Consider the following 288,358-nt stretch of genomic DNA (forward strand, 5'->3'; position numbering starts at 1 on the left):
TCTTGAAAGAAGCCAGGGATGCTAGTAGGTGGAGGTGAGGAGGAAAGCATATTATTGCAGGCATAAGGGGCAATCAGTGCGAAGGTGAAGAGTCAGGATATGGAAAAGATTTGGAGAATTCCATAGGGATTTCTCTAACAAGTTAGAATCAACTAGTTGTTTCCTTGGGATCGCCACAATACCTTGGCCTTAACCTAATCTCACATTTTTGCTTTATATTGGCTCCGTTTAGAAGAGTCCTTGTATTCTCATTGTGTGAATTTATTACTGTACTCCTGAAGTTTTAAATTGTTTGGGAAATCTACATACGAAGAGAAGTTAAACAACTTTTAATATCTCAGTATTTCACAAGCAATCACCTAGTTACTGTCCTTAGAATAAGTACTTGATATTCAAGTATCAGTCTCACACGCTGTGATAAAGCTGGAGAGTAAAGCTTTATTGGAGAGCTAGCAAGTACAAAATATTTTAAAGAAATTTTAAGGTAGCACTCTTTGGTTTGGTTTTCACCAGTGCCTGCCCAGTATCAGTTTTTAGGTTTCAGAATTCTCCACTAAAATCTATGCCAGTGAAGTCCAAGCTCTGGTAAGTCTAAACAAAGGGAAAAGGCTTAAAACATCAGCCTGATGAAAGACACCCCTCCTAGAACTGGCTAGCTCATTTGAATAGTTAAATTAAATGCTCAAATTCTGCCTAGTTTAATTGATTTTATTCCACAGACATCTTCCTCCTTACTAGGAGACCAGAGGCCATACCCTGGAGGACTTAACTCTTTCATCTCTGGATCTCTCACCTTGGGAAACCCTTTGTCTTGATTGGTGAGACCTTATATAACACACTATATTGTGCCAAATGACAAAATTGGGGCCTAAATCAATGTGAAGACATGGCAAGAAAAAAGAGTTAATCCTTCCTCCTTCTATCCTCTCTGGTCTTCCAAAGTCTATGACACTCAAAAGGCATCTAAGCCAAGGTGTACCTAGGCAGAAATCCTCCCTATAACTTCCCAAGCTTCCATTGGGAGAAGGGATTGACTGTTTTCTCACACAGCCCATTCCTTTTTGGGTAGCTCTGTTAGCAAGTTAGCAAGCTGTTCCTTACATCAAGCAAAAATCTTCCTCTCTGCAAATTCAGTCCTTCCTTCTTAATCTTCTCCCTGGGACTGAGCCTGAGAAGTCCAGTCTCTCCTTCAGCAGGACAGCCTTTCAAATGCTTGAAGGTAGTCATTGTGTCTCGCCTAAGTCTTTGTAATGTTGATGAAATAGGAAGATCTTCACTGTCTGTTAATAGGCATATGTGACTACATGTGTTCAAATCAAGGATGTCTCAGTGCTTTAAGCTCCAGCCTAGCTGTGATACATCCTGAGTCATGTAGAGCCCATTGGGGGAGGGATTCGCCTAAGGAGGAGCTTGCTTAGGGGGAGGCTTGCTTGCAGGAAGGCTTTCACACCTGTTGGTACTAAGCTAATTAGGCACTGAGTCAAGAGGTTTGTGATGCCTCCTGGCTCTGATCCTATTAGCCAAAAATGTGTGTGTGTGTGTGTGTGTGTGTGTGTACACATATACATATACATACACACACATATATAAACATATACACACATATATTCATATACACATACACATGCACATGCACATACACATACATATACATATACATATACATATACATATACATATACATCTACATATACATATACATATACATATACATATACACTGAGGTGAGATTTTTCTTTGGGGGTTACCTTATGAGAAGGACTTTTTGATTCCTTGGTCGAGACTCTGAGTAGCCGTATGTTCAGACCCCTGATTGCTCACATGTAAAGGCTCTCTCAATCCAGTGGTGTATGTAAAGTGTATAGCAACACTGCTTCGGTTCAGGCAGTTAGCCCTGTCTGTTGGTCTTTATGCTAATTTCTCTGCTTATATTTTCTTTGCTTGCATTTTCTCCAACATTCAGGGGGCTAACTTTTCCCCTGAACTAGTGAATGTAATTAAAGAAGATTGTTGATTCCTCTAAAGTTGCTTTCCCTTAAAAGCAGATTAAAGAACCTGTGCTAGGAGGCCATCCTGGGTATGCTAGGGTGCTTGCTGCTGTAGTCTTCCATTCCCTGGACTAAACATACCCGATTTCTTCAGTTATACATAATATGACACGGTTTCAAGTCCCCTCATTTTCTTATCAAATCTCCTTCCTGAAATGTGGTGTTTAGCGTTAGAAACAGTGAGCTCTATAGGACGATCATATTTCTGGATATGGGCCTGTATTTCCATTATGTAGCCTTTCCTGGCTGATGTAGCCTACTGAAGATTAAAATTGAGCTAGGTGGTGCAGTGGATAGAGCATTAGGCCCCAAGTCAGGAAGACCTGAGTTCAAATTAGGCCTCAGACATTTATTAGCTGGATGACCCTGGGCAAGTCACTTAACTTCTGTCTGTCTCAGTTTCCTCAACCATTTCCCATGGTTGTTGTGAGGATCAAATGAGATGATACTTGTAAAGCACGTAGCACGGTGCCGGGCACATGGTAGGTGTTATACAAATGCTTGTTTCTTCTCTTTCCACCAAAATTACCAAGACCTCTTCACATGAATTGTCTTCTAGCTCTGCCTCCTCCATCCTGTCTCTGTGCAGTAGATATTTTTAACTCAGTTATATGACTTTACATTTATCATAATTGAATGACATCTCATTATGTTTCCACTTACCATTCTAGACTATTTAGATCTATTTTTTTGAATCCCAATGCTATCAAGCAAAATAGAAGCAGCTAGATGGCTTGGTGGATAGAGCACTGGACCTTGATGTTGCAAAAATAGAAAAGACAAGAATGGGCAACTGATTGGCTGTGCAAAGTGAGTGATGAGGAGTCAAGGGTGACATTTGTGAAATATATTGACTAAAAGAATGATGTCATCTCGACAGAAATAAAACCGATAATTCCCAAAACTACACACCCAATCCTAATCTCTTCAAATCCATCTCTGAATCCCTAACTGCCTCATGGACATTTCAAACTTGATGTCCTCTAGGCATCTCAAATTTAATTTGTCCAAAGCAGAATTCATTCTCTTCCCTTCTAATCAAGTCAAGCAATTAAGTATTTAGTATGAGCCAGGCAATGTGGTAAGTGTTGAACACCTTGACTCTTCCTCTACCCACCATATCCAACCAGTCGCCCAGTCTTGTTCATTCTAACCTCATGAAACTTTTGGTTCCTCCTCTTTTTACTAACAAGGCCACCACATTAATTCAGACTTTAGGTGCCTGTCACTTAAGTCTACTTTAATAGTCTTCGAATTGGTCTCACTGCTTCTAGTCATTGCCCTCTCCGACTCACCTTCCAAATGGCTGAGTCACAATAAGAACTCAGGTCTTTCTGGCTCCAGATCCAGCACTCTATCTATTCTACTACCTAGGAGTCATCAGTGATATTAAATACAAGCTGAACTAGGTCTCAGGCCTCTTCTAACTTTTAGGCTCTATGATTATGTACGTAAGAGATCATGTACATAAAGAGATTCTAAGATATTTGCATATATTTCCAAATGTCTGGATCTCCAAAATAATGGTCACCATTTTTCCAGAAACCTTCTTTATACTTAATTTGCTTAACAAACTCTTCGTGTGATGGGTAAACCTTTACCAAGCTATCAGTAATTCTGAATTAATGGCATATGAACCATGCACCAAAATGAACTATAGTCAATATTGTTCTTAGAGGATGGTGATAACACGCTAAAAGCTCTTCCTTTGAATTATTCACTTCCTTTGTACATTTACCATCTATGTGTTTTTTTATTTAATAGCAAAAATTCAGGTTCTTCATAGCCTTATTTGAAAAATGAAAATAGGAAAGGCAATGCCATTACTGTATATGCTGAGGAGAGGTTTCCAGACATAGTTGAAATTATGGAGTTATAGTCCATTAATAGGTTTTTTAGTTGCCTTTGTTTTGCATACCTTTAAATAGTTTTTTTTTCCCATTACATAGTGAATATATAAGCAATTTTGAGAAAGTTAAGCATTGGATTCATAAAGTTATGATATGCATAGTATATGGGTCATAATAAATCTCAGTTGGTATATAAGGTAAAGCTGAGGGAGCCGAAGTTTTATCCACTAACGGAGAATCATAGCATCTGAGAATGAGAAGGGGACATTCAAGGTCCTCTAATTCAACATTTCCCATTGGTGAGCTTAATGCAGAAATGAAGTGGGAACAACAGGAACCTTGGGAGACAATAACAGTGCCATGTTAATAAAGGTTCACATTGACATAGTGCTTTAAATCTTACAAAGTGCTTTCCCTACAACAATCTAGTGAGGTAGGCAGTTCAAATTTTAACATCCTAAATTTAGAGATGAGGAAACTAAACCTCAAACGGGTTAAGAGATTAGCCACTGAGTTCAAATCAGGCCTTAGACATTTATTAGGTGTGTGACCCTGGACAAGTCACTTAACCCCTTCATAGCCTGTTTTCTCTCTGTAAAACATGGATAATAATAGCACCTACCTCAGGGGGTTGTAAAGATCAAATGAGATAACACATGCAAAGCACTTTGCATGAAGATTTGACAACTTTCAAGCCCTGTGTAAATATTAGTGATGGTTGATGATGATAATGATAGTGATGATGATGATGATGGTGAAATGGTCATTCAATCTCTGAGAAATGCCATTGAAGGTAAACCTACTCCCTCCCCAAGTAGCCCATTCTATGTTTTAAAATTTCTTACTCTCATTGTGAGTTTTGTTTTTGCTCATGTATCAATCTTAAATCTCACTTTCTGCCTCTTCCACCCTTTGGTACTTCTCAATCTTGTTCCCCTCACCAAGACCTACCACCACTTCCATACACACATGCACATATATCAAGTCTTCTCTCCAGGCTAATAACGTATATTCCTTACATAGTCACTCATGACAAGGTCCTCAATTCTGGCACCCCCTGATTGCCCTAATCAGGACACATGGCTGAACAAAGTACTCCAGCAGGGATCTGAACAGGAGGAAAGGAAGGGGGTAAGGGAATAAGCTTTTATATAGCACCTACTATATGCCAAGTGCTTTGCAAATATTAGCTCATTTGATTCTCACAACAATCCAGTTATCATCACCATTTTACAGTTGAGGAAAATGAGGCAAGTAAAGGTTAAATGACTTGTCCAAGTCACTACTTAAGTGACTTGTAAATAAAAGTCTAGGCCAGATTTGAATTCTGGTCTTTCTGAATCCAGGCCCAATACTATATTCTTTGTACGACCTAGACGCCTATGAACAGGGCTGAGTCTAGTGGACCTATTGACCTTTGTTTTAGAAATGATTCCTGTCATTAATATAGGCTGAGATGACACTGGTTTTTTGGGCTACTATGTCATACTCACATTCATCTCATATCAAGCATGTAGTCCGCAAAACTCCCAGAACTTTTTCACAAGAACTTTTTCAGTTCTCTAGGTTTAAATTCCTAATCCTGCCCTTGTGAGATCTTTCTTTTTTCAACCTCAAGTGTCAAACTTTGCATCTCTTCCCATTAAATCACATCTTGATTTTAGCTTGCTGAGACCCTTGAATCCTGGCTCTTGTCATCAACTCCTTCGCTTACGCCCCTCAGCTTTGCTCATCTATATATTTGGGAAGCATGTCATGGATAAATCATCTAAATCATTGATAACTATTGGAACAGGGCCAATAAAAGATCCTAGGGTCAAGGTACTCTGTGCTTCCATATACCTAAAACCATAGCTAGCTCATTAATAATGATGATGATGATGATAATAGCTAGTATTTATATAGTGCCTATTGCGTGCTATGCACTTAACAAATATTATCTTATTTGATTCTTAAAACAACCCCAAGAGGTTTCCTCTTTTTACCAACGAGGAAACTGATGCAAACAGAGGCTAAGTGACTTGTCAAGGGTCACACAGGTAGTAAATATCTGAAGTCAGTTCTTCATCCATTAAATCGGGAACTTGAAGTAGATGACCTCTATGGTCCTTTCAACTTGAAAAATATGCCCCTCTAAGAGCATTCATAAATGAAACTGGAAAAAAATAAGATGTTGAGCCCAAATACAGCATAGCCACTGTCATCGATCATGAAAATATACCAATATCGGTAAATTTGTTCTACTTCACACTGCTGTTTCCAAATGGCATCATGCTGATCGTAAACCTAAAAATACTACAAAGCATCCTGAATGGAATCCATAGCCACTCACTAGAAATCAGTGTCACGACTCACACAGAAAAAACCAAGAGATGAAGAATGAGTATGGCCCAAATTATTACATGCAGTTGGATGGGCCCATTGAGTTAATCTATCAGCATTATGTCTTAGACAAGCACTACAAATGTATAATGATCTGGGCACCAAATGAAACAGAAGAAAAATCTAGATCATATTTTGGAAGTCATACAACATTTTCCATGATCACATGTTCCCTCACACCAAAACCCATCATTTTACTATTCTCTTAAAATTATATGGCTTTAATTCATAAATTGATATAATCTCTGAAATATTAACACTGAGGATGACCGGAAAGGAGATTCGGTCAATTTAAGCAGGATGTAAAGTTCCATTCATGAAATAACACAAAAGATTATTAAAGGTATGCATGACATAAAAAAAGATGGCACAGTTATGGATTAACTGATGGAAAGGTAGACTACTGCATTAGTATCTACAAAATACCAAAAGGCCTGGAAGAAGGCCTCCAGTACATTGACTAGATTATCTATGGAGACTTTATGACATGATCTGTGCCATTTGGGGATTACCCACATGAGCAAGGTCAGGGATCTATCGAAATACTAAAGTAAGCAGTAGACTTAACGATCATTCTTCAACTTGCCTACCTATAATTTCCACTCAATGATCCTAGTTCTACCTGGGGCCAAGAAGTATAGCTTCTCTTCCATGTGACAACTTATTGGAATCTCTGAAAAGATCATAATCATTAAGTTGGAAGTCACCTCCGAATTCATTTGGAACAAACTTTCTTGCTCCCAACACCTAAGGATGAATTCTTCCCTGACAAGTGTTTAAATACAGCCTTTCCTTGAAGATCTTTGGTGTTGGAGAGCACACTATCTCTTCTCAAAGCAGCTTGTTCCACTTTTGGATAGCTCTAATTGTTAGAAAATCTGTTGTTATAGAAAATCTATCCTAACAAGGATCAAAGATCTGCCTCTGTGACTTGAACCTACTGGCACCAATTCTAACCTCTAGAGCCAGTCAAGACCCTCATCTCTGCAACTATGGACGCGCTCCATGTTGTTAATATCTTTCCTAAAATATGGTACCCCAAACTTGACATACAATACATGGGATCACTACAGCAAAGTACAGTGCAACTATCAACTCAGTTGGGGAACCATACATCTATTTTTTTATGCTGCCCTATTACACGACTAACAAATGCTGAGCTAGAAGTCTACTAAAATACCTAATTTTTTTTCATGTGAAATATATTTCTAGTCATTCTTTATTTGCACAGTTGATTTTTTTTTATCCCAAGTGCAACGCTTTTTATTATACTTGAATGGAACTGCAAGCTCACTAATATATTCTTTCCATTGGTGCAAATCTGAATCCATCTATCCCTTTTAATCTTGATTCCTGTTTCCTATAGAACATTGATAAAGCTATACCTTAGATGGGGTACCACTGTAACACTTAGTGTATCTCACTCACTTTTTTATGCTCCATTTGAATTTTGTTTAATCTGCTCAACTTTGGTTTTATCTAAAGAAATGGTTGGGAGTCATTAATTCTATTAAAAATCCATTTTCCTCACCCTGTAACTTTCTGGTCAACTCAACAGGATAAGTTATCTTTAGGTGCAAGAGATTTTCTTTTACATTCTGGCCTCTCTTTATTATGAGTAATTGTCCCAGATAAGTCACTACTATTTATAAGATTTTATTTCTTTAACCTGGAACATCTGCAAGTCACCTACATTTCTAGGAGAGTTAAACATTGGTTTCTTCTCCACTGGCATCCTGTGGAGCAGCTACTTTGCAGGGTTGTTGGATCAAATGAGATATTTTAAACTGTTACTTTTGCCATCCAGTTCCAATACTTCTTGGTAATTCTCTTTCATGCTTTCCTGAAAAAATGATTTCAGAGTTTTTGTTCCATGTTTTCAGGGAGCCGGTTGATGATTCTGCCTTTGAGGTAGGCTACACTGGCTTGAAGAAAACGCATGTTCTCTTACTTTGGTTGCCTTTTGACTTTGCACTTATTTTTTTCTTGTTGTGTTACTCCATTTTTAAGTAGTCTCCATTCTTTTTGGGGTGTCCACTATTTTTTTTAAAATGTCCCATTTCCTATTATACACCATCAATTCTCCTTTCAAGTTTTTCTTTAAAAGCTCTGATCTTGGGGGGCGGAGCCAAGATGGCAGCTGGAAAGCAGGGACTTGTGTGAGCTCCCCTCACCATGTCCCTCCAAAAACCTATAAAAATGGCTGTGGACAAACTCTAGAACTGCAGAACCCACAAAATAGCAGAGGGAAGCAGGGCTCCAGTCCAGGACAGCTTGGATGGTTGCTGGGTAAGGTCTGCTGCATGGAACTGGGAGTGGAGTGGGGCAGAGCCCAGCGTGAGCTGTACCCAGACCAACCAAACCTGGAGCCCTGCGGAACAGGCCGTAGTGTCCTGAATCAGTGAGCTGTGGCAGTTACCAGACTTCTCAACCTACAAACACCAAAGACAACAGAGAACTGCACAACCCATGAAATAGCAGAGGGAAGCAGGGCTCCAGCCCGGAACAGCCTGGATGGTCACTGGGAAAGGTCTATGGCGCATGGAGCTGGGAGCGGAGCAGAGCCCAATGTGGGAGGCGGCAGGACCAACCAGACTGGGAGCCAGGTGGAACAGGCCTTAGTGTCCTGCATCAGTGAGCTGTGGCAGTTACCAGACTTCTCAACCCACAAACACCAAAGACAACAGAGAAGGTTAGTGGGAAAAGCTGCGGGGAGTGAAAGGAGTTCATGGTTCAGCTACCGCCTCGGGGGCAGCGGGGGTGGTGCAGCTATGGAACTACAGCTGCAGTTGCTTCAGGCCCCAGACCCACCTGGTGGGAGAAATTAAGTGGCGTACCAGAGCTGGAGTGCAGAGCCTGCTTAAGATCTGAGTCAGGTCCAGGCTGGTAGTTCTTGGGGGAGAAGGAGCACTGGTGTGGCAGAGCTCGCTATGTAGAAAAAGCTCTGAAAACAACAGTGCAGCCCCTCAAGCTTGGGACAAAGTACTCTCTACAAGCAGTCATATCCCAACGAAAAACTCAAGGGTCAAGTAGTTGGCTGGGAACATAGCCAGGCAGCGAAAATGGACTCAGATTCAGATTCAGACTTTGGAATCTTTCTTTGGTGACAAAGAACACCAAAACATACAGCCAGAAGAAGTCAACAAAGTCAAAGAGCCTACATCAAAAGCCTCCAAGAAAAACATGAACTGGTCTCAGGCCATGGAAGAGCTCAAAAAGGATTTGGAAAAGCAAGTTAGAGAAGTAGAGGAAAAAATGGGAAGAGAAATGAGAAAGATGCGAGAAAACCATGAAAAACAAGTCAATGACTTGCTAAGGAGACCCAAAAAAATACTGAAGAAAACAATACCTTAAAAAATAGACTAATTCAAATGTCAAAAGAGTTCCAAAAAGCCAATGAAGAGAAGAATGCCTTGAAAGGCAGAATTAGCCAAATGGAAAAAGAGGTCCAAAAGAACACTGAAGAAAATACTACCTTAAAAATGAGACTGGAGCAAGTGGAAGCTAGTGACTTCATGAGAAATCAAGATATTATAAAATAGAACCAAAGGAATGAAAAAGTGGAAGACAATGTGAAATATCTCACTGGAAAAACTACTGACCTGGAAAATAGATCCAGGAGAGATAATTTCGAAATTATTGGACTTCCTGAAAGCCATGATAAAAAAAAAAAGAGCCTAGATACCATCTTTCAAGAAATTATCAAGGAGAATTGCCCTGATATTCTAGAACCAGAGGGTAAAATAGAAATTGAAAGAATCCACCACTCACCTCCTCAAAAAGATCCTAAAAAGAAAACTCCTAGGAATACTGTTGCCAAATTCCAGAGCTCCCAGATCAAGGAGAAAAATACTGCAAGCAGCCAGAAAGAAACAATTTGAGTATTGTGGAAACACAATCAAAATAACACAAGATCTAGCAGCTTCTACATTAAGGGATCGAAGGGCCTGGAATACAATATTCTGGAGGTCAATGGAGCCAGAATTAAAACCAAGAATCACCTACCCAGCAAAACTGAGTATCATGCTCCAAGGCAAAATTTTGACTTTCGATAAAATAGAGGACTTTCAAGCTTTCTCATCGAAAAGACCAGAGCTGAAAAGAAAATTTGACTTTCAAACACAAGAATCAAGAGAAGCATGAGAAGGCAAACAAGAAAAAGAAATCACAAGGGACTTACTAAAGTTGAACTATTTTGTTTACATTCCTACATGGAAAGATGGTGTGTATGATTCATGAGACTTCACTATTAGGATAGCTAAAGGGAATATATATATATATAGACAGAGGGCACAGAATGAGGTGAATATGAAGGAAGGATATATAAAAAAATTAAAATCAAATTAAAGGAGAGAGGAATATATTGAGAGAGGGAGAAAGGGAGAGACTGAATGGGGTAAATTATCTCACATAAAACTGGCAAGAAAAAGCAATTCTGTAGGAAGGGAAGAGGGGGCAGGCGAGGGAGAATGAGTGAATCTTGCTCTCATCGGATCTGACCTGAGGAGGGAATACCATACACACTCAATTGGGTATCTTACCCCACAGGAAAGAAAGAGGAAGATAAAAAGGGGGGAACGATAGACGGGAGGGCAGATAGGGGGAGGAAGTAATCAAAAACAAACACTTTTGAAAAGGGACAGAGTCAAGGGAGAAAATTCAATAAAGGGGGATAGGTTAGGAAGGAGCAAAATATAGTCTTTCACAACATGAGTATTGTGGAATGGTTTTACATAATGACACGCATGTGGCCTATGTTGAATTGATTGCCTTCTTAGGGAGGGTGGGTGGTAAAGGAAGAGAGGGGAGAGTTTGGAACTCAAAGTTTTAAAAACAGATGTTCAAAAAAAAAGTTTTTGCATACAACTAGGAAATAAGATATACAGGCAATGGGGCGTAGAAATTTGTGTTGCCCTCCAAGAAAGTAAGGGAAAAGGGGATGGGAGGGGAGTGGGGTGACAGAAGGGAAGGCTGACTAGGGAACGGGGCAACCAGAATATATGCCATCTTGGAGTGGGGGGGAGGGTAGAAATAGGGAGAAAATCTGAATTCAAACTCTTGTGAAAATCAATGCTGAAAACTAAATACATTAAATAAATTAAATAAATTTTTTTAAAAAGGGCTCTGATCTTACTCCACAGCTCATCTTTTTATTAACTGGGAGTTCTTGTTGCTGTTCCATTCTTTTTTTCTGTCTTCTAGAGATCTGTTTTACATTCTTTTACCACCCCTTCCACCACACTCCACGCTATAGTTTTTCTACACATTGGGACTTGGGAGGGAGAGAAGTTGCTTATTTCTTCTTTTTATACCAGTCCTTTCCTTTTAACAAATAAATACATCTATTCAAATGTGACAATATAATGCCTCCAACAGCAGATATTTCCCATTACATATCTCCCTAAGGAAAAGAGGGAGATGCGTTTGACATCAGTTATCTTACACCAGGATAACTTATCATGGAATTGCACTGATTTTTGGCTTTCACTTAAATCAGTGTGGTGATGTCATGTATTTTCTCCTGGTTCTGTTTATTTCACAATGCATCGATCAGTTCAAGTAACGCCATGTTTCTATCTCATGTCTGATCTATAGTTTTAACTAGTGATTATACTAATCTGGGTGGTAATTTCTATTTTACTTAGTTAACCTAACCTTGAACAACAAACCTCTTACCACCTGTCTTTCTACATTTCTATAGTTTTTAGGGTTTGTAGGCCATGTGTGATTCTAAGTTAATGTTGGATACTTTACAAAATCTGTTATTTTGAATAAAATGTATCATTTCCTCCTAACTTGACTTATCCCTTCTTTGTGTGGCATTTAGAAGCATGGCAGTATCATAACCCATGGGTGCCTTTATAGTGGGAAGGTCCGGGGCACTCTCAGAGACCCCTTACTTTCCCTACTACTAGCCCTGGCTCTGCTCTATAACTTTGGGGGTCTTGGGGGGTGACTGGCCACTGGTCTCTCTGGATCATGAGCCACATGGGCAGCAGAGTTTGGGCGACATTATACCCACAAGGTCCCACGTGCTGGCAGCTGAAGATGGGGGGACCTAGAGATCATGCCAGCACCAACCCTTCCCTGCCCCATGAAGGGAAGCTGGTCCTAGCACAGAGCCCACTAGCTTCCCTAAGGCACACCACACACTCTCTGGGGTGTTACAACCCATCTGGGCCAATGGGAAAGTGAGGCTGCTGCTGTGCTTGGGCTGAACGCCAAAGCCTGCAAAAGTAACTGGTCCTTTTAAAATCATGGCTGCACCAAAGTGGGGAGTTTCACCTACTGAATCTTAAATCCCTACATTCTGAAGTAGCAAATGGTTGGGGCTGGATTACAGAAGATGGAGCATACAACGACCCAGCAGGAGACCCTTAGGAAATGGCTCAAGAAACAAACCAAATGAAATAAAATCTTAATTTATTGGAACTCTTATTTATATATAGTACAATTTTCCAAAGTCATGGGAAATATCACTTAAATAGTTAGCATGTCAATCATATAAAACAGCTAGAACCAAGGTAGAATAAAAATATATACAATATAATACATCAAGTGCTTTCAACAGTTAGCTGGATCTCCTTCAATTAAAAGTTATTGTGATATACAACACAGGTAATTTTCCTAGTTAAAATGAACAATGTCAAAAATTCATCTTACATTTATACAAAACTGATAAAAGCAGTGATTTGTAAAACACTGCCCATGATTGTAATTGATTTTCCTATAATACAATGCACCCTTCTTAAAAAGAAAAAAAGACATTGCACTGGACAATAAAGCCTGATCCACATTCGCTCTGTCAACAATACCCAGGGGTCATGGCCAGACCTGTTTCCCCAGTCAGGATAACAGTATTTTTTTCAGCAATCTTTTTGGTTCCTTCACCAGGATCTAAAAGCACACTTCCTTATGGGTATAGACATCCTTCCTTGCTAATCAGTTTTGAACAAGTCAAGTTTCGAATGGGAGCAGCGCCAAAGAGACACTTCTGACTGAAATAACAAAAGCTGGTGTAAGCTCTGCTACCCATGGTATTAAAAATAAGAAAAAAAAATTCCATCCCTGCGTCAAGGACATAATTAAAATAAGCTCTTTTTTTACTGGTAACAGTTTTGATACATCTATAAGTTGCAAGTACTCAGATGTTCAAAAGGGTCTGAGAAAGCTCTTTTTCTCTTAAATGATGGTACCATTTATTATCTTTACTCTTGGATATTACTTGGCAAATTACTTTTATCAGTCTTTGATGCCCATAAAAACTGCAGTTTGATAAAGTTATTTAAAAGACTATTGTAAAGTAACATACACAGAGTTTACTTTCATCCATCAATTACACAAGAACAAAAACATAAAAATTTCTTCCTGGTCCCTAACTTTTAAGTATTAATATTTTCAAGTCAATGACAGGGAATGAGAGAAAAGAGGTCAATCACTTTTAGACATTCATTTTCCAGTTATTAATATTTGGAAAACCTGTTACAAGTGGCAAAAAACAACAACCAAAAAAAACCAAAAACAACTATGGTCTATTTATTTATTTAAAGCAAAAGGCTTAAATTTTAATTTCGAGGCAAATTTGTTCTGTGACTTAAAGTTACCTTATATTTCCTACTCTCAGGTGTGCAACAGGTTTTAAAGGTAAAGGTCATTCCTTGAAGGCAAATGATTCTGTTGTTTCAAGATTTATCTTGAAGAACAAAACAAAACATGGTTGTATAAGCTTCCACCAAGTTCTACTAGACAGTGGTGCTTTAAAAAATGGCATTCAGGGATTTTTCTGTTATGCACAAAAAAGGAAAGGCATTATGTATTCAACCATATCCATATAGTGTTACAGCTACTGCATATGGTGCTGAAAAAAGGCCATCTTTGATTTTAGTGGGGGAAAAACAAGTTAAAGCATTCTAATAAATTCTCTCTTATCTAAGGTAGAGAAAAGAAGTTAGAGCATATAAGCCTCAATATCCTAACAGGAGAAATAAGTAGCAAGTCAAAGCTTTATTTTGCATTCAAAACCTGTCTTTCCTCAGCATATTAACAGGTTTAAGTGCTTGTCAAACTAAATTGTAGAAGTTAAGAGGTACATCAACATTCTAAATAAATATTGGATATCTGAATGTCTTGATTTAGAAACTTTTTTCATAGCAAGTGAATCTTACTGAAGAGGAAAATGACTAGACATGATTATTTGACAGAAGGCTATAAAAGCCATCTTCTATTCAACATCATCCAAATCCCTTCACTGCCATTCTCCACATTCTAGAATATGGCTATACAGTTTTATTTACTAAGGCATTGAAATAGCAATTCAGTCTCAAACTATATTTGGGAATCAAGAAACTGGGCCCAATTTATTGAAATTACAGTGTTAACCTTGACCTGAACTTACCCTCTCTATCCAATGTAAAAAATAAAGAGCACAATTTCTAATGGAGTCACACTATATAAATGACAAAAGTAAACATATATTATGATATTCATGGATTCTCTCACCCACCTTATAGGAACCAAAGCACGGTTTTACTGTTTGTTTTGTTATATATTTAAGATGAGAATAACGATGTCCACACTTCCCATATCTGTACAAGCCCTTCATTTTTAGTAAAATATCAAAACAAACCACTAAGCTTTTTTACATCTACAAAAGGGCAATTTTTTTTTTTGTAAAAAAAGTAAAAACAAAAAATGCTTATCTTCATGTTACAGCAATTCATAAATCCCTGGAAAGCTTACTTATTGTAACACACAAGTTTCTGGTAAATACTAATTGATTAGATCTTTAATTTCCCAGAACAAACTTTCAAAAGAATTGTTACTTCGGGTGTCCAGATATCTGAACTCTATGTAACTTGAAAATATTCAATGTTTTATTTTTACTACATGAAGAATGTATACTGAATAAATACTGAGGAATGTGCTACTTGAAATAATTATGGCTCAACCACTCATAAGGTAGGAAAAAATCCAGGGGCAATAATCTGATTTCAAAGGATTATTTTTAAGATATTCTTTAAGACAATCAAATACTTTTTCCTAAGAGAAAATCTAGTATTCTTTTAAGTACATTAACCATTAAACAATTAGCAAAAAGGGACCATGAAATGGAATTCTATAGACCTGAGAGGTGACACTTTATCCAATATCTCAGAGTACTAAGAACTAGCCTAATAAGAAGAAGGTAGAAAATTGGCTTAGGTGAAAGATGCAGATTCACTTTAGGCCTTTAGAAATTCCAAAATGCCATAAATTCAACTTGGGTTGCTTTACACGGGAAGAAATTTGAGTTGATTCACCTTCATAAAACAAACACTGGACTGCATTCTTCACTTCAGGTAGCTTTTGGGGGGTAATGTAAGAACACTCCAAGATTTAATAAGTGGTCAGACTTGCTTTGCTAGACTTGACTGGCTTTTTTGAACGTGTTGGGGGTAAGGAGATTAAATAATAAGGACACAGGAATGAGGTACAGTTAAAATATATTAAACGCAAAAAATCTTTGTACAAAGAAAAAAGTCAGCACTGCAAAACGATTTATGGTGATTGCTGTAGTCATCAGTCGGCTAAAATGCTCATAATGGCAGCACTTATAGAAGCCTGAGGACTAATTCTGTAAACCATCATAAATACTTAAGTGGGGAAAAGTTATAGGGATATACAAGTAATACAGTTCTTCAGGAAAGATAAAAACCACCTTCTGTCAAATCTTTATGCTGTGGTAATACATCACACTGACTTATTTGACTGGCCATTAATGGAATACTTCATAAAACAAAAACGAACCCTCACCCAACCACTAGGCAAATGTATACCAGTTTTAAAATTCTGATGACAGGTGATATTAGGTTGTATACCAAAAACGCAAAATAAGAACTCACCAAAAACGTTTTGAAAAGATGGGGACAGCATTATGTTGGTCACCATTCAGCTCTAATGGTTCACTATTCCCACCCTTATTTACTGGCCCTTAACTGTACACTTCACCTTTAGCCCTTTGATATTTCCCTCTCTCCTTCAATTCAAATGAGGAAGAAGGGTTGTATCTTCCAATGTTTCCTGACAGTGTACAGCTAACTCACTTGTATCAGAAAAAAAAGTGCAGATTAAAATGCAGATTTTACATTACAGGTACCGTACATTTGGCCTCTACAAGTATTGAAATAAGAGGCCTTTGCATATAGTGGTGAATGTGAAGGACAGGAAAAGCCTGGAGCTTCTTTTGGGCCCTCTTCTTCTGTTCCCCCTTCTCTCTAGCTCACTCCAAAACACGGGCTTCATCTCAGCAATTGAGACCCAGTCCTGTCCAGTGGTCAGGCACCATTAGGAAATACTTATCCATTGCTTCACAAAATCTAGTCCTATACAATTCTGGAGAGACTACCGTTGGCATCTTACCTAATTAAAAAGAGAAAGGGGAGGGAAGAGGAAATTATAGAATTGAACAATTAATTGACAAGCAGGCTATTAGAACAGATAATGCTTATCCTTATACATGAACTGTCCCAATACACCAGAAAAGCTCAGTTCTCTAAATGGCATTTAGGTATTTCTAATGTGTTAGTACATTTTCTGTCATCATGACTTTATTTTTCAAGAGAATAATAGTATGGTTTACTTTATTTTGACCTAAAGAGACAAATCAACTAAGTTGTATTTTACTAGATGGCATAGTAGATAAATCTGCATTGAATTCAGGAAGACCTAAGCTCAAAGTCAGGAAGACACAAGCTATGACTCTGGGCCAAGATACGTAACTTCTCTTAGCCTCAGCTTCCTCATCTGTAGGATGGGTAAAATAAAAGCAGCTGCTCTCACTAGTCTGTTGTGAGGATTGAATGAAAACATGTACAGAGCATTTAACAAACGTAAAGGCACTGTACAAAACTGCTAGCTATTATTATCACCATCCCTCCCAGATCATACATAAAATCACTTCAGGTTCTTGAACTTTACATTGCTTTACATAACTTTACATTAAAAGACATGCAGGCCTAGGAAGGCCTACTGGAAATCCAAATGTTAAACACACACTTGCAGTGCTGCCTGACTAGACAAGGAATATTCAATGGAATCTTGTCTACAGTAAGAAGCGCTCCCTTCAAGTTTCAAGAAGAAGCAATAACAAAAAATGGGCATATATTTAATAATCCTATGAATGGGAGAAAGGAGGGCTAAACCATTTGCTTTTATGAATTTTTAAAGATGGGCATAAGGCCTTAGCATCAAGGAAAAGGAATAAGTCACCAAAGTATTTTCTAAGTGCTTAACTATAACTGTGCAGGTGCTGTGCTAAGGGCTGGGGAATACAAGGAAAGGCAAACATAGTCCCTGCCCTCAGGGAGTATAGGAAAAGCGAAGAAATGAGCACAAAGACATATTCAATCACCTTGGCCTCCTAAAATTCCTGATGATTTCACTACCATTTCAAGCTTTTTGTCCCACGTAAATGTTCTGATGTAATCTGTCAAAAGAAAAAGGGGTAACAATAAAGTGGAATTTAGAAATGTGTCAAATTAAATTTGTGACTTTCCAGATTTCAACAGTTTTGATGAAAAAATGGAAGACAGAAGAGAAGAAACTTTAGGGAGAAAACTCAACAAGATAGTATTATCATTATTATCAGCAATAATCCAGAGTATTTCATTTCAATTTGTATCATCTTAATAAAACAAATTTCATGTATTTACTTACCAATGATTCCAACTACCAGCTCATTACTGGTATCATCTCGTCCCACCAGTAAAGAATAGTCTATAATGAGGTGACTGGAGAGAAAATGGGAGTCACTATGGATAGAGGCTCTCAGCACGGCTTTGCAATGAGAACGGATGTACAGAGGATTATCTCGAACCATCTTTAAGAGATTTTCATCCAGCAGAACAACATCACAGCTCTCTTTCCCAGTGTCTGTTTTCACATTTCGGTTCCTAAGAGAGCCCTTCAGATCAAAAACCTGATTTAAAAAAAAGAATTCCAGTTCACTAAAACACTCTGAAATTGATATTTAATCATATCTTGTAGCAACTGTCAAGTAATGTCATGAAAAATGTAGGGAACAGTGCATAGAGAGCCAGACCTGGGTTCAAGTTCTGGAATTTCCACATCAAGAGTTCTTACACCAATGAAATCATAGATCTAGCTCCCCCCATCCCCTAAAAGAGGCCATTCGATAAGTGAGTGAAACGTATCCATATATTCAGCACTAAGTAACTAAGTAACCTAAAATACGTGATCAATTTACTGGCTTGAATTATATTATTAAATTGTAGGAATTTGGCTTTACCATTTTACTATAATTTCCTCAGGGGTTCAGTAAGTCAAAAGTTTCTCTATTAAATCATCATAAAGAGCTATTTAGAGTGAAAGTGACCAGCAGACTTGTTACTGGACCACTTCACATAAAAAGTTTATTATACCTTACTACATTTAGGTATCTGCAGAAAGATTGTTTTATACAATCCAGAATACCTTACCTGAGCCATCTTTCTCCCATAGAAGAGATTTTCCATGACCAAGAGATCCAGTTTCTTCTCAGTGTTATTCTGAGAGTTCTTATAACCAATCCGGTAAACCCCAAGAATTTTGGCCAATGCTGTGGGTCTCTAATCAGAACAGAATCATTCAAAGAGAACATTTGAAAACTGTTAAAACATAAGAGTACACATGTAGTGTTTTAATAGCACCCAAAATATGCTCAACTGTTAGGGACAAGTCAGATGGCCTAAGAACTCAAGATAATTGCATTATGTGAATTACATATTTGAATTACAGTAACAACAATAAAACAGCAGGTTCTTTCTATACAGCAATTTTACCCAATTTGAATGCTTTGATAGATTTTTCAAGGCATGAATGATGTCTTTCAAAAGAAGAAAAATAACATATAGATAGTCCAAGTGCTTCTTTAATACCTGAATGATAATAAAAAATCCTATGTAACAAGGCCTCCAACACATTAAGGATATGAGGGAGAACATGGAATCACAAAGGATGAGAAAGCATGGCTCAGTTTCAATTTGCACTGATGGAGGGAGTACCCACATGAGTGAGATCAAAGATTCCAATACTTAGTAAGAAAGAACTGCTGATGTTTTATGTAATTTTTGTGAGTTAACCACATTTTTTGTGAAAACTATTTATTAAGCACTGGTTATATACCAAATACTACTCAGGGGATACAAATACAAAAAGCAATATCATTCTGGTTCTCAAGGAACATACATTCTAGGAGGTGGAATCTAGGCATAGGAGAATAATAGACTGTCACACCCCATTGAAGCAGGGCAGATGACAAGATGGTGGCCAAGGTGGCCTTGAAAGCTGGACTACCTCATTTGATCCTCATAACCACCCTCTGAAGCAAAGAGCAGAGAAATTATAATCCCCATTTTACAGGTGAGAACTTGAAGCCCAGAGGTAAAGGGACCTATCTGGTGTCACACTATTAGTGTTGGAGCCAGGACCTGAACACAACATTTCCAAGGACAAAATTCAGATCTTTCCATTCCAAGTATGTGCTATTCAGAGCTATCTCTTCTGGAAGTCTGTCCCATTTAATTCAAGATATTGGGGAGGGAGGGGGAAGTACAGAGAAATCCAATATATATAAAAGAAATCCATTTTGTTCCTACCTTCTGTTGTACAGCATTAGTAATGTAAGTGAAGTAGTGTGGCGCAAAGTCAAGGAAAGACTGGACCTCCAGGCGGGGCATCTGCTTCAAAATGAATCTGTCATCTGAAAAGTTTCAATTTTATATGTTCACAAAATCTCTCACTCTCACTGGTGTGTGTGTGTGTGTGTCTGTCCGTCCGTTTGTTTGCGTGTACATTTGTGTATCAATCAAGAGAAAGTCAGATACTAGATGACAGCTCTTTGAACCCAGCAACTCGGAACCATCTCTTAAGCATGAAAAAGGTTGTCACCCCAGAGGTAGGTAGGAGTCCCCACACTGATGAAATCATGGATCCTATGTGAATGTATAAGGCTGTGTACAAACACATATACAACGCCTACATTTATGTATAACTTCTCTGCACTTCAGAAAATAAACACATTGGGCAATCTAAGGAAATAATTCAGGGTCTTATCTAAAATGGTTTGCTGTGAATAGATCTCTGTATAGGTAGCATTTAAATCTTAAAGGTACTCATAGTAAACCATTTCAAAAATGCTGAATGTCTATTTTAATTATATTAGCTCTCTAATCTTAACAATATATACATGTTTACATGAATATCCATGTAATAATTTTATATTATGGCAAAAAGATGAGGTAACTGAAGCAAGCAGATATATGCGATTCCTCCCCTTCATGTTTTATAACTGTAAGATATAAATACAGATACATTTATGCATGTTCTCCCCTAAAACCTTCAAAAGTTTTCCTAATAAGCTTGAAGGCACTCTCTTCCCATCACCCAGATTCAAATATGCAGTGTTATCTGTTTCTCTCTTATCTCCTAGAGTCATCTAGCCAGGTCTCTTCCATTATACCTACCCAACATCTCTCATTTCTCTCTCCTGTCAGCTCACAAAAACCATTACCTTAGTTCAGTGCCTCATCACCATTTCCCTTTCTATTTACCATAGAAATATCCTAAGCGGTATTCCTAGCACCTGTATATTCTCTCCACAAGTAATCCTTCACATACTTGCCAAAATAAAATTTCTAAGACCCAGATGTAAATATGATTCAAAATCTTACTCAAAAACCTTCAGCAACTCCCTACCACCTTTGAATATAATACAAACTTCTAATATTAAGGGGGCACCACGATCTTGCTCCTAAGTACCTTTGCAGATTTATTTCATGTTACTCCCCTTCCTACAGTCTACATTCTAGACAAACTGGACCGCCTAGATGGTCCCCAAACTCAACATTCCATGCTCACCTCCATACATTTACACAAGCTCTTCTCCATGGCTGAAATGCATTTCCTCTTCATGTCTATCTCTCAGACTCTGTATCTTCCTACCAGGCTCACTCAGCTCAGATGCTCCCTCCTCCCTTCTCTATAGATAACCTGGTCCTTCTCCATTTGTTAGTGTTCACTCTTTCCTCAAACTACCTTAGACTTTCTTTTAGATGTTGTATTCCCCAGTAAAATTTATGCTCCATGAGGGAAGAGTCTGCTTCCTTTTTGTCTTTATATCTCCAGTGAGATGCTTAATCACCATAGAACTGAATATAAACAAACAAAAAATATACATATACAAAGGGAGAGCCCTATGTATAGACAGCTACAAGTTTATACATATAGATATATCTAATCCTGAGGGATCTATAGCTATGACAGATATTTCATGGTTACACACAGGACACCACTTTTAACAAAATACTAAATGATTCATTTGCTTTAACTACTCAATGGTTATTATAAAAAACAACTGTAGGTCTAGAAAGAATATTAAATGGATATATAAAAACCTGCACTTAGCTAAGAGGCCACATCATAGTGGACAAAAGGCTGATCTCAGAGTCAGGCAGACCTGCTTTGGAGGCCCTCCCCTGCCAGGTGTAGGCTATGTAACCCTAGGCAAATTGCTTAACCTCTCAGTGCCTTGGGCAGCTCTCCAAGACTGAAGTTACAGAGAAGGTGCCCACCTTCATTGATAGAGGAAGTTCTTCACATGTACTGATAAAATCACATGTTGGGGGAAAATTTTTTTGACCTAAAACCACACCTATATTCCCTTTAGGCAGATGATAATCTATCCTTTTTTTTCTTTAAAGAAATAAAGCCTGCTCTGGCAACCAAATATAGAAACTAATGACCTACAATATCATCACAATAGAAATTCTTACTAATCTAAATAAGTCTTCTCAGAGTTTGTCTTTTCAAATCACCTACTTTTCAGGTAGAGATGAAAAAAATTTAGTATTCCATCTGTCTTTCATAAAAATAATTTAGCTGTTTTCTCATCTCCAAGTTAAATACACTTAATTTCTTTTAGTTTTTCTTCATTAATCTACTCACAGTTCTCTTCTGAAATCCTCTCTGAGTTACATTTTAATTTGTGGAACCCAGAATCAGACATTCATATTTAACTAGTGCTTATTTAAACCACTACGTCCCCAAAATGCATATTCCTTGCTATATCATATATACTTTCAAGCACAAAAAGAAAAACAAAAAGTTTCTTTCTAAAAAATAAAACCATCATACCATATACCTCAAAACTAGTGTGATACCTAAGCCAAGGATTTAGAGAAACAACTTTAGTGATATTAAAATCTAACGTCCTTATTTTATAGATGAGAAAACTGAGGCCTAGTAAGAATAAGTGAATTGTCTAAGATCACACAGGCAGGGTAGAACTTAGAAGAGTCAGGATTCAAACTCAGATCCTCTAATTCCAAAACCTAATTTCCACTAAATCAAAGATTTTTCCTCATCATACACCTTAAAAAAAAATTTTTTTTAAAAGATAAATGCTATCTACCTAGTAAATGGCTAGCTTACCTTCAGTCACATAAAAGGCAGCTCCTGATTTTCCACCCCTGGCTTGCCAGGGCAGAGAATGAGAAAGGGAACGGATAAAATCCTCTTCACTGCTCCCCAAGATTACTTCACGCATCTTATGAAATTCTCCAGCATAATAGAGCCGGCAGTAGAACTTGGCATTAGCATCAGAAAACTCTATAAACAAACACAAAGGAGGAAAGAAAACTTCATAATCAGAAATAAGACATTTGAAAAAAAAAAAAAAAGAAATAAGACATTTGCCTTCAAAAAACACAACCAATTCATTCCTTCCACAGCCCTGCCCAAAATGATATTTTCAGTGTAAGATCATCCTTCTAGAGCATTATCATAGTTCTGTCAAAGAAATGTTCAGAAAAGATAAACACTTTCTTAACTGCAAGTCACATGCTTTCAGATAAATTAAAAACAAAGAGTCAAAAACCAATTACCCCTTTTTACAGTGGTTCTTGGGTCTTGCTTTAAAATCACATACACTATATAATTTAAAATTATTCTCATCACTCTATAAATCATTCAGGCACCTAATGATTTCTTAAGGCAAAAAAAGACTCTAGATTTCAATTACTGATATGAAATCTAGATACGAATCACACTATAGATGATGTTCCTACTTAAATATAAAGTTACCCTTTAAAAAGTTTCATGACAGTTTGCACAGACTTGGATACCTATTTTTATCACCATAGGGTAATCTAATTAGGTAAATAATTCAGGGTCTTATCGAAAATGGTTTGCTGTGAATATATCTCTGTATAGATAATGTCTAAATTCAGCATTTCAAAAATGCTGAATATGTCTACTTGAATTACTTTAGCTCTCTAATCCTAACAATGTATACATGTTTACATGAATATCTATGTATAATTTTATATTATGGCAAAAAGATGAGGTAACTGAAGCAAGCAGATATATGCAATTCCTCCTCTTCATGTTTTATAACTATAAGATATAAATAATAAATATAAATAAAAATAAAAACATAAATAAATATAATAAATAATACCAATAGGTATTATTTGTTTTGAAGCCAGAAGCCCTGGAAGAGATGACAACTTGTACAACTACAATCCTTTCCCTCAAAACTACCCCAAATGATTCTATACTTACGAAGCTCAACATGAGGATTTGCGAGTTGTTTTTTTTGGGTCTCTCCTCCATCTATTTCATCTAAAAAAATAATTTCAGGAACAGATAAAATGATTTTCATACTAGATGCCAATAAATTTTCAAAATTATCAATAAATACCACAACATAATATGGTCCTCATCCTTAGAAAGAACTTACTCTCCTTAGCTTGTATGTAAGCAAATCAATTGAAATTATCTAAGTTCAATTTAATTTCTAGCTAAAATGCATATTCTACCCAACTTGCAGTAAATTAAAAGTATATCTTTCTCTTAAGATTGCCCTGCAGAATATAGTATCTTAAGAAAATGAAATAATTTTTAAAATTCATTTCTCCTCCTATGTATGAAATGCTCTCATGACTCACTTCCCCACATTCTGGAATGTCTAACTCCCTCCAAGACTTAGATTATGACACCTCCTAACAGCAAATCTTTCCTGATATTCCCTGTCGTAACTGTTCTCCCCAGCCTCCAATGAAATTATTCTGCCTGTGACTGTTCATCTGTTCATGTAGTCCTTCCCCAAAGTAAAACATTAAATCCTTGGGGTAGGGACTGTTTTATTTCTGTCTTTCTATCTCCTACTCCTACTATAATGCCTGGCAAATAGTAAGCACTTAATAAATGCTTACTGAATTAAGTTGATTGAAAATATTGTTAATCATTTACAAGCAGCTAATTAATAAAAAATCATTAATTTTTTATTTTCTGCATTTCGAAATTTACCTTTCAAAACAAAGACCGATGCTTGAAGGATAATATTTATAACTTTATATGCCATATGCAACCCATTAACATGATAGCTGAACAGTTCATTTACATTTTAGTTTTTAAAAAACCAACAAAATTATTCTTAAGGGTTTTTTAGACCAACTATTTACACTCTAGTCCTATACCTATATATGTAATGCTAAAAAAAAATAAAAAAATAAAAAAAATGAGAAAAAAACCCTAAAATCCTAAAGTAAAAGAAGTATGAGAAGGGAAGTGTGAATTTCATTGAGTAAACAACATTACTTTGAAGTTTCTGGCAAAGCTCAGCTTTCTAGGTACATTATAAATTCAAAGTCTTACCATGAGAGTAAGCACATACTACCCATCCTACAAGTAACGTAAAGAGACTAAACCGAAAAACATTTAAGTTTAGAATAAATTATACTTTACCACTTTGAACACACCTTGAGGTTCTATTCCTTGGTTCTCTGTCCCTTCTTTGCCCATCTGCCCAACCTGGTAGTAAGCACTATCTGCACCACGTAAAGTCTCCTTCTTTTGAGAAGACAGGTCAGGGCTCTTCCCTCCTGTGCCACGGAAGAAAGACAATACTCCCGAAGCCTTTTTGGCTAAAAACAAAATTAGTGAATGTTATTTTCCAAATAGCTTTATCAACTGTACCTGAATTACAAATGTTTGAATTAATTCCCTGGATGGCAATTATACAAAGAAGGAAGTCGAGTTTTATTGAAACTCTCAACTTCATCTTTTACGGTTGCTTGTGATACACCCCACTGCCCTGCTCAGTCAGTCAACCATCGCCCAAGTAAGCTCTTGGTTAGAGTAGGCCTGCATGCCAAAGGATTTTGGGCAGCCTGCAAAAAATCCTTTGGCAGGCTAGAGGCATGGAAGAAGAGAAGCTACTCTAGGCCACAAGATACATAATGTGCTGTTAACAGCAATTCCTGAGGACCAATACAACTGTTGGTGAAAACAACACTTACTTTACATCAGCCAGTCAGCACATTAAGGCTAAAACCAGAAGTGTAATAATACAATTGACAAAACAAGTAAGCTTGTTTTTAAAAATACTAAGGGAATTTACAGTTAATTGATCTTGGTAATATCTGTGGTCTTTTAAATAACCTTTTCTTTTTAAGTATGATAAAAATCAAGTTTTGCTTCTGCTATGTGTTTAAGGTTAGAAATGGGACATGAATAGAACTGAGCCCCATTTTTACTCTAGCATTAACTATTGCTAGTTTTGAGCTTCATGATGTGTTTGCTGTTAATAATGGGTGATCTCATATCATTTGTTCTTTATAAAATCCACAGGAATTGCATACTTTATGAAGAGCTTGTAGTTGTACAGGAAAAAAGGCAATTACCTGCTAAAAGTATGACAACAAAAAAGTTCACACAAGTGTTTAAAATTCCAGTTTCAGAAGACTAAGGTATTACTGTACTACTAAGCTTCAAAACCACTTCTAAAAAAAGTAAGGAGGCATAAGATTGACAAATCAGAGGAATCTGTATGGTTTATACAAATCAATGAGCCTTTATTTAGCACCTACTATGTGCTAGGCACTGTGCTAGGAAAACAAAATTAACAAAATTAAATAGTCCCTATTTTCAGGAACTTCCATGCCCCAGGGATATAATGTGTGCAGATGTAAGTTTATGTGGAATAAATATATAATAAATACAACAGTTGGGGAGAGAGAGCACTAGCATTTGGGAGGGATAAGGAAGGACTTCATGTAGTAGGCAGTACTTGAACTGAGTTTTAAAGGAATGTTAGGCAGAGACAGAAGACAGCACCATATGTGAGCAAAACCAAAGTCAGTTTGGCAAGACCAAGGATAAACTCAAAGATGAGAACTTGGACAAGTAGACAGAAGAACGATGGTACAGTTGATACAAGGAAGGGAAGTTTGGAAGAGGAAGGTATGGGGAGTGATGTGCAGAGTTCTGTTTTGGAGAGATTGAACTTAAGATGTCCATGGCACATCCAGAGTGAGGTGTCCAACAGGGAGCTGGTGACGGATGACTAGAGCTTTGGAGGCCAAGGAAGATATGTAGATCTGCCAGTCATTTGCATAAACAAATAATGTACTCATGGGAGCTGACATAGTCAACAAATAACTGTAAAGGGAAAAGAGGAGAAGGACCAGGGCAGAAAGTTGGGGAACAATAAGAATTTAATAGTCATGACATAGATTACAAGCCAGACAAAGGAGACTGAGAAGGAATAATAAGATGAGTAGGACAAACAGGAAAGAGAAGTGTCACAAAAACACAGAGAAGTGAGAATAACCAGGACAGGTTGGCATGAAATGCAGGAGAAAGGTAAAGAATGATTAAGAATGAGAAAAAAAGCCTCAGATTTGGAAATCATCAATAACTTTGGAAAAAACAGTTCCAGTTAAGTGATGAGACTGGGGAAGCCAGACTGCAAAGGCTGAGAAAGGAATGAAAGGTGAGGAGACAGAAGCAAAAAATGCGTAGTTAGCTTTTTTCCAGGTTAAGAAAAGGTTACATGTTTGTAGGTGGTAGGGAAAGATGATTAGAGAGGGAGGTGACTGAAGTAGTGCTCTGCGGGAGAAAATGGGAAGGGATGGGACACGGGACACATGAAGAGATGTTGGCTTTGGCTAGAAGGATGGCCTCGTTATCAGAAAGTCGAGGAAAGGACAGAGCAGACAATTGATATCAAGGGGTTTTATGATAGTTAGGGAGAAGGGGAAGCTCAGAGAATATGGCCTCTAATTTCTCAGGTTCATGACAGTTTAGTTCCTTTAGTAGAGACTATAAGTTGAAAGCTCCATATTAGTAAAGAATATCCTTCTGAATAGCATCTAGCTTTGTTACTCAACTGACTACTTGCATTAATAGGACAAAAGGTTTAGAGTCAGAAGGGATGTGTGTCTGATTCAACTCCTTCCTGGTGCAGAGAGAGGCTAAATGCTTGTCCGAGGTCACAACGTAGCAAGCAGGAGAGCCTGGGTTCAAATCCAGATAGTCTGATACTAATCCAGTATCTTTCTGCTATCCTAGGCTACAATGTATAACAGTTACACAATCTATAACAGTTATACAATGTATGACACTTACACAATCTATAACAGTTGTACAATGTATTAACAGGACAATGGCAAAGCATGCAAAAAAAGAGGCTATGTAAAAACTTTAAAACTAAAAACTGAAAGAAATAAATGCTTCTGAGGGTCATTTCTAATTGGATTGCTTTTCCTTTTTCACCAACACCTATAAACACACTGCTGTTATTGGAATAACAAACTAAGCCAGCTATTAGCACTAACAAATACTGCTGCTGTACAGTCTTACGTGGCTGAGGTTCAGCTTCTGCTGGTCGACTTGTTGGTCCCCCAGCAATCTCAGGTAATCTAACAGGGCTGCTACTCTTGGGTCTGTTGTCCAACGTACTGAAATGGCAAGTAGAAATGAGTTTTATATATTGATTTATACATTTAATTCATAGCTTATAGAAACATAAAAAATAGAAAAAAAAGACCCTTTTACTGGCAAAAAAGGAAAATAAGATAAATTTAAATAGTAAGCAGTCTGCTCTTGGGAAGCTCTTTGGTTTTTATCTTGGAATCAGCAACTTTTTTCTTGGTTAAGACTTCATTCTGGCATGACAGTGGTCCAGGATGCTAAAGGAATTCCAGTACATCCAAAGTTCTGGAACGTTCTACCAAGCTAGAAACAGCATGAAAACTGTATTTGATGTCCAAGGACCAGCTGAGGCAAATTTAGACAATTATATCTCCATAAAGTGGACCACCAGGTGATAAATTATTGTGGACACACAACCACCATTTTGTAAGGCAGGAAGGTCTTGGATGACAAACTTGACGCAGTGAAATGTTGAAGAGAATATGTTCTGGCCTCCTAATGAGGCAGGGATTTTTCAGTATTGGGAAGGAAACAAGCAGTCATTAAAATTTTTTCGATTATACTTCTGAAGACACAAAACCTAGAATTTAGTTGAAATTTTATCTCAAACAGTTTCAGTGACTGGTTTATTTTCCTCATATTCTTCCTAAATGAACTAAGTTCATTCAGTGAATCTTGAGTTAATGAAAAAACAAAATCTTTCACCTCAGCTAGTTAAACTGTATTAGGTAAACTTAATTTAGTAAAATCAATCATCAGGTAGGTTTAACTTTGGATGACTTAAAGAAGAAATTCTCAGTTTATAGGAAAAGAAATTAGGCTTGCCTTTCAGTAACCGTATCACAGAAATCACTGATTTCCTACTTTAAAATATAATGCTAACATTAAGTGAAATATTTTATTTCTCAAGCTGTCAAATCAATTTCAATGACACTGACAATTTCAAGTCTCTGAGTGTTTCAGAGGATGAACCTATTAAAATAGAACCAAAGGATCTAGTTCCCAAAAGGTTGCTTGAACTCTTTCAGAAAATCGAATTCTTTTTTTGGTTTAATTTTGCAAAGTCAGGCTGTAGCATAACAACTAATTTAACAAGTGCCTTATTTCTGAATAAAAAAAAATGAGAGTATCAAAATCTTACAGACTTTGAATAATTATACAATTACTGGTCAAAACCTACTATACTGCACTCCAAAAGACTGTTAGGAATCATTTGTTAGACAAAAACTGTTCTATCAAACAATGCTCAAAATAAGTGCCACTCTGCTGGAGAAAATTATTTATTATATAAACACTTTGAAATAAAAACAAAAAAATTATATTTTTAGAGAAAACTTTACAAGAGAACTGCAATTTATAAAATACTCTACAGAATTTCACAAACCTGCTTGCTTGCAGCACTTCCTCAGTAGTATTCCGCAGAGACACTTTGGATAATTCATCTAAGGCATTCTTGTACTCCTTACAACTAAAAGTAGAAAGAGGTTGAAAAATATTTACAATCACAGAACAGAGAAAGTCAGAGCTACGAGGTCTCTCAGAGATCACCTCTTTACTAATTTCATAGCTTGGCTCTCCACTTTAAGCAAACTTACAAGCTGTCAGGGAACCACAACAACAAAGAAAAGCCACTACTGTTGAAGAAATGCTGGTAATTAATCAAAGGTTCATCAATCTAATCTTGAGGACAAGGCAAGCCTTCAGATGGCTGTCCATAATTCCCTCAGCCTCCATAAGAGTGCTTGATGATCACAAATGCTTAGTCATTAAACTTCAAGTGAAGCAGATCCTTCTGTATTCATACAGGACGGAACATATCGGAAGATGCAATTAATTTTTAAGTAATTTAAAAGTTATTTTAAAATAATATCAAAACTAGAAAACCTGCTCCTTGCAAATCCGACGAATATTATTTGCTCACCTAAATTTTTTTTTAGATTTCTCATCTATTAATGTTTTATGGCTCATCAACGCTTGTGGGAAGCAATATCAACTTCCCAAAAAAGCAAAAGGGCAAATGCCTGCCCACTGAAATAGAATTTAAAATAAAAAAGACAATTTTAGATACAGCCATAGCAATGATATTTAATATTAACAACTGGAAAATAAACATTCAGATCTCATTTTAGACGTAACGTACAAATGAGAAACAAAATAAGTCTCAAATGCACTGAAAATTACTAATCTTTTTAAAAGGCAGGAAAATACCATAGGCTACTTACATCCCATGGGATATATTGTGGAACAAAATACATTCTCTAGGGCAGAAAATTCAACCTGCTAAACAAAACTGCTAGGAAAGTACGGAGTGGGAGAAACAAACAATTCGTTGCACAGCATATTATATCTCTAAGACAAATGTTTTGAAATGTTTCATTATAAGAAGGCATCTATGGAATAATGTGATAAGAAAATGAGAAAATATAAAGTACAAGAGAGATGGGGCTCTTTAATTAGCTTGGTTAGTCATTATTAGGTTAAAAAATTATCTTAAAGATAAATAGCAATGGTCATATTACCTCTAAAAAGATACTTCAATCATATGAGTACATTCTGAAAAGCTTAATTGTACTTATAATCATTTTGCTTCTAGGCTTACAAAAGCAGAGGATTGTTAACTTTTTGGTGTCAGAAAATATACAGAATTATAAATGGATCCAATTATACTGAAATATAGTCATCAAAATATTTTGAAAAATAAGTTCCCAGACTTCAAGTTAAGAACTACTGCTTTAAACAGAAGCAAATGATCTCAAAGATAATAACCAAAAAATCAAATACCTGAGAGCAAAAGCAATAATGGAGCTGGGTTCCTTCTCACAGACTGCAATGGGTACACGTTCATGTTCATACATTAAATAGTGTTTATCTGGGTCACTAAACAGAAACAATGTGGCAAAAATCATGGAAAAACAATGATAAAAACATAGTTTTACATTAACAACAAAGAAATATTCGTTCACATAAATAGAACAATCACGATCTTATTTTAAAAACAAAAATACAACTTGTTAAGAGTTAACTTATAAATAACTATAACTTACCTAAACATTGCTAACTACAAATGTGAACTTTCTAGTCAGAAACTGCAAATTTGAGCCTAATAATTTAACTTTTTAAAATGACAAGACAGGCATGTGTCTCCAACAAAGAGATTCTACAACAGTCATCTCACCAACAAAACTATGCTCTTTGCTACATGCCTTTGGCTATGTTTTTACCAATGAGGATGGACAATAAAGAACATATTCCCAAAACGATCTGTTTTGTGGTAAACTTGAAAGAGAGATTACATCAAGGATGTACATTAAGATATAATACGCCCAAAACAATGCAACATATCTACTATGAGAAAAAGGTAGAAAGCACAGTATACACTGAAGCATGAGATGATTCAATTTAAGTCAAAAGTTGTGTTACCCAACAAGAAAAAGGAAAAACAGCAAAACATCCTGCAAAAATGTCACTGAATTCTCTAGCAAGAAAAAAATTTCTTGTAATATACACTGTAGAAAAACAATATTAATAGGTATCTCTGTTTAGTTGCATATATACAAAGTACTGAGACCAATGGCGAATTCCCATACAGGCCAATTGGTTTCACACAGACAAAATTCTGTTAAACTATCAATATTAAACTCCTAATCTAGCTCAGCAATCGTACAAAGGGGGAAATTAGGTAAAAATATAAATGGCCCAGGGAAAACAAGCACCCCTCTGAAGGACACAAAATCTTTCAAGTAATGGTATCAGGAGCCTCATATTCATATATGAAGTACAAAAATGAAAACACCTAGTTAGTCAGCATGTAATGAAGGCTATGTAGTACAGGGGAAAGAGTCAGCCTTGGAGTCACAGAGACCTGGGATCAAGTTCAGTCTTTGATACCTACTGGCTGTGTGACCCAGACAATCACTTAACCTCTTACTGCCTGAGGCAACTCTCTAAGACTGAGCTGCGGAGCAGTTGCAGGAAGTTTCTCCACAGGTGGAATTCCTATGCCAATGAAATCATGTCAGGACCAACCCTATGTTGCCCCTAACTTCAAAAATTGTACTAATATATGAAAATATAGGTACCTTATCAATTGCCACTATTTTTTGCAATTCTTAAAATACAACTACCCAAAGTGAAAATACATAGCTTAGTTCCTTAAGGGGAAAAGAGTTTTATTTTTTTCTTTGGCTTCCCTAGGGCCTAGGACAGTACCAAACATCTAGGAGGTATTTAGTGCTTGTTGATAAATGACTGGTTAGTTAAGTGGAAGGAGTTAAATATTCCTACTTTCTATATCTAAGTGATAATTCACCACCAAAAATCAAATTTCAGTTATGTGCATTTCATCACAAAATTCTATACCTGTAGAAACACATACATTCAATTAGCAACCACACTAAACCTTAGAGAAAATACTCATGTATTTACACAGTAATATAGTGTTTTGTGTAAAAAAGTAGCAAATATCAAAAACTCATATCTTTTTTCAGTTCATTTGTTCATGTCCTGAAAAGAGTTTTCAACTTTTTCAGCACCAATAATTCAAAGTAATGAATAGTCATAAAGTATGCACCAGCCCAATTAGCCAATTCCTACACAGTATATAAATAATGAAACCATCACATAAAATCAAGTGCTCTCATCATAAATTAATAAAATCAATCAGGTCCATGTCAATTTGTATTAAATGTAGTACAGAATAGAGTACTACTTCTGGTAAAAGAAATAGGTATATTTTAAATTAAAACAAATTATACAATAATCAAACTCTTAACATAATGAACTTGCATTAGGCTAATACTCACAAAGGAAAGGGGATAGGATTATAGCTATTTCCTGGAAGCAAATTTGCAAATATAGCCTTCATTGTTGATTTTTCTTTCACTTGGCTGTCTGTAGATCCCAATAAATGTCCATCAAATACATCTGGAATGAAGAAGAGTACTCCATGCATATCTAATATTCTATAAGCACAATACAAAATGTATAGTCTCAATCTTGGATTTCTTCCTACAGTATTTATCTTCTATGTTGTACATATCAATAAAGTTGAATGGTATAGCTTTAAATAATTATTCCATTATTTGGGAAAGAAAAAGGAGAAGGCTATGGTATACCTTGCAGAATTATTTAACTCTACCTTCTGAGCTACTAGTTGTATCTGCTTCAGAAGGCCCTCCCATCAGCTGGTCAGACAGGACTTCAGGAGGAGTAGGCAGCTGGAGATGTGTGGAGTTGGTGGAACTCTGACTTGATAAGGTTGTTAAGAATCGATCCTCTGAAGAAAAGCGAAAACAAATTTTGAAGAGCTTCTTAAACATGTGAATTTTAATTATTATTATTTATATTTTTTATTTCTTATCATGATTGTGCTAGGGTTCCAGATCTGTGATAATTCTACTTTTATCTGATGTTTTTAAATGGAAAACAAGTTTATTTGTATCTGAAGTGATTTTTAAACTAAAAGTGAAAATCATTTAGATAACCTGATTTTCCAGATAATCTGAGCTTCAGTTATTTTACTGACTCACCTAAGATCTCATAGTTCATTCATTACAGAGCTTCAAACATAATTTTAATTCCTACTCTAATGTTCTTAAATGCTATGCCACTCTGCTTTCCACAATGAAACTTTCTTTACTATACTAATGCATAAAACAACCATACTCTTTAAAAAATGTACTATAAATGATTATTTTCTACCAAGAATAACCTCAAAAACCTTTTATGAAAATCTCACTTAATCACAACTAAGACATGCTGCTCTAAATCTAGGTATTTTCTTTAGAAAAGAGATATCTAAATAATTTTTTTTTCTACAAATTTGACTGGAAAGTCACCAAGTTACTGAATGAAACAGCTTCAAAGACTTAAGTTAGTAAAGATTTTGGGGGGAAATAAGATTTATGGGGAAAAAAAGAACCAAAAAAAGAACCTGAGAATTTGCTCTCTAACTAGAAGTTAAATTTCAGTTTATTTCTCTGATTCCTTGATACCTTTAATTTATCTGCAGCTAACATATGACTCTTTAAAGCTAATAGCGTAATGAATGCTCTGGAAATAAAATACACATCACTAATTCCAAGAGAAAGAAAAGAATTACAATGACCATTCTAAAAGCATTCAAGGTAAAATAAGACCTTTCAGCTTTGAGACAAACCTTTTTCTCCATTCTGAAGTCCAGGAGAAACATTGCGTGGCGATGCATCCATCGTACTTATCTGTAGAGAAACAGAATATTTGTTCTTAAGAGAAGCGTTTGAGATCGACCAAACATGGGCTTGTTTGCTCTAATTAATATTCGAGTATCTAACAGCAATTTATGATTTATTCATCTCATCCCACAATAACTTTCCGTAACCTACACCTCAATGGTTACAGAGATCTTCCATTCCCTAAGGACCACATCCAGGGATGCTATCAACACTGTTAATTTTTACAAATTATCTGATGAGATTACGTATTAAGACTATATGAGCAATTCTCAATGAACTTTCAAATTAAATTCTTATGACTGTGTTGAAGGTTATGCTTCTGTCTCAGAAGCATTAACTCTGTAACATGGAGCTGAGAAGACAGCAAACCTATCCAGTATCATTCTGCTAAGTCATTAATGACTTCCAGACATTCTAAATAACACTGTATGAACCATGGTCATTTCTACTTATTCCTTTACTAGTCTATTGCCATCTATACAATAATACAGTAAGCACTATAGTTGAAAGCTTAAAGAAATAAAAATGAAGAACTAGCCTAACTGAAACCCAAGAGCACTCTACCCACCTCTCTACAAAAATATCCCCAACAAATATCCCACACTTGGTACTATAGTAAGTATTCCACAAAAAAGACTTATGTTATACCTAAAGTCTGTGACTTTACAAATATGTCAAAAAAGGTTTCTGTCAATCAGAATAGTAGAAATCCATGCAGAGTAAATAAAATAAAAAAAGGAAGAACTGGGTGAGCATTTTGCCTGCATAGTACTTAATATGTAATGACAATAAAGTCATCAAACTTGACTAAGCATCAGCTTCCTCATCTATGAAACAGAAAGGACGAGCATACCTGACAAAAAGGTGGCTGTAAGGATAAAAATTAAATGCTGTATGCAAAACTCTTTGCAAACCTTTTACCATCTCACATTCTCCTCACAACAACCTGTGAGGTAGATAGAGTTATCATCTCTATTTTCCAGAGAAGGAACCTGGGTCTGAGAAAGGCTAAGTGACTTGCTCAGAGCTCCCCATTAGTATCTGAGGCAGGATACTAAGAATATTTTTAACAAGTTAATGTGCATTCACTGGCACACTCAGGGCCCTTTGAGAATAACTGCTCATTCAACAACTCCCATAGAACTAACCCTAAAATATCAATCTTTGTAAAATAAAATACAATCCTATTATAGAAGGTCTTATTAAAGCACAGATTTGTTAATAACATGGTCTGGCTCTTCCTTGAAATGATCTGACTTCATACACTGTAAAATAGGTCTAACTTATTATGGGAGAAGTTATCTTTAATGTCAATGTTTTTAAAATATTCCTTAATACTTAGGAAATACTTAAATATATATGTGTGTGTGTGTGTGTGTGTATACGAGTGTGTGAAAGACCAAAGCCAAATTCATTACCTTATTATCTTCTCCTTGTCTCATTCTTCCAGGGCTTGGAGGAACTGAGGGGCGTTTTCTCCCTTTTTCCTGTTGGAAAAGATCCTGTAATCTACAATAAAAGACAAAAAGCAAGGTAGTTTTATTTGTTGACAGTACATTCAATCGTGCCTACAAATATGTGTTGACATCTATGAAATGCATATTAAATATGATTAGCTGAGCCATAATAAAGCTTAAAAGGTTTATGTATATGAATTAAGTTTCTCTCTCACTTCTGAACACTTTCATTTCAGAGCCTAGTCTATTAAAAAAACTCCAACTGGATAATGAAATAAACATTCCAGGGGAAATTCCTATTTTTAAAAACGTAAATATTGCATTGCTAAAATTTTAATACATAAAATGAAGTCTAAATAATATCTTAAAATTTAATGCTATAAAAAATATATTTACTAAAATACCTAAAATAGTTATTTTCAAGTTTTTAAAAATATATTTGGCATTTTGCAATGTCAATGATGACACATAGTAACAAAAAAATTTAAAACTTTAGAACTAAGTACATTTTACAATTAATAAAGACAGTTAACCAGAGATTTTTTTTTTATTAAACAATGTCATATAGAAGAAAATTTGAGAATAAAGCAAAAATAACAGCAATTAAACACAATGTGAAAATGTTTTTGTTGTTACCGGTTATTCCAGGCTTGTAGCATTTCACAAAGGCTTTGTTTCTTGGCAATCAGAGACTCAAAGACTGACTGCAGCTGCTGAGGGGTTTCTATGGAGGAGCTCATCAGCCTTGCTTGCATCTTCTCAATCCAGTTCTTGAACTCACCTTCCTCCATCTATGGAGAGGGTGAATATTTTGAGTATTTTAAGAGTCTTTCCAAAAAAACAATAGCAAAATTATTATTATAAGATAATAGTTGGTTTACTTGGTCTTCTGGAAACCAGTTACCTCTTTTTGTGCAAAGATGTCTTCCATCTTTTCCTCTCTTGTTTTACTAAACGTGTCAGTTTTCAAAGAGGCAAGCCGTTCATCGACAGCAAGATATACCTGTGACACTCTAACAAAGAGGAAAAGTACTTCATGATGACTTAAATTTAACTTTCTATGCCCACAGAAACAGCAAAAAATAATTTTTAATGAAATAACGACAGTATTTAAATTTAACTTAAAATAAAGTTTCAATTAAAATTTTATAATTCAACTGTTAATGAAAATCGGCATTTTACTTATTTTACTGGTATTTTATTTTCTGATGATCGATACATCATTTGATAGTTTCAAAAACTATAAGAAAAATTCATAAATGCCACATGAAGCTATACGCAAGTACAAGAAAAAAAGTCAAAATAATTTCAGAACCTTTCTCTATTCAACCTCTCTCCCTACTTATAAAGATACTTACTTGCAATAAAAATCAAAGAAATTAAAATGAATAACCATATTTGGCTTTCTGAAGCAGCTAAACCAGAACAAAATGATGCAAATTGTTTGCCTTCTCTATCTACTGACTGTGAACAGCTTTGAGAAGCAGCATAGTGTAGTGCAGGGCTGTCCAACCTTAGGTTTTTATTAAAACAACAGACAATATATTTTGATTTGCCCTTTTAGTGAGAGCTCTGCAGTAGCTCAGCCTCGTTTACTAAAGCATTCATGTAAATTTCTATGCTTGTAGGCGGCTGCATATATCACACTGCCCCGCGGGCTACATTTTGGACAGCCCTGGTGTAGTTGATTGAGAGCTGCCCTAAGATCCAGGAAGAACTGGGTTGTGGTCCCACCTTTTGATAGACTGAATCTGTGACCCCTGGAAAGTCACCTAACATCTCCATGCCCTAAGACTATAATTTGCAAACAAGGTAATGACCTGAATTGATAGAGCAAATTTCCTCATCTGGGAATTACAGAAACTACAGGTCCAGTCTATATCCTAATTCCTGTTTTTGTAACTAGGATAATTTAAAAGCTCCAAGTGCTCCACCTTTCTGTACAAAAAAGTAGCATTTAAGAAAATGTGAAGAAACATTTTTCCACTAAAAAGAACTAAAACTTGATCCATTTTTTGACTGTTGTGAATAAACTTTAATCTCATTCCCTAATATCCACAGCAAGAATAACAATATTCTCTCTAGTCTAGGTTTCCAGAGCAAATGGTATTAGAGAAAACAGAAAACACTGACAAAAAACCCTGGCAAAAAAACTTACTTTTGAAAGAAGTCCTTAAGATCCTGAAGAATGGACAGTTTTAATGGGGCTTGACGTTTGATGTATATTTTGGGAAATGGAACACATACTTCAAGAAGCCGAATGGGAGAATAACTGAAAGTAGAAAAAACGACTAACATGTCTTACACTGAATTAACTTTCCACATTTGTTACCATTGTTCTGGATGCTGTGACATTTTTTTGTGCACTTTGAGCAGAGTGGTATCTTCAGCTAAATTCCATGAGACATGATGGAAAATAACTTTGTAAGGATGACAATAAGAATCTTGCGGACAACTTTTAGCTTTCACAAAAATGAAATCCTAAAACATCTCTCTAAGGCACAATACAATGTCCTCATATACTCTGTGTCTTAGCATGCAGTAAGACCTCAATAAATATCTGTGAAATTGAGCTAAGGTTCCTCTTACCATCTACAAAACATGACTTTTGCAGAAAAGCAGCAGTATCATATGATAGATATGGAGCTAGGTACAGAGTAAGGAAGACCTGCATTCAATTCTCACCTGAGATTTAAAGGCTGTTTAACCCCTAGGCTACTCTATGATTCTAAGTTTCAAAGTAGGTGCCAATCTGCACTGGTAGAGGTCATTTCCTCTACCAATGAAATCAAAGTTGAGATCTAAAAGCTTCTATGGAAATACTCTCTTTGAATGAGCAGAAGGGTTCATAGAAGTTGACCAAACCTTAAGTAATTTTACCCTGATGGCCCACTATACCTCTTCTGTGCAACTCCTTCCTACCTTCTAATTTCTTCACTCTCTTCCACATCTACTTTCCTTCTTCCTTTATGGGAGCTCCCAAGAAAAAATGCACTTTTCCCTCCTCTAGATCTGCCTTTTCTATCAAAACCAACAGTGTCCTGATTTTAGCTATTATGGCAAGAAAGCCACTTCACGAATGAATTTATACTAAGCTGTTCATTGCTTTCCAAACTCCAACCCTGGATTACTCTATTAACCTTCTCTGCCTCTACTCACATGCTGCTAAAAGCACCGCTGAAGCAAATCACACAACCATTCTAAATAAGTCTACTACAAATTTGTTATCCAATCTCAACTGGGTCCTCAATGCTGCATGCCAATCTTTTACTCTGGTTGATTCTCTTCTTAAGGCACCTTCACCACAGCCATCACCCTCCCAAAGAACAGAGGACCTGCCCATTAATCACAAGCTCCCTCTTCTCAATTTCAGATTTCACATCACTTCCTTATCATCTCCTATTCTCTCCTTCTGTGCTCCAGTCTCAGGGGATAAAAGTGATCCTTCTTACCAACGCCAACCCCTCTACTTGCACGCTTCATCCCAACACCTCTCACCTCATCCAGCAGTTTGCCTGCTTCCACTATCCCCTTCTCTTCAAATCTGCAACTTCTCCTGATCTTCTAGCTCTTTCTGTGCTGCCTACAAACATGCCTAGACCACACAACCCTTAAAAAAAATCCTTCAAATGACCCTCCTATGATCCTATATTTCACCTTCCTGGAATGTGAAGTAGACCAGCCCCAGAAAAAGCTATCTACCCTCACTGCCTCCAGTTTCTCATCTTGCACTCACTTCCTCATCCCTTGCAGCCTTGCTCTAACCTCCTCACTTGAATAAAACTGTTCTCTTAAAGATCACCAATGACCTTTCTCATCCTTCTTGACCTCACTAACAGAAGATACAACTTACCAATCCCACCCCACCTCTTCCCCCATTTTTCTGGATGCTTTCTTCTCTGAGTTTTCAAGATATTGATCTACTGTGATTTTCTTCCCACCTGGAAAAACAATCAAGTCTGCTTAGAGGATCATTACCCATGGCCCACTTCCCTATAGAGAAGTGTGCGCCAAGGTTCTGTCCTGGGCCTCTTCTCTTTCCTATATACTCTCAGTGAATTCATCAGCTCTCATTCAATTTTCGTTGATGTACTGATGACTCCCAAAGCTACATTTCCAGTCTTTATCTTTCTCCTGAGTTCATCCTGTATTTTCAAATGCCTGCTAGACATCTATACCTGTATGACTCCCTAGACACCTCAAACTCAATAAGTCCAATACCTAACTCAGCTTGCTGTCTAAACTCACCCTTCTTCCCAATTTCCCATTCCGTTTGAGGCCCCCACATGGCAGCCAGTCAAAACTTATCCTCACCTCTTCATTCTTGCCCATCTTCTATGTCTAATGATGTGTCAAGGTTTGTCAATTCTCTCTCCTCACAGTCTCTTGTATCCATCTGCTTCCTTTTCTCTATTCACACCTCCATCTCCTAGTTCAGGCCCTCATCACCTCTCACCTGGACTACTCTGATACACTTGCCCCTGGTCTCCCTGCCTCATCTCTCAATTTTTCTATCCAACTTCCGCACACTGACATCCCTAAAGCATAGGTCTCAGTTGCTCAAGAAGCTTCAGCAGGTATGGAATCAAACACAAACTCTTGTTTGAAACTTAAAACACTCCACAATCTGATTCTAGACACTCTCTCCAGGCTAAGGGTATATTACTCCCCTTTCCTTACTCTACATTCCAATCAAACTGGGTACTCACTGTTCCCCATACTCAGTCATTGACTTAAGCACAAGCTGCTCAACATTCCTGGAAAATAAGCTTGGAGTAAAAAGGCCTTTGGAAAATATTTAAGATATGAAGCCAACTTTTCTCATGTTGGAATCCATTATGGTTTCTTCCCAATACAACAGAAATACTACACAAAAAAAAAATCAAGAAGTTAAAGTACAACTTGACCTTAGAAACTATAGTTCTCTAAATCTTACCTGAAGGAAGCCACCATTTGGTTATAGGAGAAATACTGATGATAATCATGGTGGATAGAGTGACCACATGGTTCAACATTGGCTCTCCGAGTATACTGGTGTCCATAAAATCTAAGCTCAAGGTATTTTGCAAATGACATTGACCATGAATCATTGGAAAGAGCAACAACTGGTGTTACCTAAAATTCAGAATATGCTTAGATATAGCAATTAGTTGGATTTTTAAAACAAAGCATTATGACATTTTGGATATAAGGATCTGACAGATTTATTCATATGCATACCCCATTCAATCCATGAGTTATACCTGCTTTGATATGATATTATAAAACATTCAGCAGACAATAAATGACCTAATAAATAATCATAAAATATTACAACTGAGTCAGTAGAAATTAAGTTTTTTGCATACTTCTTGTATCACAAGGAAATAAAAGAATATCTTCATGGCAGGGAGGAGGGAGACAGGAGGGACTTGATAATCAATCATTTTTTTTGTGCCAATTATAACCACCAGTTTTTAGTGCTCACCATCAACCTTTTAAAAAATCTATTCAATGTTCAAAATATAAACAAATGGGAGAAAATAGAAAAGGCTGGTAATGTTCTATAACTTTTCCTGTTCTAATCAACTACAGAAATGTTTTAAAGCTCTAGTTTAAATTAGGACTGTCCAACCTTAGGTTTTTATTGAAACAATAGACAATATATTTTGATTGCCATGTTAGTGAGAGCTGTACCTTGGCTTCCTTTACTAAAGCATTTATGTAAATTTCTATGCTTGTAGGCAGGCTGCATAAATCACACTGCAGGGCACATTTTGGACAGCCCTGGTTTAAATTAAAAGCCAAAGCAAGACAGACATTGATGCTCTCTAATTTCACATTACTGATATTTTTTTAACAGACAATCACCAGAATTTACAAAGTAGGAGAATGATGTGGTCAGACCTAGGTTTTAAGAATTTCACTTTGACAACTATGTGGAAGAGAGTGTGGAAAGAAGAAAGACTTGAGGCAAGGAGGCCAATTAAGGACACAATAATTCAGTCACGTGGCAAAGAGAGCCTAAGCCGGGGTAATGGTTGTTTGAATAAAGAGGAGGCAGACAGAGGAGAAGCTGCACAACTATAATCAACAAGACATGGCAAGTGATTGGATGTGTGGGATGAAGGCAAGTGAGGAATTAAAGATGACACCAAAGTTTTACATCTGCATGATGGCGAGGATTGTGATACCCTCAAAAGAAGTAAGAATTAAAAAGAATGAATTTTGGGGACAAGGTATTATGTTGCACTTTAGACTCATTCATTATTTCATCTGAGGATACCACCATCCTCCCAGTCACTCAGATTTGAAACCACAGAATCATTCCCCAATCACCTCACTTACCACCATCTAATCACAGGTGACCAGTCTCATTCTTTCTACCTCCACAACATCTCTTACATTTGGCTCCTGACCATTCAAAACTGCAACTATCCTAATTCAGGTTTCATCACTATTCACTGTCCTAAATTATTTAAGGGCCTCCCACGCTTCTCCCCTTCCCAACTTATCCTTCACGTAGCTGCCCAAATGAGGCTGATGAGCAGAGGTCTGAACATCGCTACCCTATCAAATCCATCCGAGGTTCCTTAATACATCTGGATAAAACACAAATCCCTTAGCCTAGGAGTTAAGATCCTCCAAAAGCTTACTTTGAGTTTCTTTCTGCCATGAACTCTATATTCCAGTCAAAGTGAACTATAGTTGTTCCTCAAATTCTATATTCCATCTCCTGCTTTCCTGCTTTTTCTTTGCCTAGAATAGTATTCCCTATACTCACCCTTTGTCTTTCAGAATCCTTATCCTTCAACATTCAGTTTGGGTGCTACCCTCCTTTGAAAACCTTTGATCCTCCAAATTGCTGGTCTTCTCCTCCTCAAATAGTTCTATCTATTGGTGAAACCTGGGTTGACCCGTGTGCCCCAACTCTCCATTTCAGCCTCTGGCTAGAATGGCACTGTTAGGTTACTGTTCCTACTTCCCTGCTCTGCATTACTCCCTCCTTAATTAGGTACTTTGGTAAATATTCTCACTTTACTAATTCTATAGATAACAGGGCATTATCCCATTGGTATCATACTGGCTCTCATGTCTCAAATGATATATAAGGTTCAGCCCCAGCAGCTCTGGGCCTTTAAATGGAGCAATGATTACATAGCCCACCACCATGTTCTGCCCACAGCGAGCAGGGGAAGCCACACAATGACGTCCTCCTCCCCTCATGAGTAGCAATACAAGTCTGGCAATCTGTATCAGCACTCTTTATCTGAATTCGCCAGCACTACAATCACCCATGTACTTTGATTTCTCCCTTGCTCCTTTCATTCCCTCACATATTATACTTAACCTCTCTGTGAGCTAGATGCTTACAATGAGCTGCTTGAGGACAAGGATGGTTAAATTTTGCCTTTGCATCTCTAAGATCTATTAGCACATAGCCTTGCCCATAGAATATACTTAAGAAATATGTGATGTTAATTCTACCACACACACACTAAAAAAGCATTATTTTAACTGATCATTGTTTAGGGCTACTGAAATCTACAGGCAGCTGGTCAATTCTAAAAGTACAATATTCAAAGTATATATAAAAACAAATACATAACAATTGAGTAAAGAAGGCTAGAAAAATGAAACAAAATTAACAAGACATAAATGATTATGCCCATCTATTACATACTATGGGCTTAAAAACAATAACAAAAAATACAAGACAAGCCAAACAGGTAAATGAATGTTAAGAAACATTACACACTATACTATATTACCTGTTTGCAGATTCTACACCAGGAATAGGTAAGAATTGTGTGTTGATATCCAGGCACTGGAGAATCCAATTCTTTCAGTACGATCTGGACACAACCTTGCCCATGCACAAATCGACGAATATGATGTACCATAGGAGTATCACAAAACATGCTGGGACAATGGTAAGAAGGCCTGTGACAAAGAAATGAAGAAAATTCTTCATAGGTCATGAAATGGAAAACCTTGCCAGAATACATTTAACAAACATCAGATTGAGAAAGCTTAGCAACTATGGGTGGTTTCACTATAAAACAAAGCAACAAACAAGCTTAATACACTAAATATGACATTTAAATGAAACAATGAAGGAATTTAGGCAGTAACTCATTCAGACTTCTAAAAGTAAGTATAGAAAACTCAGGAAAAAATAAATTCCCCTATAGATTATCACCAAGATTTTATATATCTTAAGAAAAACACAAAGTCAACCAGGACTAAAAGCAAAGTAAACAAAGCCTTTTAAATCCATTCATTCAAGATAGTGTGGATTCAGAAAAGTGGTTTTCCACACCTTCAGTCAAAGAAGTGATATGATGAAATACAGTGGTTCCCAAATGTTTCAAGTCTGAGATAGGGTCCTCTCTTAGCAAAAACACTATGTGAAGGACCTTAAACAGTTATTTTACTATTGGTATCCACGGATAGAGAAAAAAAGACAAAAAGTTACTATAAATTCAGCAACGCTTCAAAACAAAGCTATATTTTGTAAATCATAACAACACCTATACATACGAAAAATAGTAATACACATGAGACGTGTAATTTATTCATGTTTTTGGGGGGCGGGGCAGGGCAATTGGGGTTAAGTGACTTGCCCAAGGTCACACAGCTAGTACATGTGTCAAGTGTCTTGAGGCCAGATTTGAACTCAGGTCCTCCCGACTTCAGGGCCGGTGCTCTACTCACTGCATCACCTAGCTGGCCCTGTAATTTATTCAAGTAACCTATATAAGGTATGCTTTATATTGAGTTACAATACTTTGTTGAAGCTAAAGATCAAAATGACAATCCTTGAGGTACATATAGATTAGTAAATGCCTTACAGTAACTGCCCCACCCAAACTCACTCCCAACTCCTTCCTTGCCTAAAGGTCTGGACTACTTAGGAAATGAATTTTAAACAACCAACACTGGCCTTGGAAGATGTGGGTTTTATTCCCAGTTCTCTAAGTTACTGGTTCTGTAACAATATCCTCACCTAGAAAAGTGAAGCTGCTCATGCTACCCGCCTCATAGAGATGCTGTTCACAACTGTAACAAAACTTGCTGTTATCACTATCAAAGAAACAGATTTGGGAAATATCTGAAGAGATCATCTAGCTTAGCTTCCTATCTTCAGAATCTTTGACAGCTCATCATTTTACTCATTATTAAAATAAGCAATTCCTGAGTAAATCTTGGAAACGGTATGGTAAAGAGATGACAGACACAGAATCGAGGAAAGAGCTACCTGGTAAAACAAGGAAGCTTCTGTATACTGTGATTTAGCATGTACAAAATCAAGACAGAAAATGTCCTGACAAGGACGTCACTCAGAAGTCTTACTTCCTAAATCATAATCTGCATTCTTCCCCACTGTACTTCAAAGTATGAGGAAAAAAGTAGATAGAATGGGAAAAGTACTTCTTACCTGAAACAATACCTCTCTAAAAATATTCCTAAAGTGAGGTCATTCTTCCCATAAAACTCCATGGTCACAATCCTAAAGGAAGAAATATTAGAAATACATATTATGTCAAAAGCACATTAAACGAACTAGTGCTGCCCAGAAATTTCACAAGACTTTTGAGTATTCTCGTTAGGAGTAAAGGGCATCCCAAATGTTTTAGTGCAAATCTTAAACTAATAAGCTAGTAAAGCCTAAAGCTGCACTAAGACTTTTTGGGATACCCTGTGTTTACAATACAGCACTAATAGAAGCAATTTCATAAAAGGCTTAATTCCTCATCTAGAAAAACTAGTTCAAACTAGATAAATCTATGGCATCTGACTCCATTCCTGGTGCCACACCCAAAAGTTTCTTCTAAAGTTATCTAATAAAAAGAACTAAACATGATATTAGTTATCAGCAGAGAGTAAAACGGATTGAGTTGGCTTAAGATATTTTTTTTTGCCAGCTGTGAATGTTAAAAGGTTCCATCACAAGGAGATTAAGTATTATCACATGTAATGGAACTCTTGATTACTGCTTTGGATTTGGAATGGCAAGCCCAGGATTTAGAATCTTGGCTCTTCTTACAATCAGTGTGACCCTATACGAGTCTCTTAACAGTCAGTAGTCACTATCCATGTACTGGGTGCTTACTATGTGTCAGGCCCTGCACTAAGCAATGGAGTTACAAAAAAAGGCAGAAGCCAGTCCCTATCCTCAAGGAGCTCACAACCTAATGGACTTGATTTTTCTGGGCCTCAGTTTCCTTTTCTGTAAAATAAGAGGGTTCCATTAAATAATTTCTGAGATCCCTTCCACTTCTAAATTCAATGATCTATGATCTCTTGGCTCTGGGCATTCTTTGCCTTCCCCCATACCTAGAACACTCTCCCCCTCCTTTGTCCTGACTACTGACCTCCCAACTAAAATCCCACCTTCTACAAAAAGCCTTCCTTATCCTCTCTTAATTTAGGTGATTTCCCTCTTTAAATTCCTATTTATCCTCTATATAGCTTGCTTTGTATATTTGTTTGTATGCTGTCTCCCCCATTAGATTGTAAGCTTCTTGAGGGCAGCGGCTATCTTTTGCCTCTTTTTGTATCACCAGCACTTAGCACAGTACCTAGTACATAGTAGACACTAAGTACTGAATTGAGTCAAAGATTATCTAATTGGTTCCCTTGCTGCAAACAGCTTTTCATAATCATACTAAAGCTACCTTAGGAACCTATCCAGCTCAAGAGTATGGGTTAGGAGACCTACTATTCCTTGCCAAAGTCCCAAATCCTGGGGAGGAAGATGTGCCCTTGGAATCCCCAGCCAAAACCTAGAATGCATTTTCTCACAGGAAATGATATTGTAAGTGATAAAGTTCTATAGGGCAAGAGTCTTAGGTTATCAACGTTACAAGAAACCTCAGATTTCCTTTTACAAGATCCGGTAGCATAGAAAGTATCAGAAAACCTAGGTTTAAGCCCTGACTCTCTGATACTTACAGACTGTGTGTTGTAGTGGTTCAGTCAACTATGAACAAGTGATTTAATTTCACTGAGCTGTAGTTTCCCCAATTATCAAATGAAAATTGGACTAGAAAGCTTCTGAAGATCCTGCTAGCTTTAAATATATGATCCTCTGATCCTAAGCTCTAATTACTGGGAAGGGATTTTTCCCCCTCTCATATTAAGCCTCCCTAAAACATCCAATCCCTTCTAAAGTTTTCTACCCATTCTGAAAAGACAGCTAGGTGGTATAGTGAATAGAGTGCTGGAACTTGGAATCAGACAGACCTGAGTTCAAATCCAGCCTCAGACACACTATTTGGGTGACCCTGGGGAAGCCATTTAACCTGTTTCAGTTTATCTGTAAAAAGGAAGCAATAATATCACCTGCTTCCCAAGGTTTCAGATCTTTTCACTATCCTGGTCTCATCTCCTTGGGCTAGTCACTACAATGTGGACTATTAGGATAATAGTTTAGCTACAGGATTTTGAGGACCATCATAGAGACCATCTTCATTAATAACATTAGTAATAAATAATTTTTAAAAAGAGAAAGGGGGAAAAAAAGTTCAGCAAAACTAACCATTCTATAAGAAAGGGTATTTTGAATGCCAAACCACCTACTTAGACAAAAAGATTATTGGAACATAATCTATTTGTAACATGAGGTATGCCTGTGCTACTTTTATAAAACTGATGTCTGAAAGTTAACCACTTAATCAGAAATGAAAATTTTTCAAACCAACCCTCAGACCACACAATATGGGAAAATTTTATTCTTTTCATACTTCCCAAACTACCCAACACTGAGGAGTGTGTTTGTTTTTATACTTCTTAAATATTTAGATTCACTAAAAAACAAACAAAAAAAAAAACAGTTTTTTTTACTTACAAAGCCACAGTTCCAATTCCTTCAATATGGCATAAATGAACTCTTACAACTAAAAACAATTCCTAATGTCTATATCTAAGATTAACAACGAATTTGGAAAAACAGCATATTCACTGTAACTAACATAAAACAATAATTTACTAAATGCTATTCGTTCACCCAAGGAAAAGTGACTCAAAATTAAAGAATGCATACAATAGCATAGAAAAAAAATTCTTACCAAGGACTAACACATGCACTGGGAGCATTGCTGGACTGGGCAGAGGAACTACTAAAAAGCACACAAAGCCTTTGGTGGTTGACAGCACTCAGACAGTCCACCTAAAAAACATGAAGTCACAGCTTAGTAACTGATAATTATTTTAAGGAAAAATACCCATCAATGTGAGATATACTGAAGTCCTACTTCAATAATTCACAGTGTCATATACGTGACCCTGCGTGGTTGAAGGCTATACCAATAGAGCATAAGCATAAATTCTAAAAGGTCTTCCACCCAACTGGAAAATCTCCCAAGTACAGACTAGTGGCACAATATATTCCTGTTGTCCAATGATCAGCCTAAGTCCAGATAGTTTCATCACCAGGTTGGCCACAAGTTGATGAATTGTTCAAAACCACAGCCAGTCCAGAAGATCAACTACGATGAGTTAAGGAAGAACTGTAGTTGGTTTCAATGTGAAAAATACCCAAACCAATGAAATTATGTTACTTTGAAATGTATTTACATATGTACCTATTTTGGTGTTTGTTTTTGCCCAGACATTTGATTTCATATATTATATAGATATGTAGAAATTGACGTGAATTATAGTATATTCCTTTGTGATATAAGATGCAATCATTGTATTTTTGTTGATTCCTGTATTTCATTTCCCAAATTCTCACTCATAAACAAAATGGTTATATATTAATTTATTCTTCACCCAACATTTGTTAAGCACCTAATGGGTGTAGGCACTGCACACATTAATATTTGATAGAATGACACTTGACATGAGCCCTCCTCTCCAAGTTTACAATCTAATGGGAGGACACAGAGACATACACACATAAGTAACTATGAGACAAAGGAAAATAAGGTAAATTTAAAAGAAAATCCAGACAAAGTGCTATGATATAGATGAGGCGAGAAAGATCACTTTTATTTACCTGGGAGGGTCAGAGAAGGCTCCACATAGGAGAAGAAGCCAAAAGAGGGACTTGCAAGGAGAAATTGCAACACAAAGAAATGGCAGTTATGAGAGGGAATTCATTCTAGACATGGAGCAGCCTAAGTACCTAAAAGGTTCTGAAGAGTAGAGTGACATAATTAATTCAGCAACTGAGTGAAGAACCAATTAGAATAGGAAGAGAATGAAGTTTTAGAAAGGTTTGTTTTTTGCTTTTGTTTTTGTTCGGGGCGGGGGGGGGGGGGTTGTTTTTTAAAGATCAAGCAAGTGATCTGGGCTTCATCAGGCAAAGATGAAAAGTAGGATGTTCTAGGTTCATTTCAGGAGCCCATATAATTTAACAGAAGCATGAAAACGGCAGAGGAGAGAACATGAGCGGCAGTTTGGAATGGTTAGAATATTTGGTTAGAATACAAAATACACAGACAGGCCATAATACAAGAAGGCTAGAAAGACAGGCTGAAGCCTAACTGCGGAGGGCCTTAAATGAAAGAATCAAGAACTTACATTTTATTCAGTAGGCAAAAAGTAGGCATTATGGGCTTTGAGTAGGGGTTTAATACCATCTGAATTGTGTTTAGGAAGATTATTCGGACCAAAGTGTGAAAGATGAAAGGGAAAGGGAACAAATGAGAGGGCATCATTTAAGAGGGTATGGCAATACAATAGGCGAGAACAGATTAATGTCTGAACCAGAATATTTGTGGTAGAAATGAAGAGGAAGAAGAACTGATGAATGCTAGAGGTACTGCAGATATAAAAGCAATGGGACTTCACTACTGATTGGATATATGAGGTGGGGAGTGATTCCAGCAATTTTAGGAAAATCAAGAGGAAAAGAGAAGTAAGGAGAAGGTGCAGGTTTATAAAGAAGATAATTCAGTTTTCAATACATTAAACTGGAGGTGTCGACAGGCCCTCTAGGCAGCAATATCTAACAGAGAGCTGGAAATATGGGACTGGAAGACATATATTTGGTGCTCATTCACACAGAGATGATAGCTTATTCTGTTATGTCTACCAACACTTCCTTTTGGAAAAAAAAGAACTTATGTAGAAATTCGAAGCTAAACTCACAAGGCGATGCATCTTAGTAGGATATCTGACATCTACACTGCCATACCTACGACACTGACTCAACCAGAGTATATAGGCAGAGAAATTTGAAGAGTGAATGAAGACTGGCGGATGTCATCATTAAAGACCATGGGGAATGGCAGGTGTCAGAGACTGGAGAAGGGCAAATGTCCTTATTTTCCAAATAAAGAGAAGAGAGGAGTCTACAAAGTATGTCAGTGAGCTTGACTTCAATCCCTGGGCCACAAACCCTCAAAAAGATGGTTTGTGAACCTCTATCTAAAAAACTACAAGGGCAGCGAGGTCGCACAGTGGATAGAGTGCCAGACCTGGAGTCAGGAAGACTCATCTTCCTGAGTTCAAATCTGATATCAGACATTTACTAGCTGTGTGACCCTAGGCAGGTCACTTAACCTGTTTGCCCTAGTTTTATCTGAAAAATGAGCTGGAGAAGGAAATGGCAAACCACTCCATCTTTGCCAAGAAAACACCAAATGGGGTCACAAAAAGTCAGACATGACTGAAACAACTGAACAACAAACCCGGAAAAATAATAATTACAAAAATATAGTATGGCTTTATTGAAAATAGGTCCTGCCAGACCAACTTTATAATGAGTATATTTGGTTTGACAACATTACAAGGCTGGATATAGATGGCTAGCTATAGGTCACAGGTCCTTCCGGTGTCTACCCTCTACCCTCTCTAATCAGAGGCAGAGAGGGGCCCTGAAGTCATGGGTTACTGAGTGAGTGTGAGTTTCAGTGATGTGATCTTGCAGGAAGATCAGTTTCTGGGGAAAAAAATTAGCAGAAGAGCAGCCAGGTGGAAAATCATGAGTATCTGCCCTGGGCCCACTCTTTAAATGTAGATTCTGAGAGGATTAGGGATTGGCTGAATGATTAGACCCAAAGATTATATACTAATTGCATAGTGTCAATTTAGAAGAAGTATACTAGCTCCTAGGCCCCATTCCCATGAAACGTACTTGGCCCTGAGCTTTTCAACATCTCATCAATAAGCTGGGAATGCTCATGAAATTTTCAAATTGCATGAAACTGGGAAGCTCAGCTAGAATGTGCGAATAACAGAATAAGGAACCGAGAAAGATCTTACAAATTAGGAAACTTGTGGCTAAACTTGAGAAGGCTGTCTAAAATCGATGCCTCCACTTCCTTTCCTCTCACTGTCTTCTTAACTCTTTGAAGTTCGATTTCGGACCCCATCAGATGACTGAAACGGCTTATTTATCTTTCCCCCAAAAGTTTCTCCTCTTTGAACTTCCCTATTACTGCCAAAGGCACCACAAATAAACCTCCTCACCCAAGCCTGCAACCTAGGGGGCATCCCTGACTTCTCCCTCACACTTGCCCCATATATCCAATCTATTCACAAATCCTGCTGATTCAATTTTTTTTTTGAGGGGGAAAAGCAAGGCAACTGGAGTTAAGTGACTTGCCCAAGGTCACACAGTTAATAAGTGTGTCAAGTGTCTGAGGGGCAAGGGTGTCAAGAGTCCAGGGCCAGTGCTCTATTCACTGCACCACCTAGCTGCCCTGCTGATTCTACTTTTGCAGCATCTCTCAAACACCACGCCCCCAGTCCCTCATCTCCTTTGTCACAATTAATACTCTGGTGCAGACCCTCATCACCTCATGTCTGAACTACTGCAATAATCTGCTGGTCTCCCTACCCCAAATCTCCCCAACCTCCACCCACCTATCAAAGTAAGCTTCCTAAAGCACAACTGTGACCACATCATTCCTGCCACGAAATTAATCAACTCCAATGGCTCCCTATTTCCTCTAGGATCAAAGAGAAAATGCTCTGTTTAGCTTTTAAAGCCCTTCACAACCTGACCTATTCTACCTTTACAATGTTCTTACCCACATACTCCCCCCCTCCACATACACTGCAGTCCAGATACTCTGTCTCCTGGTTCTGTGCATTTTTACTGGCTGTCCTCCATATCTGGATTACTCTCTCTCTTCATCTCTGCCTCTTGGATTCCCTGGCTTCCTTCAAGTGGCAGCTAAAATCCCACATTCTGCAAGAAGCCTTTCCTGGTCTTCTTTAATGTGAATGTGTCCATCCCCTTTGAGATTATCTCCAATTTGCTTACTTACACACGGTTGTTTGCATGCTATTTGCTCCATTAAATTCTGAGCTCCTTGAGGTCAAGAACTGCTTTTGCCTTTCTTTGTATCTCCAGTCCTTAGCACTGTGCCTGGCACATAGTGGTAGGCTAATAAATGCCTGTTGACTTCTATCCAAATATTTTAAGATGTAAGTATAATATAGAAAGATTAAACTGGTTCTAAGTCACAAAAGTCTATAAGGCAAAAAACCTAGCGGTCAGTTCCTCTACATTAGAAGCCCTCAAATTAAGTATGATCACTTACTGGGCTTGTTCTAAGTGAGGATTCCTAAGAATGTGCAAGTAACACTAGTTGGTTTCCATAATCCCTTCCAACTCTAAAATATTGTGATTTCCTAGAAATTTTACCATGTCTACATCAAAAAGGAAGTGACTTACCTCACACTCAGCAAGTTAGCAAAGATGGCAAAAGCCTTATAATAGCCACCACTGGCAGGCAGGTATACTAATACCTATGCCCCAAGAAAGTAAAAAAAAAAATAATACACACACACACATATATACACACATACACACACATATATACACACATACACACATCCCAAAATATTTATAATAATGACATTTTCTATAGCAGCAAAGAACTGCAAATAAGGTGGACACCCATCAACTGAGGAATGGCTAAGCAAATTGTGGTACACAAATGTAATGGAATATTAATGTGCCATAAGAAATGATAATAAAACTCTCACCTAAGATGGCTGCCTGAACAAGAGGCAGCCTAGTTCCTACACATCTAATCCAGTAAAAAACTAAAATAACACTAGACCAAAGAGTAACCAACCCCGAACTGGGGGAAAAAATGTCAGCACACAGACAAAAGGAAAAGGAACCTCTAAAAAAGTCATTGCCAATGTAAATAAGATGGAAGCCTCTCAGCATCACCACAAATTGGTCAAAGACATCTTTAGCCTTTAGGATTCTATATTAAATGGGAGCTAGAGCAGAAGGCTTCCAGGACAAAGTCCCAGAGTAAAGGGAAACCCACAGTCTATACTTTGACCTTACAATGACTATGAACAAGAACAGTGCCATAGGGGGCACTGGAGATTCAGCACTGTGAACCTAAAAGATCTGATGGAGAAGGAGGTTAGCACAGGAACCCCAGGTAACCCAAGGAGAGACCAAGCAGGGTCAATCACTACAATCAGAAGTGTAGCAAGGCACAAAGTTCCAATTCAAGAAAAATCATTGTAGATCTAGAGATCTCCCTATCCTTCCTCCCCCAAAAAACAGCCTAGAAGGAGGAAATAACTCCCAAACAGTAGAGACTCAAAAGAAAAACTTGATTTCCACAGTGGCTACATGAATAACCAGAAGAAACAAAGTATGAAGTTTAAAAAAAAACAAATAAACAAACAAAAGCTCAGGAGGATAAAAATCTTATGAGAAAGTGGAAAACCTTACCCCAATAACAGAATCTCTAAAAACCAAAAGAGGCTAAACAGAAATCATTTACTCCATAACACAGTAAGAAATACTGGAACAAGAGCAAAAGATTTTTGGGTGGAGGGGAGGAGGAGGAAGGAAGTTATCGATATCACAAAGCACTGACCTGGAAAACTGGCCAGAGGGACAATTAAAGAATCAAATTCCCTAAAAACTACGAATTTTAAAAAAAACTTTAAATTATTTAAAAATTATTTAAATTATTTAAAATTATTTAAATTAAAATAAATTAAATTAAAATTAAATTAAAAATATTTAAAATATTTAAAATTATTAAAAAATTATTTAAAAAATACTGTATTTAAAGAAATGATAAATGAAAACTGTTCAGTTCAACAGATCTGAAAAAACAGGGCACAATGAAGCTAGACTTCACCAATCACCTCTCAAAAACTCCAAAAGGGAAGTTTCAAGATGTAAAAGCTAAAGCCCAAACTTCCACATTTGAAAAAAAAAAAATACTGCATGCACCCAAAAGGATTTTCAAGTACCAAGGAACCACAGTAAGGATCACATAAGATCTGATAAGAGGAAACACTGCAATATAACACTCTAAAATTCAAAAGATATAGGCTTACAGGAGGCAGCCTGAGTTCAAATCTGGCCTTACTTACTAACCATGTGACCTTAAACAAGTCACTTAACCTCTTTTTGCCTTAATCCACTGGAGAAGGAAATGGCAAACTACTCCAGTATCTTTGACAAGAAAATTCTATGGAGAGCATGGTCTAGGTCAAGAAGAGTTGGACACAACTCAACAACAGGCTTAAAACCAAGAAAACTTACCCAGAAAAGTAAATTTATTTGAGCAACTGAAATGAGCTGTATGATGGACATAATACATTAGCATTGTGTGCTGTGTAAGTATTAGTATTACGTATTAGTATTCTAAGTGGAGAAGAACCAAGTGTCCTTTCAGAAACGTAATGTCTTCAACGGGTGTTGAGTTGTATTGAAACACACTCAATACTTGGCTATTCAATTACAAAATAATATCATAAAAGAAAGAAAATTTAAATATTTCGAGAAATATTCAGTGTTCATGAATGAGCCATGTCAATATAATAAAACTGATAATTCTACTGAAGCTAATTTACAGTTTTCACGCTCTGCAATTAAAACAAGCAATTGGTTACTTTAAAGAACTGGATAAAATAATAACAAAATTCATTTGGAGGAGCAAAAAGATTAGATTATCAAAGAAAAAACATTTTAATGGCAGGAAAGGAGAACTTTCAAACTTCAAGCAATATTATAAAGCAGCACTCATCAAAACTATTGGCTAAAAAATAGAAAAGTAGATTCATGGAGGAGACTAGACAAAGGAGAATCAGAAATAATGAAACTCAATAACCAAGTGTTTGATAAACGAGAAAACATGGATTACTTAGGGAAAAAAATCCCAATTTGATAAGAACTACTAAGAAAACTGAAAAGCCATCTGGCAGTAATTAGGCTTAGACCAACCTCTCAAATATTAAAATATTAACCTGAATACTACAATCATACCACAAAAAAATTAGAAAAGAAACGCATCTTTTATCTTTCATAGCTATGGGTAGGAGATGAATTCTTAACCAAATGAGATAGAGGCAATTATAAAAGATAAAATACTTTTGATTCTAAGAAGCTGAAAAGCTTTTGTACAAATAAAATTAAACATCTAATATAAAAGAAGCAGTCAAATGAGAAATATATCAGCATATTTCTCAGATAAAGTTTTGACATGCAAGATAGATATAGACAAGGAACAGAAATACTTAAGATGATTCCCCAATAAAGAAATGGCTAAAGGATACAAACAAATGGTTTTCAAAGGAAGAACTGCAAACTATTAAGCATATGAAAGAATGCCGAAAATAATAGCTCACACCTCCAAAAAATGGCAAGGATGATAAAACAGACATAATCAGTGCTAGAAGGGATGGAGGAAGAGATGTAGTTTTGATGACACTATGAAACTGGTAAAACCATTTTGGAAAGCTAGTTGGAATTATGCAAGTAAAGTAAAATGTCCGTAACCTTTAAAATAATAAGAGAGATAACTGCAGAGAATCCTGGGTGGTATGAACTGATGCAAAAGTGAAGCGAGAAAATGCAGGAAAGCAAGCTATACAAAGAAAACAACATTTCAAAGAAAGATACTCGGAACTCTGAGATATGCAAAGACCAACCATGTCTCTAAAGGATCTACAAAACTACTCACATGCTGACAGAGGGATAATAGACTCAAGGTGCATAGGAGAAACATTTTTGGTCACGGTCCTTTTGTAGATTTATTTTGCTTGAAAATGCTTATTTGTTACAAGAAGCTTTTTTTTCTTCTCAGTTTTTAATTAGGTTAGGGTTAGAAATCATGAGAGAAGAGAGATTACCAACAGTGATACTATACTAAAAAAGAGCTATTGAAATTTTTTTTAATGCTGTGACAGAAAAGAGCATAAAAAAGTTCAGGTGGATGCAAAAACAAGTAGGAAAATTTTGAAAGTAACAAAGGAACCAGGATAACAATTTATATAACAACAACATAGTAAAGAAAAACAGCCTTCAAGGATTTAAGAATGCCAACCAACACAAGGACCAATCACAAGGGGACTAATGATGCATACTAGCTACTCCTTGATAGAGCTGATGGACTAAACTCAGAATGAGACATATTTTGGGGCATGGGAGTGTATTTTGCTTGACTATACATATCTGTTACAAAGCGTTTTTCTTTTCTTTTTTTTTTTAGGAGGAAAGGGTTAGGAGAGAAAATAAATGCTTCTTAATTGAAAAAATAAAATAAGACTTTTTTTAAGTTTAAAGAATATAAAATGTGGAATTTGTTTCATACTTTTTAAGCTAAGATGTATAAAATGGAGATTTACAGTTTCATATATACAACCTCTTTATGTTCCGCATTTTATTAAATTGCTCATGTGGGTGCTATTTAAGTTCACAATTTTAAAAAAACAAATATAAATAAAGGAAACAATGCACATAATTAATACAAAGAAGCATGGCAAGATTTTTTAACTAACGAACAGTGAAATAAGGAAAACAATCTATAAAATGACTACAAAAATATAAAATAAAAACAATAAAAACTCAGTGCTGCAAAATTATACTGACCAAAAATATGTCCCAAATAGATACGAGAAGGCTGTTTGCCCCTTCCTACCCCCCTTTCTTTGCAGAGGCAGGGGGATCATTGGTATGGAAATACATATAATGTCAGATGGGTCTGACAGACTGGTTAGTTTTGCTGAACTTTTGTTTATCCCTTTCTCTTTTTAAAAATTCTTTATTATGAATAAATAACTCTCAGAGAGAGTAGAGGGAATACAATAGAAAGCAGGTAACAAAGATATGTTTCTTTAAAAACAAAACAAAAAAAAGGAAAGGCTTTCTTAATTAAAGTAAGATATTTCAAAATAGCATTTATTTCATCATTTACCTGATCAAAATCCTTCAAAGGGTTCTTATTTCCTACCGTACTAAACCTAAATTGCCTAATGTTCCAGGCCCCCATAACCTGGCCCTGCCATAACCTATCAATCAACAAGCATTTACTAAGCACCCACTATGTGCCAGGCACTGTACCAGTTGCTAAAGATATAAATACAAAGAATGATACAATCTCTAAGTTCCAAGGAGTTTATATTCTCAAACAATTTTCCTCTACTATGATAACTTCTCTCTAATCTAGTATAATTAATTTCCCATTGGTCCGCAAACCTACCATATTCATTCCTGCCTCTACATCTTTTCTCCTCGTTCCTACCTTCATCTGTAATGTCCTATCTTCTCCCTTCTACTAAATAAATCTAACCCTTCAAGGCTCCACTTCAGTCTTAATTCTTCCATGAAAACTCTAGGAACTCTAGCTTTCAATAGCTCTCTACCTTCTCTGAACTTCTACAGTATTAAGAGGTCTTTTACAACATAAGACTCACAGGTGGCTTATGTTCCACCAAAGGATTTCGGTGGCCTGCAAGAAACGTAGAGTTGCCACTGCACACTCTCCTATTTGTCACGTGACCCATGGCAACCAACCATCATCAGTCTGTCTCTAGTCTAACCTATGTGGCTGAAGAAATTTAGCCTATTTTAATTTTGGCCCCTACCTACTGCCAAGTTGTGCAGGTCTGGTCTTTACCATACTATTTACCCATTAATTATATACTCCCTTGTATATACAGCTCTGTGTTTGCTTACTTTCCCATATTATCAGCTATATGTCCTTGGACAAGTCATTTAACCTTTATGAGTCACACTTGCTTCATCTTTAAAATAGGGATAATAATCCTCATGGTATCTACCTCACAAGATTGTGGCAAACCTTAAAAACACTATGCACTATAAAGATAAGGCTTTATTGTGGAGAGCAGTTAATTTAGATCTTCAATTTGAACTGATTGGAGATAAATAAAACTAGCCAGTGCCCCACATAGAAAACAATTCATCTCTAACTTAAAGCCTCAGAGAGTTGCTGGGAAGCACTAAGAGATTAAGTGATTTGCCTATAGTTACAAATCCAATAAAACATAAGGAAGTCAGTGAACTGTATGATAAAAGTTAGAAAAACAATGAAAAGGCTCAGTTGAGAACTGGATTTCCTAGCAAGCAAAGAGACACAATGGACCTACACCTAGGTCTTCCTGACTCCAAGGATGGCCCTCTCACAAGTATACCATAATGTCCTTGTGTATATAAAATATAAATGGTTTTTGACCAGGAAAAAATCAATGCAGCTAGAAAGGAGCAGCTATCAAGCAGGAAAAACATCTTTTCATCAAATATCTCTGATAAAAACTTGATATCCAAGATGGGTAGAGAACTGACACAAATATAACTAGAAATTATTTTGCAACAGGTAAGAGGGCAAAGGATTTGAATAGTTTTCAAAAGAAGAAATGTAAACTACCAATAAACACATAAAGATGTTCCAATTGCTGATAAGAGAAATGAAAATTAAAACAACTCCAGCTTTTACCTGACAAAGCAATTTGGCAGAGATGACAAAAAAATGGAAACAGTCCCTCCCGGAGGAGCTATAAAAACTCAGGCACTAGTGAAGCTGTGAATAAGTTCAAGAATTCTGGAATTTTATGATAAAAGTTACTAAACTATTCATATGCCCTTTGAGACTCAGCAGTCCTAGACACGGGCACATACCATAACATCAATACTAGAAAGCAGACTACCATGTAAAGAAAAGTGTTCATGGCATTTTTTTAAAGTACAAAAAAATTGAAACACAATGAGTACTCGTCACTTGGAGACTTGGTAGAATAAATTCTGGAACCAAAACATAATGGAATACTACTGCTGAATAAAATCTGGTTAACAAGAGGAAGTCTCAAAATCATGCTTAGACTTCTATTAACCGATGCAGTACAGAGAACCTGGAGAATAACGTATCATATAAATGAAAACAATCCTAAAAGATTGTTTTCTACACTAAATCTACACTAAATGTAAAGAACAATGTTGGTTCTGGAAGAAAGATGTGATTGGTTCAATTCAACAACCATCTATTGAATGTCGGCAACTGAGGTGGCGCAGTGGATACAGCGCTGGACCAGGAGTCAGGAAGACCTAAATTCAAATCCTGCCCCACAGATTTACTTAGCTATAACAGTCAATTAACCTGTCTGGTCTCAGTTTCCTCATCTGTAAAATGGGCATAATATTTGCACCTACTTCCCAAAGCTGTTGGGAGGATCAAATGAGATATGTAAAACACTTAAAAAATCATAAAGCACTATGTAAACGCTAGCAATAATTATCATTATTATGCTAATGATAATGGGAAAAAGAAAGGAATAAGTATTTATTAATCACCTACTATGTGCCAGGCACTATGCTAAGTTACTAAAATCAGCTTATATTATATTAATATAGTCTTATTAATATATTGGACAAAGCACTGGGGATAAAAAGACAAATACAAAAGTCTCTTCTCTGAAGGTGCTTAAAAGTCTACTGGACAATTAAAATTCTTTTTTTCCTTAATAGAGAGGTAGTAGAGGTATGAAAAAAAATTGCATATTATGTGCCAGGCACTGTGCTAAACACTTTACAAATGTCACCTCATTTGATCCTCAAAACAACCCTGAGAGGTAAATGCTTTTATTATCTCCATTTCACAGATGAAGAAACTGAGGCAAAGAGATTAAATGACTTGTCTGCATTCACATAGCCAGTAAGTGTTTGAGGTCACATTTGAACTCAGGTCTTCCTGACTCCAGGCCCCACTCTCTAACTATCCTCAAATTTATTATTATAAACTACCCAATTTTACATCAAAAACACCTTATAAAAATCCTGTGTGGCTTGTCAAATCATTATTGCTGCTTTATTACTTAATTTGTTCATATCTAAATAAGCAGCATTGGAGTTGACATGGCTTAAGTCAAATAAGAATCAAATTAGGAAGGAAAGCACTTCATGAATTTATGTCCTCTAATATATTTGTTTAAAAAAAAAGACCTAAAATGTCGGTTACCCACAAAGAGTTCTCACCTACCTTTGTGGACCATACTGCATCACTCTGACTTGGGATTCTATCTTCATCTCCCTCAGTTTTGCTACCAGATCGTCCTCCAGAATTATCTGATATATCCTTCGACTGAATAAAAGGGTCTGCATTTTTCTGCTGTATCCGTCCTCCTCTGGCCCGGTAATCTGCCAGCATTCTACCCAACCTCTGACTCTCACCCAGATGTTCTGTAATTCTGGTGCTCACTAGCTCATGGGATGGTAATAATACTTGAAGAGGTTTTGCCTGAACACTTCCATTCATGCCTTGAATTCCGGAAAGATCTCTAAGAAGTTGTTTCTTCCTTCTGCTCTCTACCTCCTTTAACTCTTTATTGAGTAGAGGAGACAAATAAACCTGCTCAGGGAAATAGTCCCGTGTAGGACACTTCATGCCTTTTTCAGTTAGGAGGAAGGGTTCCCGGAATGTGATTACTGGAGAGATACAAAGGATAACATCTTTCAATTCTTGTTTGAAGGCTAAAGAATGAGTCTTGAGCCTATCTTCAGAAGATGTCACTTCTTCTGCAACATAAAATCCTGTGTCATCCTGGAGAGGGTCTCTGAAGACTCTCATCTGACTTTTGGGCTCCTGTATCTTATCTCTTTGCGGCAAGGCCTCTGATTCATTATCAAAAGCATCATCTTGCTCTTCAATATGGATAGGTAATAATGACTCTGGTACCGATGGAAAGAAAGTGGGTATCACTGATGGTCCAGGCGTAGTGAAATGCTCCTGATGTTTCAAAGAGGCACTATCCTGTGGAACACTTTCATTTTCCTGGTAAGTTTTCTCAAACAGGGTCCTTGATTCCAACTGGCCACTATCATCAGAAGATAAAGACTCAGATATTAGAGGCAATTTGTCAGGAAGAAAGTCAGCCTCCCTAGGAAGGGGGCTCCCACCAAACTGGTCCTGCTGACCACCATCATTTCCCTGTTCTTCAATTAGAGAATGAAATGAACTGTTTTTTGTTAATGTTGGCGGCATGGCAAATTCATCCATAAGGAAAGAGATTTCCAGTTGAGAATGGTAAGCCACACAGATCATGAATATAAGGATCTCCTTCACTCGAGCCAGCTCATAATCAGAGCCTCCTCTCAATTTGATGGTACAGCCCAGGTGCTGCGGACAGCCTTCAAAGAACATCAGTGTTTTTGTTTGATCTGTAAGTCACAAAAAGGTTGGGAAAGGTTAGGTAGCAAATAGGACAGATTTACTATACCATTCAGAAGGATAGCACCAACTAAAAAACAAATATCCCTAAATGAGAAAAAATTTTTAAAGCGACTATACATACAGTAGCCTGTGTTTACTAATTTTTATGCAAATCAATAGTTTTTACCACTTTAACTTTATTATAATGATTATTTTACTTATTTCCCATATCTTCTAAATCCTTAATGAAAAATGCTAATTTGTTACTTACCATTAGGGAGCTGAAATATCTGCATGTAAAATTTATGACAAGTTCCTAAATGTGGCTTTGTGAGCAACTGATCCATTGACATCACCAGGTCACCTTGGGTCATCCGACTTATTCGATCTAAAACTTGCTAGAAAACAAAAATTACCTTATCACAAATGAAGATAAAGATTTATTAAAGATGACAGAAAACTAACAAAAAAATAAATCGGTAACACTTTAGTATCAAAAGGAAATCTTCATTATAATTATATAACTACTCATTATAGCTGAATAATTATGTAAATAGAATTTTTTGGTCTTTTTTCTTTAAAATCAAACACTAATTTATTCAACAAAACACTAAAATACTTCATATCATATCATCATCAATGGCATCATAAGGCAGCTGATTTACACAAAGTGCTACACACAAAAGAAATCACACAGAATTTTCCCCCAGATAATTGGTCTACCTCCTCCATTTTAAATCACTTAAGATGGTATTTTCTATTTATTCTGTAATTCCAAACATGGTAACTCATAAAGTCAGTCATCTGTATACAGAGGATATTTGTTAAATATTGTTGATTAACTTTAATGCCCAATACCAAGACCTCAAGTGAGTGTTTTAAGGTCACAAATATTTACTCTTTATTCTCTTAAATCTGAGCTTTCTACTCTTGGGGAAAACAGAAAAAGGAGGAAGGGGAAAAGAAAATAATTGTTTTTTTAAAATGACCACTTCTTCTAGGCTGCAGCCTATCTGTCCTCCAAAGTTTCTCACTATTTCCACTTCTAATCCACATTAAGGAACAAAGGGACATACAGGAAAGTAATTGAGAAATTCTACATCACCAAATAAACAAACAACAATAATTTTTCAATCAGGTCTAAGTTTTTATGAAATACTACTACTCACCGGTTTTACATTAATGACTAAAGTAATACCATGTTCCAGCAACATATCCTGGGCAATTCGAGACACAGTTTTTTCAACTAGGACCAAAGTAGGTCGGACATCAACTATCCGCTGCACATAATTCTTCAAGAATTCTCTTTCCTAATTAATATAATAAACCACAAATGTGCCAATTATGATGCAAAGTATAATTGTTAAAATTAGTATAACTATCAATAAAATGTGATCATTAATGTTAATCTCAACAAAGTAAGGTTGTTTCATCCATCAGTATCTCCTCTAATACTTTATGAAAGACTAAATTTAAATATCTGCCTCCAATTCAATATCATAAATGCATTAGTAAGATCCAAAGGATTTTGAAAGTAAGATATCTGTTTCAATGCCTGTATCAATCAACACATATTCATTAAGCACATATGATGTGCCGAGCAATGAGGGTACAAATAAAAAGAATGCAACAAGTACTACTCAAAAAGAGGTTACATACTCATTTTGCAACAAGTGCAATCATTCTTTGGGAACATGTGCTTAATTTATATCTGTACCCCCTTCTAGTTGTTTTTTTTTCAAGTATTACACTCCACAAATATCATCTAGCAGCAATCATTAACTTCTACCAATGGGGAAGCTGACAAAGTAGACAAAACCACGTATTAATTTAAAAAAAAACTGCTAGGGAAAAGAACTTGGTAATCTGGAATTCCACTTCTTCAGATACGTGCTGCTTGGTTGTGTTCATTTTAGAACAGCTTAGGAAAACTTACTACAAAAGGAATTTGTGATCAACTATATTAAATAAAACTTGACAACAAACTACTGTCTTTGCCTCATTCGACAGTTATTACAATTAAAATGACTAAAATAACAGAATTAGTAAATACCTAACATAATAAAATGATAGGGCAGACTGGTGGTGCAATGGATTCCAGGCCTGGAATCAGGAAGACTTATCTTCCTGAGTTCAAATATGTGGCATCAGGAACTTCCTAGCTGTGTGATCCTGGACAAGTCACTTAACCCTGTTTGCCTCAGTTTCCTCATCTACAAAACGAGCTGGAGAAGGAAATGTCGAACGACTTCAGCATCTTTGCCAAGAAAACTCCAAATGGAATCACAAAGAGTTGGACATGACTGAAACAACTCAACAACAACAAAAACAAAAATAAAGTAACTGCAGTTCTACACATACTTCTATAATAAATTCTAACCTGAAGAACAATTGGGTCAATGCAAGTAAATTTGGTTTCTTCTCTATAGAGATACTCGATGGAACACTTCAATAAAAGGATTTTGGGACTTTTAATAGAAGAATTCATCTAGGAAGAAAAAAAAGCAGAAAATTAATCATTTAAAGTATCTAGAAGCTTGAATGGATAACCCAATTTTTATCCCTTCTACCGACTGTGTAGTCCCTCCACAAAACATTATTCCCTTACTATAAATCTTTGCTAATCATTAAATTCTCTTGGCTTATATAGGTTATAACACTAAGCTAGTGTGCCAATATTCTCACGGTAGTTTCATTTTACCTAAGAAATCCTTCTCCCATGATCCAACTCTTTTAATATAACCTGTAGTTTCATGCCATGAAAATGTGAAAAAAATGTTAAACTACAAGCAGTTGTTGAAGAATGAACATATTTTATACTCTAAATTATTTTACTATTCCTAGACCTTAAAGAAATATTCTTTCACATTTTCTTTCAATTTTCAGTCTTAAAAAAACATTTCAGTTAAATGTCACCTTACTAAAAGTTAAGAAAAAAATTAAAAGATTTTGAAAACACTTCTAGGGTTATGAGTTTCAAGCACTTATTGCATTAACAAGTACAGAAAGAAATGAAGAGCCCTTTGAGTGCTACCCTGAAGCAAAGCTTCATATAACATAACTATGGATTAATGAAAAACTACTGTTCAAATTCAAAGAACAGTTTGCAAATCCATGAGTTAGTAATTAGACAGCTTTATCCTTCTGTGGGGGATATGAATTTTTTCTTTTAAATAGACCATAAATGGAAAGAATAATTGAGTTTGCATTTTTGTCTTTAAATACACAACTTAAGAAATTTGGACACAAATAAATAATAATAATAATTCAAATACACAAAACTCAATTCAACAGTCAATTATGATTTTAATAAAGCACAATATTTTTCTTAAAGAAACAATAAGCCTTAACAAAGACAGGACTGAACACAGGGCCAGAGTTTCTGAATTTGCTAATTATTCTTCCTATTGCATTGGGCTTTTCATCATTAGCTATTACATAGAGACATAATCTTTTCCTTTATCAAGGAAATACCACCTGGCAAATACCTGAAAAAAAAACAACCTGGTCAATATTACCTCTGATTAAAAACCAGTAAAATTATTTCCTATATTTTCTGCTAGAGTTACAATACCTTTTTATGTGCAATATTCTTGGTACACACAAAGCCATTGACAACCATAGAATCAAACTTCTTTCCACCTGGAATCTAATAGTAAGAATTATCATTTTTTAAAATGGCAAAATATTTTCTATTTCAGTCAGACATAACAGATCATGTTGTAGGGATTACTTTTTTCATACTTTATATTTTACTATATTAAAAAAAATAAAAATGCCTCCCACAATGCAATTCTTTCATAGTAAATGATTAATGGCATTATTAGGATAACTGTCTTTTATATAACTACTTCTAGTAACTAAAGAATTGGGGGCACTTTGGGACTCAGGAACCAATCAAGTAAAACAAACTTTAATATTTTTTAAATTAAATACTTTTTAAAAAAAGGTCTAAGCTAAATATTCTGGAACAAAATATTATCAATATTATGTATACAAATAACAATCATGTCACAGCTTACTATCACAGTAATGAAAGGATATTTTAGAAGAGGTATATGATTTCTGAAGATCCCCCAATGCATCTCTCACCCTTTCCTTTCAGTTCCTCTTTCATTTCTGATCCCTGGGCACCATAATATCCCTAGGGGCCAGAACAAAAGCAACATAAAGTTTCCCCCCACCTCCTTCTATCATTCTTTTGATACTGTCCTTGCACCCCCAATTCTTACAGCATCCTCCCAATTCTGAAAAAATATTAGTCAATAAAGCTCACCTTTTTGATGTGGACAAACTGACGGATATCCATGTCATCATCCCTATTTTTGACATCAGGTCGGACAGTCTGAACCACCTGGCAGACCACTGGCACAATGATATCTCTCCAGGATGGTGATAATGAGTCATTGTGGAGCAGTTGTTGGAGTAGTGCCATCATGTGGTTATGATTAGCAGAACTGTAAAAATATTAGTGAAGGAGAAAAAGAGGGAAAGGGTTAATGGTAATTTCCAGTTCTTTCTTCTATAAGGTAATATTCAGGATGCAACAAATAACGTCGAAAGAACACAGTAAATGTATTATATAAGTTGTTCTAAGTCAGTTTATTCTTTTTAAGTATATCAGATTCTTCCTTATGTTCCTTGTCCATAAATGGAAGTATAATGCAAACTTCAAAAAGAAGACTTCCTTCAACTAGTTGGTGGAATATTTCACCACAGGGAATAAATAGCTTACTCAGTTATGCAATCTTGTGCTATTCCATTTAAGGAATTTTATCTGCAAATTTCACCTAATAGTCTTCATTTAAGAACAGAGATTCTGCATAAGAACTCATTAAAGGAAATGAAAATAAAAATAGCTTACTGACTTACAGTAATCTCTCCATGGCTTGTTTCTCCCCATTTTCTTCCCTTAGGAGCTCCAGGTTGCTATGATGCCAACCTAAAGGTGTAAAAAGCAGCTCCTTGGATTTCTCCTCTACCCGTCGGTTGAATAAGGACTCTAGAGAAGACAAAATAATAATTTATTGCTTAATAATCACATCTCTGTTCATAAATTGACATTTTTAGAAATTTTTTTAACATATAAACCTAGATATTAGGTAATAATAATCAAATATAGAAACAACAGAATCAAAAAACAAGCTTTTGATAAGTGTCTCCACATAGTAGTTTAAGCCACATTCTTGAAATGCTATTTCTGAAAAGCAGACAAAATTGTGGATCATGGCCCATGTGACTTTAACAGTACTCTTATTTATCTAAGAAAACTGAAAAAAAAGGAATTCCCCATCCTGATAAATTATAAAGTTTGGAAGAAAACAGAAATCTAAATGCTGACAAAGCTCCATGTGGCAATGGTGTGGGTGTTGAACTTTAAAGAGTAAAAACTGTGGCACAAAATGTTTTAAAGTCAAATAAGAAATCTAAAATGTCTTTTCAGAAACCAGTGCTTCTAAAAAGTTCTTTTTCAATAATCTGCAACATGTTTGGTAGGTTTAACACAAGGCAAAGGAAAAAAATCAGAATTAAAGTAAGATAAATAACTACTAATAAGCCAAATTTTTTTTTTACTTTTTAAGAAGTATACTCTTAATCTCTCCCTTATAACAAAGTCTTGTCATAAAAGACAGAGAATCACCAAATAATATTTAAAATTATTTAAATTTTACATTTAAAATGTAAAGAAATTCAGTATTGTTTTTGGTATATAGGGAAAGAGACAACTTAGAGGTAGAAGAAGTTTCCAAACTACATCCCACCAAAAAAAAACAAAAAATACCCTTCCAAAGACATACAAATATATACAAAATCCACCCATCTATTATAATAAATATATTACATCTCTAAGATCTGAGGTATGGAGGGTCTTTCTATAGCTTGATAATTTGGACTTCCAAAAGACTAAAACTATACAACTAGTATTCTTGGTGCTAGCATGTCCTACCCCCTCTTGGCTGAAATCTTCAAGAATAGGAAAAAACAGAGAAATTTTTGATCTCTTGTATAAGACTCCTGCCCCCAGCGTCCTACATCAGAGAAAAAGCATATTATCATGTTCATTTCTCTCCATTCATGAAGCCTGAAGTTACAGCATGGTTAGGGAGGGATTAGGAGGTAGCTGCTTTAGATCCTCACATCCACATAACCCCATGAGGTCACTCAGGCAAACATTCTTCCTGTCCTACTTTCCTCTCATGACAGTATCAAACTGGGTCAAATCTGTCTACTGGTTCCAGAGTGGCCAACTCTTGAGGGGAAAAAAGTATTTAATATTAAATTCATGAAAAAGGAAAAAGGAAAACTTCCTGTAAACTTCAGATTAAGCAAAATAAACTTTCTCTAGTAAAAGCTTTAAAAAAAAACTTAATTCAAATTAGACTAATCCTCCTTACCCCAAAACAAGTCAAAACATGTACCTAGTGCTAGTTCTTGAAGCACTTAAAATCACTATATATACTTGCAAGTAGCTTCCTCTACTTCTCATATATTAATTTACCTTTAATGAAGGCGTCACTTATTGAGATTTGTTGTCCTCCATTGTCAGAAATCAAATATTCTGAAGAGCAGGGAAAAAGCAAAGAGGGAAGGCAAAGTGAGAGATGACTAACATGCTGCTACAATTATACACAACACACCCACTGCATATATAGAAGGCATTAGTCATAGATGTAAGCTCCTTTAGGGAGGAACTATTTCTTTTTTTTTTTTTCACTTTGAGACTAAAATATACATCAGGCACTTAAGAGAAAATACTTGCTAATTTACTGAAAAGTTCTAAGCATTAAAGTTGTTCCCTACCTGAACCAAAACTTTCTACTCCATGAACTTCCAGACATGGATGGATTCCTAGCTCACTGCAACATAGTCTTTCTTATTCCAGGATTAAATATATTGAAGTCTTAATTCTTAAGGCACAGTTTTAGACCTTTGTCCATTGTCCTCTTCTGGAAATGCTCTACTTCAGAGGTGCCAAACTCAAAGACAAGTGAGGGTCATTAAATCATACATGAGGATCCCTGTGGGCCAAATACTGACTTATAAAACCACATATTAATGTCATATGTGTTTTGTTTTATTTTAATTTATATTAAATATTTCCCATTACATTTTAATCTAATAATGCTCAGGAGTTCTGCCAGCGCTTGAATCCTGACACCTCTGCTCTACTTAACAAAAATTCACGTTAAATATGCCACCTAGAACTGACCATGCTATATTCCAGACATGGTTAAAAGGAGCAGAAAATCGTAAGAATCACAAAATCAAAGAATTTCATTTAGGAAGGTCCTCAAAGGTCATCTAGATTAACCTTTAACAAAACAGAAATTACCTCTACAATATCTTCACCAAGTCACCTTATATTGTTCACTTAAAGACCAGAGGTGAGGATGTATGCAGTTAGTTATCGTAGCAGACAAAGTGCCAGGAGCTGAAGTCAGGAAGACCTAAGGTCAAATCCAGTCTCAAATACTTACTAGCTTGTAACCATAGGCAAATCATTTAACTTCTGCTTGCCTCAGTTTCCTCATCATGCCTCCCGTGGCAGCCCATTCCACTTTTTGTCCAACAGTTCTTCTTACATCAGATTATTAGTCTCCTTTCCACTTCCACCCCTCTTCCTTGTTCTGCGCTCTGGGCCAAGTAGAATGAGTCTAATCCCTCCTCCACATGACAGACAGCCCTTCAAATATTTCAAGAGAAATATTTCATCTCTGCCCATGGCCTCAGGTCTAGTGTATCAGCCAAGCCAGGACTATCCTTCCCCATTTTTGTCATCTGCAAATTTTATAAGCATGCTTCCTATCCTTATTCAACTCGCTGATGAAAACATTAAATTACATGGCTCCAAGTAAGACTGAAAGGAGCATGATACTATAGACTCCCTTTCAAAGATCATTAACCTTCTCCCAGCCATCTCATGGATGTAGTTATAACTCAATTAACTTGAACTCATCCAGAGCATGGGGTGCTCTCCAAAAACCTCCTCATGTAGAGCAGCTGTTAATTCCCTCTTAGCCTCTTCCATCCCGACTGCCCAGCCACAGCCAATCTTCCTAGCAGAGAAGAAAAGCAAAAATTCAGCACATCTGCTTTTTCACTTCAATCCCTCATCTTCCCGTCAGCCCCAAGTGGTGCTCCTTTCCAACTGGCGCTTCAGCACTCCTGACCTCTTACCAATAGTCTCATTCAAAAGTGCTTTACGTTGTGCCAGTGTGACGGGGTGCTGTTAGTCCCCTTTTATCAATGAGGAGGATACTGAGGTTCAGAGAGATGAAGTGCTTAGTGTGGAGAACCACAGAAAGTCCTTCAGGTAAAATGTAAATGGAGATCCTTCCTGACTCCAAGAGTACAGCGTTCTGGCATGGGTCCACACTTTAGTATCCAGCCACTGCGACCTATCCTTGCTTCCATATTTCTAATATGTCTTTTTAGGAACACCAAGATGACAGAGCAGATACAGCATTGGGCTTGGGAGTCAGAAAGAACTGAGTTCCAATCCTGCCTCAGACCGTTAGTAGCTTGTGATCTTGGACGATCACTTAATATCTCAGCAACAGTTTTCTCATCCGTAAAACTGGAATTATAATAGCACATACTTCACAGGATCATTATAAAAATCAATCAAGGCATTATCACATGGAAAGCTCTCTAAAAGCCCTGAAGTGCAACATGTATGTTAGCTATTGCCATAATTACTATTTTTTTTAATCTAAGTGGGTGAAATCTCCGGGCATCCATATGGAACTCTTTGGTCAGCTTGCTTTTTCCTTCCTCCTTTTAATTATTTTTCTTTGTGTTTTCAGAATCTCATTCTTGAGAGTTTCAAATACTACTGATTTTTTCCCTCTGCACCCTTTGAAATCTGCTATTCCAAAGTCTATGGAGTATGTCATACTATTCTCAACTTTGCTCTCCTCTATAACAAATTCTAAGATGAAGTAGTCACTTCTCTCTAAGTCTTACCCATTTCCACACCCTGTTGGTAAGAAATAGTTCCCAGAATAAAATTTCCCCTTGTTGGTTCCTCTACCTTTTGGAAGAGGAATTATCATTCACTAAGAACATCAATACATTATTTATTAGCTGTTCTGCTTTTGGTAGACAGCACTCCCAAAGATGCCTAGGTAACTCCATTTGTGATGTTTCACCCAAGCTCCCCTATTTCTTCTGTTCTGGTAATTCGTCTTGCTTGATACCCACACTTACCTCTTCAGAAGGCGTCTAAAGTTTCTTAGTTCCTTCCTTTCTAACATTCTTCTACCCTCCAATTTCCTGAACCAAGTGAGTATTCACTTCTGCCTTATTAAATCCTTTATTTCTATTCTTTTTATACTGATCCCTGTCATTCATTTTTTTTTCAAGGACTATTTCAATCTCCCTACATCTTGTTCTAAAATAAGAAAGCAAAGACACACAGAGAATGCCTCCCCACATATCCAAGGTTCAGATGTTCTATTTTTAGAAAAATGAGACTCCAGGAGACATCTGGATACTCCAACCCCCTATATCAGTACAACATCCTGACTCTGTGGAAATATGATAATAAGTATTAAAAAAGTAACATGCACATCTTCAGTCATGTCATGGATTCTGTGACACAAGCCCCTATAGCCAAATAATATAATGTTGTTGTTGTCCAGTCATTTCAGTCATGTCCAACTCTTCATGACCCCATTTGGAGTTTTCTTGGCAAAGATACTAGAGTACTCTGACATTTCCTTCTCCAGCTCATTTTACAGATGAAGAAACTGAGGCAAACAAGGTTAAGTGACTTGCCCAAGGTCACACTGGTAGGAAGTGTCTGAGGCCAAATTTGAACTCACAAAGTTGAGTTTTCCTGACTCCAGGCCTGGCACTCTTTCCACTGTGCCACCTAGCTGCATGGAACTGTTCTATACTCACCTAAATTCTTTCCACTGCAGTTTAATACCACACACATATATCTTCCAGACATACAGTGCTACTTACCTCTTCCTATTACATACTTTTTTTCATAAACAATGCATACTCTTGCATTCCTTTATTTCAGTTATCTCACTTTGGTGATACCCAAGTTATTTGTTTTAAAAATTTTATTTTCTCCAGTTTTTTTGTGTAGATGTATAAAGCTCTAGAGGTTAACAAATATTTTGAATTGTAACAAGGGAATGACAATAGGATGGAAGACTAATTTATAAACAAAAAGGGAGTACTGAAACTGACTCTAGTAGGGTTAAAAATGAAGATAAAAAAGACTTGGTGCATTATCTTAAACTGATATTGAATGTACCGACTTACAAAAGCCCAATTATTTTATTATTTTCAACAGAATGGCACTATCCCATTATACTTATAGTGTTTAATTATACCTAATAGGTTTAAATATAAACCTCATCATCTTTAAGAAAGTATTAAGCCTCTAATGTGCAAGTGGTGGTATGCTATGTGCTATTTATTAGCCTATTAGCTATATATTAGCATTTCATCCTTTTATTAAACATCTTCATTTAAAATATGGTCACTCCCATACTTGGACCGGTAAAAGAAAGCATTTTCTCAAAAAAATCAATGGCATTAAAGAATTAATTTTTTGTTTTCTTAATTTGGGAAGAAATATTCTTAAAAATAAATGGCAATACAGAAAAGCATGAAAAGATTTATGTGAACTAATGCAGAGTGAAGCAAACACAAAACCAGGAAAGCAATATACACAATGACTATTATAATGTAAATGGAAAAAAAGAACAAAATAACCAAAAGAATGTTATGAAATTATAATGACTAAGCTTGGCCCCAAAGAAAAGACATAACGAAACACCTCCCCCTACTCCTTCAAGGGGATAGGAGTCTATGAGTGTGGAACACTGCAGACTTTCTTGATGGACTATTTTGTTTTCCTGAACTTTTTCTCCAATTTTTATTCTTTTCATAAGAGATGGTTCTCTGATAAGGTATAGGGATATAGAAGGAATGTAGATAATATTAAACAAAAGACATCAATAAAAACTTAATTTGTAAAAACCACAGAAATAATAAACATCTTAAATTATAATGGAAGGTTTGTTGTTTTTTAAGAAAACTAATTTGAAGAATTTCATTGGACTTATCAGGCGCTATGTTGTGAGTTATTTGCGTTAAGCTAATAAGTCTGAAAAGACTCTAGATATTTTTAATGGAGAAACAAGGAAAGAATAGAGCAGAACATCCACATTAGAACTGCAAAGAAATACCACCTTGGAAGTTGCACATTATGCTGAAGTAAGAACTACAGGACAAATCTCCTTTGAAAAGCCATAGGCTTAAAACTGGACGTGGGAGCAGGGAGGCATGGGGCCAGGAGAAGGGGGGAAAGCAGGAGGAATTAACTTAAAAAAAGGAAAAGAAAAGAGGGGGTGGAAAAAGACCCACACCAAATACCCTCAGCCATAAGGGGAGGAGGGCACAGGAGGAAATACTGAAATGAAATCTCATGGCCAAAGTTTCCATCCTGTGTTCTGATTTCAGATGGTGACTACCTCCTACCTTTTTGGTCAGCAGGGTGAGGGGGCACATGTGGGTACTTGGAGGGCTTCTTGATATGGAAGTTCACGTTGTCCAGCTCCACGTTCAGGCTGATAGAAGCGGCTGAGTCACTGTCCATTGTGGACTGGAAGCTGCTGACTGATGTACGCTTGCTAGGACTGGCAGAATCTTTTAGTGTTGGGGAAGGGGAAAGAAATATAGGGAGGAGAGGGGAGTAAAAAAATCTGTATCATCAGGGTACTGGGGAAAGGAGACAAATTGTTTTTAATATACAAGCCCAATGTGCAATACCAAAATGGATACAGTATTTTCATGTATTTTTTGAGCAAACTTAGAAACAGTATTTCACCAAAATTTTGAATAAGCTAATTGTAAAATCAGTTTAAAAAACAAAGAGGAATATTGGAAGTTCTGCAGAAAAAAAGCCAAGCCTGGTATCAAAGCAAGGTGATGAGCAAGCTGATACTACTAAGTTATTATTAGCACAGTTATCTTTGAGTTGGTGGAAACTAGAGACTAAGGAAAACAGAATATTCCTTGGTTACCTGTAAAGACAATAATTCAAGAAAATACTGTATCAACCGCAAGGGCTACACCAGATGTTTCTATTTAATTTGATCCAGAAAGCCTAAAATTTTTCCAGTTAAACAAACCAGCAACAAAAGCTGCTTCCTCAAAAGCAAAAACTCACTGGCTAAGTTCTCTTCCCCTTCTTCAGCAATCTGCTCCGTGTCACTGTCATCAAACTTGATATCTTTAAACCAAGACGGCTCAGAGTGTCCCTCAACAGAGTTTACTGAGTCACTGTCTGGAGAAGGTGTCTCGGAAAAGTCTGTGCTCTGAAAAGATAGAAATCCAAATAGTTTACCATCTATGTCAACAACTGTAAAATAAAGATGTCTTACAGCATCTGCTGTATCCTAGTTTATGTCATGAGGTTATAACAAAATTTTAGACTGAAGTTGAACAAATTTCATTTTCTTGGTCTTTCAGAATGACAAATCTATAATCATACTGAGAAAACCTTTCATTCCTTGTCTAACATAAATTACACTAAAATCTCTATTAGCTGAAATATATTAAAGGGAGGGCTCTGTGGGCCAATTCAAGTTTTCTGATAAACATTCAGAACAGAGTTTTGTTTCAACACTTGTTAAAAATCTTTATAAAATGTATTAGTCTATTTCCTGCATACATAATGATAAACATGTTTCCATGTTTTAAAGATCTCTGACTTCGCTAGCATGAGCAATCTAAACCACTGATGCCATTCATAACCCCTTTACAACTTAGCAGGTAGTTTTCAAGAGCTGCAGTAGCCAAAGAGTTCAACTTCTTGCAGCCAACCTAGCGACCACCTTTCTTTGAAGTTAACAAGGATGATTCTCTGACAAAAGACATAGAGCCCATTACCAAAATGTCTTTCCGGCTTGTTAGGACTGCCAAAACTTGTGCTCTGCTGGTTATCAAGAAACCAGGGCCACCTTCACTCCATGATGAGGTTTTAAATGAAAGAAGTTACTGGTGAAATTAATGAATTAGTGGAAGATGGAACACAATGGTTCATTGCTAGTCCTTAGGGGTCATAGGACTAGGGCTAGAAGATGCCTTTCAGAGACAATCTATTCTACTCCTGCATTTTACATATGATAACACTGAGGGCCAGCAAAATTAAATAAAAGTCACCCAAGGTCACAAAAAAATTAGGCATCACAGGTGCCTGAGCTCAGGTCCTCTCATACTTAATACCAATTGTGATTATATAGAAGGCGGTTTAGAGTATTGCCCTGAATCTGTAAACTTTAAGGTGTTATATTTCACTCATATCCATTTGTTATTTTCCTTTCTCTTCCCAAAATCAGATGTCCCCTGCTTCATTCCAATTAGTTAAGGTGCTGCAGTATATGTATCTTATTTTTATGTATCTCTAATAATAAATACAGAATTCCATGGACATCTGCAAGGGCTCTTCATTTCTCTTAATAAAAAATAAAATCCCACTGCCGTAGTTGGAACATTCATGAACTTTTTGCTACCATTTCAATGCCTACGGTACATTTTAAGGAGTTAAAAAATCTGTCAACAACATAAAAAAATCTGTGAACAACATAGTTGGAAACATCAGTTGTCTCTCTTGTGAATTAATGTTCCATTTTCTTCCAGCCAAAGTTGAAATGAAATTTAGTAAAAATACTTATCTTTGTAATCCAATGATTCTTCCCTATTTTTTATGGAAAGAGAGACTTTCTAGGCTCAAGAACAATATTCTTTATAGCAAGTATTTTGGTGTGTTATCTGACAGTCATATTGAAATGTAAAAAGAAAACACCTCAAAAGACCCAAGCTCTAAATTTTAAACCACGGTAGCCTTCCACCAGGATTATTCATTTACCTGTAGTGGTCTATATAAGGCATATTCATCCCTGAAGATCTGATCATGGTGACTGACACAGTCTAGCCAACGTCCATCAACCATTGCTTGTCCAATTGCTATGGCTTGAGCTCTGATTAAAGACAGGCAAAAATTAATGTTTTTTTAAAAAATAAAGCTAAAATTACCATGAGACACAACATTAATATATAAAAACTTATTTTTTTAAAGGCTAAAGCAGATTTGGACATTGGAAATATCTCAGCTAAGTGACAGAAACAGGAGATAGCCCTTTGGAGGTAAATGTAAAGGCTAACTTAGCTCCTTGTATCACTACGGGCCTGACCAGAATATTTTTGATAATGAGTAATAACCAGACACTTTAGATTAAAATAAAAGCTGCCATGCTTTCTACTCAATCTCACTGGAAAGACACTATTAAACACATACATAAACTTACCTGTAAAATATGTAAGAAACAAGATTGTAATTTAAAAGCAAAATATAGGTAACCTAAAGTTAACAGCAATAAATTATTCATTAAGTGAAGAGCAGTATAGATTTTTAAACTGTCCTAAGTTTAGGTTTGTGTAGGAAGGCTTCCTAGGTCAGTTTTGACTTAGTTTCTGGAGGAAAAGAAATAGAGAAGTTGGGGGTGAAGGGAGAAAAAGGATAATATAGATTACATGTCATCTGCAAAAGTATTGCAGAAGAAATGTTAAGTCACATATGAAGGACAGTAATTCAAAGGTTAGTATGCCTATTTTAGCTAACTAGTCAGCTGAATTTTTTAGGGATTCATTATGTGGTTTGTGGATCATAGATGCATTTGCCTGTCCTTAATTCTAGCTACCTATTCTAGTTAAACATTTCACTGTTTATCATCACTTTTACCATCGATTGAAAGAGAAGGAAGAGGAAACACAACTCACAATCAAAAAACATTTACCAAATGTCTAACTGTATGTGGTGTAATGCAAGGCAATACACAATTGTACCTATCCATAAACTAGGTTCCTACTCTTTCAATCAACTTTGCTCCCTATCTATGTATCTGATGAAAAGTTAAGAAGGAATAGAAGACAGAAACAGTGGCTTAAAATAAGGTTTGGGGTTACCAAACAATCAAAAATAACAAATGTTTTAGGTTTACATATAGAATCCTGAAGACTTCATGTTTAAAAGAAATTTAAGCTAAAGTAACATTCTGACTAAAGAAAATGTTCTCAAAATAACCAAGAAGAGTCCCTCAAGGCAAAAGTTTTATGAGCTCAAGTTCTCTCAGAAACCTAACATCATCTTTGTAATCACCCAGTAGTAATCTGGAATGGTAACTTCTTCTGGGGAAATAAAAGCTATTTTATGATCAAAAAAGGATTCATTGTGAAGGCATCAGAGTGGGATGGCTTCTCAAAAACTCCTGCCTTTAAATTTTCCCCACAATCTTTTAAAGCATCAACTGTTATCTTTATGCTTATTTTCTTTCTTCATTATCAATACAAACTTCAGAATACCCTAATCCATGTCATATTAAACTGTTTTATTCTGCTCCTGTCTCCAAATATACATTTCACCCCATTTAGACAATACAAACCAAAAACATCTGTGATATAAACAAATAAAAATACTTCCAAAGGTCTGAATACCTTGTGGTTACGTGTCCATTTCGGATTAACCAATTGACCAATTCTTTTCCTACAATGCAGTTGGGGTGAGTCCTCAGCCAATAGCGGTGATCCTGGAACTCCATTCCAGTACTATGATGGCAGATTTTCTTCCACAAGTCCTTTAACTGAACAGAGTCCTGAAAAAACCATTTGCAGCTGCTTAGTATATTGCTAAGTACCAGTTCATTAACTGCCAACCAATTTACTTATTAAAAGGGGATGTACAAATCTTCAAACCATTTTCTAGGGCCATAAAAGCAAATTTCAAGTTGGAATGCACAGTAATAACTAAAGATTTAATATCAAAAAGAGAAATAAGTAAAGTACTCTACTTGGACCAATGAACTAACCAGCTTTTACTGAGTGCCTACTATATACCAGATCTATGATGACTAAATTTTTTAGTTACTGACAATTAAAGCAATCCACCAAATCAATAACCTTTTCTCAGTAGTCATTCTCCTTGATTTCTCTCAAGTATTTCATATTGCTTGTTAGTAAGTCATTCCTTGAAACTCTCTTCTCTCCTGGATTTTACCACACATTATCCTAAACCTTTTAATATTCCATCAGCTTGTTTTTCTCCTTCTTGTATCTCTTTCTCCAACCGAAAACTATAAGCATTAACTGAAAATTTGTTCCTCATCCCCTATAAATTTTCCCAGAGATTTCATCTATTAGTAGGCATCCATTATTTCTGGATGAGTGAGATTCAGATACAACCTGTCTTCCATAACTGGGCATTTCCACTTTGTACATCTGCTGCTACCCAAAACTCAAGAATATCTAAAACAGAAAGCATCTGTCTTCCAGCACTCAAATTGCTCTGCCTCTCCTCCATCCTGATTTCTTAATTTTTGTTACTAATTATTATCATTTACCAAGTCACTCAGATTCCAAAATCTGAATTATCTTTGGATACAGGGAATAAATGAGTGAAAGGAACTGACCAGTTCCCAGATCCTATCAATTTTTCCTCCAATTCACTCACTCATAGGCCATTGGAATAAGCTGCCAAGTAGTCTTTTCTCCTCCTTACTCATGTCTGACACATTGTTTCCACTCTATCTTTCTACAGTATCACTTTAATTAGGTGAAACATAAAGCAAATCATTTATCCTACAATGGGACTCAGTTTCCTCATCTTGAAACAAGGACTAGACCTCTAATTTCTCTATCAGCTTCAAAATTCTTTCATTTTACACCACTTCACCACAAAATATGAAGTGGTCAAGATGGTCATAAAGTCACAGAATTTTAAAGTTGGAAAGAGCCAAATCATCTAGTTTAACCAAGTATCTGTTAAATGAAATCTAGTACAACACCTTCATTTTACGGATGAGAAACTGAAGCCCAGAATTCTCAAAGCTACTTAGTGGCAGAACCTTGATTAGAACCTAGATTTCTTGACCTGGGTCATAATCCATTTCTACTACCAAACACACTATCTCTCATCAAACTCCTTATGTTGGATTTAATGTACCAACCTACCTCACCAACCTTATATTATTCTATTACTCCAAAATCAAACCCTCAACCTAAGTAGAATTGAACTATTCATTGACCCTCAATCCTTATTTCTTCAATAACTGAACAATATATGATTGTGTTGGGTACTGCTTCCAGGTTATAGATCACAACCTTTCTATGATTTAGTAGATGATAACCTCAGGTTGTTGAAGTCAAAAAATTCACATCTCGTGTGACCAAACTAGTGAGAATTCTGTCTGAATTAAGCTAGTATCATCTAGTCCTCAAACAAGAGATGGAGGACATCACAAGGTTCATACTACCTCCAATATACCTAGCCTATTTTTTGTCTCAGTTTTTTCTTCTGTTGTCATCTGCCCCACTCCACCCTTATAGAAAATCCCTCCTACTTTTCCATCCAAATCTCTCTGCTATTCATAGGCCCAATATAAGTTCTAGACCCTCAGTAAGGCCCTTCCTATCCTAACTAACCCCACTCCCGATGATCTCTGCCCTCTGAATTATTCTAGCATTGACTCTAAATCATGTATTTGGCACTTACCATCTAATATCTTATACGTATGAACAATAACTAACAACACAAGTTTCATCTCCTTAGCTAGAATCCATGAAGATCATGACCATTTCACAGGTCTTTCTGCATCAACTTTCCAGGCTCCACCCCAAACCTCAAATCTTATATGTAACAAGCACTCAAAAAAGATTTGTTACTTTCTGTAATAATCGGTAATATTCATCCATTGAGGTCCTACTCTAATCATAATGGTATTAAAGTGACTCTGGATTCTCCAAAGCTATAACAGTGGAAGACAAGTTCTAGTTCCAAGAACCGAATGGCTGATTTGGGGGAACAAGTTCAGCTTTACTCTTCTTCACAGGGTAAAAAAATATTTAGGCCCAGCAATTGACAAGAATGAAGTGACAAAGGCAAAGAGAGCCTGTCACCTGGGTCAGAAAAGAAAAAAAACTAAACTGAAAAAAATTTTCAAAATAAAAATAAATCAGATTCTTAAGGTAATCAATACATAGAATTTTCCAATATAAAATTATTAAATGTCTTACTACTTAAAGTAACATTTCCACATACTGAACAGTTATGTAAGTTTACTACAATAACTAAAATTCAAGATAATTTCTACGCAACCTATGAATCTATACTGTTGTCAGTTAAACGAGGCTATATACTTCTAGAAGAAAGGAAACAAGAAGAGAACTGGGCAAAAAATGAATACTGAAATACACAAACTTCCTTATTAGACCAGGAAAAAGCATAAACTAATGATTATTTTTCTTTTTCATTTCCATTAATCCATGTTCTTTTGCACCTGTAAGAATAAAGTACAAAAGACAATAATTAAAGTCATAAGTAGGTGAATAATTGAGCTGCTACCAGAAGAATTTTGCGTTCATCCTCACTGGCCTCTGTTTTCACATATGTTCGATTAGCCTGGGGGCTGACAGATGTCTCATAGGAGGGAACCATCGGAGAACCAGACCGATCCAATGACAGGTTAGTAATACTGGCTGATCTGAAAACAAAAGAAATAAATATGAAGACTCAATACACAGATGTCTTTCACCAATGAACTTGTTTAAATTTAATAAAGCACACTAACATTTTGCTGGTGGAGCTGTGAATTTGTTCAATCATTCTAGAAGGCAATTTAGAATTAGGCCCAAAAATGTAATCAAAATACCTATATCCTTTGACCCAGAGATCCTATTGCTAGGCCTCAAGGAAGTCAAGTAAAAGATAAAGACATAGAAAGATAAGTGTGTATGTGTGTATATACGCATGCATGCCAGGGCATATATACATGTATGTATACCTCAGCATATGTGTGTGTTCTTTGCTATCACAAAAAGTACTGATATACATACACCTGTATTTACATGTATATTTGTATTACATATAGACATGTAGATATATAGATATATATATACATCGCAGCACTTTTTGTGCTAACAAAGAACTAAAATAAAGTTAAGTTTCCATCAAAAGAGGAATAGCTAAACAATAGTGACAGATGAATGTAATGGATTATCATTGCACTCTAAGAAATGATTATGAAGAATTCAGAGAAGCATAGGAAAGCTTACATGAACTGATGCAATGAAGTATGAAGAACCAGGAAAACAAGATACAAAGCTTCTACAAGATATACATCAAATACAAAAAAAAAGAAAACTAAATGTTGCACATTATGACCAAGCATGCCACTGGAGAAGAGATGAAAACGTGAACCTCCCTTCCTTCACTGAAGAAGTGGGAACCTAAAATACTGTCTGTCTGTCAGATGCACTGATTATTTTGATGAACAATTTTTAAAATTTCTTCCTTTTTTATTCTTTGTTACATTAGATGGCTCGCTAGGTAGAAGAGGGAGGGATCTATCTGAAAATGGACAGCTGATTCTGGGATGGTGTGTCTCAAGATGTAAGTCTTCATTTAGTTGATGGTACCAAGTTTTGAGGAGCTCAGGCTTAGTACCCTAGGGTTCTTGTCACCAAGTGGCTATATCAGGTGACCTAAAAATACCAGAAAACCTGTTTGATTAGGAAATTGGTCAAGTTCACATATAATTTATAGGCGACCAAAGATGGATACAGGTCAAGCCAATTTTCAACATTCTAAGTGTCTTTACATCAATGTGCTATCAACCACAAGGTGGAAGTGAGATAAAAATAAAGCCGAGATAAAAGGGTAAGAATGCAGACAGTAAGCTGAGGATGTGCTGTAATTTAAACAAGGTTAATATTAAGAGAGAAAAAAGACAGACAAAATTGGGCAGGGTGGAGGTGGGGCGGAGTAAGAGCCATCAGAAACAATACTGTTAATCTAAAACAGAGGCTCTCTCAAACTTAATTGGCCTAATGTCCCATTTTCAAAAAAAAAATTACTCAGGGCCTCCCTGGAAATCTATTTTCTTTTTAACCCTTTAATGGCTTTTTTTTTTTGAAATTTGCATCAGTTCAAAAAATAAACTTTTTTTTAAATTATGCATCTTAAATTTAGTGATTTACGATAAATGTGTGCATTTTTTCCTGCACTGAAATTTTGATGATGCAATGTTAAGCCATGTAACCACATAGTGATTGCACGCACATATTCCTCTGGATGCATGCTGGACTTCCCAACAATGCTCTATACCCTCGCCTGCCAACACTTACTTGTTAAGATCTGTCAGCAGACTTGACCACTCATCCATTATAACTTGCATTTTGTGTGTTTATTTGGAAAATAATGTGATCACTATGACTTTCACTCTGCTACACAACAAATGAAACATGTACAAACAGTTTTTCAAAATTTTCTTATCTTCTCTTCTTTCCTTAACCTTCCACCGCCCCTTTAGGAGGCTATTACCACCCCTGGATCATTCCAGCAGTATCCTGGAATATACCCCAGGGGGCAGTATCACCCACTTTGGGAACCTATGAAAAATATCCATATCTGAAACACTTTTTGACTATTCCTTTTTCAGATAAAGAGAAGCCATTTAAAAAAAAAAATATTGTTTTCTATTTACGCAATGAAATTGTCATAAATGTCCATAAAAACAGAATATTCAAAGAAAAAATTACCAATAAAAATAATTTTAATTAAATACTTTTAAACTTCCCCATTAAGCATACTACTAAAAGCAGAAACAAGCAGGAAGCTTTTCAGGCAAGTTTTTATAGATCTAATTTAGACAACAATCTTGTTTAAAGTGAAAAAACCATACTTAAACCTCACTTTGAAAATGAGATTTTGAAGTCTGGTAAATGCATAAGATCAAAGAGCCAGAAGAGGCCTTAGAATTCACCTAATTAATTCGATATACTAGAAAGCAAGTGCCTTTCTAAATGATTTATAGGTAGTTTACCCCAAATCCCAAGTGGGACATTTTCTTAAAGCAGTACTTGTACTACATCCTCATTAACTATTTGATTAAAAAATAATCCCAGTACATCTCTGCAAAAAGCAAAAAGTCAGAGGAAGAACCTGCTTAGATACCATCTTCATGGTTCACTTACTGAAAGATACAATAATTTCCAATTCCTCTGAATACATTCTCACTAATTTCAGCACTCCCTTGGTGTAATGGAATTCAATTTTTTAACTCAAGATGCATGAGCCAGCTGTCTTTTATCACTTTATAAATATTGTAGAAAATTTTAAATACACTAGTCAAAATTCAGTAACAGAAAATTGTACGAGTGTCCCAAAAATCTTGGTGCAAGACTTTAGTGACGCCCCATATTAACATTTAAGTGCCCTGCCTCTTGCTTTTTCACTCAGTAAATATGTCTAAATATTCTTAATATTACAGATCACAACAGGAATTTATCACAATTTTTTCAGGTAACTACACCATTCCTCACAAGATTAAATCCCACAACCCAAATAACACAAACAAAACCAAAGTTCCAGGCAACGGCTCACTGATTTGAAGTAACATTCCAATACAAAAATATTCCGATACAAAAATTCTATTGCTATACTATTTGACCTATATCATCTACTCAGCTCATCTTTATTCTGAAAAAGACTGTTTTGTACTGTTTTAGACACTTTTCCATGCACTTTAAGAAGCAAAAAAAAAAAAAAAAAAAAAGCTCAGGATGGAGCCATGTCTTCCCTCTCCCTCAGCCCTCCATGAATTCAAACACAGGAAAATAACATTATTAGAACTTCTATAACTTCTATTTTGAAAAGATACGGTCCTACACCATGCAAACAATTTTACAATACCCTATAACAACCCAAAGAGGTAAACACAAGCTTTCATTATTTCATAGGTAAGGTCATTGGAATAAAATGTTTAATTTTTTTTTATTCAATCCATTAATGACACAGGAAGGATAAAGTTTTCTAGTCTGTCACTTTCCCCACCTAAATTAAGCTACTGTAACTTTTCTTTTTCAAACTCTGAGTTTTCTATTATTACCGTTTAGTTATCTTCCCCCATATTCATACACTGTCCACTTGGCAGAATTCTGTCACCTTAATGGTAGAATGTTTTAACTCTTTAAAGAATCTTCTATTTTAGCCCATGAGCTGCAATGAGACAGAATTCTATGATTCTATGTGAGAGTCATGATCTCACAAAGATCAACAAAAATATAGCTCTTACCATTTCAAACTTTCAGATAACCTAAATTTTATTAAACATTGTTTCTCTGTCACAAAGGTTCCATTTGTAAGGTTGAAATGACTGTGATACAGGCAAAAAACATCAAAGATATTTTTAAATTAATAAAGTGTATCAAAACAACAGTTGCATGGCAAATTCCCCTAAAAATCACCTTCTTAAAACCAACTTATTTCATCGATGAACCCCTGAAACTGGCTACACAAAAATCTATGAAGTACTGCTACCTACATAAGCATATACTTTGACTCTTGATTCAATTGTCACTAAAATCTACTGTGTTAATAAGCATGTCAAAGAGGGAAGCAGTCTATGTGGGATACATAGGGATAGATACCTTTATCTCTATATATCTATATAGAGATACGTATCAAAAATCTTACCTCAGCCTCCAAATCTCACCTCTTCTCCCTCTCTGGCCACTTCCTCCACAAAGTACTCCCCTTCAAGGCAATCACACCAGAAAACACTCCGGAAGAACTTCTGCCCAGGGACCCCCCCTCTCTGGATTAGGGACAGACTCTCCAGGAAAAGTATTTCAAGGATGCCTGAGCCCCCCACCCCACCCCAAGCAACATTCTTTACAAATTCCTAAGAGGCCTTCCTTGATACTATCCCAACTAAGTCAAATCAACTCTACTCATAGGGTGTGTCAGGGAGGCAAACAAAATGCCCCTCCCTGGCTCTTCCCTTAGGACTGTAAGCTCCTAGAGGTCAGGGACTGTCTTTGCTTTTTGTGCTAAGTCTTATTCAAGGACAGCAGTTAAATGTTCGTTTTATTGTTTTATTGTTGTTTGGTTGTTTCAGTCACATCCAACTCCTCCTGACCTCATTTGGGGTTTTCTTGGCAAAGATACTGCAATGGTCTGCCATTTCCTTCTCCCTCATTTTACAGATAAGGGAACTGAGGCAAACAGGGTCAAGTAACTTGCCTGGAGTCACATAGCTAGTGTCTGAAGCCAGATTCAAACTCAGGACAATGAGTCTTCCTTACTCCATCCTCTAAGTTCCCACCTAGCAGTCCCTAAATGTTCATAGAGAATAATAAGAAATAAGGATATGGGAAAAATTAGATTGGAGCAAGTGGAAGCTAGTGACTTTATGAGAAATCAGGATATTATAAAACAGAACCAGAGGAATGAAAAAATGGAAGACAATGTGAAATATCTCCTTGGAAAAACCACTGACCTGGAAAATAGATCCAGGAGAGATAATTTAAAAATTATTGGACTACCTGAAAGCCATGATCAAAAAAAGAGCTTAGATACCATCTTTCAGGAAATTATCAAGGAGAACTGCCCTGATATTCTAGAGCCACAGGGCAAAATAGAAATTGAAAGAATCCATCGATCGCCTCCTCAAATAGATCCCAAAAAGAAATCTCCTAGGAATATTGTTGCCAAATTCCAGAGCTCCCAGATCAAGGAGAAAATACTGCAAGCAGCCAGAAAGAAACAATTTGAGTATTGTGGAAACCCAATCAGAATAACCCAAGATCTGGCAGCTTCTACATTAAGTGATCGAAGGGCTTGGAATGCGATATTCCGGAGGTCAATGGAGCTAGGATTAAAACCTAGAATCACCTACCCAGCAAAACTGAGTATCATGTTCCAAGGCAAAATATGGAGTTTCAATAAAATAGAGGACTTTCAAGCTTTCTCAGTGAAAAGACCAGAACTGAATAGAAAATTTGACTTTCAAACACAAGAATCAAGAGAAGCATGAAAAGGTAATCAAGAAACAGAAATTGCAAGGGACTTACTAAAGTTGAACTGTTTTGTTTACATTCCTACATGGAAAGATGATGAGTATGATTCATGAGACCTCAGTATTAGGGTAGTTGAAGGGAATATGCATATATATATATATATATGTTTATGTATATATATAAGTGAATGGGTATGTATGTATATATCTATGTGTCTATGTATGTATGTGTATGTATGTGTATATATATATGTGTGTTTATATATATATATATATATATATGTAAAAGAGAGAGAGCAGACACAGGGTGAGTTGAGGACGAAGGGAAGATAGCTAAAAGAGATAAAATGAAATTAAGGGATGAGAGAGTAACATACTGAGAGAGGGAGATAGGGAGAGATAGAATGGGGTGGATTATCTCTCATAAAGGTGGCAAGAGGAAGCAGTTCTATGGGAGGAGGGGAGAGGGCAGGTGAGGGGGGAATGAGTGAACCTTGCTCTCATCAGATTTGGCCTGAGGGGGAATACCATACATACTCAGTTGGGTATCTTACCCCACAGGAAAGAAGAGGGAGGAAGATAAAAAAAAAATAAAAGGGGGGTATGATGGAGGGGAGGGCAGATGGGGGTGGAGGTAATCAAAACAAACACTTTGGAAAGGGGACAGGGTCAAGGGAGAAAATTCAATAAAGCGGGATGGGTTGGGAAGGAGCAAAATGTAGTTAGCCTTTCACAACATGAGTATTGTGGAAGGGTTATACATAATAATACATGTGTGGCCTAGGTTGAATTGCTCAACTTCTTAGGGAGGGTGGGTGGGAAGGGAAGAGGGAAGGGAATTTGGAACTCACAGTTTTAAAATCAGATGTTCAAAAACAAAAAAGTTTTTGTATGCAACTAAAAAATAAGATACACAGGCAATGGAGCGTAGAAATTTATCTTGCCCTACAAGAAAGGAAGGGAAAAGGGGATGAGAGGGGAGGGGGGTGATAGAGGGGAGGGCTGACTGGGAAACAGGGCAACCAGAATATAAGCCATCTTGGAGTGGGGGGGAGGGTAGAAATGGGGAGAAAATTTGTAATTCAAAATGTTGTGAAAATCAATGCTGAAAACCAAATATGTTAAATAAATAAATTGCATTAAAAAAAAAAGTTGCTAAAATTACGAACATAAAAAAAAAAAAAAAGAAATAAGGATATGGGGAGGAGGGAACAAATGTAATTTTAACCCCTTATTTTTTCGTTCATATTCATATTTGGGCCTTTTGAATATGACCCCAAGACTAACCAGCTAATCTTAAGTGTTGGCTGAACTGTTTTATTGAAGGATTAAAAACTAAACAATAATAGTCCCTTGACTGTATTGTCTATACTTTTAATGATAAAGTTTTGGGTTTTTTTAAGTTGCTTGGCTATTTTAAGTTTATACCCATTTGTTTAAGGAATCACTCAGGACACAAAGTAGCAGGCAAACTTCAGAATGATGCCTTTTAGATTGCTGCAAGCAGAGTAAATTAAAAGACAACTAGGACATTTTGCCTGCTAGGGTAAAAAGAGTTTTACTCTATGAAATGCTTTCTTTAAAAAATAAATTTTATTGATATCTCTTGTTTTTTCATCATGTAGATTCCTCCCTTTATCTTTCTCTCTCTCTCTCTCTCTCTCTCTCTCTCTCTCTCCCAGAGAGCCATCTTTTATAATAATTTAAAAAGAAAAAAGAGGAAGAGAAAAAAACTCAGAAAAACAGATTAGTACGTCACAAAAAAAAAACCCTGAGATTGCTTGCTTTTTAATTTTTTTCTCCTTTAAGGGAAAACAGAAACAGTTTAGTCAAAAAAAAAAACCACAAAGCATAAAACGTGTGGGAATTTCTAGAAGGTATTCAATGTATCTGATGGGGTTTAGATTGTGGGAGCCCCCTTGAACTTCCCTTGAATCTTCCCACTAGGCGTTTGCCTGAGGCCATAAGCCTTTCATTATTGCTAGGCCCAAAATCTCTAGGCTAGGTTACTCTAACCTAGCCTAGCCCTCCATTGTCTGGCTAGTTTCCACCCTTGATCTGGTCAAAGTGTCTATGCCCAAATCTATTATCCTTAAACTAGCCTAGCCCTACATTGTCTGTTATCTCCAGGTAGCCTTCAGCTACTTCCCACCCCTTAATCCATTCTCTTGGTTCCAGGAGTCAGACCTCATCCCAGTCCCATCAAGCTCCTCCTTAGACACCTCCTCAAGATCCTCCCTAAACCCCTCCTCCCATCACCCCAGAACCACCCTAGATCCCTCCCACAATCTTTGTGTATATGAGTTTCATCTTGCCTCCATGAAGGTGCTCAGATTCCATCTACTCCAGATGGAATATGGCCTGCTTGTGAAAATGAGCTTCACAAAGGGTGAGATTTCTTAAGATAACCCAATATGGCAAATTTATAATAAACTTTGTCTCTCTTTGGCTGTGAGAAGGCTTGAGTCAAATTCATTCAGCACGAACCAGTATGTTGGTATTTTGGGGTCTCGAGTACCCCTAAAAACATGGTTCCCTAACCTCAACATATGGTTCCCTGACCTCTTCATATCCAGGTCCTAGCAGTGTCCCAATGCCTAGCAAAGTATCTGGCACTTAGGAAATGCTTGTTGATTAACTTTAAGTCAATTAAAACAACAAAAAATTATTATTTATTATCACTGCTAGCATAGAGTGTTTTAAAGTTTTTTTGGCAAAGCACTTTATACATTATCTCATTCGATCCTCAAAATAACCCTGGAAGACAGGTGCTATCATTATCCCCATTTTACAGTTTCAGAAACTGAGGCTGAGATTGTGTCTTATTGAGGGTCACATAGCTAGTAAGTATATGAGACAGGATCTGAACATGGTTTCTCTGACTCCAAGTCCATTACTCTTACCTACTGAAGCCCTTGAATCCAACCTTTCTTTCCCCCCTGTCAGGGTCCTAGCTACTTGTCTGGTGAAATTCATTACTCAGAAGCTGAGGGTTCAGATAAACAATTCATTTCATTGAAAATGACCAAACCCCACCCCCACCCCAGTAAAAAGAAATCCACAAGGCAGTAAAATGTAATTCAAGAATGTAAAAACAGTTCAAAGCTTCCAGAAAAAAAAATAGATAAAAAGCAATCAGCAAGGAGGTTCCTATAGTACCAAGAGGTCTCCCACCGTGGCTGGGTCTCTAACCAATCCACCAAATGTCAAGCCAACTCAAAGTTATGCTCCACAGAATCTTGGCATACAACAGCCCTGGTTAACCCAAGCCTCCCTGGTTCCACTCTTGTCATGGCCCGCAACAGAACCTCAATGGACGTTACTTTCCCCCTGCACTCTGCAATCCAAACAAACTGGCATCTCCCTGTTTCCCACAAACAATGCTCTTCTTCCCATCTCTGTGCTTTTGCACTGGCCATACCACATGCCAGAAGTGCCCTCACTCCTCAACTCCAATTCAAAGTCCCTCTCTTCCCTTAAGCTTTAAGCATAAGCAGCACCTTCTTCATGAATCCTTTCCTGATTCCCCCCAATCACTAGTACTTTCCATCCCAAACTAATGTTTATACACTTTGTTTATATACTTTATATACTATAAACTGACAGGGTCCATCTCTGGGAGCCCTCTTGCACTCTCCTTGAATCTTCCCACTTGATGATGCGCTTTCCTGAGGCCATAAACATTTCATTATTGCTAGACCCAAACTTCTTGTTACTCTTTAACCTAGCCTAGCCTAGCCCTCCACTGTCTGGCCACTTCCCACCCTTGATCCCATCAAAATCCCATTTTCTTGATTCCTGATCGTCCTTAGACTCCTCCTCAAGACCCTCCTTAAACCCTTCCTCCCATCACCTCAGAACCACCCCTAGATCCCTCCCAATCTTTCTGTATATAAGATCTATCTTGCCTCCAAGAAGGTGTTCAGATTCAATTGAGCTCAGTAAATTGAAAGTGGCCCACTTGCAAATGGTGAGATTTCCTAAGACTCTACCCAATATGGCGAATCTTTAATAAACTTTGTTTTTCTTTCACCGTAAGAAGGCTTGAGTCGAATCCATTCAAGCAGGACCTAGCATGTCGGTATTTTGGGGTTCTGAGCACCCTTAAACCTTAATATATGGTTCCCTGAACTAATCATAAACTACCTTTATATACTTTGTATATATTTGGATTAACTTTATAGTAATGCACATATTTGATCTCCTCCCCATCATAATATAAGCTCTTAGGAAGGTATTGTTTCATTCTTTGTAATTATAACCCCAGCACTTGGCGCACAGGCAGTGCTTAATAAATACTTGTTGACTAATTAATTGCTATCTTGGTTAAGCTACCTCTGTCTACTTGGCTGGCTCATCATCTACAGCCCTCTCCAGACTGTAAGCATGCCTTATTCATACCTAATCTTGAAAGTCCTCTTTTTAGGATTTCTTAGCGCCTTATTTCTTTTAACCTTTACACATATCTCACCTATTACTATCCTATTCCTTATGGAATAAAAATCTATCAACCAAGGTAAACAATTCTACATAAACTTCTTAACAAAATTCATGCAATATTTCCAAAGTTCTCAATGACTGCCTGTCTCCCATAGGGGTGCAGGATTCAATGGGCCTTGGTGCTCATAACTGCTCGGTACTCTCAGCCCCTCCAGTCATGAGTCATGAGTGATGAGTCACACAAGTCAAGAGACAGGAATCTTCCCCACCTCTCCTTCCCTCCTTTCTATCTAGCTTCCTTTTATGTACGGTCTTCCCCATTAGACATTAAGTTCCTTGAGGACCAAGACTTTTTTTCTAGAACAGGATCTAAAAGGTGATTAAAAAAGGGCTCTGTCACTAATAGTCTTAGGATCTTAGGCATTTATTTACCCTCATTATTATTATCATTTTCTTATTCAAAAAACTGAAACAATTTACTTTTTGTCCAGCAGTTTTCATTTGAGTTCTTGAAATATAGCTCTGAAAAAACAGGCTTTTAAAAAGCCCACTGTTTCAAAAGGAGCTACTGGACTCCACCTTTACACCCAAATCACTCTGGCTCTGATTGAATGGCCAATAGTAGCTCAAAAACCAAGCCTTTGTGGCTCATTATTTAAAATTTGACAGCTTAGAATGAATGTAAATAGCAATTGTTTTCTATTAAGGACAGAAACTCTAAAGGTCTTCCCCTCCCAGACTGATAGTTTTGTGATGGGAAATTGGGACATCTTCTGCTTCAGTTGTTACCTAGCCCTTAGTCATTAAATAACAATGCCTTCCAAAGGTTCCCAAACTCATTTGCCCCTTTCCAAAAAAAAAAAGAAATATATTACTCAGCGCCTTCCCTGGAAATCTACTTTCTTTAACCCTTTAATGGTTTTTTTTCTAATTTGCATCATTTCAAAAAAAAATGTTTCTAATGATGCATCTCAAATATAATAATTTATTGAAAATTTGTGGGGCTTTTCCTCCATTGAAATTTTGATGATGCAATACTGCATCATTTAACAGTATAATACATGTTGTAAACAAGTCATTTCACACACATATTTCCTGCCCATACATGAAAGACTTTCAAACAATGTGCTACACACTCACCTGCCAACACTTGGTTGTTGAGACCTGTCAGCAGACTTGACCACTGATAGGTTATAACTTGCATTTTGCATGTTCATTTGGAAAATAATGTAATCACCATGATTTTCACTCTATTATACAACAGATTAAACATGGACTAACGGCTTTCCAAATTTTTCTTATCTTCTCTTCTGTCCTTATGCTTCTACTGCCCCCACATTTTTAATCAACACTCCCAAATCACACCCAAGGCTACTACCAGCCCCCTGGACTGTTCCAGAGCCCCCCAGGAGGCAATATCTCCCACTGTGGAAACCTATGCCTTAGATAAAGTGAGCCCTAGAAAGACCTTAATTTAGAAATGCCAAGGTTATCTGCTGCTTCCTGGGCCATCACCAGTCCTAGTGACTTTTGTCCTGCCACTGGACTCGAATGACTCCAAAGGAGAAAGTTGAGGCTGCTGAATTAGCAAAGCTCTTACTCACTTAAATCCAATTCACATGCAAGTCAAGACATCACCTTCATGATGTCATTGGTCCTCTTCTTCAAGAATGAACAATGTTTTCACTAAATGACCTGATGGACCATACACATCAAATTTTAAAGTATCCTTCACTTGTTGTTGTTTGGAACTGCAATTTTAAAAAGCTTAGCTCTTTGAATCTCTCAGCACCTATAAGATTCATTTCACAGTCTAAGCAGCACTAAAAACCTTTTCCAATATAAACCCAATGCTGCTTGACACAGTGGAGATCAGACTTTACCATAACAAGTTACTTTCTTGGTAGACCTCATGACTACCAATTAGATTAGTGGCCACGTTTCCAGAACTGGCTCTCACTTCCTCTTTTCTAAATGGCTGTGACCTTTAAAGAATTTGTCAACTCCTGGTCTGCATAGATGACATCTTAAATCTTTTCTGAGAAGTAACACATGTATATACATACACATAGATATGCGTATATGTATACACACACACACAAAGAGAGAGACACTAATCTTTAGGATACATATATTTACATATATATTTATAGACTGCTCTTCAGGAGATACACACACACACACACACACACACACACACCCCTATCTCCTAAAGAGTAGTTAATTAACAGTGAATCCCTGCCTTCACAGAGTTTACAATCTAATGCACTAGAAGGGGACATAACACGTACACAAATAGCTAGAACTTTTAAATGATTATGTACATAGAAGATGTAAGAGAGACTCAAGAAGGGAAAAATCACTCTTAACTGGGGATATTTATTAATACCTCTAATATTCTCTGGGAAAGAAGCATTTCCATAAGCAGAAGCAGGTTAGTACTATGAAAGAAAGGCCAAAATGTCTATGTAGAGCCATGATGCGGTGGATAGGGCCTGGTTTGTTCAGTTGTTTCAGTAGTATCCAACTCTTTGTGACTCCAATTGGGATTTTCTTAGCAAACTTACAGGAATGGTTTGCCATTTCCTTCTCCAGCTCATTTTACAGATAAAAAACTGAGGCAAAACAAGGTTAACTGACTTGCCCAGGATCACACAGCTAGTAAGTGTCTGAAGCCAAATTCAAACTCGAGACAATGAGTCTTCCTGATTCCAGGCCCTCTTTTCCACTGTGCCACTTAGCTATCCCACTGGACTAAGACATTTAACTGGTCTATACCTCAGTTTCTTCATCTCTAATATGAGGGTTTTCGCTCTGATGGCCTCTAAAATCCTTCCTGTGATCCTAGAGTCTCTAAGGGAGATTTTCATAGACTGGTTATCTATCACAACATTATCTGAAAAGAAAACATGTTTTAGACATTAGCCAACATGCATCAATTACCTATGTTGCTAGGAAATTTACAAGTGGATTGTATTTACTTTTCTTTCCTTATATGTGTCCAATCACAATTTCCTATTACAATAATACAGATTAAGTAATGAAAAGAGTATTTAATCAAAATCTAGTATTACACACAGATATCTTCACCTACAAAAACAGTTACCAAGTACAGAAAAAAAAACAAAAAGGCCATATTGGATTGGATTAGCTAGCAAAAGTTTTCAATGACAATTAATATTATAAAATGGCAATATCTCACCGCATCCCACAAAACCAAAACTAAGTTTAAGCCTTTATTTAAAGTTGGTTTCTAAAATAAAAGCAAAAAGAAATGCCAAGATGACTCAGATTATCCACAAGAAGGCAGATCTAATGGTAAGTCTGGCATCCTGCTTAGTACTTCACACACAACCAACAATTACACGATGTGATATATACAGTGGATGCATAAATCTTGAATTTAATCTCTAAAAACTGCTTTTGAAAAGTTATCACATGATGTAAAAGAAAGTAAGGGTCAAGCAATTTAGGTCGTCATCTCAGCTCTGCCACTAATCAGTGAGTCAGTGAAGAAGCCTTAAACCTCCCTAGGCTGAGGTTTTCATATCTAAGAAATGAAAAGATTATCAATCCAAAGGTTCCTTCTAATTCTAAGATTCTGATTCTAATTAATTGGAAGGAGGGTAATTTAAGCTATATCAAATAACCTACCCAGAATTTCTCATAGGAAGAAATTTAGTTTGGCTGCACTTTGAAAAAAAGTGTTCTGTTAGCCATGTGCATTTATCAAATCATTTTTATAAATTTGGAACCAAATCCCACTTGTTACTTACAAATGATTGCTAGGCAAAAAAATACTGTGCCAGGTAAAATGAGTTTGGTACAGTAAACGTGACACTAAACTCGGACTCTGGAGTACTGAGTTTGGATTCTACAGAAGATATTATTAAGAGCAGTGGGGGCAAGTTACTAACCTCTCAGAAATTCAGCTTCCCCATCTGTAAAACTGAAATAATTTTACCTGCAACCTAACAAGGTTGTTGCGGGGGAAATGTTTTGCAAATCTTAAAATGTTACATAAATATAAGTTTTTACCATTAATATTATCAGGAAGCTGAAGCAATGGCTTCCAAAGAACTGGGGGGGGGAGGAGGCGGGAGAAGGAGTACACCCTTAATGAATCAGAACCTTGCTCCATTGGTTCCAAGGCTATATATAAAAAGTATAATCTGCAGAGATTCCATTCACTATTTCACCTGTTTCGAGCAGGAGATTTTCCAGCATCCTCCTGAACAGATCCAAGTCTTGTTGAGAGAGTGGTACTTGAGGAGTCTGGATGAATCAAACTAAAAAGAAAATAACAAAAAACTTTGACAAACAGTGAAATTAATGAATCAGTTGTAAAAAAAAGAAAAACACTATTCTTCTGAGTTAATACTTGAGCTATAAAATAGTATACCCAGTCCAAAAGTGTCTGAAATGTCAAAAGAGCTGCTTTTAAAATATTAAATATGGAAATTAAATATCTCAAATATAAGAATGGGAAATTATTCAGGAGGTCTAACTCTACTTTAAGTGGTTTTCATGTGCGTAGTTTTATCTAGCTTTAATTTATAATCACACTATAAATAAAACAATGAAGACAATTATTCAAGTGCTTTACTAAAAGAAGTAATGAAGAACTAAAAAAAAAAAAGAATGACCCTGGGCAAGCCACTTAACCTCAATTACCTCCCTGCCAAAAAATTTAATTTACAATGCTTTCCATACTCATTTTCCAGTGGATAGAAAACACAGCATCGAGTTTTTCTCATCTGCAGGTCACACATGAAAAGTAGGGGAACTACTGGGATTCAACTTATTCCTTCCCCAAAAGGAAAGAATACAGCTGTCTGAAGTAACAGAACAGGCAATGAACCTAATTACATTACCATTTTCAGATCACTTTGGTTCATTTAGCAAAATTACAGTAAAATATAATTTTTACGGTAGGGGTAGAGACCCGAGCTGTCCTTGTAAATACGGAAATTGGCAGTTATTATTGAGGATAATTTTGTTGGAAAAATTATTATGTTTGGAGAGTAAGATAGAAATGGTATGTCTATGTTTTTGTTTTTGCTTAAATCAAAACGCACAAAAACTCAATTTTAACAACCACAAATAAAGTTTACAGGCAGCATGCAAATCTTCCTTTTCCATTCAATTTCATTTCATGAGGCCCTAGGTCAGGCCCTCATCACTTACCTCAACTTCTAAAGTGGCCTCTTAACTGCTTCCTAAATCATAATTCTGATCATTCACTCCAAACTCAGGAAACTTAATAATCCCCTATGACCTACTGAGTAATTTCCCAATTCCTCTGGTGAATATTCAAGTCCCTCCACAATCTGGCCTTCTAAGGCTCTTCTCCACCATGCACTCAAGTTCCAACCAAAATGGACTAGTTGCTTTTCCCATTCCCAAAACTGGCATTTCATTTAAACTAGTGTTACACAAAATGGGCATTTACTGTACGATTTCTAATTTGAAAGAATTAACATCTTTACCAGATTAATAATTCTCAATGCTAAGATCAGACCTACATTAAACTAAAATTCAATCCATTAACCAGTAATCATATATTTGCAAGACTTGAGAGAGGTGCATATTTTGCTGAGTCAAGACACCTTTGAACAAAATTAGCTTTTGAAAACTTTAACAGTTTAGTCTCTCAGGAACTTCCCTCTGAAGCAAAGGCAAGATTCTAGTTGCTCTACTTCTCAGCCCTGTAGGTTAACTATACCTGTCATAATAAAAAATGAGTAGAGGATGAAGTTGGAGAAGAGGTTCAATATCTTCCCCAGAAGAGAATTCCCTCATGGCAAATGAATATGAAAAAAGGCTAGCAAAAGTGATCTTCTCCTCTTCTCCTCCTCCCCCGCTACCTCAAAGAGGGCTTCCTATGGGATGTGGTATAAGAAAGAAGCTGGTTTACATGGCAGATTAGAAGACAGTGGCGATAAAGACAACATTATGGATAAAATGGCATATCAGATACACCAACAAGGGCTGTCTTTCATAGCTATACTAACCCGCTTGTTAAAAAAAAAAAGAGACACCTGACAGCCAGCTGGAATGGGGCATTTTGCAGAAAGCCTTCACAAAGGTGACAAAGAATGAGCTAATGTGACAATACTAAAATCTAATTGACTTTTCACACACCACCAATTTCAGATACAATGCAAAAGCTTAAAAGAGTTCAGAATATTTCCACATTATACTGACTTGAAAAAATAATGTTTACAAACTCATTTATCACTCCTTTCTTGGAGGAGGACAATGTTTCTCCCCTTTATTCCTACCCCACCGATCCTCACCCTAATTTTATGCTCTTTTCTCTTCGTAGCAATCTTATAACAAGAAAACATTCTATGTTGAGTTAAATAGGCTTATAATTGATTTAGGAATGAGTCTGATTCTCTACTCCCACATAGGGCATACCACTATAAAGACAATGATTCCAATACATACTCCCTAGGCAAGCAAAAGACAGCCAAGGCCTTCATGCCTGATGGATGATTACTTAATGAAGAGTAAAATTCCTCCTATAATTTCTATAGGAATCTTAAGAGTTCATTTTCCGCAACTCAAGATCATTAATTATTTTTGTTATATTTTGAAAATTAAATGCTATCCATCAAATATTTTCAGCATTCTGTTTTATGAAATCACTGTCTGAAGCCCCTCCAAAACAAAGAAAAAAATCTTCTTTTAGAAATGATTACACTTTCTCTAAACATATTAACAAGTCAGATACTTGTTATTTGTACAGTATAAGGTAACAGGCAAAAATATTTATCTGAGAGCCAATAGTCAAAATATGACCTCTTTGAGCATGGACACTACTTACCAGAGGTTTGATACTCAACTGAGAAAAAGTTCAAGAAAACATTAACCAGAAATTGTTGAACATAGGATTCTTAATTAGAACAGTTACAGAAACTTCCAGGAAAGAGATTCACCAATGTCCTTTTCTACAAGTGTTCGTATAAACAGTAGAATTTTTCTTTTTAGAAAGGGAAAAGAGGGGTTGATAGCTTCCATTTCAGGGAAAAGAAAGTGGTTGGTGATTTTAAAAAAATCAATACCATTCACTTATATGATAAGCACAGTATCATTTATAAATTATGTTTATTAGTCTCCTTTAGGTAAATCAAGGCAAAAAGAAGAAAAGTAAAACTGATTTGAGAAAATGCTTCAAAAGAAAATTATCTTCCAAGCCAAGCCTGGCATTCACAGACCCTGGTCTATGTATAAATTTCAAGGGATCCGTAAACTTGGATGGGACAAAAATTTTATCTTTATTTCAATGTATTTGTTTCCTTTGTAATCCGATATACGTTGGATTTAGCATGTAAAAACCTTATTATGAGAAGGGGTCTATAGGCTTCACCAGACTGCCAAAAGGGACCATGACACAAAAAGGAGAAGCCCTGTTCTATCAAAAACAGCCATATAGCTTTATATTGTGATTCCAAAATACTAAGATTTTAAACCACCATCCCCCACCACCACCACCGCCACACACATATGGATAAAAATAAGATTTTCAGTACCTTTGCCAAGCTAAATCCTCCTCTAGAAATATGTTGCGGCTCGCTTTTCTACTACCAACAGGTGTTCGTGGTTCAATGGGATCGAGTATAGAAACAGAGGAGGCAGAATCTGAGAGAGCATTCAAATCCTCCCCAATGGAATTACTATCTGTGGAATGAGCATAACTTAAAGCTATTTTTCGACAATAAGTGCAAGCTCGAAGATCCCCTAAAGGAAAAATGAGAAGGATGTGATTAGACATGTTGCCTAATAGAATTATTTTATAGTCTTAGGTTAAGAGCTGATGTCATGAGTTCTACCAATTAGTAAAAAGAGAGTCTCAATGAGTTGACATATGAATAAGCAGAGAAGAAAACTTAAGTATTCAATTAGTTTATTACTTTACAAATTTTAAGAACCAATATTTGGGTGTATAAATTACCTATCTCAATAATTAATCAGGTGCCAGAAAAACATAGTTCGAAGAATGCTAAAGCTTCAAAAAGAGGAAAAGGCCACATCAAAAAGGAATGTTAAGAGGAAAAAAGCAAGCTTTTAACAGGGTAAGCAAAGCAATACAAAGAAAAGTTTTGGCCCTAGGCTACAAAAAGAGGGGAAAAAATTATATTCTGTTAAGCCCTGAAAAGGGGCTTCTCATCCAGTATATCATAAATAAAAGTGCTAGAACACAGATGGAACTTCAGTCAGAATGTAGAAACATTTCTTGTGATAAAGGCACTGACTCATCAGGAAACATAACTATAATTAAGGGCAAAATGTCCAGTTCCTAATTCAGCAAACCCAAAGGCATCTGCTGGTGCCAGCCAGCTCTCTAGTGCTTCTGGACTACAAAACAGCACATGTAAGCTGACAAAAGAGAAAGCAGAACAGAGGAGAGGATAGTCTCCATCTCTTATCAATTCTCCACACAAGAGCCAAAGCAACATTCCTCCAGTGAGGATCTAACCATATTCTTCTGCTCCATGAGCCCTAGTGACTCTCTTGCCTCCAGGATGAACCTCTCTTAAGCATCCAATCTACCTTTCCCAGTTTCCTGGACTCTTGGATGTTTCTCAAATACGGGCACTCATTCCAACATCCATTTCCATGTTTTGTTACAGAATGTTCTCCCTTCTCACCTCTGCCTCTTAGAATCCCTACTTTCCTCCAAAGCTCAGCTCAAGTACCATTTTCTAGATGAGGGTGGTCCTGATTTCCCCAGCTACTTAGTCCCTCTCCCCAGAAATGGCCTAGTATTTGCTTTATACATCCTTAGGTGTTTACAAGCTGCTTCCTCCATTTTTGTCTCTATATCCCTAGCCCCTAGCAAAGAGTAAGTGTGCTTAATAAATAAGTGCTTTTTGATTGTCCAAATGCGAACCAAAAAGGAAAAGTTTTTTTATCCACTGCCCTAAAAAAAGCATTGCAGAAGAATTTGTTTTATCGCGGGTGCTAACACCTTGTGCATGAGGTGCAATTCCTTACAAGACCAAACTTGGCAGGGCAGATGCTATTTCCCTCACGAGACAAGTCTGCACGGTGTGCTTGCCAACTCCACCTGCCTTAGCTCTTTTGCTTCAGTTCCCTTTACTCTGACTGCCATTCCCTGTCCAACCTCTCTCAGTCCAGTGTTGGCATGCTCTGTGTTTGAAGATGCTTCAATAACACATTGAGGTGACATTGCGCAGAGCAGAGGTTGCAAACTATGGCCTAAACCATAGTATATCAAATTCCTGAAACATCAGAATTCAAAGCTCACCCCTGACACTAACTCGCTGTGGGACCTCGGGAAAGTCACTTAACCTCTATGTGCTGTAAGTACCTTCCTCAAATCTGCCTCAATGGAGTGAGTCCCCATACTGGCAATTCCCCATGCTAATGCAATCACAAATCCTTTGCAAAGTCACATGTATTCTGAGGAAATGCATCACATACCTCAAACTATGTTTTTCCTAATTCCCCCCCAGCTGCTAGTGCCTCTTCTCCAAAATTACCAATAGAATATAAGCTCTTCTCCCCCAAAAAGACAGGCTGTTTCCCCTAACAGAAAACAAGTTTCTTTAGGGCAACTTACGGTCTTTGGGTTAGAAATTTTTTATTATAAAATGTTTGCTATAAACAAGGAGACCATAAATTCTGGTGTCTGATGAACTTAGTGGTAGGATGTACTGATATTTCATTAAACAGAAATATTCAAGAATAAGATTTGTAAGTTTCCACTCTTCTACCAGAAATACTATAGAGAGATCAAAATAAAATCAATTCTCATAGCAACTAAAGTCATCCCACAAATTTAAATATTCTGAGAACAGTTTTTCAGCTAAGTTGCTGATGATGGAAAACTATCAATCCATATTTTATTCTCAATCACAATTATAATAAAATTGGCTAATAGCCATATCTTCATAATCTAAGCCCAGATTCATAAGCTATAAAATGTAGTAACATAAGCAATCTCAATATTCAAACAGTGACAAAAGAAAAGTGACTCTCTGGTTTATACTAAAATGAGAAAAAAAGAAGGATAAGTGGGCACATCATTCCTTCCTTCAAATATTTCTGCACACCTAATGTATAGGATGCACTAAAAATAAGAAACACACAGCTTAAGATCCCCAGAGACAGTGGTTAAAACCCACCTTCATTGAGAGTAATATAACATCAGGAGTAAGATTCATTATTTTCCATGTAATAGTTTTATCTTCTTTAGGGAAATAAGACTTGAAAGTTTATAATACTAAAATGTATACTTGGTCAATGCAATTTATCACCCAATAAAGCCTCTTTGATCCTTAATCTACAATACATTAAACTTGTAAAAGCCTATTCTAGCATCTAATAAGTTTACATGAGAATATCAGGAAATAACTTCTTGTAAAATCAGCCCACACTACCAGTCTTATCTCAAATTTGTTGTTGTCGAGACATTTCAGTCATGTCTGACTCTTCATGACCTCATTCAGGTTGTCTTAGCAAAGATACTGGAGTGGTTTGCCATTTCCTTCTTCAGCTTATTTTACAGGTGAGGAAACTGGGGTAAACAGGGTTAAGTGACTTACCCAGGGTCAAATGGCTATTAAGTGTCTAAGATGAGTCTTCCAAACTTCAGGCCCCACATTCTATTCACCGTACTGCCTGGCTGCCCTAATCTCAAAAAGGTTATTTCTATAAAGCAACTAATTTGAGGGTCAGCTGACTCACCTGTTAGCAACCAGCCGAAATAATTTAGAGTTCTTTGAATCACTTCTGTTCAAGACCTTTCAGCAAATCACTTGGTATACAGTAAGCTATGTATCCAAGAGACTTCTCATAATCTATTTCTATGCATAAACTCAAATTCAAGGCCTCTATATATTGTGAATCTCATTTTTTTAGTAAATCATAAAAATCCTACAGGTTTATTTACACCACTCCAATGGCATTTATTATGTACTGCCTTGTATTATATTATGTATATAGTTATGTTGCTAGTTTGCCTATTTAATGTTCGGTTCTTTAGTGGGAAGACCAGTCATTTATTTTTGTATCTAACCATTCCTTTATACAGTATACATTCAAATACTTGTTGAATAAATGAATGCTGGGTTATATACTGTCTAAAGTAGTAGTTATAATAATGACTACAACTGTCGAAAGTACAGGCTTACCTGTGTAGCCCATAAATTTTCCAGGGATTTCCTGATTACAACATCGACTACAGAAGATCTGACCACATAGCCGGCAATGGTGTCTACGCCTAAAGGTGGTAAACTTCTCACTACAGTCGTAACATTCTTTACATTGGCTATCTGGCATCCAGTACTGCTTCAGGTCACTATCCTGTAACATAAAAAGTGATATGTTTGGTTTGGTTTTCATTTTGTTCTTTTAATCACAGAAAATAAATTAAATAAATTTTCAAGGCTCAAGAAAGGATGCAATTAAGAAAAAGCAACAGCATATATTTACCATCCCAGAAATGTCACAAATCTCCCTCCTCAAAAATTTACATTGGGATCCAAGTACACATAGTAGAGTTCTATTACTAGCTTTGCCATTACTTTAAGAAGCACAATAGCACATGTGAGGCTGTGATCTAAAGTTGCTTTCCCTGGAAAGCATTTGCCAAGAATCAAGGATGGTTCTTGATTCCATGCAGATTACTAAATTTGAAAAATTAGGAGCCAGTTTCCATATATATTATTACTACTATTTTTAAACATCTGTATCCAAATTCAGTATCTGACATACAGGGAAGATACAAAAAGAAACCTCTAATGTAAAAAAATTCAGCACTGTTTAAAGCTTCTGATTCTAGAAAGACTCACTGCATAAAACAGTCAAGTGCTTTTCTTATGTAGAAAACACACAATTATTGACACTAACATACAGCCGGGTTGTTTTTACTCCTACCACTGAGGTATGAATGCTCTAGATATTAAAGGGTAGTTTGTAACACACTAAGACACAAGTTCTGTAATCTCTGCTATTTTCTATCTTTACAATAAATCACCAGAATACTGCTAATACTTGGCCCATTTAACTCAATTCTCTTAAATTGGTATCTAGGCAAGTGTCCATGGCAACTTAGAGCATTGTCAAAACACAGCCAGGAAAGAAGGGTATGTGGCATTAATGTCACCAGCAGTTTTGTCTCGACCAACTTTTTGAAAACCCTATCACTGTGATCCGTGAACTTTTTTTTAATACTTGAATAACTGAATTTCAATATAATTATTTTATTTTGTAATCTCTCACATTTTATTTTAGGCATTTAAAAACATTATTCTGAGAAGAGGTCCACAGGCTTTACAAGACGGTTACAGGAGTCCAGGACACATGAAAGGTGAAGAATTTCTAAAGCCACATGCTACCTCTATGGTCTGGGCAAGTTATTTAAGTAAAAAGGGCCTCAGTTGCCCATGTTAAAACCAGGGGTTTGAATAAGATAACTTCTGAGGGCCTAAGGTTCTCAGGCAATGACAGATCCTTCACAACAAAATTTGTTGTTGCTTTTCAGTTGCTTCAGTGGTGTCCAACTCTTCTTGGCAAAGATACTGGAGTAGTTTGCCATTTCCTTCTCCAACATATTTTACAGATGAGAAACTAAGGCAAAAAGGGTTAAGTGACTTGGGCAGAGTCACAAAGCTACTAACAGTAGGAGTCCAGATTTAAACTCAGGAAGATGAGTCTTCCTGATTCCATGCCTAGTGCAATATCCACTTCGTCACCTACCTACCTGCCTTACACAGTCAAATACAGAGCTATGATCTCTCTAGACGACTCCAGAGCTAGGACCACCCACCTACCCCCCACTCTGACTCTACAGCTCATGATCCCTTCTTGACAACTCTAGAGTCATAATCCTTCCAGACAGTTCTAGAATTATGGCCTCTCCCTCTCTCTATATGACTTCAGAGCTGTGAACTTGGATGTTTCTCTCTCATCTCTGTGTCTCTTTCTCTCTCAATGTGATCTCTGATATCTCTAGAGCTGTAATCATAAACTCTCTCGACTCTAGACTAGATCTCTCATCTCTACAGGTGACTGTATAATCTCTCTAGACCACTCTGAAGTTGTGATCCTATAATCCTATCAACAGTGGAAGATCTACAAGAGCAAGCACTGAGATACACACAGAAGAAATAAGAGAGAGAATCTCTGACACTGAAGATCTTACAATTTATCTGGGAAAGTCAGGAGTAACGTCCGAGAAACAAAAGTGAAAAATAAAAGACACTATATTATAAAAATCACAAACACTTGTATAATGTTTCAAACTCTGCAAAGCACTTTATATACATTACTTCATTTGAGTCTCCCAACAACCTGGGGAGGTAAGTATTAGAAGTATTATCCCCTTTCTACAGATGAGGAAACTAAGACTCAAGAAAGTTAAGTGACTTGCTCATGGTCACACAGCTAGCAAGCATTAGAGGCAGGATCTGAAGTCAGGTCTTCCTGAAGCCAAGTCTATTACTCTATCCAGCACAAAGCATTATTTCTTCAAAAGCACAAATTCCATGGTACAAACTCTAAATTGAGAGTTGAAAAGAAAGGAAAATCAACAGTAAGCAAGGTCAGTTCCATGAAGAGAAGGGCAGAAGCTGGGCCTTAAAACACACACCAGGTTTAGATAGATAGAAAAGACAGACCACTCTGGTCACAAGAAAAATTAGTAAAAACCCAGAATGAGATGCTTCATTAGCAATCCACATTCAGAAAAAGAATTAGAGTCTGAATGCAGAATGAGGCAAACTATTTGCTCTCTCTTTTTTTTCCTTTTTTCTTCTTTTTTGGTTTTGTTTCTTCTTTCTCATGATTCATTCCATTGGTTAAAATTCTTCTTTACAACTTGAATATTGTGTAAATAAGGCAAATGTAGAACCTGTATCGGATTACATGCCATCTTGGGGGGAGGACGGAGGAGATCGAAGAGGAGAAAATTTGGAACTCAAAAACTTGTGGAACTGAGTATTGTAAACTAAAAATAAAAAATAAATTAAAAAAAGAAACTGGAAAAAAAAGATGCTCCATTAGATGACGAAGAAATTGGATCAAGTAGAAAAGTGAGTAATCATGTCCAGGTTCATTACCCTCGCTTTTTCACTGACTCTAAGGATTTCCAGTTTTTTCCATTACCCATTTTCCATTAGCTCCCATCTGTCTTCTTAGGCTGGGATTCACTCCCTATCCTGCTTCCTTCTCACTGGACACAAGAAGCTTTGAGTGCAAATCCTGCCTCAGACCCTTCCTAATTGGATGACTCTAGGCAAATCAGCCTCAGTTTCCTCATCTGTAAAATGGGGATAATAGCACCTGCCTCCCAGGGTTGTTACGAGGATCAAATGAGACAACATATGCAAAGTTTTGCAAATGAGAATTTTTAATCACTATTACCCTCACCTCCAACTCCATTTCCTTGTGGTAAACGTCCCCTTATGTTCCCCAATCAATGCGGGGTCCCTGGGAGCAGAACTGCTCATTCACGGAGAAGACAATGAGCAAACAATGCGCCTAGGACTACTATGGCTTGTTTCTAGCCACCACCAGTCCTGTCTGAGCTATGTCACCCAGGCCGGAACTTGGCCTGGAGCAAGGTGAAAACCCAGGAAATAAGGGGCACAAGGCCCTCAGTGTCCACTGAATTAGCTCTGAAATCAGTGTGAGGCCAGGACCTAAACATCTGAGACACAGAGAGACTTTGGGATCAAAACTGAGAAACAGAAGTAGAGAAAAGCACTAAAAGAGATGGGGAGAAAGAAAAAGAAAAACCTTGCTTTGGATATTAAGAAAAATTTGATTCCATGCATCCCATACCAACAAAATTAGATTCTTGACATCGATGGATGAGTGAAAGAACTATCTATGTTCTCATTCTGTTAAAAAAAAAATCACCCAAAAAAACCCAACCCAGTCATGGATGATATACATACAAGAAGCACTAGTGTCACATCTATGTACATTAGCAAACGAAAGTCCCATAAATCACCTTCAAATCTCCAAAACATTTCCATCCATTGCCTCATCCTCCTGACTAAACTTGTCATTTTTTCCTAACATCAGCATTAAAGATATATTGAAAACTATTTATTCATATATAAAACTATTAACTACATTTTCACATTTTTCAATTCCATTTATGTACAGTAGTCTAACACAGTGGGAAATGTTTGTGTTTTGGTGGGTCTTATGTTTTAATATATCTTACCTTTTTTTAAATGTGACTTCAAACTATTTTATACTTTGGGTGGGTTTGAAAGAAAGAGGAACTCAGTTGACTTATTTCAGTTACATTATGAATTTCAAAACAGATTTTTCTTGACTAACCTGGAAACCAAATTATCATTTATTATCTTGTTGCTATGAAAAAATGCACTGTAATTCCAAGACAATTCATTTTTAAAGTTTTGGAATACAACTCACTTTTAGGTTTGAGAGACTACTTGAAGGGAGGAGGGGAAGGAGAGAGGAAAGAAGAGCTGAATAGGAAAAGAAATCATTTAAGAAAACGCAGAAGGAACATTTGTATTTGTATCCCCAGTGCCTAGCACAGGACTTGATTTACTAATAGGAAAATATGTATCCCATTTTTTTCTTATTCAAGAATAAGCCCACATCATTTGCACACCCAAAATGAAACTGTTACATTCACATGCAAAACAGTACCAGTTTCACATTTAATAAGAAAAATAGAGGATGCAGGATGCTAAAGTTTCTGCCTGCTATTGCTTTAACCTATGAGGAACATACAGAAAGGGAAAACACACACCATTTTTCTCTCTTCTACATTCCTCCCTGTTCAACAGTAGAGGGAACGAACTGCATTAATTGCTGAAACAAGCATCAGCATGAACTGTTCTTTCAGATATTTATAGCATGTTTTTAGTGATCATGGCATTATCTAAACAGCTGCTTATTAACAGTCCCAAGCTTCTAGGCAATACCTGGCTTTTCCCCTCCATGATTTCCTTGAGACGCTTTAATACTGTGCTGAGACTTCGAAGCTGGACAGCTGTTCTAGGATCATGGCCTCCTACGACAGCTTCTGCTTTCCTTCTGGTGTCTGGGAAAGGATGAAAAGATTATGTTAACTTAGAAACACTTAAGATCCTTTATGAATGAAATAAAAACCCTCCAATAGACCAATGATGGAGCATGATATTTACCTCTTGACAACGGGGAGACAATCGCCAAACACAGAATGAAACATACATTTTTGAACATGGGAAATTTGTGGTTTGTTTTGCTTGACTCTACTTGTTAACAGTTCAAGGACTGTGTTTTTCCTTTTTGCTGGGGAAGGGAAGAGGGAGTAGTGGAGAGAGAAGAAAGAAAAGAAAACTAGAAAGGAAGACTTTGTTTCCAAAAAAAGAAGAAATTATACAGTCATTGGAGAATCTTTAGAAGGAAACAGAAGGAAGTTTGGAGGAAAACCCAGACAAGCAGGACAGCTCTGAAGGTAACAAAATGAATGTATTACAAACTTTTTGAAAAAGCAATCTGCACTTAATAGATTAAATTTATGGTTTTACATATAAATACTGTTTTCTGTTCTTTATATAGAAATATTTTTGGTGTTTATTAAATTCAGAACTTAAAAAAAAATAAGGCATTGTTAGTTTCTTCAGTGTATGTATCCACACAACATACTTGGGTTTCAGTGGAAGCTCATGTTAGCGATAACATGTGCCTTTATTTTAAAAGATAAACTTTTATTTTTTTAAAAATAGGTTTGGACTAGATTTTACATGGGTTGAAACTAACAAAAAATTCTGAGTGAAAATGTATAAAATAATTTTTAATTTAAAGTTATCTCTGAAACTAACAACAATTTATAAATTATGTAAATATAGGAGTCCTCCTACCAAAGGAAATAGAAAATGTTGAGCCCAAGGAAGAGATTAGGAAGAAAAAATGGTTCAAATTCCACTACTAAAATTACAAGGTCATTTAGCATCACTCATAATAAGCACCTTCAAAAGGAGGACAGTATTAGATTAAAAAGCACCCATGAACTGTATGGACCTGTAAAGGCAAAATGACACGATCAAAGTCCCATTCCAGCCTGAACCTGTTAACCCCTTGAGCTCTGCTGTAAGTCAAAAATCAGTAAGTCCTTCATGAGCAAACTGATCACCCATCCCTACCAAAAGGATCTGACATTAAGAATCACTCACAGACCTTCTGTAACCCACCCATACTCCTCTAAAAACCAAAACTCCAAAAGATTCCTGGAATTTAAGATATGTCCCCAGAACAGCTCTGATCTAGTTTCAACGTCCTCAGAAGGTCTCTGATCACTTAAGATGCCTTGCCTGTCCTGATCCGTACTCCCTAGCCTGCTGGGTCCATTGCACAGCATTTAAAATAGAATCAGAATACAAAAGAACACTAATGCACAGATTGGGCCACTTTTAAGGTCACTAACTTAAGGAAAGAATGAAGATGAACATATCTAAAAAATGTGTGAAAGGTTGTAGTTCCTTATTAGACAGCTCCCCTGCAGTAACCCACTAACCCACTATTGTATATGTATATCACATACAGTAGAAGTTCCTCTTGCAACAAGCACTCCAAAATTCCCTGGACTACTCTACTCTATTTCCATTACACACCATTTTGTAAGGTCAAGCAAAGTGGGACTTTTTGCTGTTTTTTCTTTTGGAGTGCTTCTCAGCACTCAGGTAATCAAGTGCCTTTGATTGAGTCTTGCCTTCATTTCCATCAAGAGTCTTTAATTGAATCAAGAGTCTTTGATGACCTGCTTAAATCACAAGAAAGCCTAAGTCACATGAGTTTGAGTCACATGGTTGTGATGCCCTCTGTGGGCTGACTCTGAAGAAGTGTGTGTACACATACATACTTGGATATACTTTGAGATTAGCATTTTGCTTTTGGGGCTCCCTCACTGGAAGTGTTCGTGTGATTTGGCCAGAGAAACTCTGGGTAGCCCTTAAGAAGTCCCCTCTCCCAGGCTTTGAAAACCCAGGTGTTGGTGCTTCTCTCTCTGGTAACCATGTATGTATTGCTATGGACAGACAGAAGCCCTGTCTGCTGATTTGTGTTATTTTCTCTGTTTATACAATTTCTGCTTGTAATTTTTCTGTTTGTGTTTTCTCTGAAGCTCAGGGTGCTGACTTTTTCCCCTGAACTAAGTGAATGATATATGTACGTTTAATTAAAGTGAAATTGTAAACCCCTTAAAGTTGCTTTCCTTAGAAAAGCAAATCAAAGAACCTGTGCTAGCAGCCCTTCTGTATGGTGGTATTATTGGCCTTACACCTCCACAGGAGCTGCAAGCAGCCTTGTTGTTACACATTTCTATACCATACTGCCTCCACTTCAGCCTCCTCATCAGCTCCCTCCCACCACCCCCTGGGTCCTGGGGTTCTGATAGGTGAGCTTTCACCTTTTCTTACCTATAACTAGACCACCTCATCATTTGCTGGACATTTCCAAACCTTGCTGTCACATGCATATTTCCTTCCCTTATATACTATTTTTCTCTCATTAAAACATAAGATCCTCGAAGGCAGGGATTTTGCTTGTTTGTATTTACTTAGTACAGTGCCTGGCGCGTAGTAAATACTTAATTTATAAATACTTATAACACTTAATAAATGTATTAATTATAAATTAATATTATTAAACATGATATATTTAATATTATTTAATAAATATACATTTGGTATTATTTAACAAATTATTAAATATAAATTAATAAAATAATAATTCTAAATTAATTACAAACTTATAATAATAAATACTTTATCATCATCTAATTCTGAGATAGTGTTTGTCATATGCTTGAAAGTTTGGGGCAAAGGTAGGAAAATAAGAGGTATGCTTTGTGATCAAAGTAGGAAATGGGATATGTAAATATGAACATGGGGAAAAGCTCATAAGAGATCTCCTTAAAGAATCAGACTTTATAAATAATTTTTCCTACACCTCAGCTACATTGCCTCATAAAGAATGACAAAAATCCCAGGTACAATTTCTTCTTAGTCACAGGACAACTATAATAAGGTAGCAGTCTGTGATTTGTGATTTAACAAGTAAGGGAGAGATATAAAAAGAAGCTACTGGGATCACAGTGGATTCTCAGTCATACACAAGCTTCCATCCTGAAGCCATGTGCATTTGGCTCCTGAGAATCACATGTAAGGGGACCACTCCCAGTAAAATGACATGAACCTTGCCCCCCTTCCCACTCCCCTGAGGAAAAGGCACAAAAAGGAATGTGTAAGAGCTAAAGAATAACATGACCTGTTCGTGCTCCTAAGACAAGAGAGGAGAAAACCAAGGTCTCCAGGCCCCCTTCCTTTATTAGCTTCTTATCTCAAGCACTGATCCAAATCCTTGACAGAGCAGAAGAATCAAGTGAAGATGCAGAAAGTGACAGCAGAATACCAAGACTGTCTGTGACAGCAGAAAATGAATCTGTTCTGCCACTGTGAAAGCAGGAATGAGGAAGGAATAGCATAAGAGAAAGGCCTCTAAAGGGAAAGCAGTCCATGTCAGAAGTGCCACCAAAGCATCAATGCAGAACTCATGTATGAAGTTAAAACTAGCCTGATTTCTTCACAAGATGCTACAACCTATGAACCACTAAAACTCAAGCAAGTGACTCAAAAGTCAATCAGAAGCTCTCTACTTAACACTGATTGAAGTGTAATAAATACCAAGAATTTTTTTTAAACACTAAACAAAGTTCTTCCATTAACTAGCTTATGAACTTCATTCATTTTAGACAGCTTCTAAACACTCAAAACCAAGACTATATAAAGGAGAAAGATAAGTCAAAAAACAATCTGGGAGAACAATGATTAAAAGAATAACATTTTATAACATAAAGGCAGCTCAAAGAAAAACAACTTTCTTTTACCTACTACGGTAGAAGATCGACGATGTAGATCCTCATTAAGCTGCTTTTTATAGGCTACAGGCGATCTCACAGATTGTGTCCTTGAAGAGTGTTGAGGACTAGCCCAATTTCCACTCAGAGAGTGCTGATCTCCCTGTCCACCTTCCGGTCTCTCTGCAGAAGAAGACAACCTGCAATCATTTGAAAAATCTAAGACATAAAGGGAGCTCAAAAAGAAAAGGGGCATGAGATAAATTAAATCACCTTTATCTCTACTTTTAAAATTTTAAACTTTGTTTTAAACTGTATTAACATACACAAACGTTAACCATAATCATTAATGACAATTTTTTGCATTCTGTTGATGTCATTACCATTTCTACTAAACTACATGAACTGAACTTCAAGCCTCATAAATCCTTAAAACACTATCACTCAGATTGACTTAACAAAGTATTTCACATGGCACAGTCACACGTAAAGCAAAACATTAACTGAGCTCCTTTCTAATTTTCCCTTAGACAAGAAAACCTTGCTTATGTAAACAAGGGTTTTAAAAATTGTCACATTGGTAATCTATCACAGTTGAACATCAGTCTAAAAGATTTAGTCAACAATATACTTGGTAACTTTCTGAGTATTTAAAAAAAAAAAACTGTCCTTGAATTGCTACCTTTGAACACATACTCCTTTACTGCCTTAATTAGAATCTTGTGGCTACTTCTCAAGAGGACAGAAAAGTGGGGAGAAAAGGGGAGGGCGGGAGGAGAGGAGAGGAAAAGGGAAGAGAGGGGAGGGAAGGACAGGGGAAAGGAGGGGAAAAGCACAAAAGCAAATGCCTGTCCTGTAAACTCAAAAACCAAGAGAAACTACCTCTTGAGGTGAGAAAAGGACATTTAGGATGAAAAAGAAAACATCAAGTACTGATACTTTTTTTCTTCTATAAAGGACTTCCTTTCAGTACTTTCAGTACTTCAGTTTTCCAGAACCTCTTATCCAAAGATTTTTAAATTCTATTGCTAGAGATTTAATTGATGATGCCACCTCTTCCTTACTAAGCAGTTATTCCTTATTGACAATTGAAGGGTTAAAGCTTCTGCCTTGTTGATATTTCAAGAGGGCATGTAAAAGCAATGCTGAAGAAAGGAACTTCAGATTTCCTTCATCAGAGATGTGGGTTCCTTGACCTTCAAAATCTAAAGTTTTACCTTTACTAAATCGAAAAAGATTTACAAAAGAGCTATAGGCTGATTTAAAAGGAGGTTCATCCTGATCTGGAGTCAAAGGTTTGAAGTGCGTGAGATGAGAGGGACTAGTAGGAGATCGAGGCAGATCATTAGAAGAGTCCAATGTTGGCGATGTCTTGTCATCTGTGGCCATTTCATGTGTCTGGGAAAACAAAGACAAAATGAAAACTTTAAGATAGCTTGGAAGCCCAAGAGTCAGCAACAAATAGATTAATGACTAACTTCAGGAAAATTCACACATACGAAAATAGATTTCTAGTCTATAAAAAGAGGATCTTAACTAAACTGTACTCATATAACTAGCCTTAGATTGAAAAGATGGTACATGTAGCTCTTAAAATCACAAAAACATTCCTTCCAGAGCAAGTACCAAATTGAATTGCATTAAAAAACTGGAAACAAAGCTAATGTGACAATTCTGATCCTTAATAATGAGATAAAAGCAAGAGCAAACAACTTAAAAAGATTCAATTTTAGGGTATTTAAGGAAAAAAGTGATGTCTATATTAAAATGTATTGAAAAAAATGCTTTTAACTGAGTTTATTAACCCCTTTATTAAGGTTTTATTTTTCATTAAACAAGGATTGAAACTATGATTTAATTGGCATAGGGTAAGAAAACTCCCTCAAACAATACAGATCATCATCTGTTCAGCCTTAGAACAGGGTTAACTTTTTTTGTATCATGAACCTCTCTGGGAGTCTGGCAAAGTCTACGGATTCCTTCTCAGAATATTTTTTTAGTGCATAAAATAAAAAACACGATTACAAAGGAAGTCAACAACAGTTATAAAAACACTTTTTTAAAAAAGTCACAAAACCTACGTTAAGAACCCCAGAGAGGTGTCTATGACACTGAGAGATAAAATAACTTGGTCCAAGTCACAGGGTCAGTTACATGTTAGAGATGGACTTGAACTCGGAGGTTCTTAACTCAAAGACCAGCATCCTATCCACTAGGCAAACCTGTCTCATACTCTTTTCATCAACATGCTCTTTAAAAATTTTCCCTTTAACATAACTTATTGGAGAAAGTAGTCATCCTCAAGTAATACTTCCTAGACATTTTTACAACAAAGCTCTGAAAGGGATACTAGAGATTATAGCGAATTACTCTCATTTTACACATGAGGAAACTGAGGCCCACAGAGATAAAATTATTTAACTAAGATTTAAAAAGCAGCAGAGCTGAGATTTCGACCAAGGTTCTCAGACTCCAATCCCATGCAGGTTCTACTATACCAATCTTTTTCTTAAAGACTCAGTTTAGAGAGTTGGGGATTTTCTTACAGGATTTAGGGTCATCTGAGAAGGAAAAAAAGATTTTAAAACAGTTCAATTATACTGATAGCCTCAACAAAGTTTCTGCTTCTCTCTGAATTGTTTCAAGAGTATAATGAAAGTACTACACTGATTTGGATATTTCTGTTTCCCTACCTGCTATCTATATATGAAAGACATGGCCATTAATACTTGGCTTAATCCTTAACAATTTCCTCATCTCTAAAATGGAAGAGTTGGACTAAGTATCAAAAGTGCCCTCCAACACTTTTCCATGACTTTGTATGATGCTTTCAACTTTTCAAAGTCCTATGTATCATCATCTCATTTTATCCTCTCAACAAGGAGATATAAAGGCATTGTCCTTTGTTGTAGTCAAGCACAGGCCAGCAAAGGTTAAATGACTTGTCTATGGTCATACTGCTAATTGGTGGGGAAAATCAAAGTCAAATTTTAGTCCCAGCTTCAGGTTTTTCACATTAGACCAAGATCCTTTACATGACTAGAGATAGTCCAACTTCAACTTATCTAAACACTAGTATTCCAAGCTAAGATACTTCTTGACCAAAATAATCCCAAGTTGTGAGAAATAACTAATTACTTGTGACTTACACATGATTTTAACATCCAGTAGTGTCCTATTTTCATGGAGTGGGGAGGTAGGAGAGAGTAACCAGACTTTCACAAGCAAGGAGGCAACTTAGCTACAAATTTTAAAACTTTGGATACTAAAATCAGTAAGGCCTGAAAATATTCACACATACATCCACACACACCTACCATCCTATTTTAGCAATTCACTATTTGTGGAGTGGAAAGGTAGGAGAGGGCAACCAGATTTTCACAAGCAAGGAAGCAACTTTGCTACAAATTTTAAAACTTTGTATACTAAAATCAGTAAGACTTGGAAAATATTCACACATACATCCACAAACACCTATCAACCTAAGGTAACTATGATAAAATATTCTTAGTGGAACAGCTCTTAAAGGCCAAAAAATTTGATAAGGTAGGTGACTGGCCTGCACTACTTTTGAAAGTCACCCATCAACCCTATTGGGTACAAATCATAATAAGACAGGGGTTAATAACCTTTACAGCATTCTCCCAGATAGTGTTGCTATCACTTCTACTAGCTCACCCTTACTTTAGAGTGCCTATTTTCCTTTGTAAATGAATTTTTTTTATCATGTGGACTTGGAGATAAATAATAACTACAAAAAAATGCTGAGCAAAATATAGTTCCTTATGAAATACAGACTAATTCCTTCCTTAACAGTCACTTCTTAGAAGTACTGCCCTATGTACTGAAACAGCTGATGAGTTTATCATCAACACTTAACCCTTTCCCACTTCAAAAAAGCATAAGTACACATACATATACAAAACTAATCGGGGCCCTAACCAGAAATTAAGTGCAATTGCAATTGACCCAGGCAGGATGTTTTTAGCAGATAAAAGAAACTTAGGATAGACCTACCAGTGTTTTTTCAGTACATTCCAAATAACCAAATTGTAACTATTTGGTAGAACCGCTCTCATCAAGAAAGCTGAACCATTATCATTAAAGATCTTTCATTTGTTTTTGACAGATGGGTTACTGGAGCCAGTGAAGCAGAAAAACCACAGTCTAACAATGTTTTCCCATTAGTAGGAGGAGGAAAAAAAAACTGCCAGTCACTCCCATTATAAAGGAGTTATTGTGCAGAAACTGGAGTATTGGGTGCCATAAAGAAGGTCCCTATTATCTCTTCCTAGGCCTTAGCCTATTCACCCCCTTCAACAAATAATAGTAAATAAGAAAGAACTAAGAATATGCTTTTAAAATATGTAGTTTGGGTGTATTTCAGGTGCTGTTTCATTTTTTTAAGTTTATTTTCAAGTACCAGGAAATAAACTTCAAAGAACTTGGAAATAAGCAAATGTATTTTTTATTTAATCTCTATACATCTGTATGCTAACATCCCCATTATAGATGAATGTGTTTACTACAATCTTAAGAACTCTGGACACACGGAATCGATAATACTTGGAAATACTCACACATCCATCCACAAAAACCTACCACCCCAAGGCAACCCTGATAAACAGGTTCCTTAAAGCAACATTCCAGCATCTCTCACATGGTGAGTGAATACTTTACAAAAAGATTTTTATTTGGCAGAAGAGCCTAATTTCTATCCCCTTTCCCCAAATCAGATAATGCTTTCCCTCACCACTCCTTCCTTGAACAGTTTTCAAGTTAAAGTTAAAATCACTAATTAGGAAGGATTAAAAGGAAAACTTGGTAATAGGTTATCCAGGAAACCTGGAGGGGTTTTGAGGCTTAAAAACACAAAATCCCAGGTAAAGACATCAGGAACCTCCCGGCTCGCAGTCTGCTTCTGCAATCCACAAACTTTCCTTTCGACTCTTTACAGTGGAAACAAGGGTCTCCCCACCCCAACTCCCACAACGAGAAGCCTTGGTGCAGGAATGAATACCCCTCTTAGAAAGCAGTGGGCATCGCATCTCTGGCACAGGCGGGACTGCAAGATATGGGGAGGTCGGGATAGTCGGGGAAAGAAAATTTCCCAAAAGAAGACGGCGTCGGGGGCCCTCCCACCCCGCGGAGCCGCGGCCGGGGGCGCAGGGACAGGAGCCAGGGACCTGTCATTCTCCCTTCCCATCAGCTCCCCCGCCCTCTCCTTCCTTCCCCGCCCGTCCGGACACGGCACATGACCCGGAGTCAGCCCAGAGTCCTCGGTCGCCTCCCCGAGCCCCGCAGGCTCGCGACCTCTCCCGGGACGCTCCCTCCCACGGTCCGATCCTCTCCCCCCACCTCATCCTCACTTCCTCCCTCCCCCCCATCCCCCGCTCCGCAGAAGTCGGCTCCCCTCCCCCCTCACCTGCGCCTCCCCTCCCCCACGCCCGTCAGACCGCCACCACCCCCCCCAGTCCCTCAATTTACCGCGGGGGGGGGGGGCAGTAACGCAGCACCGAGGGGGTGCAGGAGACAGCGGCGGCGACCGGCGACGGCGGCAGGAAGCAGCGCTTACATGGTTGATGCGGCTTCTAGCTTCCCCCCCCCAGGTCCCGCCCCCTCTGCTGGCCCCTCCTCCTCTTCCCAATCCGCTTCCTGTCCCCGGAGCACGATCCTGTCCCGCCTTTCGGGCGGCTTCTCCCGCCCTACACGGCCCAGACTCAACGAGAGGAGCGGGAGCGCAAGGAACAGGCATCTATAATCTATCCGCCGAGCGAGCGGGAGAAGAGGGCTGCTACTGGACGCATGCGCACTCCCGTAGCTATAGTTTGCGCGCGCGCGTCCGTGTGTCTGTGTCTGTTTGTGTGTGTGTGTGTGTGTGTGTGTCTGTGTGTGTCTGTGTGTGTGTGTGTGTGTCTGTGTGTGTGTGTGTGCTCGCGTGTGTGTGCGCGCGCGCGTTCATACCAGAAACAGGGCTTTACCGTAATTACACCAGCCCGGGGGCCCCAGAATATTTCGGTACTAGGCGTTTTTGCTGATTTTTCGGCAATTGAGTTTGTAAAAGGATCGACGAACCATAGGATTTAAGACACGATTTGTATAATGCTTCTTTAGAAAACACTTCACTTATGTGAAAGCATAGGTTTTCTCATTTGGTCGTAGATCAAGAGGTGGAAGGGGCCTCAGAAGCCATTTAATCCAGCGCCTGCGGGTTGTTTGGTTTTTTTTTGCAATTAAGGAAACAGGCGGCGTCGCTATTAAGGAGAAGAGCAGGATTTAAAGCAAAGTCCTCCAAATCCGGCATACTTTCCCTGAACCCGGAATGCCTCATAACTAAGATTCTGGGTAACAGATATTGGTCAGGGAAGTCTTGTCCTAACAGCGCTCAGTCTTGAAATCAGAACTTTTAATTGCCCTGAAATTCCCCCCCTCCCCACCCCTTGCAGATGGAGGGCAGCTCAGCGCGAGAAAGTTCCGTCTGCAGAAGGGATGCGCTTTCATTCAATCCCCATCATTCCTTCAATAATGAGTTAAGGAGCACTTATTAAGCGTCTACTAGGCGTCAGACTCTGTAGTAGACTGGGGAGACAAAAACAACAAGTGTCAAACAGGTCCTGTCTTCAAAGAGCTCACACTCTTAGAAGAGACAAAATATACCGATATATCGCTTTCCATATATTGGCGTGTCTGTGTCCTGTCAGCACACACACACACACACACACATATTATACCTACGTATAGGCATATACATGCCTACATATAGTTGTGTGTGTATGCATAAACCTATATATAAATACAAATGCATATATGGAAACATATATGTACATATGTAGGTTTAAAGGCCATATGAACATATGTACATGTGAACGGGGACTACATTTGGCCAAAGACAGGAAGCAAACCTAAGTGTAACAGGGATATATTTTGTTCATTCCAGTTCATGTTACACGGAGACACTAACATGGGAGATACCAGGGACCTCTACATTACCGAGTGGGTGGGAATAGCCTCTTTCCATTGACTGAACATCTGCAATAAGTTGAATTTTAAACAACCAGACTGAGCATTTGTCTCTCTATTGTTCCTTATTCCTGCTATATAATCTTCCTTTATAATTAAATTCCATTCACCAAGCATTTTTTATCAAGTATATTTTTGCTTGCTCAATTATTAATAATATGTAGTTAAGTGATAATTCTGCTTTATTCTGCCCTGGTCAGACCACTTCTGAGGTATCTGGTTCAATTCTGGGCACCCTATTTTGAGAAGAGTATTGTCAAGTTGGAAGACGAGGAAGATAAATGGTGGGAGGATTGGAGATGATGTCATACAAATATGACGATGAAAGCACTAGGAACTCGAGTGTGGAGAAGAGAAATCTTATGGGGAATGTGATAACTGTCTTCAGGTATTTAAAGGTCTACCATAGAAGAAGAGGGATTAGATTTGGTCTTCTATGCTCCAAAAGGGAGGGATAGGAGCAGGGGATAGACATATCAAAGAGACAGATTCAAAGCTAATACAAAGCTAATCTTCCTAACAACTGGAGCTTTCCAAAAGTAGAATTGGATGCAATAGGAGGTAGTGGATTTCCTCTCATTAAAACTTTTCAGGGAGACACTCTGTAGAGATACAGAGATACAGATTGGAAAAATTGCCTCTAAGTTTTCACCAACTTTGAGATTCTGTAATTATTTAGAAGTCTCTGCGTTGACTTGTTAACCCCAACCCACCCTCACATTGGCAGATCTGAATTCTCAGAGAAGAACCACTACTGCCTTATTACCCTCCAACTCTCTCAGGGTCCTAAGGGTAACAGTGTTTTGGGAAATACACTCTCCTTATTCACCACTGAGCCTTTCCTCTCTACTTCATTGTAATTCTTATTTACATAAATCATCTACTCACAATGATAACAATTAAACATAATCATTTATTAACAATAAAGCAAAGGGAAACATAGACATTACAGCAAAGCAAATGTAGGAATAATCAATACATGATAGTCCACAAATAAATTTTTCCCACCAATGTCCTTATGAGGGATCATACTTTCCCACCAATGTACTTGGTATCTTGGATTGTTGTGGTGGTGATGGTGTTATCTGAGGAGGTAGAATGGGCATACCATTATAGAAACGTGGAAGCAAAGGACATGAGAAAGGAAGGAAATGTATGTGTTCAGGGTAACTCCCAGCTCTAAACTGCAAGCCCGGAGGTCATGGATCTATTCAGGAAAATTTGTGCCACACAAAGAGGCTTCTCCACTAATTGCTCTCCTTCTGGTCCCTGCCATTCTCCTACTAGGCAAATACTCTGCAATTCTCAAACTAATGAAGATTTTAATGAATGAAAGAAGAAATCAATCACTTCCATTCTTCTCTACCTTCTATTCTTCCCAAATTGATTTATTACTTCTTTATGAGAAAATACCTTTTCTACCCTTTCCAACAACCAGCTCATATATTAAAGTGGGAGAGGGGCAGTAGTTTACATTTACATTCTCATTTCCTTCTGGAAAATTTATAGCACAGTATGCAAATAAGTATAGAGTATGCATTTTCCATTTTGACTAAGCTCCTCCATTGGCTTGGCTTGAAAACCACTGACTGAGCACCCTGTGGCTGTCTTGGTAAGACAACTGTATTAATAAAAAGGAGAAGTGGGGCAGAGGTCAGGGAGAAAATGTGATATCCCTCTAGAGCTCAGCTTTATGAAACATTTAATTCAAAAGTTTTTCCATTCAATTACAACTCACAATTACTTTTTAGTTTAATTGTAAAAAGTCAAGTTTAAATATGGTCTGCCACTTGGGATTTGTTAAATCAGTAAAGTTAATTAAAATAATGTTTATCATGAGCCCAATAATGTCCTCCCCCTCCCCAGCTACTACCGAAATTACACTGTATATATTTTTTCTTACTCATCTTTATGTATGTTTTTCACCCCCCCCAAAAAAAAATGTAAGTTGCATAATGGTAAAGACTGTTTCATTTTTTATGTTTTAGCCCCATCACCTAACACAGTCCCTGGCAAAGAAGAAGGAAGGAAGGAAAAGAGGGAGAGCAGAAGAGAGAGGGAAACATGAGAGAAGGGAGGGAAGAAAAGAAAGACTGCCTTGTTGAAACTCTTCTACTGGATTAAAATATAAGCAAATAGCACTACTGAGGTAGTGTGATGACCTGTAAAGAATTCTAGAGAAAAAGACACTTTCAGGATGTGCAACACAGATTTATGAATTAAAGAAATAAAGCAGAGGCATCTCAAGGTGAAAGTAGAAAGAAGTTTTATTACGATCCCTCGGGAAAGGGCAACTCAGACACCTCTCAGTGTCAGAGCACACTATACACAGAGAATTTGGGTGTTTATATAGGTCCCTAACTGCAATTCCCCCTCCCAACCTCCTTCCTCTCAGCTTGAAGACGCAAGCTTTGAGGGTACAATCTGGATGAGATAAATCTCCCCAGTGACAATGGCAATGAACAAATAGTATGGTAATTTTTGACAAGCAGGTGATGCACCATTCTTACATCTTAAGTGATAAATCTACCTTAGTGACAATGACAATGAACAAATGGTTTGGTTATCTGTGACAAGCAGAAGCCAGTTGTTGGTTACCTCATCTTCACATCTGTGGCAAACTAGCCTTTCCCACCACCCTTGCTTCTGCAACGGATGCCTCCCATCACCCTTACATCTGTGACGGATATCCCCCACACCCTTACATTTTGTCTCCCATCATTCTTATACCTAACTGGTCTTGCACGTCTACATTGTACCTGGCTTTCCGGCTTTTCATCCATTCTTCTTCTGAGCCAAGGGTCCCTTATCCTGGGGTCAATACACAGGAGGTGAGCATCGTGTGTCCTATCTTTATTCTCAGAGGATTTTATGGTTGTTGACTTATTCACCTCTACCCTTCTTTCTTTTGTGCCTCTCACCCTTAGGTAAATACAGAGGATGTGAGCATCCTGTGTGCTATTTTTATTCTCGGGGGATCCTACGGTTACTAACTTGTCTTCCCACAGTGACTAACTTGTACAAGCAGAAAAACTTAAGTAGAAAGCTGAAGTTTAGATTTCATGAGAGGCCTTGCTATCTTACTTATTCCCATTTATTTAATTTGTCCCTTTTTATGAGAAATCTTCACTCGTTCCACTCAAGGATGAATAGATTACTAGGGTAATCAGAACTGGCCATGTGGACAAAGGACAATCAGGTTTGTTTGTTTTTTTTAAGTGAATAAGGCTCAACTTTGATGAGAAATTTAAAATGTGTGCAATTCACACCTAGAATTTTAGTTAGAAGTATCCATGTAGAACATTTACACCAACTATTGATATAGACCAGAGACCCAGAAGATGAAGTGATTTGCCAAGATTACCCTAATAATTGGGAGAAATCACCTTGACTCCCCACCTTACTGTACTGCCTCAATATCATACTTAACCAATTCTAGTTTTAAATGAGTTATTTCCTTCAGTGAGGTTTTGGACCTCTTACTGTTTAGCTGATTCTGCTTTTTAAGGAATTATTTTCTTCAATATTTTTGTTCCTCTTTTCCCAAGCTGTTAATTCTCTTTTCATATTTTTTCTTGCACAGTTCTTATTTCTTTTCCCAGTTTTTCCTCTGTCACTCTTATTTGATATTTAAAATAAAATGTAGGTCTTTTTTTTTAAATCTCTTTTATTAGTGCTTATAGGAATTCTTGTTGGGCTTGTTTCCAATCTGCATTTTTCTTTGAGGCTTTGCTTGTAGAGATTTTCAAGGTTTTCATCTTCTTCTGAGTTGGTATCTTGAGCCTCTTTGTCAGCATTGTAGTTTTTGTGCTCAGGTTTGTTGTTGTTATTTGCTCATTTTTCCAGTCTATTTCTTGATTTTGGACTTTATTTTGGAATAGGCTTTGTTCCCTGGGGGGCAGGCAGGGGGTACAGCTGGATGACTGTCTAAGCTTTATTCTTTTATGTCCTTCTGCTGCTTTCACATCAAGTGAAAGCTAGGTCTGGAGGCCTGTAAGTTTTTGGTACTTCCAAAGTAATATGATATAGATTGATCTGGTCACTGCCTTGTTTGCCTGTGCTCTGGTCCTTACCCAGATAGGGCTCCTGTTCCCTCATAATCACAGCTGCTCCTCTCTGCCTTGGAACTGTGACTGGGAACAAGTTAATGGGCAAAGGAGTGGCCAAATAGCATACAGTCCTGCACCCAGTGCTAGCACCAAGATGCCCTGAAATCTTTCTAACCAGTTGTTCAATCCCCTTACTGTCTGTCTGCTCTGGGAACTCCTGGGGCTGCTGCCAAAGCTGCAGCTACTGCTACTGCCACTTTCACTGTGCTATGCTCCCAGCCAGCCCCCACCCAAGTGTCTGAAGACCTCTCTCCCTTGGCTTAAAAAATGATGCACTGTGATTTTTTTTTTGTTGGTTATCCTGTTCAGAACTGTATTGGGAAAGCTCAGAAAAAAAGCTCACTTTACTCTGCCATCCTGGCTCTGTTCTGTCCCCACCCCCACAGAATGCTGAATTTGGTACATTCCACTACATTGTCTGACTCTTACTGATAACCCTAAGCAAAGAAGCCAGCCACCTCTCTTGAATTGATCAAGGGATCCTCAATCCAAATAAATCCTCACCACTGAAGAGAAGTCACAATCACTGAAATTTATACATTTACTAATAACCATTGTGTCTTTGACATTTGCTTAAATTTATTCCTTTGCCCTGACATATTTATTTCATAACTAACAAGACTGACATATACAGAAACTAAAGTGAATTTAGATAGGAGGATACCCTCTCCCTCATCTGCAAAGGAGCTTCACTGGTACAGGTAGTTTTCTATTATGAAGAAGCACCTGTGCCTTATGGGACCCAAGGAGAAAAGAGATGTAGGTGTCATCAATGCCCGGATGCCTCCCAGGAGTATGATCTGAAATAGCTACTCAAGGTGCAATTTCTGCATAAGCCACCAAGTGGCACCCTGAACTCAAACTGAACTAGCCTAGTCCTCTTTCCTCAGTCTCCCACCTAGACAAGCAAAGCCTAGTCTGGATCTCTGTGCATGGTCTGGTCAGTCCTCCCAGCCTCCTGCTAAGTGCCTCCTCCCCCCGGGTTACTCTCTGCTCCATCTAGAGTTTTAAATATAAATTCATTACTGTATGATATTTCATAAATTTATCACTGTTGGCTCCTACTTGCCCCCGATCTCATTAAGACTTTCATATCCTTCCCAATGTCTGGCGACCCAAAGGAAAACACACTTGTATTATATTCAAAGGAATGAAATAGAAAGTCAAAAGATATTCAAAAGCCACTGGCAAGTATTCTCAAGAAAACTTTTAAGGAAGATCATTCTTTTGCTACTCCTTCAAAGTCAATGGTAGAGAGGGGCTTTTTAAGCTAATTGTCAAGTCAAAGGACTCCAGATACGTAGCCACCTAGATCTTTGCCCATTGGCAGCCACTTATATTCCTCCCCACCTCATTTTGCCATGATATCCCACCTTCTAAGAATTACAGATCTAGACCAGGGAGCTAGAAAGGCCCTCAGAGGCCATTCAATCCAACACCTTCATTTTGTTAAGAAATTTGCTCATTGTCACATACCAGAGGCAAGATTTAAACCCCAATTTTTTGACTCTAGAGGTAATTTACTTTACATTGTTTTATGCTGCCAGCTTTCCATTTGGGCTCTTGCAAGACCACTGGTGTCTCTGACATCCAGGGAACCATGGCCTCTCCCCATCCAAGAAGGAGAAATAGAGACAGAGAAATACACAAACAGGCAGAGGAAGTTCTCTCCTCCAGAGCTTCTTAAACTTTTTCCACTCACAACCCTTTCAGCACTTCTTAAACCCCATATAGGATCATGGTCCACAGTTTAAGAAGTACTGCCCAACTGATAGGGCTGTCCAACTCTTAGCTCTAAGTTCCAAAGGTCTTATTCTCTCCTGCATTCATCTCTCTAGGTGATATCTCGCCATGCCTGTTGTAAAACAATCCACTCCCTAAAGTTTAAATACCCCACTAAGCTAAATAATGGATGCCCTTTTGACAGTGTTTAGTTGATTACTCCTGGCATTTCACTCCATGACTCTCTGTCCTTTTTAGGGCTACCTTCCCTCTTGAAAAAATACAGGAAGACTCAAAGAAAAAAAACAAGCCTGCTTACTCCAGCATTTCCTTTGCAAAATATTTTATTTCAGTAGCAAAAACTAAAAGGCAGCTTTCCTCCTTGGAGCATGGCCCTTCAATCATTGACTCCCTTTAGTCTTCTATCCTTTATCTATTGGCTCCTTCCTGCCAACAGACTCTGCAAGCATTCCCCACACCATTAAAAACACACACACACACACACACACACACACACACACACACACTACTTCCTTCATTTGAGTTTCTCATACTCTTAAGCTACCACCCATCTCACTACTCCCATTCACTGCTAAACTCCTAGAAACTGATCATTCCCTCTCTTATCCCTCTATAGCTATTGATCTCTCCAACTGGAAGGCTTAGCTCACAAGAGCAGGCCCACCAGCCTAGAGGCTGTTGTCACCTCCCAAAATAAAATTTTATGGAAATTGTTGCAGCTTTTTTTAGGCAGTTCTCAGACACAGAATATATTCACATCTATAGTCTAGAGCCGATGAATGGCCACAGACAGTTCACTAATCTCGAAGGGACAATTGGTGGCTCTTCAAAGTAAGAGGCCCAAATCAGTGCAAAAAAAAAAATCCATCTCTTAACTGATGGAGAAGCAACTAAAGGAGGAGAAACTAGTTCAACCCTATTTCATCTAGTCAAAGTCAGGCTTCTGGGTCAAAAGGTAAGCAGAAACACACCTATATGACCATTGCTGTTACACAATGAAACCATATTAGTATTATTCCTTGTTCAAAGTAATATGCACACAACTATACATCACTCAGTAAATAGAATGTCAGATCCAGTTAGTGGGAAAGTGGGAGAAGGGGAGAAGGAGTGAGGTTTTTTTTTTTCCTACATTGGTTCTTTCTATGTGTTTTCAGTAAATATCCCTTTCTTTGTAAAAGTTAATTGATACTAATTAGTTAAATTGATAGCAGGGGCACTACTATAGATGATATTGAGACAATATTAACTAGAAGTTGATATGGTCAAGGGGGGGAACATACTGGACCCCTAAGGGCTCAGACTGATGGTATTATAAGAGCCCCCACCCCACCCACTTATCATGGGTTCTTCCCTAGAGCTCTGAAAGGGGAGGTGTGGCCAGCCACTCTTAGGAGACTTGATCTGCAGTCTGAGTAGATGGAATAAGGACCCCCAGAACTTATATAGCAGAGTAAGTCAGAATACACTTAATAGAAGCTCTGAGAAAAAAATCAAGTTGGCATTAGACAAAATTCAAAATGTTATATTTTGTACGCCCACTTTATAGCTCCAAAAGCACTTTTTGTTAAGTTGGAATCACAAATTATTTTTAAAGTATTATGTTTAACTCAAAACTCAGATCCTCAAACAGATGTCTGATCTCCTGGATTTGGATGTTCCTTCCAATGGCACAGATTTTAACCCATCTGTGCCAAGCACCCTGTGTGACTCATCTATGACCTCCCAGAAATCTCCCACTTTGGATCCACCCAACTGTTGAGGGGGCTTTACTTTATAGTTGTTGTCCTTGTTGTTTTACTTTATAGCATGATGATTTGCCAGCTAAGTGGCTCAGTGCTCTAACCACTGAGTCAGAAGTCATGGAAGTCCTGAGTTCAAATCCAACCTCAGATATTTAATAACTGTAACCTTAGGCAAGTCACTTCTGTTTGCCTCAGTTTCTTCAAGTGTTAAATGGGAATAACAACACCTGTCTCACAGGGTTGTTGTGAGGATCAAATGAGATAACAAGTAAAAATAATCATTTAAAAATTACTTGTTGATTTTACTTTTAAGAGGATATTTTTGTCTCTTCTTTATTACAAATGAAGCTATAAGTTGCTTGATGGTTTGGGGGGGGGCATTTTTGTTAGGCAGTCAGGGTTATGCGACACACAGCTAGTAAGTGTCAACTGTCTTGAGGTTGGATTTGAACTCAGGTCCTCCTGACTCCAGGGCCAGTACCCTATCCACTATGCCACCTAGTGGCCCGAAGTTTCTTGAATCTTGCTTCTATAAGTTTTTACCAGTTTATGAAAAGCAGACCAAAAAAAAATCTGAGACCAGAGTAAACCATGAATATTATAGTAAAAGAAGACTATATTTTCTGGATTTTTTGCCTCAAAGACCTACAGAAAGTACTCATTTTTCATTGGTTACAACTTTTTCCCAATGCAACTTTGTCTAATCACTCTCACTTGAAAATTAACATTACATTGGATAGTATTTTCAAATTACCTTTGTTTCTTTTTCAGAATAACTTGCAATGTAGAAATGCTTCCATATACTACCAGTTGATCTTACCATTTTATTAAAGGAGGAAAAACTGTTTAATGGCTAGCAAAAAAAAAGAAAGAAAGAAAAGAAAAGAAAAAGAAAACACCAAGTCATACCATGTATTAATGGCAGAGTTAACTGTCAAAAACTTTTTTGTCACAACAACAACAAAACACAATTATACATTTTTATAGCATTTTAAGGTTTACAAAGTACTTTAGAGATATCTCCTTTGTTAATCAATAAATATTTATTAAGAGCAGGACTATACTAGGCACTGAGAAGAAAGTCCAAAAAAGAAGAAATAATCTCTACTCATTATGAGCTTATGTTATATTACATTAAGGGGGGAGACAACAAATAGAAAAAATAGACATAACCTAAAGATATTGAATAAATACAAACATAAAAAAATCAGTCAGTCAATAGGCATTTATTAAGCATCTAATACGTGCCAGGCACTGTGCTAAGTTCTGAGGATACAAGACAGGCAAAAAACAGTTCCTGCCCTCAAGAACCTCACAATTTAAGTAGGTAAATTCTAGTTAGTTTTGAAGGGTTGGAACTAAACTTCATGCAAAAGATGGTACTTGAGCTGCATCTTAGACACAGTGAGGGATTCTGAGCCACAGTTAAGGAGGGAGAATGTTCCAGGCATAGAGATAGAGGATTGCCAATGAAAAGTTACAGAGAAAGGATGGAGTGTGAGGAACAGATAGAAGGCTAGTGTAGCTAGGTCACAAAGTCCAGGATGAGGAATAATGTCCAATGAGCCGGGAAAGATAGGTTGTGGCCAGGTTGTAGAGGTCTTTTTTTAAAAAATAAATTTTTATGGATGTCTTCTTACATCATCATAGTTATCCCAAGTGTCCTTCCCCCTCCCTTTCCTCTTTCCGGAGAGCCATCCCATAGAACAGATAGCATTTTTAAAGAGGGAAAAAATCAACATAACTGATTGATGTACATTGAGAAAGTCCAAAAACATATGCACTGTGCAGCACCTGTGGACCTCCCATTTCCACAAAGGAGTAGGTTGGAGGTGTCCTCTAATATCTCTTCATTGAGTGCTTTTTGACCTTTATAATTTTGTTTCATTCAATTTTGATTTTTTTGTTGTATGGATGTTCTTTCCGTTTACACTGTTGTGGTTACTATGTATGTATATTGTTTTCTCGGCTCTGCTTACTTCACTATGTATCAGTTCATACAGATCTTGCATGCTTCTCTCTATTCATCACAACACATCATTTCTTAAAGTTCAGCAATATTTCATTACATCAATATACCACAATTTGTTTAGCCATTCCCCAATTGACAGCCAGCTACTTTGTTTCTAATTCATTGCTGTCACAAAAAGTGCTGCTACAAATATTTTGGTGCACATGGGGACTTTCTTCGTATTGATCATTTCCTTGGAGTGATGGAGTCTCTGGTTCAAAGGGCATGGATATTTTTGTTACTTTGCAATAATTCCAAATTACTTTCCAAAATGGTTATACCACTTCACAGCTCCACCAACAATATATTAGCATGCCTATCAGTCCACAACCCCGCCAACATTTTCTATCGCCATTTTTGTCTTTTTTTTTTTGGCCAATTTACAGGATGTTAAGTGAAACCTTAAGGTTGTGTTGATTTGTATTTACAAGTTATTACTAGTGATTTGGAGCATCCTTTTATGTGTTTGTGAATACTTTGCAATTCTTCTTTTAAGAATTATTTGTTCATATACTTTGACCACTTTTCTATTGGGGAATGCTTATATTTATTTGTTGTTTATATATCTTAGATCTCAAACCCTTATCAGACAAATATGATACATAGATTTTTCCCCCCATTTGTCCACTTCCTTTCTTATCCTAGGATACATAAATTTTATTTGTGCAGAAGCTTTTCAGTTTCGTATAAACAAAGTCATCTACCTTATATTTTGTAATGGCCCCTCTTTATTGTTTGGGTAACACTATATTGCCTGCCCATACTTGTGAAAAGCATATGATCTGCTTCTCTTCTAATTTTTTAATAGTATGATTTTTAATATTAAGGTAACATATCCATTCAAAATGTATTATGGCATATGAAATAAGGTTAGACCAACACCTTATGTCAAAAACATTCTGGAATTAAATCTATACAAGTTTTTATGTGCTTCGGTAGATTGATCACCAGATATTTTATGCATTTTGTAGTTATTTGGAATGGGACTTCCCTTTCTATTTTCCCCTTCTTGTGTTTTTCTATCATTATACAGAAATACCGCAAATTTGGGGGGATTTATTTTGTAGCTTGCAACTTTGCTGAAGCTATTGTCTCAATTAGTATCTTTGCTGTTTCCCTCGGATTTTCCAAGCATACTATCATATCATCGGAAATAGGGATAGTTTTATCTCCTCTTTATGACTTTATCTATAATTTTATGCCTTTAATTTCTGCCTTTAGTTTTCCAATTATTCTTTTTATTTCTTCCGGTTTTGTTGTAATTTCATCTTACTCTTACTATTTCATTGAGTTGATTTTCTGCTCTTTCTAATCAGATTATCTAAAGATTTATAAATTTTATTAGTCTTTTCAAAGAATCAGGTTTTAGTTTTAGTTATCATTTCTATGGGGGTTTTGTTTCCAATTTCTCTTTCCCCTCTCATTGTTAATATCTCCTCTTTTCTGCTTATTTTAGGTTTGTTCATTTGTTGACTTTCTAACTTTTAAAAATGAATATTCAGTTTATTAATGGGATATGATTTTTCCCCTGAGTACTGCTTTAGCTGCAGCCCAGAAATTTTGGCATGTTGTTTATTCATTATCATTTTCTTTCACATAGTTATTCATTGTTTCAATGATTTGTTCTTTTACCTACTCGTTATTTAAGACGTTATTGTTAAGTCTCTATTTAGGTCTCTCTCTTTTGTTTGTAGTCCTCAAACCAATAACCATTTTTATTACATTATAGTCTGTAAAGGTCTGTATATTAATTACAGATGTATGGTCTGTATATTAACTATTTCTACCTTTTTACATTTGTAGCAATATCTCCATACCCTAGAATACGGTCAATTTTTGTAAAAGTTCCAGGTAGTGCTGAGAAATATTTATATTTTTTGCAGTCCCATTTAGAGATGCTTTAAGTTTTTTTTCTTTAAACTCTGGTTTCTCCAGCAATTTGTTGAGTTTCATTTTTTCCCTTTTGTTCATTTTTCCCCCATCCCCATCCTTTAGGACTTTTTTATATCTCTAGCCCAAACACATTTGAAAACACATAATAATTTCCTTTGGGACCATTATCTTCAAAGACAAATAGCAGCTGAATTTTAAACCGAGAAGCAGAGAAAGAGAGAGAGAGAGAGAGAGAGAGAGAGAGAGAGAGAGAGAGAGAGAGAGAGAGAGAGAGAGAGAGAAAGAGAGAGAGAGAGAGAGAGAAAGAGAGAGAGAAAGTTATCATCTACCAGGAGTTCAGAGATAAGACAACACAGCCAGAGGAGTCTCAGAGAGTGGCACTGATAGCTGGAAAACATTAAAAGACACAAAAGAAGGCCTTTGTTCAGCAAACCTTCCAATGAAAGTTTATGGAAGGGCACAGGCAAGAATCACAGAGAACAGGAAGAAGAATCCAGTTTTCAGTCTTCACCAGTGAAAGAAGCAAGATAATAGATCCACTGAAATGTGTGTGTGTGTGTGTGTGTGTGTGCCGTATTTGCTCTTGCATGTGTATAGACCTAGTATATATGTGTGTGTATACAAAAATATATATGTTATATACTTATGAGCTTTAAAATAATAAATGAGATATCTATATCATGCTTTAAAATTTACAGTGTAATGGTCATAAAAAGAGAGATTTTTAGTAATGGAAATTATTTCCTATGGGAATTCTGACTATTATACTATTGAATGTTTTACACCTAGCTGATGCAGGAGGCCCCAAAAGTATATTCTTATAAATTTGTGATTTCAGTGTATGTATATATACACACACATACATATGTGTTTATATGTCGTGTATAGCCATATATAGTATTAATAATATATTGTGTATATATATATATACATATATTATAATAGCTAGCATTTATGTATAGTGCTTTAAGGCTTCCAAAGAGTTTTACAAATATTTTTTGTTGTTGTTAATCAGTCATTTTCAGCTTTGTCTGACTTTTTGTGACCCCAATTGAGTTTTTCTTGGCAAAGATATTGGAGTGGTTTGCCATTTCCTTTTCCAGCTCATTTTACAGATGAGGAACTGAGGCAAACAGGGTTAAATGACTTGCCCAGGGTCACACAGCTAAGAAGTGTCTAGGCTTGATTTGAACTCAGGTATTCCTTACTCCAGGTCCAGAACTCTATCCATTGTGCCACCTAGATGCATATAATGTATATACACGTATGTACACATATATACAGGGTGTCTCAAAAGCTTTAATAGTTCATACACATTTTCACATAATGTATATACACACATATACATATATGTACACATATATACAGGGTGTCTCAAAAGTTTTCATAGCTTAAAACTGCATTAGACTTTTGAGACACTAAATATGTGTCAATCAAAGCAAGCAGCTGCCCCTCCCCACCCCACATACCCAGAAAGGGAAAGATGCAGTGCGTGTGTGCGCGTGCGCTTAAGCCTTCAACTCTGGAAGATCTGGGCTCAGCTCCAAACCCTGAAGTATACAAGCTTCAGGACCCTGGCCAAGTCACTTAATTTCTCAATCTTCCTGGCAACATTCTAAGACTCTAAGTTAGAGTCAACCGGGTGTCTCTCTCTCTTTCTGAAAAAAAAGACATTTTCTGCATTAACATTTTATTTATGCATTCAACAAAATAATAAATAGAGCTCATTAGCATTTGTTAATTTCAGAGATGTAAATGCTCAGCCTGAAAATTTAGCAATAGCTCTCACTAGCCCAAAGGAACTGGTTTCAGCATGCATGGGACGGATAATTGTGAAGACTTCACAGGGTTATGTCTAATGGAGAGGTTTTGGGATTTGGCCTTGTAATTTTGGGAAGGCATGCCCTTCCCCCGCCTCTCTCTCAGATATTAGAAGATAATGAACTTCCTGTGAGCTATTTGTTCTCTGATCCAGGAAGGGTCTCTCCCAGACTTTCAGACGCCACCCTGGCAGTTGAGTTCTGATAGGGAAAAACCTGAACAAACCGGATCAATCTTGGTCCTCTGTGTAGTTTTCTCCCCTAGACTGTAAGCCCACCCCCCCAGCCAATGGTGAGAAGGGATAGAGGTGGGTGGGAATCTTTTTCATTAAGACTATAAATTAAGGCAGGTTCCCTTTTACCTCCCCTCCTCCATTATGGAGCTATGCCCAAATCTTGCAAGGTTTGTAGAATAAATTTACTTTGTTTCTCTTAAAGATGTCTCTCCTATTATTTAAAAATTCTGTCCCATACAAGCACAAACCTGATTACAGTCTAGCTCATGGATGGGGATCCTTCAGCCTCCAGGCTACATGTGGCTCTCCAAGTACTCAAATTTGGCCCTTTGACTGAATCCGAACTTTGGATACAGGTTCCTCACCCCTGGTCTAGTTGTTGATTTATATTGGGTGGGGAGAATTTCCACACCATAAAATCATTTCTCATCAGAGGTTCTTAACTTTTTTTGTACCTTGGAGCTCTGGCAATCTGGTGAAGACTAGGTAAAAGCCTTCTCAGAATAATGTTTTTTTTTAAATGCATAGGTTTACAAAAGAAACCAGTTATATTGAAATAGTTCTCAAGATATTTAAAAACTATAGTCACAGAATCCCTGACATCTAGGAGGAATGTGTTCCCCAGATTAAGAACCCCTGATCTACATAGACCTACACAGATCTACAAGACCAAAATTTAAAAAAAAATAGTCCAGCACCCTCCCAGAAAAGAATGCTGTCTTCCTTTTTTTCCACAGATCAATTATCACTCCTCCAATTTTACTGCTACACAGGAAACTTCCTCTCCTAAACTCCATATTTTTCTCCAGCAAGGGACATACACTGGTTAAGTCTTTTGTTTGGGCCATTATGACCACAGTAATGCTTGGGTGAAGAGGGGTGGGTAGAGGTGAAGAAGGCAGGGGATGGAAATAACTGCGGCATCCCTTTTTGTATCGCTTCCTCCTGCTGATGAGTCTCTCCCGAACTACAGATGACAATCTAGTCTTTCCAGGCCCACCCAGGCTACCCTTTGCATCAGGCCCTAATAACAGTATTCAGTATATATACAGTATTGAAAATAAAAGCGGCAAATTTTCCCTCACCGTGGGAAAAAAGTGTGTCCCAAGAGATAGGAGACTTCTCTTAGGAGCAAGTCTACAATATTGTAGGCTCGAGTGACAATTGTGTACCCTCGTTTCCTTTGAGTTTACATATGTTAAGGGTTTTGGGGGCTTGTTTTCCTTTATATATTATTCATTCACCAAACATCTACAGTGTACCACTGTGCACCACCAGAGATAGAAAAAATTAAACAGTTCCTGCCCCTCAATACCTTACATTCTATTGTACACCTATACGTATATAAAAACGAACACAGGTAATGGGGGGCGGGGAGCACTAGGGGATGGGATTGGAAGACCAGAAAAGGCTTTGTGTAGGAAAGGTGGAATTAGAGCCCAGCTTTTAAAGAAACTTCAAATTGTGAGCTCCTTAAGGGAAGGTGACTGTCTTTTTGCCTCTTGGTGTATCCCCAGCGTTTAGCACGGTGCCTGGGTGCCTGGCACACTAGGTAGGTACTTAATAAACGTTGATCGGTTTGACCTTACTTGCCTAGGTTCCACTCTGTTTCTGTCTCCTTTGGTAAAACGAGACTCTTTAATGTCCCCACTACCCCGAAATCCTTGGAGCCAAAGGCCCGATTCCCTGCTGGTTTTGCTGAATTCATCCATTGGCTTCCCGGTGAAAGCTCCGGTGGTCCGATTGCACAGGGCCAGCCCCCCGAGATCGGTCGGCAGACCTCCCCTTCCCCTTTCTCCTCCCACGTCCCCGCCCCCGAACTGCTTCCAGACTATAGGCCCTGCATTGGCCCAGCTGCACCCCGGGACTAGGGGGAGCCGGATTGGGCGAAGGGGCGGGGACCCGGGAGGTGGGCTGAGCTGGGCGGGGCGGGGGGGGGGGGAAGGAGGGGACAAAGACTGGGAGGAGGAGGAGGACGAGGGCTCCAGCAGTCTCCACCTAGGCTCTCGGACAGGCGGCGGCCGAAGCGGTAACCTGCAGCCCCGGCGCTGAGCGTAAGCCTGAACCTTCCGGCGCTTCCTCTCCGTGGTAACTCGCCAGGGGCAGGTAATGGGGCATCAGCTGGGGTCACGGCTTCCTGCAACTTGGGGGCGGGGGAGGGGGGGTTGGATGCCGTGACTGAGGGGGGTTTCGCTTTGTTCTGGGCGGAGCTGGGAAGCCAATACCCCGCCAGCCCGCCCCTCCCCCTCCAGGCCTCTCGTGTTTAAAGGTCCTAGTGCACCCGAGAGGTTGGGCTGGGGGGTGGAGGGGAGGCCGCGCTCCCAGCGCTTCCAGGAATGAGGAACTGACCCTGCACTTGCCTAGCACTTCTTCCTTGCAACTTGCCAGGAATGCAGTAGATATTTATTAAGAGCCTGCTACATGCGAAGCATTGTGTCAAGCACCTACTACGTGCGATGCACTGTTTCAAGCTCCTACTACGCGCGATGCACTGTGCTAATGTCGGGATACAAAGAGAAGCATGTGCCGGCCAGACGGGAGGCTCATGCATACTGGGGACACTTTCGGGACTCACTAGACCACACTGGCCAACACCCCCGCACTCCTCGATGTGCGAGAACGTTCCCTCCTTCCGAATAGGCGCGGGGCCACGCCCGTGACCACACGAATGCACAAAGAGACATTCGTGTTCCCTTAACTCTTAACTGAAAAGTGCTTCTGGGGCTCAGACGTGCCCTTTGCGTACCCCAGACGAAGCTTGACTCCAGCCAGAGCTAGCAAGCCCACACGTAGAAACTTAACCTGATCTTAACGAGGGTCTTTGGAGCTGGTCTGTGATCTTTTCATTACTACCTTACATTTTGGGGGTGGATTTTTTTGTGCTATTTTTTTTTCTCTCAGGAGTGAGTGGTTTTGTCTTTTGCTTTTAATCTTGTATTGGGGTGGTGGGGAGGGATCTTTTTGAATGAATCAATGAGAACTGAGGTGTTGGGGTAATAATTGGTTGACTCAATATCCTTTAGGGTTTTGCAAAGGGCTTTATCCCATTTGATCCTCTCAACTCTCTGAGGATCAGCGCCCTTCTCATCTTACAAATGAGGAAACTGAGTCCGTGTACCATGGTCACATCTAATAAGTGGCAGAGAGAGGTTTGAAATCAGCTGTCTCCATCTGACTGCTAGTTCTCGGTTCTCACTGGTGCAACACCAAGCCGGCGATGCCATTGGTGAAGTGGCTGTTACCCAAATGGTGTGAATGGAGTCCTTTTCCGGTGCCTTAGTGGAGAACCTTCTTGAGGTGCTGGGACCAAAAAAAAAAGTGCTCGGTGGTTAATCCTCAAACAATGAGCTCTAAATAACTGTGTAATTTGTCTTCGAGTGGAATGAATTGCTGAAGGGCAGGGCAGTGGTGAGATGAAGTAAATGAATACCTCCACTGTTAGGTTTGTTTTTTTTTTTGGTGTATTTCTTTCTTCCAAGTGTTTTACCTGAGAGAGGCAGTGAATGTATGCTGTGAATAGAAAAGTATCCTCAAAGCCATCTTCTGACCCTTCTTGGCTATTTGACCTTGGGCAGTGCCGTCCCTGCAACTCTGTGGTTTGTGGGGCAGTAAGACTAAGCCTTTGCAGAGAAGATGCTGGCTGAGGGAATGAATTTTTTCAACCAGGAGTTCTTTATGTCAGTGGAATCACAGGTCCAGTTCCTATCTCTATTTTACCTGAAATTGCTTCACCAAATGGACGGTTTTTATCCTGAAACACCGACAGTTGCATAAAGGGGAGGCCTTGCACCAAATTCCCCTTCCAGAAAATAGCATGAAGGGCAGTAACAATACATAGTGATGATGAATTTATCCAATTTAGGATTTCATGAGCTTACTATGTTTAAATTAAAAGTTGCTAGTGGTCATTTGCATAGTGTTAGGCCTATAAGGAGAAACTGGGGACATTTTATCCAAATGTTGAATGAGATTGCTGTGGTCATTACAGGAAAAATATTATTTATTTGAGAAACACTTAAAATGTCAGTGAATGTTAGAATGACATTCCTGGTATTGTAATCTAAAAGAAACATAGTATGTAATGATTTGTATCAAAATTATACATTCTCTTCATAGTTAAAATAAGAATAAAGACAGTAAAAGTTTGAGGGAAAAGTCATGTAAAATTATACAGATAGGATATAGGATATTTGCCAGAAGTAATTCCTAGGTAGGAAGCCCTTCTGTATCACTGCAAGTGGGGGGACACCTTTTTTTTTCTTTTTGTAATTTACCATGAGAGACGTCTTGACTAAGCATCCAGAAGTTTGTTAAAGCCCACTGTCTCACAGTATGTTTAGAGACATAATTGGAACTCAGTTTTTCCTGACTGTGGCTGGCTCTCTGTCCTCTACAGTGAGCTAAGTAAAAGAAACCTAAAATGTTTCCATCTGACTTTAGCAAAGTAGAGAAAGAATATTGGGGGGGGCGGGGGAGGCGGGGGAGGCGGCCCAAGGGGGGGGAGAGAGAGAGAGAGAGTGTGTGTTAGTTTCACTGGTTTCACTGAGAAGGAAACATTGAACTTAAAAATACTCTCTGCTATTAACTATGCTTGTTGTTTAAGAAAAATTGCCTAGTCATTACTGTTGTGTAATAGCCATTGGGTCAAAGATCACAGTCCTTTAAATGTGCTAAGGAAGAGTATTGTTTTGTTTTGTTTTTTTTAATTTTCAAGTCAGAACAAACATAAAAGTGGGATGCAAAATGGAATTAAAATCATTTTTACAAATACTGCTAGTACTTATTATTAGAAGTAACTTTTAGAGATTGAAGATTCAAAGTGGACAGTTAGGCCCATTAGGACCAATGCTTAGGAAAAAAACAAGCCAGCTTTGAAGTTTTAACACCCCTTCTCATCTCCCTCCTTCTCTCCCACCCTCTACCTCCTACTGAAAATGTGGCCTTTTCTTCTTTGTTTAGTGGTTTATTTAATTTTGTTTAGTTCAGTTCATTGTTTTTATCCTGGTTCCTGCCCTGGAACCTTTTAAGAATTATTAGGATATCTTCCCTGCCATCTGAATACTTCCACTGAATATAGATGAGTAGAGGAATGCATCCTCTGTCTTTGGGAGCTGGGGTTTACCTTCTTTTTTAAAAGTGGACCGAGTACAGGTTTTGGAGTCAGAAGACCTAGGCCCCCCTCCTGGGTCTGCTCCCTATTCCTGGTGGTGTGAGTTCAAGCAAGTCAGAATTTATCTTTGGACCGTAATTGGCTTCTACATATGGGAAATGCTGAAATAGATGACCTCTAAAGGCCCATTTCTAAATCTGTGATCTGACAAACCATGAAAACCCAGGTTTAAAGACTTTTTTCAGGCCCCAGTGTTTTAAGAAACAGTAATCTACCATTTCAACTTGATTTTGCTTTATGGTTCAAACCTGTGACTTTATCTGTGTGGGAACTTTAAACACATACAGGTGAAACTTAAGAGGAAATATGTGTATGTATATGTATATGTGTGTGTGTGCGTGCATATACATACATGCATACATATATGCATATATAAATATATATGTAATCTAGTAACTGGCAGTTACAAATCCAGTAATAAAGCCTTGTTAACATGATTTCTCAGCCTCATAGCAGTCTTCAGAACAAAAGGAAATTACTCAAGAACTGGTAAAGGGTCATAGACTAGCTGACTGGCAGATATCTACACTTGTGCAGTAACTGCCTCATGGAAAATTTTCACTGTTGTGAAATTACCCAGATCTTCTTTACTTCAAGCCTAGTATTCAATTCATTGTACCATACTGGTGCCAACCTAATGCTATGCTTACAATAATATTTCTGTTTCTTAAAAGATCATTTTGAGTTGGTCTCAAAATAAAAAACATAATATGTTTTAGTCATTTTTATATTTTATAATGAAGTATTCTTGGAAATTGCTTATTCTTTCTTTTTTAAAGATATATTGAAAGCAACATGTCCAAAAAAATCAATGGAGGGTCTGTGGTGGAAATGCAAGGAGATGAAATGACTCGAGTCATTTGGGACCTGATTAAGGAAAAACTCATTTTACCATATGTGAATTTGGATCTACACAGGTAATTAATTATTTTTTCTGGTGGGTAGCTGGCTGACTCAGAAGATGCACAACTAAATGTGTCTGGTATTAGGATATTAGGATAGAGTTTCTGTTCTGGCATTGCTGTTTAAGATTCTGATGGAAAATTGTTGTTGTTTTTTTTCTGGTGGGATAGATGTATACAGATCTCAAGCTTCATTGGAAGGGTCACCTTGACATAAGAATGGAAAACTCCTCTCTAGAGTTCCTGTTTATGTTACAAAAATGGGGATAATAGGTCACTAACTGTGAAGGGAAAAATTTGCTCTTTCTAGGACTCTGGTGATGTGAGATGTTTTCACACATAAGTGGCTCTAGCTAGAATGATTTATCTTTTTTAGAGAACAATAGCTCATGTTTTGGAATGTTTGCTGCTTTTACTCCCATAGAGGAGAATAAGGTGGCAAACAAAACAGTCAAGTCAAAGGTATTTTTGTAAGACGTTTTGTCACCATTGGCTGCATTTTTGGTTACTCTACTGTTAGATTCCCTTGCCCCTTCCCTCTTGTATACCATTTTGTAACTGAGAGTGACCATGAGCCGAACCATAAAACCTAATCTCCCACCTTCAGGCACCTCCTGAAGAAATGAGGTAAAATCTTAGCTTTTCCCACCCCCTAGCCTCTTGTTCTCTGAGCCTGCAACATATTACTCCTCCCCACTGCTCACACACCACCCCCTCACACCCACTTTACAACCCTAAACATTCTTTAAAAGATCAATCTTGTCCATTCTGCCCCTTCCCCCGCCTCCCTTCCCAATACAGTGATCTCCTTGGATCTCACAAAGCACTTTGTTTGTACTTGTCTTCTGTGCTCCTGTATTATGGTTATTTGATCTTCCTACTAGACTGTAACCACCATGAAGGCAAATTTATCTAAACTTTGTATCTCCCCAGCACTGTATGGAGCAGATATTTAATAAACATTTGTTGAGCAACAGACATCTTTTTTCCTCCTGAGAACATAGTAAACACTACCACAATTGAACATTATTTTAGTCAAGTGACCATTAGTTAAAAAATTTGATTTTAGTCTAGTCACTAATCAGAAAGGCTCTTGGGGACCCTCTGCGTGTGTGTGTGTAATTCATTCTGCAAGTAGACACTGTTAATAATGTCTACTGTTTTGCAAGATACTGACAGTTTTATGTTGTAACCGCGAAAATAAGCAAATGCCTATATATCCAGTCTAATTATATAGGGCATCAGGCTGTTAAAAAAAAAACCCTTCTAATAGCTTTAAAAGGTATTTAGTAAACTCTTTCATGTAAAATTTCTAAGAGAATGCCTTGCTACACAGAAACATTTTTCCTTTGCCTATTGACTTTTGTTTAAATAATTTAAAAAATTTTTTAAATTATATTTTGAGGCTGTCTCCCCATCTTAGGCAGCTAGGTGGCTCAGTGGATAGAGGGACGCGAGGTCAAATCTGGCCTCAGACACTTAGTAGCTGTGTGACCCCAGGAAAGTCACTTAATCTCTGTTTGCTTTAATCCGCTGAAGAAGGACATAGCAAACCGCTCCAGTATCTTTGTCAAGAAAATCCCGCGGATGGTCATTGGCATTTCCACAGGGTCACGAAAAGTTGAACTTGACTGAACAACAATCCCATTTTATATGGTCTGTAAGTATATCAGGCAGGCCCTCGAGGGCCCAGTCCCACCCTGATTGACAGAGGACCTTTGACCTGTTTCCTACCTGGCCAGTTTTGTCCTTCCTTAGGTATCCTGGTAGCCTCCTGCTTTTTTAGGGCTCACCGTTGGTACTAGACTTAGTGTGGATACCAGTTGGGCTTTAGCCCGATTTTATCTCAAACTCTTCAGCTCAAGCAATCCACCAACCTCAGGGATTACAGTTGTGTTTTACCACACCTGGTTCCATAAATCCTCCAAAAAAGATCCAGCCAATGTTCTGAAGGGCATCCTTTTACTAAGCCAGGGGTAACAGAGCACCACTCAGATGACCATTCTCACCACATGACCAAGGAATAGCCCCTTTTTTTCTGGTCCTACAAGTCCTCAGTAACCTGTTTTATGCCAAGTTGTTCACCTGAGTGTAGGCACACCAAGGCAGCAAGTATAATGAGAAGGGTGGGGAAAAGTAGGCTGGGTATATGAACTTTAAATTTTTGCTGACCTAAAGATTTTTGTTATCAAAATGACTTTTCTTGTTTAATTAAAAAGCCATTGCCTTATGGTGATTTGTCATATGTTTTATTCAACTGACTTCTGATTTTCTTACTCAAATTACACATAAAAGAATAGACTAAATTCTGCTGTCTTACTTGAGGTTGGAACCTCAGGGGAGAGCCATGTTCTAGGGACAATGAAAACTTATGATACAGAATTTTGAACTAAATGATTTTAGTTCGTAACTAAGTGAAATAGAATGTTTTTATCAGTTGAGATAAAATTGTAAATAGGCTGCTTTTAGCTCAAGAAGATCAGAGGATGTGTTGTCTCTCTTGCCCAAAGTTAATTGAATTGTAAATTTAGAACTGGAAGGGACCTCAAAAGGTCTTGAAAATACTTTCTTTTGAAAAGTGGCTCAAAAGCGTCTCTGTGTGCATGGCTGGCCAATTGAGGCATTCATGAACAGGAACGTGTGTGGAAGCTGGAATGATGTGCTAGAGGTCAAAGAAGCGATTCCAAAACTATTTCCTTAAAGAGAAAAGGAAATGGCTATCCGTTGTCATCACTGATTTCCTTCACTTTGGACAGCTCCCCTGTAGCCTATGAGCTGTGTCCTTTAAGTATTGCCTGGCCTAGCCATCTTTGGTACTTTTAGCAGAAAAACCCACTCAGTGTCTTTTAAATGATGAATGAACTCCAGACCCAGTAGGTGGGTATAGTATAGACTGTGCCACTCCAGATATATGCAGAAGCCCTGGCAGTTACAAATCCAGTAATAAAGCCTTGTTAGCATGATTTCTCAGCCTCATAGCAGTCTTCAGAACAAAAGGAAATTACTCAAGAACTGGTAAAGGGTCATAGACTAGCTGACTGGCAGATATCTACATTTGTGCAATAACTGCCTCATGGAAAATTTTCACTGTTGTAAAGATAAAATGCCAACGTGGCTTACCTTTTACCCACTTTTTTTTGTTTGCTTTGGAGGGGGGAGGGCAGGGCAATTGGGGTTAAGTGACTTGCCCAAGGTCACATAGCTAGTAAATGTGTCAAGTGTCTGAGGCCAGATTTGAACTCAGGTCCTCCTGACTCCAGGGCCAGTTCTCTGCTCACTGTGCCACCTAGCTGCCCCCCTTTTACCCACTTTTTAAAAATTAAAATACTATTTAAAAGTATTTAATAATCATAATTATGGTTCTGTTTTGTTTTGGTATTCATATATAGAAAGGGTGAAAACAAAATCTTTTTTTTTAGAATTGTATTAGTTGCTTCCCATTACAAAGCCTACTCAAAATTCAGTGCTTCTTGGTTGGTCACTTTTAGGTTATACTGACTTTACAGCCTAATAGGTCTCATACTTAATTGGTCCTAAATGCAAAGTGATGGAGTAAAATACATATTTCTTTCACTTTACTAAGTAGAAGTAGAAACTGCCTCCTAGTATGTAACATCCATAAAGGCAGCTACTGTTTATTTTTATTTTTTTCTTTTGTCCGGCTCCTAAATAGTGCCTTGTACTATGTAAGTGCTTGTAATAAATGCTTATTGAATTTAATTACCATCAGTAATTTAAAGGTTCATCTGAAATTTTTGTCCTGCCTTTCCTCCTGGCACCCACTTCTGTCCCAAGCTATGACTTAGGGATAGAGAATCGAGATGCAACAGATGACCAGGTCACCGTTGATGCTGCAGAAGCTGTTAAGAAATATAACGTGGGCATCAAGTGTGCTACCATCACCCCCGATGAGAAGAGAGTTGAGGAGTTCAAATTGAAGAAGATGTGGAAATCACCAAATGGGACTATCCGAAATATCCTGGGTGGTACCGTCTTCAGAGAAGCAATCATCTGCAAAAACATCCCCCGGCTTGTGAATGGCTGGGTCAAACCAATCATTATAGGCCGTCACGCTTATGGGGATCAAGTAAGTGGCTTTGGTATAATGTCATTTTTGCCTAGTCTCTTTGTCTTTAGAAGCGCAGAAAAAATTCTAAGCATAGCCTATTTGCCTTCCCCCCTCTCCCAGAGGTAGTCAGGGTTAGGTGACTTGCCCTAGTGTCTTAGGCCAGATTTGAACTCAGATCCTCCTCACTCTAGAGCATTCTGTCCACTGTATCACCTGGATGCCTCCTGTCTTTCTCTTTTTCAGTTTTTCCTTATACCCACCTCAATTTTCTAAACAGGAATAGAGAAGAGAATTGGGGTCTCAGAGCTAGATGTACAGACACACTCATACAATCTTAACCTTTCAGCCTGATTTTCCCCAAATATGCTTTTCTTACCTTTCGTCTTTTATCAAGGTAATATTTAAAATGTCCTCTCTTGCATAAATTACCTGGTGGTTTTAAAAGCTCTCTCTTTAAGATATCACCTCTTGCTTAGAAAAACAATTTCGTTGTTGTCCTTTCTACAAGAATGGGACTATTGCCAAATTAAACAGAGAGCACATACTAAGCAAAATCCAAGTCCTCTGACAAAACTGGAGCTTTAGACTTTGACATAAAGTAAGTTGTTGGTTTAGATAGGTTTAAAGACCAGCCAGTAAAATATTCCTTAGTTTATAGTTGGCTGGGTGGAGATCTGTGTTGAAGGGGCCCGCTTCACTGCTTCAGTCCCTGTATGGGATGGATTAGCATCCTGCTGTTCCATGACCACAGCTTGCCTCTTAAACCCTGGCCAGTCATGGTAGGCTGTGGGCTGTAGCTCACAAGAGGCATCAGGCAAGAGATATGTGGGTGGATCAGTGCAGAGTATGCCTGCACAGGGAAGGACAGATCAAAACAAACTAGGCCATATCTTCGTATATGAAGAAGGACGTTCTTAAAGCATAATTGTGTGGCAGGTCATTTTACTTTGTTGTTCAGTCTGATTCTTCATGACCCCTTTGGGTTTTTTTTTTCTTTTACTGGAATGGTTTACCATTTCCTTCTCCAGCTCATTTTACAGATGAGGAAATTGAGGCAAACAGGGTTAATTGACTTGCCCAGGGTCACACAGCTAGTAAATGTCTGAGGACAGAATTGGCCTCATTACAAAACCCTCCTTATAATTATTGTTATACAATACAGTTGTATTGTTAGTCATTCTTTCATGGGTACATATCTTCTCCTTTAATGGAACTCTAATGGAACTCAGGAAGATGAGTCTTCCTTACTTCAGGTCTGGCACTCTATCCATGGCACCACCAGGAGAATCAGACATTAAATCAAGAATAACTTAAAACACATGCAAATGTGAGCCAAGCTCTTCTGCTTCCGTTTTTCCACTGGAGAAATGTAAGAAAGAACAAATACTTGTGAAATGCATTAAACCTCAGGATAGCGCTGTATTGGACGGTGTTCAGTAATTGTCATTAGGGGGGTGGCAGACCTATAACACTTGATTCTTCCTTGTTATCTCTGAAATTATCAAGAAATAGATCTAATGTCAGGTTGTTTCATCGCTAAATAAACAGATATGGCTGGTCCCTTTGGAAACCTGACATCTGTCACTCCATGACTATCTCTAGCTGCCCAGAACCACTAAGGGGTTCTGCTTGGAAGAAGTTCCCCTTGAAACAGCAGCTCAAATTTGTATAGCACTCTCCTATTTAGAAAGTGGTTTTCTTCATAACTACCTTGGGAAACACATTGTATAAATATAAATATTATCCCCATTTTACAAGTACAGAAACTGATGCTTAAGGAGGTTATTTGCCTGCAGTTACACAGGTATTAAATGGCCGAGCCAGGACTCAAATACAGGCCTCCCGCCTCCCAGGCCAGTGTCCTCTCTGTTGTGTCCCACAGGGCCCTTGTCTTCCTTGGGAAACTTGTGGTAGAACCCTAGAAGTACCACCAAATTATTCTACCACTGTTGGCTCAAGCAGTAGATACCTCATGTTGGTACTGGACTGTCTGATACAAATGTGCTCAGGCACCATCTTATACCAAGAAACCTTGCCCATGGTGAGAGGCAAGCTGATAGGATGGAAATAGCCCTAGATTTGGGCAGCTCTTTGACTCAGTGGACAGAATTCAGGACTCAGAACCAGGAAGAACTGAGTTCACATTCTGCCTCAGATTCTTACTAGATGTGTGACCCTGGAGGAATCACTTAACCTCTCAGTTGCCTCAGTTTCCTCATCTCCGAAATGAGGATAGTAACAACATCTTCCTCCCAGGGTGGTTCTGAGTATCAGAAGGGTTAATATAGCCACAGTAATTTGCCAACCTTAAAGCACAATGTAAATGCTGGCTATCATTATTGTTATCATTTAGAGTCAGAAGGTCCAAGTTCAAGTTAGTTCTACCACTGATTAACTGTATAACTAAACAAATCACTTGAGCTTTCTGAACCTTGGTTTCCCCATATGTATAAAGGGAAGATAATCCTGTTTGCCTCCTGGTACTGCCGGGACATTGATACTGTTTCTTCTTTTACAATGTGGACTTTCCCTCCCTTCTCTGAATGCCTATGAGTACTTCTTTTCAATACCATTCATTTGGCATCCATATACTGCCTTGTATTGCTAGCCATTCTTTCATATCTTCTCTTTTAATGGAGTATAAACTTCTTGAGGACAGGTACCATCTCTGATAGGTCCCCTACGCCCTTCACAGGACTAGGTAGTGCTTTGTACGTAATAAGTGCTTGGGAAATGTTTATTAGTGGTGATGTAAAATGGGGCTACCAAGTAGCTTTTGAGTATGTCACCTTTCTGGGCCTCAGGTTATCTATTATAAAATGATGACATTTAAGGAACATGAACATCCTCCTCACATAATATTCTATTACAATTTCTCAAGAATTCAAATTATAGTATTTTCATTTGGGGCTTATTGAATTAAATTCTCTCAGACCCTGTAATCTCTCTTAAATAGTACAGAGCAACTGATTTTGTAGTTCCTGGACCTGGAAAAGTGGAGATAACCTATACACCACGTGATGGGGGCGAAACAGTGACATATTTGGTCCATAGTTTTGAAGGTAGGTACAACATCTCAACGGGAAATGATACTGCTTTAAAAAAAGATAAGGTTAGTTCTGACTGTATCATTGGTTATATAAAAATTCATTATGTGATACAACTTGTAAGCCTTGTAGGGTCAATTATACAAATAAGTTAGTGTTTGTAGGACAGAAAATCCAGCAGGGAAAAGGTTATGTTGTGTCTGTGGTATCCTATGCATCACATCTATATAAAGTAAAAACTTTTGTGTTTGTATATTACTTTCACGTATTTATACACGTACATGTTGTCTCCTGTGATAGAATATAACATTCTTGAGGGCAAAGACCCTTTTGTTTTTGTCTTTGTATCATCAGCACCTAGATCAGCACATATTAAGTCCTTAACAAATACATGTTGATTAACTGAGGTGCTCATGTCCAGATAGATGATTTTACATGACAAGGGGAGGAGAGTGTGTGTGTGTGTGTGTGTGTGTGTGTGTGTGTGTGTTATATTTTAGGTGAGGATTTGAGACGATGACAAAAGCTGGGTTTTGCCTCAGTTTTCTGAATTGCCCAGACAGTTAATATACACATTAATCCATAAAAGTCCAAAGTACAGTCTACTTCCGTTATTCCATAGTCCACAAGTGATGAGGATTGGACAAAATACAAATATCTGTTGACCAGGTTTGTTCATCTAGGACCCTGTTTCTCTTATGAATCAATCAGTAAGGATTTACTAAGTGTCTACTATGCCCCAGGCACTATTACATTAAATTCAGTCTTTTCAGTTAACAAGCATTGATTTTCTTTCCTTGCCTCCCCCATTGAAAAAAAAAAAGAAAAAGAAAAGCAAAATCCTTGTTACAATTATGCCAGAGTCGTTTATCTTTACAATGTTGTTATTGTTTGTTGTTCAAGTTCTGATCACTTCATTCTATATAAGTTCATACAAATCTTCCCAGGTTTCTCTGAACCTGCCCCTCTCATTATTTTTTTTCTTTGTGTTTTTTTTTTTTTTTGCAGGGGGGTAGGGGGTGGGGGGAGTCAATTGGAGTTAAGTGACTTGCTCTTGGTCTCACTGCTAATAAGTGTCTGAGGGCTTAAATTCAAGCCTTCCTGCCTCCAAGGCTGGTGCTCTATCATCTGTACCACCTGGCTGCTCCCTCTCATAATTTCTTATGGCACAATATTCCATTACATTCATATGCCATAATTTGCTCAGCTATTTCCCAATTGATGAGTACCCCCTCGATTTTCAATTCTTCGCCACAACAGAAAGAGAATTGGCTCATGTTCTAATGAAGAGACAAAGAAATACTTATCAAAAATGTATAGCATAAACAGAAAGTCAATAAATACAAATTACAAAGTATCCACAAAAACCTATTAAGCTATTAAAGTTTAAGACTTCTCCGAGACTTTTGGGACACCCTGTGTAAATTAAACAAGAGGTAGTTTGGAAGGGAAGGAGGGCACCCAAAGTGTGGAGGGGTGATCAGAAAATGCTTCAGATAGATGATGGTGCTTGAGTTGAATCTTCAAGAGAGGGATTCTGAGGCACAGGTAAGGAGAGAATACCTTCCAGCCATGGAGCATGGAAATTAAAAGGTACAGAGATGGGAGTGTTGGGGGAGGAGGGAAAAAAAAGAAGGCCCATTTGGCAAAATGGAGGAGTCCAGAAGGGGGAATAATGACCTCTAAGGCTGGAAAGGTGAGTTGGGGCCGGTTTGTATGGGGCTTTAGAAACTAAACCTAAGCAGTAGGATGCCACTAGCATCTCAAGGTCAATGTGTCCTCGAACTGGATTTAGAATCTATTCTCCCTAAATCTGTTCTGTCTTCTGTGCGTGGTCCTCTTACTAGTAGCTGACATTTTCATGGTGTTTTCAGGTTTGCAAAGCACTGTGCACACATTATCTCACTTGAATTTCACAACCACCTTGTAACTGAGGAGTTCCAGGTATTATTGCATCCACTTTGTTTAGTATGTGACTTGCCCACCTTACCTTTGTAACCTGGCTTCCCTGGCTTCCTTTGTGACTCAGCTCAAATCCTGTCCTCTACTGCTGGTCCCTTCCTCTTGAGATCACCTTCCATTTACACTTCATGTATTTTGCTATATGCCTCGTTATCTCTATTCTTTTCCTTTTTTTTTTTTTTTTTTTGGAGACATTCGGGGTTAAGTGACTTGCCCAAGGTCACACGGCTAGAAAGTCTAAAGCTAGATCTAAACTCAGATCTTCCGGACTCCAGGGCCCGTGTGTTATCCACTATGCCACTTAGCTGCCCCCTGTGCCTCCTTATTTCAACTTTGTCTCCCCTATTCAAATGTGTGTTCAGTTCCTGACACTTAGTAAGGGCTTAATTAGTGCTTGTTAGCTGAGTGCCTGCTGCGCTGGGCAGTAACTGAGGAAGGATGTAAACCTGAGTCTTCCCTGACTCTTAGCCTGGTGCACCATCCATCATACCATTCTTCCTCTACTATTTATCCAATCTCCCATGTTCAGAATCTTGTTGGTTTAGTAAATAGAGTTTAGGGCTTGGAGGCAGGAAGACCCAAGTTCAAATCTGGCCTCTGCTGTGTGACTCTTGAGTAAGCCTCTTGACTTTTGCCTCAGTTTCTTCATTAATAAAATGGAGATAATCTAACTTGCCCTATATATCCCTTGTTTGTACATAGTTATTCGTCTCCCCCATTAGATGTTGAGCTCCTTGGGGCAAGGACTGTCTTTTAACTTTCTTTCTATCTCCAGCGCTTATACAGTGCCAAGCACATTGTTGTTGGTGTTCAGTCCTATCCAACTCTTTGTAACCCCATAGATCATAGCATGCCAATACTGTCCACGAGGTTTTCCTGGCAAAGATACTGGAGTGATTTGCCATTTCCTTCCCCAGTGGATTAAGGCAAACCTTGGTTAAATGATTTGCCCAGAGTCACATAGCTGGTAAGTGTCTGAGGTCAGATGTGAACTCAGGTCTTCCTAACTCCAGATCCAGCACTCTATCCACTGAGCCGTCTAGCTAGCTGCCTCACCTGGCACATAGTCGGTGCTTAGTAAATGTTTAATGACTGACTACCTCACAAAATTATTGTGAGGATATAATGAAATAATATTTGTAAAGTGCTACTGTAAAGTGTATTTGGGGGGATAAAATGAGATAATATTTGCAAATCTTAAAGTGCTAAATAAATCCTTGCTATTATTATCTTCGTCTCTTTCCTTTTCCTTCATTTCTTAACCAACAGGTATTGAGTAAGTAGACAACACCACTCTTCCTATTGCTACTTTTGTAGTTCAGGGTCTCATGACCACCAGGCTGGGCTATTACATTAGCCTTTCAATAAATCTTTCTGCCTCAATGCCCTCCCCACTAATCAGTCTTTCAAACTGCTTTAAGAATAATCTCTTCTTCATGTCATTCCTCTTCAAAAATATTCAGTGGTTCTCCACCCCCTAAATTTTAGATTCTTTTCCCCGGCATTCAAAACTATCTCTAATTCAGCATCATTTTACATTTCTAGACTATTTTGTCCTTGTCACACAATGTTGTGTATTATAGTTATATATTTTATGATCTTTTAACTAAAATGTAAGGTCTATGAAATCAGGGATCAAGCATATTGATTTGGTGCTTCCCCCTCCATGCCTACTACACAGCCAAAACTTAGTAAATTTTGAGTCAGAATTTAAAAGTTCAATGGAATAAAATTACATAAAATTCTATCTGTACCTTTCAGGAAACACAGGCCAGTTATTTCCACTAATTAAAATTTCTGCTAACTACTGAGTTTCCAAACCCCACAGGAAATGGAGAATATTGATTCAATTCTAGTAACATTGGTATTTGTCAAAGGCTGGGTAAGATTTATGACTCCAGAATCAAAAATATGAAGTCATATTACTATGCTAATGACAGGCTAGAAATTAACGTTAACCTTTGACGTGGAATCTGTTTGCATTTCTGTGTGACAACTTTGTCTTCCCTAGTGTCACTAGGAGACTTGCCCAAGTGTTCGGTTGTTAAGAATGGTGATTTTTGAGAACTGAAATGAGAATTATGTTTGGTGTAAAATTGGCTTTCTTCCTGCCAGAGCTGCTTCTGAGCTTGTGTACTATCCAGAAGGCTTCCACTCACAAGCCTGGCTGGAGAAAGCCAGTGGCCAGATGACCAGGAACTAGAAAGTTCTTAGAAGTAATTGGGCAATTTTTACAGGGCTACAGCCAGACCTTCATTTGTAGTGGTCTTTCTCACCTCGGCCTCTCATGTTCTTTCTCTCCACAGACTGTGGTGGTGTTGCTATGGGAATGTACAATCTTGACCAGTCAATCAAGGATTTTGCTCACAGTTCCTTCCAAATGGCTCTGTCTGAAGGCTGGCCTCTGTACATGAGTACCAAAAACACTATTCTGAAGAAATATGATGGGCGCTTTAAAGACATCTTCCAGGAAATATATGACAAGTAATTAGAGCAATTTCTTTCTGTTTTTATAAGTCCGTGCCTTTTGCAGAGAATATGTCTTTATATTCTGTTGCCTTGGGGAAAAGACAATGACATCCTCCACTGTCACTGAAAGATTCAACAGTATCAACATTCGTTAAATGTTTATGAAGCAACTGCTTGCTTGACATCAGGGTGTTACCAAATTTTGATAAAACCCAATGCCTGCCCTTTCTGAGTTCTGTCCAGTGGGGAGATAAGAAACAAACACAGATAAATTATGCATTAGAGAACTGCAAAACAAAGAGCTTTATGAGGTTAAAAAAAGATGGGGTTTCAATAAGGCTTTTATATAATAATAAAAATAACTAAAATTTATATAGTGCTTTAAGGTTTGCAAAGCCCTTTACATATATTAACTCAATACCTTGTGAGGTAGGTTCTGTTATTAACCCCATTTTACAGATGTGGAAACTGAGACTTCGAGGTTAAGTGACTTGTCTAGTGTCACCCAAATAGTATCCTGGCAAGCACCTAATTCAGGTCTTCCTGACTCCAAGTCCAGAACTCTAGTTGGCTTTTGAATTGAACTTTAAAAATTGGGTAAGATTTCAATAGACTAACACTTCATGGAGTAAGAGCATTCTAGGCATAGGGAAATAGAATACATAGTGTGTTTGGGGGCAGAGACACTTTGGATAGAGCTTGGAATATGTAGAATGAGACAATAAGAAAGAAGACTGAAAGGTAGGGTGGTACCAGATTATAGAGGTCCTTAAATGCCAGGCAAAGGAGGTTGCTTCAAGTGGTAAAGAACCCTTGGAGATTTTTTAATAGTAGCGTAACTCGATCCATGCATGAAAAAGAAAGATTATTCTGGCAGAAGCACGCAAGAGGATTAGACTGGGAAGGCCTTCTAGGAGATTATCACAGTATTCCAACAAGTGGTAATGAGCATCTGTACGAGCGTGGCTGTAGTAGGAAGAGAGAAGAAGGGTTAGGGACAAGACATTTTTCACAGGTAAAAATCAGTGGGCTTTAGTAACTGATTGAGTTTGAGAACTGAGGGAGAAGGAAGAACCAAAGTGAAGTCCAAGATTTCAAAGCTGAGATTTGAATGGATTAGAGTTGTCAGGCACCATGATACTACGGATACTAAAAAAAAGGCAAAAGACAGATCCTGCTCTCAATTACTTTACAATCTAATGGGACCACTGCGCTAGCCTCCTGATTAGTCTTTCTCTTCTGTAGTCTGTCTTCCACACAGCTCCAAAAGTAACATTTCTGAGCAGCTAGGTGGCACAATGGATAGAGCACCAGCCTTGGAGTCAGGAGGACTTGAGTTCAAATGTGACCTCAGACACTTGATGCTAGCTGTGTAACCCTGGGAAAGTTACTTAACCAAGATTGCCTGGCAAAAGAAAAAAAAAGTGATATTTCGAAAGTACATGTCTGACCTTGTCACCACCCTACTCCAGAAATTCCAGTGACTCCTTGCCTCAGAGATAAAATGCAGATTCCCGTTTGGCATTTAAACCTATCACAGTATGGCTCCTGCCTACTTTTCAAAGAATTAGAGTTGCTTTGGGTGTATCCTGACTTTTGACTTGGATGACTCTGGAGGATAGAGTGAGGCTTGATTTTGTGCAGCTCTGCCTCACTTAAATCCGATTTGCATGCCAGTCAAAACATCACCTCAGGATAAACAACCACAGCCTTAAAATCAAAACATCCACTGTCTTTTTCAGAACCTTGTTTCTTATTAGTACTTTTTGAATGAAGCATATCATTAGCAACAGAAAGGTATTTCATAGTTTTGAAGTGCCCAACTTGCCTGGGACAGCCTGACTCCATTCCTGCTGAAACTGGAAGTTTTGTGATTTTTAAATTGACTTTGGTGACAGTGGCAATAGATACATCAGTAGCCTTATCTTCATCTGGCAGTTGATAGCTGTCCTGCTTTCACTTAGGAATATCCCATAAGCATTTCAGTTGGAACATGGCCCCAGACAGAACACATTTTCTTGCCCTCAATCCCTCCTGCTTTAAGTTCCCTACTTCTTTCAAGGACACCACCATCCCTGCCAGCACTCAATTTCACACCCTCAGAGTTATCCTGGACTCTCCCTCCTCAATCCCTCACTCCTTACCACCACATCAGATTAGTTGGCAACTTTTGTTGATTCAGCCTCAGCATTCCTTCCATCTGTTTCCCTTCTTTCCACTCACACACACATCTTTCTTCTCTGTAATCTGTCCTCCACACAGCTCCGAAAGTGATATTTCCAAAATACAGGTCTGCCCATGTCACCACCCTACTCAGGAAAGGAGTGACTCCCTCTTGCCTCAGAGATAAAATGCAGATTCCCCTGTTTGGCATTTAAAGCCCATCACAATATGGCTCCAGCCTACCTTTCAAAGGCTTATTATATTTTGCTCTCCTTTCTACCCTCCCCGTCAGTCAGTCTGACCTTCACACTGTTCGTGGTATCTAACATTCCGTCTTCCTACCTTTTCACAGGTTGTCTGTCTCCCTTGCTGGGCTGGATTCCCTCCATACCTTTGCCTCTTAGAATCCCTAACTGCACCTCTTCTGCAAGGGCTTTCCAGATCCTCCCTACCCCAGAGTAATTTTGGGGTGCTAGCACACCCCAAAATTCCTTTGTGTTTTATATCTGCTTTATATCTCCTCATATTACTTCCCTAAAAGAAAGTAAAGCTTTTCCTCAAGTGCAAGAACCATCTCATTTTTTGTCTCTTATCTCCAGCACCTCACACGATACTTGACATTTAGTGGGGCTTAGTAAATACTTCTCAAATGAATGAGTGAATATATCAGTTAATCCACCCTATAATATTGGCAGAATGGCTTTTATTGTCCCCACTTTACTGAGGAAGAAAAGTGCTTACCATATAGTGAGCTGGAATCACAGGCCTTCCTTACCTGTGAAAGTCATTGGTGTTCATATGTGGTACTTAGAGAAATTGTGTGTGTTGACATTTTATAGTGACTTGACATCTTTTTCCTTTGTCATTGAGAACAGGTTTTAGTAGGAAATACCTACAAAGTGGTATTTTGACTACTTTCTCCCTTTCAGTATTAACATGTTGCCAAAATAAAATACCCTGGGAAAATCCAGATTGTTGGGTATAATAAAGGAATAGGACTGATGGCAGCATGGTCCAACTCAGAAATGCCATTCTCAGTTTTATAACTGGAATACAGGGCAGCCGTGATTAAGACATTATTTTTAACTCAAGTCTCCTTCAGTTTTCCCTCAGGGGAAGACACAGACGTATCCTTTAGACCTGTAACTGGACTGTCCATTTGTTGTTCCCCAGGCAATACAAATCCCAGTTTGAAGCCAAGAACATATGGTATGAACATAGACTCATTGATGACATGGTAGCCCAAGCTCTGAAATCAGAGGGAGGCTTTGTCTGGGCCTGTAAGAATTATGATGGTGATGTACAGTCTGACTCCATTGCGCAAGGTAAGGAGCTTCTGAATAGCACGGGCAAGTCTCAGAGTACATAGAATAAATGACTCTGGGGCAACAGATAAGAAGTTTGTTTTAGTAGTCCCCCAAAATAGTCATAGACCAAAAAAAGGAAGAAGCCATTCTTTCATCCTATTTCCACCAGGCCACTAAGCCTTCAAACAGCATCATTCCAGGCCATGATTGGTTTTAACTGGTGGTTATATTGTTTTGGTTGGCTAGCTTGCTGCTGAGTTAGTACCACAACCAGATAGTGATGGCGTATAGGTCTGGAGGCATTTCAGCCAAACACTACCATCCCCACTGCCACCTCATTGATAATTTCAGTAGGTTCATTGGGACAAAAAAAAATGCACTTCAAGTTTAGCTTTAAGACCTAGGGATTCAGTGGGTAAAAGAGCATTCCTGATTACAGAAAGGCCAGAAATAAAGCACTTCAGCACTTAAAGATACCACAAACTTAATACCAGTCATGGGAACCAAATCAATGGAAACTTGATTCTGCTGATTTTTTTTATGGTGGTAAGGTGTTTTGAGTTTCAGATACCCCCAAGCACCTAGAAAACAGAGAATCTCGCACAGACACGCGCACATACATACATAGAAACATACATACATACATACATACCCAGGGCCTTCAGTGTGCTTTGCTTTTAGCCAGGAGATAATACTATTTATCTCTCCTTTTATAAGAGTTGAACATATATCAGTGACACAAAGTAGAAAGCAAAATTTACTAAAGGCCCTTTAAAAAAAGATAAGATGCCAAAATGTATTCCAGCTAGGTCTTTTCCCCTTATGCTGATCCCTGAGTCCTCATTAGTGTGATAATTAGCACGGGTGAATGGAGTTTTGTCCCCAGAGTGGTGACGTTGAAGTGCCACTGCCTTGGCTACACAGCTGGGCTTCTTTTACCATAGCATCCCACTCCCAGGGCCTGCCTACCCCCAAAGCCTCTTGGGACTACACCCACTGTCAACCTATGCCCTAGACTACCGCCATATGATTCCTCAACCTTTATTCTCCACATACATACACACCTGTAGCAAGACTTTTGTCTAAGTTATTGGTGTTAGACTCAAGTAGATATGGGGCCACTAATCCACTGCAAACTAACCGTGCAAACTGCATATTGACTTAGTTTTTAAATGCAACATCTCTTTTATTATATTTTTATTGATTTTGTTAAATATTTCCCAATTGCATTTTAATCTCGTTCAGGCTACATTTGGGAGTATTGTGGGACACGTGGCCACAGGCCATGTGTTTGTCACCTCTGCTGTCAGTCACCTTGCCTCCCCCACTGAATTTGTTCCAGCTGCAGTAACTCTTAGTTATGTTACACCAGTTATACCAGTCCATTCTGAATGTTAGCAGGATTAGAAATTGCATTGGGGGTCCTTTGTAAGAGGAGAAATGAGATTGCATGAAAGTATTTTGTTTAATAATCAATTATTCTATAATAAAGCTGTATAAAGAAAACTGTTCCCTTCAAACAGAGTGTTGGATAGTGATTTAATAGTAATTATTAGTGATTTAAACAGTGTATGAAATAGTAGATTTAATCATTAGTAGTTTAAGGTCTTTAATGTAGCAAGAAAATTATTACTGAGGCAAGCAAGTGCCTTTGAGTCTTGCCTTTGTTTCAATCAAGAGTCTTTGATTGAATCAGGAGTCTTTGATCACCTGCTCAAGTCATGGGAAGGCCTAGATCACATGGGTTTGAATCTCATGGTTTTGACACCCTCTGACCCTGAAGAAGTGTATATATGCTCTGAGGTTAGCATTTTGCTTTGAGAGTTCACTCATTGGAGGAATGTTCATGTGATTTGACGAGATGAGACTCTGGGTAGCCGTTAAGGAGCCCCCCTGGCTTTGAAAACCCAGATGTTGGTGCTTCTTTCTCTGGTAATTATGTATGTATTGCTATGGCCAGACAGAAGCCCTGTCTGCTGATTTGCTTATTTGCTCTGTTTATATAATTTCTCCTTTTAATTTCTGTTTGTATTTTCTCTGAAGTTCAGGGTGCTGACTTTTTCCCTTGAACTAAGTGAATGATATATGTATGCTTAATAAAGTGAGATTGTAAACCCCTTAAAGTTGCTTTCCTTAGAAAAGCAGATCAAAGAACCTATGCTAGCAGCTCTCCTGTGTGGTGATATTATTGGCCTTATACCTCCACAGCAGCTGCTAGCAGCATTGTTGTTACGGTAGGTTCTTCTCTTCCCGCCCCACCCCCCTTTGTTAATCTCTTTGGGATACAGACCTCATAGTGGTATTACTGGATCAAAGAGTATGCACAGTTTTATAGCCCCTTGGGCATACTTCCAACTTGCTTCCCTGAAAGACTGGATCAGTTCACAAAAAGAGAACAATTCTTGAGCCTTCTAACTTTTGCTGTATCTAAATGGCTTACCCTAGTTATGGTCTTATAAGTCCCGGTATATCTATGAATATCATTAGCAGGACAGTCATTGACATGGCAAGGGGATTGATTTGCTCTGGTCTTTTTATATCCTTCCCCCAACTCTCTCCATCTTCCTACCTCTCTTAAACCAGGGGCTCAATGAGACTATTTCAAGATGAACTTGACACCCTGTGCTTCATCACTTACAGGCTATGGGTCCCTGGGAATGATGACAAGTGTGCTGATCTGCCCAGACGGCAAGACAGTGGAAGCAGAGGCTGCCCATGGTACGGTAACGCGTCACTACCGCATGTACCAGAAAGGTCAAGAGACATCCACTAATCCAATTGGTAAGATGCCCTTTGCTGTATTTTGACCAGAGAGAACTCTGATCTTAAAATGGTTCCTTATTGTTGCTAGACTCTTTGTACCAAGTTGTCAGCATATCCCTGACTTAAGTGTTACTTTATCCTAACCTTTGGACTTTGTCCCATGTCGTAAGAACTCTTTTAGCTGTTCTCTTGGCATTGACTCATTGTCCATGTCTCTATGGCACGAGTTTCTATGGTACAGCATGTGAATGAATGAATGAATGAATGAATGAATGAATGAACAAGTGCATGTATTTATACACACATGTGCACAGAGAATTGTTAACGATCATGCGTCTCCTATTTAGCATAAGGGGACATGAAGCTAAGCATCTAAATGCCACGTGGATATATTCTTCCATTCCACTTTCAAGGTCAGCTCTAGCCTGAAGAGAAGGGACAGATGTAGACAGTGTAAGGGAGAGAGACTCACCTCTGCCAGCTCATTATATACCCCAAGTGTCCAGTATCAACTACCCCAGGGAGGAACATGCACTGCTATTGATAAGATGTTCCAGTTGAATCTTAAACCTCTCTTAAAAAGAAATCTCATTTGTAATAATGTATTTGAAATTTTAAGTTTAATTCTTTGTGGGTTTTTCTTTCATGAGCCTTTTTAAAGGTTGGTGTCTGATCTTTCTTAGGCAGTATTTTAGACTTACATGAACTATGCCACATCTAAGCCCTTCTATTACTAAGCCTTACTTTATTCTTTTCTTCCCCAGCCTCCATTTTCGCCTGGACCAGAGGGTTAGCTCACCGAGCTAAACTGGATAACAATGCAGAGCTCAAGACATTTGCAACAACTTTGGAAGAAGTTTGTGTTGAGACCATCGAGTCTGGCTTCATGACCAAGGACTTAGCTGCCTGTATTAAAGGTTTACCTAAGTAAGTATGAGCACTTGTTTTCTCTGTTGGAAGTGTTGCCTTTCCTGAAACAAAATTTGACCGGGAACATTAATGTTTATTGAAATTTTATTGTTATATGATTGAAAGGCAGAATGGTTCCAAATCCTGACTCTCTCACCCACACCTTTGTGATTGTAGAGAAGTCATTTAATCAGAGCCTTAGTTTCTTAATAAGTAAATTGGGGGCTGCGGGGCTAGGGTAATGCCCACCCTCCTTATTTCAAATGGTTGTTGTATAGATCCAGTGAGATAATGAATATGAAAGTGTTCTCTAAACTGTAAGGTTTAGACAGGAATGGAAGAACCCCAGCACATTGTATGGACTCCTTGTGGTAGAATTATGGGAATTCATAGAAATTGGTACACCCACTTCATTGAACTCACAGATGCCCCGGAGTATGAGGTGTTAACACTAAAAAAAAATGCACTGTGGTAGTAAGGAAGCAAACATTTATTAAGTGCCTACTGTGTGCATCAGACTAAGTGCTGAGAATGCAAATATGAGCAGAAAGATAGTCCTTGCCCTCAAGGAGCTTACTGTCTAGTGGGAAAAGACAATACTCAAAAAATAGCTGAAAAATGTGGGGGCCAAGTACAAAGAATGGGGAGGTGTAAGATAATGGATGGGGGGCTGGCACAGTTTAAGTTCAGAAAGTCATGATCAACTCTGGGAGAGGAGTAAAGGCAGTTTATCCTGGGGCCCTCCACAAAATGGGGGGTCCAGATTGAACTCGCCAGTGGGGAGGCAGGCCTTGCAAAGGGATATTCCATGGTGAGAAAACTGCAGAGGTGGTAGGAAGTTCCAGGGTGAGGAGGACACAGGCCCTGAGGGAGACTCCAAGATGAGATAGTAGTAGAGGCATGGTTTTAAAGTCCAGAAAAGGACCAGAAGGGAAAATACCAGTGGTAGTACTTCCATACATTTTATTTATTTGAAAAACGTCTGGTGGCGAAATTCTGCTTAATCACATCTATCATCAGAGGGAGATGGACCTTAGCAAAACCTCATTAAGCCTCTCATTTAGCGGGTGAGGAAACTGCTAGATTTTCTTAGCTATATAAGTACAGGATAACTCATTTAATACAGCCTTCTCATTAAGTGGGTCTGACATTAATGCCTACCGAATAGTAGTTGAGTATGCGTACCACATAGTACATAGTACATGAGTATAGTACCACTTAGTACATAGCACTCTATTAAGGACTTGCTTGCTGATGTCCCACATTCATCTCATGATAGAAAATGTCACTATCCTTTATCCCCAAGCCTCCTTCTCGGGGAGTTAACAGGAATATAACTAGAATCCTATTCTGTAACAGAGCAAGTCTGAAATTGTTTGAATGCCAACAATAATGTGGGGATAGCCAACCACTGAGTCTCTTTAATTAAAAAAAAAATCTTACAGTGGCAGTAATGAATTTTCAAAATCATCTTATCACTCCTGCATTGAGGTACAGAGCAACCTTTTGCAGAAAACAAGTACTTTGCTTTTGAGGTTAGGCTCAGGTCCACTGCACTGTTGGAGCCAATAATTGGAATAGAAGTGTAAGCCCTGTAATGGTTTCAAGGATGTGGAAGAACTTCCTGGCACATGAATGAAAGGGTAGTGGGGGTGGGCTAGAGTATGACAGCCAAAATAGAGGTGTCCCTCGGCCTCCGAGGTTGGGACCATTACCTTGCTGAACTGTAGCTAGACAATAGATTGCTTTGACTGAAAGGGCAAAGAAGCCTAGCATTAAGGTGGAAATAAATCAGTCTCAAGTGGTGTTGCTTAGAACCCGGCTCTCTAGAACCGGGAATAGTATAGTGACCAGGCATTTGGTCTGTCAAGTGCTGGGGATACAAAGAAAGGCAAAAGACAGTCTGCTAGAAAAGCAACATGAATACAAGAATGTACAAACAAGATACAAGAAGGATAAATTGGAGATATTTTGCAGTGGCTTTGATCCTAGGGATTTTTTTTCCTACTCCTTGAGGATGTTACCACTCTATAACTAAATCTCACTGAATGTTTTGGGTTTTGTTTTGTTTTTTTTCTTCCTCCTTTAGCGTGAAGCGATCTGACTACCTGAATACATTTGAGTTTATGGACAAACTCGGAGAAAACTTGAAGTCCAAGCTAGCTCAGGCTAAACTTTAATACCTCATCTCTGCTCAACAAAGAGGCTGCCTCGTGGAGTAATTAGTTTCTTTGGGTTACAGTTTTTCTCTATGACACTCAAGTTTTAAATGAAATCAATTTCATAATTTCTCCAGATGATAAGTTATCTTTCTGTGAGTTTACAGCCTTTTTTATACGGCTCCTGTAGTTAACTTCCAGTCTGCCTGCCATGGTTAATGCGACAGGAGACCTTTTTTATACAGCAGCCAAGGAATTACTTTCTTACTGATTGTGTTGTTGTCATCATCGTCCTCACTGTCACTTTTCCTTGTCCCCAGACGTAGATGACCAAAATCAAGAATATTTAATACAAAAGGAGAAACGGCGGCCATGGTACTGTGTTGTAAAATCAATTATAAATAAGTCCGAACACTCCTCCCTTTCTGGCCCTGTTTGTGGACCAGGTCACTGGATGGTTCTGATATTAGCAGATATCGCATCATGTGAAAAGTAGGCCTGACCAAGTGAATTTCTATATGAATCAGGAACGAAAGCATGACCCATAAGGAGGGCATGTCAAAGCTTCTTTAGCAGTTGTTAAAGAGCTTTTGTTGAATGTTTAAAGCTGTAAATTTTGTTTTTTTACAGGGCCCACATGACTTAGGATTCTAGAACAATGGTTGCCCTCCTTTCCTTATGTGGTGCAGTAAATATTATTCTGCCAAAAATGGCATATTTCTCCCAGGTGCAATAAAACAAGCTGCTTTTTTGGACCCCTTCAGGCCCGTTTGTTTCTTTTGTATAACTGTGATGTTTTAGAATTATTGTTAAACACTAATTTCACCCTGGTCTTTGTCGGAACTGTAATGTAATTTTGAATTAAAATTTAAGTCCTGGTAACATGTGGTCATTGCTACTCTGAGTCTTGAAGAGTCCCAGGAATACAGTTGCTGAAAACTATATTTGATATCATAGAAGTCATCATGCTGAGAATACCTCAGTAAAGTTGTTTTCCCTAGCCATTTGCCCCTCAGCCAGTTCTATACTGAATTCAGAGGAAGGAAGCCTATGAATCCTGGGTCCCCCATAGGCTGGTTTCATTTCACAGCCAGGAAAGAGAGGGGTGGGATGAGACTGAAATGATTAAATCTAGTATTAGATTAGGTTCAAAGATGTGTGCGTACGTGTGTGTGTGTGTATGTATAATCTCCAAATATACAACCTGAATTATTTATATTAATAGGCACGCTTAAACTATAAAAACCCTATGATTAGGACTCTAATATAAACAGGAAACTGTCAGGAAATTCACAAATAAGGGTCTCACTGATGTCTCTTCCAAAAGAGACTCCTTTTGTCAACATAAGCCATGCCATGATTACTGTCTCTCGTGATTTGGGGTCATAGGTCACAAACTGTTAGAGCTAGGAGGAATCTCAGTCATCACTCAGCCCCACCACCTGATTTTGTACAGCCTGAGTAGGGAGGAATCCAAAAGGCAATCTAATCCAACCACTGCCTAAACAGGATTCACTTTTACATCCTTCTTTAACACGTAATATTCTTGACACTCTTCGAAGACCTTCTATAAAGGAGAACCCTGAACCTCCCAAAGCAACCCATTCTACTTTGGAATGGCTCTCATCATCAAGGTGTTGGCCCTACATCAAGAGTAAGTCTGCCTCTGTTTAATTTCTGCCCTTTGTTCAGAAAAATATATATGAAATTTGTATGAACTTGGAAGCTCAAGCATTTTCTGTTATGTTATGTAGGCAGTGACAAATCTCATAAACTTAAGAAGACTTAACCTCAAATAAATGGCTACTATGAACAGTGAACATCAATGTGCACCTAATTGTTTAGAAGTCTAAGGTAAATCTTTTTATGGTGATAATTCATTTGTTTAGAAATCAAGCATCTAGCAACCCAAGCCATCTAGAACATAGCTTTGAAACTAAGAGGAAAAAAACCATTGAGGAAAGCAGCTGTCACAAAGCCCATGCATTTTACTTGTAGTACAAGTAGCGAGTTTAAAGGGGGATTTAGAACCCTATATGAAATTCAGCATACTGATTTGGGATAGCAGATTGGAAGTAGCTGGTTTAGAAGGGGACATGATGAGAGAAGCTTTGATGCCGACAGGTGGCGGCAGAATCAATAACTGAAGCAAGCAGACCTATACTAATAATCTCTAAGGTCATCAGCATGTTATATATTGCACAGTATGACAGATATTCATAGAGACGACCCTGAGTCACCCAAAAAGGTAAGGTGTTAGAAACAGTAGAATGCATTGGAGAGATGTCTAGATAGAGTCAGAGGACCTGGGCCTGAATCTGGCTTTGCATCTTATTACCTATTAGAGTACTGCCCGGGTCTCTCTTCCCTAGGCTTCAAGTTCCTTATCTCAAACTAGATGATCCCGTGATCCCATCCAGCTGCTTTTTAAAAAGTCATGCTTTTTTTTTTTTTTTCAAGAAATCAGGAAGATGTATAGGTTGTACTAAGGACAATTGCATAAAAAAATGAACTTAAAAAAGGTTCTTAAAAGGGATCAATCAACATTTATCTATTATGTGTCAGTCACTGTGCTAAGCACTGGATAAACTTCAGTTATCTGGAAAAATCACTTCATCAACAGTTCCAGTTAAATGGTACATTCCCCAAAATTTTGACAAATTAAGGTTTTCATCAGTCTCAAATTGTCTTATCGGTTCTAAGATGATTTTTGATGTATTTTTCCCATACTTCTATTTCACTCAAACTTAACTCCTTTTATAAAACTGTACTTTGTTATTATTGTTCAGTCGTGTCTGACTTCGTGATCCTATTTGGGGTTTTCTTGGCAAAGACACTGGAGTGGTTTGCCATTTTCTTCACCAGCTCATTTTATGGATGAGGAAACTGAGGCAAACAGGGTTAAGTGACTTGGCCAGGGTCACATAGCTAGTAAGTATCTGAGGCTGAATTTGAACTCAGGAAGATGAGTCTTTCTGACTGCAGACCAGGCACTCTATTCACTACACCACCTAGCTGCCCAAATTTTGTTATGGTATCCCTTTCCCACACCTATAACAGAATGATACTTTACGCTTTTCAAAGTGACTTTCATATTTACATTCTCATTTGATTCCTACAAGAGCCTTCAGTGGTAGATAGGGCAGCTGTTATCCCTCTTTTTATTGATAAAGAAACAGATATAAGAAGCTGATTTCCCTGAAGCCATGACTAGTTGGTAGCAGAGCTAAGATGAGATCCTGAATCTCCTGTTAATCTAGTGTTCTTTCCACTACACCATATCAACTGTCCATCCTTGGCTAGAAACAGATAAAGCAATATGCAGCAAAAACTTGTTGATATAGAAGTTTATCCCAATGTCTGCTCAGCAACAGCTCCCCTTCAATTAGTTATTATCTATTTAATATTGCTGTCTAGATTGGTGACTGCCTCTCTGGAACTACCCTAGCCTCTGATAGGTGGGCTTTCACCTTCTCCTGCTGAAAACCAGGCTTTCACCTGATTTCCCAGGCACCAGCTACAAACTATGCCACCATATGTATAATTCAACTCCTCTACTTCCCTTTCTAGCTTTCCTTTGTGTTGTCCTCATTAGAATATAAGCTTCTTGGGGGCAGCTTGCATTTGAATCTTCAGCAATTAGCACAGTGCCTGGCATGTAGTAAGTACTAATAAATTTTCTTTATCTTATCAAAAGCCCCAGTCATGCTTCACTTTATCTTCCTATTCTCTGACTATATCCTCAGTAGTGCCACTGACCATTTTGCCACCTTAGCGCTTCACAAATCACATCCGCTACCCCCATGATCAAATCAACTGTACCATTGTGCTTGGATGGGGCATGTCAATGTAGTTCCCAGTGGTCCCTGCTTTCAGAAACAGTGTCCTTCCTTGCCTGTCCACCTCTCCCCTATATGCATTATCTTCCCCCTCATAAAAAATGTAAATTTCTGGAGGGCAGAAACTGTCTTTGCTTTTGTATTTGTAGCCCTAGAATTTAGTACAGTGGTTTGCACATAGTAAGAGCTTAATAAATGCTTTGCCATTTACTCATTCATTTGTTCAGCAACTTATAAATTCATAGATTATATCCTTTTAAATTATTCTTTCAATCTTAAAAAAACTGCTGTACACATATCCCCTAATAAAGACATCGAAACTGTTGACCTGGTAGGAAACACAGGGAATGGAAAATCAGACTTTCTGGGTGCCATCTTCAAAAGTATGTTTCAGTTCACTGGAAAATGAAGTATTCCTACTGGTAGCAGAGACAGGTAAAAAGATGGCTGTGCAAGATCCCAGTCAATCAACAAGCATTTATTAAGCACCTACAGTGTTTTAGGTACCATCCTAGGTGCTAGGGATATAAATATAAATAATTGAGAGTCCCCATCTTGAAAGGACTTACATTCTATTGGGATGCTCTTGGTGTTGGAGGCTGTTCCAACTTTAGAATGAATGTGACTTCCACGACTCAGGGGTTGTTTAGAAATTTTGTGTAAAGTTTTAAGAAATGTTATAGATGATTTTTAAAATTTAGTGAGCCAGTTTAGTTAAATCTACTGATGGCAATAAAATGTAAGCTTTCCCTAATATAACTATTTTTAGAAAATATTCTCTGAATCTTTTTATATGTTTACATATGTGTGATGTCCTTTTTCATCCATAGCTAAAAGAAGTTTCAAACAAAAAAAACCCTTTGATAAAAAATTGAGAATTAAAGGATTTGTCTTTATTTTAAACTTTATTTTTAATATATTTTTAAAAAGTGCAAAATGAAGAAATAAGCCACAGGGTTCCATCAAACCCTTAAAATACCACTGGCTCCAAAATAACTTCTTAAATAAAACCTCTTAAACTCTGAATTTTGTGACACTCATAGCTCTTCCTCTAGTTGGGGTCTTTTCCTATTTTTCATTATTCCTTTTCTTCTGTTTACTGGAGAATGAAGAAACCGTGCATCTGAGAATGGATCTCCATGCCTCAATTTGTTGTAGAACAGGAAAAAGAGCATCATTTTTCTTCTCTTTTGCCCAGCAGAAGGTTATTTTAATGCAGAAAGTTGTAAATGCCTTTTAGAAAGTCCTGATGCAGTAGGATTTTATGAACTGGGTTCATTTCTGAAAGATTATAACATATTCCCTGTTCCTATTGGCCTTTATTTAATCATTCATTTATTTATTTATGGAGCCCTACCTCAGATTTCAACCCAAACCTAACAACTCACCTGGAAATTATTTGCTGAGGTTCAGACATTTTGCAGATGTGGCCCAGGTGTGGCAACCTTTTTGGTAGCATGGTGTGGTAGAAAGAGTACCAGATCTGGGTTCAAATCCTCCATCTGCTACTTACTAGCTACGTGGCCATGGGCAATTAATTACTTTACCTTTCTAGGTCTTAGTTTCCTTGTCTGAGAAGTAATAAGGCTGGATTAGATGCTTTTTAAGGCTCTTTCCAGATCTCAATTCTAAGATACTTGGTCTGGATCCATGATTTCAAAGATGTGTAGGTAGCACTGAGAAAAATCCCTCTCTCAATGCAGATCACAACTGTTTCTCAATTTAAAGTCTTAAGAGAGTTGCTTAGAGTATTAAGAGGTTAAAAAACATGATTAGAATCGCACGCAGGGGTATGCTGTTAAGTGTTTTCATAACCAACTTTCCTATCCAAAAAAAAAATTAATCTGAATATTAACATTTTCTCCATCATTTTCTTAAATCTAAATAGTCACCAAACAATATACTTCAAACTCAGATTCGTAGTATTGACCCATTTCCAAGATGAAAATGCTCCCGCTAAAAATTTAACCATAAACTCTCAAGAGCCGGGTTGAACTGGCTCCAGCACAAACACAGCTAGTCTGTGGCCCACATGACTTGACACCAGATGGTCCCAATTCAGAGGCCAATTCTATCCACATACCATGCTGCTTCCTGTGAAGCACTATTATGAGAAATTATTTAGGCACATTGAAAAGTGGTCCACACATTCACTGTCATCTGTAAAATACTGCCTTGTTAAGAAAGTTGCATTTACTTCTTTTTTTTTTTTTTGGAGGCAAAGAAGGTTAAGTGACTTGACCAGAGTCACACAGCTAGTAAGTATCTGAGGCTACATTTTAACGCGTGTCCTCCTTACTCTGGGGCTGGTGCTCTATCTGCTGTGCCACCTAGCTGCCCTGCATTTACTCTTTAGAAGGCAACAGAATCATCATCATGAGGATTTGGTTTATGTACAGAGTCTTGATCAGCAGTGAAAAATCTGACTCTAGGAAACAGTGTGGAGAGAAGAATCCGATACCAGAGGGATTCTAACCATGCGATAAAAAGCAGAAATAAGATGCAGGTATTTCTGGGAAGGCAATACCAACAAGATTTGGAAAATCTGAACAGATAGGAAAAGGGATCTTCAGTAGAAAAAGTTGGTATCTTCAAAGGCAGGTGACAATGCCAGACACTTCCAAAATAAAGATGTTCAGGCATCGTAACACAGATGAACCACAATAAGGGCGAAAATAATGACAAAAATAATACTTATGAATTGAGTCGTGGCTCTTGATAGCTAACCAGTCTTTCTTTCCTTCTCACTGAACGTCTCAGTGTGGTTCTAGAATCCCTCAGGAATTTTGATGTAGGAGAAGGCGAAGAAAATCTGGTGTTTTCCAGGTTGTGTGACTTTTGGTTTTCTGGGTGCACACAAAGAACACGTATAATCTATGAGTCACTAATGTTTCAAAAACAAATTAAAACTAATTGGTTAATTATGGATTCTGCTAAGGAAAAGAATTGTAACTCGGTGAAACCAAGCAATTTGTTGAGGGCTCATGTGCACATTTCTTGAGACATTGTGTTAGTTACTGCAGTAGATACCAAACATTTAAGACACAGTCCCTGTACTGATGGAGCTTGTAACTTTGTGGGGGAAATTAGACACAAACATACACATACATGAATGTAAGGTGAAATATATACACACAACCTTTTAAAAAACATTTAGTATTCAGTAAATTACCAAATTGTGTGGTATGGATAAAACGGGACACAGGAGTTCTGGGGAAGCAAAGATCCACATGGATTGCGTCATTCATTTCAACATTTATTCATGGAGGACAAAAGACAAATATGCTTAAGTACAATGCAGAAATAAAAACAAGAGCCAATTTGAATAAAGGTAATAAAAATCCAACTGATGAAGGGGGGTGGTGAAAGGGATAGAGGATGCTGAGGGGGGTTGAGGTACAGGACACTCATCCATGAGTAAAGGCTGCTTGGAGCCCCAAACCCTGTCCATCCATCAATTTTCTTGTGCTAGTTTTCAATTTCCTTACTCCACATCCCAAAACTTCATTACCTATCTTCTCTCCTCCTTTGCTCCCATATCAGAAGAAAGGGGGCCCATCTCTCTGGCACAGCTAATTCCTCTACTCATATCCTTAAACCCAGCTTCACCTCTTTGAGGGGTTTAACCATCCCCATTCCCTCCTCTTCAATCTCTTCCTCATAGAGAAAAGAATAGAAAGCTTCTTGGGAGACATCTATGCTTACAGAGTGGGAAGAAGAACCAATGACAGAGAAGAGCAATCAGATGGGTAGAAGGAGAACCAAGAGGTAGAATTGTCATGAAAATCAAGAAAAAGGGAGTGGTCAATAGTGCAGAAAGCTGCTACAAAGTCAAGGATTTTAAGGACTGAATATAGGTCCTTGGCAAAACCAAGTTCAGAGTAGCAAGTCCAGATGCCAGAAGGCAAGGAGTTTGCTAAGTGAATGGATGGTGTATCAGGGCAAAGCTCTAGCTGCAACCCAACTGGTAGGTCTTCAAATGTGATGCTTTGAGAAAAGATTGTCAATGAGGCTACGGGGTGGCAAAAAAAAAAAAAAAAGATTTGTCCAAGGCCACCCAGCCTCATTTCTTACCTTTCTTTGGAGTTTTTCTACTCAAGAGCTTCTAGGAAGAACTGCCATACTCCAGCTATCTTTTGAGCTAGTAGGGGAGTTCCTTCCTTTGGTGACTTGACAACCCTCTGGCCCAACAGAAGGGTTGTTAAAACTCTCATTTACCACATGGGGTTCCAGAATTTGGAAGGCTAGAGAAGAAGTCCTGACAGGCTGCTCTGGGGACAAGATCACATAGGAAGGTCCCTAAAACCCAGAACTACTTGGGACCAATTTTTTGGTGGCTTTCTGGGAGAAGTTTCTCTCTGTTTTAGGTAGGCTATTACGTACTTTATTCTGCATCACTTGGCCAACCTCTGTGGATTCATGTTCTCCTGAAACAATCCCAGAAACAACTTTCTTTCCAAAATCAGATTGTTCTTTGGCTGAAAGAACATTTTCAATCTTTTGCTTTGCTTTAGCTATCGATCGCGACATATTCCTAGTTGCATTGTCCTGAACAGTTGACGGTGTCTGTTTTTTATTCACATTGTTTTGGATGTCCTTTATACACTTACCAGAAGCATGGTACGTGTTGTTTAAGCCTGGTTCCACAGAACAGGAAGCGAGTATAGGAATTCTAGAGTTGCCTACATGGCTTTTCAGGCCTTGCTTCTTTCTGCTCGGTGAATCCCCCATACTGCTTTGTTTACTGTCTGAGTTAAAAGCTTCCATTTTACTCTTCAGTGAGCATGCCTTCCTCGGGAGGCTTTTATTCTGTTTTACTCGTCTTCCTTTAGTTTTGTGCCTAGGTATGTATTCTTGAGAATCATGCTCCAAGTTGCTTTCCAATGGAATCATGTTTTCCTCTCTGCAGTCACTGGCTTTAGTGTCACGAGTCCTCTTGCTTCTTTCCTGTTTCAAAGGCCTGTCGGTCATTTCCACACCAAGTGTTCTCACACAAGGTAAACCCTGGGGATCCTGACTATTTGGATTTGGGATCTGCTGGTCCATATTTATAACTATCTTTTCTGACTCTTTTCTATTTTTTTCTTTGTAGCCATTTACTTTGCTAGGAGTGTTGAGTAAATCAGTAGACATCTTGTTTCTTATCTGTTTTATTTCCTTATTTATCTCATTTGAGAACATTTTCTTGTCAGTAACCTTATTCTTTTGAGATAATTGTTTCACACCAGAACTCCCACACAAAGACTTACAAGTTGAATCACAGTTTGGGCTTTGGTTCTCCACCTCAATCTGTTTTTCCAAAACCGTTTTCCTTCTCTTTTCAGAGGGAGGAATTGCCATCTTTTCTTGGCCATTTGAACATACCTCACTCCACACATAGGTTTCCCTACATTTTCTAATTCTGTCACTTACTTGGTGCTGGTCCTCAGGAGGCCCGCTGCTTATGGGGGTTGGGTTTTCTCCCAAAGAGTCCATCTCCACTGGGCTCAGTGTTACAAGACCTTGGGATTGTTTTATGGTATTATTGTCTGAATTCTCAATAGGATGTATTCCAAATGTGTCTTGGACCTGCTGTTCTGTAAAAACACACTTCACAGATCTCAAAGGTGAGGCAACATCTTTGTCAGCACAACTGGTGATTCTGTTTTGTTCCTCTGTTGAGGTGGTAACTGATCTACTCTGCTCATTAGTACTGAAAGTCCTATTCTTTTTATCCATTATTTCCTGTTGTAGCTGCCCGGAATGAATGGCCTCCTCTAGTAGAGGGATATTGCTCTTGGAATCAGAGTGGGGATCAGAGATCCAGAAGAAGGTGGAAGCTTCTTGTCCATTCATTTCTCTCATAGGACTTCCTGAGCCAGTGGTCCACCGGGAAAAATGATTTGAGCACACATCTTTCTCAAAGTTCACAGCTACAGTCTGACAGTTTAGGTAAGGGGAAGAGGCCCATTTCCTCCTCTGAGTGACATGTGCCCCAAATGGTGACTTGTTTTCATAGCATGGTTCCCCAGTCTTGCCATCCTTCCTTACAGATAAAGCATCAGCCACTTCAGATTCCAAGATACTTATGGCATTCACCTGCTTATTTTCTATAAAAAGAAAAACAAAACGCATTTCATTTACCGAAGTAATTAACTGGCAGAAGAGAAATGTATCTTCTCCTTTCTCACAGAGCAGAAGCCTTTAATATGTTGAACATAAATGTATTTTACTTTGGGGGGAGAAGGGGCTAGATCTTTGATGTCACAAGTATAGAGAACTCCCCCGTTGACGAATTTTCTGTGACTAGAGCAGTAACTTGCCTGTACCTCAAAGTTCTAGATCAAGAATCAGAGGGCCTGGGTCCAAATCCTACCTCTGCATCTTATTAGCTGCATTTTTGTTGTTGTTGTTTGGTCATTTTTCAATCATGTCTGACTCTTTGTGACTCTATTTGAGGTTTTCCTGGCAAAGTGATTTGCCATTTCCTTCTGCATTTTACAGATGAGGAAACTGAGGCAGAGTTAAGTGACTTGACCAAAGACACACAGCTAGTAGGTGTCTGAGGCTGTATTTGAACTCAGGTCTTCCCGACTCCAGGTCCAGCATTCTATCCGCTATACCACCTAGCTGCCCTTATTACCTTCTAACCTTGAGTAAATCACTTAACCTCTTGAGACCTCAGTATCCTAATCTATAAAATGAGAGGATTGACCTAGACAGTGTCTGAGTTTCCTTCCCATTCTAGATCTCAGTTTCCTCATTTACATAATGAAGGAGTTGGATGGGATGGCCTCTGAGGTTACTTCTAGCTTTGAATCAAAGGTCTGATGTCCCAGGGTCAAGACTTGAACATACAACTTCCTGACTTCAAGGCTGGTCCCACTATCTGCTCCATGACCATTATTTTAACAATAGGAATGACTCACCTCTGCAGTACATGTGGCAATAAGATCCTTTACTACAAACAGACTGAATTGTACCCTCCTCATGCTGGGGCTAGTTCAGAGTTGAACTGGCCATTGGGAGTGTAGAGATTTGGTTCTCTTCAACCCACTAATTCCTTCTAGTTGTCCTTTCCTTATCCAGCTCAAATGGAGGTCTCCCAAGAACCCATTTCTCAGATAGACCATCTTCTAGACTCTGTTCCATGTGTCAAATACATATGATGTATTTAAAATTTTTGGAAATGAATCAGCATAGGATCATGGGTTCATGAGTTTAGAGCTGTTAATAATGATTGCCTGTTCTTATATATTTTGGGCGTATGTATATTATACCCTAGGTTATCGTAAGCATGTTAAGGGAAGAGAAGTGAAAGAACAAAGGAAATAAATAATGTATTGGAGTTCAACAAAGGTGCTTTGTTTTTTTCAATTCACTCAACCTCTATCAGAATTTGAAGATTCTTCCAACCCCAGATGATATGTTTGGGGGCTTTTTGTCTGTTGAAGGAAGAGATCTTTGAGGATAACACCTAGTTGTTTCCCATTCTCCACATCAACAGTTGGATCCTTCAGTGGTGATTTGGTTGGCCTGAAATGAGAAAAAGAAATTTTAGCAGATAGACAGGATCATAATTTTTTCTTTTTTTAAAAACTTTATTTTTTTTTGTTTACACCATAGTTCCAAATTTTCTTTCCCTTCCTGCCCTTCCCAAGATGGCATGCAATTTGATATAGGCTCTACATATACATTGACATTAAACATATTTTCACATCAGTCATGTTGCAAAGAAGAATTATAACGAATAGAATGAACCACAAGAAAGGAACAAAACAAAACAAAACAAAAGAGAGAGAGAACAAATAGTATGCTTCGATCTGCATTCAGACTCCATAATTCTTTTTCTGGATATGGATAGCACTTTCCATCATGAGTCTTTTGGAGTTGTCTTAGAACCTTGCATTACTGAGAATAGCTAAGTCTATCAAAGTTAGTCATCACACAATGTGGCTTTAACTGTGTACAATGTTCTCCTGCTTCTGCTCCCTTCACTCAGCATCAGTTCATATAAGTCTTTCCAGGTTTTTCTGAGGTCTGCCTACTCATCATTTCTTATAGCACAATAATATTCCATGACATTCATATACCACAACTTGTTCAGCCATTCCCCAATTGATGGGCATCCTCTCAATTTCCAGTTCTTTGTCACCACAAAAAGAGCTGCTATAAATATTTTTGTAAATGTGGGTTCTTTTCCCATTTGTATGACAGGATCATAATTTTAAATGTGACTAACACCATTCTGCAATGGTTGTGGAAGTGGGCAGAGAAATAAATACCTAACTTGATTTCTCTATCACTGCTGAATAGAAACCAAGCTTTGGAATAGGTCATTGACCGGAATTCAGCCAGCAATGGAACAAGACTATTCTAGATATACTGAGAGAACACAAAATCCAGAGCTCACAAACTACTGCCTTTTCAGTTCTCAGCATTTGAGGTTTTTTAAGTTACTATTTTAAAGCTAAATGGGGTAAACTATCCTATATTGCTTTGAATCTTAAGAAAACAGAGATTATTTACTTTAAAAAACACCTAGTAAATCATGACCCAAATTGTATCACAAGTAGGAGTGTGCTGGTAAATGTTTAACAACCAGTTCTCTGAAAAAAAAATATATTTATATACATACTGCATATGTTATACACACATATATATTCATATATAGCCACAACACACTTTTAAGTGCAGTTTGCACTAGTAATATTTTCTCCATTACTTTCTTAATTCAATCAACAAAACAATAAATCAAGTCCTGATCTGTGGTGTTTGCTGATTTCTGAGGTGTAAAAGATCTTGCCAAAAATTTAACTGGCTCTCACTAGCTGGTTTGAGCTGGTTCTAGCATACCCCTGAAAAGTAGACAAGGGTAAGTTGGACAACTTGATGTATAACATTTTCTGCTTGTATCCCTAATCACCAAATGGCAAAGTATGCAGCAGCCTTACTAATAAAAGAGTATCTCAGAGCCTTCTGGTTCTTCTAGTAACAGGTTGGGTTGGATAGGGTTGGAGAAAGGGATCCATAGCTGAATGATCCTAATCAGTAGCTAAGAAACTCTAAATTCTGCTGCAGAAGGTGGCAAACTATCACATCTAACACTTAAGTATGCATAGGCAAGGTGGGATCGAAAAGCAGCATAATATATGGTTTCTACACTTTAGAGGGTTGATAGTCACAACAGAAAGGTGAGATATGCACTTCAAAGTAGCATATGTTAAGGTCTAAGTGTACAATATAAACAAGTTATATGGAGATTAAGACAGAGAGATCATCATGGGCCAGAGAAATGAGCAAGGACATGGAATTTTAGCTAGGCCTTGGAGTAGAAAAAGACTTAGTGGGGCATCAAGGAGAGGAGTGCATTTCAGGCAAAAGTATGGTATCAACAAAGACTCTAGAGGGGAGGGGGTGGGGAAAGTATACAAAGGAAAATAAGTAGACCTATTTGGCTGGAATGCAAGGTTTATTTGGGAGAGTAGGTTGAGAAGTTAGGTAGGGACTAGGTTGTAGAAGTCTTGAATGGACTAAGTATTATAGGAAGCCATTGAAGGTTTCTGTGCACAAAGAAATGTTTTAGGAAAATTAATTTGACAGCAGTACATAGAAAAGGTTGAGGGGGCAGGGAGTGGGAACAGGAAGACAAGTTTTGCCATTGCAGTAGATGATGTCCATGGTGATAAGGGATAACGGCCAGATGATGATAGTGGATCTAGACAAGTGACAGAAGCAAGCTGTTAAGGAGGGAGCAATAACTTGCTGTGACTAAGGGGACACAGAAGCAGAAGGGAAAAGAGAAATTGATGATTGGTCTAAAGTTTGAATGTTGGTAAGTGGGATAATCATGATACCATCAACAAAAATAAGGAAGTCCAGAGAGGAAGCCAGGTTTGGAGAAAAGATGATGGAGGTGGTTTAGGCAGGTTGAATTTGTGGTAACAGTAGAGCATATAGAAGATGCCCAGCAAACAACTAGACAGGTGAAATGGAATCCACAGGGAGAGATCAGATCTGGATGGATTGATCTGGGAGTAATCTATGTAGATCTATAAAGACACCCCAAAGGTACAGAAAGCCTAGAATAAGTAGAATAGAGAGCTAGAGACTGAGTCTCAGGATATGTGCACATCTGGGTATAAAGGAGAGAAAAGCAGAGCCAGAGCAGACCGAAGAGGAATGGTCTATGAGGAAGGAAGAGAATTAGGACATGATGGAGAGAGCTAGCTACATCCAGAGAAAGAACTATGGAGTCTGAATGCAGATAGAGGCAAATTATTTGCTCTCCTTTTTCTCTTTTGTTTTTGTTTTGTTTTGGGGGGATTTGGGGAGGGTTTTCTTCTTTCTCATGATTCATGCCATTGGTCATAATTCTTCTTTACAACTTGACTATTGCGTAAATAAGTTTAATGCGAAGTTATATGTAGAATATATATTGGATTTCATGTTGACTTGGGATGGGGGGAAAGGGGAGAGAAGAAAATCTGGAACTCAAAATCATGTGGAACTGAGTGTTGTAAACTAAAATAAAAAATCTTAAAAAAAAAAAAGAAAAGGGAAAGAGGAGAGGGGAAAGAAAGACAAAACCCAAAGGTGGAGAGAAGAATAAAATGCTACAGAGAGACCAAAGTAAATGAAAATAGAGAAAAGGCCACTTAATATGAAGAGTGATGCTAACCTAAAAGTGTAAAGATTAGATCCCAAGAGGTGTAACAGACCTAACATTTCATACCTACCCATGTGGTGAGCTGGTCCTGTGCTTGTCTGCATTATCTTCAGTGAACAAATTTTCCATACTGATATCTTCTGAAATCTATAAAAAGGAACAGGAGTCAACTTAAATAAAGAAAATAAAAACCCAGCTAATACAATGATAAGAAAAGGAGGTTGGGGATCAGCAGAACACTCTCCTAAGTTAAGATTCTCATTTAAGTTACAAACTCCAGCTACTGATCACAATGGGTTATTTACACTGTATAGCAATGGTCTGGAAAAGAAGACTGGGAAGGAAGTAGTTATAAGGACATACTAGAACTATTTATTATTTTTATATATTATTATTTTTGTATTGTTTTATATATTATATAATATATAACCATATTATATAAATATTATATAATATAAAATATCATACACACATAACATATATACGTATAACATATTTATATATTATTATTATCTATTAATCTATTTGCTAATATAGTTAGATTTTATGAAATATATGTCAAAGCTAATGAAATAAAGTATTTATCATATATAAAATGGCCTGTCTTCACAGAATCATCAAATTGTTAGAAAGAAATAGATGTCTAGTCCAATCCATAGCAGAATAGGGATCATTGACAAATGTTCATCTAGGCTTTATTTGAAGAATTCATCTAAAAGGGACCCCACTACCTCCTAGGGCAAACAATTATACTTTTGGATAGTTCTAAGTGTAGGAAGTTTTTCCTTGTATTGAATATTAATTTTCTTCATCGTAGCTTCCACTCATTGCTTCTTGTTCCACTTTCTGGGGCCAAACAGAACAAGTCCACAAGCTCTTTAAATACTTAAAAACAAGGGGCACCTAGGTGGTACAGTGAGTACAGCATCAGCCCTGGTGTCAGGAGGACCTGAGTTCAAATCCTGCCTCAGACACTTGACACATGTACTAGCTGTGTGACCTTGGGCAAGTCACTTAACCCTAATTGTCCTGCCAAAAAATAAAATTAAAAAAACTAACGGCATTAGTTAAAATGCAAAAATACTATGTTTTGGGGCAGCTAGGTGGCTCAGTGAGTACAGCATCAGCCCTGGAGTCAGGAGGACCTGAGTTCAAATCCTGCCTCAGACACTTGACACATGTACTAACTGTGTGACCTTGGGCAAGTCCCTTAACCCCAATTGCCCTGCCAAAACGACAACAACAAAAAACTCAACAAAAAAAAAGATAAAAAAATTAAATACTTGAAAACAGCAATCTCACAGAACCTCCAAGTCTTTTCTTCTCCAGCCTAAACATTCCTAGCTTCTTCAATAGATTCCATGGAAGGAACTCAAGACTTTTTTTTTTAATAAAGAATATCATTTAATTCTTCTCTCTCCTCCATCTCCTCCTCCTCTTCCCCCTGTCCTCTTTCCCTTTTCTTTTTTTTAATTAAGATTTTTTATTTTTAGTTTACAACACTCAGTTCTGCATGATTTTGAGTTCCAGATTTTCTTCTCCCCCCCTCCCCCTCCCCAAGATGGCATGGAATCCAATATATCTTCTACATATAATTTCACATTAAACTTATTTACACAATAGTCAAGTTGTAAAGAATTATGACCAATGGCATGAATCATGAGAAAGAAGAAACCCCCCCCCCCAAAAATTCCCCCAAAACAAAACAAAAACAGAAGAGAAAAAAAAAGAGAGCAAATAATTTGCCTCAATCTGCATTCAGACTCCATAAGTTCTTTCTCTGGATGTAGATAGCTCTCTCCATCATGAGTCCTTTGGAGTTGTCTTTGAATCTTGTATTCTGAGAAGAGCAAAGTCTATCAAGGTTAGTCATCACAGAATCAATATTATCTGTGGTTGTGTATAATGTTCTCCTAGTTCTGCTCCGCTTACTCAGCATTATATCATGTAGGTTTTTCCAGGTTATTATGAAGTCCGTATCTTCCCCATTTCTTATAGCACAATAGTATTCCGTTACATTCATATACCATGACTTGTTCAGCCATACCCCAATTGATGGGCATCCCCTTGATTTCCAATTATTTGCTACTACAAAAAGAGCCGCTATAAATATTTTTGTACATACAGGTCCTTTTCCCACTTGTGTGATCTCATTGGGATCCAGCCCTAAAAGTGGTATTGCTGGGTCAAAGAGTATGAACATTTTTGTAGCCCTTTGGGCATAGTTCCAAATTGCTCCCCAGAATGGAGGAACTCAAGACTCTTGATCATCCAGGTTGTTCTTCTCAAGATGCTCTCAAGCTTAGCAAAGTTCTTCTGAAAGCTTGATCCCTAGAAATGAACACATATTCCAAATGTGTGGACTGATGGAGCAGAATACAGTGAAGGTATCACTTTCTTATTGCTGGAGGGCATGCCTCTCTTCTTGCGACCTGAGATTCCATTAGCTTTCTTCAATGATTAGATGCAACAAGCATTATGAAAATTGTTTCTTTTTGCATCTTCAGAATTTCATTCTTGAGATTTTTCCATTCTTCCTGGGCTACCTTTCCCTATGAAATTTTAATCAGTGGAATCCTACCCATCCTTTCTCTGAATATTTGAAATCTGCACTCTCCAAATCTATAATTTAAACTGTAGTCCAGAAATCCAAATCCCATTCTCTGACATGTTTTTTCTTTCTCTTTTTCAATATATACTTATTTTTAGTTTTAAAAATTCACTTTTATAAGATTTTGAGTTCCAAAATTTTTCTCCTTCCCTCCCTCCTCTCTCCCCTCCCCAAAATAGCACACAATATGCCAACTCATCTTCTTAACCAAATGTTCACCTCCCAAATCTGCTTTTCTCTTCTGTATTCCTTTTCTTCAGTGGGCAATGGGCATGAAAATATCACCCGTGTTCCCTAAGTCTTTAGCTTCTTGCTCAAAATTCCATAATCTTTGGCAATGCTATGTTTATTGTGCATGTTAATAAAGAGATGTTCTGTTTTAAAGTTTTGGTCTCTAAATGGTATATTTATCTTTAAACTTAGGGTTTCTGAAATAAACCATATTGATCTTTCGAATTCATGTAAATTTTAGAAAAGATAATATCTATCAATTTCAATTCCACCTTCCCCACTGCATTGCCCATCTGAACCCACATATTCTTTAGAATCCCTAGGTATTTAAAACAGCGTCTCTCATGGAAAAATGAGGATAGCATCAAGGGTTCTAGCGGTAGGGAAAGGAAGGTAGAGTAAAGAAATATCAACACTTTGTACATATGGATCAATTATAAAATAGAGACTGCCTCATAACTAATCAGTTCCTAGAGAGGTCTCAGGAATTTTCATGGGAACTTTCTTAGATAAATGAATACTTTTTTTTGTTTTGTTTTGTTTCTTCTTTCTCATGGTTCATTCCATTGGTTATAGGTCTTCTTAACAACTTGACTATTGTGAAAATAAGTTTAATGTGAAGATATATGTAGAACCTATATCAAATTGCACGCTGTCTTGTGGGGGAGGGAGGAGGAGAGGGAGGGGAAGAAAATTTGGAGCTCAAAAATTTGTGGAACTTAGTGTTGTAAACCAAAAACAAAAAATAAATTAAAAAAAAGATAAATGAATACTTTCACAAAACTTTATTTTCTTTTTCTACTTTAGTAGAAATATTTTCCCTGGGGATCAGGGGAATGCAGAAGAGTCTGATATAAAAGATAAAGTACTGGGCTTTAAGTCAGGAAGATTTAGGTTCAAATCCTACCTCTGGCATTTTGACAACTGGACATTCATGAAATATTTACTATGTGCCAGGAATATGAAGACAAAAAAAAAAAAAGAAAGGAAGGAAGAAAAGAAGAAAGAAAAAGTCTCTGCTCCCAAGAAGCTTACACTCTATTTATAGCAGACAATTTGCAAGTACTGCATAAAGACAGCACCTGATTATTAAACTGTTGCTTAATTGAGCAAAAGTAGGAAAAATTTAACATAAATTTATGAGTTAAAAATAATAAAAATATAGTGTCTTAACCAATGTCTTTTTCATATTCATACTAATCAATATGATATGTGTAATGAATATACTAATAATTTAGTTTTCTCAAGAGCTGCTTCTCTGGCTCAGGAGTCAGAGCTCACAATGCAGCTTAAACTGATTACTCAAAACTGACAATGCTCACAATCACTGGACCTTAAGTGAAGCTAATCAAAGATTGTAGAACCTGTTCCCATCACAGGACTCTGGTTCTATAGTCTAGGAGAGGTGGTCACAACCCCGAAAGCCTTGACTCTAGAAGTGCTGTATTGTGGGACTTATGGGTTTCTTGTGGGAAACCACCAAATGATTGTTTGTAATCAACCTTCCCCACTCCTTCTGCACTTGTGATTTAAGTATATAACCTGTGCTTTTACTTCAGCTAGGAGAACATTCCTCACTCTGAAACTGATTAAACTACTTGACTACTGGCATTCGTATCTCCAGGCCTACTCTGAGCATTCTTAGGTTGGATACTGGCTCAGGACGAATCCTGTTAACAGACTCATTCTTCTTAGCTAGAAGTTGGAAAGCATTGAGCTTCTGAAGGGAAAACCAATTTTAGGGAAAAACTCTGCAGGCCCACTTATCAGCTGTGCAACCCTAAGTTGAGTATGAGCTTCTCCAAGCATCATGCAACTCCCTAAGACTTGCTTATTGTCCAATTGGGGTTCCAACTCCGTTTTGGAAGAGTTCTCCCTCTTCAAAGATTTCCAGCTGAGGTCAATCACAACCAAATCCATTGTCAATTTTGTTGTTTCAATCTTCACATCTCTTATAAATGTCCCCTTCTCTCTGCTTATAGTCATAACCCTATAGATCAGATTCTCATCATGTCTCACCTGGATTATTGAAATAGTCTTCATAAGCATTTAAGTGGTCTTCTAAATGGTTTAATTCAGTGGTTCTCTAATATCTCCAGGATCAAAAAAAAATATCTGTTTGGCATTTAAAGCTCTTTGTAATCTGGCCCCTTCCTACCTTTCTAGTATTCATATACCTTGCTCCCTTCCATCCACTCTAAAGTGCAGTCACACTGGCCTATTCATAGTTCCACCAATATGACTTTCCATCTCCTACCTCCAATCCTTTGCACTGGCTGTCCCCCATAAGTAGACTGCTTTGCCCTCTCACTTCAACCTTTTCTAGTTCTCCTGGATTCCTTCGAGGCTCAACCCAAAGCCCATCTTCTGAAAGGGTTTGTCCAAGTCTTTCCCCTTCTCCTCTGTCCCTTAAAGGCCTTGCCTTTTCAGATTGCCTTCTATACATTTTGTATCTACCTTGAGGGCAGATTTTTTGGCTTTCTTACCATCCTCAGAGCTTAGCACAGTTCTTTGAAACTATTAAGTACTTAATAAAAGGTTATTGATTGACAGAGATCCTTAGTGAATTCTAAAAGCAGCAAGAATACTATGATATGACCTATTTTGTCTGTCACACCTGAGCCAGATGGCCAACAGAAACTGAGGGTCACTTTCTAGATTGTAAGCCTGGTTCACGAAAGGATAAGGCATTTTGAGCAAAACAATATGGTATCTCCTAGGCTGGGCTAATCATTGGAGGTCTTGGCAGAAGGGCAAGGGTAAAGGGTCATAATCCTTAGTGGGAGGAGCTGAGGGAAAGACCACACATCAAGCACTAGAGCTTGTGTCAATACTTTCAGTCTCTAAGGCGTCATTACTAAGGCTTGTGCTCCTAAACTGGAAAAATTTAACCCTATCCACACGGCCCCACCTGCTCAGCCCCACCCTGCCTCCCATTCCACCAGAAGGGCCCTTACTAGTCTTGAATCAAGCAGTCTCTGGTGGCCCTTTCAAACACTGACACCTCTTCCTAATGGACCTGGGATTTCATGGGGGATCTTACTGCCTTAGGGTGTTAGATCCCCAAGCTCTTGGCCTCCATCCTATTTCTGTCACCCTCTAAAGCAGAGCTTGTAACCTAGGGTCCAGGGACTTATTTTAAAATAATTTTAATAGCTACACTTCAATATAATTGATTTCCTTTGTGATTCTATGTTTTATTTATGTCTTCAAAAATATTATTCTGAGAAGGGGTCTGTTGGCTTCACCAAGACTGATTGCCAAAAGGGTGCATAACAAACAAAAAGGTTAAGAAGCCCTGGTCTAAAGGTTGGGCAAGCCCCCAGTTATATAGCAATTCAATTCAATAGACATTCTTTAAGTCCTTACAGTGCATAAAGTACCATGTTGTTGTGGTTCAGTTGTTTCAACTGTGTCTGACTCTTCGTGTGATCCCATTTGAGGTTTTCTTGGCAAAGATACTAGAGTGGTTGTTTGCATTTCCTTCTCCAGCTCGTTTTACAGATAAGAAAATCGAGGCAAACAAAGTTAAGTGTCACACTGCTAGTTAAGTGTCTAATTTGAACACTCAGGTCTTCCTGACTCTATCCACTGCACCACCTAGCTGTCCTTAAGGTACCACGTTGGATGCTAGGAATACAAAGACACAGAATGACCTGTTCTCTTCTCAACAAACTTACAATCTAACCAGGGTGAGGGCAGGATGATAGATATTCAAATGCCTAGGATACAAAAGACAGTGAGATAAGTAGGAATGAAAGGTCCAGAAATTTCAGGAAAGAGAGATGGCTTCAAGTAGAGGATTTGGAGTCAGAGGACCTAGGATTGAACTGCCAATCTTTTGTATCACTTTAGGCAAGTCACAACCTCTCTGGGGCTCAGATCCTCATCCATAAAATGAAGGGATTGAGTTGGATAGCTTTTAAGGTCCTGTCTGATTCTAAAGTTATGGCCCTATGAATCAGGGAAGGTTTCATGGAGGAGAGAACTGAGTTGGGCCTTGAAAAAAAAAAAGGGAGAGGAGAGCCTTCAAAGAAAGGAGCTGGTCAGGTAGAAGAAGAGGGTCCATGTCAGGTGTGGGGATATTATAATCAAAAGCACTGAGACAAGAGAGGGCAGGATGAGAATGGGCAAGGATAATACATATGGAATGGATTTTCTATGTTGTAGTAGAGAGATTTCTTGTATCCTCTGAAGAAAGAGACTTGATCTGGCCCACAGTACAATCTAATGTCCCATATAGCAGAACACCATACACTAGAGCAGGGGTGGGGAACCTTGTGGCCTTAACTCAAGGGTTCTGTAAAATTTGGATTCAGTCAAAAGGCCACACTTAAAGATCTAGAAGGCTACATGTGGGTTTGTTCTGTAAAATTTGGATTCAGTCAAAAGGCCACACTTAAAGATCTAGAAGGCTACATGTTCTGTAAAATTTGGATTCAGTCAAAAGACTGCTCTTAAGGATCTAGAAGGCCACACGTGGCCTGAAGGCTGCAAGTTCCCCATCCCAGCCCTAGAGTATACTACATACAAATAATGGACTTCCAAGCGCAGTTCCCCAGGTGTTTCTCAGACAACAGGCACTTACTGTAAAGGGATCACTCTCTCTAATTGCACACAGGAGTTTAGCACTTATATAAGCTTCCGATTCTCTGAGGACCTTATTCTGCATAAAAGAAAAAAAAGGGATTAATCCCACTGAAAAACAATGGTGATAAATTTTTTTAATATAAACTACAAGTATACAGTAGATGCTACATGGCTTATCAGGAAAGCTGAGTTAAAAAGGGGACCAGGTCAAGATAGCAACTGCCATAAGTTCAGACCTTACAGACCAGAGCCATTAATCCTTATGTAGCAAGGGTCTTCTTTCCCCTCACCCCCTATGGAGCATGCTCAGTGCCATTCCTGGAGACCACATAGAAGCCTAGAGGGTTCAGTTTCCAGCCATGTATGACTCATCTCTGAAGGGCTTAAAATAGCAGATGACAAAGAGTTTCCCTGCCTGGCTGCTGAGTCAGAAGAGGTGATGCCCTTACAGATGACCATATCCTTCTATGAGATTCTAAAATTGATCCAGGATTGGAATAAATTACTTAAATTTACGACAAGCTCTGTGTTTTCTCTCGGTTCTCTGACTCCAAAGACAAGGCTCATGCCTCTATCCCCACAACACTTGGTATACAATGGCTACTCAGTGAACTAGCTGGGAAATAGCTATACTTTGTATAGTTCTCAACATGTTGTACCCAAAAAAATCTTTCTAGATAGTTTTATTTATTTGCCACATGAATTCTTCTGATGACTTTAACCAAAAGAAGAAATAAAGCCACAGCATGAGTGTTCCCAACCACATAATCAAGATCAAGGTTTTAAACCTTAAGTTGCCATATGGATATGAAGGCATTGAATGCATGAATAGAATCAGAAGTTTCATGTAGACTTGGGATTTCATTGGTGTAGGGAACTCCTCCTCTGTAGGACAAACTGGTAACCCCTCTGTAATTTTTAGTCTTCTGGGGTTTGGGGGGAGGGAAGAGAGGAGCAAGGAGGTTGGCCACTTTTGCAAACTCTGCTACTGGGGAGACGGAGGAGGCTGGTGGATTTTTTTTTGAACTGGGGAGTTCTGAGCTGTAGTCAGCTAAAGCACATTGGGTATCCACAGGTAGTCTGGCAGCAATGTGGGGAGTTCAGGGGCCACCAGGCTTCCTAAAGAAGAGTAAACTGGATCAGGTTGAAAAAGGAGTGGGTCAAAGACTCTGGGCCATCAGCACTGGGATCAGGGTTGTGAGTGGCTGCCATAGCCTACACCAGATGAGGAGACCGGGTCTCAAAATCACGCACACACACAGATACATACACATGCATATGTGTGTACATACACATATATGTGGGTATATGTGTATTTATGGTACACTTAGGTTTTTGTGTTGTATATAATGCATGTATTAACATGTGCATTTTTGTATATATATAAGTTTATACAGTGTTATGTTGCATGTTGTATAAGCACATATGCACTCATACGTAGATCTATATCTATGTGTTATATGTATATGTCAGTATGTGTATATACACACGTATATATGTGTCCGTATGTGTGTAAATACGTATGTGTGTATATATACACACATATATGTGTATTTCATATATATTCAAGAATATATGTATATTCTCGAAAAGATGACTAGGGCACTGAGGCATTGATTTATCGATAAGTAAAGACTTGAACCCAAGTCTTCCTGTTGCTAAGGCTGACACTCTATAGTCCTACTCTACTCCCTACTTATTATTTTCTAAATAAAAAAATTTGGATGCTCCAGTATTATGAATTGCTTAAGTTCCAGGAATCAAACAAAACATAAGGAGAAAGACTTCTCAATTTCCTACCGTATAATAGATGGTTCTCCGGAGCCTGGCGTTCTCAAACATCTCCTCCTCAATTTCTTTCATAAGAAGCTTCCTGTCTTCTATAAGACTCTGACTGAGAACCTTCTCAGAATTGAGGGCAAGGGCCAAGGCTTTGTTGGTTTGTTTCAAAGATACTTTAATGATAGAAGAGTTATCTGCAGATCAGGTGACAAACAAACACACACAGAAACAAAATGTTTTAGCAAAGAGATTTCTACTTTGAGAGCTTTCCTACTGTGCACCTATGGATAAAACATTAGGTACAGGTTAAGCCAGAATTGCCAGCAGTAGCTAAAATGCATGGTTTTCAGCATAAATTCATATTTCTGAACGCTGGAGGTTAAAGAATGTTCCCAAAGGTGTAGAGGAGACCAATTCCCAGTGCAGCCTTGTGCCCACATATTCACCACTCTTAGTCTTCTTTCTTAGCCCTCTGCCTCTTTTCTACTCAACTTCCATGTCAGCTTCTTGCCTGCCCACTCTTTTATTTTAATAGTACATATATCTCCCGGGCACAAAAGCAAAAAATGCTTTCTCTTGCTCAAGACCAGAATCATTTTTTTGGTTAAAGATTCCCATAGTCCTTAAATTATAAGTACTTTTCTAGACCAGGTTGCCTGTATCTACCTTTTAAAAATACTGTTTTCAAAATCTAGCATTATATCTAGGGAACCCTATAATCATTCAGTCTAATTCAGGACTCAGAATGGGTAGTCTGATTGACACTAAGCTCTGTGAAGTATGAGCAGAATTGGCTTCATAACTTTCATTTAGACCCACTAAAAAAAAAAAAAGTACAAAAAACTCCTTGCCTCTACCTTCTTTCTGGACTCCTTCAAGAATCAGCTCAAATCCCACCTTCACCAAGAGATCTTTCTCAGTCTCCTCCATTACTAGTACCTTCTCTCTGAAATTATCTCCTATTTGCCCTGGATACATCTGTAGGTATGTAGATGTTTTCATGTTGTCTCCCTCATTAGAATGGTAGCTTCTTGAGGGTAGAGACCCCATTTTGCCTTTTGTTGTATACCCGGGTCTTACTTAGTACACAGTGCCTAGAACATCACAAGTGCTTAATAAATGTTTGTTGACTAACATTGTAGAATCATGAAGAAAAAAAGAGACAGAGAGAAAGGGGGGAAAACAAATCTCTTATTTAAATTCCTTGAACTTCTCTGGAGACCATTTTATGCATCGCTATTTTATATTGGAGAAGCAGCATGGCAAGGGGGAGAGGCAGGAAGATCTAGGTGCCACTCTTGCCTCTGACACACAGTAGCTGTGACCATGGGAGGAAAGTCATTGGACTTTTCAGGGTCTCAGGTAATTCTTTAAGACTCTAAGTTATGGACAAGTTGCTGATCCGGAGAGTGTTTCCATGCTGGGTGTTTCCCAAATAGATGCAATTAACAGGTCCAGAATCCCCTCCCCCCACCACACACACACACACACACACACACACACACACACTCTCAGTAAAATAGTGAGTTCATTCATTCTAAAGTCTTAGTCCATATAAAAGACCATGGGACTCACAGTAGAGTATTCGTCTGTTCTCTCTGAATAACTTTTTTCATACCACCAACTTTTAGGAACATAGCCCTAAATAATTTTTGGCTTGCTAGTTTAGGTGTAAAGACTAGGAGAAATTATAGAGGAGAGAGTGACGTACCAGAGAAGGTTAAATTCACTAGTGATAGTGCTTAATCAAGGCATAAAATTTCAAGAAGGAACAAAAACCACAACCATTTTAAAGTAAGTTGTTTTTATTCAGAAACATTTTCTCTGAATACCCAAAGAAATAATTATAAATAGTCTAAAGAGACTATTAACCTCAAAGATTAATCAACAAGAACAGACTTAATTTGTTTAATCAACTGCACGGATCATTTTCAAAAACAAATCACCTTAATGAAATCCTTCCTTTCTATACTCAGGGGATAGTCAGGTTTGGAAATACTGGTTTAAAAGGATAATTATTATTCTAAATGATTAGAGTGTGCCTTGCAAAGCAAGCTCTCTAGACAATCATTCCATTTCTTTCAGGACCCAGAGAGATTGCACAAACACGTATTCGTATGCCTAATGCAACCAACAGTGTACTTCCTGATCTCCTCAGGACGATGATGATAGCCACCATTTATATAGTGTTTTAAGGTTTGCAAAGCACTGCATAAATATTATCTCAATTTATCCTCACAGCAACCCTCAGAGGTAGGTGTTATTATTATCCCCATTACATAATAAGGAAACTGAGGCAGACAGAAGTGAAGTGATTTGTCCAAAGTCATGAAGTATCTAAGGTTGGCTTTAAACTCATGTCTTATGGAACCCAGCTCTAGTACTCTATCCATTGCACCATCTAGTTGCCTACAAGTTGTCTAGCTAGACACAGTGAAATAGAATCACACACTGTGGTGGGTGGCAGTAGATTTCCTGACTTCCATTTCAAAGTTCTGTTCATCCTCCTAGTACAACTTGTTTCCCCCACCAATGATCCAAATACACATTAACCAGCGGAGGATCATGAGATGCTAATCTGTCCTCTCTTATTGTCTTAGAAGAAATTCAACCCCTAGGATTTTTAGGGATTTATGCCTGCTTCGTTAAGCAGTTAGTCCAGCTTTGCCAAAAAGGTGGCTATATTCATGATGAAGATTATGGCAATTCATCTAAAGAAGTCTGAAGCAGGAATTTTATTTTACATCAGCTGCCCTACTTTATAAACCTCTTTACTGAAATTTTGAGCTTGTATTTTTCTTAAAATAAATACCTTGGAAAGCTCTATCTCCATTCTATCTGTTGTTGTTCGGTCTTTATTTTAGAAGAGGACTAGTGACAAAATGTCTTGACTCCTGTGTGAATTGGATCTAAGTGAGGCAGAGTTACACAAAGTCATCAACCTCACTCTCTCTTCCAGAGTCATCAAAGTCCAGTGGCAAGACAAAAGTCAGGATGACTGGCCATGGCCTGGGACGCAGTGGCAGTGGATAACCTTGGCATCTTCAATGTCTGACCCAGCTCTAAGCACTCCATAGCACCTGCTTCAGCTGCCTTCATGGCCATTGGAACAAATTGTTCTCATCTATCCATTCCACTGGGGAAAGTGTGACAGGTATGAGGCCTATCAGTTACCCTCAGCAGGTTTAGCCAGTCTACTGAGATGGTTTTACTGGGGTGTGGCTGCTACAGCTTCTTGGAGCCACAGGTGAGAATTGGGTGATAGGTGGATACCAGAGGTGGACGAGCTACCCTGAAAAGGGCTCATCAAGCCCCCACACCAAACGTGCTAGTCTTCTCTGAGCACCCCATACATTATCCCAGTTCAAGATATTTCTGGAGTTCTCCTAAAAGATAGTTTCAGGCCATATAAGAAAAAAGCCATCAACTTGGTTATTTTATTCAGTGTGTCTCATTTTTAATCCAAAGCAACATCACTCGGCTGGATCACCAACCTCACTGATCAGACTTAGTCCCAAATAACTTTGCTTTTTGTAGTTGAAATCCACCTGCAGAACATGAAGATTTGCTGCTATATAGGGTATTAATGAGAATGTATGATAGATTCAGAAGACAATTCCAAAAGATTAATTTTAAAGAAAAAAAAAACAAATTTGAGCAAAGGCAGCATTCTAAGTTGCCTCTGTGGAATGAGGACCCAATCCTAAAATCATGGATTTAATATTGGAACAGATCAATAAGCCCATTCCTTTCAGTTGAATGCATCGGTCCTAATGTATTTGAACTTTTAAAAAGTCACTTTATTTGGAGATAGTCAAATAAATTTTGAAAACCACCAAACTGTTATGTGAATGCAATATATTATTTTCTTTATAGGTATTTCACATATTAGAATTCCTTCTATCTTAAATGATAGAACAACATTGGTAGCTGTCAAGATTTATCAACTATACTATTTGAAGTTTTTGGCTGATTTTTTTATATCTTTTTTTTACATCAACTTCATTTCCCAATATATCCCTGCCCCCTCCCCCTTTCCCTTCCCTGCCCACAGAATAATAGCACTATTTAAATGAAGTGAAACTTACTTATTATTTTATTTTTTATTTTGGATGCGAGACAAGCATTCTGTTTTGCAGTCTTCAAAGATCCACGTCTTTTCTCCTTCATCTTCTCTCTGACTTCACGTAGCTTGGAGGAGGTGTCAGTAGCCACTTGGACATCCATGGTCCTTATTCCAGCAAAAACCAAAATGTTACTTTTAACTTTTACTTATAGATTATCAGGCAACTAACAAATCATTCAATTTCTATGTTATCGCTTGTTATTCTAGTCCAAATAATAACAATCAAGTCAGCTAAAGGATATTTGTTGCTCATTAGATATAAAGTCAACATGAATTATATCCTAGAAAATAAAGCTGCTAACTTTTCAATGGGCAAGCTAGGTCATGGCAGAAAGTGACAGGCATTGAGCCAAGACTCATATCTAAGGTCATTTAAAAACACCTTTCCAAATTAGAATTCCAAGCCTCCTCACTACAGCACAGGCAAGGTGCTATTCAAGTAGCAGCCAAAGAACCACATACCTCCTGTACTGCCATCCCCCACCCCCCACCTGTCATGCCCCATCTCCCTGTCCCTTGTTCTCAAATCAGCTGCCTCTGGAAAGGAATGCGCTGACCCCAATACATACCTCTCTACGATAGGACCACAGGAAGTCAGAATCACACACATAACAGAAGATTTGACTTGGAAATATACCCTTCCCTCTCCAATAATCCCTTTTATGATACTCCCAACAAGACGTCATCTAGCTTTTGCTTGAGAATCTCTAATAAAAGAATGTCTAAAGGTGCCCTACATCGCTTTGGGATAGCTTTAATTATTAAAAAGTTCTTTCCTTACCTCTAGTCTCATTTTTCCTCTCTTCAATTTCTTTTCTTTTTCTTTCTTTCTTTCTTTTTTTTTTTTGAGGCAATTGGGGTTAAGTGACTTGCCCAGGGCCACATACCTAGTAAGTATCAAGTGTCTGAAGCCAGATTTAAGCTCAGGTCCTCCTGACTCCATCCACTGTGCCACCTAGCTGCCCCACCTCTCTCCAGTTTCTACCCATTTATCCTAATTCTGCCCTCAGGACAAAAAGAACAGATCTTATCCACCTTCTAGATGCCAGCTCTTCCAATACTTGAAGACATCTATCATTTCTCCCCAAAACTTCTCTTCTGTAGCTTGAACATCCCCAGGTCCTTCGACTGATCCTCATGTTTCATAACCTTTAATTATACAAAGTTCCTTTCCTCCCCTTTTCTCCAGTGAAACAATGTTTTTCCCAAAATATGATGCCCTTGGAGTTATTTGAGGTGTACCAGCAGGTTGCTTCCCCCCCTCAAAAAAAAATCTCTTGACAGTTTTTCCTAGTACTTGAAATTCTGCTATTAGGGATTATTTGAGGCTGAAAAGGAGAGGTCTCCAATTAAAATACCCTCGAGACCTGGAGTCCCTTAAAATCTACCCTAAGCAGCTGACATCTAAACAGGAAATTGCGAAGCAGCCCTAGGGAAAGGATGTGGGATTATGGGAGAGAATGGAACTTTAATCAGTAACTTTGACAGATCAGCACACTGAAGTCTATGACTGACCAGGTGGTCAATTATCATTACACCATCACGCCTGCATATGTATATATAAACACACACACACAGACACAGAGTAGCAGCAAATGAAGGGACCTTCCTTGGTGTGCTATACAAGTGGTCTGGTACCTCTAGATACCGTTAATTTTTGCAAGGTAATGATGCCAATAGGAAAACAGAGATTATATCTGGGAAACTGCTCAGCACTTTCAGTGATCACAGACTGCATCCCTATTGCCAAAGACATTCCTTCAGCCACCAGTAGCCTCTCAGTAGTTCTGTATGGCTATAAATCAGGCAACACCCCATTCTCCAAATAATCAAAATCACAGGTGACACAAAGAACAATGAAGAATTATATGGTGACTCTAAGTATGTTAAAAGATATTGCCAGTGACGACTTGAGGGCAAGAAGTGGCCTCAAAGGCATGATCAAGGACATGTCAGACTATAAAAGGAAGTGGGCTGCTCACAGAGCAACAAAGAGAGAACAGATAGAACATTTCATTGGCATCCTTAAAACATTAAAAGACCTAAAGGAAGGCTTGTAACATATTAGGTAAAGTTCTTTGGTGATGATTCATAGAAGGTCAGAGACAGGAACCAGTTATTGTCTAAGATCACCAGATATCTCATACATATACACATAAATAGATGTTTGACCAACTGCTTTCCATTTAAAAAAAAAAACAACTTTTATTGGCCTTTGTTTTTACATCCCCTAAATTTCCCCTTGTATCTCTCCTTCCTTCCTCTCCCAGAGACCCAGCTCATATTAAAAGGAAAGAAATAAGTATTTATTATGTGGTAGGCACCGTCCTAGGTACCTTACAAATATTACTTCATTTGATTCTCACAGGAACCCTGGGAGGTAGGTGCTTTTACTATTATCATTAATATCACTATTTATAATTGAGAAAACTGAGGCAGATAGAAGTGACTTGTCCAGGGTCACACAACTAGTAAGAGTGTAAGGCTATATTTAAACTCAAGTCTTCCCGATTCCAGGCCCATTTACAAAATGTTTCATAACTATAGACCTCTCATCTCTGCAGAGGAGCTAAAGGCATTCTCTTCTCACATCTCTTCTTTGGGTCCATGCTTATTCTTTGTCATTTGCAACATTCACTTTTAATTGTTTTATGGTTATTTTTCTTTCCATTTACATTGGTGTTGACTGATTTTCAACTGTGTCAAGTCACATGATAAGCCTAGACATTGCCAAATAACCATTTGTAGGGCACAATCCCTTCCACTCATTTAGCCATACCAGCTCATATCAATGTCCCACATTCTCCAAAATCAGATAGATAGGGCAACTCCAGTCTTAAGGAACAATTTTGACTGTTTTCCTTGATGCAAGGGTTTCCTTAGCAACATTTTCCATGTGTGCCAAAGGCAGAACATAAGAGAATTTTTAAAGACACTCAGAGGAAATTTCAGGTATACCAGGTCCACAGCCATATATTCTTTTTGGAAATTTTTGTTGAAGCACTGAAGGAAGAAGAGAGCAGAAAACTGAATTCTGGGCATTTAGATTGGCAGCCACACTCCAGAACCTGAACAAGGCATCTATGACTCCTTTAGAAAATTCTACCATTACCCCATTTTTGAAAACTATATTCCCTAGGTATCACAATCTATTAGAGACCTTGGGCTTCCAACAGTTACACAGGCAAATGGGCAGTACAAGACATCTACAAACCATTACAGAATGAAATTGTGGGTTTTTCTAGTGTTAAAAATATGTACAGTTATTTTTTAAAAAAGTAAATTAAGGTATCCTAAAAGTCTTAGTGTGGTTTTAGGCTTTAAAAAGGCTTTGGGGGCGCTCTACATTAAGAAGGGCCTCTTGCTGTGCCCCATTGCACAATGCAGCCTGGGAAGCTGTCCAGGTTGCTGATTTCTAATCTTAGCTGTATTAGACTGGGTAAAAGTCAGGAGGGAGTTTCTTCCCTCATTTCTAAACATCAACTCCCAGAGTCAACTCCCCTATATTGTTAGTACTTTCAAGCTTCTTTGCCTTTTCCTCCACTTCTAAACCTACTGTGAGCAAAAAACCCCAAAAACAAACAAAAAATCTTTCTTCATAGCTCACTGTTGCAATACATCTTTTAACAGTCTTCCTGGGTATCCTGAAGGTACATCAATCAACAAACCTTTTAAGTTCCTACTGCTGCTGGAGATACCAATATAAAAGTCCCTGCCCTCAATTTATTCCCACATACCCTCTGCCTTGCAGACACTGAAAGAAATAAACTGACTTAAATCAAATGGGCCTTTCCCTTGACAATACAGTTAGCCCTTCCACATCACAGGGGTTAAAGGATCAGCACCCCTCAATCTGGAAAATCTGAGTCACGTTTTTTGGCCCTCCCTTCATATCAGAGAAGAAGTCTTAATTATTATGGCATTAAAAGATAAAATATCTTCATATTATACAATACTATATGTATATTTTATGCATTTCTGAGTTTCTAAACTTTTTCTGTCGTCTGCAGCTTCCACAAAACTCTCCCAAAATTCCCATTTAATTTCTTAGGGTGACCCGCAATATATTGATAGGGAAAGTTGCAATGTGGAAGGATAACTAGTATGTTTCCTCAGACAACTTTTCCCTGATCCAGTTTCTGGTCATAAGGTTGGTGGGAATCACAGATGTTTGAGAGAACATAAGTGAGAGGCCAAACAAACGATTTTTTTTTTAAGAACAAACACAGGAGGTATTGTGACACAATGGATAGAGAGCTAGCCTCAAAGGCACCTTAAAGGTGAGTCAAGTCTCACCTCTGACATAATATGTTGGCTGTGTGACTCCAGACCACTCACTTAACTTCTCAGTGCTGTAGGTGACTTTTTTTTTTCAGTAGGTGATTCTTGAAGACTACGGACTGGACTATATTGATAGGGGGAATTTCCTTACTTGGGTCTTCCCTCAACCAGTGAAATCCAGTCAGAGGAGTTTACATTTGGTCTACAGGGTATATGGAGCCATTGCTTTTCCTTGGTGCAAAGTTAATAATGCCAACAGTCGGACCACATTTTCCTAGTAGTCTGAGGTGATATGTGAAATATGAATCAGGCTAAAAGTTCATGTATGACTGCATACGTGCATTGTGCCCATAAGGTCTCAGCCCATTTAGATCAGTTTGGTTGATCAACAGTTTAATGAACCATTCAACACCAAAACACCTTGCATAGAACACTATGCAAGGCCAAGGTCTTAGTTCTCTATTTGAGTGAGCCAGATAGTTTTGCTCTGTTTCACGGGCAGGAGACAGAATCCCTAAGCTTAATCAACTATTCCTTCCTTTTGAAGATATACCCTTGATTATAAGGGAGACCAGGTAAGAGAGAAAGCATCCAAATTAATTTGCTAAGCATTACAAATACATAATCAGCTTTGATCCAGCTTCTTTGAAGGAGGCTTTGAAAGGATATTGAAAGGAGCTTTCAGTCTAATTGGGGGTGGGGACAGGAAGGGGAGAAATGAGACCCAAACAACAGTGATATAAGATGAATATGAAGAGAACAGAGAAGAGAAATCAGTAAAAATTTATAATCCTTCCTTCAAAAATCACTCAAGCAAAGGCCATAGTGGTGGCAATTCAGCATTGTCATACCACTCACCAACCCTATTTCCCCTCTCAGCCTCAGTTTTCTGGTCTATAAAATGAAGGACTTGACCGTCAAGGTCCCTTCCAGTTTCAAATCCTGTTTCTCTGATTATACAATGATGAACTGAAATGATTAGTGTGTCTTAGACATTCATGTGATGAATTGATTAGTGTGAATCTTAAACATTCATGACAATTTTTCTTAATATTAGCATAATGTTTGTCCTTAAACTATTAAAGGCCGGATTAACTCTAAGGTCTTAGGGGTGAGTCCGAAGCCCAAGTGAGTCTGTAGCTAAGCCCACTCTTCATGGCTGTTCTATTCCCTAAAGAATGTTTTGTAACAGGAAAGTAGAGGTTGGAAGACTGTCCCACAGCAACTCCCATTGGACATTGATTTTGGGAGAGTGACATTTCTATCCTTTTTCATCTAGTTTCTTTCTAATTTTTTTTCTCATTTCCTTTCCCCATTTCTGTAATATTTGTCTTTCTCTCCTCCATCACTACATGTTAAAGTAGGCAGAACACCGGACTTGGAATCTAGAAGGACTCAGCTTCGGACCTTGCCTTTAATATTGAATGAGCAAGTCATTTAATTTATCACTCTTGTTAACTTATCTCTCTGAGCCTTGCTTTCTTCTTCTTTCTTCTTCTATAAGACCTGGAGTACCTAAGGATCTAATGAGATTATATCTAAAAGTACTTTACAAACTTTAAAGTTTATGGAAATCTCCCCTACTCTTACCTCTCATTTTCCCATGACTTAATGAATCCCCTCAAAAGCATTTATTAGGGTCTTACTATGTGCCACTATGTACTGCGGCTACAAAGGAAAAGGAAAACCAGTTCTTGCCTTCAAGAAACTTACATTTTAACTGGGGAAACAGTATGACCATAAATAGTTACATACTAGAAACTTACAGAATACGTGGAAAGTAATCTTAATGGAGAAGGAGCTAGGGGCTGGGTACAGGAGTGTGTTTCATTCAACAGCTGGATACTGGAGATCTGCTCAACAGATACTCCCCTCTTCATGCCTAGTAAAGCCCCTCTCCGCCAAGCATTTCAGGTTGTGAGCATAAAAGCAGGGTTAGGGAAACAGTGGTAAAGAAAACATTAAAGGGGCATTTCCACACCTCTCTAGGTAAAGGCCAGCTTTGGATAAACTGCTGAGCTGTTGGTTCTTAAAGGAAGTGGGTGAGGAGGGATGCCAACAAGTAGGCTCAATGGTATAGGGATTATTGGATTTAGAGGGCCAGGGATGGCGGTGCTTTTTCAAGGTTATGAAGATGGGGCTCATTGACCAGCTGCTCGTGGCTCCCACGGTAAATCAACGAACGTTGATTAAGCACTAATGGGCCAGACACAGTATTGAAAGAATGAGGGGGACACCAGGAAAGGCAAAAAGAATCTCAGCCCTCCAGAAGCTCAAATTCAAATGGGGTAGATAACACGTAAATAACTGGGAGTCAACTAGAATATCTTCACAGAAGAGGGCAGATAAACTGTGAGGGAGGAAGCTCTAACATTGTGCGGGGTGGGGGGAGGGGAGAAGGAAAGGTTTCCTGGAGTAGCAAGATAAGATCTTTTAAGGAATTTCTTAAGAGCTGCAAATGTTAAGTGAAGGAGGGTGGTTGTGTAATATTGTAAAATATGCAGAGTGATTAGATGAAACTAACCTAGAGGGAAGCCAGGAGGAAGTGGGGAAGATTATTAGCCGGGCTCTGCAGGTATTTAACCTCTCCAGGTTTCTGCATCTAGAAATGCTTAAGCTCTCCAAACGCCCTGCCCTTCCCTCCCACCCCATCTTGTGATCCATCATCAGCCATAGGTAATGAATATGAGTGTCCTGGATCTGTCCAATCAAAATCTACATCAACAGCAGAAGCAACTAATGACTAATTGGATACTTTTGGGTAATGGTTCTTCTGGGCCTGGACTAAAAAACAAAAACAAAGCTCCTTCTAAAACCCAACTAACGGACTTAGCCTTGAAGTTGTACCCAAATCAGGTAAGAAATCTAGCTGCTAGTTTCTGTGGCATGAACCTCTTAGAGGAGGGAAAAACAAAGTAGCCTCAAACTAAATTCCCAGCAGCTGGGCTATTTTCCTTGTGGGTGACAGCTACGTCAGCTACAGAACCGTCTTAAGGAAAGTCTGCTTGGGAGCACTCTAGAAGAGACATAAGATCAAGTTTCTCCATGTTGTGTGGCAACCTCCAAGGATGAATAATGAATGCACTTCTCTTTAGGCTAATGAATACATCATCTATCCTGGGGCAAGGCAGCCAGAGCCAGCGAGTCTTCCATTTTGGTGATTGTGGGGGATAACTAACTGGGCTGTCTAATACTTCACTGCAAACAATGACCGAAAGCTTTAGAGAAGGAACAAAAGACGTTTGGAAAAAGAATCTAGGGAGTTGGTACCTATTGATTTCTTTGTTAATGCTTAAAAAAAAAAAAAAGCAAATCAAAACCTGGTAATTTTTGTTTGTTGGTTCCCTCTTGTGGCTAAACCAGGTGCAGCAGGAGAAAACCACAGGCTGACCGTATTAGCAACAAACAAACAAAACCCAGACAAACCCCCGCCACCCCAACCAAGTCTCATTCTAAATGCTCAAACTAACATACATATACATACATATATGGGTCTCTCCACGTGGTGCCAAATAAACTAATTTAAACTCTATTAACTATTAAACATATTAAAGTAATTTAAGTTCTATTAACTAAACTATTAAACATACTAAGGTTATTTAACGGCTATTAACCAAACTCTATTAAACTAAAACTCCATAGCATTTTGTACAGTTAAGGAAGTTCATATGATCAACAAGCACATATTAAGCACCTCCTGCATGCCTAACACAGTGCTGAGGACACAAAAGTAAAAATGAGACAGTCCTTTCCCTCAAGGAGCCTACATTCTATCAGAAGCAACATACATACAAATGAATGCATGATATTTTTGCCGTTGTTGTTGAGGAAAGGCCCTAGTGGGTGGGCAGAGTAGGAAAACCTGAGCTTTGAAGAAAGATGGAGGGGGTGGGAGGAGTGCATTTATTTCTTACAATGCTAATTAATCATTCAATATGCTTTTCAATATTGTTTTCCCCTTCCAAATCATGTTTCAAGGGTAAGCCATAGGTTTGCATAGGTCTCCTTTTCTTCTTCATTTTGAAAGACGGGACTAGGCCTTAGAGAGCTGGAATTTAGTCTTGGCCTTGCCACTAACTTGCTACATAACCTCAAGTTACTTCATTTAATGTCTAGGGGCCTCAGTTTCCCTATCTGCAAAATGGAAGGGGAGGCTGGGTTAGATGATCTCTAAGTTTCCTTCTGGGTTAAAAAAAAAAGTTTATAAATGCAAGTCTATTCTAACACTTGGGCTTTAAGATTACCCTTATAAAAGACTAGAAAATAATTTACCAATGATGTCAACTCAGATTGAATAAAAACCCTCAGGGGTTAAAACTTATTATTGCTCTCTTGCTGAAGATCACCTATAATAACAAACGAAGAAAAATAAAATGGATTTCTCTTCCCAGGGTCCAACATAAGCTTTGAAAAACCACATCTTATTCACTTACCTGGTTTGCTGCCTCCCTTCTAATAATCACTCAATGCCTGCAATCAGTACTGACGTCACTTTCTAGTTATATAGAGGAGGTTCTATCTCAGAGCATTCTGGGTAATGAAACCTTTGTTGCCTCATTCATATTTTCCTGCATTGTTTATAGGTCATATCTTTGGTCTGCTGATCTTTTGTTTATAGTAAATAGCAATCCCACGTTGGCATCCACTGTAAGATACTACATTAAATCTAGTGCAGTTTGGAGAGCCAGATTTTAAAACGTTCTTCTTATACTTACCATAGAACTTATTTCTTGGTGCTATTGTTTTCACTGTTTAAGAGCTAAAGAGCACTGCTTATATACTGGGTGGGCATTCAAGACAACTCAAAAAGATTCTTATGATCCTAGATCAGTAGTCTCCAAAGTAAGGGGTGGGACGACAGCTTCCTGTGGACAGTAGCATGACCCTGAGGGATAGGTAATCAACCAATCAGGGATTAGGAAGATGAACCATCCTGAATCTTGTTGCCAACACTGAATCACTAATGTTTTCATTTATTATCTGCCCAATTTCCACCCATTCTGTTCCCTCCAAAGCTCTGTAAGTTTTCAACCTGTCCCCTTTCTACCTGGTGTAGGTCCTTTGGGTGGTAATAACCTAATCTCAGCCTGGGCACCAGCTCCAATAGCTGCACAGGTGCCTCTGGGAAAATTCACCTCACCTCCCACTCAACCCCAGAATATCTACAACCTAACTTCCAGATTACCTTGTAGCTCAAGCAGGTGCCTCTCATCTGGTTCTGTGCTCTGAGGCAGTGGTTAGTGAGTAAACCAACATAGTCTAAACCAGTGGTGGGGAACCTGTGCTCTCAGGGCCACATGGGGCCCTCTAGGTTCTCAGGTGTGGCCCTTTGACTATGAAATTGGATTCTGTCAAAGGGCCACACTTGAGGACCTAAAGCGCCCCGTGTGGCCTCAAGGCCGCAGGATCCCCACCCCGGTTCTAAACCCTTTTTCATTTTTGATAGAGCGCAGCAAGTCAGTCACACATGATGAGCAGGCATCCATCACATTGTCAAGGGCACCACCATCATTCCAGTCCCCTGGGGTACCTACCAGAGTATCTTCTCAAAAATCCTCAATCTCTCTCACTCTGATATACAATCAGCTGCTAAATCTTGCTGTATCTATCTCAACATCTGTTCTCTTTTCTCTAATCACACAGCCACCACCTGGAACATTTCTCCTTCACCTCTGGCCAAACTATGGTAATGGTTTCCTAATTGCTCTCCTTGCCTTATCTTTCCTCAAGCCAATTCACCCTCTACACAACTGCCAAAGTGATTTTCCTAAAGTGCAAGTCTGACATGTAACTTTCCTGTTCATTAAACTCCAGTGGCTCTTATTAACTCTAGGATGAAAATAGTATTATATTTATTGCATCCTCTTAAAATTTCCTTTTAGGTATAAGTTTTGTAATGTAACAAGAGCACATGTATATGACTCAAAAGTAAATATACATATATGGAGGATGTTCAATTTTTTTTTACCATTGGGGTACATAATAAAAAAATTTGGAGACTAATGATCTAGATGTCTAATATACAAAGAGACTGTAAGGTAGAAAAGTAACTACCTCATAGTAGATTATGGGTCATACTTGTGGGAATTACTGGGCTCCATAACACAGTGTCCCCATTGCCTGGAATACACTTCTTCCTTCCTTCTTTCCTTCTCTTCCTCCTTCCTTCCTTCTTTCCACAGAAACCCCTCCCAGTTTCATTCTTTTCTTAACTAGGTTAAAGAGGCCATTTGCCTCATTTTTTTTTACCTTAATCACTGAATGATCATTGGTTGCCTCAGTCAAACTGTGACCTGCTAAAGACCATAGCTTTAAAAGGCCAAGGTCTTCCATCACATCTGGGGCCATCTCCAGTCATCCTGATGTGTATCTGGCCACTAAATCGAGATGGCTCTGGAGGAGAAAGTGAGGCTTATGCCTTTGCTCCCTCACTTAAATCCAATTCAACTGTATGACATGGCATCACCTCCATGATGTCATGGTCCTCTTCAAGAATAAAGGACAAACAATCATCCACCACCAGACCCTGGGTATTTTCTCTGTTCTCCCATCTCAGGAATGCTCTCCCTCATCACCTCTACCTCCTGGCTTCTCTGGCTTCCATCAAGTCCCTGTTGAATCTCACCTTCTACAGGAACCTGATTCCCTTTAATTTGAGTGTCTTCCCTCTGTTGATTATCTGCAGGTTGTCTTTCTATTGTCTGTTTGTATGTACCTGGCTACGTGGTGTCTCCCTCATTACACTAAGAGCTCTGGAGAGCAGGGACTGTCTTTTGGCTTTCTGTGTAAGCCCAGTGCCTTAGCCCAAAGCCTGGCACATAGAAAGTGCTTAATAAATGCTTATTGAATGACAAAGAAGCACAATTCAGCTAAATCAGCGGACACAGTGGCTTCATATGAAAGTACACGCTGTGTTTCAAGTTCCACGTCCCTGACCTCTCTGCCAAAACAAGGATGGTCTTGAGACAACATTGGTCGTTACAATGACTCAGTGATAGGGGGCTTCATTTAAACATTCTTTTCATTTACGCTATTGGAGTCACTGTGTATGTTGTTCTCTTGGTCTGCCATTGTTATTGCTTTCTCATTCCTCTCATATTTTTCAATGGAGTTCAGCTAGAAATGTAGTTCTGGGACAAGTTGTTATCCTGCCATTCTTTTATATTTAATGCTTTGTAAACTATTGCATAGTGTTAGTCACAAGAACAAACTCCAAATCTGAAATAGTTTTAGAAAGGGTTTTATTAGGTCATTTGGCAAAGGAAAGAGCCAGAAAAAAAGGTGTGGCTCCCTCCTGAACCTTTGGGAGATTATATTATGTAGAATTCAGACAAAGATGCTAAGACATCTGATTGATTAGCCTCATGTAGGCAGTAGGGAGTTTCCAGAGATGAGCAGTTTGAGATGTGTATGTATGTGTGTGTATATACATATGTTTATATATGTGTATATATGTATATGTGTATGTGTGTATATATACATACATATACACACACATATATACATATATACAGTTATCCCTTCCACATCTCAACTTTCTCCATCCCAGTTTCAATATATCACAGGTTGGCATAAGAAATTAAAGGGGAATTTTGGGGGAGTATTGAAGAAGCTGCCGATGACACAGAAAAAGCTTAGAAACTCAGAAATGCATAAAATATATGCCAATACTGTAAACACCCCATAAAAGAAAAAGAAAAAATTCAGACTTCTTTTCTGGTACAAAGGGAGGGCTAAAAAATGTTATGCAGATTTCCAGATTGTGGGGGCACCATGCGGAAGGGATGTGGAAGGGATAACTATATAAACATTCATGTTTGGGAAACCCAAACACAAGCTTTGGGTAAACCTAAAACAAGACCTTGGTGGTATCTGAACATTCCTTGAAACTATCTAGCTTTTCCCTGAGCATCTCTGAGGTCAACCTGACCTCTACTATAAGCTTTGGGTTTCACAATTTTCTAGTCACATATAGCTAGGTTCAAATGTTATAATAAAATATTAATAATAAAACATAAGTAACTATTTTCCTCACACTAGGCAAATAAAATAACTCCTTTAAAGTAATTGAATAAAAGTATTAGGTTGTAAGCTTATCTTCCGTAGGCTCACTGACAGCACTTTTGGGAAAATTTCAGCAGCAGACAATATAATGGGAATGATATGTACCTCTTCCTACATGGTTTTGATTTTTTAGCCTGATTTTCAAAGCTTTTAATTTGGAGACTTATGGAGGATTGGAGATGATGGTACATTTGTGTGGTGACAAGTATCAAATACATTCTTAAGTTTTTAAATTGGTAAGTAAGTAAAAGTTTTGTCTTGTTTTATCTGTGACAATATTACAGTTCCAGTATAATTTACTTTTAGAATTCTCAGGATGAGTTTTGGAGTACATGTTTGTAGTATGGGCGGTTTTATGTTAGTTTGGGGAAAATAGTGAGTTTCTAATATATGATTCTGGCCAAATAGTTATGTGCTCAATTTTTGCCGCCTTCAGTGATATGTTGCACAGTTTCTACTACTACTTTATATAATATGTATTGATTAGTCATCTCTGGCTCCTTAAGGATAAACTTTCTGCAACTTCTGCTGATGTTCAGGATTCTCATCCTGAATTGCTGCTATAAACTCCTCTGTTCCTGTAAACAAATCCTCATGATGACCCAGTTATTTGTGGGACTGTTCTGTCAACATATTATTAATTGAGTTTGTGTAGATAATGCCCATGTAGAGGGTTTTTAATTCCATTCCTGGATCTTAGCCATTTCATAGGATACATCTAAAAGTGAACTACTTTTGTTACATTTGACAAAACCAATGGTGTGTAAATGCTGGCCAGCCTTCATTATTGATCTATGACATCATACCTGTTCTAAAAGTATTTGATGAAGAAATGTTCATCTTTCTCTAGCTGTCTTAAGTGATGCTTCATTAATATTGTATAGTTTTGCTAAGATGTTTTCTTAATCTCTTGTTTACTATTCCAAAAGTGTATGTTTGGACTGGCCTTTCATGATTGTTAATTGCTTTAAACATCTTCAGAATTCCAATCCTGCTTTACTTTAGGTTGCCTGTATATCTCTTTACATAAACAGTCCAAACTTTCTCCTTGATAGCTTTAGGCTCAATATGTTGCCTGGAAAAGACCTATTTGTAAATAACACCTTTATCCATTGGTTCAATTTGACCTCCAAATCCAAGGTCAAAGCCTTTAGTATTTATTTTTATTTGCTCTACATCAAGAATTTTACACTTGGGTCAAAATGATATCTTGGTATCTTGGAGAAAGATTGTGCAAAATGAAGGAACTACTTAATGCATTTTTGGTGTACGGTGTCATGTATGATGTCATACATGTACACCAAGCAATTATTATTCATCGTATTCTCATCTTTTTCAATGGAGTTCAGATGAAAATGATCCTGGGACAAAGTTACTATCTTGCCATAATTCTTTCTCTATTTCATTTGCTGTGCACTGTTACACATGAGAATAAAACAGCTGCTTTTTATGATTAAATAAAAGTACTAGGGACCCCCAGTCATATTATTGAAAAACTGTTCTTCTTCTGTTATTACTTACTACTCCTGCAGGTCTGGTCTATTAAAAGATGTAACAGCTTAAGGCGATTTGGGATTAGAATGATTTTCAGTCATGTGCAAAAGAGCATCGCCTGTTATTACAGTATGAAACGATTAGAAGCTGTGCAGGTTTTCCCCAGCTGTTTGCTAAATCTAGTCAACCGTCAGCATACAAGTACTCTCGGGAGCCCAGGGAGATGGACTTCTTACACTTGTCAGCCTTCATAAATGTTTCAGGTTAATCATTTAGCTGAGAAATCCAATGCCTGGATATGTAAAAAAATAATGTAAACTCTAGGTCAGGATAGCAACATCCTGGCACAGACTTCTGGATTGGTTTCCCATCCACTTGGAGGTGCTTTTTTTTTTTTTAACATTTCATTTAATTCTATCATGTTGTTTCTTAGCAACCAGGGAAATGCCTCCTTTTTTCTGATGTCAGTGAGCAGGAGCTGAGGAAAGGAGAGAAGGAAAAGAGGCTTGCAGAAGAAAAAGAGAAGAGAAGCTTCATGACCTGAAGACTCAAGCTGGTGAGAAATTCTAAAATACTAATTCTGTAAGGGTTGGGGCACCGGGAGGATAACTCCTGGACACTGAGGTGGGCTCGCCAAACTCTTTTCAGTAGTAGTCTTGCTCCTTTTGGCTTTTGATTTTTTCTATCCCTCTTTTTTCAATGACTTAGGAATATTTGAGGGGTGGGCACATTGAGAAGATTCTGGCTCTAAGGAGATGAAGGGGAGGCAATACATCACAGTGGGTTAGGATTATTTCTCAACCAAGAGAGGACAGTCCCAAGGACCCCTTCCCTCCTTGACTTACAGATAACAGATACAAATAGAGAAGCATCTCAACAACCAAGGGATATATTGAGTAAGAAAGGGGAAATAAAGAATTGCTTCTTGAAATGTAAATGCAGTGATGCTTATGTGAAATGCAGGTGTCTAAGGCATGGGAACTCTGGAAATTAGGGCAGTCTCACTAGGATTACTTGTGATTGTAATGATTAGGAAGATATGCCCTTCCGCAAGCAGCTCAGACTAAATGAAACCATTAAACTTGGCTTTACTCTGATTTCTATGTTCTCCCTGGACCAGGAGGTCCTCAAACTTTTTTGTTGTGGCCTCTGGGGAAGTCTGGTGAAGCCTATAGATCCTTTTGGAGTGGTACAGCAGATAGAGGGCTCAGCCTGAAGTCAGAAAGACTCTTCCTGAGGAGTTCAAATCTGGCCTCAGACACTTATCGTCAGTATGACCCTGGGCAAGTCACTTAACTTTGCTTTAGTTCCTCATCTGTAAAATGAGCTGGAGAAGGAAATGGCAAACCACTCCAATATTTGTGCCAGGAAAACCCCAAATGGGATCATGATGAAGAGTCAGATAAGATTGAATAACAATAATGTAGATCCTTTCTGGGAACATGTTTCAGATACATAAAAGAAGATACGTTGGATTACTAAAGAAATCAATGATATTGAGATAGCATTTTCAAAAGATTTGTTAAAACAGTTCACGGACCCTGGTTTAGAACCCTGCCCTAGGTCTTCTTTTAGGGGCCTCCTGGTACCCAGTGAAACCAAAGACTTAGGAACCCAACTTCGACAGGCAAAGGATAGAAACCTCACTGTGCTAGAGTACACGTCATAGCAGATATGTGGGCAGAGAGCTATTCAGGGATCTACACAAATCATTCCCTCAGACTGTTCGGACTGATGTTGCTAGATTTGAGCATGGAGGGTAGAATGCTGGAGTCGGGAGGACCCAGATTAAAATCTTGCCTTTGCCATTCTTAGTAGCTGTGTAGCCATGGGCAAAGTCCTTTGGGCTCTCTGAATCTCAGGTTGCAAATCCATATGTAAAACATAGATAATGATCATAATAACAGTAATCATTGTAGTAGCTACTTCAGAGTGTCACTTTGAAGCTCAAATAAGAAGATATATGTGAAGCCAACTGGTTGACTTTAAAGCACTATAGAGATGAGAATTGTTGATTTGGGGGTGAGAGAGGAGGAAAGAGGATTGGGCTTGGGATTTCACTACTAGAGAAAACTCCAGATGAGGAAACACCCATCTATTAAGGCAGGTCCACATCTTTCCTACAACTTATAGCCTTAGAAAGTTGCCTGGGTTGCTAAGGGCTCAAATGTCTTACCCCAGGGTCTTATAGCAAATACATTCAGAGAAGAAACAGTAAGTCTAGGTTTCCCTGACTGGAGTCTGGCTCTCTATCCATTTATGCCATATTGCTTCTCCTTATTACTACTATTACTACTACTTCTATTACTGCTACCACCACGATTACTACTACTACCACTACCACTACCACCACCACCACCACCACTACTACCACCACCACCACCACTACCACCACTGCTACTACCATTATGTACCTGAGGGTTAAAATGAAGAGATTTTTCCAGTAGTTCTTTTTTGTCTTTTTTTTTTTTTTAGCCTACCTTTAGGTAGGGAAAATGACTTTCAAATTCATTCACTAGACCAAACCCAGTCTCCCTCACCCACATCAAAATAGTTCCCTTACCCATGTGCAAAGACATCAATAGATATGCATATCATGGATAATTTGTGTAGCATTTCATGATTATTCAGGGCCCTGCAGTTATCCTCCTCTCATGATTATCAGAGAGGTAGGTTTCACTTTTTACAAATGATCCGACTTGTGTTAGAAAGGCAGCATGGTACAGTCTGGATGGGCTGCTGGGCTTGAGGTCTAGGAGCCTCAGGAAGGTCCAGGGTTCAAGGTTCACCCTTGATGTGTCCGAGCTGGGGGCAAGCCACAACCTCTCCACAGCCTCTCTGAGTCTCGGTTTCCTCATATGCAAAAGGAGGAGGTTGAACTAGATGGTTCCTTCCAACTCTAAGTCTCTTACCTTATGCTTTTTTGAACCCATGAACTCAGTCCAAGTCCCAAGGTAAGATGGCATCAAAACAACTGTCAAGTTCTGGATGGATTCGGCCATCTCCCCATCAGAAAACAGGGCTCACCTCTAACGCTGGATGCTTTTAAATATCACAGGATCGTAAAATGTTAGAGCTGAAAGGGACCTGGGAGGCCATCTGGTCCAAGCCCCCTCAATTTACAGATAAGAACACTGAGGCAGAGAGGTGAAGCAGCCCCCAGAAAGGGCGATCTGCTAGTTAAAGGCAGAGCTGGGACTACAATCCTGACCTCCTGACTCTTAATTTAAGGCTTCTTCTCTTATATAACACTTTTGTCAAACTCTCAGCTGCATGTGGGCTGTGACATCCTCTGAAAACTGATACTTCTGTGAGCATTTAAATTATCCCCTCTTACCCTAAGAGAAGCAGCTGCTAGAGTCCATTCACTTCTTCCGTAGTCAGGCTTCCCACACTCTCAGGTTCCAATAAGAGCAGTAGCAGAAGGTCCTAAATAGTCAGAGGGGTAGGCTATAGAAGTATTTTTTAAAAATAATCGCGTGTTGATGTTTTGTCCCATATTAGGGCTGATCCTTATTAGGAAACAAATGAAGCTTCATGAGATTCAATAATATCTCTGTCTCTGTCTCTCTTTCCGTGTGTGTGTGTGTGTGTGTGTGTGTGTGTGACTGCTCTCTGTCTCGCCTCTGATCTGTCCTAGGTGTAGGCAAGCCACAACCTCACCACAGCCTCTGTGTCTCTGTCTCTGTTTCTCTGTCTCTTTCTCTCCCTGTCTCTCTCTGTCTCTCTGTCTCCCTCTCTTGGTTAGTTTTGCTGGTCTGCCTTTTCATCTTTGGTTATAATTAGAGTTGGATCTGTGGGTGGGGAAGGGGAGAGATATATTAGGAAATGAAAGTGGTGTAAAAACAGAAGATTCTCCCCTCCCAGGCTTTTAATTAAACTTCATGATTAGATAATACTTTAGGGACCAAACCTTTAACATTGATTCAGATAGATTTCAATCACCTATTCTTTATATAGTGAAGATTTGAAAGTGTTTCATTGCACACTCCTTTAGCATTGTTTTTTTATACCTCAGAACCCTGTGCCTGATGCAAGATGGAGATGAGTACTCAAGGACAAGGTCTGCTTTGATGCTTCATTATTATACTTTCTTTCAAGCATCCACTAGAGATCTTTTATGGAGCTAGGGACTACATGGATTAGTGATTGAAGATGGCTATTCTCTTAAGGGCCAAAGTGTTTTCCTCCTGAATTAACTGTGAATGGGCACAGAAGAGTTCGCACAAATTCAGAAGAGAAGCCAACGTATTTCTTGGTGCAGTACCCAAACATTTCCATGGGACCTCTGAAAAATGGTGTAACTAGGGGTTTCCCAATGGCTACCAACTTAAGCATTTAGAGATCATGAGACCAACTGAAACAAGTAGATAAGTCTACCACAGTGACTGGTAGGCACTGCTTGTTTGAGATTACAAGGACCTACATCAATTCTTATCCTTTACCTGACATTATGTTTTACCCAAAGTGTAGCTTGGTGGAAGCCAACCTTCTCAACAGGGAAAGTAGGTTCTCTAATTGACATATTCATTGGCTTATCTCCCTTGGGGCCCCCCAGCCCCTGCCCCGTTATTCTGAGGCAGCTAGATGGTGAAGGAGATAGAGTGATTGGCCTGGAGTCCAGAAGACTTAAGTTCAAATATGGCCTCAGACACTTACTAGCCATGTGATCCTGGGCAAGTCACTTAACCCTGTGTAATAACAATGCTACTTGCTACTACTGTGGCTGTGTAAGACCAATAGCACCAGCACACAGGAAGGCTGCTAGCACAGGTTCTTTGATCTGCTTTTCTAAAGAAAGCAACTTTAAAGGGTTAACAATCTTACTTTAATTAAACATACATATATCATTCACTTAGTTCAGGGGAGGAAGTCAGCACCCTGAACTTTCAGAGAAAATACAAACAGATTACAAACAGGAATTACGAGCAGCAAGAATAACAGAAACCAACAGACAGGTGTCTATCTGTCTGACCAAATCACAATACATAGTTGCCAGAGAGAGTAGCACCAACATCTGGGTTTTCAAAAGGAGGGGGACTCTTAATGGCTACCCAGAATCTCATCTGGCCAAACCAGGACCATTCTTCCAATGAGTGAAACCCCAGAAACAAAACTCAGATGGTATATAAACTTCTCAGGGCCCTGGGGCTTAGTACCTGCTTAGCAAAAGGGTATGGGGCCTGGGGCCTGGGCCCTTGGGCTTTCTTGTTTCTTAAGCAGGTCATCAAAGTCTCTTGATTTAATCAAAGACTCCCAATTGAAACAAAAGCAAGACTCATCAAAGGCATTTGATTCCCTTAGTGCTGAGAAGCACTCCAGAACAAAAGACAACAAAAAGTCTCACTTTGCTCACCCATTACATTGGAAAGGAAAGACTTATCAAAGTACTTGACTGCCTTAGTGCGAAGAAGTACTCCTAAAGAAAAAAACAAAGGCAAAAAGTCCCACCCTGCTTGCCATCACACCCTGTTTGCCTCAGTTTCCTCATCTGCAAAATGAGCTAGAGAAGGAAATGGTAAACCACTCCAGTTTCTTTGCCAAGAAAACCCCAAATGGGGTCACAAAGAGTCAGACATGAGTGAAAAATGACTGAACACACAGTTACTCTGGGGATAGTTTCATTTTTGTCTGTAGTCTAGGGTTCCCCCCCGCCGCCCCCAGCAAAGGAAGGGGGAATAAAATATTCAAAGCATTAGGTATAAGAAAGGTTGTTTTATTCCCATATAGAAAGCAACGATAAGCAAGAGAATCACAGTGTGTCTTAACAGAATGATTTAAACAGGATTCAGAAAATCAGTTTATAGCTAGGTTACAATCTGCTGGGAGTCTAGCCGTAAGTCTCATCAAGACGTAATACAGTTTGGCAGTTCTCCTGATCAGCTATTTCACATTCCATCTCTATTGAGAACAGTCCAATCAATTGTCAAGTGCGATTCAAGCATGATCTTTATGTTTGGCCTTCTCTCTCCAATGCTGACTGTTCCCTTGGCACCAACTCACTTTGCTACCATAGCAACTACAATCGAACATCTGAGGGGCATCGCAGGATTTTATTTCTCTCTGAAACTCACAAAATTACCTGGATTCATCCATCTCTGGGTTGCTTAGTCATGTAGTTAGGGAAGGAAAAACAAGAGGAAAAAAAAAGGCAGTTCTATCCCAGGCACAAGGCTGGCCTAGGTAGGACCCATTCCCATTGCTATATGGGACTAGGTGGGAAATCAAGCTTCTACCAGGCTCTTCCTGGCACAAATCTAAAATAGTCCTTCATATTTGGAAGGTGGAAAGGAAGAGGAGCAGGTGGATACTTTAGTTATGTACCACAAGTTCTAGTTCAGCAATCAAAGATAGACTCAACCCAGTGATGTCATTCATAGCCTGAGGCAGACAGAGGAAATTTGCATACTCAAGTTTCCATGGTTACCAAAAATCGTGACTGAGCATGCTCCAAAAAGAAGGGGGGAGGGGGAAGAAGACAATTCTATATGTAATGGTGAACCCCTAGTTACAATGGGATGCTGGCACCTCTCCTGTTTGTCTCAATTTTGTTGTTGCCAGTGCAAATTAGCTAATACATATAAAGTGGGTTTTTTTAAAGAGGACAAAAGGTCATGTAAATATAAGACGTCATCTTGATGGAATAACCAGTGCCTGAAAATATCTCTGGACAGTTGATGTAGGTGGATATACTCTCCCCTGCCCCTCACACTCCTCATGGATTCTGTATATTTCCAGATTCTTTCCACATCCAAGAGGCCAGGATTCCATGACTGATCTGGGGAGTGGTAGCAACTCTGACTCCAGATTTCCTGCTATTTGCCACCCAAAGTCTTCAGGTTCAGTGGAAGCAGTATCTTTCTAATCCATCAGATAAATCTTTATTCATGGAAAGAAGACTCCTGAAAAGAGAAATTAAAAAACTCCTGTAAGTATGAATTTGGAAAAATATGTCTATTTTCATTCTGTATTTGGTGGGTTTTGTGACTAACAATCTGATTCTGCAGAGGCAGAAGACTTCACCTTTCTGTCAGGCAGGTTCAGTGAGCACCTGGACATCCCCTCTGAGTCTTAACTTGCTCGTTCTTTAGCCTGTCTCCCTCCACAGACACAAAATCCAAGCAATCAGTTTGTTCATTACAGGCCCTTCTCTACTGAGAATCTTGAGTTTGAAATTAGCAAAGGTAAGGGAGACATTCCCAAAGATTATCTCCAAGGGCCCAGGATTAAATTCTAATCACCTTTTTTTTTTAAAGTCAAACCTATTAACTGAACAACAATGAATAAACAGGCATTTTCAGCAAGAAGTTTATATTTTATCAGTTATTCTTTTTCGTTCCACATGGTCTCTACCTTCCAGACCCAGAAACAAAATGGCTAGGATAAAATCAGGTTTTCCTTTGCCAATAATTTGTTTCTTCAAATGTCTTTCCTCTGATTCATTTTCTGGCCAAGAGATTGGAGTGGACTCAGAGGTATTGGTTGAAGGGTAGGGAAGCTAATATTATTGTTTCATAAACCATCAATGCCTATTGGTGGCAAGTTTCCAAGGATCTCTTTTCTAGCCTATTGTCAATCAATCAGCATTTATTAAATACCTGCACTATGCTAGGTCCTGGGGACACAAAAACAAAAGTGAAAATAATCCTTTAGTATCCGGAGGGGATCAGGAAAGAACTAACATGGAAGGTAGTGCCCCTTTCCCTCTACTCTGAGGGAATCTTCTGGTCATTCCAGTAGAACATAAGCTCCTGGAGGGCAGGAACGATTTTGTTTTTGTCTTTATATCCTGGTAATGATTGTTGAATGAATGATTGTACTCCCAAGAATTGCAGAGGCCATTTGGGCAGTAGTTATGCCTCTATCAGTGGAAGTAGGAGTGGAAGATGTATAAATATTATGCAGGCAATCAGAAGCAAAATATGATCATTTATGTCAACCACTTTATTTACTTCATCTAAAGAATCTATCATGGCTCAGTGGAGAGAGCGCTGGGCTTGAAGTTGGGAATCTTGCATTCAAATTCTAGCTTTAACATTAACATTCAGGTAATCCCAGGCAATTTATTTAATCTGTTTGTACCTCAGTTTCCCCCATCTGTAAAACAAGGATAATAACAACACTATTTACTTAAAAGGGTTGTTTTGGAGGAAACCAACGTTTTGTGAACCTAAGCACCAAATGCGTGTGTTTTTATGATCAATGTCCGTTTTACTTGGAATAAAACAACTTGGATCCCAGGAGTGTGAAAAAATGTTCCAGACCCTTTAATCTGCCTTCAAATCTTATGACCCAAACCAAAGTCCTTCAAGACTCATAATACATCTCCTCTCACACAATTATTTGGCTTAACTTTCTTGGCACAGTTTATATTTTCATAATCAGGGCTAGCCTTAAGCAAAATTAAGAAAGTAGGTGAATGTTTTCTTTGAGGGCCCTAGTCTCCTCTTTCTGTGGTTCCAGCTTTTCATTTAGTTTAAGTGTCCCAAGCCACTCATTGCTATCTCCCACTCCTATTTCCACTGCTAGAGGCATAACTACTGCCCAAATGGCCTCTGCAATTCTTGGGAGTACAATCATTCATTCAACAATCATTACCAGGTTATAAAGACAAAAACAAAATAGTTCCTGCCCTCCAGGAGCTTAAGTTCTACTGGAATGAGTGGCTTGGGACAACCATCACCACTCCCCCTTCTAAAGGTCCCCCTCCAGCAGGGGCACTTTTTCCTCTCATCACCCTTCCCCTGCCAAAGTCTTCAGAAAAGACCTGACAAGGATAGAGGTAAGTATTCTTAGGCTTCACTTATTCCTGCTCCCTAGAAGCCGAGGGAGTGCATGTTAGGTTGTGGGATTTCAGGTTTCAACAGTTCTACTCTTAATAGTTTTCCATGTTTTCCTAAAGGGGGGAGAAGGTGATTTATTTTTAGACTGGTGGGTCTCAACTCTACTAGAATTGTGAAAATGGTATTGGGGCTCCTTTGATTCTAAGTGTCTTCCTCCTCTCTCCTCTCCCTCTCCTGCTAAGCTTCCCCAATATTTGCTTCTATGCCATGTATTTCAATCAATAATTCAATGAATATTTATTAAGTGCCTACTATGTACCAGGCACTGTGCTAAGTGCTAGGGATACAAAAAGAGGCAAAAGACATTCTCTCTGCCCTCAAAGAGTTCACAATCTAATGGGGGAAACAACATGCAAACAAATATATGCAAACAAGCTCTATGCAGAATAAATGGGAAATAATTAACAGAGGGAAGACACTAGGATTAAGAGGGGTTGGGAAAGGCTTCCTATAAAATATATTGGGATTTTAGTTGAGGTTTAAAGGAAGCCATTTTTACAGGATTCAGAGAATTTCATAATATCCCTTGGGATAGTTGACAACATGCTTCAGTGTACCAAAATCTGCTCTCTTAGATCTGTGGTACAATAGAAGATAGGCTAGATCTGGAGTCAGAGGACCTGTATTCAAATGTTGGCTCTGCCACTTATTAGCTGTATGATTTTGGGCAAGCCGCATCAACTCTAGGCTTCTATGAAAGGAAGGGGTTGGACTGGATGGCCTCGAAGATTCCTTCTAGTCCTAAATCTATAATCCTATAATCCTATGTAAGTCAAGGATTAACTCAAAATTTAAATGTGCTTGTGATTTCTTAAGTCCTCTTCATTCTGGAAGGATCAAAGCAGGACAGGGAAATGTAGGCATGTCCAACGGCTCAACAATGCTCTCTTGCTTTTTAAGGTGTGATTATGTGGGCATCAGACTTCGGGAAAATGAATTTGACCCAAAGGGAAGAAGGCAACTCACCTATCTAGACGATATGGTAAAGAAAGAAACATTTATGCTAATCATTTTGTGTTATTCATGTGTTTATTAATAGGATATGGCAGATGAGACCACTAGAGATATGATAAATAGAGCTCTGATCTTAATCCTAAGGCAGCTGGGTAGCACAGTGGATAGAGCATCGGGCCTAGAATCAGGAAGAACTGAGTTCAAATTTGGCCTCAGATACAGACACTTACTAGCTATGTGACCCTGGACAGGTCACTTAACATCTGTTTGCCTGGTAGGCAACCAGGTGGCTCCACGGATAAAGCACTGGGGTTGGATGGAGTCATGAAGGCCTGAGTTCAAATGTAACCTCAGACACTTACTAACCGCGTGACCCTGACAAGTCACTTAACATCTGTTTGTCTGAGAGGCACCTAAGTGGCTTAGTGGATAGAGCACTGGGGTTGGATGGAATCAGGAAGACCTGAGTTCAAATGTGACCTCAGACACTAGCTGTGTGACTCTGGGTGGGCAAATTACTTATGCTCTGTTTGCCTCAGTTTCTTCATCCATAAAATAGAGATAATAATGGTCCCTAACTCCTATGTTATGAGGATAAAGTACCATAATATTTGTAAAGTGCTTTGTACATCATAAAGCACTATATAAATGCTAGTGGTCAGCCAAGAAAACTTCTCCTTTCCCATCGCAAGCCCAGCCTTCGTTTTAGTTCACTGTGACCCACTCTGTGCAGAAGGAAGATAGAATAATAATAATAGGTAACAAATGCCAAAAACTTTTATATGTAGTATCTCAGTTGATTCTTCCAATAACCCTGTAAGATAAGTGCTCTACTGTTCCCATTTACAGATGAAGAAACTAAGTCTGAGAGAGGTTAAGTCACTTGCCCAAGGGTGTCTAAAGCAAGATTCGAACTCAAACTCCAGTCCGACTTACTCTTGGTGCAGTGGTCTACTCACTATTTTACCAGTCTGTTATCATTTCTGACTAGTTGGCATGGGGTTAGTGGCAGGAGAAGGATAACCATTGTGTGATCAGGGTCAAGTGTTTTGGGGATTCAATGACAGTCAAGTTGTTCACTATATTAATAGATAATTGGATCACAAATTTAGAACCAGGAGGGGATTTATTTTAAATATTTCTTATGTTAAGAAACTGAGGCCTAGAAAGGTGAAGTGACTTGCCCAAGGTCACACAGGTAGTAGATGAGAAAGCTGGGATTTGAACCAAGGTCTTCTGACTGCAAAACCATTGTATTTCCTACTGTCATACTTTTTCTCATTTTTTTAAAACAATGAAGAAATACTGATCGTGTTTGTTCTTAAATATAGTCAACTCTTAATTGCGTAGGGGAGGAAATGACAGATTTGAAAAATGGAGAGTTTCAAATTTTTCCTGGATCTAGAGAGGGGAGTCAAGTGTTCACTTTTTGAATGGCTTTACATGAAAAAATAAAAAAAAAAGTAGGGGTGTTGAGATACTAACAGAGTTTCATCTTTGGATTAGAAGCTGTCAATAGTGAGTGTTAGAGATGGAAGCAAAAAGACTGAGTAAAATGGTTGTTTAGTTGTCTTTCTGTCATGTCTCACTCTTCATGACCCATTTGGAGTTTTCTTGGCAAAGATACCCCACTTCCTGCTCCAGCTCATTTTACAGATGAGGAAACTGAGGCAAATAGGGTTTTATGACTTGCCCAGGTAGTACATGTCTGAGGCTATATTTGAAATGACAAAGATGAATCTTCTTCCTGACTCCAGGCCAGACATTCTGTCCACTGGGCTGGCCACCTAGCTGCCTTGTATAAAATGTATAAAATGCCTGTACACTGGAAAGCGACATTTAAGTCTATGCTCTGACAAAAGTATATCAAGAATGGAGTGCATCCCACCTGAAACACATGACATTCATTTTTTTTCCTCCTCACATTCACTAAGATTTTGGGGATTTAATGTGGTCATAGAAGAAGAATAAATTCAAGTGAATGTTAAGGTTTTTTGGTGGGGAGGACTACAGTCAGTTAACCTTTTCAGGGTTAGGAATATAATTTTTCTTACTTTGCTCAGTAGACAACTCATTCTCAAATGAGATAATATTTATAAAACATTTAACACAGTGCCTGGCACAAAGTAAGGGCTTAATAAATGTGTATTCCTTTCCCTTCCCTGCTATCACATTTGATTTTTGCCTCAGCTCACATAAAAGGCAAAGTTTTTAAGAAACCAAACCATAAATACATTGAGATTCCATATATAGATGTGGAAATAATCTCTGAGCCAAATGACAACGGAATGGGGGAAGTTGTTTATTAAAGGGCAACATAAATGCTGGAATTAGAGTCAGGGAGACATGAATTCAAATGCCAAGTCTTACACTTGCCAGTTGAGTAACTAGATAAATCACTTTGTCTCATTAAGCCTCAGTTTGCTCAGCTCTAAAATGGGAATAGTACACCTGGAACATTTGCTTCATAGGATTGTTGTGAATCGAAGTAATGTATAAAAATACTTTGCAAACTTTATTTTGTTTTTTGAAACCATATCTCATTATCTCACCCAGGCTGGAAGTGCAGTGGCCAGTCACAGCCCAATCTCAACCTGGAAGCTTTAACCTGCTCCTTTCCACATCCCCCACCCCAAGTCTGTGCTGATTCATCCTTCCTTTGAAAGCCTGGTGGTCCTCCACTGCTGGGGGCTCACCATATTAGTGCCAGACTTGGTGTGGATACTGGACTGGCTTAACTCTACTTTAACTCAGAATTTCCAAACCCAAGCAATCGACCAGTCTCAGCTTCCCCACTAGCAGGTATTTCTGAGTAAGCACCACTGTTATTTCTACAGATAATTCTTCTGAAAAGATGATCTGAAAAGAACATGCTTATTTTTGGCTATTTTAAATAAAAATCCATGATCTAAAGATGCAAAGAAGCAGTAAGGGATAATGAGCTAAGAATATTGAGAACATTTGAAGATATTTCTATGCCTGGTCCACTTTACAAATTTCAAAGTATTTTGTAAATGTTATATATGTGCTTTTTTTTTTTCTCATTGTGGCTTCAAAGTTCTCAAATGATGAATGGAGTTTTTTTTTTTAAAGGATGGCATTTTTTCCATACCAAAAATAAAATAATAGATTTTTAAATGTATGTTGTGACTAGGTTTGGGTTTTGTTTTGTTTTGGTTTTTTGATCTTCTTTGGAAGAAGAACTCACTTAAGAATGCTATGGAGCTCTTATCAGGTTGTTGGACAAATGTCAAGCATACGTTAGTGACTTATTGTTTAGTTAGAGCCTACTAAGCCCTGCTGGGAGGAGAAGACTGAAAGAAGTAATACTATACAAAGAGCCCTGGATTGGATCAGAGGTCCAGTGTTCTAGTCCTAGCTTTTCCCCTAACTACCCATGTGGCCTTGGGTAAATAACTTAACCTATATAATTCTGAGTTTTCTCATCCATAAAAACAAGTGGGGCTGACCAGATATTTTTCAAGATCCCTTCCAGATCTAACATTCTATAAATTCATTAAATCATTATTAGAATTCACATAAAAAGTTATTTGGCAACCCTTGAGGTTAGTATTACCTATTAGTCAAGTCTAAGACATATTCAGACCAGGAACTAAGTGAAATATCAAGTTTTTTTCAGGGTTCATTTGAGAAATCTTTTTATGTTATAATTTTATTATATTTAAAAACTTTTGAAAAAATATGTTCCATTACCGATAAACTTTGGTGAGGAAGAACACAATAATTTAATTTGACTCACAGTTAACTTTATTTAGTTTTCCTTTTGTTGAGCAAGTTAGATTGGTTCATTCTATATTTCCCATTATTTAAGTTCATTCAAGTCTCTTATAAATGTAATAAGTCTCAAATGACTGCTTTAACTAATGAGAAGGCACAGCAGTGCAGCGGGGGAAAGCATTGGTTCTGGTCAGGGAACCTGCGTTCAATCTTTCTGACACTACCCATGTCACTTAAACTTCTGTAAGATGAAGGAGATGGCCTCTAAGTCCTTTCCAGATGTCAGTCCAATAATGTGTAGGGTCCCTAGAAGGGCCACGTAAGCTGCTGGTAGCATATGTAAGCAAGAAACGTGTTTATCCATTGGCTTATATTTAATACATGACAAATGTTGGTATCTTGACAATTTGCTAAGCTGGTGTTGGAGCTGGTCTCTGGCTGCTGTGGTTATTTTCTTTTCATGCAAAATATCTTTGCTTTCAGGCTCATTATGATTTGGCCATCAGCGTTGCGTTACAGTGGCTTGGTTACAAAGAAGACCAAATACATTTGGATTGGGAGAAAATGTGAGTGTCTTCATAGAAATCTATCCTGCCCTACAAGAAAGTAAGGAGAAAGGGGATTGGGGGAGGGGAGTGGGTTGACAGAAGGGAGGGCTAACTGAGGAATGGGGCAATCAGAATATATGCCATCTTGGAGTGGGGGGGGAGGGTAGAAATGGGGAGAAAATTCGTAACTCAAAATCTTGTGGAAATCAATGTTGAAAACTAAAATATTAAATAAATAATAAAATAATTTAAAAAAAAAAGAAAATGTGAGTGTCTTGAGACTCTTTTTGCATTAATAGTTCAAGAGAACTCCTGAACTTGAAAATGACTCTCCTATTGATCTTAAGGGTCTCTCTCAGCCTTACCATTCTATGATAATATACTTAAGAAGCAATGGATTGGAGTGGAGAGAATTCTAGTTGCAATATGAAGATCTGAGTTTGGGTCCTAGCCCAGGTATTTACTGTGTAACTCTAGCAAATCACTTAAACCTTTCTGGGCCAAGAAAGTATCCTTATCTGTAAGAGGCTATGATGGAGTTAGGTCTAGATAAGCTCTAATGTCACTTCCAGCTCTAAGTTCTACAAAACTGGAAGGTACTTATATTGCCATTGACTTGGGAAATGTGTATATTCATGACTCAAACATCACTAATAATTAATTTTCCTCTGAAAAAATCAAATCAAATCACTGTGGCTAGAATATCCTACCTTGAAACTATGATGAGACTTAGAAGATCTCTTGTGATTTACTGTTCAAATGTCCCTGATTTTTTAATGGGCTAAGTCTTTTTTACAATGATGTCATTGGTCTCCTAAGGACTATTAATAAAAGGCTCTAGGAAATTAAACAGATATGTGTACCAGGCTGTCTACTAGTCTGGGTCATGGAAGTTCCTTTTCAGAGTTATTAGTGTCTTAATCTATCAGTCTAAAATGACTCGGTTGTTTAGAGCAGTGGCCTCCAAAGTTTTTTGATTGTATACCTCATCTATAAAAACTTTTGAGTATCCACCCCCAATTCATGTATATTTGCTTATTTTAAAATTATGTAAGCAATTGTGTATGTGTATATGTATTGCAAAACTTACACAAAAAGTTGATATTTAAAATTTTTCAATGTAGAAATGATGAGGTATTTGATCCTAGTCAGTGGGGTGCCACCAGAGTTTATTGAGTAGAGTAGCTACATGATCAGACCTGCATTTTCAGAAAATCATTTTGGCATCTGTGTGGAGGATGGATTGGCAAAGAGAGAAACCTGGCATAAGAAGACCAATTAAAGGGTGGCTGAAGCAGTTTAGATGAGAGGAGAGCCTGAACTAGAGTGGTAGCTGTGTGAGTAGAGAGAAGGGGATAGATGCCGAGAGATGTGGAGGAGACACAACCAGATTTGACAGTCAAGTGTATGTGTGGGGTTAGGTCAAGTGAGGACTCAGGTATGACCCCAAAGTTGTGAATTTGGGTGACTTGGAAGGATGGCGATGTTCTTAGCAGTAACCGGGAAGTTTGGAAGAAGGGGAGATTTGGGGGGAAAGACAATGTGACAAGATCTGGAATGCATCCAACTGTTATCTGCACAGTAAGAATAGCAATAATAATGACTCTAAGGTTTGCAAAGCACTTCCCATTTGGTATCTCCTTTGATCCTCCCTGGAATTCCACTTTCTACTTTGTAAAATGATGGAGTTGTACTAGACCGCCTGTGAGGTCCTTCCCAGCTCTAAGTTTATGATCCTATGATTGATGCCTTCTCTTCCCGTGCTACTTACTCTTTCCCACCCAAAAGGAAAAAAATGAGGGGGGTCTTACCAGATATCACCTCCAGATCACAGGGCTTGCTCTCCAAGCAGCCATAAGGTGATCTGAGGGTAGAAGATGAGTATGTTTGGGAGATTGGTGGATGGGGGAGTAGGGAGTCAGAAGGGAGAGACTTTTCCCAATGGCTCTGCATAGCTGCTTCTGTGAGTTCCAGAAGGGTTGACCACCCAACGTGGGGAAAGTGAAGCTTGAACAGTGGAGGGAAGGTATAGTTCAGGAGTGTGTGTGTGTGTGTGTGTGTGTGTGTGTGTGTGTGTGTGTGTGTGTGTTTGAGATAGGACCAATAACTGACTATTGTGGGGAAGGCGATCTTCCTACCCTGTGATTGGTTGATCCCACATCTTTTAAGGTCAGGCCACAATCCCATGTGATCAGAAGGCCCCCACTTTGGCAACCATTGGGTTAGAGTGTCACCCTAATAAAAATTATAGTCACAGACTTAGTTCCTGTAGCCAATTAGTTTTATTCTCTTTCATGGTCTCAATTTGGGCAACTTCATTCTGGAGGGCCTTTTGGCAAATGTATACTAGTCACAGTGAAGGAAAGTGCAAAACCTAGAACAAATCACTGTAAATCTATCATAGGTACCAGGGATTGTGGGGAGAGTGTTATTTAGTACCTGACCTACTTACTGACTGTGAGTCAAATGAGTCACATTATCTTGATATGCAAATTACGCAGCCTATAAATACTCTTCAGGTGATCATCTTCCCTATGGGGTTATATAGCCACTTATTTAGATGTTTTCTTCCTAGGAAGGTACCATTCCGTTGCAGACATGTATTTCCTAACCGCCTCGAACGAGAAGCTATGATTTTATCATTTTATGCCGGGATCCTAATGGTAAGGGAGGAAATGAAATTTTTATTAAAGGGTGTTTACCCCTCTTGTTTGTTGGATGTTTCTAACTTACATATACATATCGTACTTTTAAAAACAAGATTAAAGAATTTGATGTAATAGAAAGAACCTTGTGTTGGGGGATGACCTGGATTCAAATCCAGGCCCTGCTATACCTGAGTAATCTTTTGAAAATCACCTAACCTCTCTGGCCTCAGCTTCATCATCCACAATTGGGGATGGTGGAGGGGCGGGGAGAGGGATAGTTTGATGGTGGTATGGACCTCTGTGGAGAAGAATTGGATTGGATTATCTCCAAGATCCTTTACTAATTTAACCTTATGATTCAGTAATTCTAAATTCTGTCTTCCTTTTATTTAAGAAACTGCTTTAAATGTTGTTAGTAGACCCATTTTAGCAAAATTTAAGTGACAGGTAAAAATGTAAAAAATATGTCATAATTGGAGTATCATTGTGAAACAACACTGTAAACCTTATGATTAAGAAACATAAAAGACTCCTGATATTAACTGGGGACATGATATCTATTTTTTAAGATGCAAAAAAACATGACATGATGATTGTTTGTTTAACAGAACAGTCTCCCAATTGAAGAAATCTTTGAAATTTATAGTATTTACCCCTCTGCAAAGAACCAGCCTGGTGCTAAGAAGGTAAGTCATTAACAGATTGCCTATTTATCTTTTTTTTAATGTTTTTATTGTAAACTTAATAAACACCAGACAAAACGAGCAATTCCATATGCATAGTAGAAGAGATAGAGGACTGTGCACAAAACCAAAAATCTCTAATATGTACATCTCGATTTTCTTTTTAAGAAAGTGATAAATTCAACATGTAATTTTCAAAGCTGTCCTTGTCTGTGATTACTTCTGTTCTCTTTTGTGCATTTAAGAAATGCTTCAATGTTTTTATCTTTATTTTTCATAAATAAGATTGTATTCCAAGGCAATTTGATGAAAGCAATATGTTAAAAAAAATCAAGAAAGTTATTGGTTCAATAAAAATTTATGAAACGAAATTTATGAAATTTCCCACATACTGACTTGCATGTAATATATGGAGTTCTCTGGGTTAGACAAATAGCTGGGAGACCTGGGTTCAGTTCTCTAATTTGCTATATGATATTGCACAAATAAATTGGGTTTTCTGTTAGAATTATTGTGAAAATTTTTTTTCTACATCGCAGATCTGAATGCTTTCATAAATTGAGTACTGTACACCATCTAGTTCTGTACTTTTATTTATTTGAAAATATCTTCTATTGACTTATATATGAACACATTACCTTCCTACCACCTACACATAATAGAGTACAAGCTCCTTAAGAACAGGGATTGTGTCATTCTTCCCTTTGTGTACCTAATGTCTAGCATAGTGCCTAGTATACAGCAGGTGCTTAATAAATGCTTGTGGGTTGATTGATTGAATTGTGGCAAATTCAGACATTATTCAGATAACTGCTATTTTTAAAAAAAGTTTCACTTGAACTATCCAAAAAATCTAGCAACATGCTTGGTTTTTTTCCTTTGAGTTATTTAGAAAATGATCTCAATTCTTCATTTACAACCCTATGAATAGAAAATTAGCTTAATTCTACCTTTCACCATACTATGAAATTTAGGACACTAGAGACACTATAATGGAATTTCAATATCTCATGGAACGGCCATTTTCATAGAGATATAAGTTTTCTCTTTCCGTGCTATACATCTACTCAGCATTAAAGTAACGTAAAGAACTTAGTACAATGCTTGGCCTGTATTAGATACTTACTAAATGTCTACTGATCAATTGAACATACTTTCCAATTATTCACCCGAATTATTAGAAAACTGCTTATTATAATTACAAGGACATAGCAGGGTACAAGCAGTAGTCTGAGGGAGGGAGGGAGGCTCCATAGCGTCTCAAATAGGTAATAGAATGTCATGTATAAGGAACAGGAAGGAAGCCAGTTTGGCTGTACCCCAGAGTGCATGAAGGGGAGTCATGTAAAACAAACCTGGAAAGGTATTTTGGAATCAAGCTTTGAAGGACTTTAAATGCCAAACAGCAGAATTTGCATCAGATCCGAGAGGTTTTAAGAAATACTTGAGGCTGATTCAGCAGAGGAGTACCATGGTCAAACCTGTCTTTCAGGACCCACCAAACACATAATGGGGTCACGAAGACTCAGATATGACTGAATAGTGTTAAACCTGAAAGTTGATTGAAGGAAACAAACAAGCTAGGTGACAGAAAAATTCATATTGCTTTTTTATTTATTCATTCATTCGCTTTAAACTTAGCGGATACATGCATGCATGGGGGCCAGACTAAGTCTGACTCCCTGAACAAAGAAATGAGCAAGCTTAAATACATTTTTTTTTGTCCCAACACAGCAGCCTGTATTACATCACTTTTATGACCCCCCATGTATGTTAATTATGATACAAGACAAGGATTTTCCTTAATGGAATTGATTGTAAATACAATAAGTCAGATAGTTGACAAGGTGTCAATTGAAATTACAACCCAGGATCTCTGTGTTTAATTTGTCATTAACATTCCATAACATAAGGAAAAGTCAAATAATTCAAGGTAGTGTCTGGGGTCAAGGTTTTCACCCTTAATGGCCGTGGACAGAGGAAGGAATGCTCTGAGTGTGTTGACATAAGAAGAGGTATCTCTGAGCTTACTCAGAGAACAAAGAGAGTGTTAGGATCAGGCTTTGCTTCTGGTTAATTAGTTCAGGCTCTGAGTCTTATTGAAATTACAAAAATGATATAAAATGGTATAAAATGTTCCACGATAGCAACTTTTTTTTAATAGTTCATGGACACCAGTACAACACTAAGATGTCTATCCCTCACCCTCATTACACATTAGCCTACATAATTTTGCATTAATACCTGTTTTGATGATGCCTTTCATACAGGGCTTTGCTGGTAAATGTTTAACAATAGGGTGGGGGCAGCGATGGGGGAGGGGGAATGTACCCATGACACACTTTAAAGTTTAATCTGCATTCTTCACATTTCTACATCAACTTTTTAAGCCTGGCAATCAACAAAACAATAAATCAAGCCCCAATTTATAGTGCCTGCTTGCTGTCTACATTCATTTCAGCATTAGTGTGTTGAGCCCCTGGATGTGGGGGCCACCAGGTTGTCTAAGGAAAGGGCAACCAGCCCGGATCAGAAACAAAGCAGATCAAAGTTCCAATGCTGATCAGAATGACATTAGGCCCATGAGTAACTCCTGCACTTCAAGCCTGAGCAAGTTAGAAGACATATTCCTTAAAATTTTTTTTTCTTTAATCAATTACATAAGTACAGACTGTGGGAGAATTGGCTTAATAGCAGTTTGTGTGCCTAAGACTTAGAGGTTTGGTTGATTATAAACTCATTAGGAGCCAACAGTGTGATTCAGCTACTTAAAAAAAAAACAAAAAAAATTAATGCAATTTTAGATTGCATTAATTCACAAGTAGTTTCCACGCCAAACCTATTATCTTGCATCCAGTTGGGGATACCAGTTTTGTAAGAGACACTTCCAAAGAAGCTACATCCTGAAGACTGTAATGAGGATAGTGAGAGGTCTGGAAACTATCATAGAGATGTTTAGGCTGGAGTAAAAAAGAACAAGGGAAGAGATGATAGATGACTTCAAATATTCGAAGGCCTATGATGTGGCTAAGTCGAATAGACTTACTTTATGTAGCTCCAGAGGGAAGAACTAGGATTGATAAAGGTAAGCTTATTGGGCAGATTTCCCCTCAATGTCTGTGATTCAGTAGAGTTAACTCAGAGTGATAGACCCTGAGTCTGAATTCCTGCGATTGTAACTTACTATCCCATGACCTTTGGCAAGTCATTTAATTTCTCTAAGCCTCGATGGATTCATAGGTAAAATAAGGGGGTTAGACCAGGTGATCTCTGAGACCCCCTTGAGCTTTAAAGCTATGATTCTATGATCTTAGGAGAATTATTCTTCCTTGAAAACTAGCCACTGGAAATATTTCAGCACCAGCTGTCAAAAGTGTTGTAGAAAAAATTCCTACAGTACGTAAAAGGATGAACACTAGATAATAATAATTCCCCCAATAGATTTTAAGCTCCTCGAGAAGCTATGTTTTTTGCTTTTTCGGTATCCCCAGCACTTAGCACAGTACCTGGCACATAGTAGGCTCTTAATAAAAAACATTTATTTATTAATAATAAACCCAGGTCAGCTCTTCTTTTCTTACATCAACTCATTAGCTTAAGCAATAGCTAGGTGTCATACCTTTTACGGGAAATAGAAACTGTATGAAAAATTAAAAGAATTTCTCCTTTGAAAGGCATTTATTTAAGATTCAAATGGTCATTGTCTCTTAGAAGCTTTATTGGAGGTTTAACATAATACCTTTACATAGTAGAAAATATTCTTGTTTTTTAAAAGCCAACTCCACTGTGTTTTGCTTGAATTTTATGTAATAAAAATAGCTGGCATTTATATAGCTCATTAAGGTTTATAAAGCACCTTGCAAATATTATCTCATCCTACCCTCACAGCAATCCTGGGAGGTTGGTGCTATTTAAATTTCCCATTTTACAGATGAGGAAACTGGGCCGATACAGGTGAAGTGACTAGCCCAGAGTCAGAAAACTAGTGCCTGAGGCTGGATTTGATCTCAGGTCTTCTTGTGTCACTGGGTCTAACACTCTCTCATTAGCCACCTGGGATTTTAAAGCTGGAAGGGAATTTAAAGCTTCTTTAGTCAGATCTGCTGACTTACAGATAAGGGAACTGAATACCAGAGAAACTTAGTAATATACAGATTGTAAGTGGTGGAGTCAAAATACATCTGAGTATGAACCTAGGAAACCTCTCTTTGCCTATGACATACCAGGTACATACCAGGCACAGACCAGGCAAGACAGCTTGTGAAAAATGTGCTACAAATCTTGACATGCTAGAGAATGTAAAGGACTAATTATTTCTCTAGAACAGTGTTTTCCAACCACTGAACCCCATGAAAGGTCAGTGACAAATATTTGCCACTTTCCAAAATTTGACTACCAGACATTCTCACTACTTAAGAGTTTGGGAACTTAAAAGACTGACTTCTGCTCCCATAACGCCTAGCAGAGAGCAGAGAACTCCAACATGGAAAATTTGCATATTTTTTCTGGATTGGCACTATAGTTTGGGTCATAAAACATTGTACTCTACCCTGCATTGAATCTTAATTATACTCTACTAAATCATTTGTAAGCGGTACTTGGCAGTGGAGTACAATAATAGCTAGCATTTACATAGCACTTTAAAGTTTTCAAAGTACTTTACAAATATTATCTCCTTTGATCAGTGCAGGTAGAGGTACAGTAGAACCTTTATGGCTCCTATTGTTAACTTTTACTGCCATCTAGTGCAACTGTAGCATAAATACAACTCAGTATTGTATCATAATGTACCCTACTGAGACTGAGTTGGGTTTCTGTCCCAATTTTTATTGGTCACTAGTCCACAGAATTAAAAAACATTTTTTAAAGCAATTGAGAGCTACAAATAAGTAAAATAAAATAGATATAATAGATATAACTTTTCAGTCCATTTGAAAAAAGAAAGTGGAGCTAAATTTGAACTGTTCAATTCATCCACTTTAAAATTTAAGAACTAGGAAATGAGATTATATATACATACATACATATACACATTTAAGTTACATATCATGGCCATTTAAAGTAGAGAGAATGAAGCAGATAGTGGGGGGGGGAGAGAAAACAGAGAAAAAAGGAGGAAAGCAGAGAAAATAAGAAAGATAATAACTAAAAGAGGAAGGTGAAATGGAGAATACTAGATGGAGAAGAAAAAGACTAAAATGGGTCTAGAATGCCAAATTCCTCTTCTAGTAGTCCCTTCTCTCTGCAGCCTTTACTGAAATGCCTCCCCCACCCTGACCTTGGTACTGTTTAAAATCTTTTCTGTCTTCCCACCTTCAAAATCTTTGTACCAAATTAGAAGAAAAAAAAAATAAAGATAGAACTGAATGTTTCTATAGGACATCCACCAGGATATGCTGTCAAGTCTGGAAAAAAATGAGAAATGAAAAAGATGTTAACTCTATTACCATTTCTTAGAGAAATTTTCTGAGGCAATATAATTTCAATTTTGAAGAGGTTGACAGATTAAATCATCTTAGTTGGCAGGTGTAAAAATGTGGCATCCAAGGCAACATAGAAGAGAAGCATATTAACAAAACACCATGGAGGAGAAAGATGGAATATTATGAGCAATGTCACTGTATAAACAATAAAAATCAGTTGAAGGGAAAACAAACTTGTGAGGAACCTGGCATCAGATCTAACTTAGTCAGTTGATTCCAAGAGTATATGAAGATGAAATGAAAAGTAAGTAACAAAGAAACATGAAATGGAACAGAGAGTGGAACTGTCACATTTGGACTTTAAACCTCATTCACTCAATATACTCTGGGAGGATGTGTTAGTGACTCTTAATGGAAGAGGCAGCTAGACTTGACAAAATGAATACAGTAAGAAAAAAACCATACTGGAGGCAATATAATTTTTAAGGTACCCAGGAATTAATTATCAAGATTTTTTCAAAGTATGGATATATAAACTGTGATAGATACTTTGCGGGGAGGGAGAGGTGAGCTACACCTCTGATTTCATTAGTACTGGAATCTTCCTAATGTATAAACTTTCTCTATTGATAAAGATCAGCCACTCACCAGTAGCTTAGTTTGAAAGAATTGGGTGAGTCACTGAGATAATTTTCCGTCAGACAACAAGAATTTATTTGGGCTTATCCTTATTTTCTGAAATACAGGCTTAACGGTTCAGAGGTTATAGAAATCAGGCTAGTGGTCTCAAGTTTGCTCTCAGCACCATGGACAGCAGAAATCCTAGTTCAGCTGAACAAAAGAACAGAAACAAAAAACAAAAGCTTCACCAACTTTGTACCTTGCCTAACACTGCTAAGTGCCAATAAGAAAAGCTATGTATTTGTGAATATCTTAAATACAATTTACGCTTCCTACAGGCAGGAACCAGGTCTTTTTCTTTGTATCCCTTTGTAATCTACCACAGCTCTTTGCACATAGCAGGTGCTCAGTAAATGATGAACTGCATTATATTTTAGCTTCAGGGACCAGCTAATCAATCATTGCTTAGATTTGAATGACAAGATCTGGAAAATTAAAACACAATTAAGACTTATGGTTTTAAGGTTAGACGTATTTATTAAAGGATAGACAAGATCAAGTAGAAGCCAACAGCTTCATAGTCCACTCCATCTGAGTTTGAACATTTCACATTGATGGCCTTGAATCTCTGCTTCTCATCCTCTGAGGAGTGCTGCAATCTCCACTGTCATCAATTATATACACATATGTGTGTATGTATGTATATGTATGTATATGTATACATACATATGTATGTGAGAGAGGGAAGGAAGTGTGGGGGGAGCAGAGGAAAATATAGCTGATGGAGTCAGGACCTAGGTTCAATCCTGGCTCTGCAACTTACTACCAGTATGAACTTGGACAAATTGACTACCAAGACTCTCTGGATCTCAATTTCCCTATCTATAAAATTGGGGGAGGGGTAGACTAGAAGACTTCTGAAATCCTTTTCAGCTCAAAAATATGTGATCTTGTGATATGAGGTTATGGAAACCATCATTTGTAACAAGATAGGATATGGGGGAAATAACAAAATGCCCATCCATCATTCCAAATGAAGGTTAACTGATCTTTCTTGGCCAGACATGGGGGCCCAATAAGTCTGCCCCCTGATTAAGATTATGACGACTTCTATCTCTTCCCAAGACAGTCTCTGATCTTTAAGACTTGATGTATGGACTGCTGCACAATGTGTAAGATGAGATACTATATATGTGAGATGTGTAAGATTAGATGTTTGCTTATGCTGCCAAGAACAGAGCTGAGCAAGTATTTGACAAGAAATTTAAATTAGATTTTTTTCCCTTGTCCTTGGATGGTACAGTAGAAAGAACTCTGGGTTTGGAGTCAGAGGATCCATGCTATGACCATAGAGACTGAACCTGTCATTGAGCAGAGCAGGCAGAAAAATTGTCTGTCATAGATGTACTTCAACTTTTTCAGTCATTAATCATTTTTATTTTAGCAATTAATCTCCTCTCACTGGTAGGATGAGACAAGGTCCTGCTAAAGGCATTGTAGGTTAAAGTGGAATGAAATCCACATAAAGAGGTAATATAAATGATACAGAAAAAACATAAGGCAAAATTTTTTAAAATACAGCTCTCCACTAAAGTTCTGTCCTAATACTTCCTTGTGACAAAGAGTTAGCCCTGGGTTTCTAAGATTGTGCCAACAAAATGCAAGTGCTGGAAAAGCTTTCCAAACTGGAAAGGCTTTGAGTACAGTCCCAGTGACAGACTATGTTTTTAACCTCCAGCCTAGATTCATCTAGACAGGCTCAGCCCCTAAATTAATTGGTTTTGGCCCCAACAACTTAGCAGAAGACAGTCTACTAAAAGGTTGCAGTCTTTGTAATGAGGGGAATACCAGACCTAGTAAAATAACAGACTTAGAAAAGTATGTCAATTGTACAAACATTTATTCAGTCCTTACTGGGTATAGAGGATTCTAAATGAAGTGCAATGTTTATATAAGGTATGGTTCCTCCCTGGTTGAAATTATAGTCTGGCACATAAATAAATGTAATTCCAAAGGACACATAAACTCATAAGAGAAATGCGTAGTTCTAAGTGAGATCCAGTCATTGGGAATCAGGGGAAGTGTTCTTTGAGTTTGAGCTCTAAAATTGGACAGAAATTCCAACTTTTAAGTGTAGGAGAAGTCTCTACAGTCATGGGGGGAAAAACATGAGCAAGGACACAGATGTGGAAAAAATGCAAGCTGTGTATTGGGGGTAGGATAAATAGTCTGGGTTAGATTATATAGTTGGAGGGTGGGGTAAAATCCTACAAGATTAGTTCAGTGCCAGAACATGGAGGCCCTTGAATGCCCAGCAAAGGAGTAGGAACTTTATTTGTTAGACATCAGGGAGCTATTGAAAGATCTTGAAAAGAAGTGTAATGTGATTGGTCTTATGGATAAGGAAGATAAGTCTGTATATTGGGAAACTGACCTGGAGGTTGAAAGGTAACACCCAGAAGGACTGGAAATAAATGAATTACATCAACTTTAGAGGTAATAAAGGAATGTTCTGGAAATAGCAAAGGGTTGGAAAGAGTATGATAACTCCTCCTGATGATACAAGTCAGGAAGTTCCAGGAGAGACCACAAACGGTGAGGGTTGTAAGGAGTATGGTATGCTCAATGAAAAAACAAGTTTCAGATACAAGGAGATGGAAGGAGTGTTGAATAAATCATTCAAGGATGTAGATAGGAGAGTTTGTTAATTATAAAGGAGGGATTCCGTTGACCTTAAAGGGAGGTGTGTGAACCATATTACAGTGGACTTGAGGAGGAATAGGGCTTAGTTGAACAGGAATGAAGTTTATATTGAAATACAAAATGGAACATTAGTTATGTCTAATGACTAAGAAGGTAATTGAATAACAAGCAAGGATTGTTTCATTCTTTGTGCTTGTATCTCTAATGCTAGCATAGCATATGGCACACAATGGGCTCTTAAGAAATATTTGTTGACTGATTAAATAAGCCAAGGAAAATGAGTAACTTCTCTTCAAGGCACAAATGTATTCAATTATTTTACAGTTGTACTGTTTTCATTCCAGGTTCCTCGGGCCCAAAGTATTCATCTCTCATCACATCCTTTTGCCATGCTAACAGCTTCCAAGGCAGTAGAACATGCTCAGAAACAAAGTAAGCTTAGTTATTTTCAACTCACTCTCAATTAAAAAAAAATCAAATTTAAAATGAATTTTTCCCAATATTCAATAAACATTTATTAACTACCTACGATGTGCCAGGCACTCTAAGTGCTACAGACACAATTAATAAAAAGATGGTTCCTGCCCTCAGGGAGCTTACAATCTAATGCAGGGAGACAACACAGAAAAGGAGGCAGGAAAGTAGGAGGGAGGGGGAGACCAAGCATATCTAGTGTGGGGGCATTTTGTCCTATCAAGTTGAAACCAGGGAGAGCAGCAGATGCAGGATAGAGTGAGCTGAAAAACCCAGTTTCTGCCCTCTATAAAGGAAATTAGTGGGAAGAGTTTGATAGTCTCCGAGCCCTCCAAAAAGAGGAGAGAGGAGGCTGAGAGAATCAATCAAGGCTTGAGTTGGGCATGGTGATGAGATTAGAAGCGATGAGTTTAACCTGTCAGAGGCATCTTCTTCTGTGGAGCTGAAACCAGGAAGGGATTTATTGACCACCTTTTGTTTTTATATCATCTGCATTTCATGTCTCTCTCTTCAAAAAATTCACCCCTTTAGAAAAAAGAAACCAACATATTGCAAAAGTCTGACATTATATGCAGGATTCCAAGTCTTGTCCCTCACCTTTTCAAGAAGTAGGAAGAAGCACCTTTTCCTATCTCTTCTGATGCTTGGGCATTGACATTTCACATCATCTAATTTCAATTGTTTTGTTCTTTCCATTTACACTTTTGTACTCCTTATGTATATTTTCCTGGTTCTGCTTATTTCATTTTGCACTAGTCCATATAAATTTTCCCACTTTTCTCTGAATTCATCATGTTTGAAACTTCTTACAACACAGTAATATACCAGGGTTGGGGAACCTGTGGCCTCAAGGCCACATATGGCCCTCTAGGTCCTCAAGTGTAGCCCTCTGAGTGAATCCAAACTTCACAGAATAAGTCCCCATAATAAAAGGATTTGTTCTGTAAAACTTGGACTCAGTCAAAAGGCCATGCCCACGGACCTAGAAGGCCTTATGAGGTGCACAGGTTGCCCACCCTTGGTAATATACTATTACATTCATGCCTCCCAGTAGGATTAGCCATTCCTCAATCAATGGGCACCGTTCTTTGCTACAACAAGAAGTGTTGCTATAAATATGTTGCTTTATACAGAGCTATTCTTTTTTGTCATTGAGCTCCTTGTTTTCCTTTACTTTAAAAGAAAAGGCGAGGCAATAATTTTATGAATTAGAGTTAAAGTTTATAGGCAATTAGGTTTTCACTAGCTAACCCTAGTTGATTTGTAGTAATCAGATTCACAAAGATTACCTGCTTCTCCCTTCAATGTAGCAGAGACAAATTATTTTTCAGAGCTACTGAAAATGGAAATAAAACATTCTCGATGTGTGAGGTAGTCATTTTCTGATATTATGTACTATACAGGCCCTCCAAAAGAGCCCTTTACTCGTGCCTCCTCATGGCATGGAAATGAAACTGGATTTTTTAAAGCCTATATCAGAAGACAACTGACAATTGCTACTAAATTGGAAAGACTTTGAGTCTAACGAAGGACCAGCTTAGGTTTGTGCTAGAGGTTCATTCCCAAAGGATTGGCAACCAAGAAATGAGTGTTTTAGCTATTGTCATTCATGAAACTGGTGTGGAACATGTGGAAAGATTGCTGTCTGTGTCAATGGAGGCAGCATCCTCATCAATGGAGTCACAAATTTTTGATATATTAAAGTACCATATGCAGATTAATATGTATTAGAGTACCATGTACAGATAATGCACCATTGTACAGTCATCATGTGTGTCCCTAGGTGTCAAGTTACAAAGGAGAATAGCCCGTAGAAATGCCACCATCAGCTCAGTAACAACAAAGGCAATGGAGCCGAAGTCAGTAAAAAGCTCAGAAAACCAGCCAAAGACAAAAGTAAGTCTGGAAACCCAAAGTGGAAGCTATTAAACGGTTATTTATTGGAAACTATTATTAAACTATTGCTAAATGGCTGAAGAAAAGCAGACAATCCCATGGCTTTTAAGTATTTCTTGGTACACTGGGGAGGCCAATTCATGGCCTTAAAGTCAGAAAGATTTAGGTTTAAGTTCTGATTTTGACACTTACTGTCAGATGTGTATCTGTGGGCAGGTCTCAACATCTCAATGCCTTGGGCATCTCTCTAAGACTATAAATTGAAAAGAAGGTGCTAATCTGCATTATAGATCCCCATACCAATGAAATCATGTCTAGCCCCTATCTCTCCTCATTACATTTCTGTATTTCATCTTCCTGAATATATTTTTCTTTAACTGACATTACCTTATTCCTATATATAGGTCTGAAGAATTGGCTTGACCTAAATTTGATGTGTTACTTTATTTAGCTAATAATAATATGTAATATTTATGCAGTGCTTATAAGTCTATCATAGTGGTTAGAGAACAGGGCTTGGAGTGCGAAAAACCTGGGTTCAAGTCTTGCTTCTGATCTCTACTGGCAGTGGGGCACTGGGCAAGTCACATGAGCCTCTTGGTGCTCTAGACAACTCTCTAAGACAGCAAGTTGAAGGGAAGGTGCTGATCTGCAATGGCAGAAAGGGTTTCCTCACCTGGAAGTTCCTTATACCAATGGTTTCAGTCTCTTTTCCTTAAGGTTTGCAAAGTGCTTTACATATATTATATCAGTGGAACCTCACAACAATCCTATGAGGTAGTTGCTACTACTTTATAGTTGAGTAAACTGAGGCCAAGAGAAGTGCCAAGAAGACTTGCCAAGAGTGACCCAGTCAGCATATGTTAGAGCCATGATTTGAACCCTAGTGTACCTTACTCCAAGGCCTGTTTTCTATCCACTTCCCCACCTCTGCCAATTTGTTGAACTGAACTGAAAGGTAGTCACAAGTAATGGAACCGTCGATATAATTTCTTCAACAAACAATCCAGTGGGGAAAAAAGAATTAACATTTTCTCTACATTTGATGCCCTTTCACCTTTTTTAATAACAGTAGTGTTTGATGTCTTACCTTCACACAACCTAGAGGCAAATTTAAAGCAATCATCTCAACCACTCAAATTGAAGTGCTTCTTCACTGGACCAGCTTCCTTGTGTCCTGCAGGTCTCCAAGGAAGTCAAAATTTGGGATCAAGGCAGTGAGAAAACTGACAACCAAAGACACAATAAAAAAACATCATCTGAGAAGACAAAACCTGGTACACACCTCTTCCCGTAGATACCAGCTCCAAGCAATACCAGCCCTGCCCATATGCTGTATTTCTTGTGTTTTCTGCTATTTTGTTGTTGTTTTCTAGGAAAGTGCTCTTTCTCTGACTCAGGTTATTCAAATGGATATGGGCCTGGCCCTACTCAGTGATTTGTTGGCAAGGCATGGGCCTAGTCTGCTCAATGCAGATATTCTAGCACTGTGAAGTACATTTGAATAGATTTCCCCCAATTGCTGTTTGTACTTCTATCCCTTTGCTTTGTATCTCAGAACATTTCAACTCCTTGGCACATTCTTCAAATGCTAACCTCCAAATGCTTTTTTTCTCTCATAGAAATGGGAGAGAAAGACACCTAATTTTCTCCAGTAAAAGTTACAACTGCAAAAGGAAGAGAACAAACCCTTTATTGCTTCTAGTGTGTTTTAATGTAGATATATTTACTCAATGATTGTTTATAATAAAGTACATATCAAAGATATTTGGGTATTGGCTTTTTTCAACAAAATTTTATGGGGACAAAGTTCTGATATTAAGAACAGTCATTAGCTTGTTCAGAGGGCAAATGAGATCAGTCACGTAGCTGATTTTCCCGTTTTCCGAACTATTCAAATGGCTGAAGAATCAACCGTGAAGTGTGCTTGGCCCTATATATATATATTATCATTTTTGTCGGTGACTTGGACTTAGACATAGATGGCAGCATGACACAAAGCTGATAAAGATGACTAATAAACTGGATAATAGAGTCAAGAACAAAAATGTCTTATTTTCAGAGGACATCTCATCTTGTCACTTTTGTTAAGCAATGGAGAGGCCATTAAGACTACAAAGGCGACAGCTGTCTTTCTTAGTAAAACAGATAAAAGAACCTGCACAGGTTGTCCCCTTGCTTCTATGTTGCCCTAAGAAAAACTCACAGACCCAAAGGGTATAGGTGGTGTTACCATGCTTATGATTTTAACCCATGGCTTAAAGACTATTTACGTAAGATCCTTGTCTTCTCAAAGAGTGTCTGGAATCCTATGTCTCTTCTCTTGAATCTAGAAGCCAGACTAGTATCTCTCTTCTCTCCCAAGCTCTTGCCAATTCTGCCTCTGATGCAGAAACAGAGTGTTAAGTAATCAATATTTACCAGTGAGGAGATGTTTGTGCAAATTGATTTTGAGCCATGGATTACATAATATTAAAAGAACACTTGGGTAAAAGTGCCTAGCACAATGTCCAACATAATACAGGTGTTTAATAAATGCTTGTTAAATGAATGAATGGGTGGATGAATTCCCATTGCCTGTATAGACAAATTCAAACTAGAAGATCAGTTAGGAGGATTTTGGATAAAATCATAAATTGGTTTTTAAAGGGCGATATTGCATAGCCAGAATGGATTACTTGATAGAGTACTAGACGTAGAGTCAGGAAGATGTTCGTTCTTATTCTGCCTCAGACTTTTATATCTAATGCTGATTAAGCCACTTAACCTCTCAATGCCTCAGTTTCTTAATATGTAAAATGAATGGGGTTAGACTCAATGCTGTCTGATCTTTGAAACCTCTGGATAATCTGAAAGTACAAGTTTGTTTGGGGAATGAGGGATCCAGACCTGTGGTTTCATTGCTGTAGTGATGTGGCAACTCACTCTATCAATGCAGATTGGCAACTGTACTGTAATTTATAGTTCTAGAGAGTTGCCTGGGCAGAATTTGAACCCAGTTCTTCCTGTCTCCTATCCACTACATCAAGCTGCCTTCCCAAAGTTCAATCTTCCAAAGTTCCAACAATCCTACTCAAAATTTCCCACTACATGATTCATTCTGCTCTCTGCATACAGTCTCGTTTGTAGTCTTAATAATTCATGTTGCATATTTCCTAATTTTCTCAAGTGGCATTTTCTGGACTCTCCAAAATGCACAACTTTACCATAGGAATCACAATGCAGTTTTCCAAATCCAGGAGTTAACTTGTTGGGATTCCCTACTGCCTGTCCGCCCTCCAAGTCATTTAGGAATATGCGCATTCACGTGCTTTTGCTCCTGAGTCAGCCTCAATGCAGACATAGCTCAGCCTCAGCAGTTTCTATAGGGACAGAACTCTAAATGAAGTCAGTCCACTCATGAAAACATGAGTTTCTATATGGCTGCATAGGGTGAGAAGCTGGCCCATTGTGCCCAGCACCATAATGGCTCTGCTGACTTCAATAGCTTTCAGTGGGAGAGCAAGGACAACTCGAAAGTACCAGAGAAAGCAAGAGGGAATTGCACAATGAACCCCCTGCCCTCATACTAGAAGGAAAAAAAAGAAAACATGAAAATCCCCTCCCTGTCCACCACACTGGGCCTCTTTTGTGTTGTTCTTGCCGATACAGCAACAGACTTGCTCTATATATACAAGCAGCTGCTGCTGTTCCACTGAACTCTGCATCGCCGCCAGCCAGACATGGGAAAGGTGAGCAAAGCTTAAGGATGCCATCAAGTTACTGTTCTTGTTGTTCTTACATGAAGACCATAATTCCCAAGGCAATGCTCAATAGTCTCCTTAATGTTCATTTGCAGATCATCTTCTTTGAGGACCGAGGTTTCCAGGGCCGTTGCTACGAGTGTAGCAGTGACCATGCTAACCTCCAGTCCTACTTCAGCCGCTGCAACTCCATCCGAGTAGACAGTGGCTGCTGGATGATTTACGAGCTCCCCAATTACTCTGGGCACCAGTATTACCTGAGAAGAGGAGAGTATCCAGACTACCAGGAATGGATGGGCTTCAATGACTCTATCAAGTCCTGCCGGATAATCCCTTATGTGAGTTTCATTTCATGTTGGGTGACGAGTTAATATCTGTGGCCCTGGGTTCATATTTACAAAATGATTTCTATTTATTCCAACTTAGAAAAAAAGGGTCAGGACAGAGTTGGGGAATATTTGGGATTATAGGCTCATAGACATAGAGTTGACCTTGAAGAGCATTGATTTGCCCCCTTCTCATTTAATAAATGGGAAAACTGAGATGAAGTGAATTTCTTGAGGTTCGTTAGTGTTTGAAAAAGAGAATTGTGAATAGCTAAATAAACATTGACACTTTTTTTACTAAATGTATAAATATGACACTTATCATTTCAAATGCTTCAAAAGATATATGGTCTCAGTGGTATGGGTACTTCCTCCACAGTTGCATATCACAGCCCCACCATGCCTTGGTAGACAGTTTCATGAGTTACTATGGTTTACCATTTCCTTCTCCAGCTTATTTTGCAAACAAAAAAAAAATCATCTGGTATTTTTGACCTTGGCTAGGCTGGACCCCATCATGACAGAAGCAATATGTTGTCAGGCTTCTACTCGAAGCCTTTCTAATTTGGGAAGACCTGTTGGCACAGCCTTTAAGATTCAACATGAGCTTTGCATCATGTTTATAGGATCACAGACCTAGAGCTGGAAGGAATATCAGAGGCCTCTTCATTTTGCCAATGAATAAACATTCAGAGAGGTTAAGTGACTTGCCCAAAGACACAAAGCTAGTAAACATTAGAAGCTCTCAAAAGAAATTAGATGAGTCTAGCAGAATCTGTTTTTCACCAAACCATGATGAATTGCACCCATGACTCCGGTGCCTTCTAGAGGCTTCTAAGTTTAACACCATCGAAGGCACCTGAGTCATGGGTACAATTCATCATGGTTTGGTGAAAAACAGATTCTGCTAGACTCATCTAATTTCTTTTTGTGATAGAGAAACAAAACAAGGGTTTCAGATAAAGTAGCAGAAATGCAAGATGCCTTGACTTTAGCTGTTCATTCCCCTGTGATGTGCTTGTCAAGGACATGGGAGAATATAGTTTAGATCTGTAAGGAGTTTATTTCCAAGATGTAGTTACTAAGGTTCATGTCAGTATGGGGAAAAATTTATTTTTATTTTGTCTTCACTTTAGTGTTACTTTTAATTTTTTTTTTAAATTTTTGATGGGGACAAAACTATACTCTTTCTATTTGCTGATTGTAATAAATTATGTGGAGGGGATTAACAGACTGGAGAAACAAAATTCAGGTTGGAAAATGGGCTATTGTAAATAGGGTAAAGTTGACCAGAGAAAAATCAAAATAATTCATTTGGGCAAAAAAACCAAATGCATGAATCTTAATGTAAAAAAAACCCCAGGATATGAGAGATATAACTGACCTCTTGTAAGGGATAGTGACAGGATTGGTGATTTCTTTGATGAAGGGAGCTTCTGTGAGGAACATCCTTTTTTAATATAAGTTGGCACCATCTCCGCAAGAGAGTTGCCTAGAACACTGAGGAATTAAGTGACTTGCCCAAGATCACAAGGTCTATGTGTCAGAGACAGAGGTTAAACCTAGGCCTTCCTGGCTTTCAGGCCTGAATGCTACCCGTTACACTGCATTGCCTGTCAAATGGTAGGGAATTATTAAATATTAAATTGAATTGAAGGAAGGAACTGTGGGACATAATCCTCTTTATACACTCAGCATATGTACTTGCAACATTCAATATCTCAAAATGAAAAGCATTTCACCTCTGTATTTCATTTTTTTTCTGCTATATCAAGGAGAGTTTTTTAAGGCAGAGGTCTCCTGACTGTCAGTGCTTCCTAATCAGACTTGTCTTTAAGGTTGTTGTTCAGTCGTGTCTGACTCTTCATGACTCCAATTGGGGTTTCCTTGGTAAAGATACTGGAGTGATTTGCCATTTCCTTCTCCAGCTCATTTTATAGATGAGAAACTGAGACAAATGGGGTTAAGTGATTTGCCCAGGGTCACACAGCTAGTAAGTGTCTGAGGCCAAATTTGGACTCAAGAAGATGAGCTTTCCTGACTCCAGCCCTAGCACTCTATCCACTGGGTTAAATGATTTGCCCAGAGTCACACAGCTAACAAGTGTCTGAAGCCGGATTTGAACTCAGGTTTTCCTGACTCCAGGCCCTGCACTTTGTCTGCTGCCATCTTTAATGCTAGCTTTAGGTAAAATAACACCATAGTGGAAGGAAAAAAAAACATCTGAGGGCAAGAAAGACAGCATGTTTTAGAAACCCTTACTTGCCTCATGCAGACAGACACAGGCTAATTATGTGACTCCTTCCTGAATCTAGACAACACCTTTCAGTTTATTTCTCATCTTCTCTTGCTATTTCCCCTTACAACAGACTGGCTCCCATAGGATGCGGCTGTATGAGAGAGAAGACTACAAAGGTCAAATGATGGAGCTCACCGATGACTGCTCTTGTGTCCACGATCGCTTCCATCTGAATGAAATATACTCTCTCAATGTCTTGGATGGCTGCTGGGTCCTCTATGAGATGCCCAACTATAGAGGAAGGCAGTTCCTGCTGAGACCTGGCGAATACAGAAGATACCTGGACTGGGGAGCCATGAATGCCAAAGTGGGCTCTCTGAGAAGGGTCATAGATGTGTACTAAATTAAATTGTCTCTTGAAATCACTGATATAAAAACAAAATAAATATGTAGATTGTATTTCTGGCACATTTGGCTTTAATTGTCCCTTTTTTAATGACATTATTTAATGCATCTCTGAGGGAAAAAAAATATCACCTGGAAGGCAACCCTTCTAGTAATGAGCTTCTCTGAATTCAGATAGGCTTATTCCTGAACTTCAGGTACCAGGTCTGGTCAGGATCATCCTTGAAACCTCACCAGCTTCATAACCTGCTAGAGCTCTCAATTCATTGACATGGATTTTGAGAATTTATGGTTTTCTCAACACCACAACGAGCCACAGGGATAGGACTTTTGTGGACTACTTGAGTACTAATGGAAACCTCGCAGGAGAAGTCTGCAACCTCAAGATAATGTAGCTGTGAAAGGCATTTGTTGTATATTTTATTTTAGTGTATATTGTACATGTTGGGTAACAATGTTCACTGTGTACTCACAATGTACAACATACGGTCCTAGGCCATAGGCAAAGAAGGGACTGGTGAAGGAAGGAGAGGACAAAGTCTGTGTCTTCAGAAAAAAATTGACTCTAATGGAGGAAGAGAAGACAGAATAATTCATGTTTACATAGCACTTCAAGATTTGCAAAGTGCTACCCGGGAAGCAGGCAGCATAAATATTATCATCTTCATTTCACAGAAGAGGAAGCTGAGGCACTGGGAAGCCATGACTTACCCATGACCACAAAACTAGTATTTTTATGAGGTATGATTCGAACTCTAGTCTCCTAACTCCAAGCCCAGAGTTCTAGACACTATACCAAGTTGTATTTTATGCAAATGAAAATATTAAGAAAACAAATACTTTACTAAAATGATAAATACAGCTATATAACTAATCATAACTGGACACAATGCTAGTGGGTGATCAGATTCCCATGAGATTGAAAGTTTCATGGAATATGGAAGCATTAAAAGGAACTTTGACCTTTAACATCAAGCCCAGGTTATTAAAATGTCGCAATACACTTTATTCAAATTAAACATCACAATCAGTCAACTTCAGATTACTCCAGGACTTGATTATCCACTTTGTAGATTATCCACAATTGACATTTAATTTCTTTCATTTTGCACATCTCTAGGCCCTTTATGATTGAGGGTCCCAAATTCCAAGTCTAAGTGCTCTTTCTATATTGCCATATTTCCTCCAACAGAACCTTATATATCATTTTAAATTAATATATGCTACACAAACTCCTTAAAAAACCCAAATATTCAGGAGAGCATAGTGCCTTACTCAAAAGAGTTCAGCCTAATAATTCACTCAGGAAAACCAAATGAATGAAGACTATCTATTGTTCAGACTATATATAATATGCCACCTATAGTGCTCTGTCAAACATATACTAGGACAAATATTTATGTACAATGAACTGGATCATAATTGAACAGGACAGAAAAAGTAGGCTAGATTCCATTTTGGTAAATTGTACACTATGCTTTTTTTCAAAAAATAAATTTTGGTGACATATTTTCTTTTAGCATTGCCTAAATTTCTCCTGGCATCCTTTCCATACCTCTTCTAGTGAGCTATCCAATATAACAAAGTGTATTTTTTTTTTAAGAAAAAGAGAAAGTAGACCAAAACATCAGCAAAACTGATTAGAAACTTAAAAAAAATCTGAAAATATGAGCAATATTCCAGATGTGTGAACCTTCCACCTCTTCAAAGGAGTGGGGGAGTGTGTGTGTGGGCAGCAGGGGAGCAGGGTGAGGAGGGGAGAGGAAGTGTCTTCTCTACCATGGAACAACATGCTACTCCTGGGATAAGTTCATCACTTCTAAACTTACCGTCATGTTGCTAACTCAAGTCTTGATTGACTCCACCTCCTTCAGCTCTTCTTCTCCTCTGGTTAGAGGGCTGGAGAATGTAGTACTAAACTCTTCTCATTGCCTTCCTTTATATGAAAAAGAACCTGGATTCTTATATCATTTTACTTTGTATCTGCTGCACTCCCTGGTTTCAACCCCTTGGAACATGATGCTTCCATGCCACAAACCCCTTGGTGTTCTCTCCCTCCAACCCTGCCCCCCCCAACTTTCCTGCTTTCTTTGGTATGTCATCTCCCCCTTGAGATAATAAGCTCATTGAGGCAAGGACTATCTCTTTATTTATCGTATCATAAATAGTGCTTAGCACAGTGCTTGGCACATGGTAGGCACTTAATAAATGTTTATTGGATTGGATGGATTAGATTTTCATCTCTCTTTTTGTAATTCTGCAACATTCACTTTCAATTATTTTGTGGATATTGTTCCTTCCATTTAAATTGTTGTAGACATTGTGTATTTTGTTTTCTTGGCTCTGCTTACTTTACTCTGTATCAATTCGTGTAGATCTTTCTATTTCTTATAGCATAATAATATCCCATCATACTCATGTGACATAATTTGTTTAGTTATTCCCAATCAACAGAAACTGACTTTGTTAAAAATTAAAAAATTAAATTAAAAAAGAAATCTACTTTGTTTCCAGTTCTTTGCTAACATAAAAGTATTGCTATAAATATTATGGTATTTATGGAGACTTTCTTCTATCAATGACCTCTTTATAGTATATGCCTCGGAGGTACACTACTCTTAATGACCCCAAGCATCTACCTGAATCAAAGGGCCATCTTCTTGCTATAAATATTTTTTTTCCAATAATGCTATATGGCTTTGAGTCATGGAATACCACAGTCTATAAATAAAGTTGAGGGTCACCCAAAAGGCGGTGGAGAAACACATGGTGGGTTTGAGTAGGGTACAATGTATTACTAATGAAGAATCATGCAGGAGAAATGTTATAAAGGCTATGAGCAGAGAGACACATGGTCAGGACAGAGGTAAACTGTTCATGCTGAAGAGAAGTTTAAAAGAAAACAAAGGATAAGAACCCATGACTGTGTGAGGGTTGAGAGGAAAAGAAGGGTAGAGAAGTAGAAGCAGATTGCATCAAACCTAGAGTACTAATGCTGAACATACTCCTCTCTCACCACCATCTTCTTCATAAAGAGGGGGCAGGAATTCAATAGAAGGGAATATATGAGAAGATGTAGTGAAAAACACAATTAACAATAATTATTGTGAATGGTAACAAGATAAACTCAACTATAAAATGGAAGAGGGTAACAAAAATGGAATGGAAAGCAGATCCAACAATATGTTAGATAACCAATGGACACACTACATATTTCAACTCTATTCACATATATCAAGAGATCTATCAGAAGGCACAGAGAACATTGAATGGACATGGAGAAGAATCATATTATATAAGTTCCTTGATGTCTCCTGAAGTCAGTAGTTTCTATTTGTTCTGTTGTTATCTTCAGGGAGTTTGTTTCTTAGGTCAGGTTTTGCACCTGTTTTTCTAAGCTATTAATTTTCTGTCCAAATATTGCTGTTATTTTTATCTAGTATTCTCATTTGATTTTTAAAGTCATTTTAAATTTACTTATACTTTTGCTTCATCTCTTCCAAGAATTTTAGTTGAACTTGTGTCCAAGCTGCATTTCTCACTGAAGCTTGGTTGGTAGAAGTTTTAAAGTTGTTCTCTTCTTCTGGTTTGTGTCTTGAGAGTCTCCATCACCAGCTCTAGGTATTATCAAGTTCTTTTTTTGTCTGACCAAACTTAATACCTATTTCCTGACTTTGGACTTTTGGTTAGGTCCAGAGCCTGTGTAATTCTGGAGGAAAAGTCAGAAATAAGCTTATGTCCTCTTTGGTTTTTCTACAACCTTTTTTTAGAGGGCAGGGTGGGGTGCTAAGTGTTGTATATCTCCAGGAGCTTGAGAACAGCTCAGGTTGAGGAACTGAAAATTTTCAGTGCTCCCAAAGTAATCTGGTCCAGGGCAAAGTCTGATTATTGCCCTCTTGATCTGTGCTCTGCAAGTTTCTGACCTGGGTTTGGGTCTGAGCAACTCATCTTTGAGCTTGCCTCTTGTAGTTCCAGTAACTTTATGCTGCCACTTAGAAAGTTCTACAGGTTTAGAACTCTAGGTTCCCTTTTGATCTGGGATTTCTGCCCTGGATTATTCCCTATGAAGGTTTCAGACTGTGCTGGGGGATGGAATGGAGACCCTAATCGGCAGCTAGGGTTACAACTACACAGCTGCTACTTGCTTCTGAACTTTATCCTTCCTCAGTACCCAGTCTAGGTCCCAAGACCACTCCTCACCCTAGAATACCACCCCAAGGCATAGATCTCCTTCTCAGTCTGCCCTGACTGGTGACCTCAAGCTGGATAGTGAGTGACTGAACTACAGTTGGCATCTGTTTCTGCAGCCTGCACACAGTTGGACTGATCCACGTGGATATGGGAATTCTTCTTGCCTTGGCACATTTCCTTGGTTCTCTTTAAGTTCCTACTTCACAATATACTTTGTGATGTCATCCTAGCTAGACATGGTCAGTGTCCCAGCCCATTATTATCTGTCTCCCTATGCTGACCTGGGCTAGAAAAATGACTCACTGTGATTTTTCTTGGATTTCTCCGTCACTACTCTGTCCATCTAGTGCATATGCTAGATCTTTGTGGAAGAACTGTAGTGGGGAATGTGGTTCTACTTTTTCCCTGCTACTCTGCCATGTTGGCTCAGTCCCTAGAGACATATATCTTTCAGAAATGGTCAATAAGGGAATTTGTTTTGTTTGGATTTTACAAGGGTTTTTACATTTTTTTCACTCTAATGAAGGGAAGGTGGAAAGGAGAGAGAATAGATTTTTTTCACTAAAAAGTAAAATAATTTTTTTAGTTAATATAATCATATTACATATATTTCTATACACTCTTTTAACTCATAATAAAACACTACTTAAAACTTTAAAAGGGATAAGAGTTGCATTTATTTTATCAAGCTTATGCCATAATGTAAAAGTTTCAATTTTATCCTTTCAGTCATGCATAGTAATGCTTAAAGGTGCAACAAGAAAACCACATTAGAGATCAATGTAGAAAGAATACTGGATTTGTAATCAGAGGACCTGGATTTAAATCCCAGCTCTGCTATTTGCTAGCTATGTCACATCATCTCTCAGGGTCTTAGTTTCCTCATCTGGAACATAAGGACCTTGGATTAGAGATGTCTGAGGTCATTTCCAGTTCTAGATCTTGGTTTTGCAAGAGTCATTATCTTATAAATGTATCTGACTCAAGGCTGAATGTTGGCTGTTAATATAATCACAAGCCCTTGAGACAGTCCTTCACTAGGAAATATTGATGGTTTCGTCCTGGAAAATTTGTTATGGATGGATGAGCCGACAGCCAGATATTAGTTTACATTGTAAACTAATTACATCTGCCACCAGCTAGGTGGCACCATAGTGCACAGAGTGTCAGCCTGGAGTCAGGAAAACCCATCTCCCTGTGTTCAAACATGGCCCCAGACACTTACTAGTTACATAACCCTGGGCAAGTCACGTAACCCTGTTTGCCTCCGTTTTCTCATCTATAAAATGAGCTAGAGAAGGAAATGGCAAACCACTCCAGTATCTTTGCCAAGAAAACCTCACAAAGAGTCAGACATGACGGAAATGACTGAACAGCAACAAACTTACTGAAGGGCCATTATGTAAAAAGGCTAGTCTGGGCCTTGTAGAAGATCCAAAATAAAATAAGACAGAAAAGGTCTCAGTTAGGAAGCTTTACACACAAGGCAATATGGTATAAGTGAACCATGAGTACAGATTGTAAGAGTTCAATCCTACACACTGCCCTCCAAATTATGAAGGGTTCCTGCTGCTTCAGCAGAACTATTGTAAATGATTAACCAAAGATGCTGGAAATCACAAGACCGGCCCAACCTTTGGGAGATTTGCTGACAATGAATACAGCACTAGGACTTTAGAATAGACTAAAGGAACAGTTCGTGGTGGTAGGTCTTAAGCATTCTAAAGTAAAACAAACAAACAAAAACCTTTCTCTTAAAAAAAACTTGACTGGAAACTCTGCAGTTGTATTCCTTTTTTCACTGATTCCCCTATGACATGAAGGACCCACATACTTTTAAGAGAATTTTGACTTGGTTTATTGCCCCCACCTAGAAAACCTGGGACCTTTTCATTATACTCTCTCATTATACTCAGATGTCTTGTTTGTAGTCAGACTATTTGCAATATTATAGAATAATGTTTCATGAAAATTTGGTGACACAAAATAGAAATCATAGAATGTGCATTTGTCAGTTCCAAAGAAATAGATACCCAGAATACGCACACACACACACACACACACACACACACACACACACACACACACACTTTAAGTCCTATCTTGGTTTCTGTTACCTTAAGCTTAGGGCATATATAGATTCAATTTCTTGCCCAGAGTCATATAATCTTTATTTGCCAGAGGTGGGATTGAACCCACTTTTCTTGAATCTAGCCCCCTATCCACAAGCCACTCCACACAGCCTTTTTACTATTTAGTCTTTCAAAATAATCACCAATGAGAATAATCCAATGGCAGGAAAACAGGCTTTACAATTTTAGGGGATGGAACTAGATCATGGTTCTATTACTTTCTACTCTGTGAATTTGGGCAAGTCATTTTTCCCATCTGAGATTCAGCTTCTCATCTGAAAAATAAAAGATTAGACTAGATGAGATAGAAGATATCTTCTAGCTCGAATTTTGTTGTTCCTTCAAATCCTGATTTTTCTTTCATTTTTTCATGTGCTCTCTCTCTCTCTCTCTCTCTCTCTCTCTCTCTCTCTCTCTCTCTCTCTCCCATTTTTATCTATTTGCTATCATCCAAGTTTCTATTTAATCAGCCAAAAAACAAATTCTTATTGAGAGACTGTTATATATTCAGCACTTTGCCACCTAGAGTGGGAAAATACAAAATAAGTATGATGCAGTCTATGCCTTCGAGAAGCTTAAAATTCATTTGAGGACACAAGAAAAACACATACGGAAGGATAACAAACAATATAATATAGTTGATAATTAAGCACTGAATCATGCCATATTAGTACCATAACCGTTCCATGGAGAGTTGGAATAATAGAAGACTTCATGGAAGAGGAAGAACTTAGGTTAGTTCTTAAAAACTGGGCAGGTTTGAAAAAAAATAAAGAGATGAATAGGAAGAGAATTGTAGGCCAGGTCGTATTCAGGCTCTTCTGGTAGTTCAGTTTTGAGACTGAAAGAAAAAAATGAGACAATTACAGACCACTTAACAATTAATAAAAAGAGGTTTCCTAAATGATTGCATGGAAAGTATACTGATCAATAAAACACTGATTCAGGAGGATGCAGTCTCCCCTATCTCCATACATAGATGCATCTGAGTAGCGGGGTGTGATGAGGCAGTAGGACATTCAGCAAGTCTGATGTGCCTTTCTTATATCCTTAGGTAACTAGGAAGCCACACCAATACCTCAAGCTTTAATTCCCTAGACCAGGGCTGTCCAAAATGCGGCCTACCTACAAGCAAAGAAATTTACTTAAATGGTTTAGTAAACGAAGCTGAGTTACCTCAAATCTCTCACTAAAATGGTATATCAAAATATATTGTCTATTGTTTCAATAAAAACCTATGGTTGGACAGCCCTGCCCTAGACCAAGCAAATCTTGGATATATAACTTTCTTGCCTTTCAAGACAAAAACAAAGAAACAAACTGGTCTAGTCTACATGGTAAGGACCCTGGTAGATACTGTTCCTATCACAGAGGGTATCCTGGGGAATAGATTCCTTCAGCAGAGGCAATTAGGTAGTACAGCAGTTAGAGAGCTGGACCTGGAGTGAGGAAGACCTGTATTCAAACCCTGCCTCCAACCCTTACCAGCTATATGATCCAGGCCAAGTTGCTTAACAGCTGTCTGCCTCAGTTTCCACAACTGTAAAATGAAGATAATAATAATACTTACATCCCAGGATTGTGGTGAGGATCAAATGAGATAATATTTGTAAAGCCCTAAGCACCATGCCTGGCACATAGTACGCACTTAATAAATGATTTTTTCCTTCTTTCCTTCCCTTCCTTCCATTGGTAGGTGATCAGGAGCTGACTGTTATATAGGCAAAATATGAGAAATTCCTCTTGATTGATAAACCCTCAAAAATTAACCATTAAAAATAATTTAAGGTTTTTGGAGTAAATAATTTCTACTCCCAACATTTCTTTACTTAAGCAATATAATAAGGGCTACAATATTTCCTCTGTCCCATTCCCTTTTCTAAACCTGCCATTTCTATACTATCTACCTCCAACGAACTCCAAAGCACTTATGTCTGCAATGGTATAAGCCTCGAATGCACCAGAGAGAATGGCAGCAATGCATACAATGAATGGCACTGATAATATAGGGTGAGGGGAAAAAAGGGAAGAAATCCCCTTACTGGTCACATTCAACGGCTTTTGTGCTGCTACTGCAGACCTAGCAAAAGCCCTGTGGGGTATATATATAGGAGGACCCATCACAGCCGACTACTACACTGACTTCTGTATCTAGAGGGCACCAAACATGGGAAAGGTGAGTGAAGGATAAGGGTCAGTTAACCTGCTTTGTTGGAATGTTTTCTTGAGTTGATTCTTTTGCTTAAATGGTGTTTTCCTGGTACAGATCATCTTCTACGAGGACCGGAACTTCCAGGGCCGCTACTATGAGTGTAGCAGTGACCACCCCAATCTTCAGTCCTACTTCAGCCGCTGCAACTCTGTCCGGGTCGACAGTGGGAGCTGGATGATCTATGAGCACCCCAATTACTCAGGTTGTCAGTACTACCTGAGGCGGGGCGAGTACCCTGACTATCGAGAGTGGATGGGCTTCAATGACTCCATCAGGTCTTGCCGCATGATCCCTCAAGTATGTATTGCCTCATCTTGATTCTCCTATAAAGAAAAAGACATAGCTGGTACAGCAAAATATACGTACTAGACCATTTGGTTGAGTAATCAAAAGTGTGAAGCAATTAGTAGAAATTTGACAAATTAGACCAATGTCAAGGTCAACATGTTCTGATATATGACAACACCTATCACTCATGCTTATGCCAGACCTGACTTCAGGGACCAAAATGTTTGGTCCAGTGGGGAGCTCTACAGCAAAGAAAATTACATTTTTTTATTTTGAGGAATTCAATTGACAGAATCACAGAATTTCAGAGTTACAAGGGACCTATTGGCCAAGTAGCACAATTTACATATGAAAATAATTCCTCCTGTATGACTCCCAACAAGTGGTTTTCCAGCCTTTATTTAAGGACTTCTAAAGGCTTAACTGACAATAAAATAGATTCCATATTTGAATAGTCCTATAGTAGTACATTTATATAACAGAATCCAATAATCACATTATTACATATATTCAGGTCCATGGTGACTCAAGCCATATCCCTGAAAACACAATGTCTATGAGAGAGAGAGCCCAATCCAATCCCCAAAGCATTTATTCAGTGTTTGCTGCATGCAGGGCAAAGACAATGTAATGTAATGCAAAGACAAATGTGAAATAGTCATTGGGTCATAGATTTAGAGCTAAAGTGTAACTTAGAGGCTGCCAAGTCCAACCCCCTCATTTTATAGATGAGGAACTATAGAAAAGATAAGTCACTTTCCCAGGGTTATGCAGCTGATAAGTGTCTGAGATGGAATTTGAACTCAGGTCTTCCTGACTCTGAGTCCGTTATTGTATCACGCTATACCATCTCTCAAATAGCTTAAAGGATCAGAGAAGTAGAGAGGGGACCTCTGAATAATGTTGGTATTCATAAACTAGACCCTTATCTTATAGGCCAATTAAGTTATATCATGCTTTTATGATTTATATTCATTGTGTTTTCAAGGATATTCTTACCATTGGACCTGAATACATGTAATTATATTCTGTAGAATCATTGTATTTTGCTATATAGACATAGGATTATTCAAATATGGAATCTATTTTATTGTGTTAAGCCAGTATCCATTTGGGAAGACTGGGAAATGCATAAAATGACTCTAAATGAAGGATGTTTAATAGTTTATTTTTCCTTTCTCTTTTGTGCATCAAACCAGTTTTCTGGTTCTCACAGGATTAGGCTGTATGAGAGAGATAACTACAAAGGCCTAATAGCAGAGCTCACCGATGATTGCCACTGCATCCAGGATCGATTCCATCGCAGTGAAATATACTCCCTCAACGTGCTAGAGGGTTGCTGGATTCTCTATGAAATGCCCAACTACCGAGGGAGACAGTACCTGCTGAGACCAGGAGAGTACCGGACCTTCCAAGATTGGGGAAGCATGAATGCCAAAGTGGGCTCATTTAGAAGAGTTGTGGATTTTTGTTGAGATGCACTGTCTCTAAATTTATTTCATTTTAGAGTGAATAAAATAAATACTTTATGTGTCTGGCACTTAACTTGCCTTTTTCGTTTTTGTTCATATGATTAGTGCTCTCTCAAAGTGTCCAAAGGAATTGCATGAAAGATTTATTTTTGTAATTCAGAAGATTTTGTTAGGTCCCTAAATTACTTAGATCCCATAGTCCTTTAGTAAATCTGTGATTTTATTTGAGTGGTTCTTCCATCCATTGATGTATAAAAACATCAGTCTCTCCATACCTTCTCATCTTGGGTGATTCTTAGGTGAGAATTTCCCACAAATCCTCCACAGATAATTGATCCAAAGCACTGGAATCCTTCCTGTTATTCTCCCAACATGTTGCAGGACTGAGTATTAATGTGTTACTTGAGCTCACTCTCTGTTGTAATTCATTCTCACTACATCAATTGCTCTTTCTGATCATATGGGGCTTTGGCAATGTTTTTATACTCCCAATCATGTGTAAGCTGACAGCTTTAAGAGTAACTAAGCAGAGGAAGCAGGGTTGCATGGATTGCACGAGTGTGGGATGAAGCCTCACTTAGGGCTAGCTAGTGTGTAAACTCAACTGTTTGGGGAAATGAAAAGGAGAGAAGAATGAGGACAGACATGCCCTTGCATGTAGTAGGACCTCAATAAATGTTTGTTGTATTTGAATTTATTTAATTAGGATATATTAGCCTCAAGTAATTCATGTATTCAAGGTTCAAACCATCAGGTTGTAGGTAAAAATGGCCTACCTTTCTATGGTCATGAACCGGAGTCAGGAAGACCTAAGTTCAAAATCTCCCTCAAATATTTTCCACCTAATATAACTCTGAGAAAGTCACTTAACCTCTCCCAGCCTCAGTTTCCTTATCTGTAGAAATGGGATAACAATAACACCTACCTCATAGGGTTGTTATGAGAATCAAATGAGATGACATGTGCGGTGCTTTGCAAACCTTAAAGAACTATGTTAACGCTATTATTATTATTATTACCGTGTAATACTTAAAAGCACAGAAAGATTTAAAGAAATAATGATGCTCCAGATCATTAATAATAATAGAAATGCACCACATACACACAAAAATAAAATAACCCAGAGGTTTCACCTCACACTCCGAAAATCAGCAAAAATGACCCCAAAAATGGCCACAGTCGATTTCGGAGTAGTAGAAAGATAGGCACACTAATACATTGTTGATGGAGCTGTGAAACAGTACAAACATTTTGGAAAGCAATTCTGAATTACTCAAATAAACTGACCCAAGGGTGCATACCCTTCGAACTCCATTGCTGGGCTTATACCTCCAGAGAGTGATGGATAAGGGAAAAAATCCCCAAAATAGTTCCAGCAGCACTTTTTGTGATAGCTAAGAACTGGGGATAAAGGAGATGCCTGTCAGTTGGAGAATAGCTAAACAAATTATTGTACATGAATGTAATGGAATATTACTGTCACATAAGAAATGATATGTGTGATTAACGCAGAGAAGTATAGAAAGATTGATATGAATTAGTGCAACATAAAGTAAGCAGAGGCAAGAAAAGAATATACAAAGTAACTTTATTGGTGTTAAGTTGTTTCACTTGTGTCTGACTCTTCGAGAGTTTTTTGTGCAAGTAGATAGACTGCGAATGAAAATTTTGTAGCTTGATTTGAAAGCCAACACAGACAGTTATAGAGGGTTAGGAGAAAGCTGATAAGTAAGGAGGCCCAAAATGTGATAACTGGGGAAGAATACTGTCACTTTTAAAATCTTTGGCAGTGAATTAGCTGAAAATAATGAATCCCATAATATGAAGTGCTTGGAATAAATAGCCCTTGTGTAAATATAATATTTAAATAAATGAAATTATAAATTGAGCTTCTATATGATACTATTTTGAAAATAGATTCAGGTGTAATTGAATTTATTCTGGTCTCATTTTAAGTGAAATGTATCTCTACTAGAACTTACTATAGTATATGGATCAGGAAGCTTGTTAGCTGTGTGATTTTAAGCCAAGTTGCTCCAGTTACATGGTTTGTAACGTGATTAAAGATGTCTGACTAATTTTTTAACTCATTGTATTAAAAATATTGTTAGAAAAGTGAACTCTAATTCTTTTGGGCTATAGTCTTAATTGTTAAAAGACTGACATAAATATGTCATTAGAAAAACTCTTTAGCAATGTAGGAGATGGTTAAAGTGGTTTTCCGTGAAGTTGGCATAGCAAGGAACCCCTTAAAGTGTCCTTATCTGTGAAAGATAGTCCTAAAATCTTACTAGACCTGCTAATAGTTTAAAGTAACATTGAATGTTTGCTTTTGTGGCAGACGGGCAACTGAATAGGTTGTCAATATTTTAAGATTTCAAGATCTAGCCTCACGTTCAGGTTAATGTACAGTGTGATTTAATTTTAGTTGAGAACTAGAAATTGCAAAGCCAAAGATTCTTATTCTTATAAAAAAAAAATTAGTCTCTAACCATTGGATCATACTGTCTTAAAAAATTTCTGCAGTTTTGGTTAATGGTGAGATAAGGATCTTTAAGTTGTATCTACTCACCTTTCAGGATGGTCTGTAGGCAGCCCATATTATAAATCTATCACTATATAAATGCTGGAGTAGTCTGCCATTTCCTCCTCTAGTTCACTTTACAGATGAACAAACTAAGGTTAAGTGACTTGCCCAGGGTCACACAGTTAGTAAGTGTCTGAGGCTGAATTTGAACTCAGGTGTTCCTGACTCCAAGCCCAACATTTTATGCGCAGTGCCATGTACTACAACAATGTAAATGGAAGGAACAACCTTATACCAAAAAATCAAAAGGAAATGTTACAAAATTACAAAGATCAAGCTGGACTGAAATGAAGAACTATGAGAAGACAACCTGAACCCACTTCTTTGTGAAAGTGAGAGGTCCGTAAGTGTTACACGGTGCACATTTTTTTTCATATTTTTTCCATTATCAATAAGTTGGGCCGATTTTTTTCTCTCTCTAAAAGTTGCTATTTATCATATGGCAAAACTCTCTGGCAGGACTATGGTGATATAAGAAACAGAAAATGTCATTAAAATCTATTTTAATAAAAAGAAATTAATGATAACCAGATAAATTATATATATTTCAATAATTGCTTTATTGTTTTCAACTTCTGCCAATCTTTGTTCTTATTCACACTTTAAATAAAATGCTTCTTTAGTCACACATACACCAAACTATTCACAGCAACACTTTTTTAAATTTATTTTTTTTATTTTTAGTTTATAACAGTTCCACAAGTTTTGGGGTTCCAAATTTTCTCTCCCTCCCTCTCCTCCCCTTCCTCCCCCAAGATGGCATGTAATCCAATGTAGGTTCTACATATACCTTCACACTGAACTTATTTCCATAATAGTCCAGTTGTAAAGAAGAATTATAACCAATGGAATGAATCATGAGAAAGGAGAAACAAAACCAAAAAAGGAACGGGAAAAAAAAAAGAGAGAGCAAAAACTTTGCCTCAATCTGCATTCAGACTCCATAATTTTTTTCTCTGGATGAGCATAGCTTTTTCCATCATAAGTCTTTTGGAGTTGTCTTTGAACCTTGCATTGATGAGAGGAGTCAAGTCTATCAGAATTAGTCCTTACAGATACCATGTATCTGTAATCATGTATAATGATCTCCTGATTTTTCCGTCATAAGTCTTTTGGAGTTTACTTTGAACCTTGCATTGATGAGAGGAGTCACGTCTATCAAAATTAGTCCTTACTGTAATCATGTATAATGATCTCCTGATTCTGCTCCCCTCACTCAGCATCAGTTCATTTAAGTCATTCCAGGTTGTAATGAAATCCGTCTGCTCCTCATTTCTTACGGCACAATAGTATTCCATTACATTCATATACCACAATTTGTTTAGCCATTCCCTAATTGGTGGGCAACCCCTTGATTTCCAGTTCTTTGCCACCACAAAAAGAGCTGCTCTAAATATTTTTGTACATATAGGTCCCTTTTCCACTTGTATGATCTCTTTGGGATATAGTCCTAGAAGTGGTATTGCTGGGTCAAAGGGTATGCAGCAATATTTTTTTGGTGAGAATTGAAAACAAAGTAGGTGCCTACCAGTTAGGAAATGGCAACACAGATGGTGACATATGAAAGGAATGGCATATTACTACATCATAAGAAATGGAAAATATGAAGAATCGGAGAAACAAGAAGAATTAGATGAATTGATGCAGCATGAAGAAAGCAGAACCAGAAAAAGAATGTACATAAGTGCTGCAACAATGTAAACAGAAAGGACAACAACAAAAGAAAGTGAATACTATGCAATTAAAATGACCTAGGTTGGCTTAAGATAAGAATTCTCTTCTTTGTAAAACTAGGGGACCATGAGTCATTTACCATGTGTGTCAGGCACAGTTTATGCCTCAGTTTTGCTGGACTGCATTTTTCATTTTCTTCTTAATCTTTGTTTAAAAAAGAACAGCTTCCTATGGGGGTGGGGAGAATAGCGATACGTTCAGGAATGAAGGTGAGGCAAAAACAAGAGATATCAATAAAAATAGGATAATTTTTATAATAAAATGCTTGTTTTTAATTTAGTTTGCACTTCTTAACTTACAATCAAAAACCCTTCCTGAAAAATGTGCATAGCTTTGAGCTTCAGGCCATCTGAGCATCAGGAATACTTGTAGGTCCTTGCAGCTCTGGCCATGGAATCATTTTACAGAATGATTCCTGTGATTGCTGTCCTAATTTACAGCCTGCTACCGAACTAATTCCCCACCAATTTTAGCTGCTATCTATTTCAGAGCAACTCTCTCAGCTTTTTTTTTTTTGGTGCAGATATTCAAAGAGAAAGAGATTACAGTTAGACAGCATGCATGTAAAACCACAGGAAGCCCTATGACTGTCTTTCTGGTCAAAAGAGCCTCAGGTGGCAAGAATCCTACTCACACCAGCACTGATACAGGCACATTCTTGGAGGGGGGAGAGGTCCAGACAGTGTTCTCAAGGACACAGCATCTTCTGACTCTAGGGCTAGAAGTCCAAAGAGTGTTCTCAAGGACACAGCATCTTCTGACTCTAGGGCGAGATGCTATAATTCCCTAACAACATGTTTAAATGTTGGGTAATGTTGGAGGCAGCTAGGTGGTTCAGTGTATAGAGTGCTGGGCTTGTTGTCAGGAAGACCTGAGTTTAAATCCAGCTTCAGAACTTACTAGCTGTGTGACCCTGGGCAAGTCACTTAACCTCTATTGTCTTAATCCACCGGAGAAGGAAATGGCAAACCACTCTAATATCTTTATCAAGAAAACCCTGTGGACGGTATGGTCCATGGGGTCATGAAGAGTCAGACACAACTGAACAACTGAACAACAAAAAATGAAATAGTTGGAGATTATAAACACATCCACAAGGAATATGCTGAGGAATCCTGATAATTGTATCCCTCATCTGTACTGCCTAATTATGCTCCCAAGTCTCACCTGGCCATTTATATAATGCTTCAGGTTAATAAAGTGATTTTTTACACAACTCTGTGAGGTACATGGTATTATTGTGTTCATTTTACAAATGGGGGAAAGGATTCAGAGAGATTAAGTGACTCACTGGTATTCATACAGCCAGTAAGTATTTTAAAATTCACTAAGCTTGTCATACCCCTTCATACGATGATTCCACTCTTTGGTGTGCACCCTGGGGTGGGGGGAGGAGATCAAAGACAGGAAAGAAAGGAAGAAAAGAAGCAAGCACTTATCTGTGCGTACTGCTGTGCCAGACACAGTGCTAAGTTTTACAAATATCTCATTTGATCCTTATAACAACCCTAGGGGGTATGGGTGGGAAAGGAGAAAAGCATCATATATCAAACTTAACAAGTCCAAAACAGAACTCAGAAACTTCTCTTTTCCCCACAAACCCACCCATCTTCCAAGTGTTCCTATTTCTATCAAAGGCACCAACATCCTCCCACTCTCCCAGATTTCTAACCTTAGCATTACCCTTGACTCCTCACTCTCCCTTCCCACACATATCTAATCAGCTGCCAAACCTTGCTATTTCTTCCTCCAAAGATGTGGATGCCAAGAAGATACCCCCTGGTCCTTAATTGTCAACTCTAATAATGTCTTCCAGATGATTTGATCATAACCTTGAGAGGATACCCTTTCCTGTTTGAATCAAAAGCCCCTATTGTCACCTCCAGGATTGGATGATTTTCTTAATCCTGAGATAAACTGAGCTGGCTTTGAGCTAAAATATATCCACAACACTGAAAGTACCCTTCACTAATTCCCTTGGACTCCTCTGACCCGTGACAGAATTTTGGGCTTGAATCACAGTACTTGACTAGGAAATGCTAGTTTTAATTAGTGGTCTTTAATTGTGGATTTCTAGCAATCTTAACCCTTCTCTTGTGCTCACCCAGTTACTACATTAATTCAGGTCCTCATTATCCTGCCTCGATAATTCAGCAGCCTCTAAACCGGTCTCCCTTCCTTAAAGCCTCTCCCGCACTCCGTCTATCCTCCACACTGCTGCCAAAGTGATTTTCAAAGGTACAGATTTAATCATATCACTCCCCTACTCAATAAACTTGTTTCTCTCTATTTCCTCTGCAATAAAAATATACATTCCTCTATTTGCCTTTTAAACACCCTTCACAATCTAGTCCCAGCATATCTTTCTGGGCTTATTACACATTACCTCTCTTCCAGATCTCTGTAATCCATCCCAACTGGCTTTCTCTCCATTCCTCACATGACCCTCCATTTGCTATCACCAAACCTTTGCATTGGCTATCCCCCGTGCCTATGTAGGGAACAAATCTCTGTAGTCAGAGGGAACATCTAAGGGCTTAACTGCATTGGCACCATGGGAAATGTAGTTCAGTTTCTCAGAGTCAGTGTAGTCTTACCAACTCGGGAAGAGATGGGCTCTAACATGCACTTTGGGCCAGAATGAGTAGGATTACACTGATCTGGGCAATCAGAACCAATGAGTGAAGATCAATAGAAGGGAGTGGTCACAGAATGCAGAAATGGAAGATGCTAGAAATGGAAACTGGACATAAGAGTTGAGACACAAGTGTTCCTTGCTCCTGCTTCACTAATCTTAAGAATTTGTCTGGGAAATAACTGACTGTGCCTACCCCAAGACACTGTTGGTGAATTCACTTCTGTTTTCCCTCTGCTTTATTACCATATAGTCTTAAGTATTGTCTATCTACTTTTTAAAATCTTTTTTTTATTTTAGATTTGAATACTAAAACTTAAAAACAAAATAAGAAAAGAAAAAACATGTCATGTGCACAGCAGAATGTAAGAGAGGATTCAAAATATATAGCAATAAATTTCCATTTCAAGAAAACCTATATATTAAATACTACATATTGTATTGAAAGCTGTCCATCTTTCCTTTGCGTCCTTGTAGGTTCTCTTTTGTTTTCTGCTGTACACTTTTTACTTTGTTCTTTTTTCCCCTTTCCTCCCCCTCTTCTCCTGCTACAATTAAGCATGGATATATTTACATAGAGATGCTGATATACACATATATACATATACATACATACATACGTACATATATAAACATAAAATTTTCCTAAGAGATTCTGCTCCTAATCTTTGTTTTAATGTTTGTGCACGTCTCTTATTTCCTATCCCTCCTGAGTCCTCTACTGAACTTTTACCATGTTTTCTATCCTCTTAAGTGGCTTACCTGCAATTTGATAGTGCTTCAAAACTTTTTGATCCATGTAACATTAAGACCAAACCTTAATTACATTCTTAATGTGTGTCATGCATAGAAAGCATGGGTGGAGGGTCAGGGGAGCCACTGACTATTTGAATACATAGAATTTAATGGGCGAGAGACTCTATCTGTACTGGCATCCAGAGGTCATGGCTTGGAGGGCTCTGAGTTCCCACGATTTTTGCTAATAATCTGCATTTTACTTTTCTAGCTTCAAAGTAAAGAATCCTTAGGTGTGGGTCAAAATTTACCCCTGGGTTTAAATAGGGAGTTAATCTTTTTATTTGCAGCAGTCTGGGTCACATTGACTTTGGGCTAGTAATCACCACCTCCATATCAGAGAAGGGGGAGGGATGAAATGAAAGAGAAGGAGAGGTCAAAGAGAAACCTCTGGCCAAAAGGTACACTGAAGAAAGAGATAGACAGAAACAGTCTGGCATAATCTACTCCTCCCTTTTCCAGAAGGAAGGAGAGAAAGTCCTCAGACACTGCCCTCCACAGTGATACCTGGTGTTTACACCTGGAGTGCATTTATTTCTCAGTTCTGCCTAATAGAATTCCTTTCTTCCTTCAAGATGCAGCTCGTGAACCACTTTCCACATGAATCCTCTCCTGATCCCCATGACTTCCCTTCTCCTCTGTAGTCAGAGGGAATCTCTGACTACATTTAACTATTTTATATTTATTCACTTTATAATTATTCTATCAATCATTCTCACTGTAGTGTGGATGGTTAGAATGCTTTCATCATCATCATCATCATACATTTATGTAGTCAATTACAACAACTCTGTGAAGTAGCTAATTCAAGTATTATTATACCCATTTTTCAGAAACTGAAACTCATATAGGTGAAGTAATTTGCCAAGGGTCATACAGTTAAATCATAGGATTATTGATTTAATGCTGAATGAGACATTAGGCATCATCTAATCCATAGGTTCCCAAAGTGGGCAATACCACTCCCTGGGGTGCTGGAATGATCCAAGGAGGAGGTAGTAGCCTTAGGTGCAATTGAAGGGTGTTGAATAAAAACAGGGGGCAGTGGAAGCATAAAGAAAGAAGAGAAGAAAATTTTGAAAAAAATCATTCCTATGACATTATTTTCCAAATAGACACACAAAATGAAAGTTATAACTGATTAGTGGTCAAGTCCACCATCGGGTCTTAACAAGAGCACACGGCACATTGTTGGGAATTCTAGCATGTACTAGCAGAAATATGTGTGTATAGTGACTTGTTTACAATATGATCCTATGTGATTACATGAACAATATTGAGTCATCAAAATTTCAATGCAGGAAAAACCCAGAAATTTACAATAAATTATGAAATTTAAGATGTATCATTTAAAATATATATATGTATATATTTTTTATTTTTTTTGAAATGACACAAATTTCAAAAAAATTAAAGGGTTAAAGAAAGTAGGTTTCGGGGCAGGGGACACTGAGTAATTTTTTTTAAAGGGGGCAGTAGACCAAATACGTTGGGGAACCTCTGACTACTCCAATAGAACCATTTTATAGATGAAGAAGCTGAGGCCCAGAGATGACTTGAACAAGTTCACATAAACAGTAAATAGCGGAGCTAGGACTCAATGCCAGGTGCTTTGACTCTAAATTCAGTGGTCTTTCCACTATACTACACCACCTTCCAATGCCTCAGCTAGATCTAATATCTAGCTAACAGCATCATGAAGTTAGAAATTTTATCGTGGAGGATTCAAGGAAGAAGGAAAAAGAAGGAGTTTTCTAGTGTAGGTTTCTTTAGTTGAGGTAAGGTATGAGCACAATACCAAAGTGGCTTTGAGCCATCAAAGGGCAGTATGGAACCAGGCAGGACTAGAAAGTGAGAGACCGGGAGGGAAGAAGGAGACTAAAGATAAACTTCACCAACTTGGCCAATTTGCCTAAATGACTTCTGATAGTAAACATAATTGTCATGGTGACAATGCTAACAATTATTTGAATTTATACAATCTCCTATTTTTCAAATCAGGGACCTTGTTCAATTTTCTTACAGGACCCTATACTGTACCCATTTAAAAATTATTATTAGAAACTCCATACTTCAGGGAGAATAATCTGCTTAGCTCAGTCACAGTTAGAAACTGAGCCATACAGAATATTCCATAGAGGGGAGTCATGGGGACAGAACTATCTCATTCTTTCTCTTCTCCTAAATATAATTATTCTGAGAGAGTGGAAACCCTCCTCACTTCAAAAGCAACAACAGTGTTAGTGAATTAGGACAATTCGAACTCGCCAGAAAGAGTGAGAGGGAAACATTCAATGATTCCCCCTGACCATGATCATAGAAAAGAAAAGAACACGGAAAATCCCCTTACTCACCAAAATGGGCTCCGTCTGTGTTATTCCTGCGGAGGCAGCAGGAAGGGCTGCTATATATACAGTAGCTTCCACCACAGCGGCAAACAGCACTGAGTGAACGTCTCCACCTCTCTCCAAAATGGGAAAGGTAAGACCACGGGAAAGCAGTGCTGAGACGGAGCTGAGACAGTGTGTTTGTACAATAAGGTGGCTTTCTCAACCTTCCGCAATATTTCATTCTACAGATAATCTTCTACGAGGACCGAGGCTTCCAGGGCCGATCCTATGAGTGCAGTAGCGATTACCCCAACCTGCAGGCCTACTTCAACCGCTGCAACTCTATCCGGGTAGAAAGTGGCTGCTGGATGATTTATGAGCGCCCCAATTACTTGGGCCATCAGTACTACCTACGGAGAGGCGAGTATCCAGACTACCAGCAGTGGATGGGATTCAACGATTCCATCAGGTCTTGCCGCATGATCCCCCAAGTGAGTATGGCTCCATTTGAAGTCATTTGGGAAAGTCAAGGGCTTGAAAACATTCTTTTCTCCAATCAAATCTAGCTAACTAGTGAATGGTTGTAGCCTAGCCCGAGAGGACAACGTATCTCCCTCAAGAGTCTGATGACTGGTGAAATCTCTCAACCTAACAATTTTTCATTGGTCCATTTTTGTAGCCTTTTAACTATAGGGATCTAGGGTCCATATTTTAAATGGAATAAAGAAATTAAGGAGGCTCAAAGATTCTCGATGTAATGACTAACATGGAATCAGAGGGGTTGTAAACTTAGAAGCCTTGTCAGAGAATAGCTACTCTGGTTTAAGTTTAAATTAACAGAGCACATACATTAAATTTTCATAAATGTAATCTGCAAATTCTGATTATATTGAAATATTTTGTGTTTGATTTAATACCATTTAGCCCTGATAGAATGAAGAAAAACATTGTGTAATAGAGGAACGTCATTGGTAAAGTAAGACCTTGAAGGCCATGTTCAGAAAGTTGTTTGGTATATTCCATGATTCTGGGAAAAGCATCTGGAGGTCACTGAATATTTGGCTGGGAAGATAATGTGATTACAATAATTCTTAAAGGATATCCCTTGCTGTTGAGGGTGGGATAAAATGGAGGTGAGCAGAACCTAGAGAGAGTCCAATTGGTATAGTAGATGAATTTGGAGTCAAAGGAGTTAAATTCAAATTGTAACTCTTTTATTTACTATCAATGTGACCTTCCACAAATTACTTCCTCTCTCTGGGCTCAGTTTTCTCATCTGTAAAATGAACAAGTTGAATGAGATGATCTCTTAAGCCCTTTCCAGCTGAAATCATAGAATTCTAGAAATGGAGCCGATAGAACAGCCTGGGTTCAAGGTGGTTTGGGTCTGGACAAAGCTGAGAAAATGGAGAGAAAAGGGAATGTCTAAAAAGCCTTGTGAGTATAAAGGATTAAGGATCCCAGGATTGGTGGAATTCATAAAAACTAGCCCTAGAAGAAATAGTTTAAAGAGAATTCATCTTCAAATGAAAATATATCATGCTTAGCTTTCCCGTTCACACTTTCCCTCATCTAGTATTCACATAGCACTTTAAGGTTTACAAAGCATTCTACATGTGTCAACTCATTTATAGGAACTCCCTCTAATAATGAAGATGAAAATAATATGGTAAATCCTAGTTTAAGAAAGCTATTTCATAAAGACAAAGTGATGAAGGATGCACTGGGTTGCTGGGCTCTATTCCTAGCCGTGCCAAAGAATCATTATGCAAATGAAAGGCTGTTGTTGTTGTTCAGTCATATCTAACTCTTCATGATCCTATTTGGGGTTTTCTTAGCAAAAATACTGGAGTGGTTTACCATTTCCTCCTCCAGCTTATTTTATAGATGAGCAAACTGAGGCAAACAGGGTTAAGTGACTTGCCCAGGGTCACAACTAGTAAGTGTCTGAGGCAGGATTTAAACTCAGGTCTTCCCTGACTCCAGGCCTGGCAAGTGGGGGAGACAAATTTATTCTCCACACGTTTATCCTGATAGTAAAATTGGAATCAAGAAGGTTTGGGGTAAGACATTTTTGATTAGTCTCTGTTTCATCACTGATTTCTTGTTTTTATTATTATAGCACTCTGGCTCCTATAGGCTGAGGTTCTATGACAGAGATGACTTCAAAGGCCAAATGATGGAGCTCATGGATGATTGCCAATCCATTCAAGACCGCTTCCACATGAGTGAAATCCGCTCTCTCAATGTGTTAGAGGGCTCCTGGATCCTGTATGAGATGCCCAGCTATAGAGGAAGACAGTACCTTCTGAGACCTGGCGAGTACAGGAGATACCTGGACTGGGGGGCCTTGAATGCTAAAGTTGGTTCTTTTAGACGGGTCATGGATTTTTACTGAGATATGGTTACTCTCAGTCTTTTTCATTTTAAAATCTAATAAAATATTTAGTTTGTGTTTCCAGCACTAAATTGCTCCTGTCTTTCTTCCAATCTTATTAAGTATTCATTTGTAATAATAACATTTAGTTAAACATAAAAAATATGCACTCATGATAGGAATGAACATTTGAGTAGGAGAAATGATGTAGGGGATAATGTTTCCAGCACTATCTTAAAAATGAAAACATAACTAGCCAAAGAAATATTTAATTTAGGTTAGTTGCTAAGGCCACATAATTGTGCTTTCCTGTATTTTAAAAAATCTTTCTCTTCAGCCCAACTTTGGCCCTAATATTGGGGATTTCAATATTATATACACACATATACATATATATGTGTGTATATATGTATGTATATACACACATATATGTGTGTATACATATATACATACACACACACACACACACACACACACACACACACACACACACACACACACATATATATATACTAACATCCCACTTTAATACCTTGGCCACCCTGTAACTGTCCACCTCTGTGAGCCAGAACTCTGATATTCCTTTCTCTGACCACAACTTCATCTCCTTGTCTTTGCCTTCATGACGGGCTCTGGTCTGCCAGCTTGGTTCTCCCAGTTCATTTCTCTGGCTTAGACTTCCTTCACAGTTTAGGATCTATGATTGACCAACCTAGTTAACTATATACTATCAGCCATTCTTGAATTCCTTGTCTTCTTGTCCCATTGCTAGTTGTGCCTTGTCAAATAAAATTCTGGATTAGCCCCCACATCCATCATCTCTATTCTTATTCATAAGTTGCTGAAAGCAGCTTGAGAAAATCAATGCCATCCTAATTAAATGACCAAATAATTATTTTACTGAATTAGAAAAAAATCAACAATAAAATTCATTTGGAAGAACAAAAAGTCAAGAATATCAAAAGAACTGATGAAAAAAAAAATTTAAGGGAAGGAGGTTTAGCAGTACCAGATCTTAAACTATTTTGTAAGACTGTAATTATCAAAATTATCTGGTACTAAGAAATAGAAACATAGATCAGTGGAACACTGCAGCAGCAAATGACTATAGTAACCTTATATTTGACAAGTGTAAAGGCTTAAGTTTGGGGAATAAGGATCCATTATTTGGTAAAAAAAAATTGTCAGCAAAACTGGAAAGCAGTCTGGAAGAAATTAGGCATAAACCAATATCTTACCCCTTTTACCAAGATAAGACCAAAATGGATACATGACTTAGATATAAAGAGAGATATTACAAGAAAATTTAAAGAACATGGAATCTTATCAGACTTATAGATAGGTGAATGAACAATTTATGAACAAACAAGAGATAGAGAGCAGTGTGAGATGTAAAATGGATAATTTTGATTACATTTAATTAAGAATGTTGTGGACAAATAAAATAAATGTAGCCAAGATCAGAAGGAAATCAGAAAATTGGGGGAGGGGAATTTTAGAGACAGATTCTCGGAGAAAGGTCTCATATCTCAAACATGTAAAGAACTTTGTCAAATCAAGAGTCATTCCCCAATTGATAAATGATCAAAGGATATGAATAGGCAGTTTTCTGATGAAGAAATCAAAACAATTTATGGTCAAATGAAAACATTCTCTAAATCATTGTTAGTTAGAGAAATACAAATTAAAATAACCCTGAGATATCATTTTACACCTATCAGATTGGCTAAAATCATTGAAGGGGAAAGCAAATAATGTTGGAGAAAATTGGGACATTTTCACAGTTAGTGGAACTGTGAACTGATCCAACCATTTGGGAGAGCAATCAGGAATTATGCTCAAAGAGTTATTAAACTGCCTATACCTTTTGATCCTACTAGGTCTGTTTTCCAAGATGATTAAGGAAAAAAGAACTCATGTTCTAAAATTTTTATAACATTTCTCTTTGCAGTGGCAAAGAACTGGAAATTGCAGGGATGCCCATCAATTGGGGAATGGCTGAACAAGTTGTGGTATATGATTGCATTGAAATACTACTGTGCTTGATGATATTAGAAAAACACATAGATAGACTCACATGAAATCATGAAGAGTGAAATGAACAGAACCAAGTGAATGTTGTATACAGTAACAACAAAATTGTTTTAAGAACAACTTTGAGTGACTAAGTCATTTTGACTATTATAAATACCCAAATGAATTACAAAGGAGTTGTAGTCCTACTTATAAAGGAGGATGCTCTCTGTATCCAGAGAAAGAACTGATAAATAGAAGTATGTTTAGATGGCTATATATATATATATACACACATATATGTATATGTTCATACATACAATTGTGTCTAATGGTAGCCATCTCTAGGGTGGGGGAGGAGGAGGGAAGAAAAAAAGGAAAAAAGAGAAAAAAGGAAAAAAGAGAAAAAAAGTTACATGGTAACTTTATTATAGCAAGTTGTACATAATAGATTTGCAGTTTCACGCACAATCACATTTTTTCTATTCTACTCTTATGGAAATGCATGTTTTATTTCTTAAGTTCAGAACAAAATAAAGTCATACAATTGTGCTAACTGGCTCACTACAAATTTATTTTATCTAATTTCAATTGAGCACTGTTACATAATAATCTGTTTATTCTTTCTTCCTTGATTGACTCTTTATCCCACTCTCCATAGCAGCTATTCCAATCCTTCTCTTTCCTCAAACTTCTACATTACAACATCTTTTTTTCCTTCTTGTTCAAGGACCTTAGTTACTACTTTACTGAAAAAGAATTGGAGGTCATCCATCAAAAACTCTCTCTTCTCTCTTACTCCACATTTCAAAATTCCTCAACATCATTCCCCATTTTCTTCATTGCTCAAATTTCTGATGAAGTGGTTTTCTTTCTTGCCAAAATCAATGTCTCTTCTTGTGCTCTTAATTTCATCCCCTCATGTCAAGTCCAGTAGCACTTCCCTTCCATTAAAACCTCTATCTTGGGTGGGGGTGCAGTGAGAGAAAATCAAGATGGTGGAGTATTTTGTCTGTCTCTCCCAATATGTCTCTCCCATAAACATGATGACCAAGAAAATGCACCAGACCAAATTCTGATTAGGAAATCCAAGAAAAAGTCATAGTGAGTAATTTTCCAGTCTAGTGCAGCTTGTGACGAATCAGAGAGGTCTGCAGATGCTAGGATAGAGGCTGACTAGAAGGAGCAGAGTCAAAGGATAGCTCAGCAGCAGTTGGAGGAGGAGCATTCCAGTGCCCTGGGACAGAAGAAAATTTTAAAAAGCTCTAGAGCAGAAAGAGATCTCAGAGGTCTCCTGAACTAATGCTGGGAGTAGAAATGCTTGGGTGCCATCTGGAAACTCTGTCCCTCATTACCCAGTTCTGAGTCACCAATTCAGAGCAGAGAGGAGTAGATGTAACTTTTTTGTAAAGTTTTTTTTTTGGGGGGGGATGGAGGTAGGGGTGGTGGCTAGCTGAGTACAAAAATTTCAGAAATTTAGTTATGTGACTCTGACCCCAAGAACAGAGCAGTGACTCAGTTCTAATGTTTAGCCCAGCACATACACATATAATGGAAAAAACAGGCAAGACCAAGACTAAAAGGGAGCCAGCAGTTTAGTTGTTCCGAACCTATAAAACCTTCCAGGAAGCTACCAGTGACTGAGTCCAGTAGCATTCTACTGAAATTCAACTACACACAAGCCAACAAGCCCAAACCTGGATCAGTAATTTGAAGAGCTCAGACAAGGAAGTTTATGAATAGATCTCTCCAGGATTATACCACTTTGGGAACACTGAAAATTTGCAGGCCCTCAGACTGCGAAAGTGACCAAAGTTCAAGCCAAATATCTTCCCCAGAAGTGAGCAGATCCCCAAACTAACAAAATATAAAGTCAAGAAGTATACTTGAAGAATGAGCAAACAAGGAAAGAACCCAACCATAAAGAGTTACTATGGTGACAAGAAAGCTCAAAACACAAACACAGAAGAAAATGACTTGAAAATATCTATAAGCAAAGTCTCAAAGAAAGAATTTCTAGAAGAATTAAAGCAAGAACTAAAGAGATAAAAAGACTGTGTGTATGTATGTATTATGTAGACACAAATGTAAATGTATACAAATATATGCACATATATTCATTTACCATTTAATTACTTCACTAAAAGAAGAAACACAATTCTGATTTTCTTCATACAAACCAATCATTTTGCATATTAAAGTTTTAGATGTTTTCCATTATGAGATGAATCAAAAATCTATTTGAAAAATATACATTTATGTAAAATTGATATATATTAATATAAATAAAATATCAAATTTTATTTATATAAACGTTCATTATATTTTTGTATGTAAAACATAAGTTGTTAATTTTTATCTCTTCTCTTTGATTCACTACTGAAAAAACATTTGACTATGTTTAAGTGCTAATTTTCCTCACCTGCAAGTAAAGTATATTTAACAAATATGCACACACCCCTCTTTTCAAGGAAAGAACTTTTTAAGTGTGGGGTTTTAGCTTTAAGAAAATCTGCCAAGGTGGGAGGGGAGAGATGGGGAGAAAATTTGGAACTCAAAATCTTGTGGAAGTGAATGTTGAAAACTAAAAATTGATTAATAAAATAAAGAAAAAAAAACAAAGCATCAATTCAAATTATTTTCCAATGGATCACAGTGAGTCTTTTAAAAATTTTTCCTAAAGATACCATCTCAGTGTTTAAGAGAAAGAGCATCACTTTCCCCTGAGAGTGTTAAAATTCATACATTTAGAGGATTTATGAATTACATTCAATTTATTTTTTCAAATGTCCATTTATAGCCCAGAAGGACATCAATAAACAAGAGCAAAAAAAATCTGCCAAGACAAAATATCCTAAGCTCTAAAGACTCTTAGATTGTATTTAAACTAGAAACAAAACAAAACTTTAAAAAGGTGGTGCTTTGAAGAAAGTCAGTGCCTTGGTAGGAAAGTGACACCATGGTCTTTCCCCTTACCAAGACTTGCAGCTCAGAGCTGTTTTTCTTTTGCATCAGGAAGCCCCAGAACCTATCTCAGTGGCCCCCCTTTTGGTTCTATAATGCTCACATTTCTCCTTTTCCTGAGTTTCATAATACCCAGTTCATATTCAGGGGAAAACGTTCCTTGCCTTCCCAACTTCCTTTCCTGTTGCTTCTCAAAGCAACACACAACTCTCCCAGGTACTTACAAAAAGATTTACTATGGAGTACCACAAGGAAACATAACAGGGGGAATATGTGCACAGATAAAGATGAAGTTTACAATTTACAAAGCTTTTGAATTTGGGTCCCTCATATCTATTACAATGAATTATGTCTCACTTTTTTTTAGTGAGTTATACTTTAACATTAATGTTGTAAAAACGACCAATTCTGAAAGATTCAAGAACTCCAATCAACTAAAAAAAATCAACCATGATTCCTATGGACTGATAAAAAAAAAGAATGATGCACATATAATGACAGAAAAACAACATTCAGAATAAGAAACACCTTTTTCTTTTTAAACATTATTAATGAGGGAATTTGTTTTGCTTGGCTATGCTTATGTGATACAGGGGTTTTATATTTCCATCATTTTTTTTAACTGGATAGAAGGATGTCTAACTTTTTTTTTTTAACTCCCTCTCTTCTCCTACCTGAAAGGTCTCATCCTGGATGTAAAAAATAAAATAAAATTGAGTTCTTCAAAGTCTGCCTCTCACCTGCCACTGCTCTAGCTGTGGAGACCTAGCATTTGAGCTAGATGCCTCCCTCCCATGCTCACTGCTGTTTTATCACGGGGGTCAACCTGATTTGTCCTTGAGGGTTAGGGGTGGGGCAGGAGAACCAGAGGAGGATCCCTTCTTGGAGATGGAAGGGTAAGATCTGAATTAGGAGCCAAGCAAGGGCAAAGGTTGGGCCAGTCAGGAGCCATGGTTTCTCTGGAGTGCAGACAGAGACAGTGCACAGGGCTGAGGCAGAGCAGAATGCCAAGCATCCAAGCTGGGAGAGAAGAATGCAATTAAGAAGTAGAATCCAAGGAATTTTTACAAGCTTCCCAAAGTCCTTTCTTGTTGTTGCCTGGGTTTCCAGTCTATTATGTGTCAGCTTAGCTCTACAATACCTGCTTCTGACTCAGTTACTCTTCTGGATTGCAGGGAACTCACAGCAGACATCTCCCTCACCTTGGGTTCCACAGCTAAGCTGTGGTTTAGTCGACCATTCCTCAGAGAGGAGATGTCGATAGTGATGATGACCAGATTCATATTTCCAGCCCTAGACTCTCTCCTGAGCTCCAGTCCCACATCACCAATGGCCTGCCTACTGGATATCCTATAGTCATCCCAAAATAGAACTCAACTTTCCCCCAAATTCCATCCATTTTTCTGAATTTTCCTATTACTCTTGAGAATACCACCATTCTCCCAAACACCAAGGGTTAAAATTTTGGTGTCAACATCAACTCCACCCTCTCAGTCACCCCATATATCTACTCAATTACCAAATCTCTCCCCAGCATTATTCTTATACATCCCCTCCTCTCCACTCACATGGTCACCACTCTAGTTTAGAATATAATTCCCTCTGGTCTGGACTAATGACCTCCTAAATACTCTCCTTGCCTCAAATCTCTCCCCACGCCAATCCATCTTCCACACAGCTGTCAAAGCAATTTTCCTAAAGCACAGGTCCGTTCATGTCCCCTCACTCACTCACTGCTCAATAAACTCCAAGGGTGTCTGTTGCTTGAAGGAGCAAATATAATCTCCTCTATGTGGTGTTTAAAACTATTCACCACCTGATCCTATATTACCTCTCCATTTTTTTTGTTTTTTTTTTTTTAATGCATCACTTTACTCCTTATAGTCTTCAATCTAGTCATATTGGCTTACTCACTGTTCCATATACATAGTGCAGCATCTCCTCTCTCCATGTCTTTGCATTGGTTATTCCCTTGCCTGGTATATACTCTCCCCTCACTTGACCTCCCTTCCTATCATAATCACCTTTTATTCATTTTATAGATTATGTATTTACTTGGATGTATGTGGTACCACCCCAGTTAGAATATAAGCTTCTTGAAGTCAGAGACTGTTTTGTTTTTATCTTTTTATTTCCAGCACAGTGCCTGGCACATAATAAGTGCTCAGTAAATGTGTGTTGATTGGTTGGTTGGTGGATTTTGGGTGTCATAATGATCAAAAATGAAGTTAGGTCTCACAATACAGAATAGGACATTGCACACGCATACTCTTCATCAGAATAGGTCATAATACCACAAAGGGGTTGTGTACTTATTTCAGATCCAACAGGATAAGGGAGAAGCAAGAAACCTCTGGCAGCTAGGTAGAGAAATAGAGGGAGCACAAGACCTGGGATCAGGAAGACCTGGGTTCAAATTCCACTTAGCTGTGTGATCCTAAACAAGTCATTTAACCTCTTGGTTTTAGTATTCTCATCTGTAACACAAGGCTAATAGCAGTACCTCAGTGAGATTGTAGGCTCATATCAGATAATTGATATAAAATAATCTGTAAAACTTAAACTGATAAATAAATGCTAGCTGTCATTATTGTTATCCCTTTCTGGAGATCTTGGCAGAAAGGAACGAGGAGAAAGTGTGGTTGTAACGATACCAAAAGAGTAGCGAGAGCAAACCTTGGCCTTTGTGAAAGAGAAGAAAATAGGATGGGACAAGTGGGCTGGGTCTCCAGTGGTTTCATACTATTTCTACTCTCCCCCACCCCCCTGCCACTATAGCTAATTTTGTTTTAGGCATTTAGGACCCCATCCTTTTAAAGGACTTCGAAGCAGAAATCAAAGCCTGGATTAAGCTCCAGTACTGAACTCATAGACTCACAGATTTAGAGCTTAGGAGGTCATTTTACAGATGAAGAAACTGAGGTTCAAAGAAGTTAGGTAATGATAATAATAATAAATAAAATTTTTTAGATTTGCTATTAGGGGAAGGACACAGCCATTGGGACAAAGACAGTTTGTTATTAACCAACTTTGATTTTATTATTATCTTCCTTTAACAGATAAGGAAACTGAGGCAGAGAGGTTAAGTGAATTGCCAGTGAATCACACAGCTATTAACTGCGTGATTAACTATTTGGCTATTAGCTAAGTGGCTAATTAATTAATTTGGCTAATTAACTAGTAATTAACTAATTGGTTATTAACATGACCAATTTGAACTCCAAATCTTCCTGACTCAAGATCCAGTGCTCGCTGCTGTGACACCTAAAGGCCAAGGTGATCTGCCCAGGATCACAGACATAGTAATCAGTGGCAGACCTGGGATTTGAAGAGAAGTTCTCTGATTCCAAGCCCAACACTCTTGGCACTGTAACTGGCAGTAGGTTTCCAGAAAAACTCTGAGGATAGGGCCAGCTGTGATCAGTTGGCAGCTGCCATCCTCTGAAGTACAGGCAGCCTCTCTGGGAAACTATGATATTTTCACATAACTTTAACACAAAGTTTGTTTTCCTTGTGTGATCTCATATAATAATAATAATAAAAACTAGCATTTATATAGAACAAAACACTTTACAAATGTTATCTCATTCAATCCTCGCAACAATCCTGGAAAATAGGTGCTCTTACCAGCCTCATTTTACAGGTAGGGAAAATGAGTCAGAAATATGTTAAATGTTATGCATCTAGGAGCCAGGATTTTAACTCAGGTCTTTGTGATTCCAAGTCCAACACGTCCACTTTCCTGAGAAAACTTCCAGAAGAGACATTGCACATATTGTCTCCAAGCATAGAGGAAAAGCAAGAAATGAGAATTTCCTATCATATGGGGCAGAACTGCGTGCTTCAGAACAAAGAAGGAGCCAAACAAAGTGAGTTAACAATGAACTGTCTTTGTCCCAATGGTTATATTCCTCCCCCAATAGCAAGTATAGAACAGTACTAGAATGCACCAGAGAGAAAGCAGAGCATAGCACACTCTTCACTAAAGGCAGAATAAAAAAGCAAACCACAAAATCCCCTTACGCACCAAACTGGGCCCCTTTTTTGTTGTTCTTGCCAATGCAGCAGCAGAAATGCTCTATATATACCAGCGGCCGTTGCCGCTCTCACTAGGACACTGCATCCATCGCCAACCAGACATGGGAAAGGTGAGTGAAGCATTGCTTGGGGCGGGGGAAGGGTCCCAAATGGAAAGATGCCACAGTTGAAGGGGCAGATGAGAGGAAACAAAGCCCTGAATTCTTTTCCCTCTGCAGATCACGTTCTACGAGGATAGAGGCTTCCAGGGCCGCTGCTACGAATGTAGTAGCGACTACCCCAACCTACAGGCCTACTTCAACCGCTGCAACTCCATCAGGGTGGACAGTGGCTGCTGGATGATTTACGAGCATCCTAATTACTCAGGACATCAGTATTACCTGAGAAGGGGAGAATATCCTGACTACCAGCAATGGATGGGCTTTAATGATACCATTCGGTCCTGTTGTCTGATACCTCAAGTGAGTTCTGCCTCCATTTGCTAAAAATTGAAGGGGGGAGGCCTAGAAAGTTTTTTCAAAAAAGCAGAAAAGAAGACAAAGGTCTAGTGAGTTTCAAATTGTGGCCCGAACACAGATAAATACAGCAGAAATGCCCAATAAGATGCTGAGAAATTCACTCTAGGGAGGAATTTATGACTATAGAAAATAATCAGATGCTTTTGTTATATCTGCTAGCATTATTTTGTGGTCCAGAAATGATTTCAAAAGTCTGTTTTTAGAAACTGTTCAGAAATGAAAAGCAAAAAAAAATCCAGTAATATATAACCTAACTGTGGCCCTATGATACAGAAATTCAGAGAGTAAAAAGTAGACAAATTCCTCTACTGCTCATTTGGAAGTAGGGGAAAGGGGAAGGTAATAAGCATTTATATGGTGGCTACTATGTGCCAGGTGCAAATATTATCTCATTTGATCCTCAAAACAACCCCAAGAGATAGATGCTGTTATTATCTCCAATTTACAGATGAGGAAACTGAGGCAAAGAAGGGTTTAAGTGACTTCCCCAGCATCTCACAACTAGTAAATGTCTGAGGTCAGACTTGAATTTAGGTCTTCCTTACTCCAGGCCTAGTGCTTTATCTACTGTGCCATCTGGCTGGAGTTAAAAGTGATGTCAACAGCAGTTTCAGGAAGGATGTATTCTTATCTACTTCTGTGTTATAGCATGACCCCCATCAAGCTTCTTTATCCCAAACAATAAATAGAAGAAAGTCATAAGAAGATATATTTAATGATTTAGCCTCTATGGATCAAATGAATATCAGAAATACACAAAGTAATTTCAGAATTTCTATTTAACTTTCATCTGTTCATCCATTGAAAATATATTTACATGCTAAACCATCAATGAGCTGAATTCTAAAAATGACTCAGTTTGTTGGTTTTTTTTCCCATCTGCTTGTTGCCCAAGCAGACTGCTTCCCATAGGATGAGACTGTATGAGAGAGAAGAATATAAAGGTCTAATGTCAGAGCTCACTGATGACTGTCCTTGTATCCATGACCGTTTCCGACTGAATGAAATCCACTCCTTCAATGTGCTAGAAGGCTGCTGGGTCCTGTATGAGATGCCCAACTACAGAGGAAGGCAGTACTTGCTGAGACCTGGAGAGTACAGGAGATACCTGGACTGGGGAGCCATGAATGCCAAGGCAGGCTCTTTAAGGCGGGTTATGGATTTATACTAAAATCTGCTTATGCTACCATCTTCTCATTTTGGAACCTAATAAAGTATTTAGTTTGTATTATTGGCACTTAATGTCTCCAGTGTTTATTTTACATTATATACGAAGAAATACAGCTGCAAATGCTTTATTACTGAAAGACTATGGGGTGAATGGGGATAACTTGCCTTCTGGAGAATTCAAGGAAAGTATTAAGAAGAAGGTAAATCTTGGGCAAAGTTTAGAAAGAGAAAGGGATGGGAAAGGAAAAAGGCATCCCTGGACCTTAGGGCAAAAGCAGGAGGCTAAAATCGATGAACCTTGAGTATGAGATAGAAAGTAGGTTTGTCCTGCTGAAACAAAGAGTATGAATACTAATGAATTAGATGATGCTGATAGTTAGCAGATGGCTTATCTTGAAACACATGCTAGGAAATTTAGTTTTGATATTAGAAGAATTTTGGAGATGAGGTGGTCACATTTGAATAAAAATGCTTCTAATTTAGATTATAGGATGCAGAGCAAGAGAGGAAGTGCAACATAGTGACAATTTTAAATTCTTGATTATTTTACTAAAAATAATAACATTCATTATAACAATATCCAGTACTTTAGGATTTACAAAATGCTTTACAAATATTGTCTTTACAAAAATTATATCCTCACAACAGCCCTACGAGGTTGGTGCTATTTTTATCCCCATTTTACAGATGAGAAAACTGAGTCAAATAGAGGCTAAGTGATTTGCCCAGAGTCACACAGATAGTATGTGTCCAAGGCGGCATTTGACCTAAAGTCTTTCTGATTCCAAGTCCAGTGTTCTACTTGTAAGTATTGAGAATAGGGATTGAACCTATGATTTCATTTGTGTGAGGAATACCCAATAAGGAAACCTTTACCAACGCAAGTCAACATCTTCTCTATAACTTATGTTGTTTTTTAAGGTTTTATTTGATTTAATATTTTAGTTTTCAACATTGATTTCCACAAGATTTTGAGTTACAAATTTTCTCCCCATTTCTACCCTCCCCCCCATTCCAAGATGACATATATTCTCATTGCCTCATTCCCCAGTCAGCCTTCCCCTCTTTCACCCCACTCCCCCACCATCCCCTTTCCCCTTACATTTTTGTAAGCCAGGATAGATTTCTATGCCCCATTCCCTGTATAACTTGTTTCCCAGCTGCATGCAAAAAGCAACTTTTTTTTAAACATCTGCTTTTAAAACTTTGAGTTCCAAATTCTCTCCCCTCTTCCCTTCCCACCCACCCTCCCTAGGAAGGCAAGCAATTCAACATAGATCACACATGTATCATTAGGTAAAACACTTCCACAATGCTCATGTTGTGAAAGGCTAACTCTATTTCCTTCCATCCTATCCTGTCCCCCTTTATTCAATTTTCTCTCTTGACCCTGTCCCTTTTCAAAGGTGTTTGCTTTTGATTACCTCCCCCCGCCATCTGCCCTCCCTTCTATCATTCCCCCCCCTCTTTTATCTCCTTCCCCTTACTTTCCTGTGCAGTAAGATATCCAATCAAGTGTGTATGTTTTTCCTTCCTCAAGTTGAATCCCATGAGAGTAAGATTCACTCATTCTGCCTCATCTGCCCCCTCTTCCCTTCCAACAGAACTGCTTTTCCTTGTCACTTTTATGTGAGATAAATTACCCCATTCTATCTCTCCCTTTCTCCCTCTCTCAATATATTCCTCTCTCACCCCTTAAATTTATTTCATTTTTTTTTAGATATCATCCCTTCATATTCAACTCATCCTGTGCCCTCTGTCTATATTCCCTTCAACTCTCCTAACACTGAGAAAGGTCTCATGAATTACACACATCATCTTTCCATGTAGAAATGTAAACACAACAGTAAACTTTAGTAAGTCCCTTGTGAATTCTCTTTCTTGTTTACCTTTTCATGATTCTCTTGATTCTTGTATTTGAAAGTCAAATTTTCTATTCATCTCTGGTCTTTTCATTAAGAAAGCTTGAAAGTCCTCTATTTTATTGAAAATCCGTATTTTGCCTTAGAGCATTATACTCAGTTTTGCTGAGTAGGTGATTCTTGGTTTCAATCCTAGCTCCACTGACCTCCAGAATATCATATTCCAAGCCCTTTGATTCCTTAATGTAGAAGCTGCTAGATCTTGTGTTATTCTGATTGTGTTTCCATGATATTCAAATTGCTTCTTTCTGGCTGCTTGCAGTTTTTCCTCCTTGACCTGGAAACTTTGGAATTTGGCAACAATCTTCCTGGGAGTTTTCTTTTTGGGATCTTTTTCAAGAGGCGATTGGTGGATTCTTTCAATTTCTATTTTACCCTCTGGTTCTCGAATATCAGGGCAGTTATCTTTGATAATTTCTTGAAAGATAATGTCTAGGCTCTTTTTTTGATCATGGCTTTCAGGTAGTCTGGTAATTTTTAAGTTATCTCTCCTGGATCTATTCTCCAGGTCAGTGGTTTTTCCAATGAGATATTTCACATTGTCTTTCATTTTTTCATTCCTTTGGTTTTGTTTTATAATATCTTGATTTCTCATAAAGTCACTAGCTTCCACTTGCTCCAGTCTAATTTTGAAAGTGGTATTTACTTCAGTGGTCTTTTGGACCTCCTTTTCCATTTGGCATTCTTTCAAGGCATTCTTCTCCTCATTGGCTTTTTGGAGCTCTTTTGACATTTGGGTTAGTCTATTCTTTAAGGTGTTATTTTCTTCAGTATATTTTTTTGGGTCTCCTTTAGCAAGTCATTGACTTGTTTTTCATGGTTTTCTTGCATCACCCTCATTTCTCTTCCCAATTTTTCCTCTACTTCTCTTACTTGTTTTTCCAAATCCTTTTTGAGCTCTTCCATGGCCTGAGCCCAATTCATACTTTTCTTGGAAGCTTTTGATGTAGGCTCTTTGACTTTGTTGACTTCTTCTGGCTGTATATTTTGTTTTTCTTTGTCACCAAAAAAGGAATCTAGAGTTTGAGTTTGAGTCTTAGTTTGAGTCTGAGTTCATTTTCACTGCCTGTTCATGTTCCCAGCCAACTACTTGACCCTCGAGTTTTTTGTCAGGATATGACTGCTTGTAGAGTGGAGAGTACTTTGTCCCAAGCTTTAGGGTCCAAGCACAGCTGTTTTCAGAGCTACTTCTACTCCACCATCACCCCAGGCTCTGTCACAGCAGCATTCCTCCTCCCCCAAGAACCACCAGGAACGCAATACAGATCTGAGCAGGGCACAGCAAGAGAATGTGCCTTTGTGCCCACAAAGCACTCCTTGTACTCCTGCTCTGATCCACTGCTAGATTCCTCCCAATGTGTGAGCCAGGGACTTGGGAAGCAGCTGACACTGGAGCTCTGGGAGCAACCTCAGGAGCTTCCTGTTGCTGCTACGGCCACTGCTGCACCACTTCCTCCACCCCCAGAGCTGGCAGCCAGACTGCTCTGAACTCCATCCCGCAGTTTCCCCCTAACCTGCTCTTTGGCGTTTGTGGGTTGAGAAGTCTGGTAACTGCCACAGCTCACTGTTTCATGGCCCCAAGGCCTATTCTGGCTGGCTGACTCATGGTCTGGTCTGTCCCCGCATGGTCCACACTGGGCTGCCTTCTGCTCTCAGCACCATGCAATAGACCCTTCCCAGCGACCATCCAGGCTCTCCTGGGCTGGAGACCTGTTTCCCTCTGCTATTTCGTGGGTCCTGCAGCTCTAGAATTTGTTCAGAGACATTTTTTACAGATATTTGGAGGGATTTGGGGGAGAGCTTAGGTAAGTCCCTGCTTTCCAGCAGCCATCTTGGCTCTGCCCCCCGCAAATGTTCTATAACTTATGTTGTTATTGCTGAGTCATTTCAGTCATGTCTAACTCTCCACAATCCCATTTGGGGTTTTCTTGGCAAAGATCCTGCAGTGGTTTGCCATTTCCTCCTCCAGCTCATTTTACAGATAAGGAAATTGAGGCAAACAGGGTTAAGTGGCTTATCCAGGGTCACACAGCTAGTAAGTGTTTGAGGCCAGATTTGAATTCAGGAAGATGAGTTTTCCTGACTCCAGGCCTAGCACTCTACGCACTGTGGCACCACTTATCTGCAATTTCTAGTCTTAGATAATCTTCATGAAAACTGAGAGTTTGAATAATTTCTCCAGGGTTCAGAAACAGGACTTGAGACCAGCTTGTCCTGGCTTTGAGACTGTCCCTCTATCCTCTCCACTATGGCACCTCTCATTTGAAGCACAGTATAATATAAACTATATAAAAGAGTTGGCATTTTCCAGGAATGGAGCCTCCCTCTAACATTGCAGATTGCAACTCATCTCTAATTTAGTAGATGCACAGTGACCTAACCCAATTCAACAAGCATTTGTGGTGTGTAAGGCACTGGGCTAAGCATGGAAGATTGAATTAAAAAATGAAACAGAGTCCCTGTAATTAAGGACCTTACAGGAGACAATCAGCAAGCAGATAAATATAGACATGATTAATAGGGAAAGTGACAACTGAGCTCTAACAACCAGAAAGATCCAGAAAGAGTTACCAGAAGCTTAGAGAAGTTAAATTATTCCCCCATGCATGGGCAGTTAGTAAATGAATGGAAGCTTCAAAATTGATTATAAGCTCCTCAAGGGCTGGGCTTGCTTTCCTTTTTGCCTTGTGCACCTACCTGGTATACAGTAGGCCCTTAATAAATGCTTGTTGAACTGAATTGTGAACATGCCAGAGGCAGTTTTTGAAACTCAATCTTTCTGGTTCCAAGTTCAGATCTCTATCTACTACACTACACTCTCTCACTTGATGTTTTAAAACAAATAGTCAATAAAATGAGAAAAGTTAATGAAAAAGCTAGTCCCTTCCATGATATAGTGACATATCACAAACATAGAGATGCCTTAACATGGAAGAATGAAGGGCAAGGCCTAAAACTGAAGACATATGGAAGGAATCTTTCACTATTCTTCAGTACTTTGTTTGGAAAGGTGACATTTTTAGGTCAGATTTTTCTTGTTCACAAGTAAGATTCTGGAAAGCCAAAGAAGAATACATCAATCAATTTGCATTTATTAAGCATCTACTACATGGTCAGGTACTGCGCCAGACCCGGGGATACAGGTACAAAGAATGAAGCAACCTCTGTTTGTCAATGAGCTTATATTCTAAAAAGAAAAAAAAACTAATATGAATGTCTTATTTAAAAAGAATGCATGCCATGTGTAAAGTATTGTGGGGTCAAAATTGGTGGAATCTGAGGGCAAGGCTTTATTAGGAGAGAAATTTGGGGGCTAAAGGTAAAGATTTTTCACCAAGGGTCAGCTGAGATTGTTGAAAGATCAGTTTATCACAATCACTTAGAAAGACAAGCTGGATAAATGCACAAAAGATCTTTTTAGAACACTTAGGTATCTTCTTCAAGGACCATCCCTTCTTTAGGCAGACAGGTGGGGGATTACAAGAGCAGTATGTCACAGACAATGCCAGTGATCACTTTATCAATTGGCTTTTCTTAATTATTTTTATTTAATCTTTAAGGAAAGTTCAATTTGGGGGATGATGGGAAATCCATAAATAGCTATGATAAGACAAAAGGCATCAATAAAACTTATTTTTATAAATTTAAAAAATGAGGGAGTTGGACTAAATATCTCTTAGCTACTTTCTAGGTCTAGGTCATATGATTGAAAATATTTTAACTATTTACATTTATTGAGTACTTTGAAATTAAAATTCTTAATAGAAGTCATTCCCCAATTGATAAATGCTCAATGGATACAAACAGGCAATTTTCAGATGAAGAAATTAAAGTTATCTACAGTCATATGAGAAAATGCTATAAATCACTATTGATTAGAGAAATGCAAATTAAAACAACTCTGAGGTACCACCTTACACCTATCAGATTGGCTAATAGGACAAAAAATGAAAATGATAAATGTTGGAGAAGATGTGGGAAAACTGGGACACCAATGCATTGTTAGTGGAGTTGTGAACTGATCCAACCATTCTGAAAAGCAATTTGGAACTATGCCCAAAGTGCTATAAAACTGTGCATACTCTTTGATCCAGCTATACCACTACCAGATCTGTATCCCAAAGAGATCATAAAAAATGGAAAAGGACCTATGTACAAAAATATTTATAGCAGCTCCTTTTATAGTGGCAAAGAATTGAAAATTGAGGGGATGTCCATCAATTGGGAAATGACTGAACAAATTGTGGTATATGAATGTAAGGGAATACTACTGTTACATAAGAAATGATCATCAGGCAAACTTCAGAAAAACCTGAAAAGACATACATGAACTGATACTGAGTGAAGTGAGCAGAACCACAAGAACATTGTACACAGTAACAGCCACATTGTGCAATGATCAATGGTGATAGACTTAGCTCTTCTCAGCAATACAATGATCCAAAACAATTCCAAAAGATTTATGATGGAAAATGTTAACCACATCCAGAGAAAGAACTATGGAGAGTGAAGAAATACACAGAATGAAGCATATTATTTTCACTTTGTTTTTTGTTTTATTTTTCTCATGGTTTTTCTCTTTTGTTCTGGTTCTTCTTTCACAACATGACTAATGTGGAAATATGTATAACATGATTGTACATGTATAACCTATATCAAAATGTTTGCTGTCTTGGGGAGGAGGGAAGTGAGGGAGGGAGAAAAAATTGGAACCCAAAAGCTTACAAAAATCAATGTCGAAACTATCTTTACATGTAATTGGAAAAAACAAAATACTATTAAAAGAAAAAAAAGAAATTAAAATTCTTTGTTTTTTTTCTAATAGGAAGTTTGTAAGAATCATATTGTTATATTTACTTTGCAGACTTCCTCTGTCCCATGTTTTTCTTCATTTCTCATTTCTGAGAAGAAAAAAAATTTTAAAGATATTTCCCTAAATAATCTTCAGATATAGATATGCTACTTCTAGCCACCATACTTCTCCCCTCCCCCATTTAAAAATTATTCCATTGTTAGGGAAAAGAAACCTATTTTGTCCTTGCTAGGGCAGATCACCAGGATTTAGCTCTGGTAGAGACCTTACAAATCATTGAGTCCAGTCCCTTCAATTTATTGATGAGGAAATTGAGGCCTAAGGCATCTGGGGTCACACAACTAGTAAATGTCTGAGGCAGGATGCAAACCCACAGTCTCCCCAACTCCACATCCGTCTCTCTGTCCACTACAGCATGCAAACAATGGGTTAATATCAACAAACTGTCTTCTTCTCCTGATCTGGGATTAAGAGATATGAGAACTTGTTCTCACTTTTCCAAGATCATCAGCCCATCACCTTTCCCCTTCCCCTGACCTTATTCCTATTCTGCTGCTTCTTTTCTTTCTCCCTTTCCCCCTCCCCCTTTACCTCCATCTTCTGTCAGACTCTCTCTAGCCCTGTGGAGTGATGGTCCATGGTTGTGGTTGTCTGGCTCTTTTTAACCAGGACCAAAAGCTTCATGCCTAAGACTTGTAAGGAATGGAAATTCTAAATATAAGTTATGCCTCTCAAGCACGTTTCCTATTTCTCTCACAGACATAAAAACCATATATTTTTTAAAAACATCCCTACTAGGAAAACATTTGAAAACTTAGACTCCAAATGCTCATTTCATTGACTCTCCTGGACGATACCACTGATGGGTCAAAGTCCTCCAGGGGTGGGGAACCTGAGGCCTCAAGGTCTCATGTGACCTTCTAGGTTTTTGGGTGGGGCCTTTTGACTAAATCCAAACTTTACAGAACAAATTCTTTTATTAAGGGGATTTGTTCTGTGAAGTTTGGATTTAGTCAAAAGGCCTCATTTGAGGACCTAGAGGGCCACATGTGATTTCGAGGTCGTAGGTTCCTCACCCTTGCTAGTCAATGGTGTTAGGAATCCTACACATCAATGGACATGGATAAGTATGGCGGAAGGACACAGGGATTCAATTAGCCATTCTACTGTAGAATGAAAATGATGAATTAGAGATCACTGAAAGAGAGAGGATGTCCAGAAAGCAGATGGTGTGTGTTTGAGTTTAAAGGAACATGTCAGGACTATACAGATAGATTTGGTAGTCATCTGCTTAGAGGTGGTAGTTGAGCCTCTGGTCACTCTCTGGGAGAGTAATGAGAGAGAAAAGAGAGAGATGTCATAGAGAGAAGAGAATAGGGTGCTAGAAAGAGTCTTGAGAAACACCCACTAAGGATGCAGGAATTGGAGAATCTCCATCTCCATAGAAGAAAGAGTAGGTGTGGTCCCGCAAATAGACCAAGAACCCAAAGAGAGGAATGTTGCAGAAGCCCAGGGAGGAAAGAATGGGTGCTGACCAGTAACATTAAAATTTTCAGGAAGGACAATATGGATAAAGACTGAGAAAGATCCATCAGATTTAGCATGTGATGGGGAAGTGATATGAATTTCAAGAAGATGGAAGGAGAGAGAGTGGTCAACAACAAACAAACCTGGTAGCAGTGAGGGTAAATTCCTTTCAGAAGTTTGGCAAAGAAAGGGAAAGACACAGAACAATAGCTCAAAGGGATATTAGGGCCAAGTGATGCTTGGTTTTTGTTTTTAGGTTTGGGAAGACCTAAGTATGTTTGTAGGCAGTAAGGGGAAAGCCAATAGATAAGGAAAGATAGAAGATGGTATACAGAAGGATAGTTGATGGAGCAAGTTCCTGGAGGAGTCAGGAGAGGATGAGATTAAGGGAACAGATTGACCTTAGAGACAAGAAAAGGCCAACTCCTCTTCAGAGGCAGGAGGAAAAGTAGAAGAGGATAGGTGAAGTTGGTGAGTTTTGTAGGATAAAATAAAGAAGGGACTGATAACAGAGCAGTCTATCTTCCCAGTAATGTAGGAGGTGAGGACATCTGCTGAGAGCAGAGGGAGCGGAGGAAGCTTTGGGTATTTGAGAAGAGAAGAGAAGGCTTAAAATAGCATGGGGGGAATAAGATAAAAAGTCAATCAAGGAAAAGGAATTTTTTTTTTTTTGCAGAGTACCCAGCGAGGACCCAATCAAGATTACAGAAGGAGAATGGACCTATTTTAAACAGGGGTGTGACTTCCTTTGACCACATTGCACCGTATCCTGTCACCTGAACTTTTATTTCCATAGAACCAATCATGAACATTAGTGAAGGTATATCTGTGTTCCTCAATGAAACTCTCTGGATAAATGGAGAAACCTACAATTCTGAATCTCTCTTTACAATTCTGAATGTTTTCACTCAAGGAGGGAGCAGGTTGAGGTGAAAGCTGAATTGGTAGCTTAGAAATTTAATCACTGCCTGCCTAAATAGTCAATCACAGTCTTGGAGACTGAGAACCCAACAGTCTTGTTTAACTCAAATACTTATGTGAAAATTGTCCTGCCAAGATCTATTTCAGCTTATTTAATTTAAAATTTACCACCACACATTATTCAAATTCCAATATCATATCATCATCTCCACTCAGGAAGAAAAAATCAAATCTTTTTTAAGAAATTCAATATTTGGGTTGAAGAATTACTTTATCTGCCTGACCCTGAAAATATTTCCTGCTGCATTTATTCATTCTTCCCTTTTGTCCCATGTAGAAAGGTTTATGGAGTATCAAGATCCTATGGAATTTATAGCCTTACACATCTGAAGGATTTTTAAAAATCATAAAGAAATGAATGAATGAAAGATTATCTTTTAAATACTTCCTATATCCCTGTTCTGTGCTAAACCCTGGAGATACAAATACAAAAGAAATTAAGTGTATGCCCTCAAAAAGCTTATATTCTAATGGCAGACAGTACCCACATGGGAGACTGGTGGCCAGGCAGGGACATTTCCTCACAAGGATGGTGAATTGGGCAGCCACAGGGCAGTAGTTTGACATGTCACTTCCAGGAACAAGGACAGAGTTGATTGAATCATGGTTCCAGGACTGGAAAAGGGGGAAATTGGGGAAGGGAATAAATATTTATAGAGCACCTACTATGTGCCAGGCACTGTGCTCAGTGCTTTACAACAACCCTGTTACAGATGAGGAACCTGAGGTCAAGTGACTTGCCCGAGGTCACACAGCTAATAAATGTCTAAGGTAAAATTTGAACTCAGGTCTTCCTGACTCCCAGCCCAATGATCTATATACTGAGCCATCCTGCTGTCTAGCCGAAGGTACACACATGGCATCAAGACTGCTATTGAGGCTGGTGAGATGGCCCAAGAGTAGAAAGTAAAGTGAAGTGTGACTGGGGCTTGTTTGAAATAGTGGGCCAGATGGGCAGGTCACCAATCAAGGCAGCAAGGCTCCAGGACAGAAGTTATAGAGATGGCAGGGTTAAAACCTCCAAGGTATGGTTTACGGTCCAGGTAGCACTTATCTTCACTGCGAAGCTATTAATTCATTGAGGTCAGGGACCAGTTTATGACTTTCTTTGTGTTCTCAGAGCTTAGCACAGCGCCTGGCACATAGCAGGCACTTAATAAATGTTGGTTGAATGACTGACCATGACAACATTTTAGTCATTCCCAGGTTCTTTTTCATATAACCACCCTGAATCTTTGTCTGAACAAAGTTAAGATTTTCAGGAAGGGACGAGAGATTCAACACCAAACTTATCTTTTATTTTTAGATCTTTCTCCTACTTGAAGAAATTAGCAACCCAAAGGCCAAATGCCGAAACCAGTCAGATCTTCAGTAGGTTGTCATAGTCGTAAAATTTGGGATTTTTATCCTCCCTGTTTCCAAAGTAGGATGAGAAGAAAAAAAAAACAGGAATCATAAAAATATTTAAAGATATGTAAGGAACTTACTATTTCACGCACAGAACGAAAGTTTCTGGTTTGACTTAGCAACATTATTTGAACATGTAAAGAATGTAGACCAAACATGACAGTCGGCAATTATCCATTTTCCCTGAAGCCTAAACAGCAAGAAATGTGCTTAAGTTGCAACAAGAAGAATTTGGATTATAAATAAGGACACATTTCCTTAAATTGTGAACTTTTATACGTAGGAAAAGTATAGCAGGATGGGTTGGGACAACTGCTTTTGGAAGACCTTTAAAAACCAGACAGATTCCTATCTGTCTAGACCAGTTAATATTCTTATCTAAAGACAGAGAAAAAAGATGATCAATGGTTATGAAGCTTGTTCACTCCTCTTCAAGAAAACAAAACCCCTAACTCACTCTACCTGCTCCCACTTGAAACTGAAACAAAACTCACTAGAACAAATGGGAAGGCAAGTACTGATTTTGTTGTTGTTCAATCAATTTTCAGTTGTGTCTGACTCTTCATGACTCCATTGGGGTTTTCTTGACGGAGATACTGGAGTGGTTTGCCATTTCCTCCTCCAGAGTCCTGATTTTACTAGCAATGAAAACAGATAAAGGCAAATTAGTTCGTCTGTATGGCCCAATCTCAAGTTGCCTCCTTTGCTACCACTGCCTGTCACCAGAGGATATGAGATGATCTTTCTGGGCTGAATCTTTCAGACCAAAACCCTTGCCATTTACCTTCTAAGCATCGATTCAACAGAACCCTTTTTGCTCTCTGACCTCAATGCCTTGAATGTTTCTCTCTGTTTCTTTGCTTCCCTCTCTTTCTTCAAGTCCCAGCTAAAATTACTTCTTCTCCAGGAAGCCTTTCCCAAAACCTCTTAATTCTAGTCCCTTCCCTCTGTCAATTATTTCCTGTTTATCCTATATATAGGCAGTTTGTACGTAGTTATTTGCATGTTGTCTCCCCTGTTAGATTGACAGCTTCTCAATGGCAGGGACTTTTTTTTCCTTTCTTTGTATCCCATTACAGTGCCTGGCTCAGAGTAGGCACTTAATAAATATTTATTGACCGACTGATTGAATATGGAGAAACCAGGATAGAGATGACTGGGAAGTGGAGTGGAAGCCTGGTTCCAGGGCAAGAGCTCTCTTATCAGAGCCCAGGATCCCAGGGACAAAGTACAAGTTTTCTGTGGTAGGAGTATGGAGATGAATGTTTGTGAAGGTTCATCCTTCCGTTCTCAAAGATGACCATGACACAAGGAAGATGCTCCCATGACTTGCAAGTGAATTGGATTACAGTGAGGGAGGACTGTGCAAAGTCACCAGCCTCATTTTGTCTTCCAGAGCCATCTAGGTCTAGTGGTCAGATACAGATCAGGACAGCTGGAGATGGCCCAGGATGCATTGGAAGACCTTGGCCTTTTTAAGCTAAAGTCTATCGGAGTTCTCACTTTGACTGAGGCAATGCCCATTCAGTGATTAGGGCTGTTTAAGAAGTGAGCCAAGGGATAGCCCCCTTAAAAAAATCAAATAAAACTGGCATGGGGAGACCCCCAAGGTCGTTTCTGGCCAAAAGAGAAACAATTGCTATTTACATTCACTCCAAACCATCAGGGTCCCCAAAACAACTATTAAGTGGTGCTTGGACAGTGACCTAATGTTGGCCAATCAATGAGAATTAGAGAGAATTGGGTTTCAGGCCTGGTCTTTAAGAAAGAAATCTTAGCCAGTAAATCCCAAGAGATCAAGGAATGCTTATTGACTAACTAAATGAGTGACTGCCCTACTTGCTCACACTAGCCTGGAAGTGACTTGTAGAGGGCTCTGAGTTTCCTCTATGCTGTTGGGAAGCCAAACTTCAGTCACTGTAGACATGTGAGTGAAACCCTCTTTTAACTCAGATTTGCTCTCGGAACCTTCAGCCAAGGAGAGAAGAAAAGGCAGATTTGGAGTCAGTAAATCAGTGATACATCCAGCCCAAAGAAAATGAGGTGAAGGGGTAGAGTCTTTCTAAGCAGGATTGGGGCTGGAGCCATAAGAAATCTGATTAGATAGATTCCACACCTAACTCTAAATTAATGATATTGGGACAAGCATTGCCATCTACAAAAGGAAGAGGCTAAGGAGAGAGGAGCCTTCTCTCTGAGTATGGAAAAGCTTGGTACTCACAGCATGGCATCATCTAGTGAAAGGGGGGTGGGACAGACAACAGGGGTGAGCAGTAGCTTGACCCCACTTGTTCCTTACTTTTGAATAGCATTGCTCCTTTGTTTCATTCAAAACTCACTTAAAATCCTACCTTTGAGGGGTCTTTCCCAACCCCTCTAGCTACTAATATCTTTACTTAAACTTTAGAGACAACCTCTCTCTCTCTCCCCCACCCCCTCCTTCTCTCTCTCTCCCTGTCTCTCCCTCTCCCTCTCTCTCCCTCTCTCTTATTCATTGTTCCCCTTCCCCCACACACACCTGGGCTTAACTCTTCCTTTCATCCATTATTCAGTTTTATTCCAAGGAGTCTGCTGACTACTGACTCAGCCACTACAAATCAACGTTTATACTGTATACATACTTAGAATACACAAACGGTGATCTCCTGTCTACAGAATATCTAAGGACATTATACACTGGGACATTTTTTTGTCATTGCTATTTGTCACAGAGACTGAAACAAAAGAAATAAACATTGCAACAGGGGGTGTTTAATGAACATCCATTGAATTAAATCTTATATATTAATATGATAAGAGACTAGATACAAACAAACCGAAAGACTTCTATGGACGCCCAAATGACCCACACTTTGAAAACTGCTAAATGACAGAGAAGTGCAGGGCCTGGAGTCAAGAAGTCCTGAGTTCAAATTCATTCTTTAACAGCTACGTGATGCTGGGCAACTCACTTAACCTCTCTCTGCCTCAGTTTTTTTGGCTGTAAAATGGGAATAATAGACTCACCTATGAGAGTTGATATGAAGATCGAATGAAGTGATATTTGAAACGTGTTTAGCATGTGGTAGGCCTTTAATAAGTGCTTGCTCCCTTTCTCCCTCCCCCCATCTCCAATGTATTAAATGACCTCTCAAGATGAGAAGGATAATGTTTTAGAGCTAAAATGGATCTTAGAGTTTTGATCCAAGTTCTTCATTTTGTGCATGAGGAGAGGACTTAGGAGCACAGACTATTTTACCTTATCACACAGCTAGTTGATAATAGAGACAGTGCTAGGACACAGATCTGCTGACTCCCAGGCTGCTTCTCTGGCCCCTATTCTTCCTTCCAGCCTAATGAACGGATGATATAATTGGACACCCAGTTCTTAATTATTGCTTCTTTCCCTTGTTGGTTTCAGCCAACTCCAACTTAATTTCATGTTCATTTAAAGTCCTTGAGGGCTATATGGGATCTAACCTGGCAAAAGAGTTATGGTAAATATATAATCAACCAGAATATGTTTCTTATTGGGCTTACTACGTAAAAGTGTTTTGTTTTTTATAACTTGATCAACTTAGAAACTCCATGTCTCAGTTTTAAACACATCCCAAACTGTTTATATCCCGTGTTCATGCCATATGCCTCTCAGGTAAGATAGAATTAAAGATCTCTACTTTTTATAACGAAAAATTCATTATAGCACTATTTCATAGTGGCAAAGAAACTAGAAATAAAAATGGGGGCCTAATGATTGAAGAATGGCCGACAAACTATAGTATCTGAATGTAACAGAATTTTTTGCTCTATGTAAAAAGAATGTAAGAAATTCAAAGAAACACAGGCAGCTAGGGGACCCAGTGGATAAAGCACTGGACCTAGAGTCAGGAGGACTTGAGTTCAAATCTGGTTTCAGATTGTATGGCCCTGGACAGATCACTTAACCTAATTCAGCTCAGTCTCCTCACCTGTGAAATAAGGATTATATTAGCACCTACTTCTCAGGGTGAGGATAAAATTGGATAATACTTGTAAGGCACTTGGCAAACAGTAAAACATTATGTAAATCCTAGCTGTTTATTGTTACGTAGGAGGACTTGTATGAAGTGATGCAGGGTGAAGAAAGCAGAACCAAAAGAACCATAGACACTACTACAATATTGCCATCTACAGCAATACTAAAAAGCATGTGTATTCTGTGGGACTGAGGTGATCAGGTAGTCCATTCTGGGCATAAGAAATGATAATTAAACCACAATCAATCAATCAATAAGTATTGATTAAGCACCTACTACGTGCCAGGCACAATGGTAAGCATTGAAGATATGAATACAAAGAATGAAATGATCCCTGCTCTTGAGGAGCTTACATTTCAACCAGGGAGGTGAGTGTATATATATATATATATATATATATATATATATATATATATATATATACACACATGCAGAATAAATATAAAGAGAATAAATGCAGATAAATACAATGTAGTTTAAGAGAGAAAGCACTAGTAATTGGGGAGATAAGGAAGAGTTTCAGGTAGAAGATGGATGCTTGAGTTGAGTTTTGAAGGAGGAGGGATTCTCTCAGGTTGAGATGAGCAGGGAGTGTATTCTAGGTATGAAGGGTGACCAGCGTGAAAGCAAATATAACAAAGTTAAATGAATAAAATCAACATTGCTATCGACTTGGCCTGCATAGATTATTGCTCACTCTGGGGAAATGGGCAAACATGTTATTTCTACCTTGATTTAAAACCATCTTCACTTTTAATCCAAGGGCCATTGAAAGACAAGAGAACTTGGAAGGTTGTTTTGTCCTTCCATCTGATTGTCAATAAGATTGTCCTAAAGTGATCCAACATCAAGCAGAGAGGTAGGTGTTTGTTCTACTCTTTAGCCTTTTTAAAAGAAGACATTCCACAGACTTCCTTGGTAGTATATTCCAATGTCTTATACAACTTTGCAACAGGAAACCCTTTCTAATGGCTAACCTAAATCTCTCACTATGTGAAAATTACATTTTCTCTTATTGGAATTCACTATTAAATATTAATGCATGGAGGTAATTGGAAAATTTTCCCTGGCTAGGCCATATTTTCCATGTTCTATGACTCTTATACTCTTCTCCCAATTGCACATTTTTCATTGTCCCTATCCTATGTAACGTGATTGACACTTGAGGCCATGTTACAAAGGCAGAGACTCTATGAAATAGCTGAAGCTCTGTCTCTATTATGAGGTAGACAATGTCCCAAATTATAGTTCTTCAAAAGGCCTCAATAGGAATCCCTGTATTGACCAAGGACAACAACTCGAATGTACGAGAAAGAATGAGAGCAAACAGAAAAAAGAGAACGTGAAAAATCCCCTTACTAGCCACGCTGGGCCTCTTTTGTGTTGTTCTTGCCGACGCAGCAGCAAACCTGCTATATATATAGGGGCTGTCGCTGCTGTTGCCCATAGCACAGGACTCAGCATCAGCCATCACACAGACATGGGAAAGGTGAGCAAAGCGTGAAGCTTCCACAAGGTGTCTTCGGGGATTGGGCCGACATGGAGTTTGTGGGGAATCAGACCCGTGATCCTTTCTCTTCCATTTCAGATCACCTTCTTTGAAGACCGTGGCTTCCAGGGCCGTTACTATGAGTGTAGCAGTGACCACTCCAACCTTCAATCTTACTTCAGTCGCTGCAACTCTGTACGGGTTGACAGTGGCAACTGGATGATCTATGAGCAGCCCAATTATGCAGGGTGCCAGTACTACCTGCGAAGGGGCGAGTATCCCGACTACCAGGAGTGGATGGGCTTCAACGACTCCATCAGATCCTGCCGCATCATCCCTCATGTGAGTTTAATTTTGTGGATTTGGACTCACAGGGTCCAAATCACAGAACTGCCATGTATTGGCTTTTTAATCTTGGGCAGTTCATTTAACCTCCACAGTCCTTAGTGTTTTCATTTGTAAAATGAGATTCAGTGGCCTCAAAGGGCCCTTTAATTCTAAATCTATGATGCTATTATACTAAGAAAAAGCCAGTGGACTTCAAATTGAAATTTTCAAACTATGTGAAAGTGTATGGGGGTTTGACAAGCATATATTCAGAATAGTTGGCAGAGTTCAGACAAACTTGAAAAAGAAAGTATATTTTATTCAAATTTAATAAAGATTTGCCAATAAATACAGATAAATGATGAACAGCTAATATATTAACAAGTATTGATTAAACACATAGTACGTGCCTCATACACAATAGGTGCTGCGGCAGATAGAAAATGTATGACATGATCCTTACTCTCAAGGAATTTGCAAGGTACCCAAGAGGCATGCCCAAGCCACATGAAACAAAAAAAAAAAGTGCTAAACAAGGCAGTCCATCACAAGAATAACAGAAAATTAGAAGGGAGAAATCCAATATGGATGGTTTTTCCTCAAACTGGCCCACCCTCTTTCTCTTAGGCGATGTGTACAATAAGATACATTGTATTTATACCTTGGTGTTCTTGAAAATTTATATTTGAACTCAAGGTGAGCTGTGTTTTGGGTCTGAGATGTCCTGATGATAGGTGAAAAAATACTGAATTAGAATCACACTGACTTAACTATATGCTGCTAGGATATCATAGAATCCTCCCCTTTTGGCAAATGTAAATATTCTAAAACTTTGCTAAGATTTAAATTTCAGATCAATGTTGAATCATTTATTTTGTAGATGGACTTAACAGGTTAAACTTACCTTTACTTGGGAGAAAAAAACTCATCTTCTTCCAAACTGAGCCAGGGATCAAAAATATTAATAAACTAACATTTTAAAAAGGCGATAGTCCTTTCTACTGTATGACTAACAGATTGAAGACCACATAGTCATCAAGGAATCATGTCATCCTGCGAAGCTTTCTGACCCTTTTAGACAGTTGAGTACCCCTTTTGGTTCTTCTAATGACAAATTGTATGATGTGGAGACCCGTTACTATTTTTATGCTCCTCCAACTCACCATCAATAAAACAAGCATTTTACAAATTCTACTCTGTACAGTGAAGTATGTCGAATGGCCTTTTTGAAAGGGTGAAATTAACTAACCCAGTCCATGACTATTAAAATTCTCACTGTTCATTTTGCTGCCTTTTCTGTTGATGGCACCGGCAGACTGGATCCCACAGAATCAGAATCTATGAGAGGGAAGACTACCGGGGCCAGATGGTAGAGCTCAGTGAAGACTGCTCTTCCCTCCAAGACCGCCTCCATTTCCACGAGATTAACTCCCTCAATGTGTTAGAGGGTTGCTGGATTCTTTATGAGCTGCCCAACTACAGAGGAAGACAGTATCTGCTGAGACCCGGAGAATACAGGAGATTCCAAGATTGGGGGGCTATGAGTGCCAAGGTGGGCTCTTTGAGAAGGGTCATGGATTTGTACTAAAATATGTTTACACTCATCGTTTCTCAATCTGGAAATTAATAAAATATTTTCTGTGTGTTCCTGGCATTAACTGGTTCCTGTTTTTCATTTGACTCTTCTGATAGAAGCAGGGCCTGTCTCCGGATGATCTGAGGCTTTGGAATGAAATGTGACACTCTTTGATCAGAACAGTTAACAAAAAGGAGGTTTACTTAGCCGTAGTAGAGAAAGGATATTTAGCAAGGATATATCATTGATGGGCATACTTGGTCCTCTGGTCAGAAGTCTGAGGGAAGAGTTCCTGACTTCAAAAGAGCACTGAATTTGTAACAATAAGATAGATTCCATTAATCTTACCTCATTTCAATTCCACTCTTGGGAAGCGTCTTTTTAAAAACAACAAAAATGCAGGATAAAAGGTTTATGAACTATGGTCCCATTTAAAGAAATTCTCTAACAATGGGCCAGGGATTGTTATCCCAAGCCTTGAGCTAGGAAGCCTCCTCCTAGTTAATTTCCTTTTGTGTGGTTAAAGCTGTGAGAGCTGTCCCACCACAAATGAGTGGACATAAAGAAATACACATCTGAGTGGACCACAAATGTTTATGAGAAGTAAAACTGGATCAGAAAAAAAGTACCTGGAAGAGTAAGGCAATAATCCCAGAAGTGGATACCAGTTGCAGCCAGCTAAAATAAGAAAAGGGGAGAGGGAGAAGGGATTCCTCCACATTCCCCTCCCCCAATAAGTCTATTTTTTATCAAAGTTCCAAACACATGGACAAGCTTCAATGATAAAACATAGTCTTTATGTACTGACCCTCCCCATAGTCTATATACCCTTTAGTCTATCCCCATAGTCTAACCCCCCCTAATGTTTTCAGTTCTTCTCCCTGTGATTCTTTCCCCTGGGAGAGGACCCACATCTCAGTCTCTGCTTTTGCCATTGCTTACTGTTGAGACCACTCCCTGATAGCTTCTTCATCTTTCCTGCTGTTGGGAGATGCCCTAAAGATGAAATCTCAGTCTCCCTTGTCCTTCTTCTTCCAGCTCCCTCTCTTTTTTTTTTATTTTTATGGGCTCAATCCAAGTCCCAACCTACTGTTTACATCCTGTGATAATTCCTTGACCAGGAAAGAGGTGAGCAAAACCTCATAATCCCAGAAGTCTATGATGGATCAGGCCACTCATGGTCCTGAGGAGGAGAAGAATCTGTCCCTCTCTTCCAAAAGGCCATTACTTTGTTATTATATAAATAAAGGAGTCATATCTGTGACACACACACACATGCACATACACACATACCAAGTTACTTTCAGCTCCATAATTTGATCAAACTATTACCCATACCCCTCTTCAATCTCTGTGTATTTTTCCAGATCTGGGATTTTGTTAATGCAGTGGTCTCTCATGTGATGAAACTCCATTTATCAATTTTTTTTTAGGTCAAAAACTGTTTTGCACTTTATAGAAGTAGAAAGCTACCTGGGGAGGATTCAAAAATTGGTTATAAGAGGAGAGCTTGAACCCAAACCATTCTGACTGATCAGCTCTCTAAGCACTAGAAAGGTAGTGTCTCCAATATACAGACGATTCATTATTATGTATGCTGAACAGTGTAAGAGAACAGCTAATTAGAGTCACACTTCTCCATGCATGCATCAAACTTTATTAATCAAAACGTGTAAACAATACTCTCCTCTAAGGACAAACCACCAACCTCAGTCTTGGAGGTTCCGATAAGCTTCTTTTATAAGGGACTCACTGCAAGGTTCATTCTCTGCCTCATCAGAGGCCTTGTGTCTCTTTCTGAGGTAGTCATCTAGCAATTCTCCATCAATCAGTTAGTCAGCACTGACCCCTCCTAAACACAAGCTGCTCAAGTTTCAAGAGGGAGGAAGCCAACCCTAGTCAAGCCCTGGACAGGATGATACCTGGCTGGTTTTGTTTTTTTTAATACTTCTAGGTATGGGTGTTCCTAAGTTGTTTACCACAATTTGATTGGTAGTTTACTACATAAATTACTAATAAAGTTGTTTATAATATTTTTATTGGTGATCTGTCTTATTAGAGATCCATATATGTTTATCAGTGTTTAAGAGCACACACATGTTATTTGCTACACCATACCACACAAGCATTCATTTTATTATTGAAAAAAAACTTAAGGAAAAATAGATTGCTCAAAACAGCTCACTAACAAAATGAAGGCATAAAACAAAATGGAAGCAGTTACGCTATGTTGACAAACATTCCTACTATCTTATTAAGGTAATACAACTTATTCTCACTATACCCTCTCATTCAGTTTTTTAATTTGGTAAATTTATACTCTCCTTCAAAAAGAAAGGTACAGCAACAATTGCTAAACAGCCTCAGGATGGAAATAACACCTCAAAGTAGTCCAGTAATAGGTCACAGAAGGGGGCCCTGAGGGACTTCAACACTGAAGGACCCATAACTATCATATCACATGTAAATCCACTTTGTAACAAGCATTTCTCTTGTAACTGGGCTTGTCAAGCATTGTGTTCTGCACCACTGATTATTGGTTGGACAACCAACGCCTCTCCTCCCACTCTACTCTCTCTCACCTGTCACTTTATATTGCCGATCAAAGCTTGCTCCCCTTCTTCCCCACTTTGCTTCTCTCTTTTCCCCTCCTTCCAAAGTCTGCCAGCTGGAGATTCTTGGCCTATTCACAGGATTATGGGAGTGTAGAGTTAGAAGTGGAAGGGACCATAGAGGTCATCCAGATCAATCCCCTCATTTACAGGTGAGGGAAATGAAGTCCATAGAGGTCACACAGATAGTAAGTGCATTTGAACCTAAGTCTTCTTTCAAATCCAGTGCTACTGGCAGCTATATGCACAGATAATCAAGAATTTACTAAAATCTAAAAAGTGCTGGGTTTTTTCCTTAGCAGTGTTTTATTTTTCCCAACTAAATGTAAAGATAATTTTCAACATTCATTTTTATAAAATTTTGAGTTCCAAATTTTTCTCCTGCCCGCCCCAAGACAGAAAGCAATCTGACATGCATGTACAATCATGTTAAATGTATTTCCACATTAGTTATGTTGTGAAAGAAGAATCAGAACAAAAGGGAAAAATCATGAGAAAGAAAAAACAAAAAAAGTGAAGATAGTATGCTTTGATCTGTATTCAGATTCCACAGTTCTTTCTCTGGATGTGGTTAGCATTTTCTATCATGAGGCT

The 288,358-nt window shown here is 38.2% G+C and overlaps 9 protein-coding genes across 11 annotated transcripts; 7 read left to right on the plus strand and 2 right to left on the minus strand.

Annotated features, from left to right (window-relative positions):
* Nucleotides 1-12,686: 12,686 nt before the first annotated feature.
* On the minus strand, nt 12,687-110,641 carry PIKFYVE (phosphoinositide kinase, FYVE-type zinc finger containing). The gene is made up of 41 exons (XM_036754216.1): nt 110,470-110,641; nt 109,283-109,435; nt 105,339-105,457; nt 100,560-100,731; nt 96,933-97,140; nt 93,594-93,683; nt 79,500-79,638; nt 76,598-76,755; nt 74,973-75,084; nt 73,272-73,419; nt 72,581-72,748; nt 67,575-67,634; nt 65,948-66,077; nt 65,352-65,532; nt 64,650-64,724; nt 63,456-63,563; nt 62,245-62,385; nt 61,347-61,473; nt 59,906-61,083; nt 47,756-47,856; nt 45,124-45,195; nt 43,454-43,625; nt 40,639-40,817; nt 37,861-37,974; nt 36,607-36,715; nt 36,339-36,493; nt 35,664-35,754; nt 34,191-34,251; nt 33,171-33,308; nt 32,836-32,956; nt 30,815-30,910; nt 29,418-29,501; nt 27,962-28,059; nt 25,078-25,242; nt 23,879-23,938; nt 22,748-22,924; nt 19,915-20,018; nt 18,757-18,885; nt 17,975-18,236; nt 17,670-17,744; nt 12,687-16,678 (listed from the first exon to the last, which is right to left on the minus strand). The coding sequence occupies exons 1-41, from the start codon at nt 110,639-110,641 to the stop codon at nt 16,563-16,565; spliced, it is 6,318 nt and encodes a 2,105-aa protein (XP_036610111.1). The 3' UTR covers nt 12,687-16,562.
* Nucleotides 110,642-131,634: 20,993 nt separating this feature from the next.
* Nucleotides 131,635-157,631, plus strand: IDH1 (isocitrate dehydrogenase (NADP(+)) 1). Of its 2 annotated transcripts, none has more exons than XM_036753372.1 (9): nt 131,635-131,935; nt 135,779-135,916; nt 139,697-139,988; nt 142,927-143,032; nt 147,286-147,463; nt 150,785-150,936; nt 153,559-153,699; nt 154,446-154,608; nt 156,680-157,631. In XM_036753372.1, the coding sequence occupies exons 2-9, from the start codon at nt 135,795-135,797 to the stop codon at nt 156,768-156,770; spliced, it is 1,245 nt and encodes a 414-aa protein (XP_036609267.1). In that variant the 5' UTR covers nt 131,635-131,935; nt 135,779-135,794; the 3' UTR covers nt 156,771-157,631. The 2 variants fall into 2 exon arrangements, with proteins under 2 accessions (XP_036609267.1, XP_036609268.1); XM_036753373.1 differs by lacking the exon at nt 131,635-131,935 and adding an exon at nt 132,544-132,659.
* A 7,256-nt stretch (nt 157,632-164,887) lies between these two features.
* Nucleotides 164,888-184,677, minus strand: LOC118847137 (shugoshin 2-like). Its single transcript, XM_036755727.1, has 6 exons — nt 184,539-184,677; nt 180,469-180,644; nt 178,667-178,744; nt 171,307-171,383; nt 167,955-168,103; nt 164,888-166,677 (listed from the first exon to the last, which is right to left on the minus strand). The coding sequence occupies exons 1-6, from the start codon at nt 184,675-184,677 to the stop codon at nt 164,888-164,890; spliced, it is 2,409 nt and encodes an 802-aa protein (XP_036611622.1).
* A 20,545-nt stretch (nt 184,678-205,222) lies between these two features.
* Nucleotides 205,223-228,626, plus strand: C4H2orf80 (chromosome 4 C2orf80 homolog). Its single transcript, XM_036757641.1, has 9 exons — nt 205,223-205,343; nt 208,159-208,240; nt 212,434-212,516; nt 215,074-215,161; nt 215,755-215,832; nt 224,921-225,008; nt 226,834-226,946; nt 228,130-228,223; nt 228,569-228,626. The coding sequence occupies exons 1-9, from the start codon at nt 205,303-205,305 to the stop codon at nt 228,589-228,591; spliced, it is 690 nt and encodes a 229-aa protein (XP_036613536.1). The 5' UTR covers nt 205,223-205,302; the 3' UTR covers nt 228,592-228,626.
* Nucleotides 228,627-230,597: 1,971 nt separating this feature from the next.
* LOC118847822 (gamma-crystallin D) lies at nt 230,598-233,657 on the plus strand. Its single transcript, XM_036756457.1, has 3 exons — nt 230,598-230,677; nt 230,785-231,027; nt 233,385-233,657. Exons 1-3 carry the CDS (start codon nt 230,669-230,671, stop codon nt 233,655-233,657), a joined length of 525 nt encoding a protein of 174 aa, XP_036612352.1. The 5' UTR covers nt 230,598-230,668.
* An 8,492-nt stretch (nt 233,658-242,149) lies between these two features.
* LOC118847828 (gamma-crystallin D-like) lies at nt 242,150-243,957 on the plus strand. The gene is made up of 3 exons (XM_036756467.1): nt 242,150-242,158; nt 242,249-242,491; nt 243,682-243,957. The coding sequence occupies exons 1-3, from the start codon at nt 242,150-242,152 to the stop codon at nt 243,955-243,957; spliced, it is 528 nt and encodes a 175-aa protein (XP_036612362.1).
* Nucleotides 243,958-254,177: 10,220 nt separating this feature from the next.
* On the plus strand, nt 254,178-256,433 carry LOC118847846 (gamma-crystallin B). The gene is made up of 3 exons (XM_036756494.1): nt 254,178-254,186; nt 254,284-254,526; nt 256,158-256,433. Exons 1-3 carry the CDS (start codon nt 254,178-254,180, stop codon nt 256,431-256,433), a joined length of 528 nt encoding a protein of 175 aa, XP_036612389.1.
* Nucleotides 256,434-265,448: 9,015 nt separating this feature from the next.
* LOC118847837 (gamma-crystallin D-like) lies at nt 265,449-267,116 on the plus strand. Of its 2 annotated transcripts, none has more exons than XM_036756480.1 (3): nt 265,449-265,537; nt 265,646-265,888; nt 266,844-267,116. In XM_036756480.1, exons 1-3 carry the CDS (start codon nt 265,463-265,465, stop codon nt 267,114-267,116), a joined length of 591 nt encoding a protein of 196 aa, XP_036612375.1. In that variant the 5' UTR covers nt 265,449-265,462. The 2 variants fall into 2 exon arrangements, with proteins under 2 accessions (XP_036612375.1, XP_036612376.1); XM_036756481.1 differs by having other exon boundaries at nt 265,529-265,537; nt 266,841-267,116.
* A 16,124-nt stretch (nt 267,117-283,240) lies between these two features.
* Nucleotides 283,241-285,164, plus strand: LOC118847826 (gamma-crystallin D). Its single transcript, XM_036756465.1, has 3 exons — nt 283,241-283,249; nt 283,349-283,591; nt 284,892-285,164. Exons 1-3 carry the CDS (start codon nt 283,241-283,243, stop codon nt 285,162-285,164), a joined length of 525 nt encoding a protein of 174 aa, XP_036612360.1.
* Nucleotides 285,165-288,358: the final 3,194 nt, after the last annotated feature.

This window comes from Trichosurus vulpecula, chromosome 4, assembly GCF_011100635.1.
Source record: "Trichosurus vulpecula isolate mTriVul1 chromosome 4, mTriVul1.pri, whole genome shotgun sequence".
Lineage (NCBI taxonomy): Eukaryota > Metazoa > Chordata > Mammalia > Diprotodontia > Phalangeridae > Trichosurus > Trichosurus vulpecula.

Coding starts and splice junctions, on each gene's coding strand:
- LOC118847826 (XM_036756465.1), top strand. Junction 283,592..284,891: donor CCTGCCGCATCATCCCTCAT/GTGAGTTTAATT, acceptor TGGCACCGGCAG/ACTGGATCCCACAGAATCAG.
- IDH1 (XM_036753372.1), top strand. CDS start 135,795: ATGTCCAAAAAAATCAATGGAGGGTCTGTGGTGGAAATGCAAGGAGAT. Junction 153,700..154,445: donor GACATCCACTAATCCAATTG/GTAAGATGCCCT, acceptor TTTCTTCCCCAG/CCTCCATTTTCGCCTGGACC. Junction 154,609..156,679: donor TGTATTAAAGGTTTACCTAA/GTAAGTATGAGC, acceptor TTCCTCCTTTAG/CGTGAAGCGATCTGACTACC.
- LOC118847137 (XM_036755727.1), bottom strand. CDS start 184,677: ATGGATGTCCAAGTGGCTACTGACACCTCCTCCAAGCTACGTGAAGTC. Junction 180,645..184,538: donor AATAAAAAATAAAATAATAA/GTAAGTTTCACT, acceptor CCTGATCTGCAG/ATAACTCTTCTATCATTAAA. Junction 168,104..171,306: donor AGGACCAGCTCACCACATGG/GTAGGTATGAAA, acceptor TTCTCATTTCAG/GCCAACCAAATCACCACTGA.
- PIKFYVE (XM_036754216.1), bottom strand. CDS start 110,641: ATGGCCACAGATGACAAGACATCGCCAACATTGGACTCTTCTAATGAT. Junction 61,084..61,346: donor GATATTTCAGCTCCCTAATG/GTAAGTAACAAA, acceptor TGTGACTTACAG/ATCAAACAAAAACACTGATG. Junction 36,716..37,860: donor CTTAAGGACTTCTTTCAAAA/GTAAGTTTTTTT, acceptor CCTCTTTGTTAG/AGTGTCACAGGTATATCTTG.
- LOC118847822 (XM_036756457.1), top strand. Junction 231,028..233,384: donor CCTGCCGGATAATCCCTTAT/GTGAGTTTCATT, acceptor CCCTTACAACAG/ACTGGCTCCCATAGGATGCG.
- LOC118847828 (XM_036756467.1), top strand. Junction 242,492..243,681: donor CTTGCCGCATGATCCCTCAA/GTATGTATTGCC, acceptor GCATCAAACCAG/TTTTCTGGTTCTCACAGGAT.
- LOC118847846 (XM_036756494.1), top strand. Junction 254,527..256,157: donor CTTGCCGCATGATCCCCCAA/GTGAGTATGGCT, acceptor TTATTATTATAG/CACTCTGGCTCCTATAGGCT.
- C4H2orf80 (XM_036757641.1), top strand. CDS start 205,303: ATGGAAAGAAGACTCCTGAAAAGAGAAATTAAAAAACTCCT. Junction 205,344..208,158: donor AGAGAAATTAAAAAACTCCT/GTAAGTATGAAT, acceptor TTGCTTTTTAAG/GTGTGATTATGTGGGCATCA. Junction 228,224..228,568: donor ATCTGAGAAGACAAAACCTG/GTACACACCTCT, acceptor TTTCTCTCATAG/AAATGGGAGAGAAAGACACC.
- LOC118847837 (XM_036756480.1), top strand. CDS start 265,463: ATGCTCTATATATACCAGCGGCCGTTGCCGCTCTCACTAGGACACTGC. Junction 265,538..265,645: donor GCCAACCAGACATGGGAAAG/GTGAGTGAAGCA, acceptor TTCCCTCTGCAG/ATCACGTTCTACGAGGATAG. Junction 265,889..266,843: donor CCTGTTGTCTGATACCTCAA/GTGAGTTCTGCC, acceptor TTGCCCAAGCAG/ACTGCTTCCCATAGGATGAG.